The 231232-nt window shown below is 39.4% G+C and overlaps 7 protein-coding genes across 13 annotated transcripts; 3 read left to right on the forward strand and 4 right to left on the reverse strand.

The window, feature by feature from the left end:
* Positions 1 to 21856: 21856 nt before the first annotated feature.
* Positions 21857 to 26069, reverse strand: LOC137284925 (uncharacterized). The gene is made up of 5 exons (XM_067816975.1): positions 25893 to 26069; positions 25049 to 25169; positions 24295 to 24469; positions 23749 to 23907; positions 21857 to 23338 (listed from the first exon to the last, which is right to left on the reverse strand). The coding sequence occupies exons 1-5, from the start codon at positions 26038 to 26040 to the stop codon at positions 22205 to 22207; spliced, it is 1737 nt and encodes a 578-aa protein (XP_067673076.1). The 5' UTR covers positions 26041 to 26069; the 3' UTR covers positions 21857 to 22204.
* A 3003-nt stretch (positions 26070 to 29072) lies between these two features.
* Positions 29073 to 32379, reverse strand: LOC137284610 (small ribosomal subunit protein uS5). Its single transcript, XM_067816491.1, has 5 exons — positions 32086 to 32379; positions 31324 to 31434; positions 30377 to 30550; positions 30050 to 30209; positions 29073 to 29290 (listed from the first exon to the last, which is right to left on the reverse strand). The coding sequence occupies exons 1-5, from the start codon at positions 32302 to 32304 to the stop codon at positions 29127 to 29129; spliced, it is 828 nt and encodes a 275-aa protein (XP_067672592.1). The 5' UTR covers positions 32305 to 32379; the 3' UTR covers positions 29073 to 29126.
* A 476-nt stretch (positions 32380 to 32855) lies between these two features.
* On the forward strand, positions 32856 to 33821 carry LOC137284611 (trafficking protein particle complex subunit 4-like). Its single transcript, XM_067816492.1, has one exon. The coding sequence runs from the start codon at positions 33020 to 33022 to the stop codon at positions 33671 to 33673; it is 654 nt and encodes a 217-aa protein (XP_067672593.1). The 5' UTR covers positions 32856 to 33019; the 3' UTR covers positions 33674 to 33821.
* A 6888-nt stretch (positions 33822 to 40709) lies between these two features.
* LOC137283706 (actin-5-like) lies at positions 40710 to 44307 on the forward strand. Its single transcript, XM_067815369.1, has 2 exons — positions 40710 to 40921; positions 42662 to 44307. The coding sequence occupies exons 1-2, from the start codon at positions 40793 to 40795 to the stop codon at positions 43664 to 43666; spliced, it is 1134 nt and encodes a 377-aa protein (XP_067671470.1). The 5' UTR covers positions 40710 to 40792; the 3' UTR covers positions 43667 to 44307.
* Positions 44308 to 47633: 3326 nt separating this feature from the next.
* On the forward strand, positions 47634 to 209117 carry LOC137284620 (uncharacterized). The gene is made up of 34 exons (XM_067816510.1): positions 47634 to 47995; positions 50825 to 50883; positions 52456 to 52533; positions 53258 to 53377; positions 54112 to 54239; positions 54530 to 54635; positions 55868 to 55985; positions 56595 to 56692; positions 57410 to 57490; positions 57736 to 57820; positions 58548 to 58649; positions 59231 to 59262; positions 60518 to 60611; positions 60752 to 60843; positions 61059 to 61139; positions 66851 to 66970; positions 67512 to 67694; positions 68095 to 68217; positions 68489 to 68578; positions 68984 to 69098; positions 70208 to 70364; positions 71564 to 71628; positions 76938 to 77075; positions 77460 to 77608; positions 78536 to 78648; positions 184787 to 184906; positions 187776 to 187851; positions 188664 to 188790; positions 189771 to 189856; positions 191568 to 191664; positions 192526 to 192616; positions 194292 to 194402; positions 199210 to 199279; positions 204211 to 209117. The coding sequence occupies exons 2-34, from the start codon at positions 50827 to 50829 to the stop codon at positions 204214 to 204216; spliced, it is 3309 nt and encodes a 1102-aa protein (XP_067672611.1). The 5' UTR covers positions 47634 to 47995; positions 50825 to 50826; the 3' UTR covers positions 204217 to 209117.
* Positions 121791 to 139462, reverse strand: LOC137284617 (BTB/POZ domain-containing protein 17-like). Of its 7 annotated transcripts, none has more exons than XM_067816500.1 (2): positions 138470 to 139462; positions 121791 to 124700 (listed from the first exon to the last, which is right to left on the reverse strand). In XM_067816500.1, the coding sequence occupies exon 2, from the start codon at positions 124611 to 124613 to the stop codon at positions 123546 to 123548; it is 1068 nt and encodes a 355-aa protein (XP_067672601.1). In that variant the 5' UTR covers positions 124614 to 124700; positions 138470 to 139462; the 3' UTR covers positions 121791 to 123545. The 7 variants fall into 7 exon arrangements, with proteins under 7 accessions (XP_067672601.1, XP_067672605.1, XP_067672603.1 ...); XM_067816504.1 differs by having other exon boundaries at positions 138788 to 139406; XM_067816502.1 differs by lacking the exon at positions 138470 to 139462 and adding an exon at positions 132835 to 132950.
* A 9510-nt stretch (positions 209118 to 218627) lies between the features above and the next one.
* Positions 218628 to 227086, reverse strand: LOC137283551 (SPRY domain-containing SOCS box protein 3-like). The gene is made up of 4 exons (XM_067815113.1): positions 226604 to 227086; positions 225392 to 225579; positions 224327 to 224555; positions 218628 to 220280 (listed from the first exon to the last, which is right to left on the reverse strand). Exons 1-4 carry the CDS (start codon positions 226926 to 226928, stop codon positions 219916 to 219918), a joined length of 1107 nt encoding a protein of 368 aa, XP_067671214.1. The 5' UTR covers positions 226929 to 227086; the 3' UTR covers positions 218628 to 219915.
* Positions 227087 to 231232: the final 4146 nt, after the last annotated feature.

A 231232-nucleotide genomic window follows, 5' to 3' on the forward strand; every position in this document is an offset into this window, starting at 1 on the left:
TCCAGTCACACAATCCACAGGCCTGGGAGCGATAGTATCACTTATCATTACACGTGATAGCTCGTTCACGTCATAAAAACGAAAGATGATCCAAACTCCATTCATCTCCTCAAATGCTACAGTCATCCACCCCTTTGCTCACAGTGTCACTTCGTAGCATTTACATCTTTCTAAAATTTGACATGCACTAAACTCTGTTTCCTATGAAAGAAGATATGATGCAGCTTACCCTCGTCGACCACCCGTCCTTATCTTATCAGTGCTTGTCTTTGCAGTATCCAAATGTGTGTCCCTGGAGTACATCCCACGCCCACTTTGTACTGTATGTAAGCATGTTGTCTCTGACGTCAGCTGATTGTTGACGCAGATTCGAGAGTGTTACTTATGTGTAAAGGAGAATGCAATTTCTACAGTATCCAGTCACACAATCCACAGGTCTGGGAGCGATAGTATCACTTATCATTACACGTGATAGCTCGTTCACGTCATAAAAACGAAAGATGATCCAAACTCCATTCATCTCCTCAAATGCTACAGTCATCCACCCCTTTGCTCACAGTGTCACTTCGTAGCATTTACATCTTTCTAAAATTTGACATGCACTAAACTCTGTTTCCTATGAAAGAAGATATGATGCAGCTTACCCTCGTCGACCACCCGTCCTTATCTTATCAGTGCTTGTCTTTGCAGTATCCAAATGTGTGTCCCTGGAGTACATCCCACGCCCGCCTTCTACTGTATGTCAGCTGGTTGTCTCTGACGTCAGCTGATTGTTGACGCAGATTCGAGAGTTTTACTTATGTGTAAAGGAGAATGCAATTTCTACAGTATCCAGTCACACAATCCACAGGTCTGGGAGCGGTAGTATCACTTATCATTACACGTGATAGCTCGTTCACCTGATAAAAACGAAAGATGATCCAAAGTCTATTCATCTACTGAAATGCTACAGTCATCCACCCCTTTGCTCACAGTGTCACTTCGTAGCATTTACATATTTCTAAAATTTGACATGCACTAAACTCTGTTTCCTATGAAAGAAGATATGATGCAGCTTACCCTCGTCGACTACCCGTCCGTATCTTATCAGTGCTTGTCTTTGCAGTATCCAAATGTGTGTCCCTGGAGTACATTCCACGCCCGCCTTGTACCGTATGCCAGTTGATTGTCTCTGACGTCAGCTGATTGTTGACGTAATCTTTCTGTGATGTCAAGAGTTTGGGGGACACAGTAGGTCGTCAAGTGGTTCCTTTCTTTACGTCATCAATTTCTGTTTGCCCACCGAAACGATTGTTTCCTGGAACTTTTTCCACCCCTTCCATATCTTTCCTTGGGGACGCACGTTAGTATTCTAGCTAGTAAATAATATCTCGTCTCCTTTCAGACACGCGCCCGGTCTCCCAACAGTGTTTTGTACAGAAACAATGAAAGTTTAGGAAATACACAATTTCTACTAATCCAGTTGTAACATTGATGTAACTTCGGGGCAAACGCTTTTATAAACATGACATCTACACGCAAAAAATACATATCAGATAAAACGTGATGAGATTGCAAAGGGATTATACTCTCGAGACATACCCAAACAAATACGCATAGGCTGATGGTTTAAAGGAACATACTTATTTTTCGGTCTAACGCATCCATTTCCAAACAATAGGATACGTGAAGAAATGTACATCCATTTGCATATGGAAGGTTCGGAGATGTCGATGCTCGGGGACATTCTCAAAGAAATTCCCTGATTCCAACCCATTGGTATAGAGAAGGAGGTGGGCACTTATCATTACACGTGATAGCTCGTTCACGTCATAAAAACGAAAGATGATCCAAACTCCATTAATCTCCTCAGATGCTACAGTCATCCACCCCTTTCCTCACAGTGTCACTTCGTAGCATTTACATCTTTCTAAAATTTGACATGCACAAAACTCTGTTTCCTATGAAAGAAGATATGATGCAGCTTACCCTCGTCGACCACCCGTCCTTATCTTATCAGTGCTTGTCTTTGCAGTATCCAAATGTGTGTCCCTGGAGTACATCCCACGCCCGCCTTCTACTGTATGTCAGCTGGTTGTCTCTGACGTCAGCTGATTGTTGACGCAGATTCGAGAGTTTTACTTATGTGTAAAGGAGAATGCAATTTCTACAGTATCCAGTCACACAATCCACAGGTCTGGGAGCGATAGTATCACTTATCATTACACGTGATAGCTCGTTCACCTCATAAAAACGAAAGATGATCCAAACTCCATTCATCTACTGAAAAGCTACAGTCATCCACCCCTTTGCTCACAGTGTCACTTCGTAGCATTTACATCTTTCTAAGATTTGACATGCACTAAACTCTGTTTCCTATGAAAGAAGATATGATGCAGCTTACCCTCGTCGACTACCCGTCCTTATCTTATCAGTGCTTGTCTTTGCAGTATCCAAATGTGTGTCCCTGGAGTACATCCCACGCCCGCCTTCTACTGTATGTCAGCTGGTTGTCTCTGACGTCAGCTGATTGTTGACGCAGATTCGAGCGTTTTACTTATGTGTAAAGGAGAATGCAATTTCTACAGTATCCAGTCACACAATCCACAGGCCTGGGAGCGATAGTATCACTTATCATTACACGTGATAGCTCGTTCACGTCATAAAAACGAAAGATGATCCAAACTCCATTCATCTCCTCAAATGCTACAGTCATCCACCCCTTTGCTCACAGTGTCACTTCGTAGCATTTACATCTTTCTAAAATTTGACATGCACTAAACTCTGTTTCCTATGAAAGAAGATATGATGCAGCTTACCCTCGTCGACCACCCGTCCTTATCTTATCAGTGCTTGTCTTTGCAGTATCCAAATGTGTGTCCCTGGAGTACATCCCACGCCCACTTTGTACTGTATGTAAGCATGTTGTCTCTGACGTCAGCTGATTGTTGACGCAGATTCGAGAGTTTTACTTATGTGTAAAGGAGAATGCAATTTCTACAGTATCCAGTCACACAATCCACAGGCCTGGGAGCGATAGTATCACTTATCATTACACGTGATAGCTCGTTCACGTCATAAAAACGAAAGATGATCCAAACTCCATTCATCTCCTCAAATGCTACAGTCATCCACCCCTTTGCTCACAGTGTCACTTCGTAGCATTTACATCTTTCTAAAATTTGACATGCACTAAACTCTGTTTCCTATGAAAGAAGATATGATGCAGCTTACCCTCGTCGACCACCCGTCCTTATCTTATCAGTGCTTGTCTTTGCAGTATCCAAATGTGTGTCCCTGGAGTACATCCCACGCCCGCCTTCTACTGTATGTCAGCTGGTTGTCTCTGACGTCAGCTGATTGTTGACGCAGATTCGAGAGTTTTACTTATGTGTAAAGGAGAATGCAATTTCTACAGTATCCAGTCACACAATCCACAGGTCTGGGAGCGGTAGTATCACTTATCATTACACGTGATAGCTCGTTCACCTGATAAAAACGAAAGATGATCCAAAGTCTATTCATCTACTGAAATGCTACAGTCATCCACCCCTTTGCTCACAGTGTCACTTCGTAGCATTTACATATTTCTAAAATTTGACATGCACTAAACTCTGTTTCCTATGAAAGAAGATATGATGCAGCTTACCCTCGTCGACCACCCGTCCTTATCTTATCAGTGCTTGTCTTTGCAGTATCCAAATGTGTGTCCCTGGAGTACATTCCACGCCCGCCTTGTACCGTATGCCAGTTGATTGTCTCTGACGTCAGCTGATTGTTGACGTAATCTTTCTGTGGTGTCAAGAGTTTGGGGGACACAGTAGGTCGTCAAGTGGTTCCTTTCTTTACGTCATCAATTTCTGTTTGCCCACCGAAACGATTGTTTCCTGGAACTTTTTCCACCCCTTCCATATCTTTCCTTGGGGACGCACGTTAGTATTCTAGCTAGTAAATAAAATCTCGTCTCCTTTCAGACACGCGCCCGGTCTCCCAACAGTGTTTTGTACAGAAACAATGAAAGTTTAGGAAATACACAATTTCTACTAATCCAGTTGTAACATTGATGTAACTTCGGGGCAAACGCTTTTATAAACATGACATCTACACGCAAAAAATACATATCAGATAAAACGTGATGAGATTGCAAAGGGATTATACTCTCGAGACATACCCAAACAAATACGCATAGGCTGATGGTTTAAAGGAACATACTTATTTTTCGGTCTAACGCATCCATTTCCAAACAATAGGATACGTGAAGAAATGTACATCCATTTGCATATGGAAGGTTCGGAGATGTCGATGCTCGGGGACATTCTCAAAGAAATTCCCTGATTCCAACCCATTGGTATAGAGAAGGAGGTGGGCACTTATCATTACACGTGATAGCTCGTTCACGTCATAAAAACGAAAGATGATCCAAACTCCATTAATCTCCTCAGATGCTACAGTCATCCACCCCTTTCCTCACAGTGTCACTTCGTAGCATTTACATCTTTCTAAAATTTGACATGCACTAAACTCTGTTTCCTATGAAAGAAGATATGATGCAGCTTACCCTCGTCGACCACCCGTCCTTATCTTATCAGTGCTTGTCTTTGCAGTATCCAAATGTGTGTCCCTGGAGTACATCCCACGCCCACTTTGTACTGTATGTAAGCATGTTGTCTCTGACGTCAGCTGATTGTTGACGCAGATTCGAGAGTGTTACTTATGTGTAAAGGAGAATGCAATTTCTACAGTATCCAGTCACACAATCCACAGGCCTGGGAGCGATAGTATCACTTATCATTACACGTGATAGCTCGTTCACGTCATAAAAACGAAAGATGATCCAAACTCCATTCATCTCCTCAAATGCTACAGTCATCCACCCCTTTGCTCACAGTGTCACTTCGTAGCATTTACATCTTTCTAAAATTTGACATGCACTAAACTCTGTTTCCTATGAAAGAAGATATGATGCAGCTTACCCTCGTCGACCACCCGTCCTTATCTTATCAGTGCTTGTCTTTGCAGTATCCAAATGTGTGTCCCTGGAGTACATCCCACGCCCGCCTTCTACTGTATGTCAGCTGGTTGTCTCTGACGTCAGCTGATTGTTGACGCAGATTCGAGAGTTTTACTTATGTGTAAAGGAGAATGCAATTTCTACAGTATCCAGTCACACAATCCACAGGTCTGGGAGCGATAGTATCACTTATCATTACACGTGATAGCTCGTTCACCTCATAAAAACGAAAGATGATCCAAAGTCTATTCATCTACTGAAATGCTACAGTCATCCACCCCTTTGCTCACAGTGTCACTTCGTAGCATTTACATATTTCTAAAATTTGACATGCACTAAACTCTGTTTCCTATGAAAGAAGATATGATGCAGCTTACCCTCGTCGACCACCCGTCCTTATCTTATCAGTGCTTGTCTTTGCAGTATCCAAATGTGTGTCCCTGGAGTACATTCCACGCCCGCCTTGTACCGTATGCCAGTTGATTGTCTCTGACGTCAGCTGATTGTTGACGTAGTCTTTCTGTGATGTCAAGAGTTTGGGGGACACAGTAGGTCGTCAAGTGGTTCCTTTCTTTACGTCATCAATTTCTGTTTGCCCACCGAAACGATTGTTTCCTGGAACTTTTTCCACCCCTTCCATATCTTTCCTTGGGGACGCACGTTAGTATTCTAGCTAGTAAGTAATATCTCGTCTCCTTTCAGACACGCGCCCGGTCTCCCAACAGTGTTTTGTACAGAAACAATGAAAGTTTAGGAAATACACAATTTCTACTAATCCAGTTGTAACATTGATGTAACTTCGGGGCAAACGCTTTTATAAACATGACATCTACACGCAAAAAATACATATCAGATAAAACGTGATGAGATTGCAAAGGGATTATACTCTCGAGACATACCCAAACAAATACGCATAGGCTGATGGTTTAAAGGAACATACTTATTTTTCGGTCTAACGCATCCATTTCCAAACAATAGGATACGTGAAGAAATGTACATCCATTTGCATATGGAAGGTTCGGAGATGTCGATGCTCGGGGACATTCTCAAAGAAATTCCCTGATTCCAACCCATTGGTATAGAGAAGGAGGTGGGCACTTATCATTACACGTGATAGCTCGTTCACGTCATAAAAACGAAAGATGATCCAAACTCCATTAATCTCCTCAGATGCTACAGTCATCCACCCCTTTCCTCACAGTGTCACTTCATAGCATTTACATCTTTCTAAAATTTGACATGCACAAAACTCTGTTTCCTATGAAAGAAGATATGATGCAGCTTACCCTCGTCGACCACCCGTCCTTATCTTATCAGTGCTTGTCTTTGCAGTATCCAAATGTGTGTCCCTGGAGTACATCCCACGCCCGCCTTCTACTGTATGTCAGCTGGTTGTCTCTGACGTCAGCTGATTGTTGACGCAGATTCGAGAGTTTTACTTATGTGTAAAGGAGAATGCAATTTCTACAGTATCCAGTCACACAATCCACAGGTCTGGGAGCGATAGTATCACTTATCATTACACGTGATAGCTTGTTCACCTCATAAAAACGAAAGATGATCCAAACTCCATTCATCTACTGAAAAGCTACAGTCATCCACCCCTTTGCTCACAGTGTCACTTCGTAGCATTTACATCTTTCTAAAATTTGACATGCACTAAACTCTGTTTCCTATGAAAGAAGATATGATGCAGCTTACCCTCGTCGACTACCCATCCTTATCTTATCAGTGCTTGTCTTTGCAGTATCCAAATGTGTGTCCCTGGAGTACATCCCACGCCCGCCTTCTACTGTATGTCAGCTGGTTGTCTCTGACGTCAGCTGATTGTTGACGCAGATTCGAGCGTTTTACTTATGTGTAAAGGAGAATGCAATTTCTACAGTATCCAGTCACACAATCCACAGGTCTGGGAGCGATAGTATCACTTATCATTACACGTGATAGCTCGTTCACCTCATAAAAACGAAAGATGATCCAAACTCCATTCATCTACTGAAAAGCTACAGTCATCCACCCCTTTGCTCACAGTGTCACTTCATAGCATTTACATCTTTCTAAAATTTGACATGCACAAAACTCTGTTTCCTATGAAAGAAGGTATGATGCAGCTTACCCTCGTCGACCACCCGTCCTTATCTTATCAGTGCTTGTCTTTGCAGTATCCAAATGTGTGTCCCTGGAGTACATCCCACGCCCGCCTTCTACTGTATGTCAGCTGGTTGTCTCTGACGTCAGCTGATTGTTGACGCAGATTCGAGCGTTTTACTTATGTGTAAAGGAGAATGCAATTTCTACAGTATCCAGTCACACAATCCACAGGTCTGGGAGCGATAGTATCACTTATCATTACACGTGATAGCTCGTTCACGTCATAAAAACGAAAGATGATCCAAACTCCATTCATCTCCTCAAATGCTACAGTCATCCACCCCTTTGCTCACAGTGTCACTTCGTAGCATTTACATCTTTCTAAAATTTGACATGCACTAAACTCTGTTTCCTATGAAAGAAGATATGATGCAGCTTACCCTCGTCGACCACCCGTCCTTATCTTATCAGTGCTTGTCTTTGCAGTATCCAAATGTGTGTCCCTGGAGTACATCCCACGCCCGCCTTCTACTGTATGTAAGCATGTTGTCTCTGACGTCAGCTGATTGTTGACGCAGATTCGAGAGTGTTGCTTATGTGTAAAGGAGAATGCAATTTCTACAGTATCCAGTCACACAATCCACAGGTCTGGGAGCGATAGTATCACTTATCATTACACGTGATAGCTCGTTCACGTCATAAAAACGAAAGATGATCCAAACTCCATTCATCTCCTCAAATGCTACAGTCATCCACCCCTTTGCTCACAGTGTCACTTCGTAGCATTTACATCTTTCTAAAATTTGACATGCACTAAACTCTGTTTCCTATGAAAGAAGATATGATGCAGCTTACCCTCGTCGACCACCCGTCCTTATCTTATCAGTGCTTGTCTTTGCAGTATCCAAATGTGTGTCCCTGGAGTACATCCCACGCCCGCCTTGTACCGTATGCCAGTTGATTGTCTCTGACGTCAGCTGATTGTTGACGTAATCCTTCTGTGATGTCAAGAGTTTGGGGGACACAGTAGGTCGTCACGTGGTTCCTTTCTTTACGTCATCAATTTCTGTTTGCCCACCGAAACGATTGCTTCCTGAAACTTTTTCCACCCCTTCCATATCTTTCCTTGGCCACGCACGTTAGTTTTCTAGCTAGTAAATAATATCTCGTCTCCTTTCAGACACGCGCCCGGTCTCCCAACAGTGTTTTGTACAGAAACAATGAAAGTTTAGGAAATACACAATTTCTACTAATCCAGTAATAACATTGATGTAACTTCGGGGCAAACGCTTTTATAAACATGACATCTACACGCCAAAAATACATGTCAGATAAAATGTGATGAGATTGCAAAGGGATTATACTCTCAAGACATACCCAAACAAATACGCATAGGTTGATGGTTTCCAGGAATATACTTATTTTTCGGTCTAACACATCCATTTCCAAACAGTAGGATACATGAAGAAATGTACATCCATTTGCATATGGAAGGTTCGGAGATGTCGATGCTCGGGGACATTGTCAAAGAAATTCCCTGATTGCAACCCATTGGTATAGAGAAGGAGGTGGGCAGACTCGAGCGTTTTACTTTTGTGTAAAGGAGAATGCAATTTCTACAGTATCCAGTCACACAATCCACAGGTCTGGGAGCGGTAGTATCACTTATCATTACACGTGATAGCTCGTTCACCTCATAAAAACGAAAGATGATCCAAAGTCTATTCATCTACTGAAATGCTACAGTCATCCACCCCTTTGCTCACAGTGTCACTTCGTAGCATTTACATCTTTCTAAAATTTGACATGCACTAAACTCTGTTTCCTATGAAAGAAGATATGATGCAGCTTACCCTCGTCGACTACCCGTCCTTATCTTATCAGTGCTTGTCTTTGCAGTATCCAAATGTGTGTCCCTGGAGTACATTCCACGCCCGCCTTGTACCGTATGCCAGTTGATTGTCTCTGACGTCAGCTGATTGTTGACGTAATCCTTCTGTGATGTCAAGAGTTTGGGGGACACAGTAGGTCGTCACGTGGTTCCTTTCTTTACGTCATCAATTTCTGTTTGCCCACCGAAACGATTGTTTCCTGGAACTTTTTCCACCCCTTCCATATCTTTCCTTGGCGACGCACGTTAGTATTCTAGCTAGTAAATAAAATCTCGTCTCCTTTCAGACACGCGCCCGGTCTCCCAACAGTGTTTTGTACAGAAACAATGAAAGTTTAGGAAATACACAATTTCTACTAATCCAGTAGTAACATTGATGTAACTTCGGGGCAAACGCTTTTATAAACATGACATCTACACGCCAAAAATACATGTCAGATAAAACGTGATGAGATTGCAAAGGGATTATACTCTCGAGACATACCCAAACAAATACGCATAGGCTGATGGTTTAAAGGAACATACTTATTTTTCGGTCTAACGCATCCATTTCCAAACAATAGAATACGTGAAGAAATGTACATCCATTTGCATATGGAAGGTTCGGAGATGTCGATGCTCGGGGACATTCTCAAAGAAATTCCCTGATTCCAACCCATTGGTATAGAGAAGGAGGTGGACACTTATCATTACACGTGATAGCTCGTTCACCTCATAAAAACGAAAGATGATCCAAACTCCATTCATCTCCTCAGATGCTACAGTCATCCACCCCTTTCCTCACAGTGTCACTTCGTAGCATTTACATCTTTCTAAAATTTGACATGCACTAAACTCTGTTTCCTATGAAAGAAGATATGATGCAGCTTACCCTCGTCGACCACCCGTCCTTATCTTATCAGTGCTTGTCTTTGCAGTATCCAAATGTGTGTCCCTGGAGTACATCCCACGCCCGCCTTCTACTGTATGTCAGCTGGTTGTCTCTGACGTCAGCTGATTGTTGACGCAGATTCGAGCGTTTTACTTATGTGTAAAGGAGAATGCAATTTCTACAGTATCCAGTCACACAATCCACAGGTCTGGGAGCGATAGTATCACTTATCATTACACGTGATAGCTCGTTCACCTCATAAAAACGAAAGATGATCCAAACTCCATTCATCTACTGAAAAGCTACAGTCATCCACCCCTTTGCTCACAGTGTCACTTCGTAGCATTTACATCTTTATAAGATTTGACATGCACTAAACTCTGTTTCCTATGAAAGAAGATATGATGCAGCTTACCCTCGTCGACTACCCGTCCTTATCTTATCAGTGCTTGTCTTTGCAGTATCCAAATGTGTGTCCCTGGAGTACATCCCACGCCCGCCTTCTACTGTATGTCAGCTGGTTGTCTCTGACGTCAGCTGATTGTTGACGCAGATTCGAGCGTTTTACTTATGTGTAAAGGAGAATGCAATTTCTACAGTATCCAGTCACACAATCCACAGGTCTGGGAGCGATAGTCTCACTTATCATTACACGTGATAGCTCGTTCACGTCATAAAAACGAAAGATGATCCAAACTCCATTCATCTACTGAAAAGCTACAGTCATCCACCCCTTTGCTCACAGTGTCACTTCGTAGCATTTACATCTTTCTAAGATTTGACATGCACTAAACTCTGTTTCCTATGAAAGAAGATATGATGCAGCTCACCCTCGTCGACTACCCGTCCTTATCTTATCAGTGCTTGTCTTTGCAGTATCCAAATGTGTGTCCCTGGAGTACATCCCACGCCCGCCTTCTACTGTATGTCAGCTGGTTGTCTCTGACGTCAGCTGATTGTTGACGCAGATTCGAGCGTTTTACTTATGTGTAAAGGAGAATGCAATTTCTACAGTATCCAGTCACACAATCCACAGGTCTGGGAGCGATAGTATCACTTATCATTACACGTGATAGCTCGTTCACGTCATAAAAACGAAAGATGATCCAAACTCCATTCATCTCCTCAAATGCTACAGTCATCCACCCCTTTGCTCACAGTGTCACTTCGTAGCATTTACATCTTTCTAAAATTTGACATGCACTAAACTCTGTTTCCTATGAAAGAAGATATGATGCAGCTTACCCTCGTCGACCACCCGTCCTTATCTTATCAGTGCTTGTCTTTGCAGTATCCAAATGTGTGTCCCTGGAGTACATCCCACGGCCACTTTGTACCGTATGTAAGCATGTTGTCTCTGACGTCAGCTGATTGTTGACGCAGATTCGAGAGTGTTACTTATGTGTAAAGGAGAATGCAATTTCTACAGTATCCAGTCACACAATCCACAGGTCTGGGAGCGATAGTATCACTTATCATTACACGTGATAGCTCGTTCACGTCATAAAAACGAAAGATGATCCAAACTCCATTCATCTCCTCAAATGCTACAGTCATCCACCCCTTTGCTCACAGTGTCACTTCGTAGCATTTACATCTTTCTAAAATTTGACATGCACTAAACTCTGTTTCCTATGAAAGAAGATATGATGCAGCTTACCCTCGTCGACCACCCGTCCTTATCTTATCAGTGCTTGTCTTTGCAGTATCCAAATGTGTGTCCCTGGAGTACATCCCACGCCCGCCTTGTACCGTATGCCAGTTGATTGTCTCTGACGTCAGCTGATTGTTGACGTAATCCTTCTGTGATGTCAAGAGTTTGGGGGACACAGTAGGTCGTCACGTGGTTCCTTTCTTTACGTCATCAATTTCTGTTTGCCCACCGAAACGATTGCTTCCTGAAACTTTTTCCACCCCTTCCATATCTTTCCTTGGCGACGCACGTTAGTATTCTAGCTAGTAAATAATATCTCGTCTCCTTTCAGACACGCGCCCGGTGTCCCAACAGTGTTTTGTACAGAAACAATGAAAGTTTAGGAAATACACAATTTCTACTAATCCAGTAATAACATTGATGTAACTTCGGGGCAAACGCTTTTATAAACATGACATCTACACGCAAAAAATACATGTCAGATAAAACGTGATGAGATTGCAAAGGGATTATACTCTCAAGACATACCCAAACAAATACGCATAGGTTGATGGTTTCCAGGAATATACTTATTTTTCGGTCTAACACATCCATTTCCAAACAGTAGGATACATGAAGAAATGTACATCCATTTGCATATGGAAGGTTCGGAGATGTCGATGCTCGGGGCCATTGTCAAAGAAATTCCCTGATTACAACCCATTGGTATAGAGAAGGAGGTGGGCACTTATCATTACACGTGATAGCTCGTTCACGTCATAAAAACGAAAGATGATCCAAACTCCATTCATCTCCTCAGATGCTACAGTCATCCACCCCTTTGCTCACAGTGTCACTTCGTAGCATTTACATCTTTCTAAAATTTGACATGCACTAAACTCTGTTTCCTATGAAAGAAGATATGATGCAGCTTACCCTCGTCGACCACCCGTCCTTATCTTATCAGTGCTTGTCTTTGCAGTATCCAAATGTGTGTCCCTGGAGTACATCCCACGCCCGCCTTCTACTGTATGTCAGCTGGTTGTCTCTGACGTCAGCTGATTGTTGACGCAGATTCGAGCGTTTTACTTATGTGTAAAGGAGAATGCAATTTCTACAGTATCCAGTCACACAATCCACAGGTCTGGGAGCGATAGTATCACTTATCATTACACGTGATAGCTCGTTCACCTCATAAAAACGAAAGATGATCCAAACTCCATTCATCTACTGAAAAGCTACAGTCATCCACCCCTTTGCTCACAGTGTCACTTCGTAGCATTTACATCTTTATAAGATTTGACATGCACTAAACTCTGTTTCCTATGAAAGAAGATATGATGCAGCTCACCCTCGTCGACTACCCGTCCTTATCTTATCAGTGCTTGTCTTTGCAGTATCCAAATGTGTGTCCCTGGAGTACATCCCACGCCCGCCTTCTACTGTATGTCAGCTGGTTGTCTCTGACGTCAGCTGATTGTTGACGCAGATTCGAGCGTTTTACTTATGTGTAAAGGAGAATGCAATTTCTACAGTATCCAGTCACACAATCCACAGGCCTGGGAGCGATAGTATCACTTATCATTACACGTGATAGCTCGTTCACGTCATAAAAACGAAAGATGATCCAAACTCCATTCATCTCCTCAAATGCTACAGTCATCCACCCCTTTGCTCACAGTGTCACTTCGTAGCATTTACATCTTTCTAAAATTTGACATGCACTAAACTCTGTTTCCTATGAAAGAAGATATGATGCAGCTTACCCTCGTCGACTACCCGTCCTTATCTTATCAGTGCTTGTCTTTGCAGTATCCAAATGTGTGTCCCTGGAGTACATCCCACGCCCACTTTGTACTGTATGTAAGCATGTTGTCTCTGACGTCAGCTGATTGTTGACGCAGATTCGAGAGTTTTACTTATGTGTAAAGGAGAATGCAATTTCTACAGTATCCAGTCACACAATCCACAGGTCTGGGAGCGATAGTATCACTTATCATTACACATGATAGCTCGTTCACGTCATAAAAACGAAAGATGATCCAAACTCCATTCATCTCCTCAAATGCTACAGTCATCCACCCCTTTGCTCACAGTGTCACTTCGTAGCATTTACATCTTTCTAAAATTTGACATGCACTAAACTCTGTTTCCTATGAAAGAAGATATGATGCAGCTTACCCTCGTCGACCACCCGTCCTTATCTTATCAGTGCTTGTCTTTGCAGTATCCAAATGTGTGTCCCTGGAGTACATCCCACGCCCGCCTTGTACCGTATGCCAGTTGATTGTCTCTGACGTCAGCTGATTGTTGACGTAATCCTTCTGTGATGTCAAGAGTTTGGGGGACACAGTAGGTCGTCACGTGGTTCCTTTCTTTACGTCATCAATTTCTGTTTGCCCACCGAAACGATTGCTTCCTGAAACTTTTTCCACCCCTTCCATATCTCTCCTTGGCGACGCACGTTAGTATTCTAGCTAGTAAATAATATCTCGTCTCCTTTCAGACACGCGCCCGGTGTCCCAACAGTGTTTTGTACAGAAACAATGAAAGTATAGGAAATACACAATTTCTACTAATCCAGTAATAACATTGATGTAACTTCGGGGCAAACGCTTTTATAAACATGACATCTACACGCAAAAAATACATGTCAGATAAAACGTGATGAGATTGCAAAGGGATTATACTCTCAAGACATACCCAAACAAATACGCATAGGTTGATGGTTTCCAGGAATATACTTATTTTTCGGTCTAACACATCCATTTCCAAACAGTAGGATACATGAAGAAATGTACATCCATTTGCATATGGAAGGTTCGGAGATGTCGATGCTCGGGGACATTGTCAAAGAAATTCCCTGATTGCAACCCATAGGTATAGAGAAGGAGGTGGGCAGACTCGAGCGTTTTACTTATGTGTAAAGGAGAATGCAAATTCTACAGTATCCAGTCACACAATCCACAAGTCTTGGAGCGGTAGTATCACTTATCATTACACGTGATAGCTCGTTCACCTCATAAAAACGAAAGATGATCCAAACTCCATTCATCTCCTCAAATCCTACAGTCATCCACCCCTTTGCTCACAGTGTCACTTCGTAGCATTTACATCTTTCTAAGATTTGACATGCACTAAACTCTGTTTCCTATGAAAGAAGATATGATGCAGCTCACCCTCGTCGACCACCCGTCCTTATCTTATCAGTGCTTGTCTTTGCAGTATCCAAATGTGTGTCCCTGGAGTACATCCCACGCCCGCCTTGTACCGTATGCCAGTTGATTGTCTCTGACGTCAGCTGATTGTTGACGTAATCCTTCTGTGATGTCAAGAGTTTGGGGGACACAGTAGGTCGTCACGTGGTTCCTTTCTTTACGTCATCAATTTCTGTTTGCCCACCGAAACGATTGCTTCCTGAAACTTTTTCCACCCCTTCCATATCTTTCCTTGGCCACGCACGTTAGTATTCTAGCTAGTAAATAATATCTCGTCTCCTTTCAGACACGCGCCCGGTCTCCCAACAGTGTTTTGTACAGAAACAATGAAAGTTTAGGAAATACACAATTTCTACTAATCCAGTAATAACATTTATGTAACTTCGGGGCAAACGCTTTTATAAACATGACATCTACACGCAAAAAATACATGTCAGATAAAACGTGATGAGATTGCAAAGGGATTATACTCTCAAGACATACCCAAACAAATACGCATAGGTTGATGGTTTCCAGGAATATACTTATTTTTCGGTCTAACACATCCATTTCCAAACAGTAGGATACATGAAGAAATGTACATCCATTTGCATATGGAAGGTTCGGAGATGGCGATGCTCGGGGACATTGTCAAAGAAATTCCCTGATTGCAACCCATAGGCATAGAGAAGGAGGTGGGCAGACTCGAGCGTTTTACTTATGTGTAAAGGAGAATGCAAATTCTACAGTATCCAGTCACACAATCCACAAGTCTTGGAGCGGTAGTATCACTTATCATTACACGTGATAGCTCGTTCACCTCATAAAAACGAAAGATGATCCAAACTCCATTCATCTCCTCAAATCCTACAGTCATCCACCCCTTTGCTCACAGTGTCACTTCGTAGCATTTACATCTTTCTAAGATTTGACATGCACTAAACTCTGTTTCCTATGAAAGAAGATATGATGCAGCTTACCCTCGTCGACCACCCGTCCTTATCTTATCAGTGCTTGTCTTTGCAGTATCCAAATGTGTGTCCCTGGAGTACATCCCACGCCCGCCTTGTACCGTATGCCAGTTGATTGTCTCTGACGTCAGCTGATTGTTGACGTAATCCTTCTGTGATGTCAAGAGTTTGGGGGACACAGTAGGTCGTCACGTGGTTCCTTTCTTTACGTCATCAATTTCTGTTTGCCCACCGAAACGATTGCTTCCTGAAACTTTTTCCACCCCTTCCATATCTTTCCTTGGCCACGCACGTTAGTATTCTAGCTAGTAAATAATATCTCGTCTCCTTTCAGACACGCGCCCGGTCTCCCAACAGTGTTTTGTACAGAAACAATGAAAGTATAGGAAATACACAATTTCTACTAATCCAGTAATAACATTGATGTAACTTCGGGGCAAACGCTTTTATAAACATGACATCTACACGCAAAATATACATATCAGATAAAACGTGATGAGATTGCAAAGGGATTATACTCTCAAGACATACCCAAACAAATACGCATAGGTTGATGGTTTCCAGGAATATACTTATTTTTTGGTCTAACACATCCATTTCCAAACAGTAGGATACATGAAGAAATGTACATCCATTTGCATATGGAAGGTTCGGAGATGGCGATGCTCGGGGACATTGTCAAAGAAATTCCCTGATTGCAACCCATAGGCATAGAGAAGGAGGTGGGCAGACTCGAGCGTTTTACTTATGTGTAAAGGAGAATGCAAATTCTACAGTATCCAGTCACACAATCCACAAGTCTTGGAGCGGTAGTATCACTTATCATTACACGTGATAGCTCGTTCACCTCATAAAAACGAAAGATGATCCGTCCTTATCTTATCAGTGCTTGTCTTTGCAGTATCCAAATGTGTGTCCCTGGAGTATATCCCACGCCCGCCTTGTACCGTATGCCAGTTGATTGTCTCTGACGTCAGCTGATTGTTGACGTAATCCTTCTGTGATGTCAAGAGTTTGGGGGACACAGTAGGTCGTCACGTGGTTCCTTTCTTTACGTCATCAATTTCTGTTTGCCCACCGAAACGATTGCTTCCTGAAACTTTTTCCACCCCTTCCATATCTCTCCTTGGCCACGCACGTTAGTATTCTAGCTAGTAAATAATATCTCGTCTCCTTTCAGACACGCGCCCGGTCTCCCAACAGTGTTTTGTACAGAAACAATGAAAGTTTAGGAAATACACAATTTCTACTAATCCAGTAGTAACATTGATGTAACTTCGGGGCAAACGCTTTTATAAACATGACATCTACACGCAAAAAATACATGTCAGATAAAACGTGATGAGATTGCAAAGGGATTATACTCTCAAGACATACCCAAACAAATACGCATAGGCTGATGGTTTCCAGGAATATACTTATTTTTCGGACTAACACATCCATTTCCAAACAGTAGGATACATGAAGAAATGTACATCCATTTGCATATGGAAGGTTCGGAGATGTCGATGCTCGGGGACATTGTCAAAGAAATTCCCTGATTCCAACCCATAGGTATAGAGAAGGAGGTGGGCAGACTCGAGCGTTTTACTAATTTATGTGTAAAGGTGAGTGCAAATTCTACAGTATCCAGTCACACAATCCACAAGTCTTGGAGCGGTAGTATCACTTATCATTACACGTGATAGCTCGTTCACCTCATAAAAACGAAAGATGATCCAAACTCCATTCATCTCCTCAAATGCTACAGTCATCCACCCCTTTGCACACAGTGTCACTTCGTAGCATTTACATCTTTCTAAGATTTGACATGCACTAAACTCTGTTTCCTATGAAAGAAGATATGATGCAGCTTACCCTCGTCGACCACCCGTCCTTATCTTATCAGTGCTTGTCTTTGCAGTATCCAAATGTGTGTCCCTGGAGTACATCCCACGCCCGCCTTGTACCGTATGCCAGTTGATTGTCTCTGACGTCAGCTGATTGTTGACGTAATCCTTCTGTGATGTCAAGAGTTTGGGGGACACAGTAGGTCGTCACGTGGTTCCTTTCTTTACGTCATCAATTTCTGTTTGCCCACCGAAACGATTGCTTCCTGAAACTTTTTCCACCCCTTCCATATCTCTCCTTGGCCACGCACGTTAGTATTCTAGCTAGTAAATAATATCTCGTCTCCTTTCAGACACGCGCCCGGTCTCCCAACAGTGTTTTGTACAGAAACAATGAAAGTTTAGGAAAAACACAATTTCTACTAATCCAGTAATAACATTGATGTAACTTCGGGGCAAACGCTTTTATAAACATGACATCTACACGCAAAAAATACATGTCAGATAAAACGTGATGAGATTGCAAAGGGATTATACTCTCAAGACATACCCAAACAAATACGCATAGGTTGATGGTTTCCAGGAATATACTTATTTTTCGGTCTAACACATCCATTTCCAATCAGTAGGATACATGAAGAAATGTACATCCATTTGCATATGGAAGGTTCGGAGATGTCGATGCTCGGGGACATTGTCAAAGAAATTCCCTGATTGCAACCCATAGGTATAGAGAAGGAGGTGGGCAGACTCGAGCGTTTTACTTATGTGTAAAGGAGAATGCAAATTCTACAGTATCCAGTCACACAATCCACAAGCCTTGGAGCGGTAGTATCACTTATCATTACACGTGATAGCTCGTTCACCTCATAAAAACGAAAGATGATCCAAACTCCATTCATCTCCTCAAATGCTACAGTCATCCACCCCTTTGCTCACAGTGTCACTTCGTAGCATTTACATCTTTCTAAGATTTGACATGCACTAAACTCTGTTTCCTATGAAAGAAGATATGATGCAGCTTACCCTCGTCGACCACCCGTCCTTATCTTATCAGTGCTTGTTTTGCAGTATCCAAATGTGTGTCCCTGGAGTACATCCCACGCCCGCCTTGTACCGTATGCCAGTTGATTGTCTCTGACGTCAGCTGATTGTTGACGTAATCCTTCTGTGATGTCAAGAGTTTGGGGGACACAGTAGGTCGTCACGTGGTTCCTTTCTTTACGTCATCAATTTCTGTTTGCCCACCGAAACGATTGCTTCCTGAAACTTTTTCCACCCCTTCCATATCTCTCCTTGGCCACGCACGTTAGTATTCTAGCTAGTAAATAATATCTCGTCTCCTTTCAGACACGCGCCCGGTCTCCCAACAGTGTTTTGTACAGAAACAATGAAAGTTTAGGAAAAACACAATTTCTACTAATCCAGTAGTAACATTGATGTAACTTCGGGGCAAACGCTTTTATAAACATGACATCTACACGCAAAAAATACATGTCAGATAAAACGTGATGAGATTGCAAAGGGATTATACTCTCAAGACATACCCAAACAAATACGCATAGGTTGATGGTTTCCAGGAATATACTTATTTTTCGGACTAACACATCCATTTCCAAACAGTAGGATACATGAAGAAATGTACATCCATTTGCATATGGAAGGTTCGGAGATGTCGATGCTCGGGGCCATTGTCAAAGAAATTCCCTGATTGCAACCCATAGGTATAGAGAAGGAGGTGGGCAGCCTCGAGCGTTTTACTTATGTGTAAAGGAGAATGCAAATTCTACAGTATCCAGTCACACAATCCACAGGTCTGGGAGCGGTAGTATCACTTATCATTACACGTGATAGCTCGTTCACCTCATAAAAACGAAAGATGATCCAAACTCCATTCATCTCCTCAAATGCTACAGTCATCCACCCCTTTGCTCACAGTGTCACTTCGTAGCATTTACATCTTTCTAAGATTTGACATGCACTAAACTCTGTTTCCTATGAAAGAAGATATGATGCAGCTTACCCTCGTCGACCACCCGTCCTTATCTTATCAGTGCTTGTCTTTGCAGTATCCAAATGTGTGTCCCAGGAGTACATCCCACGCCCGCCTTGTACCGTATGCCAGTTGATTGTCTCTGACGTCAGCTGATTGTTGACGTAATCCTTCTGTGATGTCAAGAGTTTGGGGGACACAGTAGGTCGTCACGTGGTTCCTTTCTTTACGTCATCAATTTCTGTTTGCCCACCGAAATGATTGCTTCCTGAAATTGCCTCCTGATCTTATCAGTGCTTGTCTCTGCAGTATCCAAGTGTCTGTCCCTGGGCCCCGTTTCACAAAACTCTCGTAAGCCTAAGATCTCGTAACGTTTCTCGTAGCATCCATAGCTCCTGTGTTTCAGTATAGGTGGCACAATGGCTACGAGAAAACTTACGAGATCTTAGGCTTACGAGAGTTTTGTGAAACGGGGCCCTGGAGTACATCCCACGCCCGCCTTGTACTGTATGCCAGCTGATTGTCTCTGACGTCAGCTGATTGTTGACGTAATCCTTCTGTGATGTCAAGAGTTTGGGTTGGACAGTAGGTCGTCACGTGGTTCCTTTCTTTACGTCATCAATTTCTGTTTGCCGACCGAAACGATTGCTTTCAGAAACTTTCCCACCCCTTCCAGAGAATGAGGTGGGCAGACTCGAACGTTTTACTTATGTGTAAAGGAGAATGCAAATTCTACAGTGTCGAGTCACACAATCCACAGGTCTGGGAGCGGTGGTATCACTTATCATTACACGTGGTAGCAGTGTTTGTAGTGATGGTTTGTGAATTCATCCGAACAAATTCACAGCGCCCTCTCTTGCCCGAAGAAAACAGACAATACTTACTTGCATTTGCGTTTTTTTCATTTACAGTGCACACTTCATGTTGTTTATCTAAGTAGATCCCACTCCCGCTATGTACGGTTTTGGCAAGCTCTTACGAATATGATATCTACACGAGAATAATGCATTGTAGAGAAAATTTGACGAGACTAACGAGGGACAATATGGATAGTTCAGTAGTTTCCACCATTCTGCTTACTTTTCGGTCTCACAGATTCATTTTCAAAATTTGCATGTTTGGATATGGAGGGTTCAGTAGATGAAGAAAGGTCAATTTCCTTTTGTTCATTACTTTCTCTCTCTCTCTCTCTCACTCTCTCTCTCTCACACACACACACACACACACACACACACATCTGGATTCGCCTCTGACTCGTTATTCAATGTGCTGACGTTTTGTGGAAGTGGGTGTTATTTTATACCACGTAAAAACACACACTGTACATTGTGGAGAGTCTGGGGTGATCGTACTAAAGTGCATAAAATACGTTTATGTGGTAATTTCATGTGAACCAGCGGTCGCTTTCGTGCAGTTTATCCATTGAGAACGGGGTCACTTACATAGTTTTGGGGCCCGTTTCACAAAATACTTTGGGAATAACAAGACACGCAGATGCCTGTTTGGTCTCGCTGTATGCGTTGCTATGCAACAAATTACATCTTAAACGATGTGCGACATGGATTAAGGACCTCGTGGTACGACATGGATACGGTCGTAAAGGAGGTCGTAAACAAGGTCGTATGGGGTACGACCTCCTAAATGCAGGAGGCCATTGTGAAACGGGCCCCTGGGCTCTATACCTTGTGCAGCCACAGGTGGGTTGTTTGCGCATATTCTGCCCTTACAGGGTCTTGAAACGTTCATGTATAAACGTGTTGTTTGGGTAAATTAAAGTCGTAACCGTCAACAAATTCAGTATGAAACTCAGAAGATCTTCGTAGAACCCATGAGAGTGCATCTTGCATTGCGGGACGGCCATGACAGTGAATAAGAAGTGTCTTGTGCACATTTCAATATGCTTAGTCAGGTCCCATCATAACATTTGTAGGGCCCTTTATGTGCATTTCATAGAACATGCCGCATACTTGCATGCCGCATACTGACCCAGGCCAAGGTCCACGCCATCCACTACTAGGCGACAAGAGATGTATTTACAACAGAAATTGGGTGGTTAGAATGTTTTCTGATCATTTGTGCCAATACTTTGAAATAACGTTCATTGTTACCCAAAGAGAAAAAGAAAACGCTATTTACGCACTTTCGAAAAACAGAGATGCTACTTGGGAGAAATATTTGCCAAAGACATTCATAGGCGGAACCCTACCACCCCCAGCCCCTCCCTCTTTTTTTCTCAAATACTGTTAAATGAACATTGAAAGTCGGGGGACAATGAAGTGTGCACCCTCTTTTCTCAGTAGTGTGCACCCCCTTTCTCAAAAAGTTATATCCACCCCTGACATGTTTAGTGAAACATGTTGGCTAAAATCTAATTTAATCAAGAACAGGACATTCCATCCAGTGAAGCACTGGTTTAATCCATGATGGTGGATGCAAAATACGATCACCTGCACCACAAATCATGTACCGCAAATCCGCTAATGCAAACTCAGTTTGATTGTTTAAGCCCTAATTCGTCTACCCATCGATCATCATCATCATCATCATCATCATCATCATCATCATCATCATCTACCTCCGGTCTCAGGTCATGAATTGCCCGTTACATAATACAGATAAACGTTTTATGGGACAACGTATTATTAATCAATAAATTTTTCTAAGGGGATGTGTGCCAGGACATCACGGTAAACGTTTGGAAATCCACCCAGTAACCCAAGTTGAATGTTCTGTTTGTTCTACTTGTAGGAGGCTACGGCGACAAAGAATGTGTTCGCCTTTTGCCAGCCATCTCCAACCTTGGACTCCAACCCGCTATGTTCGTACCACTCCACATCGAAGTCCGTTCGCCAGTCTCTGCAGCCCCGCCCCGAGCACACCCTGTATCTCAGAAACCTTCGTCTCAGCCTGGTTGCCACCACGTAATGCTGGCCAACAGCGCCCCAGAACCTTGACATCCGGGAATCAACCACAACCGGAAGCGTGTCTCTACTGGTCAAATACTTGATTGCGTGGTTTCGGGCATCTTCGGGATCCCTCGGGAAGTAGTTCAGAAGCAGACCGTATAACTTCTTGTCTGACTGGTGGGTTATAACGACGGTGGAAGCATTCTCCATCAAATGATGAAACACTGGCTGGATGTTGACCATCATTGTGTCTGGCATTACACCAACGTCGCCCATACAAATTACGTTCAGCTGACGTTTCAGTGATTCAAGATACTTCTCAAAAGAAGCGTTATTTTTCTTTGGAGCTTTACATTTCTTATCGCCATGGAAACCAAAGGGTCCGCACCTGAAGAGGCCTTGAGCAGCAGTACCAAATTCACATGGTCTCGCTGAAGAACGGCGGTCGTAGTAACCAAGAACCATGGCCCATGCTACTGTTCCGTCGCCCACCTGGCATTGCTTGTACTGTCTGCTGATTGTAGCGTTCAGTGTAGGCTGCCAGTAATCTGGGAACTCCTCCTCTAATGGAACAGTATAGACATGCATCGGCTGATCAGCAGCGCGGGTTAAGGAAACGTCCAACCGGAAGTTGCGTACAGCAACTGATCCGTCAGAGAGGTACACCTCAATCTGAAACCTCACTGGAATAAGCGTAATGCCGAATCGCACCGGAACGTATCGAAGGCCGTTATCGCCTGTTTTTATTTTTTCGGGATCGATTAAGGTCAAATCCGAACGTGAACATAATTTTGTTAGGATGCATGCATTCTGCTGAAGGTCTGAGATTTGTTTTGCTTCAGATTTTGGCACCAGGACAAAGGGATCAAAGGTAGCAGTTTCGTTGAAGAAGCGAATGCGAACAGAGGTGGCGTTTCCAACAGCAACTGCCTGCTCTCGGGCGATCATGACATGTTCTTCGTAAACCTGAAAAGTGAAACAAATGCTATATATTTGAGTCATGATTCGGTGTTGGTCGAAACACAATCTAGGTTACAACAGGACTGAAAAAAAATCATAAATTAAGACGTTTACCAAGTCAGCGAAAATGAGGGATTTGATGTTTGTTCTAAGGGCTTCCCAATTTCACTGAAGATAAAGATGGTCAAGAGTAAAAAAAGCATGGGAATATCATGTAAATGTAAGTAGAAGAAAAAGAAACAGGTCGGAGAGAATGAATGAATACTGTGTATGCATGTGAAGCGATCCCTCATTAAGTGATAGCCCAACGTGTAACAGTAGCTAATGTGTCACCGGCGTCAATATCCAATTTGTTTTACACATTACTTCACAGACCTAAAATGTATATTCTTTCAAAGCCCCATTAGATCACTGACCTGTTGTGCTTCCTGATCTGCGCGAACTACGCTGAGTGTCCTCCACTCGGGACTGGCCCGGATGTCTCTCCGTTTTTTGTCCCACTCCTCCGCTAAATAGCGCTGTCCATCGGAAATCGCCCTGTACTCTCTAGCCAACTGTTTGTCATGCAGCCCACTCTATTATTAAGGCAATTACACATTGATTAATTGGTTGCTGTTTTGGTTTTGGTTAGGTTTGGTGTGATTTCATGTTTTACGCCACACCCAGCAATGTTCCAGCTAAATGGCGGCAGTCTGCAAACAATCGCGTCTAGTGATCAACAGCATGCGCATCGATCTACGCAACTGGGATGTCACGTGTGTGAACTAACCTCAGCACGCCTGACCACCCAACCCCGTTTGTCGCCACTTACGACAAGCATGGGTTGCTGAAGACCAATTATAATCCGGATCTTCACGGATGTTTTAGACCCACTCAGCCATAGGTCAAGTGATGTACACATCCCCTTGGTGAGATCTGTGAAATATTGGGCGTCGTTGAATTCACTTTCTTCTTATACTTACCGGGTTGCCCAGCAGTTCGTCCATGGTAGAGGCAGCTATAGAGCCAAGGCTGTCTTCACACAGGAGCTCGGCGTCAATCGTGAACACATAGTACCTGGCACATGATGACCCCCGTCTCTCTGCCCGGCTTGACAGCACGGCCACCGGGGAGGGGAGATAACCCTGTTGCAGCAGCCTTCAACAGTGAAGTACAGCGTGTTGGGAAACAAACACATAACATGGATGCGCCACTCATACTTCATGTTATGAACGACACTGATTACACAGGTTGTTTATTAGTGTGTTAACAAGATGTTCGGAAACCTACAATAGCGGGTTTGAATCACAGGTTCAACGCTCCATCGGGGAGTTTATATTGTCTAAGCTTAATACATGTACGTGTGATTTTGTTTTCTCCTTGTATGTGTGTGTACGCGCGCACGCGTGCGTGCGTGTGGATTTACAAACTGACCTGATCATTATCGTTTATGACAATAATGACTGGATGAATATATGACATGTTGTTCATCGCATATATGCACTTTGTTTAAATGACAATAATATGATAATATGATCGGTATTTACATGTTAAGTGTGCTGGCATAGTGACATCGTATCTCCTCACTAATACAAATTTCCAGTGTTGTAGACCAAAGTCAATTCCGTGGTACAAAACACAAGACGAAATACCATTCTTTCTTCACATTTATGTTACTTGGTGATTCTTCAACGTCATTCAGTGACGATCGCAAAGACCATTATGTTGGGTAACTACCTGTAGTCACCGGTTGCCTCCCCTGATGACAGGATGACGTAGCCCTCATTATTGAACTCTATGAGCCAATAGGCGACGTAATCTGCAGCCATATCTTTGCGGTAAAGAGGTGTCTTGCTTCCTGGAGATCGAACAAGTATGATGTCACACTAACGCAGTGCTCCAGCAAAAGGTAAAAACCTTCAGAACTTTTATAAACTATTTTTTCGACTCTCGGAGACATTTTAACTCAGAGGACGTGTTGCGAAGATTGTCGCGATTGGTACACGTTTTTATATACGTAATGGGGCCTCAGCCCAACGAGTATTTGGGAAACTGATGTACGATCACCTTCAGTATCGGTTAAAAGTGTCGAACCCCACTGAAGACACTTGCGTTTTCTACACATTATGCATTTCTCACCTACATGAATTTCCGAACCCATTAGTTGCCTTCCACTGTTTCCCGTAAATGCTGTCCTGTATGTCAAGTTTCCGGATACGTGAGGTTCGGATAAACAGGGTTCCACTACATCTTCAGACTTTGTCTTATAATTAGGAGAAATGAATCATTGACTAACCACATAGTATATCCTTACTACTACCTTTGAAACATGGAACTATTCGTGACCACAACTTCTTGTTGACATCGATTTCAATAAACCGACCCTTAGAACAACCATCCAGTCAATTACGACAATGAGCGAGAGACACTTTGTGTTAAGCTAGTGATGTGACAGATGGATAGAGGTGACGACATATCTATGCTGACCAATGAGTCCAGGGGATGAATGTAGCTTATCAATTAATAACTGGAACAACAGAGGTGAAAAATATAATAACCAGATGCTATAATACCAACTTACCTAGACTCTTTATTCCTAAATCATCCTGCAGTTTCACCAGCATATCTTCCACCTCCCAAGATACCTCGGGGACGTTGTCTCCGCGACCAGGATATGTGCTCAGCAACAGCAACAGACACAGCGACAGTCCTGTTCTACCCGTCATCATTAGTGATATGCAGCACTCCCTGCAAAGCTGACCATGTAACATTTCCCCCTGTTTTGTAACAAACCACTGGTGACAAGTCAAGTATACCTAACAACGATGTTAAGTTTGTTGTAAACTTTCCGACTGGCAGGATGTTTTTTAACAACTCCAAACCGGCATCAATTTGGCAGTACAAACATTGCTAAACATTGGGTAACCTGGTTATCTCCTTTTGCATCATTGTGTCTTTTGCAGTTTGATAAAATAGTTGACAACTGGAAAAAGTAAATCGGCGAGGACATTGCAAGACAACGTTGCTACGAGTGTGGTAACTATGGTAAAGTAAAGATCGTGAAGTCAACGCTAAATATTCTTAAGTAACAAGATTCTTCACAGCTCCCTCTATCTAACGACACTGAGATGTAATATCGGCCTAGATTTTCGAATCTCGCTTAGTACTAAGATAGTCCTAATTTAACGTTAATGTATGGCACTTACGACTATCTTAGCGCAAGAGAGCTTCGAAAACATATGCGCGTAATTCTTACGTCATCACTGACACATCTTGTACAAATCTGAATCCACCTGATATAAAACAATATATGTTCATACAAGGATACACTTTGCTATAGTTGATAACCTTTACACCTAACGAGTGATTAAGTCATAGGAAGAAATTTTGGTGTGTGCTGCCTTTTGTCATTGTGTCTATGCTGATTTCAGCAATATTTCAGCAGCATCACCGCATGGGACACCAGAAATGGACTTCACACATTGTAAACATGTAGGGTATCGAACCAGGGTTGACGAGCGAACGAGCCTATCCGATCGCCCCTTGTGTAGAACTTTGATAGGTAGAATAGGGTTTAGCCAATAACAATCACACTAGTTGAATGATGGACATTTAGGCGTGATTGTTTAAATAGAAATAAGAAATTATAGTTTACACTACGTCTACCTGAGTGTATGAGTAGTCATTTGAGGGGAGAGCTCCAAAGAGTAAGTGGAGGAAACTTTTCAAAAGCCCTTATCCACCACTTCGACCTGTTTTGTCATCTCCCATCATATACTGGACAAAAATAGTTGGGGATATATGCAAATTTTGAAATAATGAATAATGATCTATCCATTCACTGACACAATGATAAAATTTCAGTCATGAAAATACCAATATCCGTATAATATTTTGTCAAGTTTATATTGTGCGTTTGACTCAAAAGCGGACCGATGAATTGCATTCTAACTCAAAATCTAATAAATGCTGGTCATAAACAAAACATCAGACCATCTGTGTTTGTTGTTCAAAAACAAACAAGATCGCTCCCCCCGAAACAAATCAGGAACTGTATCAGTGTGTTGATGATAGTTTATTAAATAACTTTTTTATTTTTGAGGACGGAAATTCTTTTACAAATAACTTTCACAAATGGTCTATTTTGATTATCAGAATTTCATTCGGTATTACATGTTTATTAAGTTATAGAGTTAGATTGTAAGTCACCAGTCCGCTTTTGAGCCAAATGTACTACAGCCGGGGCTTGACTCACGTGTTGACACAACACATATACAGTGGCACGGTTTGCATGTTTAACAGATGGGTTGATACCGCATGTTCCTAGTGTCCGTCAACATAACTGTTACAATCCCCTTAGTCAGATAATACAGCGCAGCAGATAACGCAACAGGCACCGTTTCCACGTCGCATCCACTCTTACCCTATATGTTCCGCTCCTTGTCTTTTAACTCATTTCTTAAATATACTTGGCATTGTGTACTCTGCACTCGCAGCAAACTGCTTTTTAAATTGGCACAACGATGTATTGTTGTGTTATTTAACTAACTGGATGACTTGTACACAGGCACATGTGAGATGACACATGCATATATCCCAGATGTGATATGATTAAAGTAGAGGTTGTGGTACTTGTGCTTTCCAAATTCAAGACTCAGTGATGATCCGGGTTAGAACTGGTCTTCAGGGACTCATGCTTGTGGTATGACTTACCAAACGGGATCTTATGGTCAGTGGTCGGGTTTGCTGACCAACAGTCATGCTGTTGATCACATGAGTGTCTGGTCCAGACTGACTGATTACAAATACCAAGTTGCCAGTATATTGCTGAGTGCAGTGTTAAACAAACCAAACCCTCCTTCAGCTGACCAGTCCAGTGAGGAAATTTGAAACTTAAATATTTCACACAGCTGCTTTTGCAAATTACATAACACTGAACAGCTGGTTTATTACCAAAGCAGGGTTGCCATACAGACCTAGCTTTCTTAAGGACTCTGTTCACAGGTTCTTTAGCCATAATGCCTGTGTGATGTATCCAGTATATTTTAGCTGCATCATATTTGTCCTCACTGCATGAATGCTTTGACTTCCAGTAAAATGAAGGTTACATTTCTTCTGGCATGGGGCAAGTTCTATACAACTAGAGGTTTCACAAATGCACATGTAGTCATGTTAACCTGTTCTATTTAAAACCTGACAAAAAGCCTGTGTTGCATTCACCTACTGTTCACTAAGCAATTTTACTAATGTATGTTTTAAACTGAAAATGAGCCAAGTAAGATAGAGATTCCAGGAAAATCTGTTGAACTTTCAAAATGTAAAAAAGGTGGGGGTGGGTGGAAAGATTAAAATGTGCAAGTACAGGAGATAAGACCAGTTATGCATATCCTGTATGACTCTGACATAACTTAGTGGTTATAGACTGAGCATGTTCAGACAAACATTAAAGTTCAGGTTTTGTAAATAAGTACTCAAGCTTTTTCATGATAAGTGCATATACAATGAGCTAGTGATCCAGGGTTAAGCACTTTCCATCGTATCCTTCATCCCTTTAACAATGGGCCCAAGCCCAAATACTGCAGGTCTAATTTTTACTATTTAATGCAACACAACAGCATGATTTGGGGTCATGACTGGGGACAGCATATTAATTCACTCTACATTCCATCAAATCTTGTCACTCTCATCCTTAAACCCAGAAATATGGAGGAGAAATACCAATGGTTGCTGATAATTTCCTCAAAGAAAAAGAAATGTAATATTAGGGTTAATCTTTTTTATTTTATTTGGTTTTATACAAGTTTTCCTTGCACATCTAGTACACCTTCTGTTCCTGTTTCTGGACAGCGACCCGTGTGTGATGTTTGGACAGGTAGTCGGTGTACTCTTGGTACGGGCTCTTTGTGAACACGGTCTCCTTCCACAGATCAGGTGTCAGATATGCATATGTCTTGGAGATAGCCTGGTAGGTGGCCTTGGCTGCACAAAGAAGAGAGATGTGGAGTTGTATTCTTGGATGCCTTGCACATGACATTTATGAAAACACATCATGTACCCTAGTTAAACTTCCCCTCAAGCACATCCTGCTATTTTTGTGCAACCCTGGGATGTTACTTTCCACATATATTTATTTTCTCTGATGCTTTTGTATTTTTTCTTACTGCTATTGTTCTTCACACATGAAATATTTAACCATTTTGAGAGTCATACTTAAAAGCCTTCTCAGTTTCATACTTTCTAGTTATAAAATTTTAACATAAAAATATTTCCCCATAAGGCCAGACCAATTTTATTTCTTGTTTTACAGATATGTCCTCTGAAAACCTAAAGGCAGGCAGAAAAATGTATAAAAATAAAATTTTCAATCAAAGTAACATTCCTTCTAAATACTCAAAGTATTTTACTTTTGGCAATTTATGAAGTGATAACAACCTAAAAAGTATTTTCTTGAGTTTACATTCTTAGCCAATGAAAACATTAGGATTTAATTTTTTTCAGTGGGGAAACTTAATTATTGCTTCAAACTTAATTTACTTGCATCATGGCACACAGTGTGACATACACCAATACATCTTCACTTAGTTCAAAATCTAGGCAGCGACAAATACTGTACATAAAGTTTAAGTACAGGCTGAGGCATGAACATGGCTAGGACACAGAGTTATCCCCCTTTGACCAGATAACAAAAACGTTAAATTTTTGTTGTGATGCAAGAGGCAATTCTAGTTTAATACATACCAAAGTTTCCAAGTGTAGCAGTGGCACCGACAGCTGAGGTGTAGCAGTCCTCAATTCCAGCCATATGCAACAGCTTCTTGGGTACAGGAGCACTAACAATGCCAGTACCCCTGGGGGCAGGGATAAGACGTACTCGGCTGCTACCACACTTGCCGTACACCTTGAAAATGAACAAAGAAAGATAAACTTCCATAAATAGCTGACATGACATTCTGCTGACATATATCTTGATTATGTTTTGAAATTGAAAATGCTCTGAAAATTTCTGCTGAATGGAACAACAACAGAAAATATTAGAGTGTGTTTCACATCTGCATATCTACTAACCTTGCAAGGGACAGTGTGTGGTTTTCCGATCTTGTTACCCCAGTATCCTCGTCGGACGGGAATGACTGACAGTTTGGCCAGAATGATGGCACCACGAATAGCAGTGGCAACTTCCTTGGAGCACTTCACTCCCAAACCAATGTGGCCATTGAAGTCACCAACAGCAACAAAGGCCTGTAAACATCAAGTAGATACTGTACACATTTAACATGGCTTGAATTCATTAAAAACAGAGCAAGTTGGAAATGTGCTCCCAAAATAAAACATATCGCAGTGTTTATGCCAATATCCCTAGATATAGTCAAATCTTGTTAATCCGGCAATCGACTTCATCCTACACTTTCGTTGGTAAATTGAATAACGTAATTTAGTCTCGTTTACTTGGTCCGACATCCTCATTCATCTGACAATTTGCTTTGCAACGGACGAGGTCAGATTAATGAGATTCCACATTCACTCTCTCAGTTAGCCCCTTGACAAATGTCTCTGCCAATAGCAAAGCTAAGAAACTTCTTGACAACTTGAATAAATGGGCCATTCGTCATACACAACTGAAAAAATGTTACTCTTTTGGGTCAAATATCAGGGATGGAAAAAATTCTTGAATTGCTGATGTAAACTGCCACCATATAGCAGTAACATTGCTGGGTGCATCAAAGAGCAATTTGTTCAAACCAGCCTTCGATATGATTACATTTCTCCATGTTTAAAAGCAATTCTGGTTTGCATCGTATTAATTTTGTGGGAGGATAGAGCTTTTCCTTAAGTTTGTTCACTTAAAAGTGATGTTTCAAGGGCACTACAAGTGAGGTGGGTCATCACCTATACATCTGTCAAAATATGGCCAATTTTATTGTGTATGTCATCAACAAAGCCGGTGTCTGATTAATCATGATGACCTCACTTCAAACTGCCCGGAGGTTGAGAAGATATTTGTTCACACCAACCTTGAATCTGGTTCTCTGTCCAGCCCTGGTCTGTTTCTGGACAGGCATAATTTTCAGAACTTCGTCCTTCAGGGTTCCAGGTGGCAGGAAATAGTCAATGATTTCGAACTCCTGCAAGATAAGTTCACATATTACAATACTGAAACATGATTACATTACCATTTTCGATAACTAATTCTACGTGAAGTGCAACAACTTATCAATTTGGATAGCATTGTAATTCATTAACTGTTATATGGGAAAGAGTTCCTTCTGTTCCCTCATATTCCTTCTTCTGCAGACTAACAGACATAACACCATTAGACTTTATTTTGAGGCTTTTACTGGTTTCTATGAGTCCTTTAGTAATGGTTGTGTTAGGTTTTGTTAATAATTGTAGCATATATCAATGTATAAACGTTATTTGGGATGGGGCAACAGGAGGAACTCTCATCTTTATATCTGACAAATATTCATCTCAACGTTATTTAACTTTATCCTTGAGATGTCAGCTTCATACAAGATTTCTGGTGTTTATTACTTGAATGAGACCCTCAGGCACCTGGTCCTGTTTCACATACAACTGCCTTGCTCAACAAATTCTAACTCGGACATCCATGTGAAACATTTCAAAACAGACCTATTGTGTAAACGTTTTTGTAGGCGTTCTTGTCAAAATTACTTAGTTGTCTTTATCATGCTCCTAAGAAAATGCCAATTATACCTGAAAAAAAGATTGGAATATTATAACCCATTCACAACAACTGTATTTGCAATATTTACTTTGATTGGCAGAGAGAACAGGTAGATCTCCTCCAGACTCTTGATCTTGACATCTTTCACCAGACGACCCAGTTTAGTCACGGGGATCCAGTCCTTCTCTTCCTTGGCTCCACGACCACGTCCTCTTCCTCTGCCGCGACCACGTCCGCGTCCGCGGCCTCTGCCGCCGAACCCACCACGAAATCCTCCTCTACCACCGGCTGGGGCTGCGTCCGCCATTGCTGGAAATTTCAGGTGTAAATTTTACGACACGATATCGGACATATATTCTAAGTGTTCGAAGAAATAATGAGTTATGTGCCATGATTGTTGGTTTTACTTCGTATATACTAAGCATTAGCGGCTGAATATGTCATGATTGTATGTAAATTGACACGATAGAAAGGAGGCAACGATAACACACGTCCTATCACTTACGTGATTAATTTCTGAAAGGTCGACTTCCGGGTCATATGGTTTCAGGGCACATAACTCGAGCATTTTTGTCTGATGAAGACCACGATGAAATACTAAAACGTTCTCACGTGTCCACTTGTGAAAATGCTGAAACTTACGGTTTGTGATAAATACTTAGATGCCATATAGTTATGGCTTATTATATTTTGTTTAGCGAAGTGCGCGTACCTATTTTTGTGTCCTGTCACGAAATAATCATTTTGTTTCATGACCACGAACTGGAGAAATGCATCGCCAAAACGCACTAGACGAAATATGCCGAACTCTTCCGGAACAACTGATCGTTCATCCGAGGAAACACAGATCGGTATTACATTTCTCAATGTTGTGACGCCTCGCATTTCCGGTTTACATTAATTTTGTGGGAGGGTAGTTTTTCTTGGAGTACTTCGTTCATACTCATAAAGGTGTTGTTTCAAGGACGCTGAATGTGAGTTGGGTCCACACCAAATCGAAAGATCCATACATCTGGCAAAACATGGCCATTTTTAGTGTGTATGTCATCAACAAAGCGGGGAGTCTGATCTATCATTATGACCACACTTCAAACCGCCCAGAGGTTGAGAAGACATTCAGTTTTCCCCTCGAACTGAAACTTAAAATATTTGACGAACGAGTTGTCGTGGCTTTTGGCGAACGAGATGGCATCAAAGTTGGACACACGGTTTTATCTGTCAACGGAATTCCAGCGGATGGACGCTGCTTAAAAGATGGAAGAGACATCATTGAAGTATTAAATGACGAGAAGAAATATCCCATCAACATTAAGTTTGGACGACCAAAGCTGACATCAAATCAGCGTATAATGCTCGCCAGTATGTTTCATTCCTTGTTCGCATTCGGAACACAACTTTCCCCTGAACCAAGATCCTCAGGAATTGAAGTTTTAGAGACAGACACGTTTAAACTTCATTGCCATCAAACGATGACTGGCATCAAATTTGTTGTGCTCACAGATCCGAGGCAGACAGCAGTGGAAATGCTGCTAAAGAAGCTGTATGAGATTTATGCTGACTTTGCTTTGAAGAACCCATTTTATTCATTGGACATGCCTATCCGATGTGAACTGTTTGATGACAATCTCAAAGGCGCACTTGAACAAGCTGAGCGCCTTGGAATCAGTAACATATGATTCATCATGGTACCAGATATTACTGAACAATTGATTTGTTATTTATGAATGACATGTCTGTGTTATATTTGCACTGAATATACTGGCTCCGTGGTACAGTTTTGTTAACTTAAGCTATGTAAACTTTCACTTAAAATATAAAGATTGACGTTTTGTTAGTGTTGTATGTTAAGTTTATGATATAAAAACCAAATATCTACCTCTGTGCCTGATAAATTTATTACCTCCCTTTGCTGGCACTGCATTCCCGCAGTAGTCAATCAGCGAAGTTTGCCAGTGTCAGTTACAGTCAAGCTTGCCAGTGTCAACAAAGATAGTGGTCGCAGCTGCAAAGGTTTGTTTGCAGTGCGACACAGCTTTTGGGGAAATCTTAGGTCCTAAACTTCAGAAAAAATATATGCAAGAGCTCCTGCCTCTTTCTGAGTTCCTCTGTATGATTTGTGTTGCCAAGTTTTATTGGTTAGATGTAAAAAAGCAAAAGTGGATTGTGACTGGTATGCTCAGCTTCCCAGCATAGACTTTTGATTGCATAAGTCGTAGTCGTAGATGCATCCAGGGTATAGTGGAGATTTATCGGAACATATTCCCTGGAGATATCAAGGATAGAAATATTTGATCAAGTAATATTAAATCACATGTGCCCAGATGAAAAGTAGACAGATGACATTAATTTTAATGTTAAATTCCTACTATTCTGAAGGCTGGGGACTAATATTTTGTTATTCGTGATTATTTAATGAATATTTCAGCTCTATGTTGGCTGTTTCTAAACAAAAACATCAGGATGAGACATTTACAAGACAAACACTGATTATAAACTGAATCAGGCTAACCACCTAAGTGAAATTTTTATTCAGGTAGAGTGGGAGAATGTTGTTTTAGTTGATGAATAACTACTTCCACTGATAATTCAGTCAATTCTAGGGGCTTGTCTCGTCAGGAAATATGATAATTAAGACAATTTGTTAATAGAGAAATTTAACTATTAACACAAAATTATTTATTATGTCATTGTGGTGTTGGTTGTAAACTCTTTTGTGAGTTTGCCAGGGCCACTGAAATACTTACTCATTTTATGTGAAGAACTGATCACAGATAAGGACCACTAGTCAAAATGGACAATGAAGTCAAAATAACATAAAAGTAAACAGTATGCTTTCTTGTCTGGAGTATAATGTTACGTTAAGTTCATCACAATTTTGAGTAACATGGGAGTGAATGAGTTTAGTTTTACATCACACTCAGCAATATTCCAGCATGTCAGTGGTCTGTAAATAATGAGTCTGGACTAGACAATCCAGTGACCAACAACATGACCATTGATCTGCGCATTTGGGAACTGATGATGATGATGTGTCAGCCAAGTCAGCGAGCCTGACCACCCAGTCCCATTAATCGCCTCTTACGACAAGCATGGTCACTCTTTATGGCAAGCATGGGTTGCTGAAGGCCTATTCTGCCCCCGGAGATACATGTATATGTATATAGAAAACTTATTGAACCAATTAAGAAATTGAAAACTGGTAAATCCCCTGGTGAAGATGGAATTCCTCCAGAATTTTCCAAGATTGGACAGTGGATATTAATTGCTTTCCTCAAGCCACTATTTAATTTAATACTAGATTCACAGATTCCTGGAACTCTAACCATTCCTCTAATCAAGTCAGGATGTGCAACTGACCCACACAACTATCAGGATATATCACTCCTAAACATCTCAGGGGAAAAATTTACACCAAAACTGGATAAACACCTCCACTTGTGGATTGATTTGCATGACATTTTTCAGAAGAACAAGCTGAGTTCAGGCCAGGATATGCTATCCAAGACAAAATATTTACCCTCCAGACTCAATATTCCAAATATCTCAAAGCCTAAGGGGCGATTCTTCTGTACCTTTACAGATTTTAGAAAGGCTGCTGATTATGTTGATAGAGGCAAACTTCAATAATGTTACTCAAGTCAGGTTGCCATGGTAAACTATACAAACGTCTTTAAGATATATATTCATCTGTAACATCCTGTGTAAAGCTTGGTAATTGTAAAACTGATATGTTCTCAACAAGTTCTGGAGAACGTCAAGGCTGCATTTTAAAGGTTTTTAAGGTTGTATTACTTATGGTTTGAGTGTTAATATTGAGAAAATAATATTATTGTGTTCAGAAATGGAGGTGTATTTAAAGGGGATGCCATGGTATTATGGCAATACAAGGCTGAAATGTGTTATGTATTATAAATATCTGGGTATCATAGTCTCATGCAGACTAAATTGGTCAGCAGCCTGTAAAAGTTTATCTGCTCAAGCATCAAGGGCTGTGCTATTTCTTTCAGTACTGCTTGTGCCATCCTTGACTTTAAGATTTTGCCGATTCTTTTGTATGGGTCTGAAATTCAGAAAATTAAATATTTCCACCGTATTGAAAAAGCTCATGCATCATATTTTAAAAGCTTCCTGAATTTGGGAAAGTATGCTTCAAATATGCCAGTATTAGGGGAAATTGTTCGCAGCAATATATTTGTTCTCACTAGAGAAAATAAAATTTTGGCTTAAATTATTAAAAATGAATGCATACAGGTACCAAAGGCAAAGCTATGTTTTCCTAAAGTTACAAGATGGTAATGGTAAGCCTATTACCTTTTTCAACTGAATTTTCTCATGTGTGGATTTCTTCAGAATTTGGAAATGAGTGTAACTTTTTATATATTTTTAAGCAACATCTTCAGGACATTTTCCTCCATAAATGGTCTATGTCAAAACTTATTCAAGTTTTTTAGAACACAATTCTTCACATGAATGTTTGCTAGGACCGGAGTATTATATTATGAATCTACAAGATAAATCGTTAATTTGGGCGTTATGTAAAGTTAGAATTGGTTTTTACACAAATCCAACAGAACTCTCAGTGATAATAACAAATCCACTTGTAAAAATTGTAATACAGGCAATGTCGAAAGTGAATTTCATGTGATATTTGTGTGTACCAAGTATTCAGATTTACTAAGCAAGTATCCGTACCAACCCCGGTAAGAGATAAACAAATATTTTCCAGTCTATTAAATTGTAAGAATATTAATCTATTGTAATTTATTTAAAACATGCTTTTAAGGCAAGATATGTTATCACCACTAGATGCATTTATATGCATCAAGTGTATTTGTACTGTAGACATTCAGACAGGGAATTACTGAATAAAATGAATCTGAAGGGGATCTGAAACTGTTCATATATCCACAGAGGCTTGTAATGCCACAAAAACCAAAACCCTCACCCTCAAAACAACCCCTAAAGTGGAATCAGGGTATATAATTTGTTTTGTGTTAAGGTATAAACCTTAATGCCAGTATTTTTGCATTAGAAGAACCCAGTGCATGTAAAGCCAGTTAGGGGTATATTCGGATTTGTCTTGATTGAAGTCTGTCATACAGCTAAGGGTTGGTGTTCAGAATACTAATCACTGGTTTGTCTGATCCAGATTAGATAATGACCAGTGACTGCCTTCATGCTTTGAAAAAATAAACTGCACAATAAATATAAAACACCAGATTGTTGAAAGTGAAGTAGGTACAGACATACAGGGCTCCAGGAGGACAGGGCATTGCATAAAATGCTGTCACTGGATCAACACCAGCAGACATTGTAAACAACTGACTGTCATATCATAGTGGTTTGTAATTTCAGGAAGTACTTGATGTAATTGCGTATTTAACAGCTGTGTCCTGAACAATTGGTGTTGTTCCGCACAGAGGCCTCTATCACTTTCAAACGGCGTTAGTAAGACTTATAGGTGTATAGACCCTTGAATGGTCTATACATATATGTGTCTTTGTAACACCTTCCTAAGCGATACAAGCCGGGCGTTGTCACGTAAATGGACCTTGACCATTTTGTGTATACTAATACTATAAACAGCAAAAGAAACACAAGTTTTGAAAAAATATAATCTAAAAGACAGAATTGCGTTTCCGTTGCTGTTCAGTATATGATATCGCAAGAACTTGAATCATCGCTTGACTTTTGAACAGGTTCGAGAGGTGTGTTTAAATATTCAATTTGGATCAGTATCCAGTTTCACAGGGATCAGCACACTACCCGTACTTTAACGCAGAGAGGTCTTGTAAAGCTAAATTTGCTATCAATCTATATCTTATGCTGTACTTCAGGGCTACATAAAATGATCCAGCGATCCTGTTAGGGGCGGTCTACCTTGATGGCAGGTTTTAGCGTTGAGTCCCTGTGCTTGAACGTTGCTTTGTTGAACGGGCCCAGATTACTGCCCGAGGGCCTGTATCACAGAATACCATGCCTGTGCTTGGTCCGGCCTCCACCTCGTTTTGCCCTGTTTTCGCTGAACAGGTCTTAATACATCATTCACTCAGAAAAAAAACAGGATCCGTGAAGAATAAATATGCTTATGTCAAATTTTCTCCTGAAACTTAATTTCGTTGGATTAAACGTCATGTCTTTCCTGGAGGAGGGGGTATGTTGTCCCTTTGACCGATATAAAACTTTAATTATAGGGTGTTTATCGGTGAACCGAAACTCACTCTGTAAATAGTTATTTGAGCCATGGAGTAAATGTTAATGAGTCGAGCTGGTATTTATACAGGTTGGCGATTTGATTGTTAATAATAAGTAGTGAAATGTCAACTGAAGCAAAATCTCATTTCACTATATATACTGTTAAGCGCCACCCAGTATATTTTGCAAATGTATAGGTTGGCTCATAGGAAATCTTTTAGAAGGGCTATCCTAATTTGGTTTTAGTACTTTTAGTTTAAATAACAAAACCACAATGAAAATTATCTTTTACTTTCAACAGGATGCGTGCGCTTTTGAAAAATATTCATTTTGTTTCCCTTAAAAAGGCTACCTTCTTTTGAAAAGTGAAAATCAAAATGACTGCTGTATGGTCACACGATTATCACTTTTAACAAGTGAAGCCTAAATTTAATAGTGTTGTACAAGCACAACAGGAATAGTTATTTTGATTTTAAAAGCAGTGTAATCATAATCGCAAATACAAATGATTATGATATCCCTAAAGCAGTTAAGGGATGAACCTTCTCCAAATATGGATTCGTCTTCCCAGTCAGTTCAGCCTAACATTTCCACCGCTTCACATCTCAGTTTAGAAACGGTCTAGCGCTTGAACTTATTATTCTCGGTATACAAAGTTTGTGCTAGTCAGAAACGGGGCATGCATTAAAGCAAATCCACTCATACGCCTTTCTATTTGATATTAATCTTAATAATACAAATAATGCGTTTTTTCATTAGTATTTGACAGTGTCGGCTGTTTGTGGCATGTATAAGAAATACCTCCTGTTTGGCGAGAACTGAGTGTGAAATAACAGTGACCGGCTGTTTAAACATTATTTAACGAAATTGCATTGATCGATGTTCATGCTGTCGATCAGTGGATTATCTGGTCCAGATTCGATTATTTACAGATTGGGGTCGTATGGCTTGGACAACAAAACAACTAACAAACCAATATTACTTAACATTCCAAAATATTCTACTCGATTTTTGAAAGGGGATTACTTTATATCTCCATGATAAAGATGGTCCTTGACGGGCGTTTGGTTGTTAATGGTATCAGAGTTCAACAGTATAAAACCGGTTTGGAATAGTATAAAGAGCACACGTGCATGCAGGTTGTGGTGCCTGCAGTAATCTTGAAACCGAATGACACTGTCACTGCGAAAGTGGACTCGTGAAGGTGCAGAGTAGAATAGGCCTTCAGCACCCCATGCCTGCCATAAAAGGCGACTATGCTTGTCGTAAGAGGCGACTAATGGGATCGGGTGGTCAGGGTTGCTGACATGGTTGACGCGTCGTCGGTTCCCAACTGCGCAGACCGATGATCATGCTGTTGATCACTGGGTTGTCTGGTCAAGGCTCGATTATTAACAGACCACCGCCATAAAGCTCGAAGTATAGCAATATCCATATATAGTGCGGCGAAACACTAAACTCACACATACCCTCACTGCGGAAGTGTGATAGAAAGGTAATTATTTCAGCGATATATGTCTGTCATAACCCAGCAGGTAGTAAACAATAGTCTGGGCCATGTACACCAATGACTGAAGTGATGAGCATCGATCCAGGCATTTGGCTCACGGTGACTGGCAATCGTCACAGATCTAGAACACCCAATCCACATAACAGCCTCTACCAGAGCTCCAGATAATTTTTCAGGCCATTGGGCATTTACTCCCATGTCTGTTTGTGTATGAGTAATTGCATTTTGAGGACTAGTAACTAGTAACTAGTAACTAGTAGTTTGTATACTCCCATTAGTTAAAAGAAATGAGAGCTTTTATACAGTTTCCTATCCTTATTGGGTACTTAACTCTTCTAAGTATATAAATATACATGCATCTCAATAGACTGAAAGTTTGTAGCAATTGTCATTTTGCGAAACATTTGGCAGCCATTTCTAAATACTCAGCATGGAAGTCATGTGACTAGTAGAGTACACCCCGGAGAGTGGCTACGGCTATAACAATATACCAGTATGTATATACAGGCATCGCCTACCATTAGGTAATGCTGTTGTTTGGGTGCCACAACGAATTATAGGCAAGCCAATTTAGTTACATGAGTAAAGTACGCAAGGTATTATAGCCCTGGGTTTTAGGTGATTCTTATGTGTATGTTGTACTCCCAGTTTTGTAATTAATTGAGCAAATATGATTTTTACTGAGTAAAATACGCAAATACGCGCTTTATCTGGAGCCCTGCTCTACGTTTGCTCACATCACCATATGTCATACTGGGGGCCAAATCCGTCCATAAAATTCTGAAGTAAACGTAACCCAAACAAAATGAAAATATTCCCCTGGAACCAAATGAAAGTTGTTTCTTTTATTAAAGTTGTATTTTGGAGTGTCACGCCATTCTGATGTGATGGCAGCAGAAGTCGACGGCAAGCTGTGGGAATAATTGCCCACTAATTGTCTCATTTATACCACATTTATGGCTAATTAAATAATCATGCAACTCATATGGAATTCCATAAATGCAGTCAGACCGTTGTGGCACAAATGTGGCTGCACACATCTACAACAAGGCAGACCTAGAAGTCCGAGCTCGCAAGAAGCAAGGCTACGATGACCAACTACTTGGATATAGGGGCGCTCGTGTTAGACAATGGGTCCGGTATGTGCAAGGCCGGGTTTGCAGGGGATGACGCCCCCAGAGCCGTGTTTGCTTCCGTTGTTGGGAGACCCAGACATAAGGTAACGTTGTGCGAGTGGTTTCGTCTAATATGACTATGTTTTAATAATTGCACGTTTCAAAATATTTTAGTTTTATTTTTTGAGTGAGTTAGATGGGTTTAGCGCAGCTTGGAACAATATACACGGCGTTCCAACTTCAAGGAGGAGGAGTACCCAAGGTGACGTAGACAGTAGACTTTTGTTCCTTACATAACCATTCTCACTAGCGTAGGTGTCTGGGGTGCCCAAGGGACGCAACCCTGGAAGGGGAACTGGGATGACGTTGGCGACATCTTTTAGCAATATTCCAGCAATATCATGGCGGGTGAACACCACAAATGGGCACGCATTGTTCCTGTGTGGGGGATCGAACAGCGGGGAGTCTGCATGACAAGCGAACTCTTTCACCACCACCCCACCGCTCCATCTGTTCTTAGAAGTCCAGAATCTTAAAAGGCTAGTTAAAAACGTTTCTTGTACTAAATAACTGCCACATTCTCTTACGAAAATCAAAAACGTTAGTTGATTTGTTTAATATAACAAAACATTCCGCCTCATTTAGCTATGCGTAATTTCAGTCAAACGTTTTCCTAATGCACGAACAATTCGTCTTAAGGGAGAGGTTTTCGCAAGTACTGCTGCATAACACTTGCATAAAGTGAACATGTTTTGTAATATTCTTTCATTAAGTGAAAGCTTTTTGAATTATAATATCTTGTTATATATCAATAATTGTTTGGGTATTCAGAAAAATGATCCACTAAGGGATTAAAATGCAGAGCTTAGTGGAATCTGGAGCTTCCTATTATGTTATTATCTCCCTTGGGTCGGTGTTGCTATTTTATTTTCTGTTCAGTATATGGATTGTCGTTTATGACTTACTATGCAAGTTTCCGGTTATATGACAGCGTACTGTGAGTAATCTAATATAAACCGGACAAACCACAGGGAATAGCATTAGGGGCCGTTCATAATTTATGGCTGAGTGCGGTGGTGATGATTTTAAGGGAGGTGGGGTTGGGGGGTGGGGTGGGGGGTGACACTCATTTTGCCATTTTGTTTTTGAGAGGTGGGGTGGGGGGTGGGGTGGGGGCGGTCATCAAGTTTGTACAGATGTATTTTTCTGTTTTTGTTGTTTTGTTGTTTTATATTTTGTTTGTGTGTGTGTGTGTGTGTGTGTGTGTGTGTGTGTGTGTGTGTGTGTGTGTGTGTGTGTGTGTGTGTGTGGTCACTGATTTTCTACATGGTAAGCAGGGGGATCACTTACTTTGTACACTAATTTTAGAGGGGAGGGGTCATTCACACTGTACATGCAACCCCATAAAAATCATCATCACACCCCACCCCACCCTACCCAGCCATGAATTATGAACGGTCCCTTATGAGAAACATAGATGTATGTACGATGGCACACCCTCATCGAAGCCGCCAAGACGACTGAATGCTCTGTTTAGTCTCCTCTAATGATATGGCAGGGGTTAGTGGGGCTAGCCTTGTGGTTCAAGCGCTCACTCGTCACGCTGAAAACCTGGGTTCGCTTTCCACACATGGGTGCAATGTGTACAGCCGATTTCAGGAGTCCCATGCCGTTGCATGCTAAAAGTGGCGTAAAACTAAGCTCAACTCACTCACTTTAATGACTGACCTCTAGGTTGCTAGAATATATTTAAATTGGGAATTACATGCGACTGTCTGTATTATACAGTTGCATGCTGTGTAATGAAACCTTTATCCATTTAATCATTAGTGTCTTTCTTTCAGGGCGTTATGGTGGGGATGGGACAACGAGACTGCTATGTGGGTGACGAGGCTCAGTCCAAACGTGGGATCCTTACTCTCCGGTACCCCATCGAGCACGGCATCGTCACCAACTGGGACGACATGGAGAAAATCTGGCACCACACCTTCTACAACGAGCTCCGTGTAGCACCCGAACAGCACCCAGTCCTAGTAACGGAGGCACCCCTCAACCCTAAAAGCAACAGAGAAAAGATGGCACAGATAATGTTCGAAGGCTTCAACACCCCTGCCTTCTTTGTATCTGTTCAGGCCGTTTTGTCACTGTATGCTTCGGGAAGAACCACAGGCATAGTTCTGGATTCCGGGGACGGGGTGACCCACACAGTACCAATATACGAGGGCTACTCAATGCCTCACGCCATATTGAGGATCGACCTAGCGGGAAGGGACCTCACAGACTACCTTGTGAAGATCTTGTCAGAGCGAGGGTATTCCTTCACTACAACTGCTGAGCGAGAAATTGTTCGCGATATCAAGGAAAAATTATGTTTTGTTACCAATGATTTTGACAGAGACTTTAAAGCATGTTCGTCCAACGCTGATATGGAGAGATCCTATGAACTTCCGGACGGCCAGGTGATACGTATTGACAACGAGAGGTTCAGATGCCCAGAACCGCTGTTCCAGCCGGCCTTGGTAGGCATGGAGACACCAGGTGTTCACGAGTATATCTACAACTCAATTCAAAAATGTGATGTTGATATCAGGAAAGATCTCTACTGCAATATTGTAATTTCGGGGGGATCCACTATGTTCCCGGGGATCACTTCCCGGATCACACGAGAGGTGGCCGACCTGGCCCCACCAGTCATCAGGGTCAAGGTCGTTGCTCAGCCAGAACGGAAGTACGCTGTGTGGATCGGGGGTTCAATCCTTGCATCCTTATCAACCTTCCAACAGTTGTGGATCAGCAAGCAGGATTACATCGACTGTGGTCCAAATATCATTCACAGGAAATGTTTTTAAGAATCTGTGTTCACACGGTGCATATGACTGCGCTTAAGGTACAATTATTTATAAACGTCGGCTAATTATGTCGCCTGTGCACGTGCACAAGTTACATAACTCAAGGATTGTATGGCATTCCGCAGTCTTCGGTGTTGTTGAGGTAACTAAGCACATAACCTTGTCAGGCTTCTCCACTGGTATTTGATAGCCATTGTATGAAGATTCAGAGCGCTTGATATTCAGGAAAATGAGTCTATCTAGCGTAAGCCTATCCTTGCTCAGTTAGCAGTTTGAATGTAAGACATACGTTTGCTAATCTATGCATGTTGTTCGATAATGAGCTTCTAGACTGAATAGATATATTAATGTATCGATGTTAAATAAAACCAATGAAGTCGTGATTAAAGAGCTGTTATATTGGTGTATTGACTTCTCTGGTTGAGATCCATGTCGCTCCTTCAGTAAATGTCGATTATGTTTGTTATTCCCAGGTTAAAGTGTACTCTTTTCGGCCTTCTTGTCTACGAATGTATGTGTTCAAGTGATGGACTGCGCAGTTTGTCATTTTATCGGTTAAAAGAGAGACAAAATAAGCTGGACATTGATTATGTACACGTTTTCCTCTGCTGAAATTAAGTGCAATAAAGATATGTCATTTCCTCTGGCTTACGTTCTTTGGAATTTATAAAAGAAGGGATCAAAAGGACACAACTGGTGATATATTTTGAAAGGACAGTTGCGTCCGTTTCCATGTAAAAAAGGCATGCCAAGAGTTATGTCCCTTTGTAAACGTGGACCAACGGTTTGAATCTTCTGCGAGAAGTGGCTTTAAGTTCTGTGCCGAACTCTGACTTTGATGGAGGCATGTTCTTGGTAATTGTGTTTCAACATAATCCCCTCCGAGGTCACACACGTTTGCCAGCGATGCTGGTGTACTTGGATTCCATCGATGTCGAATGGGCGATCTTTTTGTAGCGAGGGGCGATAACTCTCCAGAGATGACACCGTCACTTCTGTAAATGATTGTTAGGCAGTCCTGGGAAACAGTGGAATTCTGATTAAGACTGATTATATATATATGTTGATAAGATAAATTTATTTTTGGAAATAGTTGTCAGTCAAGATGCATCCAGGAGGAGATACCAATGGCCTCGAACAGCCTTCACCTCACCTGGTTCAGTAACACCAATCCATACATTGCAATTAGTTGCAACTCACATGAACACCCCAAGGTGGAAATGTTAATTAATGAATGAAGACTCCAAGGTGTTTGTGGTTTATACGGTGTTCTGACTAACGGGGCTCAGGTTTAAATCACCAAGAGGATATTGTTTCATGGGCAAAGGCAACCCCATTGTCTCCATCTGACTGCAAAACAGTTCATTTATCGTTATGTGCAATGGTATGGCATTTGCTGTCTCAGAATGAGTATTCATATCTGTTCAATGATGAGTGAGTGAGTTTAGTTTTACGCCGCTTTTAGTAATGTTCCAGCAAAATCACGGCGGAGGACATCAGAAATGAGCTTTCAGTGGTATATATTTAATGTTTGTTGCTTAACGCCGCAATCAGTAAATATTCTAGTTATATAGACATGGTCTGTAAATGATTAAGAACCAGGAAACCCACTGATCAACAGCATGAACATCGATCTACACATTTGGGATACGGCGACAGTCGACGAGCGCTGTACGACAAATATAGGCTACTGAAGACCATTTTAATGCAATATAACGAAAACCACAACAAAGGAGTCCTCGTGATATTTACTTTCTATGAAAGTGAAAGTACCGTGACGTCCGTCTACGTCTATAAGGGAACTGCTACAACTGAACTGTTAGATTAAATATCCTCATATTATTCAGACGCTCGCAATGAATTCATACGCAACATAACAGCCGTGAAACCCGGAAACGTTGCGCAGTGCGGTCCACACTGATGTAGGACAACGTTGTGGAAACAGTCCCCGGATTCAACTGCCCTGCCCCTGGTGAGATTTTTAACCAAAATGATATAATTTGATGGTTATGTGGACACCATGCTCAGGTATTGTCTCTTACAAGCAATAATTACTGTGTCTTGATTCACACACTTTTATATATGGCGAGAACTGAACAACCCAACACATGTCAGTGTGACATCTAGGCATTGCCATTACTCATACGTTGTGTATATTATCTACATATTAACGACTTTATCTTCATGTAAATAATATTAGCACTTTGACTAAAAAATGTTGACTCGCAAATTGATGTTTGCACGATGTTGCGTATACAATTCATTATACACCGCGCTTGTCCATGTATCACTACTGAAAGTATATTTTTTTCTCAGATCAGCGGATTTTATTTACCACTTTCAACTCCCTTCGGAATCTACAAAACATGCTCCCTATACTGTCGCTAGAAGTGTTTCACGTCCCCCTCACATATGGTGGGGTAGCCTGTGGTTAAAGGTTCTCTGGTCTCGGTGAAGACCTGATTCACCACACGCATGGGTTCAATGTGTTGTGCCCATGTCTGGTGTCTCCAGTAGTGATATTATTGGAATATTGCTATAAGCGTCATAAAACCATACTCACTCACATATCGGTTGTTCAGCACGGCACTTTCGATCTTATTTATTATGCAGGTATGTTACATCGGCTTGAAATTAGTGAGCCTGAACCAGCCACCCGGCAACAAAGCTGCAAACTTGACAATTCAAATATGTGACCACTGACATCCGAGTGTGTTGGGGCGGGAAGTTTGGGGTTGATATCGGTGAAAGACGTTAAAGAGTTGGTATTCATCGTTGCCTTACCTGGAGTTCGGAAGAAACAAGACCACTGTGTTCCAGTTCAGTACAAGATGTGCCGTAGTGTAGCCCTCATATTAAAATGTGGCATGGCATTTTAGCAGAGCTAATACATTGCTGCCATTAATATTAACTAACCGAAAAACGGACAACGCGAATACACCTTTATGGGTGACACCTTTCTGTATTGTTCATTTTGAATAGAGTGAGTGAGTGAGTGAGTGAGTTTAGTTTTACGCCCCACTCAGCAATATTCCATCTACATGACGGCGGTCTGTAAACAATCGAGTCTGGACTAGACAGTCCAGTGATCAACAACATGAGCATCGATCTGCGCAATTGGGAACCGATGACATGTGTCAACCAAGTCAGCGAGTTTGACCACCCGATCCCGTTAGTCGCCTCTTACGACAACCATTGTCGCCTTTTATGGCTAGCATGAGTTGCTTAAGGCCTATCCCACCCCCTGACCTTAAATTCACGGGTCCCTTTTGAATAGAACGACGATTCGATCGAGATTCTTTATATCCCAATTCTACATTCTACATACTCCAATATTTATTCACAAACTTCTAGTGATCAAACAATTCGACAACCACACACACACACACACACACACACACACACACACACACACACACACACACACACACACACACACACACACGGAAACACATCTGCCTGTATATAATTGCAATCGGAGCATAAATCTCAAGATCGATCTTGCATGGGGAGTCGGATCACATTTGCGGCATGCCTCATCAACTGATGACCTATAATGCGCATGACTTGAATGTATCTACCGACCCATGAGAGATTTTACTGCCGTCCTAAGATGATTGGAAGCGAAAGAAATTTAACAAACCATGGCTATAAAAGCAGGTTGATATAAAATAATTTAAAGTAGTGTCCATTAATAGGACATGCAAGTTCAGACCGAGAAGTATGTGTCGTTTTTTTTAAACATTAGTATTGATTTGTTTAGACTGAAGCATGGATGGTGTGGTCCATTTTACTGGCATTGATCCAGCCATGGACATTTTCATTTTTGTTGGATTGCTTGAGGTCTGCAGTACATGTGAAATCCTAATGAGGATAACACGCTAATTATTCGCATTAACATAATGAATAAAAGCAGCTACCAATTAAGTATAGACGAAATGACAACATTAATCACTGAAATGTATGCGACTGAAGCGCACGAGAAACAACTGGAAAGCTCAACAACAGTTGTCTTCCCATTACTATCGAATCTTGTCTCGTGCCATCCCGTGGATTCTCGCTCATGCCGAGATGAATGAAATTTGTTTTCTTTTTGCTAGACACCGTACTCGCACAGGTTGAGCGGTTGTATACGTGCTGAAAGGGTAACTTGATTCCCCAAGCAAGGGAGTACCGTAAAAATCAGAGCTGTAACTGCCTGTCAAACGAATAAGGAGATTGCAACTGCAATTAACCGAGTAGAATGATAGCGACTGTGCATAGGATCAGAGACCGAAGATCTTCATTTTGACAGCTGCACCTTTGATAACAACAAAGTTCACATCTGAGGTAATACAAACTTGATTTGTCTTTGCTTTCACAGTTTTACTCTGAAATGCCAACAATTCATTGCAGTGTGCCATGCATCATGTAACATGTGGGGTTAATTGGTTATAACTCTCTTCAGTGGAGTGTTTATTGTGTTGTGGAATGGTATTTGCCGGCATGAATAACTATTGCAGATTACAACAGTGCTTCTGTACCATGCAGGATGATCTATAAAGCTTTGTATCATGAAAATATGGAATCTGTTGTACATAGGTGAGTGATTACATGTTTCCACTGAAACTATCTCATGCAATTAAGACGGCCATTACAACCACAACTGCTGAAACGTAGTGATCTATTTATTTGTGGTTTGTATACGTGAAATCGAAATATCTATTTTAAGAATAAACTGTGTCAGTATAAACAGTGGTAGGCATTAGAAATGTTAGTATGTATATGCTGTAGCAAATGAAGCTGGTCACGTTTAGAACAAGGATATAGGGGAATGTTTACAAGGAAATGGATTGCCTGTACCAAACTGCCTGGTCAGGTTTGATAGTTATCTGCTTTAAGGATATCAACATTTGTGAAACACCTTTGTACTCTTGTTTGTTAATTTGACCCACATTGTCATATTTGTTGAAATAACAGTTCCAGTCTACAGGGATTACTTTGGGCAGGGATTTTTACCCACTGAAATAGAAATTATCCCACTAAAATTTAAATATGGAGAGAAATTCCCATTACTTTTGCTTGCTTGCATTACATCATGTAAATATTATCGAAATATCCAGTAATTTCTTATGTAATTCCTGTTGATCAGATCAAGGAAGAGATTTCCTCCCATTTACCATTTGCTCCAGAATGATCCATGTGTCTATCTAAGTAAATCTGACCTACCATCAACAGGATGTTTTCTTTCATGAGAAGCTGAATCGGTCATGGTACAGCTCTACCATTAGGGCTAATAAGCAATATGGATAATTACATTATCTTTAGTGGGAAGAAATAAATAGATATCTATGTGAATGTTGTATCATCACTAATGTATAAAACCTGTTGTGATTAGGCTTTTAGGAGTTTTAATAAACCTGAAGAGACTTGATATTTTCAGCTGCTGAAGAGAGAAAAATATTAAATGTCTACAGAACAATCCATGCATAAATGTTCATCACTCACCAGTGATATGAATACACTGCTGTCTTTTACAGCATTTTACACATTGGCTTAAAGTGTTTTCATGATTGGTACTTACTTAACATTTTTTACTTGTTAACTATTATCAATGTCTATTGTCTGTATCATTAGCTACTACTACACACAGGTATCTATCTACCACAGGTATGAGTAGGAATATGGTATAAAAAGATTGTGTGCATAAGCGGTTGACTGGAGAACATCAGGTCAGGAGTAAGCGACATGTGCAAAAATAATTGTGACTTTCATGAACACAGCCAACTTTAAACAAAGTCTTAATGAAAATATTAGCTAAACTAATGTCTCCCCAATATGCATGTTCATTTATCTGTGTAGAAAGTAGTCAAAACGGCTTGTTTTCATGCGAGTGCTCAAACTTACATCCTGAAATACAATGTATGCATGATAATTTTCTCATCTCTGACAATATATCTTTCTACTTACGACTACTAACAATCATACAGTAATTACACAACATGACCATCTGTTGCAAGACAATTTAGAAAAATCAAAGATGGTCTTTTGTTGAAAACATTGGAAGGCTTGTATTTGGCATGACTTATTTGATTGGCATTCTAGAGGATGGGTAGATGAAGAATGAGGACTATTTTTATGGATATGCAACGTCTTTATTCTGTATTGGCAATGTTTCAACATTGACTCAAATATCATTGTCAAACAAGATCTCCGACAGCCTTAAATCTATGCTTTTACAAGAGCTTGGACACTGCGATAAGACGTTGGTGTTGCGATAGTTTTTCCCTAATTATGATTTTGTTATAAATTATTACATTACCATCATGACACTATTTATTGACAGTGCTGTAAGATAAATTGGCCTTGATATTCACCCCTACAACTCAGCACAAGATCATTAATACATTTTCAAACATAAGGGGTTATGTTCCAGTCAAATGTAACATGCTCCAGTCAAATGTAACTTATTGTTGCTGTGTGCATATACAGTCAGCACCACTGTGTTGAAGTTAGAGGTACCTAAGAATATAATATGAGTTATCTGAGGTTAAACACAGTTGCATGATATTTTCTAAATAAGAAATGCACACAGACCTAGTTAAGTTCAACAAAAATGTCTTTTTTTTTATGTGCTGTGTATTTAGAAGTTAGAATGTACAGTGATCACAATTTTTATGCATAATAGCATGTTTTATTTCATAGACAAGTTATCCTCCAAAGATTGCCATTATGGTATAATATATAGAGGATACTAAATGACCTTCCGTGTCATACCATTTTTATTTAAACGAGTTAATGATTTGGTATCAAACGAGTGAAAGCGATTTTGATACCAAATCTTTAACGAGTTTAATGAAAATGGTATTTCACAGATGCAATTTTAGTATTCTATTTATTACTCACCAACAAAAATGACAGAAACTGCGTCAAAATTGCCTGCAGTGTGAGGACTCTCTGCTCTCTGTGAGTCAAGCAAGGTCTATTCAGATTGCGACAGCGACATCAGCATTGTGAAGTTTTAACCATTTTGACGTCATATGTTAAACAGAATTACACTAGTGTAATATTGTCGTAAAAATATTACATTGCAGTATTGTCCACAGGCGAGTTATAAATATTTTTATTAGTATTATTCCTGGTTGTTTCAATAATGAATGGACTATGTCTTGTTTTCAGATATGGAGAGTAGTATGGATTCAGAAGACATGGCAGCGGAAGGTGGACAGGGACCCAAGGTAAAGATACCACAATTTGAAATTGTTATACATTTATTCTTTGAGGCAGAATGTAAGTGAGTTTAGATTTACACAATATATTTGCGGGGGCGCGGTAGGCAACCTAGCTAAAGCAGAAGGCAAGTGATCCAGCGAGGTTGAGGTGTCAGGATCGAGCCCACTTGTGACCGGTTGTAAAAACATTGTCAACTTTTTGTGCATGTGCAGACTCTTTCTGTGTTGTCACAATCCTTACTGTACAGTACACAACCCTGTACATTTAAGAGAACCCACAAATCCATTGGTATATGACCAGATGGTGGCCACATGAATGCTTGCCAACACCTAGTTGAGGGTGCAGCAGTGTGCAGTAAACTTGGATGAAGTACTGTGACTATTTGTTCCAGGGGACCCAGCAGTAAAATTGGGTACCTCGTTAGGATGAGAGAGCCACAAGAAACTCTGCACCTAGTGGCAGCAAGAGTTGTATACTCCACATGGAGTTGACTGATAATATGATGTGCTGCTGTGATTGACATCCAATGGTAGAGGGAAACAAATACCAGCTCCTTGAGCAAGTTACAGGTGATATTGGTGGAGGGGACAGCAGGAATGAGCTTCACACATTGTACCCATATTGGGATTCAACCAGGGTCTTCATTGTGGCGAGTGAATCCTATAACCACAAGGCTAACCCAAAGATGTGTATGAAGTAATGATGTCTGCACAACATGGAACAAGTGAAAATCTTTGCTTTGAGTTAAATAATTGCCAGGTGTCATTTTCCTCCTGCTGGCAAATTCTGAGATTATTTCCAGTGAAACTTCCACAATGGCGTTAATGGTGTTGACACGACAAGTGTCATGTTGCCGGTATGACTAGTCTACAGTATGTCCTACAGCATGGCTGGACTGGATTGTTATGGAAACTGCAGGTCCTGGGACATTGTTGCCAGTCTTGGATTAGTGGTCTTGTGGTTATGCCGAACCATGCCGACCATTGGATAATATTGTCTGGATATTTTGATTGATGCTTTCAATGAATTTAATGTTCATTTGGGAAGGAACAGTTATGGCAAATATCCGTTTCATTTGTTTTGTTACTGAGCAAGTCTGAGTATTCTGAGACCGTGAAATTTAGGATACAAAGAAATCGTAATCAGATTTTAAATATGAAATGTCAGTGTTTGAAATGTTGATATATGTTTGGACTTGTGGTATTAGGCAATTGGGCTAGGACAGAACCTCCTGACTTCATGTTATGTTTCAAGCACTGTTTATCATGATAAGGCATTTTCTTTCTTATTACTGCTTTTTCAAATGCAGTATAGTTGGATGAAAAAAGGTGAAGAATCTGTGCAGGGGTGGTTACAGCTTTTTGAGGAGGGTTAGGGGTGGTGCCGTCTCTTGAGAGGTACACACCTGTTTTCATTGTTTTTTCATGGGTCATTTAATGGTCTTTATGAACAAAGAGTGTGTCAGGGTTGGGTGGGGCTAAGGAGTGTTGGAGTTTGAGGGGTGTGTGCATACCCCTGGATCTGTCTATGCTATGTTGTTCCAGGCTTGAATGAAATGTACTGTATGTATTTTGCAGCGTGAGCCACTATATTTCCACTATGACCCTTCCACTGTGTCACCGGAAATGGCTGGTGTGATGGACAACATCAAACAGGTAACAGCATCCACTCATTGATTGTTTATGTGTTCAATGATGTCATGAATCAGAAGAGATGAAGACAGGGAAGAAAAGTTATTTATTTCTCTGTTGCCTGTGTATAGTTGTGTCACTAGCATTAGATGTTTATTTGTTATCCCTCCGGCATTTGATGCGGGGGGATATGGTCGACGCCTCATCTGTCCGTTCGTCCGTCCGTCCGTCCGTCCGTCCGTCCGTCTGTAATCATTTTGTTTCCGGAGCATAACTCAGAAACCGTTTAATATTTTTAGACCAAACTTGTCTGTCAGTGTTACTTGGCAGATATGTGAGGCAGACCCCAAAGTGGTGCCTTTTGCTATTTACAGGGTTTTATGATGTACTATTTTCTCTTTTCCGTGAACACGTTGCTGACTTCGTTTCTGGAGCACAAGTTGAAAACCATTTCATATGTTTCAAAAGATCTTGGCAGATATACGAGACAGATCTTGAAATAGTGACTTTTTCTGATTACAGATATATGGCATTCATATTTTTCATGAATTGCATGGAAGCAATTCTGACTTGGTCTAAAAACACAATAAGTAACTATCAGATGATTTGTCCTTTCAAATATGTGGTGGCCGGGGGGACATGTCATCTTCTAGTGACTCTTGTTTGAATTGTAAGTGTCAATATTTATGAGATGTTTTGTCTTTGCTCATCTTGATCTATCATGAAAGCAAATGCTTCTTTTATATAGCTTGCAGAGAACTTGTTGTACCATTGGCGAGAATTCCCAATCGTGCTCCCTGAGTCCATCACAGATTCCTCTATCAGGGATTCTGGACGGTTCGATGGGGAAGGAGACTCAGAGAAGAAGGTAGGCTCACGATTAAATTGACTGTACAATAGAGGCATCTTATATCCAACATAGCTATCAAGCCAAGAGAGAAAGTTAGCATGCACACTGATGCTAGATGAGGCAGTGCAGGTGAGAGTACCTCTAAAAATCTGGGTTAGAATTTTCTTCAGTAACCCATACTAGTCATACGAGGCGACAAAGGGATCAGGTGGTCAGGCTTGCTGACTTAGTTGACATCATACCCCATCTGCATAGATTGATGCTCATGCTGTTGATCACTGGATTGTCTGGAGGAGACGCGATTATTTCCAGACAGCAGCCATATAGCTGGAATACTGTTTAGTGCAGCTTTAAGCAACAAAGCAATCTACCAACCAGCAGGATAGAGTGATTATAGGGTCCTCATTTCCATTCTACAATGCAATCTTACCTGTATGACTATCACGATGTAATGTTAAAGGATGGGAGTCATGATCACCTTAGTAGGAAGGTCCCTTAGCGCTAAGGTTAGTGTAAATCTGCATTGAGAAATAGGAGTTATGATCATGCTAGTGCTAAGGTTGTTTTGTTCAATGGCACCCTTGGCCAAGTTCCCCAAAGCAGCCTCTTGCTTAGTTTGATGTCACTGCGTAGAGGATGCTTTCTGAGGCCAGGTTGTGTGACTGTGTGGGCAGTGCTTCCATAGAGGATAACTAGACATTTATAAGGTACTTATGTGTGAATCCATTGATACTAACCTCTGTTACTGATAGGGTTGGATCAACTTCAAGAACATGTTCATCGCTCCAACGTTTGAGGAGCTGGAGGAGGTTGCCAAGGGCAAGTCAGGAGGACTGAAGAAACTCAATGAGAAGCAGCTCAACAGTATCTGGAACCAGGGGTGAGACACATGGATACAGGGGAGCAGCAGGCAGGAGGCTGTTGCAGTGATAGTTGTCACAAGTAGTTGGAGGGAAGCAGTAGGGGAATCTCAGCCTCAGAGTACTGATACATTTCATTCATATTTATTGGTGATGAAACCAAATTGGTGCAAGAGTATATACAGTAAAGAAAACTTATGTTGCCATGGTGTTTTTCTTCAGTGTTACTGCTTTTTAGTCTGAAGGTCATGAAAAAGGTTGAAGTTTGATATAAGAGGTGTTTGTATCTATGGATTTGGTCACATTTCAGTGAGTTTGAAGTGGACAGCATCCACTTCCCAGGTCAAGTTCACAGGTGGCGCCTTACTCAGCTGCTACAGAAGGGTTCTGTCAGAGCTCAAGACACCCTGCTCAATGTAAGAAACTGTAGATCTGTAGTCTTTTTGTCGTGAGAGTTAGGTGTGAGAGCTGACCGTCATCACAACTGCTTTGTACGTTTAATGGATAATCCTACACACCTACAGAATACCGGATACCCACCAGCTATATTGCTCAGTGTTGCATCACCCTAACTCAAACCCTAACTGAAAATAAACTTGCTTGCTTTCAAAGATTGCAAAAGGTATCCAGTATTCTTTAGTCTTACCATCTTGGTGTAGCTTCACAGTTTAAGTGTTTACATATAACACTGAAGACTGTGACTCCCAGTGTGGTTATCGTGTGTCATGCTCATTGTTCTTGTCCCTTGTTGGAAGACAGTTGGAATGATGCTAGAGCTAAAAGCAGCATAAAGCTGACCTTAATCACATCTATGTTAACACATGCAGGGATGCTAGTAACCAAGGAAACGTGAAATCCCTCACACACTATGCATACTTTAAGATTTAGATGAACTTACTTGGGTTCAGGCTCTAGGAGTGAGTAAGCGAGTGAGTTATGCCACATTAGCTGTTATCTATAATATTGTGATGGGTCTTGGGTTGATTTCCATCAATGACGACCTGTGAAGTTCCCGGGGTAGAATAGACCTTCAGCAACCCATGCTTGCCACAAAGAGCGACTATGCTTGTCGTAAGAGGCGACTAAGGGGATCGGGTGGTCAGACTCGCTGACTTGGTTGACACATGTCATCGGTTCCCAAATGTGAAGATCGATGCTCGTGTTGTTGATCACTGGATTGTCTAGTCCAGACTCGATTATTTACAGACAGACGCCATATAGCTGGAATATTGCTGAGTGCGGCGTCAAACTAAACTCACTCACTCACTCACTCACTCACTCACTCACTCACTCACTCACTCACTCACTCACTCACTCACTCACTCACTCACTCACTCACTCACTCACTCACTCACCTGTCAGAATGTTGATGTCATCCTGAGTAAGCTTAAATGCTTAACAAAAGCTATGTGGAATAAACCAAGGGAACACTATTGACATCACAAATAGATAACTGCTGATAATTAATTCATTTTGTGCATTGATTTATGTTCATAATGACATGCATTTGAGACAGTGTTGGACACTGAAAGCAATCTCTGTTTGTGTATCAGATCTTGTGAAAGAAACACTACCAGTAGCAAGCCAGTTGAATATATTCCAATGAGTGTCATATTTGTTGCACAATGATCTGTGTTCTGTGTTGTAGGATGCAGCTCTGTCCCTTCGACTCCTGATCATCACAGCCCGAGACAGGTTCTGCTCTTCGTTCTTCAGTGTCTCAGATGCTCTGCGGGGCTGGGGTCAGGGACTTTGGAAGTTGTTAGGTAGGCTGTATGTCACAGTGTTTTTTCCTGTTGGTTATGATTGCAAATTGAGTGCCACTGAAAGGCCAATGGAGTTTCAGTTGAGCTAAGTTGAACTGCATATTTCACGGAATGGAGGGACAGGTTGAAGTTATTGCATGAGTGCTTGTGTCATGCTGCTTTTACAGAGCAAATCTCAGAATATTTGGTTTTCAGGAACAAGATTTTTGTACACTCTTTTCTGTGAAATGTGGATAACAAAGTGCCATTTGCTCTGCCAAATGCCATTATTTGTCTAAATCCAGATCTAGAAGTTACGTTACTGCCCTGTGCCTATGAAAAACATGCATAGAGTTGAAAGTAGATTCTTTAATGATTTCAAGTTATGCAGGTTGATATGAAATCCGTAATAGAAATCCAGTAAGGAGAATTAAATCTAGGGGAATCTAGGATCTTCAAGGTTTGCTCCTTGAGTATTTCAATCTAGGCACTAATATTTTTTACATGTCTATGGCAAGAATCTCATATTTTTCATGCTTTATTTGGAATATTGCTGATGTAATACAATGTATTTTGTATGGACACTGCAAGACAGTAGTAACAGTCGCCTAACAACTGCTTGTGTTACAGATATTGCGTTTGGTATGCCCTCCACCACAGCTGGTGATCTTGGGTACAAGGTAAAGCAAGAACACATGCGTTACCTAGTGGCAGAACTCAGTATCAAGGTGAGACAACTCACAAAGCAGGGACTTTGCTTCAAATAAAGGAGATACAATTTATGATGTGAAGTCCATAACAGAAACATTAGTTGCCATGATAGCTGTCATATATCAGTTATCTCCCTTTGGTCAACATGCAAGGCTAAATAAGAAATTGATACGTTCTTCGGGCATTGGTGCATCACTTTTATTTGTGTGTGTAACAATTTTTTATGGCCATTTAAAAAATAATTTTGACTTTGCCGCATGCTGATCATTCATTTGTCCCCTTGAAAGCGGAGTATTGGTAAGAACAAGTCTGACTGAATCTACATCTCCTCAACACATGGCTAAACTTTCCAAGCTGTATTTCTGAGAGAAAAATATAAAAATGAGTGCCACACTCGTCACTTTTATTCTATCAAAAATATTTTTAAAAGTCATACCGCCCACATCACTTTTGAAAAAAATGTGACCAAAAACTAATTTTTTAAATGCAGCCTAATGAATTTGCTACATCAACAGTCATGTTTGTGATACATTAAATTACATTATGTGATACATCATGCAGTCCCCCATAATTCCCTGATAATTTTAAAAAAAACCCTAAACAACAATCATTCATATTCCAGCATGCATATTATTTATATTTAATGCGACCATAATTTCATACACTGCTTAGTCAGTTTAACAAAAAGGCAGTCATAGACTTTATGTGAAAATTAATATCATGTTTCTCTTCAGCCAAGTTCTAAGCGCGAGCTGAACAACTTTTGTGAATATGTGAAAGAACAGTGTCGACTTCTGAGGACCGAGAAAAACAAGGTAAGCCAACTAGAGACTTGTTTGATTTTGCTGATCATCTGAAACATGTAGTGGGTAGACCTGCAGCTGCTGATCTAAGGAGAGTACGAGTTCATGTCCTTATTTTGCCTTTGATACTAAACTATGGTAACATTTTGGTTAATAGTTTTAGGAAGGATGTCTCATGTGTGGGTCTTGTCTGTGAAAGATTTGTGTTGACTCAAGGAGGTGACTCTTAATGTTTTATGTTTGACCTTTCTTCCCAGACACCAGATCTGAGACCTCCACCAATTCCCTACAGGTACCTCACACCAAAAGGGCAAGAGATAGATCTGAGGTTGTTCAATAAAGGTGAGGGCCATCACTTATGTGTCATATGGACACAAAACTGAATTTTGAACATAACTTACATGTATTGAAAGCTTTCAAAAACACTAAACAACAATTATGATGACTGTGCTGCGTGTTTATGGAGAGAAGTCCTTAATACCTCTGAATTCTTGCTTATGGGATTGAGCCAAGCCAAGTTTCACTGCAACTCTTTGCTGAATTGGTGAAAGGGAGATAACTATGTAAAACCTCATTACATCTTCAAATACAAGGCATGATCTGACTTTGATTTGTTTTTCGATATTGGACCCTTGATTGGATTATTTTCAGTTTGACTTTTAATTGAAAAGTCAAGTAAAAACATCTGTCAGAGGCAGCTTTTTCATCGTGAAATCCATTGTCAACTTGGCGATGTCTGCTAATAACATTTATCATTTTATGATTAGCCCAGAATCAACCAATCACATTTTGCCTTATTTCAGTGCTTGAAGCTGTTTGAATTTAAGTCAAACTTGTGTTGTAGCTGTGTTGAAATAATTTAAATTGGTATTCAAGTATCGAATCAAAATAGCGATAGTGGTTATCGAAAATTGAAACTAAGGCGTCAAATTCGAATTTTGATGAATTGAACCGAATCGTTGCAGTCCTAGTGTTAAGTACTTCTTCTTTAGAGCAGGACACACATGTGCTGACAACGTATTAACTTGTTTTCTGAGTGTTTCAAGAGTTTATTGCATTGCTCCCCCAGATCTGATGGACAACTGTTTGCCCATACTGAGCAATATTCTGGACCGGGAGGCTAAGGGCTGGACAGTGCAGTACAGACAGAGACTGGTCAGAGAGTTCAGAGGTCAGTAGCTGCAACAAATGCAATACCAATTCTTGGCAGTGGGCTAAAAACGTAATTCTTACGATAAAATTGGTAATAAATCCTTATCCTGACTCATGCTCTACAGCTTATCTCCCTTCTCCTTTTGATGGTTATATGGAAACTTGGATCCCACAGGTCTCAGAAGAGACGTAAATTGAGTTGCGTCCCTTTTCGTGCCCAACCTGTCCTATTTGACATGAGCATAGCTCTCATCACTCTCTCTCAAGCAGATGGTTGGGCAGTCACAATGGATCTTTATTGTGACTAATATCTTCCTTATATCAGTCTAGCAATCCAAATTAAAGCTTAGAATTGTATTTAAGCTGTATATATTAACTTCAAGATGTAAACATTTACGCAAATTTACATGTAGAGTTATGTATAATTACCATCACAGTAGACAAGAAATAAAATGAAACAAAGTAACAACTATGGTCAGAAAGTTTTCAATTTGGTTGAGATATGTTTGATGTACAAACATAATCAGGCTTATTTTTTCAAGAACCTGTGAATATGTCCAATATATTTTGCCTGTAAATTTGTTTTACATTATATTTCAGGAAAAGGTTTATCAAAGGAGGCGCTATCTGATGTAAGTAACCCTTCCTTTTTACTTTGAATCATATTTTCAAAGTAAATCATCATGTGTTCACCTGGTACTGAGATATTAATAAAGGTCACACGCAACCAAAATATTGAACATAACTATAACACAGTTATCACTTATTCTTGGTACATAAAATGCATTGCTGATTAAGGAAAAAAACAAATAATTGCAAATCAGATATTAATATTAATGGTTTTACCTCCCTTGAAACAAAGCAGCCACGATACCGAACCCAGTCAGAGCTGGTGGGTGTGCACTCAAGTGTAATGTAGCTTTTTCACTGGCCACTGGTTCATTTGCCTATACACTTAGCTGGCTTGTTGTTTAGGGCTTATAAGCCTGATTTAGCTCTGTGACAGAGTCAGCTGATCACAATCAACATGTCTTTTTTTATGTAACGAGTAGATTATTTACTTGTTTGTGTACACAACCAAGATTAGACTACTGCTCACGACCCCATACCCTGGGCAGACATACTGTTTCAAGCTCCGTGAACCTCTTCATTGCGCATGCACTATGCGTGCAGAGCGGCATAGCTTTTGAAAACACTTTTTCCCCCAGCGCTGGGGTAAAATTAGTGTATTGTTTGAAATACGATTTTGCGGGGTTTGTTTTCGTCACGTTTTATTTTCAAGTTTATAGGCTGAGTTGGCATTTTTGATGATTTACAAATTAGTTTATGTTCATTTTGTTGTTGTTCATTTGTAGTGAGTGAGGGAGTTTTAGTTTTATGCCACTTGTAGCAATATTCCAGCAATATCATGGCGGAAATGGGCTTCACACATTGCACCCATGTGGGGAACAGAACCCTGGTCTTCAGCGTGATGAGCGAACGCTGTAACCACTAGGCTAGCCTACCTACCCACTACAATAATGATGCTAATGATACTCATAATAGATCTTAAACATGTCAGAAACAGTCATCTGAGAACAATTAAGCAATTCTCTATGAATAAACAAGTCATATATTAAAGATCACATGCAACGTAAAGCACAACTTTGCAGATTCTGATACCTTTCGGTATGCACTTACTAAAACAATTTTGCTGTTTTTTACATTACAGTTATAGATGATGATAGAAAGAATGATATCAAAGGTGCCTAGGATATAATTACCTATTTGATGTTTGTTTTTAAAAAATAACTATAGGTTGTCTTGAACCCTGAAAAATCTAACATTTTGCAAGGCATACCAATGTTCAGTGGTATATGAATTAAAATCAAATGTTTTTTGCTTCAGAGAGTAAACGAGGCTGTGATGCATGAATATCTGAAGAGAGTTTTTTCGGCAGTCATCACAAATGCTGAACTCGACAATCTACAATCAGGAATAGGTTTGTTAACAAGATTACAATCTATAATCATAATTCCATTCTATATTTTTTGGTGATTACAGACCTACCAATAATCTGAATGTGTGGAGATAAAGGTTCAATCAATATGTTAAAAAGATTTCTGAAACTGTTTTCTTCAGGAGAGCTTCTGGTTGCTCAAGCCAAAGCAGTATTAGCCATGAGGAAAGCAGTACAAAATCTCCAGCTCAAAATGCAAAAACACAAACAGCAGGTGAGTGTGTTAATCAGTGCTGTTGTGGCTAAAAATATGTCATGAGAACGAATGGTAGAGAACTAGATAAGGAAAAAATTGAAAGGAATTTGTAGTGAAATTAGTGGTTTTGGTGGCTTGTTCAATAAGAGATTTTTTGTTTTTAGTGAAAATGATTGGTTTTTCTAAGATGTCTATTATTGTTTCATCAGATGATGTTGTTTGTGTATTTCCAGCTTGTGAATCATCTCAAGAAAGAATACTCCGTAAAGTCTAGGATCAAGTCCTGGATGAATGAACAGCTTCAGTCCTTTGAGGTGAGAGTTGTCTCATGATATCTCAAAACAAGTCTTTCCAAACTGTTTGAATCACTATTTGATGCTCAATAAACACTCAGTTCTTTTTCAGAAGAAGTCCTCCTTGGGGTACATATAAGCATTTTTATGTCCATTAAAAATCCCTACAACAGTTGTAACTATTTTTGATAATAAAATATTTACAAAACAAAAAACTCATTTTTTGTCTTGTGAGACCACCCTTACAGGGCCCCCCTGGCCCCCTACAGCCAAGAGCAGGTAACTCTGGCCGTCTACCTCGCACCTCACTTTCATGCTGTCGTTCGACTAGAAAGACGTGCGTGGTCCATTTAGATAGTTTGTGCTATCTACCTACGGAATTATGAGTGAGAAAGAGTCAGCTACTGTATGTATGGTTCCTTTTCTTTCGCACAGGCGTTAGTTGGAATTTCTGGGCTGAAATTTTCATTCATAAATTGTTGTAACTTTGCCGGTCGGGTCTTATCTTCCTGTCATGTGGCAGGCAAGATGGCGGCCTTTATGGCTTCTTTTTAGTGCGGGAAGTGTTTCGCTTGCGTCTCACTTATTCCTACGTGTTTCCACGTATGTTTTACATGCTAAGATGTCTTAACCCATTTGTTCTTGTTTCAGTCAAAATGGGTAAGTTGGTTGTAAGACTGTTAGTCTTTTTCATAGCATTACGCAATTATGTGTGCACACTTGTTTCTTGCATTTATCCGCTTATACTTTGTTGTTATGGTGGGTTAAATGTATTTTGGCAATTTATTATCGCCCGTGCGTTTATATTTTGCATATTGTGTGTTCGATTGCGTATGTTTTCTGTACTTCAGTTACCATTAGTTTGGTTCTGATTGTTACAGTTTCGCCTCTGCGGACAAGCGGGATAAGTTGAGGGATATACCCTCCTCTTTCCCTCTTCCCTCTTTTTCTCATACCCCCCTACCCCGCACCAGCATTTGCAGCAGCAAACGTCGGTCTGGTTCCTGATCACGGGATGTCCGATCTCTATAAGAAACAGGAGCTCGGCATCCATTCCTCTGATCTTGGCGGTGGGGGGTCGTTTGAGAGAGAATAGGGTGCACCCAAGCCTTGGGTTTAGGCTCAGGCACGGGTGCTGTACCTTGGGAATGTCAGATCCAAGCTACGGCTCTGGTGTCGTTTTCCCCGCTGGCCCTAAGGGTTCTGCACCGAGCACCGGCTCGGGTGCAGTTCCGCTTGCCGGCGCCGGTGGTCATCCCATCGGACGCACCCGGTTCCACGGAGTTTCGGCTTCCTGGGAAGCGTTTACTCCGTGCAGGGTAGCCAAGATCCAGCTGCTCAGATTACCTTCGCTCTTTAGTGAAGTTGTTATAAAGAAATGCCGCAGGGGGTCGTCCCTTCGGACGCCACCGATCCCACGGAGTTCGTCTTCCTGGGGAAGCGTTTGCTGTGTGTAGGGTGGCTGAGACTCAATTGCGTATTTTACCTTCACTCATCAGTGAGGTAATTAATCGTGTGTAGCCGCTCGCGTTTCGATCTCCCGGAGTTTAACCGCCGCTACTCGATAGGAGAGGATGCGCTGTTTGACCCTCCCGTTGTCGACGAGTGAGTGTACGCCTCGATCGCGCTTGGGGGGTCGTCTGGCCACAGCATGGCGTCGGCTCGTCAGGGTCGCCTCTGGCCGCCTTTTACCTCATCGAACCAGGTGTTGCGCTCGGTTTACCCCTCCTTTGAGGAGCCATATCGGAACGCCGTGCAGCAACTTAAGGTTGCGGTACACTCAGTCTACCTCTCTGTCCTGCAGAGGCAGCTGGTGTCACAGGAGGACGGGGACGAGGATATTTCCTCGTCCACGCTAGAGCGGCAACTTACGGAGGTGCATTCACATTTGGCGCGCGACTCAATGAGTTCTTGCGCGAGTCGGATGATGTGTGCTGTGATGGGCCTTCGTGGGTTATGGCTGTCTGTCGCCAGGTGTTTACCAGCTACACAGCAGGCACTGCTGTCGCGGTAGTTAGGGAGGCCGCGGAGACCGTTAGTCAATTCAAGGACTCTAAGCCCTTGCTTGAACAACCCTCCACCTCAGTTGTCCCGTTGCAAGCGGCAATCTCTCTGCCGTCGGCCAGGACACTTTGCCTTCTACCCAAATTTCACGTGGGTGGTCGCCTCCCGTTATTACTCCGGGAATGGGTGAGAGTCACGTCCAATCCCTGAGTTATGTCCACACTCAGGGATGGCCACGTGCCACAGTGGAAGCGAGAGCCTCCTCCTTTTGCCGGGATTCGCTGCACTCCGGTGCCGAAGTCGCCAGAAAAGGTGGCAATCCTCTGTGCCGAAATTCAGTCTTTACTGGACAAGGCAGCCATAGAGATGGTTCCATCAGGACAGGAGAATACAGGGTTTCACTCCACGTATTTCCTGGTGACTGAAAAGAACGGAGGGTTCAGACCCATTCTAAATCTCAAGGGTTTGAACAACTTGATAGAGGTGCCGTCTTTCAAGATGGAGACACTGAGGTTAGTGATCTCGTCTGTAGAGGCAGGGGATTGGCTTACATCAATCGACCTCATAGACGGCATACCTCCATGTACCGATGCATCCCGAGTTCAGGAAATACCTTCGGTTTTCCTTCAACGGGGTTTGTTTCCAGTTTCGTGTGCTCCCCTTCGGCATCTCCACGGCGCCAAGGGTGTTCACCAAACTCGTGCTAGTACCAGCTCAGGTCGCCATAGCGCAGGGCAACTTTTGTTTCCCGTACCTGGACGACTGGATCCTCAAAGCGCTCTCCCAACGCCTAGGTCGAGAATCCACACAGTAGGTGATGGATATTCTCACCAGGCTAGGTTGGGTTATCAATAAAAAAGAAAAAAAAAATCAGAACTTGTGCCGACGCAGGATCTGTTTTTCTTGGGGGCGAGGTTCGAGACAACCCAATGGTTTCTCTGTCCCAAGAGCGCATTATCAAGGTACAGGGCATAGTGTTAAGGTTCCTACAGTCCAGTATGGCCATGGCACGAACGTGGCTTCAGTTGCCAAGCAACATGGCGGTGACGGTGCACATAGTTTGGCGTGCACGTTGGAGAATGCGTCCCATTCAGCAGGCGTTAGCACAACAGTGGTCCCACTCGGAGAGATACGAGAACAATCTGGCTGTTCCCCTGTGGTTGATACCTCACTTGGTGGTGGACAGGTACCGAGAATCTATTCAAAGGTTTACCTCTGATGACTCTGGTACCGTCGCTCACAGTTCAGACGGATGCCTCCCTCACAGGGTGGGGGGCGTCCTGGGCGACCTCACAGTGTCGGGACTATGGTCCGACCATGAGGCGACCTTACACATCAATGTGTAATTGGTGCGATAAGTTCAGCATACGGGTTATGCCTGTCTATCTCCCAGGGGTCGACAACGTGCGTGCAGATGCGCTCTCACGACATGTTCTAGTTCCCCACGAGTGGTTGCTCGATTGGGAGATATTCAGGATTATCTCCCAGTTGTTCGGGTCATTCTAGGTGGATCTGTTTGCCTCTGGACTGACGAACCAGATTCCGGTTTTCTGTTCTCGGATTCCGGATCTGAGAGCGATTGCCGCCGACGCCTTCCAGCTGGACTGGACGGACAGGGTGTTGGGGGCGTTTCCTCCAATTCCCCGATTTCCAAAGTTCTGTCTCAGCTTGCCAACCAACCAGCGCGGCCACTAGTGCTTCTCGCACCTAGGTGGCCGTCTCAACGCTGGTTTCCGGTAATACTCAGGTCGCTAATGCAGCCGCCTGTACTATTACCGCGGCTACCGAACCTACTATCCCAGGACGTCCAGCCTCACCCCAAATTCAGGATTCAGTGGGTGGCCTGGCCACTGTCCGGAATCGTCTCCAAAAGAGCGGAATTCCTGCATCAGTTGCAGACACAATTCTGGCTTCCTGGAGGGATTCCACGTATGTACAGTATGAGGATAGATGGGCCTGTTATGCACGCTGGTGTGGAAACAGGGATTTTTTTATCCCTTTTTCTTCGACTATAGTTGAAGTATTGGAGTTCTTACAGTCTCGTTTAGAATCTGGCTTAGCCGCTTCTACGATTCGAGGCTACTCCACAGCTATTTCAGCCTTCCACCTACCCGTTGAGGGTGCCTTGTAGGCACAATACCCCCGGGTACAGCGTTTCTTGCAGGCGTGGACAGACTGCGTCCGGTCGTGAAATTTGTCCAGAGTGTTGGGATGGGTGCCCACTCCTCTTGTTCATTACTTGGCCAACCTGTCGTTTGTTACAACTGTTAAGTTGGAAAACGGCTTTTTTAGTGGCGGTTGCGTCTGGTGGACGTGTTAGCGATTCACACGTCATATTTTCAGACCCGGAACTGTGTTCCATAAGGATCGGTTAGCATACGCTTACCAGATTCATACCGCCCAAAGATCAATTATTAGCTTCGTATTACTGCGCCTATCGATCTACCTGTGTTTATGCTGCCTGCGTTGTCTGTACTAGACGTTATGAAACCTCTTAAGGTTGTTTTAAGAGAATAGCCTTATTCCGTAAGGAGAAACAGCTATTTTCTGTTATGGTGGTGGCAAAGCTGGCTATCCGGCTAGCACACAGACGGTATCCCGATGGATTGTAAGATCGACAGACTACAAGGTCTATTTCCATAAAGGCTTCTCTCCACAAGAGGGGTTGAAAGCTCACTCAGTGAGAGCAGTGGCCATGTCAAAATCGTAGGCTCTGCCCATTGTGGGGATCTGCTCAGCGGCTATTTGGAGTCGTCCGAGCACAATCATCCGTCATTACCAACTGAACAGACACTCATGAGAGCATGCTCGGTTCGGTCAGTCAGTTCTCTGCAGTAAACAGAATAGCTCCGCTCAAGCTGATTAAGCTTTGTCAGGTGACTATATCTGTTTGCACACAGTGGTGGGTGACTATCCATTCCCATTTAATCGGCGATGTTAGTCCCGCCCCCCTTTGGCTGGGTGCCTTACTTTCCTTTCCATTTCCCCGCTTAGCTTGCTAGTGCGGTATGGACAGGGTTCAGTTTGGCGAGTGTCCCGTACGTCCAGGTCTCCAAACTTTGATTTGGGTGGGCGAGGTTTGTGTCATTTGGGATTTCCCAAATTCTAACCAATGGGCATGTAAGCTTTGACAAGCGGGGTCCTCATCTTTGTCACGCCCCCGCCTTGATTGACATCAGCGTTCAGGTGACCAGGTCGGTGACTTTTCTACTTCCGTGTGGTTGTAGATTCGCACTTCGATCAAATGGACTGTGCTGTCAGACAGAATACCACTCCCAATTGTTTATCTTTGGGAGTCTGTTTAATGCTTATATGTACCCCAAGGAGGACTTCTTCTGAAAAAGAATTATACAAACCTGTAGAGGTTATGAATTCTTTGAAGAAAGTCCTCCTTGGGGTACGGCCACCCTCCTCCCCTCATTCTGTCTGATACGTTCAGCATGAAAAGTGAGGTGCGAGGTAGACGGCCAGAGTTACCTGCTCTTGGCTGTAGGGGGCCAGGGGGGCCCTGTAAGGGTGGTCTCACAAGACAAAAAACGAGTTTTTTGTTTTGTAAATATTTTATTATCAAAAATAGTTACAACTGTTGTAGGGATTTTTAATGTACATAAAAATGTTTATATGTACCCCAAGGAGGACTTTCTTCAAAGAATTCATAACCTCTACAGGTTTGTATAAATGATGATGATGATGATGATGATGTGAACATATTGTTGACCTGTCCTCAGGAGGAGTTCCTCACCCAGAACCTGTGGTCTGCCCATGAGGAAGCCATCAGCATCTGTGAGGACCAGGGCCTGAACCAGGCCATTTATTTCCTCCGGAGGGACCTGAACTTCATCAAGGAGGTCAGCATTATAGATTTCAACTTTCCTGATAGTCATTTCTACTGTTCTGTTGCTGCTGATTTTCGAGGCAGAGTGGGCGAGCTGGCTAAGGCGCCAGGCAAGTGATCTAGTGAGGTTGAAGTGTCAGGATTGAGCCCACCTGTGACCTGGTGTAAAAACCTTTGTAAGCTGACTGTTTCCATGTTGTCAAAACCCCCACTGTACAGTACACAACCCTGTGCTCTTAAAAGAACCCACCAGTCCATTGGTATATGACCAGATGGTGGACACATGAATACAACCAAACACCCAGTTTCGGGTACAGCAACGTGCAGTAAAATTGGACAGAGTACTGTGACTATGTGTCCCAGTCCCCCCAACTGTGAATTACCTCGTTAGGATGAAAAAGCCTTAGTAAACTCAGTGTGCCTAGTGGCAGCAAGAGTTGTATACTCCCCAGGGAGTTGTGGTTGATAATATTATTTGCCACTGAGATTGACATCCAATGATGGATGAAAAAATGCCAGTGCCTAAAGCAAACTTCCCTGTTCCTCTGTTCCAGAGAGAAACTATTCTGAGACAGGAATTGAGCAAAGTCAAGGAAGCAACACGAGTGTTCACCTTCTCTACCAAGATCTGGTTCCCTCAGAACTGGGTGATCAGACGACACTTCCGGGGAGAGACTGAGATCATCCAAACTGTCATCACTGACTCAGCTCCTGAAAATGTTGCTGGTGAAAAGGAGGTTTGTTTCACCAGAAAATTGACTAAATATGTTTCAGTTGTTTTACAGTGAAAATTTTCTGGAAGCATGTTGCAGAATCACAAGGATGTGAAATCAGTAATTTGAATATGTGCAAGAAAGACATTATTAGCAGTAGCAATGGTTGCAATGTTGCAATGTTGTTCAAATCTAGAGTTATCTCCCCTTGACTGCCATTTTTTGAATTGAGGAATGTGGTGTCAATAAGCAGTGTTAATTTTGTTTGGAACAGTTTGTGATAGAAACATTATGGTTATCCGCACTTTTCAAAGGAACAGATGAGTCAGTTGAGGGATTTAAATACTATGATTCTGTATGTGACAGGTTCTGTACTTCAGTAATGTCCGATGAGATGTGTTGATATGTGATATTGCCTTTTCAGATGACATACACTGTGGACAAGTACACAGAGAGGAAGACATCCACACGACATCCATTCTGGCGCTGGTGGAACTACTTACATCGAGCCTGGTCGTGGACCTGGAACTCTATGTTTTTCTTCGGGGTAAGATGAGACTCTCGTGAATGTCACACACACGCATGTTAACATCTATGCACATGTGCGCACATGCATGTACTTCTCAAAGGTCATTCAGTCAGCATTAGCGAAGCAGTAATATTTGATATAGAAACAAGTGAAAGGATATTCACCAGATATTTAATAACCAGAGAATACAACATAGACTGGACCATATGGACAGAAGTCAGAAACACTACAGATATGGTCGTTTCATACTGTCAGTTGACTCCATAATGTAGTTTAATGTTTGCTCCAGGTGGTCATTGTGTGGTGCAGCCCTGTCGGCCTCCGAGCTCTCTTCTCTCCCTCCCCTTTCATGGCCGACCTGAAGCTCAGCCAAGTCAATGTAAGTGTTCAGTGGTTCTAACTTGGGTGATACTGCTGCTGCAATGATAGGGAGCAACTTTTCTTTCATTTGCTCATGTTCTTAGAACTTGTGGCAGCATCTGAGTGAAAGATAAACATTATTTTACATGACAAGGCGGTATGTTTTAGGTTCAAGTCGAGTTTAGTTTGGGGGTGTGGAGAGCGGCAGTAATATTAGAAGGGTCGGTCGGGTGATGAGAAACAGAAAAAATATAAATGCCCAACCTATGATAGTGCATACCGTATTTGTCCAAGGGACTCTGTACCGAGTTCATAAGGTTGTAAATTCTATAATTGACCAGGGATTCCTGACCAGTAACGCCTGATTGCATATCACATGTTTGGCCAGTGTTTTGTGTACCAGTAATTTATTCTGTCTGCCCAGGGGGTACTATATCCGAAGCCATCTTCTCTGACTCACACCCTCCTGTCCCGACTGCGAGCCCTCTGGACTCATGTGCATGATTCCAGGAAGAAATTTGAAGAAACCCCAGACACAGGTATGTACATGGACTGAGTGGTTGCCGAGACAACGTTCCTGTCACCTATTCCACCTAAGCCTAAATGTTTGATCAACCTTCAGGTAGATCGTAACAGGCTTTGGGTATGTATCATATAGCTGTAGTATTGCTGACTCACTCATTACTCACTTTTGTTGGGGGGTGGAGTGAGTTCAGTTCACTCAGCAATATTCCAGCCATATGGAATAGCTATGTAAATAGTTTAGTCTGGACCACACAATCCAGTGATCAACATCATGATCAATGATCTGTGTAATTGGGAAACAAGGACATGGGTGAACCAAGCCAGAGAGCCTGATCACCTGATCCCGTCACTCACCTCTTATGACAAGCTTGGTTTACTGTAGATACATTCTAACCTGGAGCTTCATGGGTTTGGTGGAGGTGGAACGATATGAAAGGGTTGTGATATGTCAAGTCAATATGTATCCTGATACTGTACTTCTGTTTTAACTTTCTTGTTCTTTCTTTGCTAGTTTATCTCAACCTGAAATCATTACGTCTCAAGTTTCAGGTATAGGGTGTTGTATTGCACATACATATAGGTTAGGACATTCTGAATGTTATTCTATGTCGTTGGGGAATCTGGTTGGTCAGTGTTGGACTTTTTACTCATGGAGAGAAGGGACAGCAAAATTATCTGTAAAGCATGTGAGACAGTAAGACTTCTCTGCTATTGTTGAAGTTAAAACTTTATTTTAACACATTTCACTTTAAGGACAAACTTTATGAATGAACATAAACTTCGGATGATGCAGATTCTTGTATCTTTGTCAAGCAGGTATCTGTGTTGCAAAGTCACATCACCTAAAGTTAGAAATTGTTCATCCATAAGGTGTGCTCTTCTTCTTCAACTTCTAAAATTGCCTCTCAAAGAAACTACAACATTTTCAGTTACCAGTACCTGATGATCAGTCAGTAAGATCATCAGGTCATTTCCAGATTAGAAGACAATCTGCCATTATGTTACAATCTCTACTTGTAGAACATGAACATCCTACACATCTTGAACTGTACCTAGGACACTCACAGGACATGGAGTCAACATGGTGGGCCTGGAGGGTGTGAACAACTACTTTCTGTTTCAGGTTTCCTGGGGAAGAGCTTCACAAGACACATCAACAGAATCTGGAACTATGTCGTGAAGGGTGCATTTGGGAGCCTTGTTTTGTCTGTTGTGTTCCCGGTGTTCTGTGTCGTGACCTCCAGTGTGTCTCTCATCCTGTCTATAACATCACCGCTGTGGTAAGCAGGAACACATAGGAGGAGTAAACACTCTGTGTGTTTGTACTCAGCCACTCATGATTACTCCGTTCACTGGTTTGGGTTTGTTAAGAATTTCTAACAGTTTAATTAGCATTTGAAAGCAAAATTTGTTGCATGAGATTAGTATTATTAATCCTTATATTTGTGTTTTTGAGACTAGTTCATATTTATCAGTGGAATGTTTTTGTTGTAAGGGTCCATTCATAATTTATTACCAAGGTTGTGATGATGATTTTTGTGCAGAAGCATGTGCGATGTGAAGCCATCTGTAGTTATCTGATTGGCATCCTATTAACTTTTGAGAAGCGATGGTACATTTTGGAAGTAAAACAGAAGCAGTAACCAGTAATACAGTACCCTGCTATTCTTTGACACAGACACAGTTTATCCACACTGTGTGTAGGTTCATTTGGTGAACCACTCACTGTAAGAATGACAGTGATTTGAATTGTGTAACCAGGATGCATGTAAGCTGTAGGATTGCAGGATAAATTTAAAAATCTGTGTCAAGTTTCATGCAAATAGAGTTGAATTCACTTGTGCAAGATACAATTGTAAGAAATGTAACATTCGAACAACACTTCAGTAAATACTGTGTCAGTCATATTCCCTGACTTGTATCTTGAACAAAAACAATAATCAGAGCTAATCATTGTAATATCTCAAGGTATTTATATTCAAAATCAAATGTGGGATCATGAGGGCTGGTGGGGTAGCCCGGTGGTTAAAGCACTCGCTCATCCCGCCAAAGTCACTTAGAATCCCCACATTCTGTACAAGGTGACAAAGCCCTGGTGTACCCTGCTGTGATATTGCTGGAATATGAAGTGGCATGAAGCTAAGTTCAATCAATAAAATCTTTGATCTTATGACCAGCTTTTCATGGAGTGCTGAAATAGTAAGGCCATACATAAGCTTGTTGTCATGACAGCGTATTTATTGCATTGAGCAAAGTTTTAGAAATCATTGCGCCAGTTGGCCCAGTTTTGCTGAAAGCTGGACGTATCCCTGTGTAACCATATTACAAGGCACCATCTTCCATCATTCATTTGCCTGCATGTGTTCCTGTACATCCACATGTATAACATGATGACTTGAAAATCCTGTCTGTGTAGTAATCCTATACAGAATAGTTTGACAAGGTGTCAGTAATGGTACATTCTCTGTTTCTGCTCCAGGGTTCCCCTTGTGACTCTTGTCGTAGAAGTGGGCTTCTTCCTCATCTATGACTGGGACTCTCCAGGTATTTGCATGTCTAGGAAGTGAAAGATGTTAAATGAATGATGCATCTTATAAACCAGTTTAAATTACTCTATTGAGTCAGTTAGAAAGAAGAAGAAAATGTTTTGGTTACTAGTGACATTGAAAAAACTGAAATGTACAAATAGTACAAGAATATATTAATCATGAAATGAATGTGCCAAGACATTTGTTGATGTCTTTTTCAGAAGAAGTCCTGATTGGGGTACATATAAGCATTTCAATGTCCATTAAATATCCCTACGACAGTTGTAACTATTTTGATAGTGAAATATTTACAAAACAAAAAACATGTTTCTGTCTTGTGGGACCACCTTTACAGGGCCCCCCAGGCCCCCTACCGCCAACTGCAGGTAACTCTGGCCATCTACCTTGCACCTCACTTTTCATGCTGTCGTTCGACTAGAACGTCGTGTGTGGTCTATTTAGAGGGTCTTTGTGCTTTCTACCTGCGGAATTATGAGTGAGAAAGAGTCAGCTACTGTATGTATGATTCCTTTTCTTTTGCATGGGCATTAATTGGGATTTTTTGGCTGAAATTTTCATGCATAAATTGTTGTAACTTTGAGGGTCGGGTCCTATCTTCCTGTCATGTGGCTGGCAAGGTGGCATCCTTTATGGCTTCTTTTTAGTTCGGGAAGTGTTTCGCTTGCGTCTCACTTTTTCCTGCAGGTTTCTTGTTAGTATGTTTTTACATGCTAAGATGTCTTAACCCATTTGTTCTTGTTTCAGTCAAAACGGGTAAGTTGGTTACAAGACTTTGTCTTTTTCATAGCTTTGTGCAGTTATATGCGCACACTTGTTGCTTGCATTTATCCGCTTATACCTTAAAATGAAGTTGTTTAGTGGGGTTAAATGTATTTTGGCAATTTATTATCGCCTGTGCGTTAATATTTTGCTTGTGTGTTCAATTGCGTTTTCTGTACATCAGTTACCATTAGTTTGGTTCTGATTGTTACAGTCATGCCTCTGCGTTACCTACTAGCTGGCTTCAGGGGATAAGCGGGCTAAGTCCGGGGATAAGCCTGTTCTTTCCCTCTTCCCTCTACTTCTCAAGTGCCCCCAGCAGGAGCTCGGCATCCGTTCCTCTGATCTTGGCACTCTGGGGTCGTTTGAGAGAGAGAGTAGGGGGCACCCAAGCCTTGGATCTAATTTCAGACATGGGTGCTGTCCCTTGGGGTATTGTCAGATCCAACCTCCGGCTCTGCTGATGCCCTTCCCGCTGGATCTGAGGGTTCTGTACTGAGCTCCGACTCGGGTGCAGTTCCGCTTGTTGGCTCCGTTTCATCAGGTCTGGTACTGTTGGTCACCGGCAACCTGACTGGTGGTTCTTGAATGCCGGCTTGCCGCCTGTCTTGCTTATGCTCAGTGCACCGGGGGTCCCTGCTTCGGCAGCCGATCCCACGGCGCCCTGGTTCTTCGGTGAGCCATGCTCTCCTGTTGTTGACGAGTGCGTCTACGCCTTGATCGCGCTTGGAAGGTCATTTGGCCACAGTCAGGCGTTTGCTTACCGTTCCTTTGAGGAGCAGTGTCAGAATCGCACATCGCTGTCCTGCAGAGGCAGCTGGTATCATAGGAGACGGGTATGAGGAAATTATCTCATCCACATTAGCACGACAGCTCATGGAGGTCTATTCACATCTGACGCACAAATCGATTTGCTCTTGCACGAGTCAGATGATGTGTGCAATGATGGGCCTCCGTAAGCTATGACTGTCTCTGCCTTTCCTGCTGGGCTGTACCAGTTTCCACGGGCTTTGACAGTAGTTAAGGAGGCCACGGAGGTTGTTAGCAGTTCAAGGACTAAGAGCTTGCTCGAACAACCCTCCACCTCTTGCACTTGCCTTCGGTTCTTAGCTCGAACTACCTTGTGACTCAGTCTGAGGATGAACTGAAGTGGACTGATGCACTACAGGCACGAAAGAGCAAGGGCAATGTGCAAGGCAGCTTCCCACTTAGCGAACCTCCTGAGCCCATAATTTTCCCGTTACAAGCGACAGTCTCTCTGCCATCAGCCGGGACATTTTGCCTTTTGCCCGAAGTCTGCCTCCTGTTATTCCTTTGGAAATGGGAGGGTCACGTCCAATCCCTGGGTCCTGACCACACTCATGGATGGCCTCCTGCCTCAGTGGAAGTGAGAGCCTCCTCCTTTTTGCCGGGATTCGCTACACTCCAGGGATGAAGTCGATGGAAAAGGTAGACCCATTCTAAATCTCAAGTGTCTGAACAGCAAGATAGAGGTGCTGTTTTTCGAGATGGAGACACTGCGGTCAGTGATCTCATCTGTTGAGGCAGGGGATTGTCTCCCGTCAATCGACCGCAAAGACGCATACCTCCATGTACCGATGCATCCCGAGTTCAGGAAATACCTCAGGTTTTCCGTTGACGGGGTTTGTTATCAGTTTCGTGTGCTCCCCTTCGGCATCTCCACGGCGCCAAGGGTGTTCACCAAACTCATGCTAGTACCAGCTCAGGTTGCCAGGGCACAGGGAAACTTTTGTTTCCCACACCTGGACAACTGGATCCCCAGGGCACTCTCCCAACACCTAAGTTGAGAATCCACACAGTCGGTGGTGGATATTCTCACAAGGTTAGGTTTGGGAATCAAGCATGCATGAGGTGACCAGAGCTTGAGGTGACCTTGCACCTCACATGTGCTAGAATTGAGAGCAGTCAGGTTGGTGTATGAACACTTCGTGGATCAGGTTCAAAGATGTATGGTTGGTGTGGAGATGGACAACCAGACAGTGATGTCATACATTCTGAAGCAATCCAGCACAGTGTTTCCGTCACTTCTTCAGGAGGCGTGGCAGTTTCTGCAATGGTGCGATCAGTTCAGCATATGGGTTATGCCTGTCTATCTCCATGGGGCGGACAATGTGCGTGCAGATGCGCTCTCACGACGTGTGCTAGCACCCCATGAGTGGTTGCTCGATCAGGAGATATCCTGGAGTATCTCCCAGTTATTCAGGTCTCTGCCTCTGGGGTGACAAATCAGATACCGGTGTTTTGTTCTCGGATTCTGGATCAGAGAGCGACTGCTGGGGACGTCTTCCATCTTGACTGGACAGACAGGGTGTTGTGGGCATTTCCGCCAATTTCCCTGCATTCCAAAGTCCTGTCCCAGCTTGCCACCCAACCAGCACAGCTACTAGTGCTTCTTGTACCTCTGTGGTCGTCTCAATGCTGGCTCCCGGTAATACTCAGGTCTCTGGTGCAGCCGCCTGTACTATTACCACAGCAATCGAACCAACTATCCCAGAACGGCCAGCCACACCCCAATCCCAGGATTCAGTGGGTGGCTTCCTGCATCAGTTGCAGGCATAATTCTGGCTTCGCGGGGGGATCCCATGAATGTACAGTATGAGGATAGATGGGCCTGTTATGCATGCGTGTGGAAATAGAGGGATTTTCGATCCCTTAGTTGAAGTGTTGGAGTTTTTACAGTCTCGATTAGAATCCGGCTTAAGCCATTTCTACTATTCGAGGCTACTCCAAGGCTATTTCAGCTTTCCACATACCCGTTGAGGGTGCCTTGTTGGGACAATGCCCCTTGGTACAGCGTTTTCTTGCAGGCATGGACAAACTGCGTCTGGTCATTAGATGGACAAGTCTTCCATGGGATTTGTCTAGAGTATTGGAATGGTGCCTACTCCTATCGTTTATGGCTTGGCCAACCTGTCGTTACAACTATTAAGTTAGAAAAAATGGCTCTTTAAGTGGCGGTTACGTCTGGTAGACGTGTTAGCGATGCACACGTCATATCTTCAGACCTGGAACTAACTGTGTTCCATAAGGATCGGGTTAGCATATGCTCACCGGATTCATACCCACCAAAGATCGATCATTCGCTTCATGTGACAGCGCCTATCGATCTACCTGTGTTTATGCTGCTGCATCTATAAATACATACCATAAGGCTCATGTATTAGACATTAGGGAAACTTTATAGGGAAAGTTTATATTAAGAGAACAGCCCTACTCTGTAAGGAGAAACAGCTATTTTGCTGTTATGGTGGCGGCAAAGCTGGCTATCCGACTAACGGTATCCCGATGGATTGTATCCTATATGTGTAAAGGCTTATGTCCAGAAAAGGGGTTGAAAGCTCATTCAGTGAGCAGTGACCACATCAAAATTGTATGCCGCAGATCTGCCCATTGAGGTGGTGGTATTTGGTGATGGTTTTTTAGTCCCACCCCCACCCCGCCACACACACCTTTGGCTGGATGCCTTACTTTCCTTTCCATTTCCCCGCTTTGCTTGCTAATGTGGTATGGAAAGGGTTCAGTTTGGCGAGTTTCCCATATGTCCACATCTCCAAACTTTGACCTGGGTGGGTGGGGTTTGTCATTTGGGATTTCCCAAATTCTAACCAATGGGCATGTAAGCTTTGACAAGTGTGTCCTCAGCTTTGTCAAGTCCCTGACTTGATTGACATCAGCGGTCAGGTGACCAGGTCGGTGCCTTTTCTATTTCCGTGTGTTGTAGATTTGCACTTCGATCGAATGGACTGTGCTGTCAGACAGAATACCACTCCCAATTGTTTAGCTTAGGGAGTCTGTTTAATGCTTCTATGTACCCCCAAGGAGGACTTCTTCTGAAAAAGAATTATACAAACGTGTAGAGGTTATGAATTTTTTTAAGAATATCCTCCTTGGGGTACGGCCTCTCTCTGTCTTATATGTTCAGCATGAAATGTTAGGTGCGAGGTAGACGGCCAGAGTTACCTGCTCTTGGCTGTAGGGGGCCTGGGGGGCCCTGTAAAGGTGGTCCCACAAGACAAAAACAAGTTTTTTGTTTTTAAATAATTTATTATGAAAATAGTTACAACTGTCGTAGGGATTTTTAATGGACATAAAAATGCTTATATGTACCCCAAGGAGGACATTCTTCAAATAATTCATAACCTTTACAGGTTTGTATAAACTGCATTGGCTGTGATGGTGTTCCCTGGATATTCAGTGTGCAAGGTTCTATATGTGAGGATCCTTGGCCCGATCCACAAAGCATATGTGCTGCAATATTCATTTGGCAATGACAAACTATGTACAGTGGAAGCTGTCTAAATTGGCACTCATTGGGCCTGAAGAAATAATCTGGTTTAGAAAGTATTGGATTGCAGAGTTGATGATGAAGGTACAGACCACAGACAGGACTGAGATTTTATGCCAGAGGAGACAACTTGCTGGAATGGACAGATGCCAGTTTTGACGGCTTCCATTTAAAATATTTTGTAATGCAACGAAAACTTTATGGATCAGAATTGGGATCTGGAGAACTTCTTGTTGCAGATGATCACAGCAACAAGATCTGTGTCATCCTGGAAGCACTCATCTGGAGGATCCTGCTCCAGGGATGTGTCCAGCCAATCGCTGCAGCTCTGTTTGGTGCCATCTGTTGTCCTCTCGCCTCACTCGCCATCATCCTGTGTATGTAATACTTCACCACATGTAGCTCTTGAGATAGTCCTTTGTCAACATCCAAAAGTTAGCAGTGAGAGCGTAATGTAACTAAAACATCTTTGAATGGCATTTAGAAGTGATACATTTGTAGAGGAGAATTTATAGCTGTCAGCACCTTCATTATGTGGAACAAACAGTTATGAATTTATGGGTATAATTATACATGTATATCAGATGGAAGAGGATGCACATGCTCTGAATCATTTTGTTCATCATAATGCGGAAACCAGCATTTTCTCCTTTACTTTACTACTGAGACAAAACAAACTTATGATAAATACAGAATATACTTGACATGCAATTATTATTAAAATTTTTTTTGTTGCTATCATCATGAAAACTTGTTTTCAGTTGGTGTCTTGCGTCGAGGTGGGAGAGGGTTGTGGGATACCTTCATGTTTCATGCTGTCATCAAAAGTCGAGGGCGCGTGCCGGCTGGTGATGGGTTTGTCGCTCGTCGGATCGCAGGTCCTGGGCTTGCATCCAACTACTTTTTCCAGGTGTGTGTTGATGGATGGAAAAATTTAAACAGATGGAGAAAGGATAGGTTGGATAAGGAAATAGAAAAAAACTGTTTTTTTCTTTCACATTTATATTTAGATTTGTGTCATTAGTATGTGTAAGTATGAAATATCTGTTAAACTAAGTTCAGCCTAACTACAGTCTCAATGGTAGGGAGAAAGGAAAGGTATAATAAGGATGCTACTGAGGAAAGATTAGTGCACCAACGAACAGTGTGTTATTTTAATAGTCTAGAATGACTTATAAAAATATCTCTTTGCTCACAAAGTGACTTATTTGGAACAGACCGTAGCTTTATGCAGATCAGTGTACGATTTAGTTGTCCATTTTGATATTAGACTTAGCTTCATTATGAACCATATCTGACATAAAAAATAGGAACTTTAATACTAATACTAAGGATGAAACTACTGTGGAGTGTCACTATCACTATCAAGACAAACAAGTAGGAGGGGTAGTCTCAAAAGCAAAACCAGGACAGGTGTAGCGAGTAGGGGTTGGGGTCAGGCAGGCGAATAGAGATATCAACTGAAATAAGATAATCCTATGGAGGAAATAAACTGGGATAGTAACAGCATGTCATAACAGTTTACAAGTAACATCCAGTCCTGTTGATCTGGTTGATTGGGTGGTCATGCCATTTATATATTTTTTAAGCATTTAATAAGATGGCTGAATTATGCTCTTTCAGGGGTATCATACTCTTCTCCTTACCTGACCCATGAAGGTCCAGGTTAGAATAGACCTTCAGCAACCCATGCTTGCCATTAAAGTCCGGACTCGATTATTTACAGGCCAATGCCATATAGCTGGAATATTGCTGAGTGCATCGTAATACTAAACTCCCTCACTCACTTCTCTGTATCTGAACATTACAGTTGCTCTGTCATTCGTCTTCTCCTCAGATCCTTCCTGAACAAGCCCTAGCAGCTGTAGAGGCCCGTCTTGAGTTGGATGAACTGGAAGCATGGAAGATGTCTGTCCTACGGGTCATTGAACAACCACGAGAGGACTACAGGTAAGTGTCTTTAGCCTTGTTTTGTTCACTCCGTTACATAGATACAGGTATCAAAGGGGTCAGGACAGTCTGCAGGCTCTGTTCACAAAGCGATTATTGCACCACAACTGTCATCAGTCTATGTAAATTATGGGAGTGATGTTCACCTGACTGTTCATGGGATGTTGCATCAACAGGATCTGAGTATCTGGGTCCACACAGAAAGTCAAAGTGTAATGACAGCTTGAAGCTTGTGTTGAAGTGTGTGACTTACAATCAATGCTATGATCGCTTTGTGGAACAGACTCCAGAGCTTCCTTCATATCACTTTAAATACTGTGTGCTTGGAAAACTCTTTAGAGGAAGAAGACTGTTTTAACATACAGTTATTTGCCAGCAATTACAACAAGATGGTGGAATGTTGAGACACTGGATAACCAAGTTAGAGAAAGGCTGATACTTCTATATGTCTGTTTTTCAGATGAAGAATATTCTTAAACTGAGAGTTGTGTAGCAAATATAATTGTAGCTACATTGCTCAGCACTAACTCTTCTTTCATGATGGGTGCATAATGGTTTTGAAAGTGTGATGTTTGAAATTGAGGAAACATGGCATTTGGCATGAACATTTGAACATCACTCCCATTATGTCTCATGAGTCTCATGCAATGTGATGACATACTGCAGTGTCTCATGATATCAAAGCATTCTAGAGTTATTTCCTGTGGCTAAAGTTTTTCTGCCCACACAGAAAAGGAGTGCCATGGAAACCCGTGTATTTCGTGTTATCTGTTTTCAAATATGCATGGGCATCAGGTTCTCCCATTGTGTATGCAAATCTGAAATAGGTGTGTCTTCCAGTTAATGGAGAGTTTTGATGTCCTACCCACTTTTGTTTCAGTATTATGTGAAAATTGCTGTAATATTTACCATGCTCCAGGTATTTGGGCAGTGAAATAGCCCTGTGGATACAGTGTTTGCTCATCACAGAGAAGGACCTGTTTTCAGCGTTTGCATTGCTTTAATTTGCCAGTTGGCCATCAGGGCCTGTTGCCGCTCCTGGCTTTAAAATCTACAGACCCTGAATGAAATCTGCAGGTCCATTTTGTTAAAGTCAAACCAATAAAAACAAAATAGACTGCACTGGACACAGTTTCACACTGTTTCTACAAAATCGGTTAGTGGAGCCTATGGCCCCAAGAGAAGTATTTATTTGAGACTGGTCTCGATATTCCTATGCACAAAGTGGTGTAATACTCAAGAGAGCAACTAACTATTTTGTCATGAAGGATCATGGATGATTCCCGAACATTAATAGAGAAAGATACAAGGAAAAGATTCCAGTTGTAAAGGAAACAGATTCTTTACTGAAGGTCACAAGGGCCTGTAACTATCTTAAACTCCTGGTTACAATAACAGTTGGAGCTGGGCCTCTGGGTCAGCGACTATTTCCAATGCTGCCTGGTATGATTCTCAACATGGATACCATATCTGGGCCTACTTGCACAAAGCGATCTTTGTGCTACAATGATTGTAACTCCCATTCTCCAACATAGGCTTAAGATAGTTGTAGTGCTAATATCGTTTTGTGCAAGTAGGCCCTGGTGTTGGTTTCCTCTCAAACAGTTTAACACCATACTCATTCTAAATATCATGAAGATCAGGGTAAGAGATTTTCATATACCCATGCTGATTATTAGAGGAAATGGATGGGATCGGGGTCCCAATAATGTAGATGGATACTCCTGGTGTAACTACTGGATTGCCTTGTCCAAACCTGATTATTTACAGACCACTATGAAATGGATTAAGCAATCCCAGAATCTAAATATTTGACCCACACTTGTGCAAGGTTGTTCCTGTGTCCTTCTAATTATTTTTGTTGCAGCATGTTATGGTATACAATATCTGTAAGTGTCTCAGTGTTTCTGTCTTTGGAAAATAATATACATTAATAATGAATACTTACCCTCACACTATCATTATTCATTTCATGTTGGTCAACACAGAAAGTTGTGCACATTTGTGTGAAGGCTGACATACGTATTGATTTTACAAAGAAAGGGCTCATACGGGCAGGTAGAGTGAAGTATTCATAAAATCTCAAAGGAATATAGAAATTTGGCATGTGTAACTTAGGGTGTAAATTCTTAACTGTTAAGTTTCAGATAAGGGTCTATCTAGCTATGCTTCAATACTGTACTAAGAGTTTCTTAGAGTTTACAGTATTTTGGGGGTTTTTTTGGTGTATATATCTTCATATAACCAAGGTACATTTCTGTACACCAAGATGTACCCTGGTGACAGTCGTTATACAGCTTGCTATCAACACAGTCAAGCTGACAGCAGCATGGTACTAGATTGACTGGATGAGTTTATTAATCAGTGGGTGTCCCTGTAATGTAATGCTGTGGAACAGATCGTTGTTGAAGAGGAAGCAAGTGTAGTGCTCATATTGAATGAATGTTATTCGAACTAAAAGTGCTTTATGGTTCAACTTCTTTATTATACAAGGTCACTAATAAAGAAGTTGAACCATAAAGCACTTTTAGTTTGATTCCTCCAACTTCTAAATGCCTTTGAAACAACTTATGTTATTCGAACATTTAAAATCCATCTCGCATCATGTACAGTCATGACAGATTTTAACAGAAGTTGGCAAATTGTAAGTGTGGGGTGGAACTAGTTTTGCGCCCCGTTGAATGGTTTGCTAAGTGGCTTCAGTGGTGGTCGGGATGATGGCTAGGGTGTAGTCAGGGAAAATGTATAGAGAAATACATGGGGTACATTAAATGTGTACCACTACAATGCAGTGTTTGCCCTGACGCAGAAAACCTGTGTATTTGATACACAAATAATATTTAATAAGCAGTGAATTTAAAGGCTTGCGTCATTGTTGATGCAATGCTCCTTGGCCCTTAGTTCAGATAATCTAAGCTTGTTATTTGCTGTTCTTAAAACTATACACTTAGTTTAATGTTTGCCAATGAACTGCTCAATGCTGATTACATACCTGACCTGCTGTACCTTGTTTTTTATGTTGTTATATTAAACAGTCACAGTGGATGGCTTGATGAAAGTTCCACACTGAAGTTGACTCCCCAAAACATGTCCAAGACTGCCTCTCATGATGACTCATGTCAAGAGCAGATACTGACATTGTCCTCAAGGGATGCTACAGTGTACCTCATTCTGACTCCATTTGTCATGACAGTCTCAATGTATACAATGTACATTGAGCTTAATAACTGATTTCATATTTCAATATTTTAAGCTGTGATTACCAAATGCCATTTGCTTTGGGTTTGAATCCCAGATAGGACTCACCTAGATGGGACTCAATCAAACAAAAAGTACTAGAATCAGTACTGTACTGAGAAACTGTAATCCCATATACAACATATGCAAGTATTTTAAGCTAGAGTGGCACGTTGAAGATAATCAAAATTGCATTTCAAACATGCGTGGAACCAAAAATAAATTGTATTAGGTACTAGGCAGTTATGTACCCCTCATACTTCTGTTGCATCATCTAGTAATGAGGAGCTGATGGGGATTTTGTTTATTATGACTTGTTTATCATCACTGAACTAATTTTTCAGAAATTCTAAAAGTATTTTAACTTCCTATTTCTTATATCATCTCTGTTCCCTTTTGGGTTGTTTTGAAAGTCAAGTACATGTTGAGTATGTGACAAAATGAAGTGTTGCCATCAAGGGAGAGGTAGCTGAACATTTCAAGCTCCACCAGTGTCCATGTTATGTGTTTGAAGTGCATGATATTACACCAAGAGGCCTCACTTAAGTAGAAAAAGGCATTCTTACTTCAGAATGTTATCTCGTATATTTGTAATTTTGAATCTCATTGTTCTTATAATATCAAACATACTTGTGCTAAACACCATTTATCAGTTTAAAAAATGCAACAGTCGATCACTTAATCTTGTTACATTTTACCCAAAGAAATATTTTTATGTTATACTTTTATATCTATCATTAAAATCGATTATTTTTTTTTAATGGAAATGGCAAAAAGTTCTTAACAAGTTTGCGATACTTCCCATGGGCAAATCCTCACTTCAATTATGATCTATACAAATGAGATTGGACCTCATAACCTGAACCGGTTTGTTTCCATCCGTCGCCAATTATGCTCAACTTTTTCCCCACTGTCACAATTAACATAACCTGTGCTTGAGGATGACTTGGTGAGTCATGTTCCGATTATCAGTCACGTTATCCAACTGGAATCCTGGCTGGGCTCATCTGCCCAAACCTGTATTTGCTGTTTGATTGCCTGCCCCGTTTAGTCTGTTTCACTCAGTGTGATGGCAATGTCTCTAATCTCTCAATAAGACACCATCCATTTCAGTTGTCAATTTCACATTTATTATGTTCATTGCATGACGCATAAAAAATTAGACAATTAAGGTCGATTGTATGAATTTCATGCTAACAGGTGGACAAGAGCTGGAGTCAGAAATGAAATGGGGCAGTTAAAGTTCTGCTGATTAGTTGACAGAGTTATTGGTCACTGCTGGAGGCTACGGGGAATGATTTCGGAGACATGTTGAGAATTCTAGAACATTAATACGCTGGAAACCTGTTAATCACTTTGGTAACTTGAGGTCATTCTTGTGCAGAGCAACAGGGTCTTCTTCTTCTTCTTCTTCTTCTTCTTCTTCTGATATGCTGATGCAGAATGGTTAGATTAAAGATATACTGTATATACAACTGCACACATGCAAGATGGTTCAGACTGCATAGAAGTCCATATGTTCAACTCTATATATTGATATTCAAGATCAGTTTTATGATGAGAATATTTAAATGTACGTGCAAGAACTTTTGTGAAAAGATTGTCGTTTTGAACTTTTCAGACTTTTTACTATATATCCAGGTAACCTATAAAGTTGTATAAAACCATCGTTTGGTGCTGAAAACTACTTGTTATTACTGGTTAGATTTTCACAAAATCTTTTGAAATTTAGAACTAATAATACTAGGCTTTCTGTCGAAGTAAGAAGCTGGCATCATGTCGCTTTTAATGACTGTAAGTGTTTGACGTGTAGCTGATGCAGCGGGTGATATATTGTATATTATTTTGTGTAATTATGTATTACTAAGTTACTACCAAAATGTTTTTGTACAAGACTATTTATTATTATATATTATTATTATTCTAAATTTCATGATCCATTTACGGAAAGAAATTACTCAGTTGTTGATAAGCCAAGTAAATATATTAAATGTATCTATGACAATCTTCAAAATCTCATATTACTTTGTCTTTTTTCATGCATGAATGTCCAATGTACCACTGTGACTGGTTTGGTGAATAAATGAACGGGACTGAACTCAACTGAACTCAACTGAACTGGTATATTCAGTTCCAGACAAATCATCATGAATGTCATGCTTTGCATGAGATAACCTAATGGCATTATGCCAACAATGTGGCTACAGGTTAACACTAATCATTCTTCTATAGCCTCTGATTAGCCAATCAATCAGTTAGAACAGCATCCAATCACAAGGAAAGTAATCACAGTTAATAACTAACTTGATCATGAAGACATTATGCAACTCGGACTATGATTTCACTGGCTGATATTTGCATATAAAAAGGATGCTGTGATTTCTTTACGAGTTGACTGACAGCTGAAGATGGGGAGTTGTCAGTTTCTCCACGTACAAAAGACAAATTGGTCACTCTCAGCAGGCAAAAATGGCATCAATATCATCAAACAATTAACCCTGTCTTAAACAAAACAGCCGCCCAGTGAACAGCCAATAACACTGCCTTCATTTTCTTATGAGTGGCGGTTTTGTTCTGATATCAACATCAATCTGAAATGAACGAGCATACATAAATATAATTTCTTATCAGCATTCTCTAACAGACTGCACTTGTATTAGCTAAGTTATCTTGGCTTCATGCTTCTATGATCGTGCAGATGATATTTATGGTTATAGAGTGCTCTCCCTTGGAAGTATGTCATGTAAATGAAGGCGTCAATTAGCGATAATCATTCCTGTCAGTAGGCTAGAGGTATGAAAGAGATTACAAATTAATTAATACTATCCTGCCATGATGTATATGGCTTGAACTGGAGTATTATGACAGTAAACTGTCAGTCATGGATTTAGTCATGAAAGGCTTGAAATTTACTTGAAATTTTTAATCAAGAAATACGTTTTTCATTGATACCTGAGAAATTTTGAAATTTCCTAAAAGCCACTGGTACATTGACTATTTTAAATATAATCTCATAATGAATTTCGAAGAACAGAAACAGTGCCATAATACATTTTACCTTAAAACGATGAAGATTGTTCATACTGTTTATTGTTATAAACTGATCTGTAAGAATTTGTTCAACTTTACAGAGGAGACAGTGGTGCAAACTGTTTGAAAGGTCTTGAATGAATGTGAATATACTGTGAAGTAGATGAAGATTGTTGATTGGCTTAATGAAAAACTGACCATTCAATGTACTTCTATAAAATGAAGGAGGATCCTTGTGTATCAAAAAGTGTGTCAGTGATGAATACATTTGTTGAAAGGAACTGAGTGTAATATATAGAGAGATTGTCAGTAGGCCTGATAAGCTCTGAATTTACTTGCACAAGATTGTTGAAAACAACTGAGTATAAAAAAGCATGTTTGTTATTAGGTCTGATAGAAGGTGAATATACAATGTTTTTGCATATTTTCAATTAGAAACTGAATGTAATGGGACAAGTTTGATAAGAATGATAAAACTAAATATGCTGTGTGCTTGGAAATTTGAAAAGGTATTAGGAATTATGCATCATTGTTTTTGTCTACAGGTCTGCTATTAATGTTCGTAGTGTTGATAATGTATTCACACATCAGGACCAGTCATAAGGCTTGCACCTATAAGGGCTCCGACTCACTAGATTTTGCATACAATCATAATGATCTATTTCTCATCTGGCATTGTCTTGTACTGGATTTAGAAATAAGAAAAACATTTAAACTTTGTCTTTTCAAACATAATTGTCAAAAGACCTATCTCATAGATCTATTGACAAGACACATCTGTGAATTAAGTTTTCAGAAATTAACATTTATTTGTTCTTTATTTTAATTTCATTTTTTAAATCCCAATGAAATAAAAAAAAAATGTTTTTCTGATTGTCTATAATTGTTTACTATGTGTGCTACCTGAATTCAGCTACACAGTTTGGTTCAGTGTGGTGGGGGATTGAAGAGATTATCATATTTTATCCTGATTGTATAACAATAATACTCCCCCTTTCCTTTTCAAAGTGTTTTTTCATAGGTTATAATTATGAATTATATTCCATAAACTGGATTAAATGGATGTGCCACTGACAGTTTCATCCATTTTGTCTTAAATTTGATACAAATTAATGTAATGGCTCCTTTGTGTCATTTTAATGATTTTAAAAAATGCATATCATGCATAAGATGCCTTTGAAATTATCACTAATTGGAGGGATACTATCAAATTTTATTTCACTGTCTTACAAATGCATATCAGTCAGAGAAATATGATTCCTTCATCAATTTGATGTCTTAATCTGTGAAATACACATGGACACCCCATTTGTCATCGATGGCAATTTAAAGCCCAACTCTAATTAAAGATTCCACCATGGAATCCATTGATTAACACTGTCTCCATATTTTGTGTGAATGAGGACAGAAATCCTAATAAATTTCACTGACTTGTCAATAACACTAATATATTTCTCTAGTGGGGTGTCTTGTATGTGAATAACATCTGACCCGTGGACCGCTCACCTCACTGTGGCCTTGTGGTGGTTATTTGCCAAAGTTGATAGGGATTTGGTGATTTTATTGCTTATTCCAAATGCAAGTTCCTATCAGCTTCTTCGTAAATGTCATCGTGGTTGCAATGTTATTAACTTTCCTTGTAGGGACGTAGATGTCTGTCAGTGGGAGAAATTGACATTGATAAACAATTAAAAGTGATGTGATGTGGGATTACTGTGACTCTGGTCGGTAGTAAATACTGCTGGGTGACTTTATGATTGTGTTGGTGATGGTGGTAGTGGTTTCCTCGGGAAGTATTTCATGGATGTCCACAGTGCCAGCCTTCAGTGTTGATGTTTTGCATGTTTGTTGGTTATGAAATGATACCCACATGAATTTTCTTGATGAAAAAGGTGATATAGATTTGGAAAGGAAACAAAAAATCATGAATGAAACTTTCAATATACCAATCTTGAGACCTTGAGACCTGAAATATTTCGGTTGATGGAAAGATTTGTTTAATTTGTATCTGTAACCCTGGAAAAAAAACAGATCAGAGAAAAAATGCTCAGCTTCATCAAAGTCCCAAGATATTTGGTGTGTTTGAAGAACCGAGACTTCGAATTTAATCAGTATGATTGGATTCTTTTATGTCAAGAATTCAAATTACAATCATATGAAAAACCTCCAACTTGTTGTAAGTAGGATGTGAAATGTGAGATTGGTTTCCATACCACCATTTTGTGGCAGCTGGAGCTGGAACATGTCTTATACCAAGAGCTTAGGTGGAAATTTATGTAAGCTTTGGCAATATTTGATGGTACGTTTCTCAATGTAATGAACTTGTTGTGTATCTCTACTTTCATGATTACATTTCTTAACTTCAGTGATAGACACCAGTCCTCCAAAACTCTCCTCTACGATGAAAGACACATCTGTCCTCTCTAATGACTCATGCAACACGCAAGGCCTCACCATGCCCTCATGACACGTGACACAAGCCTACCCTCAACAACTCACCATTACCCTCTGATGACTCATCCTTACACACAAAGACATTATATGCCCAAGAAAGTACCTCAACAGTCAAGGACTCACCCCTATGCTCTAGACCTGATCTCTACCCTTATTGACACTCACCTCAGTCCAAAGACTTGTTGCTACCCTCAAGGACAAGTTCATGCTGTTCAAGGATATGTGCCTCCAGTCTACCATATGGTGATCCATATCTACAGCATATAGTGACTCCCTGTTAAGGTTATGTTTTAGTGGCATTGAAGTTGGGGGTATAGGAATGACAAGACTTTGTGGATCAGTATGCTTGAAAACAATATAAGAATCTATATCGAAACATCACCATTGTTAAACTAAAGAAATTGATCATCCAAAGAGTCTTGTCATCTCTCTGTGAAGGACCATATCTTTGGGATAATGGTAGTCTTTCACACAGACCCTGAAACATATATGTCAAGAAGATATGTTCATTTTAGAGACTAAGACTCTGTGTCTGAGTGGGTGATACAGGTTACACAGTGACTTGAGTCAGTAGGCCACACCATGGAACCAGGGCCAAGATTTTCAAAGCTCTCTTAGTGCTAAGAGAGTCATATGTGCCATACATTAACACAGACTGAAGACTTTCTTAGCACCATCTTTTGAACCCACCATCTATTTGGAGATTCCCATCCTTGCCCTCAGACAGTCATTTTCTTCACTGCAGACACCTGTTCCATCAAGGCCCATAACTCACTCATTCACTGCCTTGCTGAACTAGTGTAACCTTTAACCCCTAGCTATGAATTGAAAGACTCACAACCAACCCTGATGTTCCTGCACTAGTATCGAGTGTTACGCTACACAATACAGACAGTCTTGAATATGACTTGAATATTGTTTAAACTGACACACAACTCCACACACTCTCTTGACCCTAGCAATGCTGGAACAATTAACAAGGGCAACAATACAAAGTCAAAATATGGCATATCTTAATACTTACTTCATCTGTAAATCACAACTGAAGGCCACCTTGAATGACTCCTTTGTTATATCGTGGGAATGATCCTGAGAGTTGCCAGCATGTGTTCATATATATTTTCATCAGTATACATTATCTACAAGAAACGTGTTCAATTAAAAAGAGTTCTTTGTTTACATACTTAATTTATCAGTCAAGGGATCAAGTTTATGAAATGAAGGGAAGACAAAAAAACATGGACTGAAGTGCTGGCAAGGAACAGCCCCTTCTTTTAACTATTATAGTATCCAAGTTAGATGCATGTGGTTTGTGTTTGTGGCACTTCAGACGCTGGCGTCATGCCAGTATGTTGGTAAATTCTGTAGTAAATACAGCCATTTGTAAATGTTCATTGCGCTTAATGGTTGACAGGGTCGTCATGACCTGTCAAATGGTAAAGTATATTTTTAGCAAAAGTTTAACCCTCAAGGAATTTACAGAAGAATCATCTGTCAAAATGTCACAGCGTTCTTGATTGAGTTCAATATGTTCATGAAAGTTGAACACTGAAGTCTCTTGGTTGATTTGTTTTCATGCATATCAATTATGAACTGTAAAGTAGTGAAGAATCCTTCATCAGCAAAACACCAGACCCTGTGGGGATTGTGGGTAAAAATTGGTCATCAGCTACTGAGTCTTCAAGACATAACTAAATGGATTTTATGGTTGTTAAGTTGAGAGAGAGAGAGAGAGAGAGAGAGAGAGAGAGAGAGAGAGAGAGAGAGAGAGAGAGAGAGAGAGAGAGAGAGAGAGAGAGAGAGAGAGAGAGAGAGAGAGAGAGAGAGAGAGAGAGAGAGAGAGAGAGAGAGAGAGAGAGAGAGAGAGAGAGAGAGAGAGAGAGAGAGTACCCATTTTGTTTACATGTTCTTTGGAGAGGGAGAGAGAGTGAGTTGATTTTAAGGAGGTGGGGTACCCATTTTGTTCCTTGGAGAGAGAGAGAGAGCGAGTTGATTCTAAGGATGTTGGGCACCCATTTTGCTCTTTGGAGGTAGGGGGTCATCACTTTTGTTCATCTTCTAGGGGATGGATCATTGATTTTGTATGTGACAAACAGGCAGGCGCAGACATACACACATTTAACTTTACATCAGTGTAACACTTTTCTTTCACCAACAAAACACCCTGAAAACAACACAGAGGTACACACACCCATACACCAAGAAATCATACCCTTGAATTTCATGAGTAAAACATTGTGTATGTTGTTGAAAAAATTGGCGAAAGAATTCTGGCTTCACGTTAAGAGAAACGAGGATGTTATTAACATGTATAAATGAATTTGCTGTGGCTGTGTGACCATTGATTCTTTTGAGGCTATTTCCTGATTCTTTCACCAGATAACTCAAATCTACTTTATCACATTTCAGACTGAGACATGCAGTCTGCTACAGAAATGAATCCAGTGGGGTATTCAGTGTGTTCAGTTTGGCTTAAGAACTTATAGCATCTTCTTTCTGTGATAAATTGTTTAAATGAGAATTCTGAAAATTGATCACACTTCTGCAAACACCTAAATGGAAAAATAATGCAAGTGTGTGCCATTAAATAATTGTTGTTTTTAACTTAAAAGGGAGATAATGTTCAAAATATTAAAACTAAGAGACATAAAAGTTTTTCACATCAAACCTACGACAAAGAAGATGGATTAAGATATCAGAGCCATGATGAATTAATATTGAATTTTTACTAGATGAACTTCCATGTTATTTATGGCAAGAAATGTTTTGTGCAAATTATATATCACAAATATTTCAATACTTGTTCAGTTATGTGAGGATTATTGTGAAATGTTATGTGCATTTATTCTTCGACACAACACCAACTAATATCCCAGATGTATGTCAGTGGTCTGTAAACAGTCAAGTCTGAACCAGACAATCCTGTGATTGATATCATGAACATTGATCAAGGATACAATTGCATGCATGATCATCAAGCCCGACTGTCATCATATGCCTCTTACACAATGACAGTCACCTACTACATACACCACATACATTCTGAACCTTGAAGATCCAGTTAGAATTGGTCTTCAGAAACCCATGCTTGTCGTAACTAACAGAGTCAGGCTTGCTGACTTGGTTGATACATGTCATTGTATCCCAATTGTGTAGATTGATGCTCATGCTCTTGTTCGTTGGGGTGTCTGGTCAAACTCAGTTATTTACAGACTGTCACCATATAGCTGGAATACTGCTGAGTGCAGCATTAAACTCCAACAACCAACCACGATACATTCTACTTGTCTGTCCCAAGAGTTTGGTTTTCTACTGGAATAATGATGTGAAAATGATATGATGATATATGCAGGTTATAAGATAAGGGGTTAAAAGATCACTTCCACTGGTTTCATTACTGTTATTTATCATGCTGTGTGTTGTCATATTGACATTGAGTCATTCATGTCAACAGCCACACTGTCTACTGACTTCATAATTCCCAGCCTCGAAGACTTGATGTTACATGGAATCATAAATTTGAATTACTAGGTTTCCTACTCGATCACTTACATATATAAGAAGACATTTTTTTGAAAGATTAATGAATTCAAATTAATTACCGCTGATGAATAGTGACTCTGGTCAAGGAAAACGAACACCTGAATATTTTTTTAGCAGACTGATAAATTATTGATATCTGATTCCTGTCCCAAGGTAGTCTGCTGTATGTCCTCCTATCACCTTGTATTCATTACATTTCCTACTTTTGGAGCCTGTTGTAGTCACCTATACCCATGATATTGTGTCTTCCATTATTTCTTAGCTTAGTAGCTAGTCAGAGATATGATTCATACTGATCTTGATAGAAGAGAGTCGCCATATCAGCCTGGCTGTCGGAGACTGGGAGCCTGGACAGAGTGTTTGCATCTCCATGATGGGTGTATGGATTTTGTAAGGACAGTTTATGTAATTCGAGGGTCAAGAGGTTGCGAGTTATTAGAATATATTATGCAGCTAATGGAGATTACCATGTACACTTGGCAATGTATGTAGTCCATTTATGTCCAAACTTTTAAACAATGTAAGGTTTTGTTATATCGCTCAAACTAATTTTCTCCGTAAAGAAAAACGTAGAACTCAGGTGCTTTTTGGGTTCATGATATTTGATGAGTGAGTGATTTTAGTTTTAAGCCGCACTCAGCAATATTCCAGCTATGTGGCGGTGGTTTGTAAATAATGAAGTCTGGACCAGAAAATCCCATGATCAACAGCATGAGCATCAATATGTGCAATTGGGAATTGATGACGTGTCAGCCACGTCAGTGAGAATCAACACCAGATCCCGTTAGTTGCCTCCTATGACAAGCATAGTCGTGATGATATAGAGTTGATTGTTTGAAACAATGTAAGGATAAAAGCCCAGATAACAGTTTTAACAAACCTTTTAGTTTGCTTTTGAAAATAAGGGGAAAACATACAAAGCGACAAAATGTAACAAGAGTAATATATACAATTTAAAAATAGCTATACCATTCTGTAAGCATACCACTAGCCAATGCCAATACATGTGAAAAAGTAATATATCCATACAGATAAAATGTTTTGAAAAGAATGGAATAAATTGTCACATTTTTCCATAATTTATCTTAGTCATGAGACTGTTTCCCTTTGGCTTTACCATTTTCATTTTATCAGTCTTGTAAATCAAAAGCCCCCTACTTTTTTTGAGTGGTATAATTGAACTTGAACTGTTCGGAGTGATTCCGTGGGGTGGATATGGTTGTAGGTTAGTGTATGAATGTTTGGATGTCTGTGGGTGTGGCTGTTTGGATGTTTTGGAAAGATGGGACTCAGACCATGACCATACAAATACATTTTTAGGATGTTTTTTTGTAACTATGTGCTGATATTCAGTAATGACTATTATCAACACAACAGTATTAATATAAAAACAGGTGTGTCTTTGAAACTGCCCTACTTTGGGAAGGTATTTGAGGCAGCTTGATGTGACCCATCACATCTCTCAGTCAATATCCCCTAAAAGATGGCCACACATGAAGCAGACGGGTCATATATCCAGGGTTAATAATTCATCAAGAGGTATTCACCATCTTTTTCTCTCAGATTTCTTTTTTATCCCCTTTTTGTGCCAGCTAACATAAAGAGGCTGATTAAGGAACCTCTTATTCTTGCTGAACCATGGGAGAAGGAATTATACTCTCAGGGACTTGGCTATTGGAGCAGATAAACAGTCACTGATCAATAGCGCTTTATGGCATTGTAAGTGGCTTAATTTGGCAGAAATTAATGAAGTAATGTTTTTTCAGTGTCATCTGTGTGTGGTAGAATGTTCATTCAAAGATCATTGATGGAACAAATGAAGTGCCTGTTAGCTTTATTTCTTCAGCATACGCTTCAAATTTTTACCACATTGCAGTATTGAAAAAATGTGTGCTGTGTTTGCAATTAAAGCAGTTTTGTCTCACTGAAATATAAGTAGGATCATGAATGACTTCAGTTTTATTGAACAAAAAATTGCGCCTTTCTGTCTTTATCAATTTCTGGACTGATAGTTTTTCAAAGGATAAACCTAAAGTGGGCTGATCACTGTTCATTTGGCACAGATTGAAATTCAAATGACAGAGTGACCAATCAAATTGTAGTTACATTCCTGGTTCTAAGAAGAATGCTGATCATTCAAAAGTATTGAATGAATTATCATATGACATCAAAACTCAGTCCAACTTCATGTGGAGCAATTTTTTAAAGGGTCAGACAAGGCAATTGTTCCTCTCCCATCTTTTTTCAAATCAGACACTATTGATATTTCCAAGGCAGACTGTCGCCAGAGAAAAACATATGCTATAAATTAGACCAATAAACAGACCAAACATTTTCTACATGATTTCATGCATGGGAGATAAAGAACTTGCTTTCATGTGCCATTACACCTCTCCCTCTGGTCAGCCCTCCAATCTTACGAGCCTAATAGTATGACTGTCAGAAGAGGATAATTACCAAATTGTTATTGGGCTGGAGTTACCTTATCCACTCTAGGAGATAGATGCCGGCTCCAGTTCCGCAACCTCAGCTAGGATATGTCAACTAAATTGTATTTTCCATTGCATGACTGAAAGGTCCTCTCCTAATTCAAAAATTACTGCTTGCATGGCTTATTATTGAAAGTGAGACATGTTTTCCTGTCATTTCCCATAGAGGAAAAAATGACATGTCTTGATGTAATTTTCACGTTTTTTTCCTTTCTCGTGAGGAGAGTGCACGTAGTAGGGGTATTGTTGGTGTAGTTCTTTCTAAAATATCCTTAATCCTACAGGACAAATGGGAATTTTACTTTGTCAACAACATCTTATATATTTTTATCACATAAAAGTTCTGTTACACTAGTGATTAGTGTCTTAATTTTTTTAAATAATTGATGTATTATAATTTTTGATATGCCACCACCCATACTAAGTAAGCAAAATTGGCTCATAAAATTTGATTTATCATCAAAATACTCGCTTGCCTATATGCTGATAACAAATTGTAGAGTAGCTTTCTTATGCTATAACTTGTAAATGTGTCGCCCTATGTAGATCTGTGTCTCCATCAAGAGCTATAACATGAGCCTTATCACTCATAGATAAAGCTATGGGGATAATGAGACATTTGATTCAGTGGAGTGCTGATAATGTGCAGGGTATGTCTATGTTCTGGACAATCAAGTTTTATCGCAGATATTCTTCATTAATCACTTTTGATGTATTCAGTTAAATAAGTAGGCTTTTCAATGTTGGAAAAATGGACTTGGATGCACATTGGGGAAAAAGTACATGAAATGTGATTATTTGAAAAAGTGAGATGAAGTTAATCCAAATGGAATTTAAAGCACAACCTTACTTTCAGCTGATCGGAAACAATCTAGGCTTGTCCAATAATGCTTGACTTGAGTTGGACTCTTTTTCTTTGTGTTTATGTAGGAGATGAGAGACAGACAAGAAGTGGAGTAGTCTTATGAAGCACATGGGTATAGCCTTAAACCTAGCTGACATTTTCTTTTGTTTCTCACAGATATAATGATTGATAATCAAGGAGGTATTCAGTATTGCTTTTAAGACTTTGCTCTGCTAAAGAAGAAACACCTGAAATCTTTGTGGAATAAAAAAAAGTGTTTTATAAATTGGATGAAACCAGCATCTAGAAAAAATCTTAAAACCAGGTTTATATGTAATCTGAATGACAATATAAATCGTGTCTATATTAAGACGTGTTTAAAGACTTGATTTGTGGTGTTGGAACATATCATATAACTGTCATCATTTTTGTATGACAGGGATAAAAATATCTACTGATTTCCTGACATGTAACGTTGACACTGTTTGTCCAGTCCTGCCAGACCCAATATTGATTGATATCAGGAATGTACACATTAATGTCTGTCTTTCTGAGGTCTACTTGAAAACACTTGGGCATGTTGACAGATATCATCTGCGACTATCTCCACGATCACATACTGCTGGCTACACAGGCCTATGGGATGAATATCATGGCTGCTCTGATTTCACTGCTAAACCCTGACATTCACTATCTGGGTGTTCCTCTCATCACCGAATGAAAGGCCTGATTATCAGAGGCTGATAATACACTTGTGTATTCTATGGGACACTTTGTTTCAGCATTTGTTACAGTGCTAGACTAATGCCTAGTCTTCTATGGGACACATTGTTTCAGCATTGGGCCAATGCTAGACTAATGCTCAGTCTTCTATGTGACTCTTTGTTTCATCATTTGGGACAGTGCTAGACAAACACCTAGCCTTCTATGGGACATTTTGTTTCAGCATTTGGGGCAGTGTTAGACTAATGCTTAGTCTCTGAATGCATATAATTTTGTTCGTAACAAACAAAGCCTTTCAAACTGAAAAGGAGCCCCATGGGGACCAGAGATTCAGAACCTGAGGAAATCTAGACTTGCTTCAATTAGGGCTTTAGCTCTGCAGGGAGGGCTAGGCTGTAGGGAAAATATATGGTTCGGGGACTGTGAGACAGACTAGGGCAGTGTGAATGTTATGCTGCATGCTGGAAGCTTTAGGTCATGATGGAGAGTTTATCAGGGTTTGATTTGATTCTCTGGATGCTTGATTCACAGACAACATGGCTGCATCTGTTTCATCTGATGGCAAGAGTTGTTAATTAAGTAATTGTGTATGACTACATTTGTAACTGCTTGTTGATTATTTGGAGATACGAGGCCCTCAAACCACATATGTTACCCTTGTGTTTCTTTTATGTGTAACAAAAACTCATTGCATGTAGATCCATCTGTAGTCCGCATCTGCCAAGCTTCAAATGGGACAACATGCAGTAACTTTCAGGATCAGATCCAAGCCATGAAACTTCAGTTCATTCAGAACAAGTATTAGAAAATTTAAAGTTGTGAAACAGCAGCTATATCCCATCTGAAAAAAGTGATCTTGGTGGTAAGATTGTCGTAAACATACATTATGTATTTGAGTCTAAAGATCGCTTCATGGAATAGTCTGCAGTTTCTGTTCACCAAAATGCCGCTCTTGTACAAATTGAAGGCAATGAACTGTTTGTTTGGTGATTAGTGATGATTTAGGGTTTCTCAAATCTTTCAGACTAACAGATTTCTTGTGCTGACAATGACTTTCATTACTCTCCACCACTTTTGGATATGTGTTGAGGGCATCTTTGAATCAAAGTCACTCATGTGTCAGTGTCACTCTGAAGTTAAAGTCACCATGACTTCTAAAGTTTGTTAGAATGTCTAGAGTGAAGGACACCAATTTGAGAAACTTAGTTCCGTTCAAAGAACTGAAGTCCACTGAATGTTGAATCAGTAGCTGTGTGTCCCACCATCAAGCGGGGAGAATCCCGCCAGAAAACCTGGACTCCCAACCGTGTAAAGAGCCATGTTATTTCCCTAACCCCCACTTCATTATCAACAGAAGGGAGCCCTATTGCCATGGCTGTAATAACTCGTAATTTTCCTCTCATTCCTCGTGCTGATTAATTTTCCTTCATTGTTAACATGTGTAAAATGGGCTAATAACACTGTAGGCTTTATTGGGCTATTATTGATTTCTCTTTGATTTTTGGTCTTCTTTGTGAGGCCTCCTGTCCACAATTCAAGAATTTGTAATTGTTGTCGAGGCCAGGCGCGAGACAGAGGGTCTGGCCTCAGTTGTAAAGTCTGACAAAGATGTTAAGTTCATGGAGAAGCCAGCGATTTAGCACTTTTAATCAGATTCTGCAACTGCAATAGTTACGATATGTGATGGAGGTTGAAGTTTGCCTTGAAATATCAGCAGTTTTGGACACCTCTTGGGATTGTTTATAGAAGATCGTAACACCTTGACTCAGATAAATGGGCTTTGTGTACTCATGGAAGTGAACATCAGGAAACAATCCCCACTGTCCCAGACCAGAACAGACTGCAGCCAGACCTGGGCCTGTATTCTCGAAAAGTTCATAGACCTAAGAATTTTCAGCTTCAATCATAGCCAGTTTGTAAAGAAGTGGCTTAAGAAGTTTGCAGGTGGCCACAAACAATTCAAGAATAGCTAGCCTGTACTTACACATTATGACCACAGCAATACTGAGACAAGTATACAGTGTACTTAAGACCTGTGTAACAGTACCCATTTTACCTTGACTTGTACCAAATGTACTCAGACCAGTACCCAGTGTACCTGGACAAGTATCCATTGTACCTTGACTTGTGCCCAGACCAACATCCAGTATCCAGGGGGTCTGCTTCAAGAATGAGTGAGTGAGTTTAGTTTTATGCCACTTTTAGCAATGTTCCAGCAATATCACAGTGTGTTTAAGAATGAGACATGAAACAATATCATCTGAAAAAGGGGATGAGTTACACCAAGTTTCCACCTCACAGATACATTGATGATCTCAGCACATACAGAAGTATCAATGATTTACCTGAGACTGCTGAATGTAAGGTGAATTAAACGCTTCTACATCGAGTGCACCTCGCAGGTTGAGATGGAAGATGCCAAAAGGTCCTTTCCTCTACTGGGGACACTGGTTACTGATGCTGGTGCACTGGCTTGTTATTCTTGAACCATTTGTAACCCTACAAACTTCGAAAGCCTATTCTTAACACATTGACTAAAATCAAAGTTAGGAATTACTAGGGATACAAATTTTTTGAGAATGAGGGCTCTATTCTGTACTGAAGATGTCCCGTTGGTCTGGAGAACTTTCTGATGTATTTTCATTTTGAGTGAGTGAGTTTAGTTTTATGCAACTCTCGGCACTATTCCAGCAGTATGACTGTGGTTTGTAAATAATCAAGTCTGACAGACAACCCAGTGAGTGAGTGAGTGAGTGAGTGAGTGAGTGAGTGAGTGAGTGAGTGAGTGAGTGAGTGAGTGAGTGAGTGAGTGAGTGAGTGAGTCTGACCACCCAATCCGGTTTGTAGCCTCTTACGGCAAGCATGGATTACTGAAGATTAGTTCTAATCCTGATTTTCATGGATATAAATTTCATTTTTGTCTCACTCAAGCGATATCTCCTATGGAAACAAATTAACACTTAACATTTTAACAGACTTCATGCCAGTACAATAACTGCACCATAAAATTGTTTAGTGCAAGTAGACAGTGTGATGTAGCTGTGTGTGATGCAGGTCTTGTGACATCATGGGTGAATTCTGATGTTTGAATAAATGTGATAATTACTTGAGTTTATGTAAGATGCATGTCGTAGAAACTGATCATTTAGCTTTTGTGTATTGATCAGCCTCTTGGCAGTTTTCAAAGTTCCAAATGAGGAGGTAGTTCCACAGAAATGGACTGCTCATTTAACACAAACTGACAGTAATGAAACATTTCTAGGCAGTCATACTGTCTAGCATGAGTAACCGATTACGCATATTGAAAGTAAATATTTATTCATATTTATTTGATTCTATTATGCTCAAGAGAGTAATAAGTTTGATGAATTGAAATTCTAGATTGAATCGGCCATATTTTTAAATGTATGCTTCCCTTGTTATATATAAAGCCTGTTTGCCCAGATGGGATGACTGTAGGTTGGCGTGACCATGTTTACACATACAGTGTTCTGTCAATATATGGCCACCATTTACCAAGGTATGGTGACTATTGATTCTTGAACAATGGGATAGCCTTCTGGTCATGCTTAGATCCAGGTTTGATTCCACACATGGGTACAATGGATACCATGTTTCTGGTGTCCCCTGTGGTGTGCTGGGATACTACTAAAAGTGGCATAAAACTAAACTCACTCACACACTGGCCCTCATGTGTATAGATACAATTAGAATTGCATATGTCTCTAAAGGTAATAATTAATAGTTTGAATAATAATTTCTTCAAAATATAAATAACATTAACAAACTGTACCTTTGTACTTTCATTATTAATATTATACAGTTGAACCCCGTTTATCTGGATGTTTTGGTTTCACTCAAAAATCTTCCAGATAGCGAGACATCCGGTTTACTGGATCAAACAAGCAAAACAGTCAATAGTCAACTGTAAATCATCATAACACATAGGTGTACTGATAATACATGGAAGGCGGAACGCAGGTTACCAGTTGTCAGGTTGTCTCAGACATAATCATGTAGCGCATGAAGCTTCAGATGTTAAGTTAGATGAAAAATGTAAATCGATGACAAAAAGTCTCTATTTTGCCAAATGCATATTCTTTTTTTGATGACCCGTGAAGGTCCCGGGGTAGAATAGGCCTTCAGCAACCCATGCTTGCCATAAAAGGCGACTCAGCTTGTCGTAAGAGGCGACTAACGGGATCGGGTGGTCAGACTCGCTGACTTGGTTGACACATGTCATCGGTTCCCAATTGCGCAGATCGATGCTCATGTTGTTGATCACTGGATTGTCTGGTCCAGACTCGATTATTTACAGACCGCCGCCATATAGCTGTAATATTGCTGAGTGTGGCGTAAAACTAAACTCACTCACTCACTCACTTTTTTTAATTCTAAATGCCCTGAAAACATATGACATCATGTCGAACTTATGCTGTCTGCAGTTCCGGATGGGATCATGTGGCAGGCTATTTTCAACTTGCATCGCTACAGGTAATAGGGATTGATTTATAAGTGTTATATACTGTACAATTAGAGTGTTGTTTATCGTAATCCTACTTAACATGTGTTTTTGTTACTGATGAGATGTTCTCACACCCGCCAAACCCTAATGAACATCCTTGAGGGCTAATTAATCAATTTACATCAAATGCCTTCCGATAGATTAAGAATTAAATCACATAGTTGTGCAATAAACAATATTGATGTGACACATAGACATGCAGATGTGCACAGATCTTTCCATCCGGATAACTGGATCATTTTTCAGTGGAAATCTACGGGAATGGTTTGAAAATTTGCCGTCTGGGTTCGGAAGCGAGGGGTCCGGTTAAGTGAGTACTATTGATGAACGTAAGTTTTGTTACACATAACAATTCTCCGGAAGGTTGGGTGTCCGGATAAGTAGGGTCCAAGTAAACGGGGTTTGACTGTACTGCCATATTCCCAGATTTGGCAGTTGAAGTGACCAAGTTTATTTGTAACATGTTAGAAGAAGAGCGCCAAATGATGCACACTAGCTGACATTTTTCTTTGAGTTCATCCATGTAAAATCTGGATAATTCTATACAAAAGTGGCACAGTTGTAACAGTCTACGGCTTGTGCTACTTGTCCGAAGTCTGAAACTAGTAACATTTTTAATCTTGTAACCACAGCATATTAAAGTCCATATACATTGCACCCTGATTATAATGCCACCCTGGATGAAATGCCATGTTATTACCAGAACAGATTTCCTGCCTGTATAATACCCTATACATGTACTAATGCAAAAATCTTATGAAAACTATGTCTATCTTTGTAAATATTTTAATATCTATTATGTATTGATACATGAGTTAGTAATGCTGTGACGTCCTCAATGGTCTGGACAAATTCTTATTAATGTAAAGTGTAGAAATGAGATTTTTTGAATGGACCATCAATAAAAGGTTCCTCTGGCACATTTCTGAGCATGTGAGTCTACTTGTTGCATGATTTGTTTTGTCGGGATAAAGATCTTTTGCTCAACATTACAGTTGACATTTGAAATCCTGAAAAAATGTGTTCTACTTATGTTTCTGTAAGACATCTTTGTCATGAATCCCCTGAAAAATTTCCACTTTCCAAAATGTTATTTTAAAAATCTGTGATGTTTGGTGATGGATTTTCAATGCAATCAAATTATGGAGTCATTTCTTGCATGTTTTTTTCAACCATCTTTCTCAGAATCAACAAATATTGAGGATGTTTTTGCAAAAGGTATTTTGGGATTATACGAAGTGTTTAAGGAATTGATATGGAAGAACTCAGATATTTCACGTAGGTCTCTGTTTCCTGGATTAATCATGACTGGTGGTGTTCTTTCACAGAAACATTGTATTGAACATGGAGAATTATACTACAAAGGGGATGCAAAAAGTAGAAATGTTCTCATGTTTGATACAGAATGCCAGAAAAAATGGCTGTACATGCTTGGAGCTCGGAGATACTGCTTTCAATGGATTATATAGATTTTCTATATATTTGCAGAAAATCAGATGTACTGGTAGGAGCTTGTTTGACTGAATTGATAGATTGCGTGAACCGACCTGCACAAGACCACTCACACAACCAATCAAACTTTTGCACGTGAAAAGACTGTAAAAACTGCTGGAATTGTGGCATTTGTTGCTGAACAGATGAGCAGTTTTTGTAGTAAATGGCTTATCGTGGTTCCTGGTATCCTGGCTGGCTGGTTTGTTTATTGTTGATTTATTTGATGGATGTTCCATGGCACTGTGGGAGATTACATATCCCGAACATATTCTGATTGGTTGGATGAAACCTACACCAGTAAAGAGTAATAAGTTTAGTCCCTGTCTGTTTTTCGTTGAATGATTGCCTTGTGAAGTGGTGTTGAATGAGTATGTAATTAATGGCTTACATGTTTATATTTGTTCTCTTCTTTGAGTGATTCATACTTTGGAAAAGGACCAAGGGTTATGTCTTAACATGGAATTGTTTTGGTGTATGAATTTCAATATGTATTTATGGTGATCAGTTGATCCAAGTTCTTGAAACTTGTTAGCAATAAAAAATCATGCTTTCAGAAATTTTTTTTTTTCACCTGTGAGTAGTCAGAGTGAGCACAGTCTTCACTGTGAAAGTATGAACAATAGGTTTGAACTTCATAATTATTTGAGACGTGGCCTGTTCACGTGTAAGTGATTGATCTATTTTTGCTTTGCTTATCTCTAAAATGAACGAATGTTATGTGGAATATCTCACTCACTCACTCACTCACTCACTCACTCACTCACTCACTCACTCACTCACTCACTCACTCACTCACTCACCTTGGATCTACCAGGATTTGCTACTTGCTACATTGGATATTTATCTCAACGTCACATGGTATTATCAATCTCAGATCCCTGGGGAGTATACAGCTTTTGCTGTCATAAGGTGCACCAAGTTTTTTGTGTCTCTCTACCTAATGAGGTACCCAATTCATAGCTGGGTGGACTGGGACACATAGTGTCAGTGTTTTGTCCAAGTTTACTGCAGGTTGCTGTACCCACAACCATATGTATGCAGCATACCAGACTGATTGTGTCTTACTGATTTGGTTTTAGCATTCATTTCACTCAGTGTGGACACTGTATGGTTCCCTCTTCAAAAAAGAGACAATTTATTGGCTTGTTTCATCATTCAACTTTTTTATGATGTAGATGATCTTGACAATGCAATGAATCTTGTCAGAATAACCATACACTGATCAGTAATTGCTGGATAATGGCTGAAAAAAGAATTAAGTCATTTTCTCTCTCACTGTTAGATGTATGTAAATTATTTCCATGTTGTTTGTTCCTTGGAGAAAAGATAAATATTGTCACACATTTCAATTTAATTGAAAATACAAAAAATACGGTCCATACAAATACTCACTCATTGATAGATGCATGCAATTTGGTGTTTTTTGTGTTTTCCATATCACACTTTTCAGGTTAATCAATAACTAAGTATTTTTATTTTTACCAGCATGTCTCATTAAAGGTTCAGTACAATTCTGTATATACCAGTCACAGGTTCTTCTGTGTGTTGCACACATTGTAAACTAAGACACTGGAACAGACCCACTCATAGCAGAGAAAAAATTGTTCCTTAAACAGGAACTGAATTTTTCCTCCTAAGAGCCCTGAAATACTCAAACCAGTAGTAAACCATCACTCAGCAGTGTATCGGATACCCACAGGTAAACACAGGTTGGGAACAGATACCTGGCGACAAGCCAATCTGCAGGGCTGTGTTTTTTTAAACATGTATCAAAGTCAAATTTATTGACTCACAAAAAAACATGAACTTGCCCAATTCATCCCCCTTGACCATTTTAATGGGGATGACTACAAAAGAAATTGGATCAGAATAAGAGCTGTTGTGTGTTTGAGGTTTAGTAGAGGACATTAATGGTTCAGCAATGCGTCTTGGGGTGTATGAATGCTGCCCTGGTGTGATAAATTAAAAGGGGTTAAAGTCAGGGCTTTCCGTGGCAGTTATAAAAACTAGAGTCTCCCATGTGGCATTTTCCCTGTAATAGTGTGAACCCTCCTTGTTGGGTGTGTGTAGAAATGAAGAAACTGTGTTAGGGAACTCAACATTGTAGTCTTGAAACTGGATATTTTCTTTGTAAACATTTTAAAGGATCAACTGGACTGAGTCAACAGATCACCTCTTAAAGGGAGAGGAGGGGGTAGTTAGTGTTCGGAGGGTGTGTGCAGGTGAAGGGAAGGTGTGTTGGTGTTGGAATGGGGTGTAGGGAGAGGTATGTGGGTGTTCGGATTGATGTGTGGGTGTGAGGAGGGCTGTGGAAAGGGGGTTGATTGGGGGTCGGGGGAGAGGGAGGGATAGGTACAGAACTGTGGCCAGGAGGGATGTAGGGTGGAATGTTGAGATAGTGCTTTTGTTGTAGAGTGGGTGTTTAGAGGTTTGGTTAGCATGATAATGGTAAAGCCTTGTTTCTGGTGTGCTTAGGGGCAAGTGTAGTGAGCTGACAAGCAAATGTTGGGAGTTGAGGGGCAAACGCTGGGAGTAGAAGGGCAAATACTGAGAGTTAAAGGGCAAATGCTGACATGTTTTGGAGTCAACAAGCAAATTGGGGCATTGTTAGTTTAGGGAGTTGACAAGAAAATGCTGGGAATTAAGGGGAAAATACTAGAAGTTCGTGAACAAGTGCTGAAACATGACTGGCAAGTGTATGGAGTTAAGGGGCAAGTATTGGGAGCTGACATGCAAATGCTGAGAGTTAAGGGGCACGTGCTGGAAGATGAGGGGCAAGTGTATGGAGTTGAGGGGGCAAGTGTATGGAGTTGAGGGGCAAGTATTGGGAGCTGACATGCAAATGTTGAGAGTTAAGGGGCACGTGCTGGAAGATGAGGGGCAAGTGGGGAGCAGAGAGAGAAGCACACTGAAGAATTGTCTTGGGAGGGGATGTAAAGAGGGGATGCATGAACTCAAACCATAAAGCATTCTGAATTCTCTCTTTTTTGAATATTTTACCTGTAGGCTGTATGAGTCACCAGGGAAAAAAGACGTTTGTATTTGTATAATTGAATGCTTTGTGAAATTTGTAAAACAGAATTTGTTTGTGAAATGCAAGTATATATACAAGATGTTTTTAAATAGATCCCTAAGTGTCTCTTCGGCAACAGGAACATGGCAACACCCACTTGCAGTAGAGGTTTTGGGGGTAGTTCATGGATTGAGATAGAGAACTTTGACATGGGCCATTTTCTGAATTTAGAATGGGCCACTGCCCTTGTATCAATAGTAACCTTCAAAATTTTAATGTGCAAAATGACCCATGGCCCCTGCCTTTCCTAACCTCTGGTAGTTGAGTAGCCTCGTGGCTGAATTGTTCCTTCATCACTGAAAACGCTGGTTCAATTCCTCACATGGGTGCAATGGTGAAACCCATATCTGCCGTTACAGGCATGTTGCTAAAAGTGAAACCCTTACTCATTCACTAGTTTTTTGTGTATTGACTGTTGAAATTCATAACGAAAGCATCCGTGAGCAAGTTAAAATTTAATAAGCATCGGCATTGATTGAGCCATATGGGATGAGACCACGTTTTAGTATCTACACAAAAACATTACAACAACACGTACCCTCAAAGGCAGGTTTCAGATATATGTTTTATTGTATGCAAGGAATGATGAATTTTATTGTATGTAGCACTGTATGAATTGTTTTCTTGCAATAGATGAAGAGTTCTCAAACTACAACATTTTGTTACATTGCTCCTAATCACACTAAAGAAACAAAAACTGCTATATTCCTAAGTCAACAACTTTCTGTCCTGTGGTTTAACACTAGACTCTTCTGGATCCAAACAACCTATGAATAATTTGTATTTTTCACGCAACCTTTCACCACAGCGTTTTCAACCCAGGCAGCATCCAGCTTATCCTGCCAACTGGTGTGAAATTGGCAGTGTGTTGCTACATCAAATAGCAATATCGGTGACTGGTATCTTCATCAAATAACAGTATATCTCCTTTCGCTGCCAATGTGCTGGACTCCAGCCTGAACTGATTCAAATAATTTGATGGATTCATTTCATGTGTGTGGGGAAAAGAAAAAAATGCTTTAAGCCAGATTGTAAGTGTTTTTTCCTTTTGGTGTGTATGTGCAGAAAGAAATACTTAAGTGGAGCAACATACAGATGAGGGCAGTAGAACCATGAAGTATGTGAAAAGTGTAGTTATCTTAAAGGAAATTGGTACAAAGAACAGTTTTAGAAAAATTAAACGAAGCCTCATAAGGAAAACCTGGTAGAATCCTGTGCATACTAAAATGCAAAATGTAATATGTGTCGGTAAATAATACAATGATAAACAAGTCTTCCATAAAATATCCATGAATGCTGTCAAAAAAAGGCATGTTTATGTTACACTTGCTCTCGAATGGTCCATGAAATGCATGGATTTTGAGGGAGTTATGAATAGTTACCTTTGGGAATAACTTGGAATTTGGTGGAAAACTTAAATAATGAGACAAAAACTAGTTCCTTTCATTCACAAGAGAATGCAAAAAAAAAATTATGTGTCCTCTCTTTTTAAAGGTAGCAAAAACTTTTCTTGGGCTTTTCTTGTCAAGACACATTTTTAAATTTGTGATTTGAAGTCATTATGGTGGATGAATTTTTTCCTGACTAGAATGTGAATTGATTTATTCCATGTTCAGCATCGAAATTGTCTATTTTCTGTTCAGATTACATTGGGATTCCTATTAAAATTACCTGATATTAATACTGGCACAGCATATGTGATTTCATTACAAGACATTTCCAAGACAGCCACAAGTGAAATGAATGATGACAAATTTTTTTCTCAAGTATGCTGTTCTCAATTGCACTTTAAATCAACATGCCTTTTTCTGATTGAAGAACTAGTGTATCAAATCTAAAAGAAATGGATTATGGCTCTTCCCAGTTTTGCCCAGTTTTTCAGTTAACACATGAAATGAGCGTGTCTTTTGGATAGAGTAAATTGGAATTACAAATGGGCGAAAAAGAAAGAGTCCTGTTCATCGAGGGTTGAGGTTATTTGCCTGCAGCAGTGGCAGGGTCTGTTGCACTGGCCGATGTTTGACATTCCAATTGCTGGTCCAATTTGCCCTTGGTTTTTGGCTAACTGTTGCATTATAAACCAACCAATCCTTGCTGGCTGCTGTAGTTGGATCAAGTTAAGAAGAGGGTCATTTTGATTGGGAAAAATTCCACTTTCTGACATTTTATTGAAGTCAAATTAGATGAACAGGCTGTGTTTGAGAAGCAAATAGGGAAAAGTCCAAAAACGAACTTAGGGCTTTCCAATAACGTCTTGGACTGAATGTGCTGTATAGCTTCAATTATAAGATTTAATTGAGTTGGTAAGAACTGCAAATTGTCCAAGAATGTTTATTTAGTTCGAATTGTTTAAAAAGCTTCCACTGCCATTGATTGAAAATTATTTTTACAGGGAAGGTCAGGAAACATTGTGTCCTCAGAGTGTATATTGATATTACGTGTTACTTAAACATGAGATATCTGTGGAGGAATCTTCAGGGTCCTTGGACACACTTCTAGTCTAAGACGTGGACAGTATAGGTCGTCCTCCAGTCTCAGTAACTGGATTGATACTGGTACCGGAGCCATGTTGGTCTTCTTCAGTCAGGGTAGGGATTTCTTCTTGTGATACAGCGTGGTGAACACAAAATGCGATGCGTTATTGCTGGTGATGTGAATAGTCATATTCACATTGAATTATTGGTACCTGGGGTTCAGACGTGTTGTGGGGTAGTGATGTTACCTTGTGGTTAAAGACTTTGCTTGTGATGCCGAAGACTTGGTTCATTTCCCCAGGTGGGTGCAATGTGTGAAGTCCATTTCTGATGTCCCCTGCTGTGATATTGCTGGAATATTGCTAAAAGTGTTAAACAATACTCACTCACTCATACTTGTTATGAGCTAATTCCAGTAGAAATCTCATAGTGGGGATTGTTGATAATAATATGGCTATATCATTTGTCTCACCCGCACTAAATCATTGGCGTCACCCTGAGGTAATAATATGTATGTTCACTCTCTGGATACAATTGACTCCATATAGCCAATCTGTCATTATAGTCAACTAAATAAGATCCCATGAAGCAGCACCGGGCCATGTGATTTCAAGATACAAATAACTTACAAGTCATGTAAAATTGTTTGTAACAAATATTGACAAGAACTAGTATCTTCACATCTGATCATTGGATTGGTGTCCTCTCAGTTGTCAGCTCCCTGGGGAGTAAACAACTCAAGATGATACAGGGGTCCTGAGGTAGCCTAGTGGCTAAAACATATGCTTTTCATGCTGAAGACCCAAGTTCGATTCTCCACATGGGTACGATGTGTGAAACCCACTTTGGTGTCACCTGCTGTGATATTGCTGAAATGTTGATAAAAGCATCATAAAACCTACATACTCATGATGATGAAATATTTTTTCACTCTGCAAAAACAATGTATTCTTTAATTATTAACCTGAAAACAGTAAAATCGATGTCATTCATGTTATGCCCCTGCCCACAAGTAGCTTCTTTCAAGAGAAAACAGTAAATTTTCCACCAATTGTTTTGTAACCTCAAAGTGATGAACAGTCATTCTACTCACTCCAGCCACGCTTCTACCTGCCTAACATTTCTTATTGAGGAGATACCTCTTTATTTTCAGAGCCCTTAAATCAAACCTTCCATGTTGGTTTAGTCTCATCCCAGCACTGTCCCTCTGTGTGCTCAGCCTCCATCCCAACAACATAATCCCAAAAGTCAGGTTGACTTGGATGAAAAAACAGCATCTTAAGATGTTTTAGTAGCCATGTTGTTTTTTGAGTGGCTTCTTGCCCGTTTGCGGTGACTTGGTGTTGAGGTGTAGCATTGCAAGATTCCTTGGCCACAGTGATCACTGGTTCTGGAAGTTGTCAGGAAGTCTTATCTCTGACTACAAGTCAGTTTCCAATGGGAGGCTAGATTTGCCTCACGTCAACTGGATAATATGCCTGTGGGTTTTTTGTTGATTTTTTTGGTCTTTAGGAGGAGCAAAGGAAACAAAGTAGTTTGTTTAGGATTCTATGCTATGGAGTGATTGGTTTAGCAAATGCTTGGTTTCAAATGTAAGGGCTGGTGTCTAGAAAATTGAAGGTTTATTTAGTTGTAAAACTCCACAAAATTGTTTTGTTGTTGTCTCCACTAACATGCCTTGTGTATTAAGTTCCAGGTGATCTGGGTTCGAACTGGTCTTCAGTAACCCATGCTGGATGTAAGAAGCGACTAACAGGATCAAGTGGTCAGGCTCACTGACTTTTTGACGCATGTCATTGTGTCCCAGTTGCATAGATTGATGTTCATGCTGTTGATCATGCACAAACTTGTCCAGACTCAAATATTTACAGACATTCGCCGTATATCGCTGGAATATTGCTGAGTGCAGTGTAAAACCAAACTCACAAGGTTTAAGGTTTCACTCAGTGCTATGGAATATGACTGTTGGCCGGTTGAGTTAGCCAAACATCATACACTCACTGTGTTGACTGAATTACTATCATATGAGTTCTGCTAGCTGGTTGGACTAGTGCGACATCATGCCCTTACTGTTTACTGTTGTGGCTACACTGTCAACTGTATGGTTGTCCCAAGGAAGTAGCTGTGGGAGAGCCTGTGATTTCTCACAGACACCTGAAAAAGCATTACCTAATCACCTGCCTTAATGTGTATATGTATATAACAGATGGAACATGGTAGAACATGATTCAGAGGCCTGGAAACTAAAAATAAACGCATCCTTTCACATCAGCAATGACAAAAGGTAAATGTTTTACCAGGACGATACCTGTCTGAGACTAGCTTTGTTTCCAACACTCCAACACACCTGACTTGATTGTATCATGTCTAGTGGGAAGAAAGGTGTAAAACAATTACCTGAATGAATTAGGTGTGTTACCTGCAGAGATAATGTTTGCCTCTACTTGATAGAAGTCCCTCAGAGTACAAGATGAGATAGAAGCTGTTCCACATAAACCATCCTTGATGGCAGCACACTGTCTAGCTCAAGTCAGTTTCCATTGCAAAACTTAATCTTACATCTTTATGTCCGAACATTCTTACCAGAATTTGTCTCATATTCTGCAGAATCAGAATTATAAATCTGGGCCGTGACATTTTACTTTGGGTAAGTACCTTTTACCAGGCTGGCATTTCCCTCCCAAGTGCCTGATTCTTGTTTCACTGAGAGATTTATCTGAGGGCAAAGAATCTGAAAATCTCTGTTTTGTTTTTACTGGCCCATGCCGAGGATGCTTAGTGCTCCTTTGGAGAAGGGGATTCCATCGTCACCACTAAACCCCTCTGACAAGAGATCTGCGAGAATGAGACTGTTAATATGTCATGGATTCAGCTGAGTCCCACAGGCCACAACAAACTGATTACTTGTTCTTTGCACTTGTCACTTTCTTTTAACCATTCTTTTGTCATATCATTACCCATCCTACAAAGGGCATGTTGCTGACTATACTATCAGTATCCATGTTATCAGGAGCATGTTACAACTGGCATGTTACTGATTACTTTAAGTATCCATGTTACTGATTACTTTCAGTGTGTTACCAAGGGCATGTTTCTAATTAGTTCTAAAATCCATTTTACAAGGGGCGTGTTACTGATTACTTTCCATATCTATGTTACCAAGGACCTGTCACTAATTACTTCCAGTATCAATGTTACAAGGGGTGTGTTATTGATTACTTTCAGTATCCATGTTTCCGAGGACCTGTCACTAATTACTTCCAGTATCAATGTTACAAGGGGCATGTTACTGATTACGTGCCATATCCATGTTACCGAGGACCTGTCACTAATTACTTCCAGTATCAATGTTACAAGGGGCATGTTACTGATTACGTGCCATATCCATGTTACCGAGGACCTGTCACTAATTACTTCCAGTATCAATGTTACAAGGGGCATGTTACTGATTACGTGCCATATCCATGTTACCAAAGACCTGTCACTAATTACTTCCAGTATCAATCTTACAAGGGGCGTGTTATTGATTACTTTCAGTATCCATGTTACCAAGGACCTGTCACTAATTACTTCCAGTATCAATGTTACAAGGAGCATGTTACTGATTACTTGCCGTATCCATGTTACCAAGGACCTGTCACTAATTACTTCCAGTATCAATGTTACAAGGGGCACATTACTGATTACTTATGTATCCATGTTACTGATTACTTTCAGTGTCCATGTTACTAAAGGCATCTCACCGATTGTATTCATTATCCATGTTACTGTTTACTTTCAGTGTCCAAAGTATAGGTTGATGTTACTTATTATTTTCAGTATCATGTTACCAGAGGCATGATACTGATAACTCTCAGTGTTTTTTTAACGATTCTTGTTGTAATCCATCTTATCAGGGAGTGTAACTGATTACTCTCTGGAAAGGTTACTGAAGAGCAAGTTCTTAGCAATTCATGTAAGGCATTTGGCGCTGTAGAATTGCATCACATAAATGTTCCAGTAATCAGTCATTGTATGTTAGAATCACATTTTATCATGATCATGTTCTCAGATTTGTCTGCTCCTAAAGGATTATATTTCTAAGAAGGGCGCTGGGGGTACCCTGAAGGCTAAAGTGTCTGCTCATCATGCTGAAGCCCATTTCTGATGTTTCCTGTCATGATATTGCTGGAATATTGTTAAAAGTGGCGTAAAACTAAACTCAGTATTTCTACGACCTGCAACACTTGCTATGGCCTCTCACATCAAGGCAACCTACATTACTTTTCAGTGTGACATTGATCCCAAACTTACATGGCACAGTGAAACTTATGTGTCATACAATTTGTATGGTTACCACTTTTATATGTGGTATACATTGTATCCTCATACAGATTACACCTTTAAAGTTTCATCTGCATGAAAATTAGTGATTTTAATAAGTACAAAACAGCATATTGTGTCCAAATGGTGTCAGTTTTAGAGTTCTATTTTCATCCTGTAAGACTACACTAGTTTTAGTGACACCATGGATTTCTTTTACAAAGTATTTGTATTATCATACAGGCCTGGCTTTTAAGTCTTGTCCCCACAAGCGTGGATCAGGACACAAACCACTGTCTGGCTGTATAATAACCCCACAGCATGGTACAGGTCTATTTCCCAGACCAATATGTGAAGTAGGTGTCATCCTAGGTTGAAGGGCAGAGTTCCATCATTCCCTACTGCAGGGTGTATGAAGTAGGCCTGAACGATTTGGGATCCATAGATCCAGCATAATCAACTAGGGAAAACATTCTTGGCGATATCCAGGTCCACTGCGCATCCTGGACAGGTGGTTGGCATAAAGCAGTTAGATTTTAGGAGGAAATACTGCAGTCTAGAATAAGCCTACTCTGTTTCACAGTCTCTGAACTGTATTATTTTTCCTACTGTCTAGCCCACCAACTTGTAGCTGCCTACACCATCAGTGTTACCTTCATATCAGTTCTCCAACTTGTAGCTGCTTACACCCTCCATGTCACCTCCCCAACAGTTTTCCAACTTGTAGCTGCCTACACCATCAGTGTTACCTTCACATCAGTTCTCCAACTTGTAGCTGCCTACACCATCAGTGTGTTACCTTCATATCAGTTCTCCAACTTGTAGCTGCTTACACCCTCCATGTCACCTCCCCAACAGTTTTCCAACTTGTAACTGCCTACACCATCAGTGTGTTACCTTCATATCAGTTCTCCAACTTGTAGCTGCTTACACCCTCCATGTCACCTCCCCAACAGTTTTCCAACTTGTAGCTGCCTACACCATCAGTGTTACCTTCACATCAGTTCTCCAACTTGTAGCTGCCTACACCATCAGTGTGTTACCTTCATATCAGTTCTCCAACTTGTAGCTGCTTACACCCTCCATGTCACCTCCCCAACAGTTTTCCAACTTGTAACTGCCTACACCATCAGTGTGTTACCTTCATATCAGTTCTCCAACTTGTAGCTGCTTACACCCTCCATGTCACCTCCCCAACAGTTTTCCAACTTGTAGCTGCCTATACCATCAGTGTTACCTTCACATCAGTTCTCCAACTTGTAGCTGCTTACACCCTGCATGTCACCTCCGGAACAGTTTTCCAACTTGTAGCTGCCTATACCATCAGTGTTACCTTCACATCAGTTCTCCAACTTGTAGCTGCCTACACCATCAGTGTGTTACCTTCATATCAGTTCTCCAACTTGTAGCTGCTTACACCCTCCATGTCACCTCCCCAACAGTTTTCCAACTTGTAACTGCCTACACCATCAGTGTTACCTTCATATCAGTTCTCCAACTTGTAGCTGCTTACACCCTCCATGTCACCTCCCCAACAGTTTTCCAACTTGTAGCTGCCTATACCATCAGTGTTACCTTCACATCAGTTCTCCAACTTGTAGCGGCTTACATCCTCCATGTCACCTCCGGAACAGTTTTCCAACTTGTAGCTGCCTATACCATCAGTGTTACCTTCACATCAGTTCTCCAACTTGTAGCTGCTTACATCCTCTATGTCACCTCCCCGACAGTTTTCGAACTTGTAGCTGCCTATACCATCAGTGTTACCTTCACATCACTGTACAGATGCTAACAGGGAGGACACTGCGACTGGTGATGGCTAGAGTAGGTTCAAGCTGTGACGTGACATACAGACAATTTATTGCTTCACAAGCTCCTAAAGCCTGTCTGTTTGGAGTGGTTTCATCAACATTTTTCAAAACAGAGCCACTCCTCGCATCTTACAAGTGTTTAATGCCCAGAATTATTATCTGTTTTCGTTCAAACAGGTATCTGACATTCTATCTTATTTATAGTTGTGTAAATATTTGTGTGTTTCCAGCCAGTATGTGTGACATTTTCGTCCTTTTAATGTTCAGCTTGACTTGTTTGAAAGTTATCTTGTGTCCATACACTTTGTAACATATCCTTGGAAGCCCCAGTGTCTTTAAACATGAGAACTAAATGGATGGCCTGCCTTTAATTTAACTTAGCAATATATTAGAAGTGTTGAGACAGTTTCTATATTTCATCTCCTGCAGTACAGGGTGGCAAGGTAGCCTCGTGGTTCTAGTGTTCGCTCATCACGCCAGGGACCTGGTTTTGATCCCCAACATGGGTACAATGTATGAAACCCATTTCTGGTGTCCCCGGCCGTGATATTGCTGGAATATTGGTAAAATGAACATAAAACCATTCCCACTCATTCCTGCCATACAGGGCGGTGGGATAGCCTGGTGGTTAAAGTGTTTGCTCATCAGGCAGAAGACCCAGGTTTGCTTCCCACATGGGTACTGTGTGTAAAGCCCATTCTGGTGTCCCTGTTTTGATATTTTGCTGGAATATTGCTAAAATAGATGTAGAACCTCACTCACTCATCTCCTGCAGCTGTCAGTTGTCTACCACAAAGCTAAAATCTAAAGGAAGCAAGTCGAGGTAATCCTCAGATTCTCAATCCTCCATTTCAGTGGGACCTCCTTTCAACTTAGAGAGTTTTATTTCTGTATATTTTCAGAAATTAAGACTTTCTCTACAGACCAGCATTGTAGAAAGCTGGAAGATTTGGTAACTTTAAGATTTTTAATGAAACTGGTTGTCTGTCTGTCTGTCTGTCTGTCTGTCTGTCTGTCTGTACTTGAATACATGCACATCATAAATTCATTTTGTTCCAATTTGGTTAAGATGAATTACGATTCTATGTATACATTTCTTAGCTACATGATGAATCTGAACCATAGGTGTGCAGATAACACATGGCCATTTGTTTATACAGACAGCCGAGTTTTCCAGTCCACTCACAGTAAGATAGTCTATTACTGATATGCTGACAGATAATTGTGTAATTAGCAATCTGACATGTGTAAACTGTTCAATGTGGGGCCAATCTCAGAGTAATAACAGGTGCTTGATAAGTGTGCAGCTCCCTAGGGGCCACCACCTGCAGTCAGGGATTAATGACAGGAACCACACATTAATACACATTTGCATGATGTGGATGCGTTTAATTGAATGACAGTAAGGATGCCCCCATCAATCCAAATGTTCATTTCAGCTCGTTTATTTCAGGGTTCGTTGATTACTTCTCAAGGGCTCTGCTTGTTGGTTTCTTAAATCAAGATGTTAATTTCAATAATATGCCGCTTATTACTTTATATTTTTTTTAATGGGGAATTAATTTGACAACTGGACCATCAATAATGAAGGGTCTTGGGTAGTTTGTAGATAATTATGTCAATTGTGGTGCTGTTTTTCTCATCATTTTGGCTTTTTCTTTAATCTTGATAGCAACATTTGATTTTGATGGATTTATGTGTGTTTATTTTTCAGTGAATTTGCTTTAAGTGGTCCAGTTACCATGGCAATAGCTGAAACAACTGCTGTTTCATCATTTCCACATCTAAAGTGCCCTTATTTTCAGATTAATTTGTAAACTTTTATGACCTTAAATTCTTTATGAACTAACTCTAACAATTCATGGCCAGTAAAGTGGATTATTTTTTAATCATGCCTGATTGTAAAGGGATTAATCATAAATGAGTTGTACTCATAAAGTTTGGCAATGTACGTCTAACACCAGCAGTTATTCATTGCCAGGCATTAGTTTGCCATATCTCTGGTCATAGCTAGAGGCTCTTTGCCCACATCTTGGGAGGTAGAAAACTAAGTTTGGAATACATTAGCCTCTGTATCATGGCCTGAGGGACTATTTGTCAGCCATATTTAGTCTCCAGTGGGGGATAGCATGTCTTGAAAGACTTGTCTTATAATGATCATGCTGGCGTCTCCTTCCATGTTCTTTGAGTTCTTAACCAAGTGTAATTATTGTCTATTGCAGTGAGGGACCATTAGGCATGTCTTTGAGCAATATGCACAAAGGCATGCAACATCAAAGCCTTGTCAATTTCGCTGCTTTGTTTTTCATGGTAGTTAGTTCAACTGAGTTTACTGGACCATATTTTGCAGGTCTTGAGTTGATGACGTAGTAGTGACATCTGTTCACAGGGGAATCCTTTTCAGAGAATTAACACAGCTTTGTCCCAAAAAAGTATTTTCCTGTGTTCTTTTTCTTGTCTGAATGAGCCTGTGCTGTAGTTTTCAGATATGTTGAAAAACCAAACAGATTTTCTCCATTTCCATGACAATCTAATAATTTGTGCCATTATGATGTGTAAATATTGGGAATGTTCACAGGGAAATGTCATCAGCATGCAACAGATTCAAAGCAAGTTTCAAAATGTCATGAAGTCGAAACCTAGTTTTATGTTGGATCATATCACTGTTTGTACAGTCATGATATGACAAAATGATGATACAAGAAAAACAGATGTTTTGGGTGCTTCATGTTTTTTGTTATTCATGATTAGTAATATATACTCAGTGATCTGGACCCCATTTGACAAAGTCCTCTTAAGCTTAAGATTTTGCAACTTTTCTCGCAGCAGTTATACCTCCTATACTGTAACACAGGAGGTACCATTGATACAAGAAAAGTTATGAGAAACAGGGCCAAGCACTTGTTGACATTTTGGTCAGACATACCTGTCTATTATTTAACTGCAAAAGTGTTAAGTTTTCTGTGGGAAACTCAAGTAAATTGATACTATACAATTCTAAACGTTTTGTGAGGTCAATACGTTTTTCATGGACCCCCAAAAAAGCAGTATTGATCATGTGCAAGGCTGATGTTGCTTTTTTTCTGGAAGTTTATAAATTTTATCATTTTACTGCATTGAAAAGGAAACAAAAGTTCATAGAAACAGGCACATTTAATTGGCTTGGATTTGGGGAATACACACAACCAATCAATGTCCATTTTGTTTTAGATATTTCAGTTCTGTACTGTAAATTATCAGAACTGACTTTGTGTCAATATGCGTTTCTATCTTGGCCTGTGAATATGATGTAAATCTTAGTAGTTTCTACAGTATTTTGGGAATGAGGTGATACTATCTTTATGAGCCAGTAAGTGAGTTCGTTTTATGCCACACTCAGCAATATTCCAACTATATGGTTGTGGTCTGTAAGTTATGGAGTCTGGACCAGACAATCCAGTGGTCAACAACATGAGCATCAATGCACGCAATTGGACTATCTTTTTCTTTTCTGTAGTATTATCAACGTTCCAGCAGCATGACTATACCCAGTTCATGTCCTCATAATCTAACCAGACAAATGAGTGACTTCATTCTAACACACATTCTGCAGTTACATATTCAGTTGTATTTGACTGTGACAGTTAGCATTGCACACAAGAGACCTATTCTTTCCGTCTGTGTTTCGGTAGCCTAGTGATTAAAGTATTTGCTTGTCACATCAAAGACCTGGGTTCAGTTCCCCACATGGGTACAATGTATGAAGCCCATTTCTGGCATCCCTTGTATAGCTGGACTGTTGCCAAACATGATGTAAAACTAAACACTCACTCACCTTTATTCTTTCCAGAGTCTCTAGTTGATCTTTTCTGTCAGCAGTCACGACAACTGTAAATTTTCAAACCATGAGACTATCTCCACCCACTCATAAAATGCTTGTTAAAACTAACTGCAATGAACAATAATGTGCAACAATTTGATATCAGATTGGCTTATGGTCACAAGTACAGTCACAAAATGCCTGAAACCACTGACACAGGTGGGGTATGTGTGACTTGTTCATCATACCAGTAGGTTGAATACAGGGTCATATTTCAAGACACTTGCGATGCTCCTTCAGGAGACACTGTGTCAGACCCTGATGATTAGACACAGACAAAATAAACTCTATAAATATGCAAACCTACTTCACAGTAATATCATAGTCTTTGAGGTTCATAGTTTGTTTCCTGGGTGTATTCTGTGTTATTTGTAGTCATGGTGATCAAACATATTTCCTTCACATTAATTGTAAATATTTGTATATGTTTTGTTAGGGAATTGATTTGGTAAATGTAGATTTTTCTATGATGACAATGACTACGAAAATGGGAGCATTCAACAGTGACTGTACCAAAGACATAAGTCCAGACTGTTTAGGCTTGTGTTGGATGACTTAATGCATAGCTGTATTTAATTGTATTTTGATAGCCTGAAACCTGAATAACATATTTTATTTGTAACACTGTCAGTGAGTCATGAAACCTTTTGTGAATAACAACTATTAAATTGTAGAGATTATTGCAACAATTATGTCTCCAAATGAGGATGAATAAGTTCATCCCAGAGAACTCACAAAGGCATGTTGACAATGTGTATGTCCCCCTCCCGGAATATACATGCGTGTGTACAGCAAGGCCTCATTGGATTTGCTCTGTCCTCCATCATTAGCATATCTCTCTTATGTTACCATCATTAAGCATGTTAAATCCGACCCCAGAGAAAATATGCTTATCTAATAGTTTTTGTGTGTTTGCTAAACAAAAATGTCATGTCGGAATGTGTTTACTCTTGAAAGATGTTTGCTTTTAACCTGCTGACATGGGGCGACCCATGTGTAATTAGGCTGTCTACGATTTACTTTAATACCGGCTAATATGTATGTAAAAGTTTAGGGAGTAACGTGTCATGCTTTACTTGACGCCAGTTGCAGCCAGTCAAGCGAGTCCGACCCCTTACAGATATACGTGGAACTGCCAATTAGCCCTGAGTATTTATTCAGTTATTTTTGTTGAGAGGCTGTAGCAGGAAAAGGCTTGCGGTGATTATACAGATTAAGTACGTTTGCTTTGTGGATGGTGCACATACCCACCCATGGCTGTCGACAGGTTACATAAAAGCAGACAATGGCCTCTATTGCGATGATTAATATTTTGCAATATCTCCCGCGCCATGGCTAGATGACATCATCTATCAATCTCGCCAGTAGGGAGAACAGGCTTCATAAACTAACTTTGACTTCAGGATTTTGTGTTTGTGGACAAGCTGGCACCGCTGTAAGTGCCTGACTCGACATAAGTAATCAGCAACCAATCAGGTTGCTTGTACACACTACATAAGTAGTCATCAACCAATCCAGGGCTTGACAGAGATCAAAGTTTGATTTGCCGGCAGCAGTTGAGAAGGACAGCCATTTACATCTTATTGTTTAATGACGCCTGGTAGTCTGGGGAGGGTACCATACTGGCCCCCCCTCGGGACAGGAATTCATGTAGTGGCATTATTTACCTCCCATTAAACAACAATTTCTAATAGCTGTGCTGGTTGATACGGGCAACAGCAGCAACAAAATATTAGAACAAAGAGCTGTTGACTGTTTACGTATGCAAATTGTGTTATGTAGAGTCAGACATATTCTTTTTTCAAGGCATTCAAATATTGCTCAAGACCTGTCTGTGCAAAGCTGCCACTGATTTAATGCACATGTTACAAGTGGTTTGGATGGAGTTTCAGAATCATTTCAGTTTTAGATAATGAACTAGAGTGTCCTGTTGGGAGAGGGAATTCACTGTAACCTGAACCAACAGAGAAGATGTATTTTGTAAATGGGCTTAAGTCTAATGCATGGATCTGTTTTTATTCAGACAGTTCTCAATTTTCTTGAATCATTTTGTGTATTTGTTTCTTTGACTATTGAAGTATGGAATATGTGTATATTGTTCATGAGCTTGAGAGGAACATTCAGGTTTGACACTCATTATTGTTGCATTGTTTAAAAACTTACTCTTGTTTGGAAGTTAGTTTATAGTTCTGTGATTTCTTTCTTCCTGTGACCTAGATAGCCTTACAGTACACATTTCTGTCATAACCAGTGTAAAATTTAAAGTGGAGGAGTGACCTTATCCATCAGGATACCAAAGAAAATTTTCCCATTGAACAGAAAAAGCAGTAAAGCCCACATTAATCATGGATTTAGCGACAGGAACATAATACCTCGCTACTGAAACAGTAAACTTTACATCACTAAAACTGCATGAAAAAGACGAAAAGTCTGCTACTTTGATTTTGCACATGCGCACATCAAATAGGAAGTTCCGATCGCATTTTGTTATTTTCCAGTTTGAACAAGAGTTATATTCCCTTTTTAAAGTATTTTTGTTGTGTTATTTGGCATTTATTATCAGTGTCTAACTGACTTTTCAGATGAAGTGGGCCCTGGGCACATGGTTAATAAAACTAGTGGGACATCTGCCATTGTAGGTGGGACTTCAGAAAAAAAAACAAGGGAGACATTGCAATTTTAATGAATTTGTCACTCAAATAGCTGTTCACTTGTATCAATTAAACACTATTGATTTGGCCATAAAGGTTATTATCTACTATAACTCTGTTTTAATGTTGAGTTAGTAAAAATTGATAACAGTTAGTCACTTTGGTAATACTGGGCACATGGTAATTTTTGTCAAATCTTTTGAGACAGTTTTCTCTGCTTCACTGATCTCCATTCACTAAGACTGTCCTCAAAATTGAAATCCTGAATTCTAGAATCTTTGTTCCGTCAACGATTCAGCTTGCACAGCAAGTTTATGGTTGGCACTGTCAACGTGTCTCTTGAACGTGGAAGTACGGAAATGATCAGTTCCATCAGTGAAAACATTATTTTCCATTTTTTGGACAAAGTGCACAAGTCATGTGGTTTTCACACTCATTATACTGAACCCACCTTGCCATTTTATTGGGAACGAATGGATTGATGTTTTGCTGTCAGTTTCAACGTTGGTCGGTGTGTCATTGGCTTTTGATGGTTCCATTTCAATTAGTGAATTATAACTGTCATCACTTGACTTCGCAATGGTTTTGGCATTTTCTCTGTCAGTTTGTGATCTTTTTATTTCGAAAAACGAATGAATTTGTGCCTGCTGTTTGACAGCAGCAGACGACTTTTCACCTGACGTTTTGTTTCGATAACTGAACACTGTCTTTTCAGCTTGAGTTACCGCCCTTAGATATGGACGGAAATACTCTGGTAAGGAACGCAACTCTTAATGTATATTGAAACAGAATGACTTGTATAAGCTACGCATTGTAAGCACCATGCACTGATTTAGACATCACATTCGATGCAGGAAAGTGTGTACAGCACTGCTGGGATTACAATGCCAACTGATTGGTTGAAATTGAGAAAATAAGTTGTAAATAGTAAAATGTTTGGAGAGGTATGTTTTGATTGATATGAGTCAAAATATTTTATAGTGCGTCAATCAGACCCACAAGGTTAAGGAAAGGTGCATCATTTTTAACTATTATGCGCCAATGGCGCAAGAGCGCGGTCTAAATTAGACTCTGTATCATGATGGTAATTGTGTGCACACTAGTTGAATATACTTTCCCTTCATATGAAATGCTTGACAGTAATTATTTCAACATATTCAATACTTTTTCTACGCGAGACAATTCATGGAAATTTGACAGAAGCATGGATCGTGTTGGGCATGTACAGTAGAGGTCAAAGTTTCTTGATATGAAAATGTTGTTTCATAGTCTTTCGTTTTTTTAATGTTTCTGTATCGACGTATTATATTCATGTTGCTATTTCCATGATTAATGTGGGCTTTTCTGTCTTTTTCTACTCATTGGTAAGGTTTTCTTAGGTAGGCCTGTCATCTACAGATTTCAAATTCTAAGATAGACTTGTGTTGTTGTAGTGGCACTACATGTTAATATCTTAAGGAGTGCTGGGGTACCCTAGCGGTTGAATCATCCTCTTGTCATGTCAAAGACTTGGGTTCGATTCCCCACATGGGTACAATATGTGGAGCCCTTTTCTTGTGTCTCTACCGTGATACTGCTGTAATATTGGTGAAAGTGGTGTGAAACAAACTCACTCACTCACTCACTCTTAACTAATGAATGTCATTAGTGGGAATGAGGTGGTCCTCGTGAGGAGAGCCTTGGTCCAGGAAAACTTATATGTTAACGTGTACAAGTTACATTTATCCTACTGCCGAGGTCTCCTTGTCGATTGGAGCATTTTACCACAGTATTGACATGCTCAGCAATGGTACACTCTTGTTAAGTATCTATTTGTCCCCTGCTATGCTATTGCTTTTATAGTTCTAAAAGCATGGTAAAACCATTATAACTTGTCATTCAGTTCCAATGGGTGGAGGGATGGGTAGCCTAGTGGTTATGGTTTTTGCTCATCACCCTGAGGACCTAGGTTCAATTCTCCACATTGGTACAATGTGTGAAGCCCATTTCTGTCCGCTGCCAGATGGTATTGTGGTAAAAGCAGTGTAAAATAAAGCTCACTCACTAACTCACTCGAGTGGTGCATGTGTCATCCAGGGTACTTATTACCCAGGAGGCAGAGCTGTACTGACAATTATCCAGATGTCAGAATCCACTAGTCAAGGGTCTGAATCCCAAACTGATCTCAGTTGCAATCCTTGTGCCAGCCTATAGTCATGCATCAGTTCACACTTTCTTCCACAGACATGGATATGCTGTATCTGGCACACTAAAGTACTTGTTTGTGCTGCCGATTAAGTGCCGCATTGGGACTCAACCCAACTCACATACTAGAATCTGTACTTTACTGAGAAAGTTTGATCCCAAATATAACAGGTGTCGCTCGCTCCAACTCATTCACTCGCAAGCTTCGACAAAGCAGCTACAGTAGTTACACAGACCTTCTGCCAAAGCAGATTTACCTGAATAAACGAATTGTTCTGTAAACTAACTAAGATATAACAAGCTTTTTTTTTTCTACCCCGGATCCTTCTGAAAATTCCAGTCGCAATGCGTATAGCGATCTATGATTTCTGAAAGTAAAATTAGTGTTCCCATTGAGTTCATCATGACCGTACTTCATTGTTTACATTGAAAACACAACAAAACACTGGTTTAAACAATAACATTTACTGTGGCCTCTTGAAGTAGGCATTCTTCCAAGAATGACACGGGAATTAACAGAAGGCATCACATAAACCTTCATTTCAACAACAGACACTCAGACCAGGAAATTAGGGAGTTGCACAACTAGCTAGCTAACGAACATATCTTCATTCTGCTTGAGCAAAAGATGTAGAGATAACTTGGGATGGTTGGCATGTTACCTTTTAGCTTGGTCCCATAAATACTTAAACACTGCTCAGAGTCAAACATTAAACTAAGTGTCACCTTAATTATGCCAATTTAGTCTTGATAAGAGAAATGTATTGTGTAAAAGTTTACAAAGCTGTATATTGTATTATAAATTGTATTTACAATTTCTTAAAGTCAAAAAGCGCAAAGATGTGAATAGGTAATCACCACAGGTTGAAGGAAAAACGTGGGGATATCAAAACATATGGCATTGGTAACGTGAATTAATGCTCAGTTCAGTTACATGTACAGCCTGCACCTTCAAATGTTTCAGTCTAGTTTCCCAAACTTACGGATCATTTTTAACACAATTTTTTTTTTATGTTTGAATTTTACTAGACAGATTGAACAGTTGTTAAACTGGGATTTGGGACAGTGTTTAAAGTCACTGACTCTGCATATATTATGAAATAGTAAAAATGAATTATGGTAAACTGTGTTACCTAGCAATAAGCTTGTGACACTGACGTTTTCAGGTATGAATATGTAGATAAGTCATGCCAAGCTTGGATTATGACAGTATCAGTTTTGTCTTGAAAGGTAATAAAACCTCATAAATGTCATGTATATTACCGTTGACATGGGTGATGTAGACATCACGGCAGCTGGGATTACAGTTCCTGGTGGCGTGACATGTGACAAGGATGATGTAAACTCACAGGATGATGTAAAATGGCGGAAAAGGTATTCAAAAATTCAGAATTTATGATAATGTCTTTCTGAAAATTTTATGTCTCTGGAATAAATACATTTACGTATCTTGACACAAACAACATGTAATGTATTTTTGTTGCTAATTCTGAGGTGTACTTTTCGTCCCATTCTCAGGGTTTGCACTTGAAATATGTTCTCTGGGCACACAGAACAAATTATCACCATGTGCCCAAAAGGCATGAAAACTGAGACTGTTTACAACTTAACAACCCAGGCATGGCTGTTACGACATATATATATTTACATCATGAACAATCAAACCCATCCTTCTACAGACGGCAGAACTGCACCAGCCAGTGTTGTAGTGATAAGAGGGTTGCAGCACATTGACATGATGTCCCGGACCATTGTTTTTTAACATTCTTGACCTCCATGATGCTAACATAAGCTTTCATTTACTCAGCTATTTTGGAGGTTCCCCTCCCACCTGGATTTTTTGTAGTCACAGGTTTTTGTTAGATCTTCAGATTTTTTAATCTGATTTCCTGAACCTTTAGCATTAGGGTTTTCACAATGATCCTCTAAGTTTTTTATGCTTATTTTCAGACTCTGATACCAAATATTTTGTTGTTTCTTTTGGAATGTCTTCCTTTGCTCTTGTCCACTACAACACATCTCAAATTTTCAATCCTGCTCTGATGTTTAGTAGCTATTTTCATAACTATTCTCCTTCTAGTTTCCCAAACCTTCAACATTCTGACCTGAATCTCCCAACTTTTGTCTAATTCTAAGTTATGAATTATCTTTTAAACCTTGAACTGCACAGTTCATGTGCCTTTTTTTAATCTGCCTGCCTTATGTCACTGGGGAGCAGGAGGGAAGGTCTGCCCATAAGTGTGTACAAGGTTACAGTCTGTCTCTGAGGCTAGAGAACTAGCAGTAGCAGATGCAGATATAGATGACGTTTGTCTGCCAGAGCGCCTCTGAAACTGTACTCCAGTAAAGTCATCCTTTGCCTCAGGAATGTCCTTGAAAGCATGATACTTGATGGCAGTGTTGACCAGATCTTGCACGCAGGGAAAGTTTTTGAAAGCACTGTTCTTCTGTAGATGATAGAGCACCCTTCTGTTGAGTAGTGGGTAGCGTATGTTGGACAAAATGTCCTCAATCTGGCATTTGGAGTGAAGATTGTTCTTCTTCATCCAGTCAGTTGCTGCTGTGAGGATAAGGTTCTCCTCGGAATTGCACTCATCACTTTTGATTAAATCTCGAACTATTTCCCAACTGCATTGTATCCATCTCTCTGAGCGTGCAAGCTCTCTGAACCTTGAACACAGAATGCTGTAGGATATATTATGAATCTCGTCAGAGCTAGTGTTGTTTTCACATAAATCACAGACTGTTTCAACAGCAAAGCCTCCACGAGTACTTTCACCATTTGCACCAAGACCATTCTGTAATAGTTGATGTATGTAGTTCTCACAGTGGGAGGACAGTGAACGCACTGCATACTTCTCAGCCAGCTTGTACAGCGGGATGACATAGTCACGATGCAGCCACACGGCACCACTGTAGATGAAGTACAGGAACCTGCTGAAGACCAGACAACACTCTTGAGGTTCTTGTATAAACAATACAGGCTTCTGACCTTCAACAATAGCCATGTTGTTCAACAGCGTTGCAAGAACATCGCTTTTCATACCCAAGATCATCTTGTGAGCATGGAATATGAACTGACTGTTGTTGACGTTGAGCACCACATCACTAAGTGTCTCATTATCAAACAAGGACTCGAAGGACTGTGCCGTCTTGACTTTCTTACTGCCATCACTAAGGGAGGCCTCATCTTCCGCCTCCCCGGTGGGGGGCTTGGAAGGATCAGGGTACTGTGTGGGGGTGGACAGGGGCGGGGCACTGAATCGCTTCATTTTCCTGCCACCGCCACATTTTACAGCCGTGGCTAGTAATGCCAGACTACCTCTGTCGGGGTGCTGCTCTCATTTGGCAATCAGGACCTGCAACAGAGAAAAGAACTATGTACATGTCAGTTGAAATACAAGCCAGACAACTAGTGCAGAATTAGTAGGAATGATATTAATTTCTGATGCAAGTCATATTGATTTTTGATGCAAGTCATATTGATTTCTGAAGCATAACTGTTCTTGTGAAGGTGATGTTTTGACAATATGTATCATTATTAATGAACCTTTCCCCAAGTTCATCATCATGTCAAAATGCAAATTTCAAACATTTTTCTCCCATACTGCCATCATATGAAAGGGGGACAGGAAAAAATGTTCTCACCCACTTGAACAATATCCATAGAGACTCTGAATTACAAACTCTTAATGTACAGTAGCGAGTAGAGAGTTCAACCCCTGCTCACATGAAAGTTGTTTCGTGAATAAAACCATGAAAATGACATTCAGGATGTAGCCAAGCCTTTAACTTCATCAAACTGGCCTCAAAAAGAGGAGTTGTCTGTCAGCGAGTTTATGTTGGTGTGACTGATGAGGATTTGTAGTGTTTTACGTGTCAGCGGAAGAACACTATATAAACCTGACATTGACAAGTGTTAATATGTCACTCAATGTCATATTTTACACAACATCGTGTATATATCTCAGTATGAATTTCCTGCATTTAGAAATATTATAAACTTTTGCTCGAACAATGAGATTTCAATATCCATGAACTAGTTGAAACCCAACTGGAAGATATAGATTACTTTGTTTGGTATGAATAGGTGCTTGTATGTTTCACCTGTGAGATTTCATGGGTTATATTGAACCTTGTTTGCTTACCTGAGTGAGCTACTCAACATACTTAGGCTTAAATACTCTTATCTTAACCTCAAGTGACAAATAAAGGCTGAAACAAGTTCTGAATAAAAGCACAAAAAGTTTAGATGTTGAAGTAAGCATTCAGAGATTTGCAAGACTAAATAGGTATTTACATGTCCTTCCCAAATTTGCCAGCATACTTGAGCTAGACTGTCTTTTTAATTTCTCGTATCCACTCCCTAAACTCAACAAATACAGTCAGGGCAATATACAAAGGCAGCTGAGAGGTAAACGTTTTATCAGGTTTTTTACATAATGCTCTAATTTACTGCTATTCATGTTACCAAAAACTACTTTTGTGACCTCGCTGGGATAAAATTAGCAAATTAGAGGCTGGTAACTGCACCTGTACTCACAGATCTTGTCGTTTTAACTTTTAAGTCTGTCAGACTTTATTCATATCAGTAGCAGTACCACCTCTCACTTATATATCCACCACCAATAGATCAGTCATTTCACCCTACTGTCTACTTATATCTTCCCTATAACTAATTACATCTCTACTGTAGACTCACTGTGACCCTCATCCTAAAATGTCCCAAGCTCCACCAGCAGCTTGATTCCAGCTTCCGACAAAAATTTCCTCTCACCATCTCAGCCTGGTGGTTCCACTGCTACCCGAGTCCTACTGCACAACTACATCTATCCCCAGTAATCCAATCTCTTCCTGTCCCACTCTTCCCACACAGCTTCTTCCCACCTGTACTAAGTAAAGACTTTGGCCTACTCAACCTGTTCATTTCCCCTCCTTAGTTGTCAGCTGACTTTATTCCAATAACTCCATCTTATTACACAATTTTGCCATCTTTGCCCTTCCATTTCTCATATGTCCTTTTTACATGTTCTGAACACTGCACTCTATATATCATATCACCATGGCTATTCCATTTCCACCCCATTTTGTTGTTGTTGTTTGCAATTTACCCACTATATGGCAGAAGTCTGTAAATAACTGAATCCAGACCACACAATCCTGTGATCAACATCATCGGCATCATTCACGCCTTTCTATCCCACACCCAATACACAATTGCATAGACTGTTGCTCATGATGTTGATCACTGGTTGCTCATGATGTTGCTCACTGGTTGCTCATGATGTTGATCACTGGATTGTTTGGTTCAGTTATAAATACTGCTGCCATATGGTGAGTAAATTGCTAAATTTTGTGTTTAACAAAAAAAACCCAACAAACAACCAACCTCAGACCTCAGAACTACAACCATCATTACTAACCTAGTTTCCATCTTTCATTCCCATTGAAGAATATGCTGTCAGTTTCAACCAAGTCATTCCCAACAAACTCACAACAAAGCTGTCTTCTTTCAGTCCCACTTCAAGCACCTGCATTTAGCCTGGCAGTGAGATTATCTGGTGCAGATTGGCAGGGTTATAGTTCCCACCTTGTCCAACCCAGCTTATCATCATGATCTTAATAACATCATCATTACACAGCTAATGGACAAATATTTGTCTAGAAATGAGAAACACGCTGGCTGCTGTGATACCAAATATTCGTCCCCCATAGTTGCTCTCATCTACTTCAGTAGCACTCATTTAGGTCTTGCTGGACACGGAGACTGTGTGCCTGTACAATTGGCGTATTTTGACATCAGAAACTTTTGTAAAGATAGCTTTTAAATTTACAGTGAGCATGTCAGAACGAGCTCACCAGGTCATAAATCATAAGACTATAGATCGAGATGTATTGATCAGTTTGATGCGAGATGTCAGTCTAAGCTTCAGCCAAACAAGTAAATAAGGGAGTTCATTAAAGGGTCATTTCAGTGTCTTGCATATTTCAGTGCAAGTGATGTTCTTATGGGCTCAGTCCTAAGTCACATCAAAACATACCTGATTTATTAACATTCCATAATGTCTCTACGCTCAGTTAAGTCTAATCCTGCCATCAGATTTTCCATTTTCTCAATGCACTAAAAACTATTTTTACTCTCAGAACATTATCAAGTGCATGAGTGGATGGTAATAAGTATGATTTACTGGGCTTTTGACACACTGCTTACAGTTATAGTCAATACTGAATAACTATCGCTGCATTCCCAAATAAATAACAGTCAACTGGAGAGCAGACAGGACTCATTCAGCGTGAAATTGAAGCAGCAATGGTTTATGAATCTGTGATTTGGAGCCAAAAGGTCTTTATGTCCGCACTGTGATCAAAGTCATCACTTAGAGAACTTGTAATAAAGTCGGTACAGACGGACTCACAACAGTTAGACAGCAGTTTGTCAGTGGTTTCAGAGTCTGGCGGGCAGTTTGTCGCCTCGATTGACTCGCAGTATTCAGTAATGGATCGTCAATCTCACTAACTACTGCTTCCCTTGGCTGGAGTATAAACATTGGCTTTTTGAAACAGCCGAGTCTAAATAATCAAACCCCCATGCTGTGATACAAGGAAAGCATGTACCTGTTGTGCCATATGTATTGATGTGTTTTAAATTAAGGAGCACCCTGGGGCCTGGAAAATTGCTCCTATAGTATTTAAATCTAAGGACCTTTAAAGCTTTTAACATGTTTCTGAACAGCCCCTTGACTTTTATGGTTAATTTTAAATACTGAATCAGCCGATGATAACCTTCATGGTATTTGGGTGATATATCTATTTCTCATGAATTGTATTTTTTCTGAGTGTTTTTTTTTTCATAAAAAAGATATCAATGCATTGGAGGTACATATCCCTTCTTTGATTGATATGTTTGTCTATATTCTTAGATATGTGTATCTTTAAAAGCATCTTGCACTCTGAGCTTGTACCAAACTATGACAGAACATATCAGTAGACATAGATTTTCATTTGAAGATGTCTGAAGAAATATGCAGTTCACAAGAAAAGATATCCAAAATGAGGTGTTTGACAGTGGTATTTCTCATTAGGCATAATATGAATCATCTTAAATGATAAGAAATATTTCCTGCCTGTCCTTTAGATCCTTTTATAAGTAAACACAGCGTGTTTCATGTGTTATCAAGGAACTTTTTTAGATAAATGAAAGCTATGCTCATAAACCTCTTTTTTTATCAAGAGGAATAGCTGGATGATAGTAGGATTAGACAGTTTTTATCAAGCTAACTCCAGAGAGCGAAAAAACAGTTCACAAAGGTCCTTAAATTGTTATTTATGATGGTGATAATGACAAAAGTTTTACAACATCCGCACTAGCCTTTCAACTCACTCTCTTCATGCCACTATAATCCCTGCTCCCATGAACCCATCTGTGAATAACACCGTCCTCCAGAACAAATCCATCTGCGATAGGCCGTTTAACTCCATCAAAGTGAAATTGCTCCCTGTGTCGACTACTGCGGAGAGCCTAGATTTCATTAATCACGGACCTGCTCTCCTCCAGAATAATCCTCTCACTTGCCTGTAAATATATATACCCAACGATGGCTCAGCTAGTTATAGAATTGTGGAGGGTAAACATATTTATGTTCAGCCAATCAGAAACAGGCTCTCATATTCACGTTTCTTTTGCCAGTGGGAAAAAATCTACTTCACAATGATACAGCTTGTTAGCCCATGTCAGTCTGCAGTGCTGACATTTGATAACTAATAGAATAATCCTCCTGCATTTTGCGCAACTGTTTCGATTTTCAACAAGGTTAATCAGTCCTTTGGAGATGGACGTATCTCGCTGAAATTCTCAACACCTATAGTTTTATGATCTGAATCGCCATGCACTTGCCAAGATGAGAATATTTAGCATGCTGAAGTGCTTTCCTTGACATAATATACAAGTACATAGTCGTAAAGAAAAGGCTATATGTACGTAAGTGATAAGGGAGATAATCATCTGTTACTTAACACAGAGTAACAGGTAGTTGTGGGTTTAGAAAACTTACAGCATGGGTCTGATCATGATCAGGTTTTCCCATTAGCAATGAGTTTGTGGGGCAATTGCCATACCAGGACAGGGAGGGTAATTAATGTTGAAAGTAATTTGCAGTTTATTATCACAAATCCTTTCCATGACTGTCATTACAGAGTACATTTTACAATGTTAGTGACCTATCCACTTTTAGCCATTGTTTAAGATGATAATTGAGTTGAATTAAATACTATGATTAGTTAAAAGGATTTTTCTGTAATTTCTTTACCAGTAGAGGAGATGAGCAGCATGCAGTCAGACCCACCATGTATTACATTCATATTTTTAAACCAGAACTGACAAGGAACGGATTCGTGGGATAGAAACAGCCTGTGCAAAGCAAACCAAAGCCCAAAATGCATTCCAAGCTCAATGAATCATATCCACGAAAAACAAACAGCCTCCATGATAAATGTATCCTACACAGAGGCATCCCCATACAGGTATCTAAATCAGAGGAGAACTCGTCTACAATTCAACCACCATTCCATCTATGCAAGCGGAGAACAAGACAGTCCCACTTACTCACATCTCTCTGAGAGGTTAGGAGAAGGGATTACTGTTTTGTGGACATTCCAGAGTAGTTTGTGATGATTGCTGCAGAAACTAAGCGCTCTTCGTCACCAAATGAAAGCAGCTGAGGTTGACTACACCAAAGCGTTCTCCTGCAGCATAGAGACATGCTTGTGTTATGTTGTGATGTAGCAGAGCTATTTTCTTACTCTTACTTCTGATGTATTGTTGTGTTATATAAGACCATCCTCATGTCTGTGAGAACTAATCTGCAGCAGTTTTTCAGACAGGAGGGTGATTACTGTTTGTGTTGTAGTAAGTTCAAGTGAGTCTGTATTGCAGAGATCTTGTTGGGATAATCTTGTTCCCTCTCTTCATGAGAAAATATCATTTTCCTTAAAGCTTATTATTGAAGGTATGCTTTGTGTGAAAAACTGAGAGAAAAATATGTGTATATGTTCATGAATTTTCCACACATACTTGATAGGAGCATTATTATAAAATTAAATGATGTATGAGATATTTTGTTTCAAATGAAGTTAGGCCCAAGCTGAAGGGGACTGAGAGTCAAAGGTTCATAAAAATGGTGTGATTTTCGTCAGGTGTCACTTTAAGGGAAAACTTTTCAGGTGTGCAATTACAAGGATGTTGGTAAGCCATCTATTTACTACCGCCGGAGAACCACACACATGCATTGTGTGAGGCTTGTCTTTTGTGAGAAAAAAGGTGCTAAAAGCTGTCTAGGTGCCACTAACTCAGTTATAGTATCGTGTGGGTGTTTTCATTTACAGACTGACACCTAGAACTCCCCTCAGTAATGCCACTCTGTATTACATGACAGACCACCAATCAGGCTACAGCCATAAAAACTATGCCACAATCTCATAAGCGAGAAACATGCACCTCTGCAATCTATATTCCATTATCCTTCATACCTGCGAATCAACCGACCTACCATCCACACCACCACCTCCTCCAGTTACAAAAAAATGCCCATGCTATTCTCGAACAAGCCTGTCTTCATGTTAATCTCCAAATCCAACAGCCATTAGGAGTGAAAAGCAACAAATATCATCTCTGACAATAAGCTAACACCAGCCTGAACATGCCTGGGACACAGACCTACAGGTGATCTCATTATCTCAGAATTTGACAGTCAGCATTGGAGTCATCATACTCTCAGTTCTGACTAGCCTTGAGGGGCTCCAGGGTAGAGGAGGGGCTTGCCATTTATCTACCTATATCCATGACATCATTGCTTGTAGCGATCTTGTATGGAAGATTCTTGACCTTTCCCTTTGATCCTATTATGCTCCAGCTGGGAGAGTTTGACTCTTGGTTTAATGTAAGCAGGGGAGAATAGTTGGTAGGTTAGGGCAAACTGCATCTATTCTGCATCACAGTGCTCATCAAAGGGAAAGGAACCATGCTTAATTCCAGCCAGTTGTACGTTTATTTTAAAAGCCTCCGAGAGTAACGACTTGAAATGGTCATCAGACCCATGTGGGTGTGAATAGAATGCATGGGAGCTGAACTTGTTAAGTCATTTCAACCATTTGTGTGGGCCTATTAACAAGTGACAAACTGTATCAGGGTTGAGCACTTTGACTTACTTCAACCTATCAGGGCTTTTGCACAATAGCATCAAAGCTGGTTTGGGATGAAGATTGGAGAGAATTGTGGTTTAACTGGACATTTTCTGATACAGAGGGACAAAGGTAACAATAATGTCTATGACTGCCCCTCTCTGATGTATGTAATTAAACTGATTACCTCTTGTTTGGGTGTCATAAAATTTGGATTTATTTCCACCTCCGCACAAGAAATCAATAGCACATGAACAAAAGGAGGAATGTTCCAAAATATTGCTATCTATGTCGTTTATTTTCCCCAAATTGCATTGCCTGCAGTTAAATTACCATAAAGCTAGAAAATAAGTATATTTTGTGGGTTATCTTCTCCAGTCTACCATCTGCCCTCAGGTGACACGTACTTGGGTCTACCATCATCTATGGTAGAGTTTCGATTGCAATTTCAGAACATTGTCCATTTATTTCCCGTTTGAATACAGAAACTAGTATCACTATGCTTGTACCCTGCAGCTATGGGAATAATGGTGACACTTTCATTGCTTTGTCCATAGATCTCTTCCACAATTACCTGGAGTTACGATCATTTTGTGACGTTTGTGATGTTGATTACACCTTTATCCTTGATGCAGTCAGGAACAGCTTGATGTATTTGATGCACTGTAGATCGTAACCATTACTTAACCCTGGCAGTCCAAGCGTGGCATTTGCAAAACACACAGAGACGGGTATATTTCTTTTACATATGTATGCTATTTAAAATCAGTTCAAATTTACTACTGTAATATCAAAGAAGCAAGCTTCTTATCCTGGTTTTTCAGCATTATATGTATTAGTTTGGAAAAGTTATTTTTAAGAATAATGTCATGTTTATGGAAAGAGTGTGCTCTTATTATTTCTCCAATGTCCTTTCAATGTTAATTTTTAACTTAATGTGTTTTTAAAGGCAGTGGGCTAGTTAGTAGTATATAAAAGATGAGTATTTCAGTTCAAGTGAGTTTTAGTTTTTTGACACTTTTAGCAATGTTCCAGCTATATAGACACTGGGACACCAGAAATAGGTTTCACACATGCGTGGATCAAACCCAGGTCCTCAGCATGGCGAGCAAACGCTTTAGCCTTTAGGCTACCCCACCACCCTTTTTACAGTTTATAAAAACTGTACACCTATATCTTTTACGATTCACCTTAATTTTTGTCTACAACAGTGTTGTGATAAAGCATTTTTGTCACCTAGAACCTGTTGAAACAGTCAAGATCTTGTTTCTCAGGTACACAATCAATTCTCCACACCATTCATTCGTATCTACTTACGACACTGTCGCCATGTGTGTAGTCATCCATTATGAAATGTCCAGTGAACACATGCAATTTCAAATTAAATTCTCTGACTGAGTGCAGCTCCCTCCGCCTGTACACTGTTCTGTGTATTGACATCAGCCTGGCATGCACATCAGTCAAGCTCCACCCCAGCCGGCCTGATGGCGACGTCCTACTGAGCGCTTGATAGTAGTTATTAGCAAGTGACAATGCTCAGCTATAGTCTGTGTACATAAGCTATCCATTCTTGTCTCTTGTTTGAGTTACATGGTCGAATTACTGATAAAACTATGTACAGATCACTCTGTCAGTCCTTCAAAGGATAATTATTTTTGTATATTTCATATTGATCATTACATGATTAAGGGAAACGTTTATTTCTTCGCGAACAAAATGTTTGAGTTAAAGAGCTTTGTTTGATCAAATATGGGTATGTTTTGTCTGTTTGGTCTGTGGAGACATATTGAAAAGGCTTGTTGATATTTGAATCGTTTCATTATTGGACATGATCAATCTTTATGCTTGTCCAGGCAGCAAGAAATTTGTTTGTCCTCACATTGATTTCAATTCTTTTTGGATGACATTTCACATTTCATGTTTACTGATCTGAAAAGATAATGTATTTAAATTATAGGGACTTAAAAAAAATTAACATAAATTTGATTTACTATCCTTTCAGAGGAAAATTGTAATTTTTTGTTCCTCTGAATTTTATGACCTGATTTTGAGAATTAAAACCAAACATTACGTGCTGTAATTTATGAACATATTGATTTATATGATTGATAACTTTCATGATAAATGATTCTCTTCATTAGGTTTGAATTTTGAATGATCTGCTATAGATTTTTGGCAGTTTCTAAGTGGAGATGTTAAATCGCTGTCACATTAATCATTAAATTATTCAAAATCTAAATATTTTTTGTTTGAGTCACGTCCACCAGTGCAGTGACTCTTACAACTGTTTTGTTTGATATTAATGAAATATGGATTGGCAGCTATCAGACATTCTAGCATAAGCTCACTTGGGCTGTCAGTGTAATCCGATAGGATCCTAAATGACATTATATCTAACCCAAGTAGAATCCCCCACTCTGCTCAAGAGTCATGTAAGAGCATTTTGATGTTGTGTCATCCAAAATCATGTACACTGTCATTGGTAATAATGCATAACCTCTTTCGTTCTGTGACATTGTTAAAAAATATTTCCCATCTCATCAATGGCATGCTTTTGGGGATGATTTGCTTGAAGATAATGCTGCCTGTTAGTTGTCTTGTCTACTTCAGCAATTAGCAGTCGACAACACCTGCTTCAATGCTGCTTTACAGACAACCCAAGAAACATACAGTTCCACATTTCGACATACACAACAGCTGGGGGCAGACAGGAGCTTACACTGTCTTTATATATCTAAAATATCAGTTTGCTGTTGGATGTTGAGTGACGTTTCAGCAATGGGACTGTTGTGTAGCTATGAAGTACATGTTTATGTTGTGTTTTTATAAGTTTGTTGAAGGTGTATGGGAGAAAGGACAGTGCACTATTAACCATGCTATATTTTTTTCAAGCTAGTCAATATCTTTTCAACCTGCATCTACCTTGTACATGATCCCATCACAAATATAAGTGTAGATACTTTCTGATAAAAAGACTTCGTTCTTGGTACCCAGTATGTTTTTCAGAGCCCTAAACTTTAACAAAGAACACTTTTTAAACTTCAAGGACGTATTTGATTATGTTGTACATCACATCACAGTGTGTGGTAATAACTTTTGAATCGACCAGTTAAATTTGTCTTCAGCATCATTTTCAGCAGACGTTAAAGAAATAATATGGATTATGATTAGAATGAGTCAGACTAACTGGATGCAGACTAAATGAGACTAAGGGCTGAAGGTGAATATTAAATGTCAATGCCAGAGGACCAGCCTCGACTGTCTGAGGATACAGACTCCTTTGGGCTCAAATGGCCAGAATAGCAGTGAAAATTACATGAATGTCTGGTGTTGTAATTTGTTCATCTAACAATCTACCCAATCAACTAAAGTAGTCAGCCAGATGACAGCCCAATTCAACCTGTTGACAAATCTCCCAATCAACTGTCTACTCAAGCAGCTAACAGTCAACCAAACCAGCTGACAATTGAGCAGTCCTTTTAACAAAACTACTTATTACCTTCTCAGGTCAACAGGTTATAAACTTATATCTCATCCTGTCTGAACAAGTCATCCCAGATTCCCAGCACATCACCTTCATGTCCTAGTAATGTCCGTGAAATATCCAATATTGTCAGGTAATTGTGCGTCACTGACAGCTTCCTGACCACACAGTGGATGCTGATCTGATTTACTGACCAATTTCCTCAGCTGACCACTGCAGTGCCCAGAACTCCTTCAAAGAGTCCAGGGCATCAGGTGGTCGTATCCAACAGCATCAGAAAGACCATTCAAACCCATAACTACATTGCAGGCTTCAGAGCATGAGGATGATTTCATTTCATCATTGAATTAGGTGCTTCTTATATCCTTAAATATGTGTATTGATAGATTCTTGGGTGATCGTTAAGAGGGTTTATTCTGCAAAAGTAATGTGATTTTTAAGATAGATTTGCAGGTTTCAGAGCAGGGGAAGGTTTTATTTCATGATTGAATTAGGTGCTAGTTATATCCTTAATATGTGTATTGATAGGTTCTTGGGTGATAGTTTAAAGGATTTATTCTGCAAAAATAATATGATGTTTGAGATTTGCAAGACAGACCTAAGGCTTTAATAATTTTAGCCCAAAGCATAATATCTGACTTTCTAACCAGAACTTTATGTTTGGCTCATAAAGAAAAGTGCTTGTCAATGCATTTCATTTTGTTGAACGCATGTATATCAAGATGCATTTGTATGCATTGCATTCAGTGTCTTCACAAGTTCATAAAGGAAACATGCTGAAGAAAAAGAAATCTATTAAGACATCAGTTTCGTAAAGTATTCATTTCTTTAATTACAATTGGTCCATTTCTAAGGAAAATAGTATAAGATCTGAGCCTTGCAGTACTCAAATAGCCACAAGTCAAGCAGCAGAACCATTTTGAAGGACGGGGACTGTCTTGAAGCAAATTGACGCAACAATTGAATTTTCCGCCAACAGAGCATGGTTGGGGAGGAAAAAAGTCAATAGATGAATAAGGAGACCGAACAGACTGAAATTGACTTTTAATAGCCATCATCTGTCCGGGATCCAGATCATTTCCCCCTATAAACATGCACATGAAATCATCTTTAAAGAGATGATAGCAAATGCAAAACAAACACCAGACAGCCATTGAGTTCCTTATCCAATGTTTTTCGTGACTGACTGAAAAGAAAGGAGTAGATTTTCTTGGTTCAGTTAATTCCAGCCTTTATGATTCTTTAATCACGAAATAAATTTTGTTGTATCAACTAGCTTTATTATCTGTGGACAGGAAAATAGTATGTTTCAAAGTATATTTTGAGCTGAATTGTTTAAGGAAGGTTATTGACTGAGATTAATGAGCTGTCAGAACTGAACAAATGATAACAATGTCTTGATGTAGATGTTATCAAACTATGGCGTTCTTTTGCATCTCCATGTAGTCTATGGTATAATTAGGGTGCTGGGTGCATTTGAAATTGGATAACATACTACATAATAGTAATAATACTGATTAAAGATGTATGATGTGTTTGTAGAGTGTGAGGGTGCAAGAGCCAATGGTCAACAGTGTGAGCACCAATTTATGAAGCCATTGGAAGACTATAAGATAAAAATGACAGTAGCTGTTTGTTGAGGATGTACTGACTTTGATAATGGCTACTGTACTGGGACAAAATACACATGGAAATACTGTATGAGTTTGAAATGTCTGGACCAACACTGTGTACTATGTATTTATTCCCTACTGCAACTGTTTGATTATACACATTTAGTTTGTGATATTTAACCAAATTGTTCTTTTACCTTTTAAACTGCTTGTTAGATTTTGATATTTCAATTTGTTTTTTATTCAATGCTAGCAAATTTTCCTTTGTCATAAAGCAGGGCTACCTTTCCAGATACTACTAAAATGTTGTGAACAATCACACACTTTTCCCAATTTCAAAAGCTGGTTTGAGACTGGTAATGTACAGGAATTGTATTATATTTAAATTCTTTTGGGTAATATATACAGGTTCTTTTATTTGCAACAAAGTGGAGGACAATATGGTGTGTGTATTTCCATAACATTATTTAACATAACAGTATAGGTTTCATGTAGATGTTACATGACCACCAACATTACAAGACATGTTGCAGAAACAAACTGAGTTTGCAAGTGAAAGAAACTGACTAACAGACGTGATAAATCTCACCTGAATTACTCGTTTTTTTATTTATGGACAGCAAGCTGATACTGTTAGGCTCCAGGCCATTAGACGAAAGGTTCAAAATAGCCAGTGTTTACCAAGCCCACTGTTCTGCTGGGTACATGTTCCAGTTGGGTTTGTAAATCCTCGAAATCATTTGGCTACCATCATGACATGTTTACGTAACAGCTTCATCAGGATGGAATTAGATGCAAGTAATGACATGATGCTGTTTACATGGAAGTTTGAATTAATGTAAACATGTCAACATGGAAGTTTGAATTAATGTAAACATGTCAATATCTATTTAATAAAGAAGAACTCTATTGAGCAAAGTGGTTTATGTTTTCTCCATCTTTTGTGCTGGTCACACAAATATGTTGTTAGGGATGTAGTACCAAGGAAAATGTCCACCCTACTGTCACATTTATTATCTTGTAAATCTTAATGACTGATCGGCCTTCTATGGGTGTTTTAATGTCACGTATATATTGCACAGCGTGATATGAATACATCTGAGTCACATTCTACAAAGATTGCCCAATCATAATGATGAATCCAAATTTATAAATGTTATATTTTAGTGAAAATCCTTTTTGTAGAATTATTATTTCAGTGTATCATTTCATCTAAATTAGACTTGAATTTACCCTATTGAACAGTACTGAGACTTTCTAATTAATCATGGTGATTTGAAATGTGTATGATTATCACTTGACTGTCAGAAGTGGAAAGTAAATATACGTGCTTGACCACAGTTCTGCCCTAACAACATGGGAATGTCATCTTTTCACTATCTCGAATCATTGCCTGTCTCTTTTTTATGTCAACTGTACACAGCCTTGGAGAAAACTCTGCCGGTCTAACCATATCATTCATTGTGGGTTATTAATGAAGCCAGCCATTAGTGGTTTGTCTGACTGCCGATACCACACTCTTGAGGGTGGCTTTCACAACAGTCTTACCCAAATAATTAGGTTGGAGAACACCCTGTACTCTTCTTAAGCCTGGAATTTCTGTGTGTAAACATGGGATTTCCATAAGCGGGAAAGAATAGTCTCAGCAGGAGTATGTTAAGCTTGGGATGGCTTTTGCAGGTTTACGCTTGAAGGGGAAAGGGTTAAAGAAAAGTAGGCTCCCGTGACACAGATTTGAATTTTGAAAATAGGAGGGTTATGGCATGCTTCTTGTACAATTGTTTCAGTGGTACTGCTGAAGGTACTGCTGAGGGGATGGATGGGTATGTTACATGCTACATCTAGAAGAACTTACCAGGAGTTTATCAATCAAGCAGTGCTTGGAGCTAGGTGCTGGTGTCACACTTGTTATCCAATATATCCCAATTACGGCAGTTACACGTCTGCCACAAATGCTACTCTGCACCAAACGTAAAATCCGGAGTGTATGATCCCCAAGTGTGTCAGTGATACAGTGGTACTAACAAACCAGTCAGCTTCTCACTCAGCTTGAAGATTGTGTGTTATATCACTAGATGAGCAGGCTTACACACAGCATGCCTGGCTCCACCTCCAACAGACCAACCATGCAGTCCCACTGACAGCCACTACACCTTCAGGTAGCTGCACTCACCAGGATGGACAGTCTGTGCACTGGCCTCTCCCTTAGGCAATAAGTAAAGGTCAGGGAGCTGGTCCTCTGAGGGATATCAACTGGTCTACATTGAACTAAGGCCTAAGTGACTCGGAGCTCTTCCTCTCAACAGAGTCTCCACTCATGCACTGCCAACTTTTCCTCAGCTTGCCTGGCCTTTAGATCTCGGTGAGATAGCCCGTCAGCTTCCTGCCTTAGAGGGAGTCAACCACCCAGCACTTTAGAAGTTCCTACTTCTGTCGTCATTGTGTTTTGCCCCCATGAATAGAGAGTCAAGTCTCGCCTGATGAAATGCATGTGTACATAATGAATCGTAGTGCTCCTACAGCCCTACAGATTACGCGACTAGCCCCTTCAATGTTCCGCTTCACTCTGTGTCATTACGGTGGCTCTTTCCATGCTTCGTGGCCATCAGCTTGTCACTAAGTACTGCCCCATGCAACATAACTGTGGAAAGATGGGAAGGATAAAGCTATGATAAATCACCACACTTTACTCTCCAGGCGACTCAAGTTTGTTTGTTTCTTGTCTGAGAGTCCGGCCTATTGTTAGCGTAAACAGACAACGTAAGAAACAGTTTGTGGAGACATATCTGCAGCAAGTGGTGAGACCACGATTAAATGCATGTATACACATTGGCCTAACCTGCTCCAACAACCAGTAGCACAGTCAAGCGTTTACATTGAGCGACGCTGCTATTTTCACTGGTGTGGACACAGCAAAGACTCAGTAAACAAACTGTGGCCGTTTACAAATGGCTTTTAACATTTTTTTGGTGACGAGCTAAACCAAATGATTGAAAAAGTTAACTGAAGAGTCAAAGGATTTAGAGTAAAGTTTGTTTATTTTAGCTTAAATTTCAAAATTCCCTATGGTCTTGTCTTTGGAGAATAAGATATTATTTACTTTCCTTTTAAACACTTCTGAAAAGCAAATTAGACAAGAAGTCCTCCCACCAGTTTCTGTTTTTGAACTAAAATGTGAACATACAGTTTGTCAATCTTTGTCAGACTGTACCTTTTCAGTATGTTACAAATCAAACTGACATGCATTTTGTGGGGGAGGTGGGAAGTTATTTAAGAACTGGCTGGAGTAATTGAGTTACTTCTTGTGAACTGAAAAAAAAATAAAGACGTCTTGATTTGGTTTGATTTTTTCCTCATCAGTGAATTTCAGCAAAATCTAATTCCTCTAAATTGAGGGGCGGTGGGGTAGCATAGTGGATAAAGCGTTTGCTCCCGGGATCGATTCCCCACATGGGCACAATGTGTGAAGCACATTTTCTGGTGCCCCCGCCATGATATCGCTGGAATATTGCTAAAAGCGGCGTAAAACTAAACTCACTCACTCATTCCTCTAAATTGAACAAATTTTGAAGCTCTCTCCAACAGGAAATTCCAGGTTATAACAGGACCTCAACAACCCATGGTTTGTGATAGACTATGGTCGGATGGAAAGGCTTTTTGATTTAACTGTTTATGAGTTAATGTAGCCCTGATAGATTGGATTCTTTCTCTATATACAGTTCGTTACACTGACAACTCAATATCTCTCGATTTAACTGGTCGTGGCAAAATCCTTCATAATCTATCATTATTTAGGCTGTTTTAACTTGATATGAATGTCTGGAAGTTTGCATTACTCGATATTTTCTCTTAGTCCCATGAATATTGAGATAACAGTGCTCAACTGTAACTGTCACTTGATTGTCTGGTCTGCACGTAGTTATTTACAGGATGCCATCATTGCACAGCAGCTTTAAACAACAACAAACTAAGACTAGAAGCACTATAGTTGGCTGTCTCACAGTTGTTTAACAACACTTAGCCTAGTCTTCCCTGCAATCCTAAAGCACTAAATACAGCCAGTCTACATTTCAGGTTCTGAATCTCTGGTGTCCCTTTTCAATTTGAATGGGTTTATTTGTTACAAAATTATATATATTCAGAGACTAAGCATTAGTCTAGCAGTGTAGGTACAAGTTTAGCAAGTTGGCTTGAGTGTAGCCATAAAACCACCAAAGACAATATACCAGCAGAGTTACAGGAAGCTAAATAGATTTACTGCTGCCATCTTTCATCTTCAATAGTGAAGGGGAAGTCAGGGCACACTTAATGACAGAATTAGCATTAAACCTCCCACAGTTGCCAGGCTTCATTAGATTCCATCATAGGTGATTTCAAATGATGGTCGCTCAGTGCAAGCAAGAAACACAGCGCTGTTTGGTGATAGTAGGACAGTAGGTTGACCTTGTATATCTGTGTCTATTTAACCACTTGGTTGTACCCCTAGCCTGAATTCTCGGAACTTTTGGATTTTATGGGCAGTGTAATTGGATCTTCCAAAGAAAACTTAATCATAGTGCTTAAACTATTTCCTTTGACGTGGACAGGGTTTAAATCCCAATGCGATAATGATATGTGACAATGTTTGTGTTCCCTGTCTTAATATTGAGGAGTTGTGGGTTAGTCTAGTGGTTTAAGTCTTTACTCGTCACACCACAACCTGGGTTTGATTCCCCACATGGGTACAATGTGTGAAGCCAATTTCTGGTGTCATTTTCCACAGTAGTGATGAAATATTGCTGAAAGTGGCATAGAACTAAATTCACTTGATATTGATGGAATATTGCTGAAAGTGGCGTAGAACTAAATTCACTTGATATTGATGGAATATTGCTGAAAGTGGCGTAGGACTAAATTCACTTGATATTGATGGAATATTGCTAAGAGCTGCACAAAGCAATCCTCACTTATTCAAGTATTTGCTTGTCAAGCCAATGATTCAGTGTTTGGATACAGAGTGTGATATCATGTATATCACCCTTGCTGTGCTGTTACAGGAATACTGGTAAATGGAAATAAAACACTACTCATTCATGTTCCAGAAAAGATCTGCTGTAGTCGTGATGACTGTGATGAATTAAAAGTGGTATATCATTGTCAGAGAACTGTGTTAGTGTGTTTGTGAGGAATGTTTTAAGGTTATTTTGTATCTGTGGATGGGTCATGGTATGTGTCTTTATGTGTCTTTAACTAACAAAGAGGTGAACATTTTGACTTCAAATACAGATGTGATATGAAGATGTACGAATAATTTAGGTGCACTATATATTTAATTTAGGCAAAATTTAATGAATGTATGTCCAAAATAAAATCATCAGTATGTTTACATATTTTTTACATTTCTTTGGTAAAAAATCTAAAGTGAAGTCACAATATAATGCAGTCTTCACAAATCATCTAGACAGAACTTGGGATGAAATATTTCTTCATGTATTATTTGTAGGAAGTGCAGCCCAAGCCATTAGCTTTGGTTGATCATGTGACCCGTGGTGACCTGTGCTGCTCTGATATCCCAGGGTACCTGTTGAGACATTTACAGCCATTGATACCTCACATCTCATGATAGGGGTAACCAGGCATCAGAGAGACTTCCTTCTGGTAGATGAATCTCAGCCAGTGCGGAAACCATATGGAATGGTGGTATGGTTACTGGTAGCTCTCTCATCAATTAACTGCCCATTACACAGTGGATGCACTTCTTTCTTATGACATTGCCACAAGGAGGCTGGCACTACAGGCTGCTGCTTTTCATATATTAGTTTCCTGGAGACTTATTAATCTTTCTGCAGCAGTTCTCTTGGTGTTTTTCATGATATATTTTGTTTAATAATTTATGAGTATGTTTTTCATGGGAGGTATGTTCTAATCTATTTATTATTATTATTTTCGTAATTATTTTTTTGTTAATCATTTATTCATTTATCGGCAATCTCATTAAGTAAGGTCTTAGTTCTCAGAGCCAGAACAGTATCGCTATGGCTTAAGTAAAATTTGTGTACAGGTATGTCTTTATTGTCACAGAGTTTTCATTGAATGATGTTTTATTATTGCAAGAATTTTGGCTCATCAAAGAGAATGTTTACATTTTGGGTACACTTTCTGGATAATGCGAAATGTGACAACTTTCCTTGCAGACAGTGTAGCCCCCAAAGAGGTAAAATCTTTAGGAATTTATTATATGATAGCATTCAGTACAGGGTCAGTGATAGTTAATTGCTCAACATGAGCCAGTTAGATTAGAAAGATACTGAGAATATCTGCTCCTAAACCACACAGCATCAGCCCCAATGCTAGAGATCATCCTTGAGGAGGACATTATTTCTGTATCAAAGCAGCACAAGGCAATTACACATGTGATCTCATTCCTTCAACATAACTAGCATATAATCAGCACAACATTTCAACATGAGGACCTTGGTGCGAGGAAGTCTATGAAAAAACAAGACACATCTGGCCGAGTTCCCCCCTCTACCTAACCCCTGAAATGCTTACAACAGCAGCAGCAGCAGCAGCAGCCAAGTATATAAAAACCTCAGCGCTGTGGTCTACCTACACCATCTACACCCAGAGATAATAAACACTGTGCAAACAGAAAACCTCTTGAGAGAGTTTCAGAGCCAAGACGAGAATAAGATGATCTTGTTAGTGTGGCCTAAGGCCAAGTATTGCATCATTGAGTATTAGGTTCAGCTGTGAAGTAAAATGCAATGCTTGGATGTTTATTGTGGCGCTTAAATGGCTTTAGATAAATAAGAACAGTTCATGTGATGTGGTTTTAAGTTGGAGGGAATGTGCGATCTGTTGAACGATGTTGTGTTTGTTTGTTGAAGGATTAGTTTAGTTTAAGAAAAGGAAATGTGCATATGAAAAATGTATGTCCAACAACAATTTTCTTCTTTTTTTGTTAAGCATTGAAATAAATCCATTTAAGGGAATGAACCTTTTTTAGCCACATTCTGAAGTTTTCCATTCTTGTTTTGTACTTTTAAAGTTTGAGGGATATTATTTTCATGACTTGGGTTAAGTAGAGGAACACTTTTTACAGATACACAACTTCTTTATTGCAGTGGGTGCAACGTTTCAATGTATATCCTAACACAATTATCAGGCAAGTGATGGGAATGGCTCAAGTACACTGTTTGAAATAACCGCCAGCCTGTAGGTCCATGGCTGCTAGATCTTGTGTTGGACCTGTAGTTTCAAAGTTGTATGTCTTGCAGCAGAAATGTTTGTTGGTGTATGATGATCAAGTTTTCCTTTTCCACAGGGAGATGACTCTATTATCTGTATTTTATGCCATTAGTGTAAACATGTTGAGCTGCACTAACTAAATCAGTCATCAACATTTGAAATCAGGCTATTATTAACACACTGTATCTGTTTTAAAAGAACAATGGGGGAAAAAAATTTTTTTGGATCGGCTGAAATACAAAACACATGTTTGTTGTTTCTTGTTGTGTATTTGTTTTCTTTTGTGTTTTGTGGGGAAGGCCCGGTAGTACGGGATGGGAAAGATTGTGTCAGAGTGTTGGTATTTTTCTTGTAGCTTGTCTCTAAGTTTGGCTGAAAGGGTTTTCCAACAAGGGTTGGTTGTCAGATACAATCAAGTTGGTCCGAGTAAGTGGTGTATGGGAACACATCTGCGTGAATACTTCAGGTATGTTCCACTTACATATAATTTCAAAGCCGTTATTGCAGGAGATTCCTCATCAGACCATTGTCAACACTTGAAGGGGTAATGCACTACATTGTACGGTTTGGGTAAAACAATCGATCATTGGAATATTGTGAATGGGAAAAACTATTAATGATTATCCAAATGAAAATTGTGGCATCAATTATATTTTACAGAAACTATTCTTATGAAATAATAAAATGTCAAATTACCAAACCCCCCCCCAAAAAAAACAAAACAAAAAAACAAACAACAAAACAACAAAAACCAGTGTTGGTCTCAACTGGCAAAGCAGTCCTTAAGTTATTAACTTACACTCTGTAGAGCTATCACTCTTTGAAATGGGGCCATAATAGATAGTTGTCACACTGCAGGTGGTTTTGTTCTTGATCTTGACCACCAGTTCGCCTGGTGCAGACTTAATTTCTTCTCACTATTCCCTGACGCCATTGTTATTTACTCACTTGGAGATGAATTACTACATTAAATTGTGACGTACATTGCCCTGTGAAAAATCCTGCACTTACAAGCTTAATTCATTTCAATCAGGCAATGTTTCTATTTACATAGTGAAATGAATTTAAAAGCTTTCAGAATTTTATAAATGTATTAGAAAAGTTATCTCCCATGACAGGTAATAATAATATAATTTTCTGCTTGTTAGCAGTAAGTTTTGTTAACTGGACTGTGTTATTTTCAAAATATTATTTACGTCATAAGAAATCAGAGCGCAAAACAGAGTCGAAGGAATCTCATAACAGCTAAACTTTTAATAGAAATGGAAGTGAGAAATGGTTCCTGTTTATCATTCCCCTGCTGTTTCAGATGTTCTGGAATTATTACAAACGCTTTCATTCTTAGAAAATCAGCCAGAGTATGCCAAAGTTGATTGGATTGAATGAAGTCTCTGTTGGAGATGAAACTTGAATGAATGTAATCACAGGACAACATTGTTTATCTTATGCCTGCTGCTGCATTCTTTCCCAGGCCTGTTTATCGCTGTTTATCTGTTTATCAGAGAGCAGAGTCGGCACCTTTCTTGTAATCAGACTTGTACATCTTTATCAATTTGAAAAACTCTGTATATGAAGGAGTTACCCTATATTTGCACATATTCCAGACAGGAAGCAAAAAGTAAGAGTGTTTGAAGTGTTTATAAGGGTTTTGATTTAATATAAACAATTTAATGACTTTTGAATTAAATGCAGCTTGAAGGAGTGTTACAGGCACCTGTGTGTAGACATTAGGTAGGGTGAAGTTTGAAGAACAGAAAACTGCCGTGACAATCGGGAATTTGATACTAGCTGCACACGCCTATCATTAACAGCCATAGACAGAATTAACTGTAAGCATATGTCCCTCAACAAGACAGCCATTTGCAAGAACACTGCAGCTGGGGTGCCTCTCAATATTATTAGATCAAATATTATCCATTTATTTATATTTTGTAGTAGACAGAATAACAGTTACAATGCATGTGTAGGTGATTATTTTCTGGGGTTGAATTTAATAACTTCAAGATTTAAATCAGAAGCTATGTTTTGAAGATTTTGGAATTTGGATTTTTTGGTTTTGAACTAGTCCCTTGAATGCATGAGTTTTCAATTTTCGAGTTGTGCTAGCACTGAAACTGTTGAGCAATAGATTACTGCCACCCTGGATATGCAGTAAGTGTGGAGACCGAAAATATCAACTGACGGCATAACATGTAAGTTAATGATGGTGGAGGGAAAGTTCAGGCGAAGTGTTGCCTTCCTCTCTCCACCCCATGTAGGTGGGTGATGGGGCATGGAAAAGGTCGTAGGAATATCAAGTGCTGGATAAAACAGGAAAATTGATAAAGAAATGGGAAAGTTCAAATAATAATAAATGCTGTAACATTGTGAAAAGTTTGATTTGCTGAGTCTTGTACGTGTGTTTTAGGTGTGGTATTCTGATAATTGTGTGTGGGTGTTACAGTATGCCTGACATTGGTATGGGTGGTACAGTATGCCTGATATTCGTATGGGTGGTACAGTACAGTCTAATATCAGTTCAGGAAGTAATCTATAGAAGAGTGAGTGAGTGAGTTTAGTTTTACTCCGCACTCAGCAATATTCCAGCTATATGGCGGCGGTCTATAAATAATTGGATCTGGACCAGACAGTCCACTGATCAACAACATGAGGATCGATCTGTGCAATTGTTAACAGATGACATGTGTTAACCACGTCAGCCAGCCTGACCACACAATCCCATTAGTCGCCTCTTACGACAAGCATGGTGTCCTTTTTTGGCAAGCATGAGTTGCTGAAGACCTATTCTACCCAAGAACGTCTTGGGTCAGGATGGATGGAAAAATCTATGGATACATCACTGTTATTCAAATATTTTTGTATAGGATCTTGAATAAAAGTTACAACAGTTTAAAGATATTAACTGACACTGACTGACACATGTTGAGGGGCTAACACCACGTTTTAGAATCAAGTGCATCTCCTGATACTTACATGCACCAATCTTCAGATACTGGCAGATAGTGCTTATCTGCAGTACTTTGGTAACTGTTATAGGGGCAGTGGTTAGTGGCTACAATGTTTGCCCGTAACACCACAAAGCCAAGATTCCCCACATAGGTGCAATGAGTGAAGCCCAATTCTGGTGTCCACCAGAGTGACATTACTGTTAAATTGCAACAAGTGGCATAAAACTAAACTCACTTAATTAAGGCTGATTGAATCATTTTGAATTTACTGTGTATGTAATTTTATGAAATTCCTCATTATTTGCTATCAAAATGAAGTAATTAGTACTTCTACCATCTGTCTTAGCATCACCCTAGTATTGTGGTAGACCGACTGAGGTATTGTGTGTGTCACAGACAAGACCACTGATAGCTGGCTTTTCCAGTTAGGAGCAGGACTACAGCCACCTGATATACCTTCCAGTAGTTAACCCTGTCACGCAAAGCCCACCCCACCCCACCCCACCCCACCTCCTGTCCCCCAAGCATGATGCAAGTCCAGAAGTGAGATTGATAGTTCTACAGTCTACACGTTAACTTGTTCAGGATCATGGATCTCTTAAGCCAGGACCAGACACTTCAACACGATGGAAGCCATTTTCACAACTGTCGCCAGGCCCTTCATGTGGCTGGTATCATATTGCCTTGAAAGATAGATTTGTGCTTTTTTGTTTGTTTTGTTTGATTTTCAAATATTTCTTTTTGTGTTTCAGTAGACTAACAACTGGTCTACAACAAAATAGATCTTGGAAAAAGATATGTATATATATCATGAAAATGTGCTCTGAAACTTCCTTCGTTATCAGGCCTGAACCTGTGGAATCTAGACTTGCTGCATTTTCTAGGCTAATGTGGGCTTTCGTGGATATCTTTGCTTCAGGGTCTGTATAACAGACTAGGATTTCAGCTATTATTGTGATTTCACAGAAGTGTGAATATTTGAATAATTTTGTGTCATGCTTGGGTGAATCTGATAACATTTATATAATAGTATCAGTGATGTTATTTTTGGTTGAATTTCCATCTTTATTGCTTGATCCTTTCAGGTTAAGTGTGTTTGTGTTTCTTTCAGGCTTATAAATATTTGTAATGGTTTTCTTGTGAATTATGATTTAAGTGTTTGTTTAAAGAAGAAAATTCAATCTGAGTGGACCAAGGTTGCACAAGTTAAGATTGTAGTCATGATTATTTACAAAAGAGATGATCTTAAGTTTGTTTTCCTATTTCAATCTCATGGTTAAACAAATAAAAATGGGTTGGATGAAATGTCAATAAGTTAAAAACACTTATGAAAGCTCTAGAAGTGTGTATTGAGCAGTCCAACATGCCAACCAAATGTTAGAGGTTCCATAACAGATGTTGCATATCAGAGAATGTGGCATAGCATGTTAAATGATCTTCTGTTTTAGGCTAAAACAAAAAGGTGAATGAAAATCGATAAGGAATGAGACAGAAAGGAACATGCAAGTACTTACTTTCATATATGAGTAGGGTGGTGGGGTAGCCTAGTGGATTAAGTGTTCGTTCATAATGCTGAAGTCCCTGGTTTGATTCCTACATGGGTACAATGTGTGAAACTCATTTCTGGTGTTTGCCACTATGATATTGCTGGAAAATTGCTAAAACTGGCGTAAACTCGTGTATGGTGATACAGGTAACAGGATTACCATAGTTATCCACAGACTGGTGTGTTGGTTTGTTGTTTAACGCCACAATCGGTAATGTTCCAGCCACATGTATATGGTGGCGGTGACTGTAAATAATCAAGTGTGGACAAGTCAACCCAGTGATCAACAACATGAACATCAATCTACACATAGCATAGCAGCCACTTTTTACAAAGGAGTCTTTGTCCTGGATGTTAAGGTGGATTGTTACAGGTGTAGTCTTTATTGAATTTGTAAAGTTATATGTAATAAAGTATGTAAGTGGAGTCTTTAACAACTAATTCCATATAGGTTATCCTACAAAATTAACTATATAATCACACTTCCTGTAATCAGTCACACAGAAGTCATTTTGAACTATGTACATGACTGCTCAAAATGCTGGTGAAAAACACTACAGTAAATGGCTATCACAGAGCTACAATGAGTGAGCTAATCTATTATATGGAGTTTGTAATAGCAACGGAGCATCGGAGAGGGCAGGTAAAATTGAATCCCCAGGCCTGGAGGGTTGTATAGGAGAGATTAAACCTCCATTATCCACTACAGAACAAAGTGAAAGGGGAATCCAGTTAATAAACACATGTATAAGCACTCTTCACTCTCAAGATATTCCCTGCAAGCCGCAGGCTAGCTTCACTTAAACCCCCTGTGGGCTAATTCGTGCATAGAGACAGTCGCCATTAATGTAAGCCTCTCATCTATTACAAGGTAACCTGTCGTGTTTAAAAAGTGTCGCATTGGGCACATAGGTGGAATAAAAATTCACCTTTCGGAGAAAATAAAGTATGTTTTGTTGTAGAGTAGATAGTGACATTTCCTTGACTCTTCAAGTTAATCTATTTGTTTAAAAATGGATTTATGTACAAAATGTGTTTTTAGTGTCTCACACGTGCAGCTATATGTTGCATTATATTTTTTCTTTTCACTGGACAAGATTGGATAAATAGCTAACACTGTATTATATCAGAGATTCTGTGTGGGGTCATTTCTAAGAAAATTCTACTGGGCAAGGTATGCTGTGTTATAAAATGATGTGCTGTGTATTGGAGACTGTTACTGTCATGTTATGGTATTCTTACCTGTGTATAATAACTGGGCATAATTGCATGGGCAATTTACCTTGGTATATAAACACAGCTCTATGAAAACTCCACCCGATGATGTGAGGTGGGACATAACATAGCCAGATATTCCATGCCTGTTGTTGGGAAGAATAGCCAGCGTATAAAAGGTAGTGTTGGTCTAGCAGTGAGTGGGCGACACCCTGCTGAAGTCAGTGACGTGTGAGCTCAGGCTTGAAGAAGCACCACCCATGAGCATTACTGCACTAGAAGTAGGACCAGGAGTGAAGTTACCTGAGATGTTGTTTGTCAGTGTTCGCGAATGGTGTCTCAAAGTAACATGGAGTCCTGAAAGTTTCAGATGCGCGTATGACCCACTGAGATTCGCAGGACCCATAGCTTGAAATTAAACACACATTTCAGATGTTATGTTTTTTATAATTGGCATTGAAATTATTAACCTTACATAATAACAAACATTAGATTTAGAAACAGCAAACAAGTGTCACATGCCACAAATAATAACTTCAGACAAAGTCTGACACTGGGGCCGGCGGATTGGTCACTTCTATCTGACCATTGGTGAATCTGCTGGATTTGTCAGAGGGTCAGACACTATTCATGAACACTGGTTTGTGGACATGAGTGGGTGATAAACAAGATGTGGTGTTCTGAATTTAGAATGACTGCTTCTGAAAAATCATGAGACACAATGAAGACATTTGGTTAAAAAATTGCGGAAATTTTTAAAAAATATTTTGTACAGCTTGTTTGAGTAACAGGTTATATTTTGGGCAGTTTTATGAATATTGCCAACAGCATGTATTGAGTGCTGTTTTCCCAGTATTGTTAATAGTTGCAGTATTTTCAAAAGCTTATAATGCCCTCATTACTATTAAGAGACTCATTGGTTGCATGATGTTCTCACACATGGCCAACATCTTAAGTTGCAGACTGTCCTGGTAGGTTTTTGAACAGCTTATGTTTTGACAAGTTACTCCACTACAGCTGACATCTTACATATTATGTTCGGTCAGTATTGCCAACTGTATTAAGACTGTGTCCAGCTACTCAAGAGGCCAGTTCAGGTTGCCTGACAGTGGCTTCCATATTTGATCAGAGAGCAAAAGCCACAAATGTTATGATAACTAGTGGTAGACAGTAGTCTTTGATCTCTGTGTTTTTTTGGTAGTCCTGCCCAGCTTATTGATACAAATGGCTGGAGTTCTGACACAACGGTATGGCAGATATACCTTGGTTTATTATTTTTGGCACAGTAATGGCTCCTGCTAATGATAACTGTTCCTTCTTGATTGACCCTGACGCACAGGGAGAAGGGGACCCAACACAACAGCATACATATTTTGGTCATGTGTGTACACTTATTGTTTCTGTTGAAGAAGCTGTGTTCTGGTCCAAATGCGAAAGTTGGTGTGTTGTTAGATGTGCTGTGTGTCCTTGACTCAGACTGGCATGCGGAAAAATGGGATTTCAGATGTACCATGGCAAGGCTAGTTATCAATACACTGTGTAATAATGTTGCCATGGCTCTTCATATTGGAAATGCTTCTGTCTTGATTGGAGTTTGCAATCTAAGACTGCCAGCATGATTCTCGAATCTGCAGGAATGGTTGATGGGTTCAGTAGACTTCCATGGGTCTGATGTCTCTTGCCCCTCCCGGGCGGTCTGGTAGCATAGTAGTTAAAGTGTTTGTTCATCAAAATGAAGATCGTGGTTTGATTCCCCACATGGGTACTTTACTTGAGGTCCAGTTCTGATGTTTCCTTCTGTGATATTGCTTGACTTCAAAGTCGATATTTTCATTGCTGTATGTTGTCATATATGGCACAGTTGTTATGGTTGGCACAGGCAGGAAAGTGCATAATGGCACAGGCACATGTGGCGAATATGAGCCAGATATATGGTCAATAATGAACCCAAGTTCAAACGAGCTATAGGTGATTGAACTTCAAGAGTTGAGCTACTTATGACGTCACCTAACAACGGGCTTGATAATGGCCCATCGTTAAGCATTTTGCCGGCATTATCAAGTTACAGTGGCCCGCTCATTTCTGATAACGTGCAGTCGTTTTGATGATAATTCTATCCATTTTAGCTATAACTTGGTACGTTGTGGATGTGGATCATCATATGAATCACTGGATCATCTGGTCCAGATTTTGTTATATAGAGGGCACCCTTAGCTGGTGTATTGCTGAGTGTGAGATTGAACAAAACAGTTTTCCTTGAATTTGCTGCTTCTGAATAATGTTGCTAATATTCTCTGCCTGTCATTGTTCCAAGTGTGGACAAAGTGTGCTCTTCGTGAACAAAGTCCAGATTAATTCTCCCATGAGATCTGCATGCAGTTCTCTGTTGGGTGTCATTCAGTACTGCAACTGATACAAATCCTACTTCTTCCAGAATAACAAAGATATAATTACTCCTCTTTTAAGCAAATCTTATGGATTACATAATATTGTAGTACTCCCCCTAGGGCTCTGAAAGAGCAGGGTAAATTCATGGAAAAGGGCACTTCATAACCTCAAGGGGCATGTTGATGAGGATTATTGAAAAACAACAAAATGTATAAGAAGTCAAATTGTCTCATAATTTCAATTGTAAAGTTCATTTTTACTCTTCTCAGTTTGTATTTTAAGATTAGAATTTGACAAAGCATTTCAAATCTTCAAAATACACACTCGTCATAGTGAACAACTGCGATTGGGGTGAAAAAGGGCAGGGCACAAAATAAAAAGGGCAGGGCGCAAAAGTCAAAGGGCAGGGTGCTGTGCCCTCCTAAATGTGCCTGGGGGGGGGGGGAACACTATATTGGGGATTCAGACATCTTAAAATTTGTTTACCCACTCAATATTTGAGCATATGCATCTGTCTGAATTGGTGAAGTTCGACTATATCAATTTATCAATGCATGAGATAGTTGTAACATTAATTAATAATATATTATGGTTACAATACCCAAGAATATGTGGAAGCATGACAAGCTCCCCATGGCTAACAGAGTAAGCAATTTCCTTCACAATGAGTTGAAACAAAGGGCCAGAGAGTCTCTTCATTTTAAATCTGAATAAAACTCAGGATAGATGGGACTTTTTGAGTGCTTTAGTTCCAGAGTTTGTATGACAGACTGGTTAAAGAGTGTTTAAATGTGTGTCTGCCACTCTCCGTCAGGCTGTACTCAGTGACTGACGATGTACCCAGCTGACTCAACATCAACATCAACTTATATACAAGTTTAGCCTTGACACCAGAAATGTACATTCATGGTGGAGAAAATGTCATTTTCAGCTCATTCAGACCCATACCAACCACTGTTAGCATCAACAGGGCCATTGTGTTCTGTTACAGTTCGGTGCCTCTTCTCAACTAAATCTGTCGTTTTGTTTGAATGTGGTCCTGTGTACAATGGTAATGTGTTTTAGCTGAGGACATGTATGTAAGTTACCTTAAATTTGTTACCTGACCTTTGGATGTGTTGCTATTACATATTTTCAGATTAAGAAAAATGAAATATGTTTTCTGGATGTCATGTGGTTCTAAGAGTAATTTCTGCTTCTGAGTAATTGGATTTTGCTGAGTCTGATCTTTCTTTCATAAATTTTCTACTTTGTATCATTTTCTGCAGGGATTTACCTTGAGTCCAATATTTGAGGGTCCCTGGGACTCATACTCTTAATTTTTAGGGGCTCTGGACTATGAAATGGTGTTCCCAGACTCTTACATATTATCTTTAATACCATGTGCAAAATATTGTTGTACAAGTTTAGTTACTGTTATTGTATTGTGTATCATGATGATCACATTGTTACAGTAATTAAATTGCAAATAATACCATAACCCGGCTAGAACCAGACTCAGTGATAGCTGTTATGGTTAAGAATTTACAGTGACAATAATTTAAGAAATCCCCAGTGAACCAGTAAAACAGAACAAGGACAAGTCGTTTACGTTCAAATTCTGTATTATTATGCAACGAGAGCAAGGTAGACAAAGTCACAAGTCAATATAACAATGCCGATTACAGATACAATTCAAGAGAGACAAAATCTAAGTCAATGGATCACAAAATACAATATAGCAAACTCACCAAAGTCTCAGTACGACAGGTAATCAAGTATGCAGAATGTCAACACGGCGATCGGTGTGACAGCTGATAATGTAGGTCAGGCGTTGACGGGTTTTGATGATCAAGCGAGGCAGAGTTGTAACTCCAGCAAATATGAATGAGAGTGTGTCGCCCTCAACACGCCAACCAGCCTTTATATATATTTACTAAGTCATTTCCCAAAAGTTTGGGCACAAACGAACATCGTCAACACTGTAGAATGCCCAAGAATCCTCCTGGAAGTAAACACATCGAAAACTAGGAGCAGATAAATTCCGGAAAACCAGAATGCTAAAAGTTTTGACCAGCTATTAAAACGAAATGTGACCCATCATAATTAATATTCAAAACACTAAATGTTGTGACCCAATAATAATTATTTCTTAATTAATAACAAAAATATACAGAAAATGTATACTCGTAACATAACTTATTATTTGATCAAAGTTTTGCAAAAAGTATTTGGACTTTTTCTGCGTCCATGTAAATAAATAATAATAATACATTTCATTACATTTGTTGTCAGTTTTTATGAGTACAGGACGCAGGAATTCGTGTCCGATAAATCCCTGTTTTATTATAACTGAAACTTCCTTTTAGGGTTGCCTTAATCTTTACAAATAATAAACTTGAACTGGTAATGTTATACAATTGTTGTTTTGTCAGGTTAACATCTTGACACATTCCATTTCACTGTAAGTGGAGGATGTATCAATTTGACAAAGGTGGTGTTTTCACAAGATATTTTAGTGGCAAAGGTGGTATCATGACAGAATGTATCATTTTGAGAAAGGTGGTGTCTTCACAAGATATATTAGTGTCAAAGGTGGTATCTTGACAGAATGTATTATTTTGACAAAGGTGGTATCTTTACAGGATGTATCATTTTGGCAAAGGTGGTATTTTGACAGGATGTATCATTTTGACAAAGGTTTTGTTTTCACAAGATATTTTAGTGGCACAGGCAGTATCTTGACAATATATCTGTGGCACTCACTCACTCACTCACTCACTCACTCACTCACTCACTCACCAATAAGTGACACTGTTTGGGAAATTCTTCAAAGTACATTCAAGCCTAATGACTACACAGAAGACATCATTTGCCAAGTCAAACTGACACAAGTTATTTGAACCTTTTCACAAGCTGTTAGCTACCATAGGAAGACAAGTACATGCACTTGTAACTTTTCAAACGTCATTTACTTGCAGAGATGACTAGCTGAGAGGACTTAGTCAGACCTTTCCTTTCAAAGCTCTCATAATTATTGTAACATTTCTTGGAAATTCTGCATGTGGAAAGAATTATAATCATCTCTACAAGAGACACAGTCAGAGGTTTCAGAAAATCAGCATCCTGCAAATCCAGCAAGTATTTCTGATGCACCGACCAGAGTCGACTTCTTTCCAGAAACCCGCATTCCGTCTTTGGTTTAATTGTGTCCTGTACTTGTCAGGGACTGCCATTATTGGCGGTAGTCTTCTAGTCATGACACTGGTGATCTTTGTCATGTCCAGGTCACGTTACATAACTCCACCATGTAAACAAGGTCTCAAAATCAAAGGCTGGTGTCATGATGAATGTTTTCTACCTAATGCTAGTTCTGGCAGATCAAATAAGACCAACTCCTATTAACTGAATTAAAAAGATCAAGCTAATCGAAAAGCAATTTCTCAATGTTTCAGCGAGAGCTTTTGTTTGAGTTTCATAACATAATAAAACTCAGAAAGTGATCATGTGTCCATATTTTGTTACATGCCATCCCTCAAACAAGCGGCACAGTGGGTTGTACTGCTCTTACGAATTAAGGTTGTTTGGGAATTAGGATTGAAAAGTGCAGCTACAGATATCTTTTGTACCTTAAGCTTTTGGCAAAATGTGAAAACAATTGATATAAAGTAGTCCAAAAATAAGTTAAAAGTCTTGCCATACTTGTTTGTTATTAATTCCTATTTCTTCACAATTGTGGAGAAAAAGCTATTCTGGCATCATTTTACGTAATGCTTTTTATAATCATAATCTACATTCATCATTTTCACATTAGGGACCAAATGCAGGATATATTGATCAAGAACAATAGTTTTATGTGCAACTGATTTTTCTTGACTGTAAGATCCATAAAAATACTCTATTCTGTTTCTTCATTTGATAAATAGATTATATTTTATAACAATAAAATTGTGTTTACAGGTTTGTCCTTGTTCTCTGAAATCATTACTGAAAAAGAAAGAAAAACGACTGGATTGAACTGCTTTTCTAGAAATTTGTGACACAGTGGGCATTAAGATATGAAAATTCTGTGATAGGATTGGATATATTGCATGCAACACACTGTGCATGACAGAATTCAGTTGAAGAATATATTTGATAAGTTTCTGTTAAGCAGTTCAGCATTGTGTCTGCAAATAGTATCTTTGATAAGCCTTTTAATTCAAACATCTGTCATTCTGGTGCAGTCGCAAGTGGAATCAGTAGGTAAAGAAACTTGCAAATCTACAATTTCTGCCTTTAATTTATTGAAAACAAGGTCAACTGAATTTGAAAAAAATGCTCTGAAAAAAATGGGAAATAGTTTACATTTTCAAAACAAGCTGAATCAAGGGCTTACAAGTTTGAATACAGTGGTGAAAAACTTTTGAGGAGTTGTGTAATTAGACAGTTTTGGTTTCCCTTTATACTGTCTACTTCCTGTAAGCTCTAATGTCATAATAGGGGTAATCAGACTGTGATGGGATTAGGCCATGGCCGTGGACATACAATTATCGGACCTTTTGAGATTGGGGATAGATGTATCACTTGGATATCTATGGATGGAGCCACAGAGTCCCATGCTGAAGGCAGGGGGCACCTGCTCAGAGGGGATAAGGCAAGGTGCCAGACAGGCTCTGTTGGCGGATTACATACTGGCGCTGTAAAGACAGTGTAATTGAGTGTGCAGGGTTGTGATGCTGAGCTAGATATGAGAGTGGTTGTTGTGTGATCTTTTAGATGATGGTGTCCACATGAAATGGTAGAATAAATATATTGCAATGGATAATGTAATATTGGTGTAGCAGATGTTTTCTGGTGCTGACTGTGGGAGTCTTATAATGGCATTATACAGCTGGTGAAGGGGTCCAATAAGACGTTGTTTGGGGTATTGACGGGTTTGGGTGGATGGGATGGAGGTGTGATTGGATTGGAATTTTTTATTTCTGTTGTTTTTTTTTGGTTTTTTTATGGATGATTTCATAAGCTGGGAATGATATGATGCAGAATGTTGATAGGATTTGGGTATAGCTGGTCCGATGGTGGTGGTGTAGGGGGTAGTGGATTTATGAATGGGGTGGTGTTATGAGAGGAGATGGCAGTGTAAGGAATGGTGTTAATTTACTGGTTGTGTTTGGGAAGGTGGTGAGAGCTGTTGGACGCAAGGAATGTGGTAGTGTTAGGAGATAGGATGGCAGTGCAAGGATTTGTAGGGAAGTTACTCACTGTTTGGAAAGGAAGTGGTGAAAGGTATAGGATTGGAGGAATAGGTGGTGTTAGGAGAGAGTATGGAGTTTAAGGTGTTTGGCTGAGAGTCTGGAGAGGATGGTAGTGGGAAAAGAATAGGATTGGCCTCCAAAATAGGTGTTGTTTAGGAGGAAGGCTGATTCTGAGAGGTCACATAATGGACTTGTCAGGATGAGGTATGAGAGTGGTAATGTAGAAACAGAATGACTGAGGATGGTGGTTATAATCTCAAAGTGATAAAACACAGTTTGGGTCATTTCCAGATCTCTTTTTCTGTTGACCTTTGATAGCCACTGGTTGATTCGTGTGGCAACAGGAGACACTGCTCCGAGATTGTAAAATAATAAGATATAAGATGGCATATGTTTTGTCTTTGGTTGCTGTTTCTCAGGCAATGCTCTACCTCTGTAGACCTTTGATATTAAGCACTGATGGGATCTGTCTCTTGAGAAATCTTGATACATGATATAAGCTGTCTAACCTTTTGTGCAAGTCTTTGAAGGTACTCTTTGTGGACTCTTTAAAGAAATCTGAAAAATTATCTAATGTTATCGTGCACATGTTTAAGTACAATAAATATGTCTTTCTTCATCATTCATTTGCATGAATTACACACTCACTCACTCACTCACTCACTCACTCACTCACTCACAAGGAAGGTGAAGATTGCCTCCTTTCATGTGATTACCACTTACCTGTAATGGCAGAGTGATAATGAGTATCATATTTCACTCACTCATTCAGCAAGCGAAACAAAGAGGTCACATTATGATTGTGCATTGACCTTGTTGTTCAGGCATGTGGGTTAATTTCATACAGACTACTAAAAACAGACTATGTATTTGAGAAGAATGCATTCTTAACAGCTATTAGAATGCTCGGCATCTCATGAATGGATTCCCTAAAGACACTGTGGCACTACTTGGCTCTTCTAGTTTATAGGACCTGTGAAGGTCCCGGGGTAGAATAGGCCTTCAGCAACCCATGCTTGCCATAAGAGGTGACTCAGCTTGTCATAAGAGGTGACTAACGGGATCCGATGGTCAGATGACTTGGTTGACACATGGCATCGGTTCCTAGTTGCGCAGATCGATGCTCATGTTATTGATCACTGGATTGTCTGGACCAGACTCGAATATTTACAGACCTCTGCCATCTAGCTGTGATATTGCTGAATGCAGCGTAAAACTCACTCACTCACTCACTCACTCACTCACTCACTCACTCACTCACTCACTCACTCACTCACTCACTCACTCACTCACTCGTTTAGTGTCTGCCAAAAAGAAATTAGCACATTTCATAGTTTTTTTCTTGAATTAAGAGAAAATAATATGCAGGGGAATTTGTAGGATTTGAGAAAATATGCCTTTGTTACTGATGTAATCTGACATACACAATCAATTTCATCCAATTACACATATTTTTCATTAACAGGCAGAATAATTAGGCCTTGAGCAGAGGATTCCATTAAGAAAATTAGCCATATTTTATATCTTTTCGCTGACAGATCTCATCTCTGTATTTTGGATCAAATGTACTTGAATTATATGCTGAATGTTGAAGAACAATTCCATCACCAACCAAGAAGCAAACCATTCTGTCATCATCACAGGGCAAAATCTTCCTTTTCTTTTCTTTTTATCTCCCCTGCATTATATGCAGGGGGATATTGTCGACGCCTCGTCCATTTGTCCATCGGTAATCATATTGTTTCCAGAGCATAACTCAGAAACCGTTCAATATTTTTAGACCAAATTTGAAAGATGTAATAATCTCAGCCTATAGTTGTGCCTTTTGCTATTTACAGTGTTTTAGCATTTTTAACTTTTTTGTTTTTCAATTGAGCATTTTGGTGTTAGTATAATCGTGGGATGGGTGTTTCCAGAGCAGAACTCAAAAACTGTTCAATATTTTTCTGCAAAACTTGTTACATATATCAATCAGAACCTAAAGTGGTGCCTTTTGCTATTTACAGGTTTTTGTTTTTTATCATTTGCTCGGTTTCCATGGAAACGTTTCAGACATAGTCTCAAAAGTGAGAGGTGTGTTTTGTTTCTAGAGTAGAACTCATAAACTTTGTAATATCTGTCAGCAAGAGGTGGTAGATATGTGTGGCAGATCCCAAAGTGGTGCATTTTGCTATTTACAGGTTTTTGTGATCTATTATTGTCTCCGTTTCTATGGAAACATTTAGGACTTAGTCTCAAAATAGAGGGATGGGCTTTGTTTCCGGTGCAGAACTGAAAATCCATTCCTTATTTTTCTGCAAAACTTGGTAGATATACCAATCAGAAGCTGAAATGGTGCCTTTTGCTATTTACAGGTTTTTGTGATTATCATTTTCTGGGTTTCCATGGAAACGTTTCCATTTCTCAAAATGGAGGGATGGGCTTTGTTTCCGGAGCACAACTCAAAAACTTCTAAACCTCTTTCTGCAAAACTTGGCAGATATATAAGGGAGACCTTAAAGTGGTGCCATTTGCTATTTACAGTTTTTTGTGATTTATCATTTTCCCAGTTTCTATGGAAACGATTCTGACTTAGTCTCAAAATGGAGGGATCGGCTTTGTTTCTAGAGCTCAAAAAGTATTCAATATCTTACAGCAAAATGAGGCAGATATTTGAGGCAGACTACAAAGTGGTGCCTTTTGCTATTTACAATGTTTTGGCATTTTTATTTTTCCTGGTTTCCATTGAAACAATTCAGACTTAGTCTCAAAATGGAGGTATAGGCTTCGTTTCCAGAGCACAACTTGAAAACCATTTCATATCTTTCAACAGATCCTGGCAGATATATGAGAGAGATCTTGAAGTGGTGCCTTTTGCTGTTTACAGATATATGGCATTTGTAGTTTTCATGACTGCCATGGAAACGATTCAAACTTAATCTAAGAAAACATCAAGTAACTGTCAGATGATTTGTCCTTTCAAATATGTGGGGGCCAGGGGTGGGTTGGAGGGGATATGTCATCTTCTAATGACTCTTGTTAATCTTCAAATTGAACATCCAACTAAATTGACCTTGATTACATTGCTGGCTTAAGTGCAAACAATCACAAGAACAATCACTCCATGAATATAAACTGGTACAAAACTCGTCGTTTGCAATTAAGCGTAATTGTAATCAAGTCAAAACAAACTCATGTTTGGGAAATCTGAAACCCAGCAGTCTAGTTTTTCCACTCATTCTGACTGACTACAACTATTACAGTAATTGCTACACTGAACCAAATTAAAATGAACTTTTGGACCACTTCCCATTTACAACACGAACCAAGCATTGATGGAAAATACCAAAGCAACATCGCAGAAACACTGTTTGAGCATGTCCAAAACATGAAATAACATAAAGCAATTACATGTCTTCTTTTATCTTGTATCAAAGCATTTTCCAACAAGAACGAGGATTACAAGATAATTCCCAACCTTTTCATTGAAATATATGTCTATTTGCCAGTAGAAGACTTTATCTATGAGGGCAGGAACTGACATATTTCATCCTTTCTGCCTCAAACTTGTCAAACTTCAACTGATGATGGTAATTACTCAGATTCCTTATAACTGCAAGTATTCAAATGGTTAGTTGACTCAATGTCAAATGTTCCTCTTCAAACTGGGGTAAAAACTACTGGAAAAGATTTATTTATCCTTTTGGAGATGATCTCTGGAAACATTAACCTTCTGTTCACTGAAGTGGCAGGTGTGATGTGCAACTATCTTTGACCAACAGGTGAGACTGATTCGTCAGGGGAAGCTTTGATGTTGACAACTGTTGGTCCAGTCCATTCCCACTTGACAGGTTTTAACACATAACTAAACTTCCCCTGACTAATCTGTGCCTGTCTCACTCCAAGGAAGTGTGCAGCTTTTCCAATCAGGATTTGGCAGGATTGTCATATCCATGAAGTGATTTGGGTGGCTGTTGATGAGTTTGGAAGATAATTAGTCAAATGGAATTGAAATGTTTTCTTGACACATAGTTTATCATTTAGAAATGTGCACAGACATGAAGGTAACTTTGCCACAACATCTTAATTTGGGAGATTCTTTCTCTGAACATTGATAAATTAGGAAAGCTATTATCTTCAAAGTAAAACATTACACACAGATGTGATGAAACTGACATTGTACTGACTGTGGCATAAAACAACATTCACTTAGTGATACCCACCACTGAAAGCCATTTACACATATGCTGTGCTAGTAAGCAAGTTGTCTGAATGATGAATCCACTCACCTCATCTCACTGACACATTTACTCTGGTGAAAGAGATAGCACAACCTCACCTCGAACAACCTTGCCTTGCTTTGCCTTGCCTTACCAACACATTTATACTAGTGAAACTGATCACCTCACCTCACCTCACCTCACCTCACCTCACCTCACCTCACCTCACCTCACCTCACCTCACCTCACCTGAATAATACATTTACATTGGTGAAACAAGATAGAAACACCTCACCTCACCTCACCAACTTATTCACTCCATTGAAACATTACAGGCATGGCGGGGACTCACTTACATGTTTGTATATTATCATTCTTCTTACACAGATATTGATCAAAGGCTGCACAGTTGCCTGAATCTGTACCGGCTCTTCCTCTCTGAACATCTGACTGCAGGCCAGTTTTCACAACAATCAAAGCACTAGTGGTAGCCTTCAACCACACAGCTAGTTGATGCTGGCATTTTATGTAGCTCAGTAGAAGATACTGGCCGTGTCAGAATTTATTGTCACATCAGCACTATAGAGTAACAAGAAAAATAAGGTTAATAAATAGGTTCAAAACTTGTCATAAATACATGTTAGTTATATCATGATGCTATGACAGTTTGAAGAAAGTCAAGATATACTGGTAAAGGTTGTGGATTATTTGTTGAAGCAAATAAATCCAAGCCCACGCAAGTCTACAAATTGTGGCAAGTCTAGATTTCCACAGCTTCAGGAAAGTGAAGAAATTCTCCATGCTCCTTTATATATACTAGTATATATTTTTCTATGAACTTTTTTTCTGTAAAATATGTTCATTTCAGAGACTGGATCGTAGTCAAGTGTTTTACATCTGTCAGCTGTATTACAGGGTTTTAACAACAGTTTATGGATAATAACTTCTATCTATTCTTTACAAGTTTCAGAGCTAATTGATCAAGGGGCAAGAATTAGTTCTGAAATGTTGTATAAAGAATGAAAGGAACTTGTAATATATGTAATGTATTTATGACTAATCCCGTCGTAACAATGTTATGACCAGCTTCCCACAATAACCAGGTCCTTCTAGCCTTTCAGCCTGACAATACCATCCAATTTTAGTCCCTTCTTACATAATGCTGCATCATACATGAGGTTGTTTCAGCTGGAGTGATCCATGTGGGGTTTGTGGGATGATGTAATTATTTGATAAGTGGTAATGTTATTTACTACTGGAGACCCATGAAGGTCCGGAGTAGAATAGGTCTTCAGCAACTCAAGCTTGCCATAAAAGACGGCTATGCATAAGAGGCAACTAATGGGATCGGGTGGTCAGGCTCGCTGACTTGGTTGACATGTCATCTGTTCCCAGTTGTGCAGATCGATGCTCATGCTGTTGATCACTGGATTGTCAGACTCGATTATTTACAGACCGCTGCCATATAGCTGGAATATTGCTGAGTGCAGCTCAAAACTACACTCATTCACTCACTCATTTACTACTGGAAGAACAATATGTTATCAATATTCTTTCATGGGTATCAGTTCAAAAATGCTCTTCTTTATGAACTACAAGCCATTATGTTGGCTCTATGAGTGTTCTGTGGGGTATTATGGTCATCGGAAGGGGTCTGTGGTGGTGGTCACTCACAACAGCTGAAAGAACCCCCTCATCAGCCATGACAGATTCATTGTAATATTTGAAAAAGATCTAATGTTCTTTTACTTCATTTGAGTAGTATATAATCTGTGATATGCTTTGTATGATATAAGGTGATTAATTGGCTTCGTCTCAGTTACGTTAATATCTTTCTTGGTTCAGACAGAAGTCTTATCTTCACTGTCTAAAACTGTCCCCAGATTCTTGTCCTGTTGATCACCCAATCACTTTAAACATTATAAGTGACAAACGATTTTGATCATTTTTAAGCTGTTAATAAGACGATCATTTTTAACGAGATACAAATGGAAGCTAAAGAACTGTAACACATCATATGATGGAAATGATTCACTGAAACATGAGGCAGTGATATTTATCACTAATCCATCATTCATGCTATATTTGAAGCCTTGTGAGCGTGTAAATTGCTGACAAGCCTAGAACACGATGACCTAAGGTGAAAATATATGTTACGTTAATATGATTCTCTTGCATCAGTGGATTTGCTGCAATGCACGACAAGCGTGAAATCACCGTCCTCTGTCTGTCAAACCATCAAGGGCATTATGGCCTTGTTTTTTGAAAGTTCTAATCAGAGTTTTTATCAGACTGAAGGCAGCAGACACTGTCAGTAATCCAGAAGTTTATGAACACTCACTGTAGGTAGGGAATCCTTGAACTGTTAATGTGTCATAAAACTTGAATAAAACATGCACTATGGACCGCCTGTCTGACGACTGAATAAGATACAAGGTAGTAGATATTGCAGGTGCAGGATTTGATGGCGAGATACATACCTGAGTTGTGAAGGATACATGACCATTACAGGTATAATGTAGGATGGTTTTGTGGACTCAGTCTACCATGCTCAAACAGCAAACACAAGACACTCATTCTAATTGCTGAAGATATTTGGAATCAAAGGTTTTCATTTATGTTTTGATATTACACACATGTGATATATTTTTTCTACCCAAAAGGAAATACATTCGATTCTTTGATAAGAGGAGTGGTGGGGTAGCCAAATTGTTATAGTGTTTGCTCATCATATAAAAGACTAGGGTTTGATTCCCTGCATGGGAGCAATGTGTGAAGTCCATTTCTGGTGTCCCCAACTGTGATATTGCTGGAAAATAGTTAAAAGTGTTATAAAACGTAACTCACTGTTTTGTATAACTATAGTTTATCTGCAGTGGGTGGTTGGCATTTCAACACTCAACCTCAACTGTGGCATTTCAGCTGTGTTTGTTTGATGCTGCATTCAGCAATATTTCAACTCGGTGGCAACTGTGGGTGTTCTTTAACCAGTAGGGCTTTCCATTGTGTAATTTTCATAATTTTTTTTTCTGGGAAGGTGTATAACTTGCAGCTGTTTTATATTTCTGATGATGTACAAACCTAAGACAGACAAACCTTTTATTCAGTAACAGGCCAAACCTAAAAGAAAATACTTTAATATCAGTGTTACAAATTATATATTCTGTTTGCTTTCACAGTGAAATTTACATGCTAATATGTTATGGAGATTCTATATCTGTACAAGTAAACTTTCATTTTCAAGTGGGCGGTGGGTTAGCCTAGTGGTTATAGCATTCACTCGTCACGCTGAAGAGCCGGGTTCGATTGCACACATGGGTACAATGTGTGAGGCTCATATTCTGGTTTCCCCTGCCGCGATATTGCTGGAATATTGCTAAAAACGGTGTAAAACTTCACTCTGACTCACTCACTCAGTTTCAAGTTTACAGATTTCAAAAGCAGTTTGCATTGTGAAAATGTAGATACTGATAGGTTGCAAGGTGGTGGTGAGATTAATTAAGGTAAAGCCAAATGCCCCTTCGTGAAGGAACATACGCACTGTCATGTAAAGTGAAGCCATCTGGGTCACGTTCAAGTTTATAAATGTATTCCTCGTGATCAGACGGTAGCCTCCATGGCACATCCTAGCCTTAACTTTTGTGATTAATCTTACTAACCTGTGTCATAGAAGACGAACATCAAAGCTCAAATCCGATATTGATATTGTGGTACATGGATCCAGGAGAAATGAAAGTAAATTTGCAATATATTTGCTTTGCAAATAATGTTTCCTCTACAAATTTTGTGGAAGTCATTTTGACATTTATGTCACATATATTCCTTCATTGTGAAGTATTGGCTTTTAATCATATTTATATATATTTCATAGGTGTCTGAACATTATTTATTATTCTGTAGAATACTGTTTGATATATTCCACTGTAACTTTGAGTAATCTGACATCAAAAGAACCATGGCATCTCATTAATAACGTTTCTTCATATTTTATCGTGGGAGACTTGTAAGACAGCTTGGCTATATATTCCCCCTAAGTCTTTAGACAGCATAGCATTCATCATGCCAGCCTCCAACTTGCTGAAGTCTCACACTACATCACTACGATGTATGGGATGGCTATGGTTACTAAACCACTAAAATGACCTGTTCATATTTTTCCATCTGACATGGAAGTTAATCTTCACTGTGACACAGAATTAATCATGCTTCTCCACAAAGACAAGTTCTACCCAGAAGTAATGCCTTGACAACAGTGAGGTGGTTGAGGTCACAAGTATCATAAATCTGTTAAGTTCGGTTAACAAATCTTTAAAATCAGACCGATGTTTTGGTGAACAAGGGAGGCAATCCCTTATGTTTGAGCTCTTTGTGTTCTTTTTTCAAGACCAGCGTTTAGTGTGTGCATTATCTCATAAGTTACACATTGATAAAAAAATGAGTCAAATTCACATTCGTGTCGTTTGCTGTGCAGGAGATTTGATTTCATTGATTCTGATATTTGATATTTGACACATCAGTGTTGGAATGTCAGCTTGACAAGTGATTAATAGTTGTGATTGCGTTTAATAATAACATTGCCAATGGGGGGTTGTTTTCATGCATACATTTGACTACATTTTGAATGGTGTTAATTTTTCCTTTCTTATTTGTCGAGGGTTTCTTTGGAGCGTGGCAAGGTAATTAAACAAGTATAATGTGCTGAACAGAACATTTATGTTTTCCTCCTTTATAAGAAATCATGAAACATTCCATTGCCTGTCTGTCTGTTTCATCTACTTCATGCAAAGTTTGGGAAAAGGGCACTTTCAGTATATACCTGAATCTAATCATTATTTCATTCGGGCTGGAATTGAAGGTGCTTGGAGTGAAAAAAATCATTAACTCTTAAAAAAGTATATATTCCCATTGAAATGTACATTTGCAATCCCTAAACAAATTGTTTAAAGGAGGCCTTTAGTCAGGCAGTTGGGCAGTCCCCGCCTGTTTGGTTAAATCATTAAAACTCACTTTGTCAGCTAAATCAAATCTTGTTCATTGTTAAGTTTACCATTGAAAATCATGATTTCATTCTGGCTAAAATAAAATGTTATTAGAGTGAAAAAACTAATATATTAACTCGCAGACAAATATATATTCCCATTACAATCTACATTTGTGATCCCTAAACAAATTGTTTGACACAGACTAGTTGGAAGTCCAAGTACGTGTCTTCCAAATCAAATCATGTGCACAGTTAGATGTACCACTGAAAACTGATACCCATAACACTGATGTCCACAACAGACAGGGAATCAGCAACGTGAAGCAATTGTGATATGGTAACACACATCTAGAATGTTCTGGTGCTGTAGATGTAAATTTCATTGCTTCTTTTCTCCTTGTGACATCACGTTTATAAGGATTTGTTCGAGATACGTTGACAGATGTGTGTTAGAGAAATGTGTGATGGAGAGACTGTTAGAGACATATCTGTTAGGAGCTTGTATCTGTCAGTAAGTGATGTATAAGATCTGTATTTTATAGGAGTAAGTCAGATATATTTCAGTGTGAGTGAGTTTGGTTTCACGCTGCAGTTAGCGAATATTCCAGTAATATGACAACGGGAGACACCAGAAATGGGCTTCACACAGGTATATATCCCAGAGACATCTGAGAAAGGAGAGATATAAATTGTTCACTGGTCGCGAGGGGGCCATGGGGCCAAGTAGCGCGGGGGTTACCGAACACCTGAATTTTAATTTTGAACTGTTTGAAGCACTTCTGTTGAATGCGAGGCGAATCGCTATTTTGAAGATGACACAAGGTAAACAGATTTAGAGTTATCTCCCTTCCATCGATTTTCAATCGCAAAACATCAGTAATTTCCGTGCTTGATGCGTGATTCGATGTTATTCGAGATAAAAAAGTACTATCATATAAAAAGTACCAGAAGAGTTCGGAATTTCCAGCGGTGTACATTGAAAATAATACATCGCCTATAAGCGGGGTGCACATGAAAATAATAGAATAGCGCTTACCCAATCAGAAAGCGACATTCGTGTGTGAGGTAAGATAAATGCTTATGACCACATACCCAGAAATGCTGTAATCCTTTAGTGCTGACTTGCACAGAGCAATCATCAGGCTCCGACTGTGGGTAATCCTTGTTATCATCCATGGATCAAACAAGTCTAGCAGTATGATTGCTTTGTGCAAGTTGGCACTGAAGGATTAGGGCAGTCATCAACTGGAGCCAGACTTTATTGTTTCCTCATCTTGAGGATTCAGTAAATGTCATTAATCCAGACCAGTCCACACTAGGTATCTGGTTATCATCATACAGCCTACAGTTAGCAGTACTACATAGATTGTGCATGTCTGTCAGGGGCTGCTGGGTAATTGAGTGGAAGTAATGCTAATTAATGAGGGGATTAGCCCTGGCAGCATGTTGAAATGCATGGGTAGACCTGCCCAGACCTGGCCATGGTGGTGGTGGGGAGGGGTCAGGATTATACCCTCCCCCATGGTTTCCCCAACTCGTGTCAGATGGGACTGATGTCACCATCAATCAGATATGCTTCCTCTTACATCTGTGTTGTTTAGACACACTGTTGTGTTTGATTATCTTATAATGCTGATAATTTTATTTATGCATGCTGTTGTATCTGATTATCTCATCATTTTAACTTTCTACTTGAATAGTATCTGATAATGTTGTTCAAGCACACTCTTGTGTCTGATTATCTCAACATTGTACCTTGCTGCTTGCATAGTGTCTGATACTGTTGTTCAAGCAAACTCTTGTGTCTGATTTTCTCAACATCGTACCTTGCTGCTTGCATAGTGTCTGATACTGTTGTTCAGGCATACTCTCGTATCTGATTATCTCAACATTGTACCTTGCTGCTTGTATAGTGTCTGATACTGTTGTTAAGGCACAGTCTTGTATCTGATTATCTCAACATTGTACCTTGCTGCTTGTATAGTGTCTGATACTGTTTCTTATGTGTAATAGTGCTACAGTATTCAGTTTTGTGATGATGTTAGCAGGATGTGAGTGTTCATTGTCCAGTATGTCTGATGAGGCAAAATTTCAATTACACAGTACCATTTAAAAAGTGGTCAAATGTAACATATGTTATATTTGGGATTATGCTTTCTTTGTAAAATACAAATTCTAGTACTTCAAATAAGTTGTGTGAAGAGAAAACTCGTTCTGTGTACAATATGTCTGATGATGTTAAAATACAGGAGTGCATTGTACAGAGTGTCTGATGATCTTAAGATACAAGTGTCACATTGTACAATATGTCTGACGAAGTCAACTAGGTACAAACATGCATTGTACAGTAGGTGTACGGTGTTGGCAAGATAAAAGGAACTTTTTCTTACTGCACTGGATGTTGTCAAACATCCAAGAGTGCAGTGCAATATATATTATGTTAACAAGGTGTCAGGATTTATTGTACACTGATGATGTCAATAATGTACAAGGAAACATTGTTACATAGAGTGACACACATATAACCCATCAGTATAAACTAGTTTGCGCCAACATTTGCTCAATCTTATCTTATATTCCTGCACCAGGAATATTTCAAGCTTGAAATGCAGATGGCTACAAGACGTTACTTGGTGTTACAGAGCCAGGGCGTGCTCCTGTAGACATAAAGCCATCCAGGGGCCAACAAGGGTAATTTACCCTATCTCCAATACACTCGCTTACCACTCAGCATGAGAACGGCTGCTGTATGAAAATTGAATTTCCCTCCCCTCCAATCCGGCAAGTGTCACAGTGCGTTACCTTTCTTGTTACAAAGGACGACAGTTATTAGATTGTCCATTTGATATAATTCAATTTTAGCAACAGTGTAAGCTGTCAGAGACTTGAAGGTAGAAAGAATTTGATTTTTCCCTTGAGCAATGGAATATATGGAATGCTCGGATGAGGATGAGGTTTAATATGCTAGTTTAACCTATCAAAATTAAAACTTCAGTCATTTCATGTAAAGTCAATCATCCCATGGGAGTTCTGCTCGGTTGTATGTCATGAGATTATTAGATTTGGGGATATGAATATAGCATATTTTTCCTCTGAGGATGGCGCAATTTGGAAAGATCAATGAAGCTTGTGATGAAACGTTCAAGTATTGAAACGCTGAAGGTGCCGGAGACCCAAATTTGACACTTTTAACACTTGTGTAATTACATTAGATAGCTTGTGACGAATTATGTTTGTTTCGATTGAAGCATTTTGATGCAAGAAAAGGGTGTTCTATTCAGGGAGTTGAACTTTCATATACTATTTTTGACTGGAAAATTTGATTTGCCAGATTTGAATTTGCGAGGTGGAGCAGTAGTTCTGATGTCTTGAATCAAAGCACTGACAGGAAGGGATGATGATGCAGAGTTTCATATTTCATTACTTATTTTACAAAATTGCTTTGCTGTCATCTTGAGTATGCATTATTGAAGATCTGGGTAAGAATGGTTTTTCAGCAACCTATGCTTCTTGTAACATGCAACTAACAGGATCTGGTATAAAGATTTGGTTGACACATGTCATCGTATGTTGATCACTGGATAATCTGGTCCAGACTTGATTATTTACAGACCACCACCATAAAGTTTAATATCGCTGAAAGCTGTGTTAAACACTAACCAAAAAATACACCTTTCATCCCCAAAGTCGTTCTTCAGTAAAAGCAAGGCAGCACGTGGCGTTTCTGTGCTTGGTTGCAGGCCCAAAGTGAAATATTTCTTAAAATTGTGTGAATCTTTTAAACAAAATGAGTTTTTAGGTCCCTTTTACTGAAATGTCAAAACGAGTTTATCAACATGTGTTTGTTTTGAAATAAAAATATTGGTTAAACCATATGTTATGGTGAATTCTGAATAGGCCACCTGATGTAAATATGACATTTGCAACATCTCTGGAACCACATGGAGTGAGGAAAAAGAAACTATTCATTCATGACTCCAAATTCCGTGTGTGGTATCAAGCTTTTCCTACAGTGTAGTTATCAACATCTCTGGAACCACATGGAGTGAGGAAAAAGAAACTATTCATTCATGACTCCAAATTCCGTGTGTGGTATCAAGCTTTTCCTACAGTGTAGTTATCAACATCTCTGGAACCACATGGAGTGAGGAAAAAGAAACTATTCATTCATGACTCCAAATTCCGTGTGTGGTATCAAGCTTTTCCTACAGTGTAGTTATCAACATCTCTGGAACCACATGGAGTGAGGAAAAAGAAACTATTCATTCATGACTCCAAATTCCGTGTGTGGTCTCAAGCTTTTCCTACAGTGTAGTTATCAACATCTCTGGAACCACATGGAGTGAGGAAAAAGAAACTATTCATTCATGACTCCAAATTCCGTGTGTGGTATCAAGCTTTTCCTACAGTGTAGTTATCAACATCTCTGGAACCACATGGAGTGAGGAAAAAGAAACTATTCATTCATGACTCCAAATTCCGTGTGTGGTATCAAGCTTTTCCTACAGTGTAGTTATCAACATCTCTGGAACCACATGGAGTGAGGAAAAAGAAACTATTCATTCATGACTCCAAATTCCGTGTGTGGTATCAAGCTTTTCCTACAGTGTAGTTATCAACATCTCTGGAACCACATGGAGTGAGGAAAAAGAAACTATTCATTCATGACTCCAAATTCCGTGTGTGGTATCAAGCTTTTCCTACAGTGTAGTTATCAACATCTCTGGAACCACATGGAGTGAGGAAAAAGAAACTATTCATTCATGACTCCAAATTCCGTGTGTGGTATCAAGCTTTTCCTACAGTGTAGTTATCAACATCTCTGGAACCACATGGAGTGAGGAAAAAGAAACTATTCATTCATGACTCCAAATTCCGTGTGTGGTCTCAAGCTTTTCCTACAGTGTAGTTATCAACATCTCTGGAACCACATGGAGTGAGGAAAAAGAAACTATTCATTCATGACTCCAAATTCCGTGTGTGGTATCAAGCTTTTCCTACAGTGTAGTTATCAACATCTCTGGAACCACATGGAGTGAGGAAAAAGAAACTATTCATTCATGACTCCAAATTCCGTGTGTGGTATCAAGCTTTTCCTACAGTGTAGTTATCAACATCTCTGGAACCACATGGAGTGAGGAAAAAGAAACTATTCATTCATGACTCCAAATTCCGTGTGTGGTATCAAGCTTTTCCTACAGTGTAGTTATCAACATCTCTGGAACCACATGGAGTGAGGAAAAAGAAACTATTCATTCATGACTCCAAATTCTGTGTGTGGTATCAAGCTTTTCCTACAGTGTAGTTATCAACATCTCTGGAACCACATGGAGTGAGGAAAAAGAAACTATTCATTCATGACTCCAAATTCCGTGTGTGGTATCAAGCTTTTCCTACAGTGTAGTTATCAACATCTCTGGAACCACATGGAGTGAGGAAAAAGAAACTATTCATTCATGACTCCAAATTCCGTGTGTGGTATCAAGCTTTTCCTACAGTGTAGTTATCAACATCTCTGGAACCACATGGAGTGAGGAAAAAGAAACTATTCATTCATGACTCCAAATTCCGTGTGTGGTATCAAGCTTTTCCTACAGTGTAGTTATCAACATCTCTGGAACCACATGGAGTGAGGAAAAAGAAACTATTCATTCATGACTCCAAATTCCGTGTGTGGTATCAAGCTTTTCCTACAGTGTAGTTATCAACATCTCTGGAACCACATGGAGTGAGGAAAAAGAAACTATTCATTTATGACTCCAAATTCCGTGTGTGGTATCAAGCTTTTCCTACAGTGTAGTTATCAACATCTCTGGAACCACATGGAGTGAGGAAAAAGAAACTATTCATTCATGACTCCAAATTCCGTGTGTGGTATCAAGCTTTTCCTACAGTGTAGTTATCAAAAGCATTATCCATAAGGCCAACAATTTCTTTGAAGTATAGCATTGGGATTGGCATAGTGTTTAAAGTATTCACTCATCACATTGAAGACGTGGGTGCAATGTGTGAAGCCCATTTCTGGTGGCCCCTGCCATGACGTGACTTGAACATAGATGAAAAGGCATGAAACGACACTCACTCCCATTTCAGGTAGATTAACGTAGAATCACATTTGTAAAGTTGTGCATTTTTTCAAACACTAATCAGTAATGCCATTAAAAAACAACAGTGTGATATGGAACTTTGAGTTTCCAGATAGAGTAACAAAGGGATCTGTGGTTGCTGCTGTAACAGAAATAAGGATGAGAATGGATTGGGTCATGAATGTTTTATAAAGAAATTACGCGCTTGTTTGTCTGTTAACAGTCTGATTTTCCAGAGAAAGCACACATTTAAGTAGTCTGTAATACAGACTCTGAAACATAGCCAAGAAAGCCCACACAAATCTGAGAAATGTGTCAAGCCACAGGGATCCTTCATTATATTTTCTTTAGTTTTTACTGTGAGCTGTTTTTCTGTGAAATACATTCATTTCAGAGACTAATTGTAAGTCAAACATTTAATTTGTTTGCAAAAAAATGGAACAAGTAGTAACAATTTCAGCAATGCATATTTGTAAATTCAAGTATTAATGAATGGTGCTCTTTTGACCAGGTGAATGTTGTTATATGACAATGTCAGTAAAAGGCCATGTGAATGTTGTTTTATGACAATGTCAGTAAAAGGCCATGTGAAAGTTGTTTTATGACAATGTCAGTAAAAGGCCATGTGAAAGTTGTTTTATGACAATGTCAGTAAAAGGCCATGTGAATGTTGTTTTATGACAATGTCAGTAAAAGGCCATGTGAAAGTTGTTTTATGACAATGTCAGTAAAAGGCCATGTGAAAGTTGTTTTATGACAATGTCAGTAAAAGGCCATGTGAATGTTGTTTTATGACAATGTCAGTAAAAGGCCAGTTTCATCACAGTTGTATGGGACAGAAACAGTCAGTGGTCCCAGTGCATGTGGTACAGTGGGATACAATGTTGCACTAGTAACAATGCTACACACAGTTACTATCAGATCCATTTAGTCAACTCTGAACCACAGATTGGTTTTGTTTTTTCTCAACCAGATTGTGCTTGGTGCCTCCAGTGAAGTTAAAATAGTTTTTGAGATGACAGATTTGTTAATTCATCAATGTTCAGAGAAAGAATCTCCCAAATTAAGATGTTGTGGCAAAGTTACCTTCATGTCTGTGCACATTTCTAAATGATAAACTACGTGTCAAGAAAACATTTCAATTCCATTTGACTAATTATCTTCCAAACTCATCAACAGCCGCCCAAATCACTTCATGGATATGACAATCCTGCCAAATCCTGATTGGAAAAGCTGCACACTTCCTTGGAGTGAGACAGGCACAGATTAGTCAGGGGAAGTTTAGTTATGTGTTAAAACCTGTCAAGTGGGAATGGACTGGACCAACAGTTGTCAACATCAAAGCTTCCCCTGACGAATCAGTCTCACCTGTTGGTCAAAGATAGTTGCACATCACGCCTGCCACTTCAGTGAACAGAAGGTTAATGTTTCCAGAGATCATCTCCAAAAGGATAAATAAATCTTTTCCAGTAGTTTTTACCCCAGTTTGAAGAGGAACATTTGACATTGAGTCAACTAACCATTTGACTACTTGCAGTTATAAGGAATCTGAGTAATTACCATCATCAGTTGAAGTTTGACAAGTTTGAGGCAGAAAGGATGAAATATGTCAGTTCCTGCCCTCATAGATAAAGTCTTCTACTGGCAAATAGACATATATTTCAATGAAAAGGTTGGGAATTATCTTGTAATCCTCGTTCTTGTTGGAAAATGCTTTGATACAAGATAAAAGAAGACATGTAATTGCTTTATGTTATTTCATGTTTTGGACATGCTCAAACAGTGTTTCTGCGATGTTGCTTTGGTATTTTCCATCAATGCTTGGTTCGTGTTGTAAATGGGAAGTGGTCCAAAAGTTCATTTTAATTTGGTTCAGTGTAGCAATTACTGTAATAGTTGTAGTCAGTTAGAATGAGTGGAAAAACTAGACTGCTGGGTTTCAGATTTCCTAAACATGAGTTTGTTTTGACTTGATTGCTATAATGCATAATTGCAAATGATTTTTGTACCAGTTGATATTCGCCTTGCGTTGTGTTTGTTTGCATTTAAGCCAGCAATTTAATCAAGGTCAATTTAGTTTGAGATGTTCAATTTGAAGAGTTAAAGGTAATGAGAATGAAGATTTTATCCTGTGATTATGACAAAATTGTTTCACATCTTGTTTGGTGATGGAATTGTTCTTTACCATTCAACATATAATTCAAGTACATTTGACCCTAAATACAGATATGAGATCTGTCAGTGAAAATTGCATAAAATGGCCAATTCTGTTAATAGAAATTTCTCCTCAAGGCCTAGTTATTCTACTGTCTTCTTCCTGTTAATGAAAAATGTTAACGAAAATAAGTGTGTAATTGGATGAAATTGATTGTGTATGTCAGATTACATCAGTAACAAAGGCATATTTTCTCAAATCCTACAAATTCCCCTGCATATTATTTTCTCTTAATTCAAGAAGAAACCTATGAAATATTTGCTGATTTCTTTTCGGCAGACACTGAAGTCAAGATATGGACTGAGGTATAAACTAGAAGAGCCAAGTGGTGCCACAGTGTCTTTAGGGAATCCATTCATGAGATGCCGAGCATTCTAATAGCTGTTAAGAATTCATTCTCCCCAAATACATAGTCCGTTTTTAGTAGTCTGTATGAAATTAACCCACATGCCTGAACAACAAAGTCAATGTACAATCATAATGTGACCCCTGGATGTTTTCCCAGCTAACTCGCACAGCATCCGTGAACTGAAGACAAGATGTGGATCGGATCTGACTGAAATGCCAGCAGTTTTGGAAACATTTTTTTTTCTGTTCTTCATCAGACTAAAAGATGACATGGCATCAGAAGTGAGGATGGACATGTGTATACAGGGGCTGAAATTGGGCAAATTTTATGGATCTGATTGGCATGTCTCCTACGCAAATTCAGGCCAATACCTGTGTCTGGATAAAGGCTTGTTGGTGTATATCCTGGCTGAGCGGACACGGTTTGATTAAATGGACAATATTGAGATTTGGGCAGACTGGAGCCGAGGATGGTGTAATCGCCACAAGCCCCTGAGCTTCACAGGATTCTCTCGGCAAGAAGCTCCATCGAGTTGATGATCAAAGAAAGCCCTTTTCATTTACCGCATTAGATCAGACATTATGGCAACATTCTGGGAAAGATTTCACAAAGTTACAATTTGGGGAAATCAGAAGATGCAGGCATCTAAAGTCTGGCAGACTGAGAGTCTTGAGGCATGGTTTTTGACGAATTTGGTCCATTATGGCAGTTTTCTGTGTAGGAGTTTGGCAGCAGCTGTAGACTGTTGTGCTTGGAGATTCCTAAATCTGCAGTTTATCACAGCCATCTCACCAGATACATTTTATTGCATCAGGGACTCCATGACCCTTACTTGTTTACAAAGGCAGGGATAGGAAACCTCTTTCAGAAGTTGAAGCTTGAGTCCATCTGATAAGTAGCTAAATATGTTTCCATACTTTGAACTTAGAATTCGCTTAACATGCAAGCTGAGAATGAAAACTTCTGTTTCAATTTAAAGCTCATAAGCAAGTCTTTCAGTTTGCTTGTTTTTTAATTTGTAATTCTGTGAATTAAAAAAAACAACACTTTTTAAGATATTTCAATCTGTAAAGACTTGAACTGGGGCTGAAGTTTTCCTCTTGGAAAGAGTTGACGTTGACAGGTTGACAGGTTGACAGCGGAACATGGTTTCCCTGTGGGAGACTTCCATGTGATACAGATGTACTGGCTGTGCCATACCAAAAGACATTAAAATATGGTACTTGTTGATCGCTGTCTGGTTCTCTGCTTAAATGGGTACAACAAGGGCTGATTGGCTTAGTCAGTATAATGTGTTAGAGTAGGGTATTCATGCTTAACTACAGCAATATATCTAATTAAGCTAGCACTACAGTCAGGACTAGTTCTAGCAGCCACACATACACATCATCATATGAGCAAAATATCCTTAGATAGTGAAACATGGATGTGTGAATGAAACGTTGGGAGTCAGTGAAATTCTAGAGAGCAGAAGGTCTCTGGTTCAATCAAATTGAAATCAGGCTAACATATATCTGGTTCTCGGCATCTCTGAACAGTTTTAAGGATGTGTATACTGGGTCAGTCACAGTGATATTTACAGATCCTCATGGACAATATAAACATCCAGTAGAACCACACACTTGTTTAACTGATCTAAACTTTTATCATCAAGGGTCATTTATCAACATATATCTATTCCCAATGTGTTTGTGTGAAGGATGGTCCAGTTCATACTAGTCTGTCTCACAGTCCCTGAACCAAATCATTTTCCCCACCTTCCAAGCCTTCTCTGCAGTGTTAAAGCCTTAAATTATGCAAGTCTAGATTTCCTCAGGTCCTGAATCTCTGACCTCCCATGGGCTCCTTTATATGCGTTGTTTTTTATATGTGTTTGTTATAATCAAAATTACATATATTTAGAGACTAATTTAATGTAAGCTTATACTTGTCGGCTCCTTGCTAGACTAACAGCTAGTCTCTGAAATGAACATATTTTACTGAAAAAACGTTCATAGTGAAAAAAAATGATATAATGAAATGGAGCCCTGAGACTTTCTTCATTTTCTGAGTTGAGGAAATCTAGACTTGCCACATTTTCTAGACTTGCATGGGCTTTCTTGGATATATATACTTCAGGGTCTATACAACAGACTAGCTCCTTGCAAACAGGTCACTGTACCATCAGTACACCTCGACACTTGTCCAGGCTGACCAGGCTCGCCAGTCCAGTATGTTTGTTTGAGAGCTGTGTACAGAGACCATTGGCTATCAGACCTCCCTAGTGGGAGAAGGTTATCAAAATACCACTGTCATGGGAAGTGTGATTGACTCTGCTCTGGGAGCCACATTATCAGAAATATTTACTGATGATAGAAATATGATAACAGATATATGAGAAAAAGATGGTAAACTGTTTGGGCAGGGATAGACATGTTTGTATACTGATTAGAAGCAGGCTCACTGGTGCTGGCACTCCAACATGGATTTCTTGTGCTGTGTAAGTTTGCTCCTATCTTTCAATAAGTTTCACCAAATTTGTCTGCTTGGTTGAAGCAGATTTTTACATCGAGCCTAATGCGTGAATTTTGTTTGTTTGTTTATTGCCATGCTCAACACTATTTCATTTGTATGGTAATGTCTGTAAATCTGTCTGGACCTGACAATCCACTGATCAACAGCATGACCTACACAATTGGGATACAATGACATGTGTCAACCAAGTTAACTAGGTTGACCACCTGATTCTCTTAAAGCAAGAATGTATAGCTGAAGTGCAGGTCTCACGAAACTGAATTAGCTGTATCAGATGTAGCAAGTAAACTGATGGTTCATAGTATGTTGGACCCTTCTCAATTTTATCAATGTTTTGGATGAGAGGGTAGTCAGCTGGGTTGCTCTACCTGAAAACACTGTAACAATTGCTATGCTTCACACTATCATGTTACTTGATTACTGTTAAATGTGATGCCTGTGGAAATATGAGTTAGAATTGGTCTTAGCAACCTAAGCTGGTCCTAATGACTGAGGTGATCTGGTGGCTGACACATGTCTTCGTATCCCAATTGCGTAAATCAGTGCTCATTATGCCAATTGCTGGATTGTCTGGTTCAGATTAGATTATTTACAGACTGCCCCCATGTTGCAGAAATGTTGCTGAGAACAGCATCAAGCAAGCAACGAAACAAAAAAATTAAAATGTTGTGTCCAACCATGTTCACTTATGTGCACAGTAACTCTCTATGGGACCCCATTCTATTCAAAATTATAACACCGCTGGCAGCACTAAACACTGTTGCTAAAAAACCAAACCGGAAATATTGAAAATAATCATTTCAAAACTAGAAAGACATGTATTTTCAATTACCCATAATTCCCAAGGACTCTTCAGAAAACTGTTTCAAACAGGCCATGGCAGCATGACTGCCTTTGAGTGAGTACCTGCCAACACAGTTGCAGTTCATAGAGGCCTATATTGGCACCAAATAATGTTGTTTTGATATGTGACAAGAGATATTATTTTTGTTTTCCATCTTGCAAGATGGCTTCATGATACCTATAATTGTTGTAGAAGGGTGAAATGGAAATGCAAAGATTTGGTGCCAAGGGATTATTCTGATAATTCTGATAAGTGTTTATAAGAACATACCTTCGTAGAAAATAGTGTTATGGGTACATTCCTCTGTCTAATGAATCTCACATAAGAAACCAATGATATAGATTGAAGATGCAGTGATGCCCATGGGGATGCAGTGGTGGGCAGGGAAGAGTGCAGTGATGAGCACTCAGGGTGGAATGCAGTGGTGGACAGAAGAAGAATGCAGTGATGCCCTTTGATAGTGCAGTGGTGGGCAGGGAAGAGTGTAATGATAAGCAGAAAAGGAAGGCAGTGATGCCCAGGGGGATTATTGTAGTGAACATGGATGAAGGCAGTGAAGCCCATGATAATTTCTGGGATGCAGAGGTGCGCATGGAGGAATGCAGGGGTGTGCAGGAACGTAAGGCAGGGGTGAGCAGAAAGGATGACAGGGGTGTTTGAAGCCATATATTGAAATATTGCCGAATTTTCTAGTAGTGTAGATGTGATGGTGTTCTGACCAGCATAACTTGATGGTGTTTACTTTGATATTAGTATGGATGAGAATGGATGGAAATATGTAGCACAGGTAGGTGGAAATTATTGAAAGGGACAAAACTGAAATTTGAAGTGAGAAAGGAAATAAAGATATGTGAAGAGGACCTAGGCATGGATAGCTGCAACTTCAGCTGTTACAGATGGAGTCAGACTGATGATGGAGGGATAGATGCACACCTCACAGTCTCACCTTCACCCCACTGGGTACAGATTACTCACTTTATCTGGAAGCAGGGAAAGTATACGCATGGATGTGTGTGTGTGGCTTGTTTATGGAGGTAGTGTTGAAAGTGTGTCCCTGACAACTGTCTGTCGTCACTGTGCATCTGTTAGCAACGCTGCACCTGCTTCAGGTGAACAGACCAGACAGACTCGGCCTTGTTGCCATTTACTCTGAAAAGGAAAAACTTTATTACCTCCAAATGAGATTTGATGCTTCAGGGGAGCACAAACATTGGGTTTAGGTGATAATTAAACTTTTTCGGAGATACATGTTACGGAAATAGTTGTAATTATGTGGACATTTAAGTTGGTTTTGCACTCGAGTGCATGTAAATTTACTTAAGTGTGTGCTCGCACCTTTCATGGCTTTGCATACAAGAGACAAGTTTAGCATCGAAATGATGAACTACATGCTTGTATCCCAGTGGTTTCTCATTCAGGTATGTATTAGGTGGACACACAAAATGATTCTCACACCTTCATGAAGCATTCTCCGTGTTATTATTGGCTCTTAGATTGTGGTATATTGACACATTGACCGCATACATGATTTGTCAGCCATCTGTCTACACCTAGTTAACAAAATACACATACAGTGGGGACAGCTCTTCCCCCACCCCACCAACACATGCATGCACACACCACACACACATCACACACACATACACACAGACCTGCTTGGAGAGTGAGAAATGAGTCCCAGTGAGTTGGAAGATTCAGACATGGAGAAATCTAGACTTGCTTCCTTTTGGGCTTAGCATTGCAAGGAGGGCTATGCAGTTAAAAAATAATGTGGATCAGGAACTGTGACAGGCTGTCACTCTATATGGCCTGTGATACATCAAAATACTCCACCCACACCCTAAAACTAGCATCCCATCACCCACACTAAAAATACACATAACAAGCCCTAACTTGTCAGTTCAAATACACTTAATTCATGTATCATACAGTTTGATGCAAGTTTTAACGACAACAAAATTAAATTTGTAGGACCTTTGAAGTTGCTATCAGTCACGTCACATGATAGAAACTTCTATGAAACAGACCTGATTCAAACACAATTTATGGCGTGAGTTCATGAATTATGTATCCCCTGCTCATACATACACACCCATAGAATTCTTACTGCAAATTGTATGCAAACAAATTGTTCTTTTTAAACTTCTTTGTGTGAATTTACCACCTTACGATGGACTATAAAACCTCTTTGTCACAGTCCAAGGCTGCGCCCACATATATTATAACACCATTTTATCTATTCTTCAACATATAAAATATGACTTGTGACATACTTGCTGTTCAGCTTTCTGTAGTTCATTAGGGTCATCTCTGATTCTGATTTTTTAAATGTGTTTTCTAAGAACAAACATATTTTGTCATCCTTTGTTTTAATGGTGTGTTTTGAACATAATTACTGATTTTAATCTTATTCTCTGTTCTGTCAGTCATTGAAAGTATTTGAGGACATCATGTATCATTCAAGTATTAACTGTGGCCATATTGTTGCATGAGGGAATCTCGTTAACTTAAATCTATCCTTCATTAAGTGGTTTAAATTACTACACAAACAGTTCATTTTTCACGAATTTCACATCACTGGAGCGTGTTCACGAGCATCTTTTGAGAAAATCAGAAACTCCACATCTTTTAAACATTCAAATTACAGACTGTAAATGTTGTCAATGAGTGCTAGTGTGCCATAGCTGTCAGAATTTATCAAAACGGAATGCAGACGGTCATGCAACTGCCTCTCATCTTGAAACGGCTTGCATGTCGAGGTGCAAATAAAGGGAAATGTTGTTTGATTATTGGCTGGCGTTTGTTAATTTCCTCAGACATAAGAGATTTAACTGGAGCCAGAAATCTGCTTGACCACTAAGTTCCATTTCACATGCGATAATCTGACAACATCTTCACTAGAGTCGGCACTGAAATATGAACTAGATGTGTCATAATTTGCTCCAGTTTCTCCTTCACTTCAATAAGTATGTGTGTGATAGTTTTTTAATTGATAAGGACTTGGTTATTCAAGAATTTTGAGTCAAAGGTCATGGAGTACAGCGATCTGAAAGTATTTCAGAACTTGAGAACGACTTGATTCATAGCACTCAAGTTATGTTTAATGTATGAAGAAGTCTGTGATAAGGCTTTTGGATCTTTTTACAAGTTGACTTGTTTATGTAGCATTGTTTCAGCATTATTAAGTTAGATCACGGAATATTTTTTTTTTCATATCGTGCCGTTTCAGATATGCATTTGAGAGTGGTGCTTGATTATGTTGTCTGTGTTCCTCTTGGTGGTGTGATAATGATTGTTTTATGCTGGGATGAATACTTTTATTGATGAATTGTTTTATGTCTTGTGGCTCTAATGGAGGAAATTCTGATAAATGTTTGTTTTAAGTGCTCTTGGTTGAATTTAGTTCTTAAACTGCATGTTTACTTTTTGTTGAAAATGTCATTAACATATAAATACAACATATTCTCATTAGCCTAGTGAGAAAATGCATTTGCAGAAAAAAACAAATAGGATTTGCTGAAGGCAATTTGTCGCTATTGCAAGGCTATATTTTCAGGAAATTGAGAATAAACAGTGGTGATTTTAAAAAGTTTAATTGATTTTCAAACTGAAAGTGAACTCAAGCTGAAGTTAAAAAGGATATGATTCTTTTCACCTGTCACCATTACTATGCAAGTACAGGCGCCAGCGCCAGACTGCCTGGAGAGAGCACCTGCATTCTCTGACATGTCAGACAGCTCCTTCACCCAGCTGACATGCAGGCCTGGACTGCATGTACAAATGAGAGAGTCTGCATGCCAGGGATGTTTCATGCAGTAATGTCAATTCATCCGTATGTGTTTAGGCAAATTTGTCGTGAACTTCTGAAACCTACACCATGAACTATTAAAGGGATTTCTGGGTGTAGTAATGTTCGGTGGACATGTTAGACTTGCACAAGTCTCTTAGGTAATAGTTGATAGTTTAAATGAATCTAACAAATAGAAATAACAGAGTGGCAACCTTATAACTGTCTGCTAATCTGGCCTCTCTAAAGGAGAGAATTACTATATATCCATGAGTTTAGCATTCAGTACAGCTTGAAGCAAGGCAATGGTTTGGATGGGTGACTTGATGTAATTCTTATTTTGGTTGAAGAGAAACTATATTTTGTTAGATGAGTTATGTTGGACAGTATGGTTTGGTGCTCATACCCTAGATGACTGGTTTAAGATGCTTCAGGTCTGTTTTCAAACTGTTTTATATCTTTAACGGGGATTTATTGACCGAACATGGTTCCCTTGGCAAGCAAATGGAAAATCATTATTTTGTTCAGAATTCAGGGATTTTCAGAGATCATATTTTCCTTATCTAGAGCAAATTAACATTTCATTTGTAACAGTGCATTCAAATCAATGATTTTAAACCAAGCGTAAGCCTCCTCATCTATTTGTTTTGTTGTTTTTTTAAATAAAATGTGAGTCACATTTACAAAGAAGTAACATTATTTGTAACACCATGAGAAAGGAAATGCTGAATGCATTTTAATTTGAGTATTATTTCTGACAATTTGCTGAAGGTTTCGGGATTTGCGTATTGGCTTCTGATAGATCTCTATACAATACTGGTGCAGTCATCTTCTTTAATGCTACTATATATAAGGCATCCCCTTAGATAAATCCTACCAGGATCCATTATATTATTATATACCAGATTCGCTCTCAATTAAGCAGTGGTATGTTATAAGGTGTCACTATATTGATTAAGAGAAGGGCACAACCTAAATCTGTTTAAGTTTCTTACAGGTTAGTCACATGGTTTCATACCAATATCAAAGCACCATTTGAAAAACAATGGCTGTCAGGCCAGTATCAGACGATTAAAAATGAACAGCTGAAAAATATGACTTAAAATATCTATTAAATGCACGTGATGAAAACAGTTTCACTGTCAGAGTCCTAGTTACATCGACACAATTTTTCAGAAAATTCTGCACAGTTTCTAATCCTTCACTTGAGAATGTCATGAAATACATCTCAAGGAAGATGTTCAGTCGTCTTTCCAGAAAGAAGTAACTTGGATCCATTGGCAGCTGGATACAGTATGGGAATTTGAAAATAATATGTGAAAATTATGATGTCTGAACATATAAAACTGTGTCTAGTTTCACTGTAGACATAAATGTCTAGATAAAGACAATGGAGGTGTTTTGTTTGTTTTAAATCATTTTCAGTTTTGATTGATGTGACATGAAGTGGTGGCACTTTATCCCTGTTTACCTGTGTCAAATGCTGTGACCAGAGAAGACCTGGGTTAGAATTGATCTTGAGTACCCTATTCTTGTCGTAAGAGGCGACTAACGGGATTCGATGGGCAGGCTTGATGACTTGGTTTGACACAAGACATCAGTTCCCACTTATGCAGATTGATTTTCATGCTGTTGATCACTGGATTGTCTGGTCCAGACTCAATTATTTATAGACCGTGGCCATGGAGCTGAAATATTGCTAAGTATTGTAAGTAAATCTAAACTAACTCCCTCACACAAATGCTGTGGTTTTACTGTGTGATTGTGAAGTGACAACAAATCAAATAACAGAAGACAGGAGGAGTTATTCCCCTTACCTGTATCAATCAACCATTTGGCTGTGTGTACCTGTTGAGTATGGACATGTCATTGGTTATATAGTGTTGTCCATTGTTATTGTTTGAGAGTTATGGTTATCACTGAGTTGTGTCTTTATATTCCAAAATTTCCTCGTGGGGATTCTGTGGCAGCAAAATAGCAGTGTATGAAACTCCCTAAAATTGCAGCCAGACCACAGGACTGGTTAGATGTAAAACTTATCAACCCTGACCAAAACTTACTGCTCACAAAACATCTTCGTGTGAACTGTCCAATTTTAATCCTGACCATTGGGCATGTGCATTTGAGAATCTATCAGTCCGTGTTGAAAATAACCCGTCCCAAGCAGTTGAGCAGGCAGGTATTTCGAATGCTGAAAATAGCATCCCTTGGTCAACCAGGACATAAGTGGGGTTTAACATGTTATGCATTGTACAATATCACACGAATATGATCTGGAATGTTCTCATGCGTTCAGACACTGGTCTACCTCTGGTTCAGCTTGGTCTGCAATGTGCTGCCTCCTGGTCTTACAGAAGTGTTAAAGAGTTTTGTAGTTTGTTTCTTCTCTCAGCAGACTGTAGTTCTTGCTGAATTTGACATTTCATATTACACTGGATATCAACTCACAATGCCTTCTGCATTTCAGGTTTGAAGTGGACAAGATCCCAATTTTGACATCATGTCTTTTTGCTCATCAACAGATGGAGTAAACCCTGTCTCTTCATAATTGGTGTTGAATGCATGGATACTTTGACAGCTTTTCTTTGTTAGTACAAAAGTTTTGTTATGTCTTTTCATAGCAGTATATTCATGGTTGTATCTTTTTGTTTCAGAAAGTTCATAGAGCAGTGTTTCAAGCCGTTCTCCTCTGGCCTGGTGGAGGAGGGGGTGTACAAACGGCTGTGTGATGAGACAGCCCAATACAAGACAGATCTCATGAAGAAGGCAGAAGAGTGAGTGAATTATAAGTTCAGGGTTTCCTTGCACAAAGCACTAAGGTGATCGTAAGTTGTTATGGTAATCTTAATTCAGTGTTAAAGAATGGGAGTCCAGGTAAACCTTAGTAAAGGTTGCTTCGTTAAAGGAGACCCAGGACAGGGATTCCCATGTCGGGTATGAAGCCTAATTTGGGTGTCAGTGGCGATGTTGTACAAAGCAGTCTTAGTGCATACCTTAGCATTGACTTAGCACTAAGGTTGTTTTGTATAACAGCATCCTGTTCATTGCTGGAAAATCACTAAAAGCAGCCTAAAAATATACTCCTTCACTTCTGACCACAAGATCTACCTGGGGTTGTGGGGTAGCCTAATGGTTAAAGTGTTCGCTCATAATGCTAAAGACCTGGGTTTGATTCCCCACATGGGTAAAAGCAGCATGAAACCATACTCCCCCATTTCTGACCACAAGATCTACCTGGGTTTGTGGGGTAACCTAATGGTTAAAGTGTTCACTCATAATGCTAAAGACCTGGGTTTGATTCCCCACATGGGTAGAAGCAGCATAGACCCATACTCCTTCACTTGTGATCACAAGATCTACCTGGGGTTGTGGGGTAGCCTAGCAGTTAAAGTGTTCACTCATAATGCTAAAGACCTGGGTTTGATTCCCCACATGGGTAGAAGCAGCATAGACCCATACTCCTTCACTTGTGATCACAAGATCTACCTGGGGTTGTGGGGTAGCCTAGCAGTTAAAGTGTTTGCTCATCATGCTAAAGACCTGGGTTTGATTCCCCTACATGTTAGGCCCATTTCTGGTGTCCCCTCTCTGTTATGTAGCTGGAATGCTGGTAATCCTCACTCAATCACTCTCAAGATTTACCTGACTGTTGTATTCACTCCACGGCATTGAATGAAGTGTTTGTTCAAATGTACATTTTTTTAGAGGAGTTAAACATATCTGGACTTTTTTAACTTCATTGTATACTCACAGAGGATACATATCAGAGGAATCTTTAACATGGGATACAAATACAAGCCACCTGAACACCCTATGGTAGACAGCTCATGTTTAGAGCAGTTATAAATATTTTTACAATAGGGTTGATGGATTGCTTTGAAAATATTCCTTTCATGATTGATATCATGTACTTTTAAATTCCGTAACCTGATCTCTAGTCTGTCTTACAGACCCACAAACAAATATACTCAATACAGCCCAAGCATGTTTAGAACATGAGGCATGTCTAGAGTTTCTAATAATGAAGAAGTCTCTGTGCTCCTTTTGTAATACTTTCTGAAGAAAATACAGGAACTGTTTTTTTGGTAAAGAGAGTAGATGTTAGTTAGCTTTTCTCTGCTCAAAGCTGTGTAAAACAACCCAGACACTATCCTGCATACAGAATCTTTTTCTCTTCAAGCGACAGGCGCCATTATGAATTATGGGCAGTGTTATCATTAATTACTCATTATGACAGAGAGCCATTATTCTTGCCCAGCTCTCCAGTCAGTGGTACAAGACACAAGTTTGGGATGTATCATGAAGACAAGCCAGAACACTCCCGTTATGATCCACTAATCAAATCAGTTGATAAGTCAGGGTAATAAACCCCAGAAAAACCAGCCTGTAAACACTGGAAGTATCAACACTTGTGTCTTAGATACAGAGCTTGTCTCTGGCTAATGTCAAGTGTGACAGTATTTACTCAATGCTAATAGCAGGGCTCCCATCTGTCGAAAATATTTACATGGCGTCACCAGGCTTTGGCAGCTGTGCAGCCAAGCCATGTTTGTCTGATTGAAGATTGAAAGGGGACCTGTGGAAGTTATGAATTTTTCATGTTAGATATCTTCTTTAAGAAAGGAGATCCTCTTGCATGCATATTTTCAGATTGTGGGAATTATGAAATTTTAGATCATGATAATGTTGTCTGTGCTAGTTTTTGCCCATGATACTTTCAGCTCACCCATCATTTTTTGGCTATTTCTGACATAAACTTTTTGATCGAAGCATACATAATATCCAGTCTGTGTATGAGTGGTACACATAAGGGAAAGAATTTACAAATGTCAATTTCTTTATTTATAAGGAACACATTTTGGCGTATATGATTTTTCCTTCAGCAGGAGAATGAATGCTTGGATACAGAGAGAACACACATGCACATGTTGTATTCTCTCAGATTTCAGCTTTCAACCCATGAAGAACAAAGTTGTAACAGGTCTTCAGCAACTCATGCTTGTTGAAAGAGACAACTAACAGGATTGGAGGGTCAGCTTGGTTGACATAAATCACTGGTTCCCAATTTGCTTAGACCGATGCACATGTTTTTGATCACTGGATTGTCTTGATTATTTACAGACAGCCATCATATAGCTGGAATATTGCTGAGCATGGCATGAAACTAAACTTCACTCACTCATTCATGTTCTGTTCCCCCTTTTAAAGTTTGCCATTGTAGATTCTTTCCCTCATGTATATTATGTGAGAATGTTAAGCAGCAGTGTTACCAGGGTACAGAACTCCCAAAACTTTCTGCCAGATCACAGGAATAGTTAGATGTAAAACTTGCCAACCCTGACCAAAACTTACCTCCTCACGAAAAAATATTCATTTACTTCGTATGATAAAATGAAATTTGTAACATACTGAAAAACTAATACCAATGTAAGAAAGGAATTAACTGTGTAATATCAGATTTGTGAGTGAATTAATAATGATATTATTATCATGGAATAAGACGAATATCGTCATATACCATGTCCAAATAGTAACCAACTGACAGGCAGGTGATTTTGAGAATCTGGCAGTCCTTGTTGAAAATAACTTATTTTGAATGCTGGGCCAGGTTAGTGTGTACACTGGGGTGTTTCTGTGTTGTAGGAGAGAAAGGAAGCTGTACACAGGACTGTACCCAGACCTGCAGAGGAGGATAAAGTTGCCAGAGAAGGATCTCAAGGTCTGTGGGGATCTTGTTCTCCATTGAACATGTGAAAAGAGGCACTAATTAAGACAAAAATCAAATATCAACTTATAACCTCAATACCAATGCCAATATTTGTGGAGCTTGCAGTTTATGACAAAAGGGAACTAAAGCAGACCCATTTGGGTTGCTAAACTCACTATTGAATGTTTACAATGGTATTATTATTTATAAACAATCACTAATTCAAACACAGTTCAGACAGCTCATTACCTGTCGGTGTGTGGAGTTTGTTGTTCATTAGAGACTAAATCAGACACAATCCAGATACAAAACTGATCAACTCAGCTTAGGGTTCAAGGTTTAAAGCACTGAATTTTCAACAAATTTACAAATTCAGATGCTGAAATCAACACATATTTCTCTTTGTGGGACTTACTATTCCTGAAAGATATGCACTGTTCCTTGTTATGCTTGGGGTGGTGGGGTAGCCTAGTGGTTAAAGCGTTCGCTCGTCACGCCAAAGACCCGAGTTCAATTCCCCACATGGGTACAATGTGTGAAGCCCTTTTTCTGGTGTTTCTCAGCTGTGACATTGCTGGACTATTTGCTAAAAGCAGCACAAAACTAAGCTCACTCACTCACTCACTTGCTCCTTGTTATGCTTATTCGGCAATACTAGGGATGGTGAAAATACAAAGACAATGCATCATCCCCAAATCTACTATTGTATGAAGGTTTGCCCCACTGTGCATGAAAATGGCAGTGGGTTTTAAGCTAGAAACGATTGTACACTGATTTCTACCTGTGGGATGAGATGATCGATTCTGCCCTGTCTTGAATTCCAGCTGACCATCCTGCTGACGTCCAAACTGCTGGAGCGGTTCTACCCGGAACACATCCTGGCACGGATGCAGCTCCAGTCAGAGGATGAGTTCTGGGAGAGTATGCATCTGGAACCCAAGGACTGGAAAGGTGCCCAAAAGACAGTGATAGAAACAAACATTAAAGATATTTGTTACTTATAGAAAGCTTCTATAGTGATATTATCTATCAAGATTTTCCAGACATGAGTGTCAGCTAGTTTGTATTATGTTTGTATTATGAAATGTTTGTATTATGATTTAGACATATGAAAACTGAAGAAGAACAGGGTCATCATTTGGATTTGGGATCAGTGAAATGGAATCAACTACTCTGTAATTGCAATCTGTTGTAATCAAGATAGCAAGGATGGCAATTTTCTGTGGATCCTTGGAAATCCGTGGATTTAACTGCAAATCAATCAATATTGAGATTTGTCTAAATCTAAGAAGAAAATATTTTTCAGGGGTGAGGTCCTGCTTATCAATGTCAAGTACCCACATCTGTGTCTCTTGGGCTATCAAATTTCAGAATTTCGTATTATAGAATCGGTAAACAAACCCATACTTCCATTTTCCTAACTGCTTTCTAACCTAACTTGCGATTGGATCACTTCAGTCAATGCAGCCAATAAAAATTGTCATTTTAAACATACATCGGTATATGCAAATGCTGGCGCTAATGCCAAAAGTTTATTTCAGTGATTTATCTTCAAAAATATGGTGAAAGGTTTGACCTGTGATCAAGAATTGTTAATCACTGATATCGATAAAGAAGTGAGGAATAATTTCAGGTGGGAATGGCTTGAAACAAAAGTAACTGTCATAGTGAAAATATGAAAAAACTTCGAGAAAATATCAGAAAGTTTGGCAAACTTTGTAAAGCAGGGACAGCAATTTTTTTCCATGAATCAGCGAAAGTCTGCGGATTTAAATGCATTTCAATCAATCCATGGACTTCCAAACAACCAGCTGATTTTCCGTGGAAATTACTTTCACGTGTCGCCATCCCCGAGATAGCTTAATCACATTGCAATGTGTAGGATGAAAGGTTTCTAGTGGTGAAATGATTTCCTTTTCCCCGTGTTGTAGGTTTTGCCTGCAAGAAGCTAGCCATGGTATTTTCGAAGCCATTTTTGCTGCCTTTGGAAGAGACTGACAACTATTTTGAACTGAAGGTAAAATGTCTTGCGTAGCAATGACCCAGTTAGTGAAAGTGATGGGTGATGAAGGGTAATAATACCAATACACATGCAGGAGAAGGTGAGATATGACCAGATGGGTGTTGTAGGGTAATAATACCAATATACATGCAGGAGAAGGTGAGATATGGCCAGATGGGTGTTGTAGGTAGGGCAATAATACCAATACACATGCAGGAGAAGGTGGGATATGGCCAGATGGGTGTTGTAGGGTAGTAATACCAATACACATGCAGGAGAAGGTGAGAGATGGCCAGATGGGTGTTGTAGGGTAATAATACCAATACACATGCAGGAGAAGGTGAGAGATGGCCAGATGGGTGTTGTAGGGTAATAATACCAATACACATGCAGGAGAAGGTGAGATATGGCCAGATGGGTGTTGTAGGTAGGGCAATAATACCAATACACATGCAGGAGAAGGTGGGATATGGCCAGATGGGTGTTGTAGGGCAGTAATACCAATACACATGCAGGAGAAGGTGAGATATGGCCAGATGGGTGTTGTAGGGTAATAATACCAATACACATGCAGGAGAAGGTGAGATATGGCTAGATGGGTGTTGTAGGGTAATAATACCAATACACATGCAGGAGAAGGTGAGATATGGCTAGATGGGTGTTGTAGGGTAATAATACCAATACACATGCAGGAGAAGGTGAGATATGGCTAGATGGGTGTTGTAGGGTAATAATACCAATACACATGCAGGAGAAGGTGAGAGATGGCCAGATGGGTGTTGTAGGGTAATAATACCAATACACATGCAGGAGAAGGTGAGAGATGGCCAGATGGGTGTTGTAGGGTAATAATACCAATACACATGCAGGAGAAGGTGAGAGATGGCCAGATGGGTGTTGTAGGGTAATAATACCAATACACATGCAGGAGAAGGTGAGATATGGCTAGATGGGTGTTTTAGGGTAATAATACCATAACACATTCAGTAATAAGTAGGATATGGCCAGATAAGTGTGCAAAGGTAATAATACTGTTACATGTGCATGAGTTAATGGGATATGGCCAGATGGGTGTTCTAGGGTAATATAACCATTACATACGAAGGAACAGGTTGGATATAGCCAGATGGGTGTGCTAGGGCAATATTACCATTGCAGAGGCAGGAATAAGTGGAATATGTCCAGATAGGTGTTCTAGGGTAATAATACTGTTACATGTGCAGGAATGATGGGATATGGCCATGTAGGTGTTTTGGGGTACAAATGCTGATTGTTATATCAGTGAGGATTCTGGTTAAACTGGATCAGCAACACATGCTTGTTCTGACAGGTGACTTATGGAAGCTTGCTGACTAGGTTCATGCCCATCATCATATGCTTATATTGATGTTTTAGTTCATCACTGGATTGTCTGGATCAGTCTGAATACTTTACGTAATTATTTGTATCAGACCAAACTTACTTCCAGTTTGTTGTTGTTTAACTGATGAGGGCCCGAGACTTACGTCGCACATGATAATGCCGGTGTTATATTGCAGCATTGTTTTAACTTTCCAGCTTTGACAGACTGTCACACTCAAGTGGTTTATTGGGAGCAGCAGAAAGATGGAAAAAAATTACCCAACTTTTTGACTGCAGGTACCATACCTGTAAATGAGTGAACAAATTGTAAAAAAACACACAAAAAATATAAAATTCCCCAATGAATAAAATTTTCTGCTTTCAGGTGGATCATATCGACTTGTCCCGCTACGTGAACATGTTGGCCACTGCTGAGTTCAGTGATGACCTTGACCTCATCACAGAGGTCCACACACCGACCAGTGAGTATTGTCAAAAGGTTGATGTGGCTATTTCCATTGAACACATATCAGATGTTACCGTTAACAGTCAAGGTGTACATTGCTGGCATGACACAAAAAATAATGGAAAGAATATAGAAAACCGGATACCTTCTGTCGTCTTTGAAAACAAGCAAGTTTACTTTTGTTTGGGGTATGGGTAAGGTTTAGGGTTATGGTACAGTTTAGTGTTAGGGTGACATGACACTAAACAATATTGCTGATAGGTATCCAGTATTCCGTAGGTGTACCAAAACAATGATTTAAAAAAGATTTTGAAGTTTTCAACAGTACTTGGAAATGGACTGGCAAAGTATGTTGTTGCTGCATTATAAATTGTTACCATGTAATGTGTTCGCAGTGTGATGAGTTAATAATCCAAACAGAGTTATCTCCCTTGTATTTTCTCCCAGCTGAGGAAAGTGTATCTTAGAGACTGAGTCTTAGTCGGAGTGGCAATGAAATAGGAAATCCTACACCTGAAGAAATCTAGAATTGCTTTATTTAGGGATTTAGTATTGCAGGGAGGTCCAGGTTCAGGGACTGTGAGACTGACAAACGATATCTCTGTACTGCTACCTATAAACAACTTTGACTTTTATGCTGCGAAGAACAGACCCACTGTGTTGCTATTGCATCCTGTCATCTCCAATGATTAATCCTTGTTTTTCACCATGGTCCCTTTTTAGCTTGTTTATATCATATCGTTTTTCTGTAAATATGTCCAAGCTGTGTCTTCAGACTTATAGAATGCAGACAGATTATACCACTACCAAGATTTCCTCATTTTGATTTTGTTTTGCTTGTAGTCTTAACATTTCTTGTATGTGTACTGTTTTGCAGGTGATATCACAGTGAAGGCACCGACCCTAGATTCTGGCTACTTTAATCCCAGTCAGAAACTGATTCACACAACACGCTTCGGTACACCAAGGTCAGACATATCACACTTAACAGTGTTCATAATTATCTGTTGTTTGATTGGCAGTTTAGACGTTAGTGAATAATAAGAGAGGTATGATACTTTATGGATAATAACTTCTTTATTATCCTCCCGTCTTATGTCTCTCATCATCACGTTTTTTCAATCAGCCATTACGATTCCCATTTATAGCACGAAAATGCGCGAAATCCATGAGGAGCAACCGACATGGTGATCCCAGCTATCAGTTGGACATCAGTATACTGTTTTCAGGCATCAAAAACAACAGATTAACTTGAACTTGGGGATCATTAATGCAATATACTTCATTAATCAAACGTATAAAAGTCCCAAATCTCTACTCCTAAGATGCCCTTAACGTTCCGCCTCCTTAGTTTACATACTACCTTACAAGATCACATTACTGGTCATGTGACCATGCTGATAAATGCATTTTTATGGCATAAAAAAATTGAAAAACTTATTATGTTTATTCAGCAATGAATCACAAAATTTATTTCTAAACAGAAACTATTGCTGTTTAAATGTTGCTAACAGAAGGTTTTCAATGGCAGAAAGACCAGTAACCGGCAATGTAATCAGACTCTAGACAATAACAATAAGGCTCTAGATGGACAGGGAATGCTGGGACTTGCAATACCATATATGCTACTCTACACGATAAAATACATTGGAAATCTGCTTCTGCTGGTGGTTGTTCTCAGCTGCTGTTAAAATTGTGTTGGAGTAAATCAGAAAGGGGAATTGTTTATTATCTCTGCAATTTGAAATGTTTGATTGTATAGTGCAAGTATTTAGATACAACAGGCCTACCTAACTATTACAACATTGGCTGAAAATAAACAGTCAACGAAATGATTGAAAACATGTGAAGTCACATCTGGCAAGAATTTGAGATTGCTTCAACTGCAGTGACAGATAATCGATAGAAAATGTATGACATGCATGGGAAAGCAACAGTTTATGAAATAAATTATCTTGTCTGAATGTAGGCTGAATGATGTTAAAATATTGTATTCATGTTTTGTTCACGAAATAGTTTACCGTTAAACAATCAAAAACCCAATATGTCAGGATATAATGTGATATGATAAGGAAGATGTTAACCTAAAAGTATCATACCTGTCTTGTAATGTTCATAATTATCAACTGTTGGATTATGCTGAAAAAAGACCCAAACAATTTCAGGATTTTATGATTGAATCGCAGTTTGTGCCAAAAAACCTTTGAGTCTGCTTGCCCAAACATGGTCTTTGGCATTGTGTTCAGTAGGTTTTAGTGTTACAGTGTAGACCATTATTAGCTGAACTTACCTTAAGAAATGGAAATTTACTACACTTAGGCTTGAGACTATCAGCTGATGTCTGACTGGAATCATAAGCACAAATGGAACCACATTAACTTGGTTTTGTCTTGACTGTTGTGATTTGGTATATACATGGCCTGCAGTGTTAATTAACAGATTCCACCATGGCTGGAATATTGCAGAGTGTGGCATAAAAGTAAACTGACTAATAAATAGAAAATCTATTTAGCTTTGAATTTGTTGCGTTATAATAAGCTGCATTACCAAAGTTGTAACAGTAATGTTACTGTGCAATTCAACTGGACAATATGATACTGAAGGTGTTGTTGACACAAGCATCTGTTTGCTATGATTTTACAGAGACAAGAGCTGTCCATGGAAGGCTGTGTATGAACACAAGGTGTTTGACAAGCTGGAGATACCCCTTCCCATCCCACACCCAGCTAACATAGCCATTGCCATCTACAACAGGTAAACATTCCAACCTCCCCCCATGTGTCCATATACAACAGGTAAACATTCCAGCCTCCCCTCATGTGTCCATATACAACAGGTAAACATTCCAGCCTCCCCTCATATGTCCATATACAACAGGTAAACATTCCAACCTCCCCTCATGTGTCTATATACAACAGGTAAACATTCCAACCTTCTGCCATATGTCCATATACAACAGGTGAACATTCCAACCTTCCGCCATATGTCCATATACAACAGGTAAACATTCCAACCTCCCCTCATATGTCCATATACAACAGGTAAACATTCCAACCTCCTCTCATGTGTCCATATACAACAGGTGAACATTCCAACATTCCGCCATATGTCCATCTACAACAGGTAAACATTCCAGCCTCCCCCCACATTCCTTCCTCTATTTATATCCATATACAACAGGAAAACATCCCTACCTCTATATATATCAATCTACAACAGGTAAACATCCCCTCCTATGTATATAGCCATCTACAACAGAGAAACATCCCTACCTCCATGTATGTCCATCTACAACAGGTAAACATCCCTTCCTCCATATATATTCATCTACAACAGGTAAACATCCCTTCTTCTATAAATAGCCATCTACAACAGGTAAACATCCCTTCCTCTATATATGTCCATCTACAACAGGTAAACATCCCTTCTTCTATATATAGCCATCTACAACAGGTAAACATCCCTTCTTCTATATATGTCCATCTACAACAGGTAAACATCCCCTCCTCTATATGTATATCCATCTACAACAGGTAAACATCCCTTCCTCCATATGTATATCCATCTACAACAGGTAAACATCCCCTCCTCTATATGTATATCCATCTACAACAGGTAAACATCCCTTCCTCCATATGTATATCCATCTACAACAGGTAAACATCCCCTCCTCTATATGTATATCCATCTACAACAGGTAAACATCCCCTCCTCTATATGTATATCCATCTACAATAGGTAAACATCCCTTCCTCTTTATATACCATCCATGACAGATAAACATTCCTTCCTTTATATATGTCCGTAAACAACAGGTAAACATCCCTTCCTCTATATATGTCCATCTACAACAGGTAAACATCCCTTCCTGTATATTGTAAATCATTAAATTTTTGCGAGCATTATATTTTTGCGAAAATTGTGAATGACTTGAGCTCTCAAAAATATCATGACGCAATTTGCTGGTAGAATGCAATGAATAATCAGCAAACAACCTGTCCTATCTTCTCTTTATTATTCACCTTTTCATATAATTAACAATAGATCTAGACAATACATATATTAAGCAGTGACAACAATGCGAAGAATGACTGATTACTAGTATTACTCATACTCACGTGTCACATGTCAAACAATGGATACCTGAACAAAAGTCACACAATCAGTACATCCAATAGTCCAGACAGGCGTCAACCACGCAACAAACTTTTCTTAGAGACTGTTTGAAAGGCCGAGACCATCCAGCGGGTGTGGATAGGTTTCATGACACTTTCATGGAGATCAACAGCTTCGCCGACACAGACTAAACCGGTCCTTCATCAGTGCCAATTTATTAGATTCATTTCATTTGATTTAATCCCTTTGAACTGTTTTAAGCTTATCTTATGAAGATTAGCGGCAAACTTTAATATGTGATTGGATTTACTTCAGATAAAACTTTCAGATACAACTTAGCTTTGAAACTGTCAAACTAAACTATTTTTTGAGAATTAGGCAAGTCGCAAAAACATCATGACGCAAAAATTTCGTGATTTACAGTATATACATCTACAACAGGTAAGCATACCTTCCTCTATATATATCAATCTACAACAGGTAAATATCCCTTGCTCTATATATGTCCATATACAACAGGTAAACATCCTTTCCTCTATATATATCCATCTACTACAGGTAAACATCCCTTCCTCTATATATGTCCGTATACAACAGGTAAACATCCCTTCCTCTATATATGTCCATATACAACAGGTAAACATTATAAGTTGTTCACTGGTCACGAGAGGGTGCATGGATTGATGTACCTTTGATGTATGTTTGGGAACATAAAGAATCATTGAGTGTACATCAACCCTGAGAGCTGAGAGACAGTGAACAGTGTACTTATCTTACCGAACGCCTCAATGTTAATTTTGAACTGTTCGAAGCACGGGTATCAGATCATACACTTCAGCCAACCTATGTGAATCAAAAGATTCAAGACTTGCATCTTGGGTTTTTTCCTGCAGGAATTGTCATAGTAAAGTCGTCACAGTGTAATTCCCCTACTTAATATTCACAGGGACTATATTTGAACATTTTATCAAAATTTATTTATTGGAATGTGAGGCAGTTGTATTTCTGGTCATCGCTAGATTTTGTCAGCTACACAAGAAAAACAGATTTAGATTTATCTCCCTTCCATCGATTTGCATTACATTGGTAATTTCCATACATCATGCATGATTCAGTATTATTCAAGATAAAGAAGTACTACCACGAAGTACTGAATGCGTTGCCATTGGCAGTAGAGTACATATGGCCGTGTAGAACAGGTTGACATCCCAACTACCCCATATATCTATCTACAACAGGTAGACATCCCAACTACCCCATATATCTATCTACAAACAGGTAGACATCCCTACAACCCCATATATCTATCTACAAACAGGTAGACATTCCCACTACCCCATATATCTATCTACAACAGATAGACATCCCTACAACCCCATATATCTATTTACAACAGGTAGACATCCTTACTACCCCATATATCTATCTACAATCAGGTAGACATCCCTACTACCCCATATATCTATTTACAACAGGTAGACATCCTTACTACCCCATATATCTATCTACAATCAGGTAGACATCCCTACTACCCAATATATCTATCTACAACAGGTAGACATCCTTACAACCCCATATATCTATTTACAACAGGTAGACATCCTTACTACCCAATATATCTATCTACAATCAGGTAGACATCCCTACTACCCAATATATCTATTTACAACAGGTAGACATCCTTACTACCCCATATATCTATCTACAATCAGGTAGACATCCCTACTACCCAATATATCTATCTACAACAGGTAGACATCCTTACTACCCCATATATCTATCTACAAACAGGTAGACATTCCCACTACCCCATATATCTATCTACAACAGGTAGACATCCTTACTACCCCATATATCTATCTACAACAGGTAGACATCCTTACTACCCAATATATCTATCTACAACAGGTAGACATCCTTACTACCCCATATATCTATCTACAAACAGGTAGACATCCCTACTACCCAATATATCTATCTACAACAGATAGACATCCCTACAACCCCATATATCTATCTACAAACAGGTAGACATTCCCACTACCCCATATATATATATATCTATAACAGATAGACATCCCTACAACCCCATATATCTATTTACAACAGGTAGACATTCCCACTACCCCATATATCTATTTACAACAGGTAGACATCCCTACTACCCCATATATCTATCTACAACAGGTAGACATCCTTACTACCCAATATATCTATCTACAACAGGTAGACATCCTTACTACCCAATATATCTATCTACAACAGGTAGACATCCCTACTACCCAATATATCTATCTACAACAGGTAGACATCCTTACTACCCAATATATCTATCTACAACAGGTAGACATCCTTACTACCCAATATATCTATCTACAACAGATAGACATCCCTACAACCCCATATATCTATCTACAAACAGGTAGACATTCCCACTACCCCATATATATATCTATAACAGATAGACATCCCTACAACCCCATATATCTATTTACAACAGGTAGACATTCCCACTACCCCATATATCTATCTACAACAGGTAGACATCCTTACTACCCCATATATCTATCTACAACAGGTAGACATCCTTACGACCCAATATATCTATCTACAACAGGTAGACATCCCTACTACCCAATATATCTATCTACAACAGGTAGACATCCTTGCTACCCCATATATCTATCTACAACAGGTAGACATCCTTGCTACCCAATATATCTATCTACAACAGGTAGACATCCTTACTACCCAATATATCTATCTACAACAGGTAGACATCCTTGCTACCCCATATATCTATCTACAACAGGTAGACATCCTTGCTACCCCATATATCTATCTACAACAGGTAGACATCCTTACTACCCCTTATATCTATCTACAACAGGTAGACATCCTTACTACAACCCCATATATCTATCTACAACAGGTAGACATCCTTACTACAACCCCATATATCTATCTACAACAGGTAGACATCCTTACTACAACCCCATATATCTATCTACAACAGGTAGACATCCTTACTACAACCCCATATATCTATCTACAACAGGTAGACATCCTTACTACCCAATATATCTATCTACAACAGGTAGACATCCCTACTACCCAATATATCTATCTACAACAGGTAGACATCCCTACTACCCAATATATCTATCTACAACAGGTAGACATCACTACTACCCAATATATCTATCTACAACAGGTAGACATCCTTACTACAACCCCATATATCTATCTACAACAGGTAGACATCCTTACTACAACCCCATATATCTATTTACAACAGGTAGACATCCTTACTACAACCCCATATATCTATCTACAACAGGTAGACATCCTTACTACAACCTTCGTAACAAGTTCTGTGCAGATATCTGTGTTACATTGTATTTTCCCAATAAACCCTTACTACTTGATCATTTGTGTGCTTCAGGGAGAATGACCAGGCCTACATTGACATGGACAATGTGTTCTGCCAGAGGATTGTGCGAGCTACAAAAGAGGTACCGTATGTGGACTTTGGCGATCGCTCTAGCCTAGACATGTACGATGGGGAGCCTAGCACCCCTGATAACGCAACCGCCGAATCTGTCACTGTCGTCCCTTCCCATCTCGCTATGCAGGAACGGTCATTCTCGGAAGAAGGCATGAACAAGCACTCTGTTCCATTTACCGGCACTCCTATCTCTGACACGGCTAGCATTCAGATATCCACTGTTCCCTCCCCCCACTCCCTGTCCCCGGTTTCTCTGGCTGCAGGTCCAGCATCTGTCGCTTTGGAGGTGGAGGATGGGGAGACTGACCCACCAGGAAGGGGACACTCGAGAGAAGAGAAAATTGTGTATTCTGAGGGTGAAATGGACAATAGTTGCATGATTTATATCGATGACGATCATTCAGAGGCTGTCCTCAAAGTTTGATGAATTTGAAGTGTATTGTTTATTGCAATCTGTTTTGCAATCAGTGGGTGAAATGAAATGGACACTGTTTTGCCTAGTGCTGTTTTCGTTATTCTCGTTCCTGTATTCGGGAATAGTTTTCTTATTCCAAGATTTGATACTTGATTTTAACACATCAGTCGTGGTGCAATCACTTTTGTTGGGATGTGTGTCCAAACTTGTATTAACTGTGTACAAATTTTTTGAATACTTTGTGTGAGGTAACATTATTTGATTTGCTGTCCTCGATTGACCAACTAATCCCTCAAAAACTGTTAGCTGGTTTCCAGGATAGCGTTTCAGTGTGATTTTGTCTGTAGTAGACAGCTATACTGGCTTACAGCTCAGGGATTTTGTTTTGTTCCAATATAATCCAAGTTTTGTGTGACTTTCACCCTAACAAGATACACATTTGTGGGTGTCCTATTTTGTAGTATTTGTCATTATTTGTGGGTTGATCTGCCCTGACTCAGTAGAAGCATACCAACTACTAGTATATATATTAACTTAAGAATATAACCAGATTAGAACTGACCGTCCATCTGAATTATAGGAATATTTATTACATTTTTACAACCCTTCATTTGCAACTTTGGTTTTCTTTAAGACACTGTAAGAATTTTAATGCAAGTATGTTAATATAAAAGATTTTAAAGGTAAATTTATCAAGTATGCATGAACCAAACACGAGAAAATGTGGCAGGTAGATTTGAACTTCTATCCAGATATCTTCTTCAAAACTTGTACAGATCATTGTCCAAACTTTATGAACTGAAAGCAACTTCTATTGATACCATGAAGTTTGGTAAGAAACATCAGTCAGGTAATGTTTTCCTTCTCAACACCTCACATCTGTAATCAGTTATATATAGCTTGGAAAACAAACACATTCTTCACCAATGCTATTATATTGCAGTATACAGTTATAGAATGGTGATGAATACCTGTTCATATGGACCCACAGAAAGCAATTTTGACCAAGGACGAAGCAATATTGACTGAGGACAAAGTCTAGTGTCAGTATTACTTTTTGCGGTTCCATGAAAACAGGTGTTGACCGAATTTACCAGTCTATATTTGTATTATTATGCATGTACCAAAAGAAAAGCTTCTAAAACTTAAACATGTCTATTTAGTCAAGAAAAGTCATCTGATTTTCACTAGAAACTAACAGCATTATCTCTACAATACTGTGACTTGTAAACAATAGAATGACATCACAACTTGACGTGATACCTTATTTTTAGGAACTCAAGTCAGCATGACTTTTGGTGGGAGTCAGTACGCATTTTTGTGTACGGTCATACGACCAATCAGGTAGCCCCCAAAATATGCTTACTTGATAAATATAAAATATCCCAGGTTCCACTGTCCCCAGATTGAGCTGTATCAGCTGTGCTGGGGTCTCTTCCTCTTACTCCCGGGGCGGTGGGTTAGCCTAGTGGTTAAGCATTCACTCGTCATGCCAAAGACCCGGGTTCGATTCCCCACAAGGGTACAATGTGTGAGGCCTATTTTCTGGTGTCCCCCGACGTGATATCGCTGGAATATTGCTAAAAGCGGCGTAAAGCCAAACTCACTCACTCCCTTACTCCTTTTACTCCCAGTTATATTAACTCTCTACTAACTCTCTTGTCCCATATGTTAAAGCCAGTCCTACCTATTCCTCATGTTCAGCTTTTAACTCAATATACACACATACTCACTGTTTTCATTCCAGGATGTTCTGAGTTCAAAGGTGTAACGCACCCTGCATTTTGTTACAGACTATAGTATTATTGAAACTAAACTAAACAGCTAAAAAAACACAATTTTTTGAAAAATGAAATCTCATTAAAGTGAGCTTTTGTGTTTATGTCTTCTATTTAAAAACTTGGCAGAAAGTTTGACAGAGGTTGCGTTTCTTTTGCTGATCAGTATATATGTTTTATCATGTTATGCAGTTATGCTCCTGGGGCTTACACCTGCACTGCACAGAAGAAGGTGTAGTCATGCTTATTGTTGCATTCTCATTTTGCCAAAGCTATACATATAAGGGTACCCATACATAAATGTCATTGATGAGTGGGGTGGGGGTGGGAAGGGTGGATTGGTTACATGTGGGAGTTGACTTGGGTTGGTCTGATTTCAGTTCTGTATTCCACTCAGATAGATGGCTGTAAATTGCTTAAAACTTCTTTATAAGCCATTGGTCACTCATTTGTTTATTAATATTGAGTGAATTTTGACTTGTGTACCAGAATTATATATACATTTACATTGTTTTTGCATTTTTTTTGTCTTGAAAAGACCATATGAAACACTAAATAGGTTTACAGCAACAAATCAATAGAGCCATTGTATCAATGTGATTTTTAAAGTTCCTGAAATGTCTGTCTCAATCAAACTGAGAAACTTTTCTTTTTACATGCATGATAATTTTAGCAATCAAAGTGTCAAATTTTTCTCTTTTTACACATATTAAAACATATGATAAAGGGCTTGTGCAATCAACACCAGTATTTTACATATTTGTTTGTTTTAATCTATACAGCCCAGAAGGTCGGATGTGTTTTGATGTCAGTGTTTGTTACAGGTAGGAGTTTAGATTCATCAAAACACACAATTCAGACCTGATAAAACTCAAAATAGAGACAGTGTAAGTTTGACAAAGCCAGGTTTACAAACACACAATTGGTGCAAAGAACACCAATATTGAAATAACATATTCTCAACTCAAAATTAAAAGCCTCTGTTAAGTAAAACCAGGAACTCATAAGATGGCCAAGTGGCTTAGTTGTTCAATAATTTTGGAGATGGTCTTAACATTTTTGTATGATTATTGTGTATTTTAGAGAGGGGCAAGATTTTTATGACTTACCTATTGACTTCAGTGCATTTATAGAGCTTCAAATTAACTCTTGTATAAATATTTGGTTAATTTGTACATTAGTGATAAGATGTTGAGATATTTTATGCAAAATAGTTTCATCAAAATGTGTTCTTTTCAGGGTCTAGATTTGCAAATATAGGTGTTGTGTACTTAATGATTTTCTTCATATCGTGCAATGCTTTATCTTGATGATCGTAGTATCGTCAAATTTTGATTTTTTTAATAATTGTAAATATTTTTACTTTTCAAACTAGCTTGGTGCACCACATATCCCAACAATATTTTACTGTGTTGGAGATTTCTTTGATGTTTAAGAGTGGAGAGTTTACATCCAGCAATCTTTTTCTTCCAACATTGAGAACCTGTCTCTGTGGTACTCTGGTCAAATCTAACATAGATGTTTTTCATAGATTTTGCTAAACACTTGATTAATAATGCTCATTTTCATCACATTTGGAAATTGTGACAAATATTTACGATGATAACTGCTCATTCAAATGCTGACCAAATGCTCATGGCTATTTCATTTCGAAAATTTCTGATTCTATTTCTACAATCATAGAAGCATTTTTAGAAAGATTCTACGAGTCATTTTTCAAATTTTTTAACTATTTATCAAATGAAACAAGTAAAATGATTAGAATTTTAGAATTTTTTTTGAAATTCTTATAACCTGTCTGCTCCTCATCTGATGGAGTGTAGATGGATCGATAGTCAGATGATGTGAGATGTGACAGTGTTTATGATCTGTTGACAAGATGACATTTGTTATTTTATATGAATGTACATAAGTAGGTTGTAGATTGTGTTAATGATGTGGATTTGATAGCTTGTTCCAATGACATACTGTCTCATGTACATAGCTTTTGCCCATGTGCGTGTTCCAGGGCAGAATGGACATATTTCCGGGGATACTGATTGTATGATCCTTGAATCCTGTCAGAAAAAAGCTGACAAATAACATTAAAATACATTTGTACTGTGATTGTAAATTTAAAAATAAAAACACAAACTAAAGATTTTATTAGAATAAATTATTGTGAAATTGAATGATAAGATATTCATCCAGTATTACTTACACATTTAAAACATTATATAGGCAAAGGCTCCTTTAACAAAGCTACCTTTTCTTAGGTTAACCTTAACTCCCATTCATTAACACTGCACTAAGGTTACCTTAGTGACTTACAATCACCTTAGTGCTTTATGAAAGGAGGCCCAGATCTTTATCAGTAACCAGAAGTTGGCTGCAGTTACATGCTAGTGCTGTACAGGGCTATTTTTTTGGCAGCTGTAAAAGAATGACAGCAGGAATATTATTGCAAGAGACCTCGGGAGATATATGATCAATAGCTGAAATTGACATGTCAGTATCTCTGATGGCGTCCCTGTCCAGTCTGTCCTTGAATCACTCACATATCTGGTTGTGATGATAACATAGTCAAGGGTGATACTTGCACTTATTAACGTAGTCATGCTTTTTATACATTCTAGTTTATTTTACATTTCAGCAGCTATGCAAATTTTCTTATGTTCTTTCTATTTTTGTTTGCTGTTCTCTGTAAATAATTTTTTCAAGAACCTGTGCTATTGTGATTTTGTTCTTTTCTCGTTTGTTTCTAAGGACTGACGTCATCGACAGTGACAGCCTTGACAGCCACTGCGCCCACCTGGTCAGCACAATTGTATATACACCATGTTCATTAATATTCTAATTGGTGCTTGATTTGAATATGCAAATGAATATTTGCTTTGCTTCCATGCTTGCATATACTTGTATTCAGTGCACAAACTCTTTGTCAAAAACCCTGCTCGTGATGAAATTATTTAATATTTAATGACTAGGTATTTGTTGTATTCAAGCAATTGTTTTAGGTGTTTACATATTCAAAATTCTTTGTAAAAGTATTTCGTAGGTTGTTTGTTAATTTGATTTATCTTTCAGTTACATTAACTCTGTAACTTTCAACAGTATAATCTGTTCAAAGATAACATTATTTTTGGGGCATTTGTGAAAAATATGAGAGATTATATGTTGCCGAATTTGATGTTTTGACAGCAGTTAATGGACAAGCAAAATGTTTAGCAAGTGTGACAGCACCGATGTTGACAAACGTCTTCAGTGTTACCTGCAATGTTTATGTTATGCACTAACTCTGCAATAAATACATACAGCTGTAGAGGAGATTCACAGGGGTTCTGCTTCATTTACATGTGACGGGCGGTGGCGGCCTAGTGGTCAAAGCGTTTGTTTGACATGCCAATGATGATAGTTCGATTCCCTACATGGGTACAATGTGTGAAGCCCATTTTTGGAGTGATATTGCTGGAATACTGCTAAAAGTGGTGTAAAACCAAAACTCACTCATTTACTCATCTACATATAATGTGTCTGGATCCTCCTTGTGCTTCATAAATGTCGGCCGCACTAGATCGGTTTTACACTGTCATTTTCAACAACAGACTCCTTCCATGTAGATCTTGTCAGTGAGACGGTGCATCTTGTTGTCTAGTAGTAAATGTGGATATATGAACAGACTGGTTTAACATGAAAGTATTGGGTTGATGGGTGTCTGAGTTTCTCACATGTAGAGTCAATAAACTTGTGTGCCATGTTTAGATTGTGCAGTGGAATAGATCCATGCTTGAAGAAACGACTGATCAACAAAGTCATGAAAGTATTGTCATTAACACTCTTTTGTGCCTGTAGATGTTCTATCCTTTACAGAAAAGGCCATTTCCTATGAGAAAAGGGGTTTCATGCAGTCATTTTGGTGAAACCAAATGGAAGTTTCACCTTTTGCGATATTTTTTCCTTATTTGACCTTTATTTGACTTTTTTTAACCTTTGTTATTTGGACCATATTCAAACTAAATCGTCTTTACTCCACCATGTTTGTTATATGTGTTTTGGTAGTGGGATTTTGTTTTGTTGTATGATTTTATTATATGATTTTTGACCGGTTTGACATTTGCCCTTGAAATGATCCATCATTTAAAAATGCATTTCTTCACATTTTCACCAGCCCCTCCTCAGAGACCTGTTGACTAATGAAGCAGATATTTCATATACTTATTTCCATCAAATGCTGGCACTTGATTTTTTAAAAAGCTTTGAAGTGTACTTTCAATATGGCTGCCTCAGCAACCATTGAGTAAATTCAGTTTCATGTAGTTATAACTTAGACATTTGTTTATAACATGTATCGACATTAGGTGTTTGTTTCTTGTGGCTTGTTTGTAGGTTTGTATAGCAGTGTCACAATCTGGAACAACCTAAGTTTGCTAATTTTCATCTGACATGTTTAATATGAGATATAATGAGCACCAGGTTGACCTTCTAAACATGGTCAATGGGTCTTTAACTGGTGTGTGCTTTTCTGTCACTTGTGATTCTGTATTCTTGTATAACTATTCCAAGTATTAGTGCTGTACAGGTTTATACTGGCACAGGAATAGATGAACATTTGAAACATTATGGACAGAACATGCTGTGTTTTGCAATGCCAATAAATTTGGGGTAACTAAGTTTATGGAATTGTGTGCTCAGTATTCACAACAAAAACAAAGTCCCCAAAATGTTCATGATCCCTAAACGTATGTTTAACATTTGTCTGGAAGTGATTTGAAACCATACTCACTAGCTCTGAAATATTTCAATGCATAACCTTACTTTTGTCCATTAGTATATTTGAAGAGACAGGAATTTTACCCAAGCACCTGTTAAACTAGATCCAGTCTAAATGTCAAAAATTGTTGAAGGATACAAAGCTGAAGTATGTTGATATTATTTACCCAACATAGAAGTGTTGTTGTTTTGGTTTACTATTGTTGGTGCTAAAGTGACCCAGTACATCCACCAGCTTCACACTCAGCACACTGTAACACAGGGCTGTAGCACAGGGCTGTAATACCCAAAACAAAGATGCTAATCTGAAGAAAAGGTTATCAGGAATGTTGGGGTTCCTGTTGTGAAACATTAGTAATTTTCTAATCATATTTGTCATCACCATCACAGACATGATTTTTTATGAAAATACATTATGTTTTGAATTGTAATTCCGGCACAGTTGAGTTCAAGACTGCCTTGTTATAGACCTTCTTTTACAATCCCTGCCTATCTTGACATGGATTAAACAAACTAGGCTTCTCACTGTGGGTGTGTGTTCATGTTTTGTGGTCCTAATACCAGGACACATCACATTTGCTTTGATCCTTACGATGAAAATATGTTCTTGAACAAAGCCATGTTGCTTGCATGGTCAGTCAGCTTACTTGATGGTGTAGCATCATTGCATTGCTTGCTAGTTGTTTTTGTTCCTTGAGTGGGAAGTCAATGTTCCATAGTATTCACCTGCAAAAACTGCAATATTACTGATCTTGTTGCTATTAGAGAATGTCAAAGTCAGTCTGTTAGTGTCTGTGCAAAATCCATCATAAATGGTCGTGAAAAGTTCCTAATTACTGACAAATACCATTGTTTTGAAGTGAGCCATGTCCAAATGGGTTTTCTCAAAGTAAAAGCAAGGTCTCGGCATATTCTTCTTATGTTATCATTTTGCATTTGTTTTGGGTCTCATATAAGTACTTATGGAGGTCCCTTCAACTTCTAACACTGTTCGACTGTATTTTACTAATTACTTGATTTGTTTACTACTTAGGATAATTCAAGTGTAGACGTCTTTCACTAGAGAATGTTGCCAGTAAGATCAGTTGACATTATGGCTGAAGTGAAGACAGACATAGCAATCTTACCATTATGGCTATCTTCGGTGTTTTCTCGAGAAGAAAGGTTGATAGGATTGCAGTCAAACAGCATCCATGGACCATTTCCACAGAGTTTGTAGCACTATGCCAGTTGTAAGCCTGTGAGTTACGTAAGGATGTAACGTTATGAACGTATTGTGGATTGGGATCCAGGGTTGTAAGTCCATTCATTGAAGAAAAGAGGGATTATGTGCATTATTTGAATATATATCTTTGGATGATTGATGTGTTATAAAAACGTATACGTTACTGTCATGGTAACGGAAATCAGACCTGCTGGTTTATTCCAAGCATCCACACTGATTATGAATGCTACGGATAATCCCAGCTGTGAGCAACACCTTGTAATGACTGGCAGTGGATGGAAAGAGGAGATTTAGGATGATGATGATATGTGCTTTCTGACATCATGAATATATGTATTTCACACATGGGAGATTCTCAACTGCCAACAGCAATTACTTGCTAAGACACTCAGCTGTATATTTTTACTCAGTCTTATCACATTTTGTTTTCATAGTATGCTTGCAGGTGTGAAGTTATTTCACAGATATAAGAATAAAATTGAAAATTCTGATTGAATATGTCAGTTGGTTTGCAGATGTCAGATTCAGAATGGAAACAGCATCCTTTTTGTTTTCAGTTTTCAAATCATTAAGAGTTGTTTTGAAAGTGTGAGGTGTTTGATTAGTGCAATGTTATCCAATGTTTGTGGCAGACTGCCAGGTGTTAAAGAATTGTTTTCCTGTTTAATATGTCTATTTGAAATGGCACAAAACTATATTTGTATTTGAAGTAGTTATTTCATCTGATGTCAACATTCAGTGTTTTTGCAGCTTTACAAAGTCTGCTTGTCTTCAACTGTTTTTACAGTCAACTTTCACCACTAAAATGGAGAATTTGAAAATATCCAACTATGTTGTTTGCTCAGCTGAGATGTTTTTAACAACTAAACTTGGACCATTGTGTAGGTGACAGGTGCCTAGAGATGGCATATAGAGGTTGAGGTATCTTTAATTAAAGATAATGAAAAATGAGTGCGGAAAATTGTTCATTATATTTGATTTGTGTAACATATTGTGAACTGGTTTCATGTGTTACACTTTGGTCAAAGCGATCAGTAAAATTTTTGCATGCAAGTCATCAGTAAAGATGTATGAATGTTCATTCAGAAAGTATAAACTAATTTTTAATCATTAATCTTTTCAGATTATTATGAAAACATTGAAAAATCTGTAAGATGGTATAAGCATTTGACAAAGCCCATTTAGGTGCTTACACAATGTTTAGTATTGCTAATATTGTATTTTAAATTAAACTGTTTGTACACCAGTAATGTACTATTCAAAGTTTGATAATCTGCATTACAACTTACACATTAGTGTGTGCCAGAGGCATTTGGCTCCATAAGAAAGAAAAAAAAAATATAATGAAGAAAGTCCTCAAAACGTTTTCTTTTAATTGTGGACATTAGAGATGTTATGAAATCATAGTGATTGATGTAGCTGTTGCACTGTCTTTCACCTCCAATTTTGCCATCTCTAGGCCGAGTCTCCCCCATCTGTCTGTCTGTAGTGAGTTAAGTACAGAGTAGGAGACAAATGGTTTGAGTGGCCCTGAGTGCTGTTGCCCCTGGTGTGCTATTAAAGATGCCATGATTGGTGGCTGCAGTGTTGATTGGCAATCCCATTGTGGTGGGCTTCAAGCTCAGACTTTGTCACAAGTCACAATGTTGTTTTTTTCTAAATAAAGATTTTAACAAATTTTTGGCGTTTTCATTTTGATTCATTTGCAGATAAACAGTGGCCATACATCCAAATGTCTGTTATGTATAAAGTGTGAGAAACAGTCTTGTTTACCTTTGTTCATCAATGACCCTGGCATCTGAACCACAGCAATGCTATACAATTTCTCAATATTAAACAAACTTTATGGATGAAAACATGTTTCATTTTATGAAAGTGGCATTGCAATACAGATTCTTGTACCATTGTCATTCCTGAACAAGAATCTGTATCAAAAAGTACCGTTGTCATTCCTGCTTGACATTGGTTCACGAGTCAGTTTTGGAACATAACATTGTCACTCCTGCTTGACATCGGTGCAAGAGTCTGTATTGAAACGTACCATTGTCATTCCTGCTTGACATCGGTGCAAGAGTCTATATTGAAACGTACCATTGTCACTGCTGCTTGACATCGGTGCAAGAGTCTATATTGAAACGTACCATTGTCACTGCTGCTTGACATCGGTGCAAGAGTCTATATTGAAATGTACCATTGTCATTCCTGTTTCTCAAAGGTACAAAAGTCTGTATCAAAATGTACCACTCTCATTCTTGCTTGACAACGGTAAAAGAAACTGTATAAAAATGTCACAATCACAAAAAAAGCTGTTATCCATAAAGTTTGCTCAATATTGTACGTCCCAACTTCTAAAATGCCACTCAAAGAAGTTTGCCTTTGTCATACAATCCAGAATCCTGTGTTCATGCATCCCAGATTTGTAAACAATCTGTTTCAAGCCTTGTGAGAACTTCAAGGAAGCAGTAAACTTCTAAGACCTGTATTACATCCGCCAACACCTGGCGTGGTGGTATAGCATACTGGTTGAATGAGTGAGTGAGTTTAGTTTTACGCCACACTCGGAAATATTTCAGCTACATGGCGGCAGTCAGCAAATAATCAAGTCTGGACCAGACAATCCAGTGTTCAGCAGCATGAGCATCAATCTACACAGTTACCTCTTTTGACAAGCATAGTTGTTCTTTATGGCAATCATGGGTTGCTGAAGGCCTATTCTACCCTGGGCCTCCATGTGTCCCTTGTGGTTGAAGTGTTCACTCATCACACTGAAGACCTAGGTTCAGTTTCTCACATGGGTATGTGTATCCACCGTTTCTGGTGTCCCCTATCATGATATTGCTGGAATGTTGCTAAAGGCGCCTTGCAACAAAACATACTCCTCCAACATTAAGCTCCTGTTATGGCTTACATACTGTACAAAGTGGTGATAAATTGGACCCACTTATTAGCTGTAGAACATCCTCTTCGACCAATCAGAAGGTACTAAATTGATAGGTGATAGAGCCAATCGGAATTCTCTTGGACATGCTTTTGCAGCATTTTATGATGGAGACCTTCAGTGATTGTCGTGAAGAAGTTGAATGATTTTTTGGGGGTGAAAGTGGAGAATATCAGATAATACAACCTGCAATGGTTTGAAAGATTGAATGGCGTGATGAACCAGAATCAAAGAGAGCGAGTAAGTACCATGTATACTACCGACAAGAAATAAGGGAACTAATGAAATAATAGCGAATTTGAAACTGCTTTAAATATCCACTAAATCAATTTTAGGCGTCAAGTTCAATATCTGGTGTGTCCGCCATGTTGGGCAACACATTCACGGCACCTTGATGGCATGCTGTTAATCAATTTCCGGATGGTTGCCCGTGGCATTGCCCACCATTCCTCTTGGAGGGCTGCACCAAGCCGGGCCAGGTTGGAGGGTCCTGGGTCCCTGGCGTACACCCTTCGACCAAGAACGTCCCAGAGATGTTCAATTGGGGACAGGTCTGGGGACTTAGAGGGCCAGTCCAATGTCTGGATACCTTCTTGTCGGAGATAAGCGGAGACAATTCGGGCTCCATGTGGTCTGGCATTATCATCTTGGAATACAAAATTTCGGCCGATAACTCTAGCCAATGGAGCCACAACAGGACACAATATTTGGTCAACGTATCGCTGACCAGTCATGGCTCCGTTAATGATGACCAAATCTGATCGTCTGTCATGTGTAATCCCACCCCACACACAAGAATTGCTGCTCTGGCATATCGCTCCCTGCTCCGACGCCAACAACGTTTTCTGCCATCTGTGAATCGTAGGCAAAACCTTGACTCATCAGAGAACATGGTGTAACGCCAGTGGCGCATAGCCCATCCCTGATGCTGCCTAGCCCATGCCAATCTTTGGCGCTTATGGTGAGCTGAAAGGGTGACACCCTTAAAAGGCTGTCTTGCTTTCAGACGAGCTTGATAGAGTCGGCTTTTAACGGTTGAGGTTGAAATGAGTCTTCCAGTGAGTGTGAGGAATTCTCTATTGATGGCAGGGGCCGATTTAAACCTATTGCGTAGAACAATTAACGTAATGAGACGATCCTGTCGTGGTGTCGTTGATTTTGGTCTACCACGCCCAGGTCTCATTGCAACCCCACCCGTTTGACGGTACTTATCCCACAGGCGTGAAATTACACTTTTTGATTTACCCATCTGCCAGGCAACTTCTCATAATGATGTCCCCCCCCTCTATCATCCCCACAATTCTCCATTTTGTTGCTTCACCGAGATACTGCCTCAGAGGCATTTCTATCAGTAAGTGTCAATCTCTATTGCATTAGAGATTGCGACTTCTCCAGTACATTTACAGGAGTTAACTTCTGTAGCACGTGTAGCACGTGCTGGGCATGTATTATGCGAAAATTCCAATGTCATTGGATGTTGCGTTTGGGAGATACGCCACGATAACAGACCCTGTCACCGTCAAAGTCATCTACATTCAATTTTTTGGTTCCCTTATTTTCTGTCGGTAGTATATTACTGTGTACAAGCTGAATTTGGAGGACCAAGAAAAGGCAGCTTGTAGAAAGGGGATCGGCTTATATATGAGATACAGTTTCACAAAAGTATTTTTCTCTTTGAAACTTTCCAGCAATATCATGGCTTGGGACACGAGAAATGAGCTTTACACATTGTACCCATGTCTTTGGCGTGATGAGCGAACATGAAGAAGGCTACACCACACCCCACAAGAATAAAAAGCGGTTGTTATCATTAGACAGTATCAGTACTAACAAAACATTTGGTCACTTTCAGCGGATATGCAAATAGGTCTCAGTTCACTCAGCTGTAAAATGGGTATCTGTGAGGATGTACTGGTAAATTGAGTGTTCAGTTCATTGTACCCAACACGCAGAATGTCTGTACTTTCCCCAGGGAGTTGAAAGTATTATTATGTATGATAGTGTTGTATGAACAGGGATAGCAATGTATGCTGTGTCATGTGCAGGCAACGTGCCTGGATATGTGCCATATAAGCTGACTATAATTATTATTTTTAACTGATGAGGTGACAAAGGCCTGTTTATCCATCATGTATTACCTGTACAACCACCACACAAGTAAACAATGGTCTTGAAATGTTTATTGACAATATTATGATTGACACATGATTGGCATAGAGACATGAAGCACTCGTACTGAAAATACACGTACACACAACACAGAGGGTCAAACATCACAGAATCAACTACAGAAAAAACATGACACATTATTACAGTGTTTGCACTGGATATGGAAGATTTTGGCAAGCAAATGATCTGAATCATATAATTACATAAGATGCTTCATCAGAAACTACTCAAGATGTTTAACTGGGATTGTTGTTTTAGTTTTCTTCTACCATACTTCAGTCCCCAACCTGCCTTCGTGAAGATAATGATACAAATAAACCTATCCTGGATCAATAGAGACTGAGAGTTTCTGTGTTTTTAGAATGCTTAGTAACACCTCACCATGATAATGAGGTTTTCCATTTCTACAGCAATTTCAAGAAAATTTCCCAGTCAGGACCTATTAGTTGCATTTGAATTTAGGGTTTCAAATGTGTTGAATTCAAGACAAGAAGTAAAACCCTTTCCATCACAGCAACAACCTCATGATCAATCATCAGGCAGTGTAACCATTACCCCATGAAACTGGTTGAAGGTATATGGTTCATTTTACATGCTAGACAGTACCAAGTTTAGCAAACATTTGGATTTCCTTTTGTCTGTCGCAACAGTTGCTTATAAGACACTAAACAAATAGTATTATGTTGGAAAAAACCCTACTTGGTTTTTTTTGAGCAACATACTCAAATTTTGCATACATATTTACTGTTTCCCGCAGGTTTTACGATGTCAAAGTTGTCATTTAATCAATCACAAGAAAAACAAACCATCCGCCACAACCATGATAATTAAACTTCATCTCAAGTCATCATGGTAATATTTTTATTCTGTTGGCTGTATTTGTATTTCAGCAACACACCATGGACATAAAACCTTAACATTTGGTTTCTGCTTTTCATGTGATAAACTATCCAGTTCAGTTAATACTGCAGTAATGTAAATTGGTCTATATGTCCCATTTTAGGTTCTTACCCTACAAAAACATCTTACACATTACCATAGAAACCTTCTTAAAAACAGAACAACACTATCAACAGACATCTTTCAAACCATTCCACAAATACAATGTTTGATGTTAAAAATCTAAGAACTATATACAATTACAGTGAAAAAAGCCATAATCCCTGCTGTAGAAGGTCCATAAATTCATGTTCATTCATGTAATACTCTACAGATTGAAGACTTTACACAAAATTATTTACACTCATTCAGTAAAGTATGTGAATGATACTGGTGTAATGTTGACAGCACAAGACCAGTCCGAGATAAAGAGTTATTTGGTTTTAACCCCTGCTTTAAACAGCATACCATATATATCCTGTTATCAGCTGGATGAAGTCAAGCAAGTTGAAGACAATCAGCACATTGGTGTACCCAGGAGGATGAGCTTGGTGCCAACAAACCTAGAAATCCATTCAAGGTGAATTGTTATTCAAACCCACATTCAAAGGATCCTGGCTCTCCTAAGGGAAGAAACTCCAAACAATAACCTTCATTGTTTAGAAACGCAATCCACTTCAATCAGAAGACAATCATAACAGTGAGGCAATTACCTGTGAAAAAATACATATAAGTATTTCCATAAAAAGAAAACTAAATCAAGAACTATTTCAGATGTAATAACCTTGGTGGTCTTCATTCATGCAGTAACAGTAATTTCTAATCATGAGCATAAGGTAAAAACTTCAAACATGACACAAAAAAATAAATTTTGGAATACAAAACATTAAAACTCATCATGTATTTTACTTCATTTAACATAAAAACATGAAGACAAAGTTTTATTTTATCGTATTATTGCAGCACTTTCGCAGTGTTCTAAATCACCAAAATTTCAGCCAAACAACTGGTCTGGTAACTCTCAAAGTTACCAGAACAGTTGGAAAGTTGCCAGTCCAGAATTTTCTGGATTAACAAAAATCTGTTTCAGTCAAGGCTTTAGCTATTATACTCAAAGTCAGGTTCGTCAAGACCATCGGCATGCAACTTTTTAAAACTGACCGTCCCGTTGCAAATCAGACCATCCCGGACAGTCGGGCAGACGGAGTTTGCAAAGCAAGACTTTCTGCCTCTCATGCCCCTAGAACAAGGATGAGACATTTACAAGAATCAAAACGTATCTAGTCCAAGAAAACTGTTTTTGTGAATGAATGAGAGGATATGAAAGCTGACATATTAGCAATGTCGGTATAGATAATCACAGAGAGTTTCAGAGGCAAGTGATGAGAATCCATGAAGTCAAACCACTGACCACAGTGAGACAGTGAGATGTTTACCACTTTGTGAACCTATCTGGAGAGGTATGATGTTGACAAAACCGATCATTCATCTGACATTCAAACCCAGATCAGCAGATGTTGGGCCAAAGATAACCATGCATAGAAAGCTGACTCAGGCAAAAACTCATTAATACAACACAACGCCAATTTACTGCACTGGAAACATTATGACAAATTTGAGTGATGATGCTAATATGCTGGACACACCCTGAATCAAAGACTAGCTCAAACAGCAATGAAACCTCCCTAAATCCAAGCCACCACTGAAAATTTGTCAACCATAGTTCAAGAAAAACAGACTATGGTATCAGACGACAGGCAGCATTTTTGATGAATATTTAATTTCTTTAGTGATATGCCTTTTTTCAGACTGTTACTTGAGGGAGGAGAAAGGCCCCTTCAAGCATCATGTCTGTTCAGAAATAAGTTCAGAAACAGATACTTCTAACTCCAAAGGTATACCAGTCCACATGAGTGAGTTGGGTTTTATACTGATTTTAGCAATATTCCAGCAATATCAGAGGAGTGAACACCGGAAATGGGTTTCACACATTGTGACCATGTGGGGAATGGAACCCGTTTCTTCAACATGATGAACGTACACTCCAACCACTAGGCTACCCCACCATCCCTCTTCCAAAAAATTACAGTAAAAACAAGACATATTGAATCAACACATTTTGATTCAGTAAGGTATAAATAATTATTGGCATCTTTTGAAGATCAGTTTGGAGTTCAATATTAATATATTCACAGTACATACATGCTACTCAAATGACGTCAAAGGAACATCTCATTGCCCCATTACCATAGTTAATCTGATTCACTATCGTCACAAGGGATCATTAGTTGTTCTTAAACTTCTTTTGAGCAGTATATCTGAACCTAAGTTTTGGCATAAACTCGAAAAAGTTACAAAGTTGATATACATTTTGATTGCATATAATCATAACATGACCCCTGCAAAACTGTATTTGATTTATTTTAAGTGACATTAATACAGAGACAAGACAAGGACACTAGCATATATCTGTAGAGTAGATTCCCCATTTATACAACACAGAAACACAGTTGTCCTTTACAAGAGATGGCTTGGTTTGGTTAAAACATATGTAATAATGCCATTTGTACCATGTAAGCAGGCTTTTCAGAATTACTATCATTTAATCCCTCTGTTTGGGTCTTGTTTTAAGTCTGATACAAAATTTACTAGACATGGGCATCAGGCAAGATGGAATGCACACAGGAATAAGAAGACAGACACTCGTCATGTTTGTACCACAACATTTGCTAACTATTCAGGAAGAGTCAGAGAGTGAGTGAATTATGTTTTACGCCACTTTTAGCAATATTCCAGCGATATCACAGCAGGGTAAACCAGAAATAGGCTTCATATATTGTGCCACTGTCCCGGATAACAGAGAGTTTTGTACACAGATTTTCACAGAATGGAAAAGGAGGGCACATACTTTTCAATACCATTAGGGCAACATTGTGACAGTGGAAATTCTTGCAGTACAATGTACACGAAGTTAATTCCAATGTGTCAGCCATCTAAGGATTCTTTACATTAATCTGAATTAGTTATAAAAATTCCACATCTTCTTTATTAACTTTTTCAGTGGTTTAGTTGCCATGGTTTAAATTAAGGAAGAATACTGAAATAGTACAGATGAGCCTTATTCTAATGCCATATTTGGTCATCGTTCTCTTGTGTGACAGATGAGCCTTATTCTAATGCCATATTTGGTCATCGTTCTCTTGTGTGACACGTTGGACAACATAAAAAGAATGAATGAGAGTGTTAAGTTTCACCGCACTCAACAATATTCCAACTATATGATGGCAGTCTGTAAATACCTGAGTCTGGACCAGACAATTCAGTGATCAACAGCATGAGCACTGATCTACACAACTGGGATAAAATGACATGCTAACCAAGTCAGCAAGCCTGACCACCTGATCCTTCTGGTCACCTCTTACAACAAGCATGGGCTACTGAAGATCAATTCTAACCTGGGTGACCATCAAAAAAATGGAACATGGCTTTGATCAGTTTTTCCATCATTTTATGACTTGTAAAGACAATATTAATATATATAACATTTTTTTTATGGAAAAAAAAAGGTTTCTTGAATGAGTTGATTCAAAGGAGTTCAATACAATAAAATGTCTATATTTGTCATTGTGTTATTTGTAAGTAGGGCAAAAAAAGTTGGACTATCAAAATTCTGATTTCTGCTTTCATAAACTCCATAAATGGAATCAACATATTTCTAATAGTTTATTAAAATAGATTATTGATGGTAAGTTGATATAATACAAAGACATATATAAACTGTCAAAAGTATTTGATACAATTAACCGGACAAATATGATGAAGATAAGCCGTTTCCAAGGAAACTGCTATTATGTTCTATCTAAAGGAAGCACTGTGATACCTAAAACCAAAACATTGCAGCAGCGACTTACGAGTCACACTGCATCCAACTCACACAAATCAAAAATGGAACAAAACTAAAAGTTCATGCTTTCTCATCGCAGTCTTCAAAACTGTCTGAAGGGCAAGTGAACATATAAAGACAGTATCCTGTCACTGACTAGCAGCACTGAAGACTTATTTTGAATTGGAACTGAATATAACTGACAGTAAATGTACACACGGTAACACTTTACCATTCATAATGCTCTATCAGGACTAGCTAACATCTATGGACCAGTCAAATAAGGTTTACACCTGTCATCTGGACAAATATTGAAATCAAATATTTCAAAACCTCCAGCCCTTAAATATCTTACTCCATCTTAGAATGCTGACCTTGAAAACTGGAAAACAAGAAAATACATTCACACCCACATTATCGACGTTATACAAATTGTAACCATCGTAACAGAAACAAAAGGCTGAGTATCTGATAAACAAAATGCAAAGTGTAAACACAAGCCATGCTGACTGCACTGACCTCTCTGTCTTACTAAGTCAGTTCAACACAGGTTCATATATCTAGTATACAAACACATATATATATGCTTGTACAGGTAGGTTACAAACAGAATATCAAGCTGTTAGTACCTAGCACCATTTCATAGCTAAATATACCACATTTTTACATGGATTGTATACATGGAGTTGATTGACAAGTTTAATGAAGCTGACACAAGACAAAAGGACATGACTCAAGAGTATAAAATTACATCAGTAGTTTATTTTATGCATATTCAAGGAATAATCCACTGGTCATTTCCTTTCTCTCTGGTTCAGCATAATAGTCACTGTTTAATGAATCAGTGTGGAGAGTTCATTTTGACTGAGCATTCTTAAGCATAGCACTTATTTGATGATTTGAAAGTAAAGCTTTCTCTCACCTACTGCCATATAAGCAATAGTTTATTGTTTAACACCCAGTTCAGCAATGTTCCAGGATAAATAACCAAGTCAATCAAACCAGTAACTGATATGAACATAAATCTCTTCTGTCAGGATACCATGAAAACCAACTCAGTCTGTCTCAAAATTCATCACAGTGACAAGCATGAACTGCTGAAGATAAGTTCTAACGAGGATCTTCTCGGGCTGAGATAATGATAGTTTCCAATACATAAGGGGCATCACTGATGTAGGACAACAGACAAAATCTCTCATGCATAAGCTTACTGATGATGCAGACTAATGGACAATGTTAAAAGTCCTGTATCACACCACCCTAGGATATTTAAAGACTGCTGCTGACTTTAGACAGCAAGACCAATACCAGAGAGAATATTTGTTTTTGTTTGTTTGTTGTTGTTTAACACCGCACTATGTAATAGAGAATAAACACCATTAATAGCTTCAGTAACTTCAATTGTAAAACAAAAATCACTGTGTTCTGTAATCTCATTGGTTGAAAAACATGATCAAATGGTATTAGGTTCTCGGAAACTATTCGCTGCGTATTGATAGGTAGAAACATCGCAAACAACTGTTTTGTTGTGTCATCAACAATGGTGACGTCAATCAAAGTATATTTTGATGTAAAGTTAGAATCAAGCACAAATGAGCAACTCCAGATGCTACCATGGGAACCAGCTGAAACGGTCAGCTGATGACACTTCACTGCAGTACTCATACGCGATGTAAATGAGTGCAGACAGTAAAGCCCTTTGGTTTACTTTTCTGTTTACAATGTCGATAAACATCATGTGTTGGCCAATTGATGCTGTCGGTTCCAAATGCATTCCCGTGCTTCAGATACTCAACAACACCCGGAAATTGGCCAACACATGATGTTTATCTCCTAAGTACAAGAACTCTTGATCATGGTCTACAATATATAATTTTCCATGGAGTAATTTCTGTACATGGGTAATGTTAATGTTGGCTGCAAGAACTTTTAACACTGGGATATATAGAGATCTCCTCAGTGGCTGAAATTTGGCTCCAAATCTGTAATTAATATACTGGTTTGCAAATATTCCAAAATTGGAATGAAGATTTTCCGAACTCATGTCGTTATGGCTACAACTAATGTTATGATTCTGCATGGGACTTGCATTTCACTGTTACCAGGGGCAACACAGGAAGAGGCTTTCATTATTAGTTTAATGTTAATGAATTAAACGCTGTGTTAATGTTCATCAATACATGACAAAGGTATAAACTGAAAAATATCTGATACAAAAACAAGTTTTCCCTACTTGCTTGTCACTACACTTAGTTTAGAATCCGAGACATATCCCAGATATACAACAATTTTTAAATGAATCTGGGATGTGGCAAACCAGTGGTTGATACTATGAACTCCTCATCTAGATGTACCTCTGACTTCAGAAAAACATTGACAGAAATCCCAATTTATTCAAAATGATTGCACAATTTTCCTGAATTCGCCTGACAACAGCACACATTTTTGAATCTTTGAGTAATCCCTGTAACAGAATAATTGTGTTCCCATCTGACTATCAACCACACAAAATGAACCCTGGAATATAAATGTTAAAGCAGGATCAACAAGATATGTAAGGACATCAGTCAAAAATGCTGCCAAAGTTTTTAATACAGAGACCAGTTGTCAAGACTGATTGGCTTCAACTCGGGTCCGTTTGACAGCAGGTGGACCTGTATCCTTTTCAGAATCATCATCCATATCATCCCGGGACCGTTTCTGTCCTCCCTTGGGACCACACTGAGGACCAAAACAGGACTGTAACAACCAGCCCATATTGTTTTCCAAGAAAGCACAGAGTCCTGGTGGAAGGGGGAGCGCCTCGAGGACGTTAAGGTGGTTTGGGATCAGTCTCCTCAATACCTGGCAACACATGAACTGGAGCGATGTCCGGAATGAGCGACATGTGACGACTTTCATGCCACTCCGTGCTGCAGTAGATGACACCATTGGAAACAGTGTCTTTCCTTGAAGTCCCCTAAATGCAACTCCTGCAAAATACATTTTTGAAGCTATTAAAGAACCAGTTTTAATACGATTCCATGGTATGGGTGTTTTCAAGTAAAATATTTTAACACTGGCATAATTTTTTTATTAGATATGATCATGCCCGAAAGTTATGAAATGAAAGATTATTAGAATGCTTTCATTGGGTGAACTTATTACAACCACCAGTCAGGGATACTACTGCATATGGATCAAAACTGGCTCACAGAATAGTCTTCTGCGTGATAGCTGCAAATGATAATAATTGCATTATATTTACTTTGGCCACATATTTTCAAAATATTTTTTCAAACATTTTGTGTCCACACAGCATAACTCAAATTTGCTGTATGTACAAAAGCTGTCGATTTCTGTCAGACAGCTTTTCACAGCATACTTTTCAATTTCATAATTCAGTAAGAAATTTATCAAACTGATGAGGCCTAAAAACCTCGAACTTGAACATACTGAATAGCCTCCAACCATTATAACAAAATGTAATTTTCTGAATAAAATTGATATTTTATACTTATCCTGACTCATGCTTAATTGCTTATCTCCTCTTCCTGGTAAAGGTAGTGGAACACCTGAAATTCCTTGAAGCTCCGTTTTAAAAGAAGCAGACGTAAAATTCAAACTCACCCATGTATTACCTCCCTTCCCATGCACATGGTCAGCTGATCGGCCATGATACTTTACTCTCTCCTAAAATAGGACGACATGAGAATATGAGAATTCAGCGAGTCTGTGAAGGGCGGCTGGGAGGGCTTTTGTCACGAGTCAGGATAAGTATAAAATATCCATTTCATTCAGAAAATTACATATTTTTCCTTATCCTGACTCATGCTTAATTGCTTACAGAATCCAATGGAAACGGCAGTGGGTCAGACCACGCTGGATTCTGCTGTCAATTCCAAATTACGTCCAATAATTTCTCCCCCACTAACGGGAACTTGTAACGGCAATAATTTGGTCCTTTTCTTCTCAAATTCATTGTAGATTTTGGGGGGAAATCACATCCAGTCGACCTTGTCTTCCATAGAAGGCATCGCTGACTGACACATGATGACATCAACAGTAACTAGCGTCTTGCTAGTTTCTGATGCAACTAAATGTCGAGATAGAACAATCAAGACTAGTTGCGACCTTTCTTCATGTTCAAATTTCTTCATGATAAATACAAGGTCCTAATCACTCATGCTAGTCTGTTCAAGATGTGCGCATGGACTTTCCACCAATATACTCCGCAGAGCGTCTGGCTTCCACAAGTCACGTGATAAATCGGGGGAGTTAAATCAGTGCCTTCAGGGAAGTGTTAGTTGCTGAGCAACGACAAATGGCCCAAACTGGTGAATGTCTCACTGTGTTACCATGGCTATGTCTCGCAGGTAATGGTTGGTAAAGTAAACCGTGTTTGACTTCCAAAAACAGCCTATCATAATAGTAGACAGCAAGCAATTTCAATACAATGCTAGTGTAGAAGCTAGGGATCTGACTTCATGCAGGTTAGAGGCTCATGGAGTGTCTAATCCTGCTGCTTTATATGCTCTGAGTATAACAGCTCTAATCCACACTGAGTGTTGCGGGGTACTTCCGTAGATGTCTCAGTAGATATAGGGATAAATAGGCGTTTGAACAATTGTCTTCTAGACTTGGTACATGTAATGTATATCTTCAATGCACTGACTCGACATAAAGATAAATCTTGTGTATCATGAGATCCCAAGATTGAAGACAAAGCCGGTATACGGAACTATCTATCCGGTTGGCCTGGCAGTTGATTCTATGCTATGAAATCTCATCTTAGACCCAAGTGAGCTGTGTCTTGGTGACTTGTATCAAACTTTGTTCAATTAAAGTCTAGAGCATGAATTTCTGTCATTCTTGCAGCTGTAGCCAAGGAAAGTAAAAACAGCATCTTTTGAGTCAACTTTTCAATTGGAAGTCCGATCAAGCGGTTCATACGCATCACTTGTAAGATGTTGGAGTACAACATTTAGGTAACATGCTGGAGCTCTAAATCTGTGTTATTGATCTTCCAACTTGAACAAACGTAGTAAAACAATGAGCTCTGGTACTTTAGTCAACTTGGTCCCTGTTCCCATGATGATGATTGAGCTGAGAACTGCTAAGTATGTAGATAATGTAGAACCTTTCAGACCACTGAAATGATGTAAATAGCATAAATAATCTGCTATTTGAGGATGAGTCGCCTTGTTTGCCAAAAATCCCTTTTTCCTGGTGTATGCCTCAAAGTGTTTCCACTTGTTGCCATAAAGTGTTTGTGTAGATTTCCGTAAGGCTAAGGTGATGGTGAAACAAGGTTTAAGCCATCCGTGATCCATGATGTGACTTCTGTGTCCGAGAAGTGGGCTTCTTCCAGTGAGAACTCTCGGTGGCGTCTAACTTCGTTCTTCCTAGAGTAAGACGTATACATAGATTGCCGACGATCCTGACTGTGTGAGTCTAAGTCTGAAGGGGAGGATGACTGCATACGGCGCCTTCTATGAACAGGGGAGACTGAAGGAGACCTCCTCTGTTGATGAGTCAATCCGCGAGTGCACTCACATGAGCGTGTGACATCACTCACCTGAGTATAACTACTCGTGTGAGTGCACTCACTCGGCGTGGGTGTGTCCTTCTCTGTACAGCGACCAGATGACCAGGACATGGATCTTCTGGAGTGCGTGCATGCACCTCTTCTTCATCTTCAGACATGAGTGCAGGTCTAGATGAATGCTCTCGCTGATTCGCAGTCGACATCGTTGACGAGAGCAGTTGTCTTTCTTCTTCCAACCGTTGTCCCATAAAATCCATCATCTGCATTGTGAATTGTTGCATGAAGGCGCCTGTATCGAATGCCTGTGATGCATGCAGTGATGACTGTGTTGAAGAGTTGTCTATGATGCCCAAGGTTGCAGTCGACATCTGTGATGACTGCTGTAGATGAAAAGGGTTCTGAGGCGTTGATGATGCAGTCGGTGTCGATCTAGTTGCCGACGCCCATTCATTACGTTGATTGATGTCTTCACTTTGTATTATCAACGGAGACTCGTAAAAAAATTGACGTTCTCCTAACAGGACGATCCCTTCGCCGAACGATTTCTTCATCAAAGAAGGATGATTCTGCGATGATCTTGAAGACAAGGACTTCAACTTTGACGACTTAGATTTCTTGACCTCAGATGGTCCTGAATCTACAGACAGTCTCTTCAGAGTCTTGGGAGACGACTCGCCCGACCCCAGACACAATCTCGGGGATACGGCTGGCATATCACTGGAATGAATCTCAGCATCAATAATTAAATGGTTAACCGATTTTATTTCACCAGATTTAGACATGGCTAATGTGAGCCGACATTGATTATCTCTAGCACGTCTGTGAACAGACCGTAAATATGATAAGAATTCCGCTTCAGACAAATTTGTACAAAATTTACAACGTGTATGAGCAGAACATAAAAGTTTACAAGCTGGGCAAAGTAAATGCGGGTCAACCGCTGACAGTCGTAATCTGCACTGAAAACAAGACTAAGTCTCAGTTGATGAAATACATGTTAGAAAAAGACCCAATAATCACAATTTTGTATAATAATAATACATATATACAAGCCAAATACCGCATACAACATAAATTTAGTTTAAAAAAACCCAAAGACTTCTCACTGTATACGGGACCACGGGTGCCTCCAGCCACCCTCGTTGGGCGATAGGGAGAGAGTGAAGTATCATGGCCGATCAGCTGACCATGTGCATGGGAAGGGAGGTGATACATGGGTGAGTGTGAATTATTTTTACGTCCACTTCTTTTAGAAGGGAACTTCAAGGAATTTCAGGTGTTCCACTACCATCACCAGGAAGAGGAGATAAGCAATTAAGCATGAGTCAGGATAAGGAAAAATCAAGCACCATAATAATGTTTGAGTAACGTGTACATAATGACGACATCTAATAATGTACAATGGAGTCTTTCTTAAAGAGATATAGCTGTTGTTGTAGAAATTCTGTCTTCATAATCAAGGACATCCATTCACACACAACCAAGACTCACCCAAAGGTTTTCTGTTTTTGTAAAAAGACAACATTCCATGCCACATATCCAGATGCACACCAATGATGGACCCCTGGCCAAACTTGGATGCGTAAGCTTTCTTCAGACTCTTGTGATGAATACTGCCACAGTAGGAAAGACCCCAACTCTCACCATCTCGACCAATCAGACTGCAGAATATATGTTTGTACTTGTCCAAGTCGGTATGTTGTGTACCAACACCCACCATCTGAAAATGATCATTTTGTCAGTATGTAAAAGATTAGTGACTAACAAAATGGCTACAAGTGTTCACTAATATCTGTCCCAGAGAATGAATGCAGGACGAGAGTGACTGTTGTTAGAACTTCAATTATGCTGTACTGATGCGTTGAGCACTCTTCTAGTGATATAATACAGTGAGTCAGGGGTATAGCTTTGTAATTACATTGCTCCTACCTGTAGTCCAGAAATATCATAGAGGGAAAACATCATAAATTGACTTCACAAACATTGACAGAGTTGGGAAGTGACCTTAGGTCCACATTGTAACAACCAAACATTTCAACCACGAGACATTCTTCATGTATCTTAACATGAAGTGCTAAATGTGTTGAATGATTACCTAACTGTACACTTCTAAGGGACATAAGTCTAAATGGTGAAGTGTTATTACCTTCCATATGTAAAATGAGTGAGTGAATTTAGTTTTACGCTGCACTCAGCATTATTCAAGCTATATTGTGGCGGTCTTTAAATAATCAAGTCTGGACGAGACAATCCAATAATAAACAGCATGGGCATCAATCTGTGCAATGGGGAACCGATGACGAAGTCAGCGAGCCTGACCACCCGATCCCGATAGTCAATCATGGGATGTATAATAACCTGAGCTAACAGACTCATATCCATTAACAGTAAAACACATCATCACACAAGATTTTCTCTACACTCATGTGAGTGAGTATGGTTCTACACTGCTTTTAGCAATATTCGAGCAATATCGTGGTGGGGGACACCAGAAATGGGCTTGACACATAGTAACCTATGTGGGGAATCAAACCAGAATCTTCACCATGTGCTCACCATGTCTGTTCCATAGACAGGCGTTGTCATTTTGACCTCCCAGAAATACTGATCATCTCGCATGGATTGTGAGCCACGGACTGCTGCCGTCCCACAGCTGTAGTCCATGTGAAACACCACCTCCCGATTGTCGGCACGGAGAATTGTGGCTGACGACTTGGAGTCACTATCCCAGTTCCATTCAAAATCTGAAAAAGCAGCACATTTCTGAACCAAAGATACACATAACATTACAAAATTCCTTTCCTGCTTACACATTATCTTGAGCAACATGTTCATGACTACGGCCTGTTTGCAGTGAAAACATATTTTATTCAACTTTGAAAAAACGTTGTTTAACAAATGATCATAGTTTCAAATCGCTTCTGTTGGATAGTTGCACAATTGTGGCTAACAAACAAATATATGCTATGTTTATCTCAGACACACAAATGATCGTCACTGAGACTGAAGGTTTACGATTGTCCTGAGTTTAGTCTTCTTTCCATCTCATCATCAATTACCTCATATTTTCGGGATCATCATGATCATACATGTTTCAATGAGCAGTCTGAAACTGGTGAATCCATTCATATTACTGCAGACTCATATCAGTGAAAATCATATCATTTATCATGGTATCATAAACAAGGCACACTTATCATAAACATGGCACACTGATAATTTATTCTGGTTAAAGTACAGTATTGCCATGATAATATGATACATATTGACTCCTCAAATCCATTATGAGAAAACAAAATAACTGAAAATCATTGAACATGTATCCAGCCTGTGTACAAAACTACTGTAAAGTTAATACTGGCCAGTGAACGGTGCTCTAATATTAGCATCAGCTTCTGACTAACTACATGAATTATTACCTTAGATTATCATACCTATCATGTTTATTAGACAGACATTACTTAGAGTGGACATTGCATATCAAATGCATATTTACTCTTAACATGATTGAGGACACACAAAGATAAATATGGAAAATACTGAATCCTAATCTGCATGATAAACAGAGTTAGAAACTATAAGGCTAAAATACCTTAAACGTATCTGAAAATAACTCCTCACTGTATTGTCATGTTGATCGCAAAACCCCCTGAAACTGTCCCTTCCTGTCCTTTCCTCACGAAGTTGATGCATTCTGAACAGTGCGTGCTTAACAAGGCCTAATGTGACAATCAGAAAACCATCTAAAAGGCTTAAGGAAAGACTTACAGCGATCGTCTTCTCCACATCGACAATCTTTTTCCTTTCCTAACCGCAAACAATCACAAAACGTTTCAGCCTTTACTGGCCGAGCTGTTGTCAGTTCTAAGTCTCTCTCAGATGACCCGTGCAAACTCCTTGACCGCGTCGGTCGTGACAAAGGTGCCTGTGAACTGTCTTCTCCTGGAGTGGAAGAACGAGAGCTGGAGCTATCAGTGTCCACATTAGGTTGGTGAGGCAATGCTTGCATTTGCACTTCTTGAGATAGAGGTCTGTCAATTCGTCCACACAGTCGCAGATCTGTTCCAGGAGCTAAGCTAGAATCTTCTGACATTTTGAAACGTGAGTATTGCAGAGCATAAACAGTGTATCCTCCAGTGCATTTACCAACAATTCCGTCACATGTGATCAACTACTGTCCAATATTTCTTTGCCAACACTGAGAGAAAAACACTACGCCATTTCTGTCAGTCAACAACAACTACTTCCGGTAAGGGTCAATGTCGAGTGATGACCTATCAAACTCCCTGCAGTGTGAAATAGGTTGCCGCAGTACCGTTGTATCACGTCACCTCTTTGCGGCTGTGCGTAGACAGCTAACATTGATCTGGATTTCTTGGCAATAGTGCGAAAGCGTGGAATGTGGATTTCCCGGTTTTGCCCTCAGAACCTGCTTAGAGATTCAAAGAGGTTACCATATTTAACAAAACAAGACATGTTTCCTCATTATTTAATTTACCTGCACAACATAATTTACTCATATGTACGGAAGCGTATTAGGGCCACGGTGAAAGAAGTTTTTAATCTCATTATCTCCTACGTAGGAGATAGTATTTACTACGTAGGGCATAGTATCTCCTACGTAGGACTTAGTATCTCCTACGTAGAACTTACAACTTAGTATCTCCGACGTATAGGACTCGGTACTAAGTAACTCCTACGTAGGAGTTATTAAGTCGTATATAACACTTAGTATCTCCTACATAGTACTTAGTATCTCCTACATAGTACTTAGTATCTCCTACGTAGGACTTACTATCTCCTACAGGAGATGCTCGATATATGTTAATATACATTAATCTGAAATGGTCAACTTAATTCCCCCAGACACGGAAAACATTTCCTTTTTTACTGTTTCAGTCACTGTTAGAATCTACAATCATGTGTTTCATTTACGTTTAGAGTCTACAGTTATGTGTTATATTTACCTTTAGAGTCTACTATCATGTGTTTCATTTACGTTTAGAGTCTACAGTTATGTGTTATATTTACCTTTAGAGTCTACTATCATGTGTTTCATTTACGTTTAGAGTCTACAGTTATGTGTTATATTTACCTTTAGTCTACTATCATGTGTTTCATTTACGTTTAGAGTCTACAATTATGTGTTATATTTACCTTTAGTCTACTATCATGTGTTTCATTTCCGTTTAGAGTCTACAGTTATGTGTTATATTTACCTTTAGAGTCTACTATCATGTGTTTCATTTACGTTTAGAGTCTACAGTTATGTGTTATATTTACCTTTAGAGTCTACTATCATGTGTTTCATTTACGTTTAGAGTCTACAGTTATGTGTTATATTTACCTTTAGAGTCTACTATCATGTGTTTCATTTACGTTTAGAGTTTATAGTTATGTGTTATATTTACCTTTAGAGTCTACTATCATGTGTTTCATTTACGTTTAGAGTCTACAGTTATGTGTTATATTTACCTTTAGAGTCTACTATCATGTGTTTCATTTACGTTTAGAGTCTACAGTTATGTGTTATATTTACCTTTAGAGTCTACTATCATGTGTTTCATTTACGTTTAGAGTCTACAGTTATGTGTTATATTTACCTTTAGAGTCTACTATCATGTGTTTCATTTACGTTTAGAGTCTACAGTTATGTGTTATATTTACCTTTAGAGTCTACTATCATGTGTTTCATTTCCGTTTAGAGTCTACAGTTATGTGTTATATTTACCTTTAGAGTCTACTATCATGTGTTTCATTTACGTTTAGAGTCTACAGTTATGTGTTATATTTACCTTTAGAGTCTACTATCATGTGTTTCATTTCCGTTTAGAGTCTACAGTTATGTGTTATATTTACCTTTAGAGTCTACTATCATGTGTTTCATTTACGTTTAGAGTCTACAGTTATGTGTTATATTTACCTTTAGAGTCTACTATCATGTGTTTCATTTACTAGAGTCTACTGTTAGACTAGTGTGTTCAACTGTCCTACCAATCAAAAGTTTAGACTCACTAGTGTAAATGTAACCGCATACTTCAGTCAACTGTTCTAAACTAGATTTTGCAAAATATTCCATACTGTTTAAAGGTACTGTTTACACATGAACTGATGTGTAATAAAACAAATTCGTAACGCTGACAAGATTATTATCACGTGTTCAACAAAGATGAAACACACACACATACACAATAACACTATGTGTAGTAACACTGCCTTATTGTCATAAATATGCATTGACGTACATTTCCACTATCTAACGTCCTGCATAACCAAACATTTCTCGATTTAATAAAAACATTTCATAATCCGAACCTTTAAAAGGATATATTAAGTACTACGTGGCAGGTGGTATGGATAGTATGTCGTACGTAGGAGATAGTAAGTCCTACGTATGGGACATGAAGTCCTAGGAGACATTAAGGCCTACGTAGAAGATAGTATGTCCTACGTAGGAGATAGTTACACCAAAAATATTTTCACCGTGGCCCGACTACGCTTCCTCAGATATGCATCGACGTAAATCATACTACATATCACTCTCTTTAGGGACCGTTCATTACGGATGGTTGGGGTGTGGATCATGATTTTCCTGGAAAATATCTACAAAATAAGTGACCGCGCCGTGCATGTCATGTACAAAGTCAATGACCCCCTCCCTTCCCATAATGTTTATGCATTTAATCATTTAATACTATATACTTAAATGTACAAAATTTATGGCCCCACCGACTTTGCAGTCCATGTGCAAACCGCCCCCTCCCCCGCCTCCAAGAACAATCATCCCTACCACTACCCCACCAATAACACACACACACACACACACACACACACACACACCTCAGCGTGTATACAATATTCAGTAAATCTCAGCCCCCCCCCCCCCCCAACCAGAGCAAGAAAGAATGTGTATATGGAAAGAAATCCTTCCAGTTCAGAACAGTTACAAAAACCAGTATCTGCATCACACAAGTATTAAATCTTCTTGTCAGTAGTGTACATCTTCCTCAAATGGTTCTAGGTTCTGCTAGCAGGAAGGTGGGGCAAGGTCTTGGGGTGGAGTTACACATACACTGCAAACTCAGGTGGTGTGGGTCGTGAGATTGACCCATGAGCTCAATGGTGTGGAGCATCTCACCCCGAGTTGTGAGTCGTGCAGTGCACTGAGCAAATACTCGAACCAGTATATTCTATCCCTGCCACTGCTCTTACATCAAACCTAAGCCATCATAGTACAAGTGCCTGCCTCCTCTCTAACTCTCACTGAAGTTTTTTCCGAACTTGTTAATTTGCCGTGGTTCTGACGGCAGAGTGAAGAAGAAGCCCCCTGTATTGGCTATGGAGGAATAAGATGGACTCAGTAAATTAAGGCAGCCTTTGATCTCTGAAAACACCACGCTTGTAGTACGCTCTGAGAAGGAAAGAAATCAGTTGGATTATACTGAACTAGAATTTATATATGTTGTAAATGGTGACTCTCTTTTACAGGTATCCATTCAATCATTAATTATTAATCTGTTAGAAATGTGGCTTTGTCGGCTGGAACCATATAATTGAAATATGGCCATTCCTAAAATAGTAATTTTTGAATTATGACTTTCCCAACTAGCTGAGAAATATCACAATGATTAGTGTAAGCGTAAAGGAAAAGTAATTTTTGATGACCTGAAATCCATACAATTGGTCAAGGCTAAAACTGCACAACTGCAAAACGTCAAACTTCATTTGGCGAAAACGTCTTCTGAAGGTCACGCGAAATGGCCCATGTAATAAAAATCATCAGAAGATGAGGACCTAACGATTTCGAATGAACACATCTGAGCATTCTGATTGTTACACACAAGAATGATGTCCCACAAGGGTAACGTGCCTTACTTTATGAAAAGAGAGGTCTGTCAAAACCATGGAATGATTGGCTGACTGGCCACCATGAATATCAATCTTCAGAACTGGGATACGGTGACAGCCTGACCACCCGATCCCGTTATTACGACAAGCATGGGCTACTGTCAGATTGTAGACTTAGTGGATGTCGCCCAATAACAGACCCTCTGTGAAAACTCTTCCAGATTGAAAGCCATGATTGAACAAAACAAACGTGCTGATTCCCTCTGAAGACATTCAGATATATACTCTTAAACAGGTAGGGGACCTGAACTTTGAAGTCTGATAGAAAGAAAACCCATTGAGGAACGTTACAATGACATTCATCTTGTGTATGCAGCAGCATCATTTCACGTTATCACCTCACGAAAACAAAACACAATACATGGGATGCACGTGCACAATGTGGGAGCCTTCTACACGTGCATAGGGTGTCATTATGAATCTTGACGTTTTTCAGATCGGTACACAGATCGATAAATCACTGTAGACCATTTTTCCGATAGTTTTCTT

This window comes from Haliotis asinina, chromosome 5, assembly GCF_037392515.1.
Source record: "Haliotis asinina isolate JCU_RB_2024 chromosome 5, JCU_Hal_asi_v2, whole genome shotgun sequence".
Taxonomy (NCBI): domain Eukaryota; kingdom Metazoa; phylum Mollusca; class Gastropoda; order Lepetellida; family Haliotidae; genus Haliotis; species Haliotis asinina.

What these genes read in the sequence shown, in the direction of transcription:
- LOC137284611 (XM_067816492.1), top strand. Translation starts at nt 33,020, where the DNA reads ATGGCCATTTTTAGTGTGTATGTCATCAACAAAGCGGGGAGTCTGATC.
- LOC137284925 (XM_067816975.1), bottom strand. Translation starts at nt 26,040, where the DNA reads ATGATGACGGGTAGAACAGGACTGTCGCTGTGTCTGTTGCTGTTGCTG. An exon ending in GAGGCAACCGGTGACTACAG is followed by an intron (nt 24,470 to 25,048) that starts GTAGTTACCCAA and finishes TCACTGTTGAAG; the next exon opens with GCTGCTGCAACAGGGTTATC. An exon ending in ACGAACTGCTGGGCAACCCG is followed by an intron (nt 23,908 to 24,294) that starts GTAAGTATAAGA and finishes CCTTAATAATAG; the next exon opens with AGTGGGCTGCATGACAAACA.
- LOC137283706 (XM_067815369.1), top strand. Translation starts at nt 40,793, where the DNA reads ATGACCAACTACTTGGATATAGGGGCGCTCGTGTTAGACAATGGGTCC. An exon ending in TTGGGAGACCCAGACATAAG is followed by an intron (nt 40,922 to 42,661) that starts GTAACGTTGTGC and finishes TCTTTCTTTCAG; the next exon opens with GGCGTTATGGTGGGGATGGG.
- LOC137284617 (XM_067816500.1), bottom strand. Translation starts at nt 124,613, where the DNA reads ATGAAGCGATTCAGTGCCCCGCCCCTGTCCACCCCCACACAGTACCCT.
- LOC137284620 (XM_067816510.1), top strand. Translation starts at nt 50,827, where the DNA reads ATGGAGAGTAGTATGGATTCAGAAGACATGGCAGCGGAAGGTGGACAG. An exon ending in TGAAGAAACCCCAGACACAG is followed by an intron (nt 69,099 to 70,207) that starts GTATGTACATGG and finishes TTTCTGTTTCAG; the next exon opens with GTTTCCTGGGGAAGAGCTTC. An exon ending in CTCACTCGCCATCATCCTGT is followed by an intron (nt 77,076 to 77,459) that starts GTATGTAATACT and finishes ACTTGTTTTCAG; the next exon opens with TTGGTGTCTTGCGTCGAGGT.
- LOC137284610 (XM_067816491.1), bottom strand. Translation starts at nt 32,304, where the DNA reads ATGGCGGACGCAGCCCCAGCCGGTGGTAGAGGAGGATTTCGTGGTGGG. An exon ending in TGTTCTCTCTGCCAATCAAA is followed by an intron (nt 31,435 to 32,085) that starts GTAAATATTGCA and finishes CTTATCTTGCAG; the next exon opens with GAGTTCGAAATCATTGACTA. An exon ending in TGCTACACTTGGAAACTTTG is followed by an intron (nt 29,291 to 30,049) that starts GTATGTATTAAA and finishes TTCTTTGTGCAG; the next exon opens with CCAAGGCCACCTACCAGGCT.
- LOC137283551 (XM_067815113.1), bottom strand. Translation starts at nt 226,928, where the DNA reads ATGTCAGAAGATTCTAGCTTAGCTCCTGGAACAGATCTGCGACTGTGT. An exon ending in CTGTCTATGGAACAGACATG is followed by an intron (nt 224,556 to 225,391) that starts GTGAGCACATGG and finishes GATCATTTTCAG; the next exon opens with ATGGTGGGTGTTGGTACACA. An exon ending in CAAAAACAGAAAACCTTTGG is followed by an intron (nt 220,281 to 224,326) that starts GTGAGTCTTGGT and finishes TGTATTTTGCAG; the next exon opens with GAGTTGCATTTAGGGGACTT.